Below are 245518 nucleotides of genomic sequence, written 5' to 3'. Positions count from 1 at the left end.
AAGATAGGAAACAAAGGGTAGGAATAAATGGTCAGTTTTCAGAATGGAGAGAGATAAATAGTGGTGTCCCCCAGGGGTCTGTACTGGGCCCAGTCCTATTTAGTGTATTCCTAAATGATCTGGGAAAAGGGATAAACAGTGAAGTGGCAAAATTTGCAAATGATACAAAACTATTCAAGATAGTTAAGTCCCAGGCGGACTGCGCAGAGCTACAAAAGGATCTCACAAAACTGGGTGACTGGGCAACAAAATGACAGATAAAATTCAAGTTGATAAATGCAGAGTAAAGCACATTGGAAAACATAATCTTAACTATACGTATAAAATGGAGTCTAAATTAGCTGTTACCACTCAAGAAAGAGATCTTGGAGTCATTGTGGATAGTTCTCTGAAAACATACATTCAATGTGCAGCGGCAATCAAAAAAGTGAACAGAATGTTGGGAATCATTAAGAAAGGGATAAATAATAAGACAGAAAATATCATATTGCCTCTATATAAATCCATGGTATGCACACATCTTGAATACTGCATGCAGATGTGGTCGCCCCATCTCAAAAAAGATATATTGGAATTGGACAAGGTTCAGAAAAGGGCAATAGAAATTATTAGGGGTATGGAATGGCTTCCATATGAGGAGAGATTAATAAAACTGTGACTTTTCAGCTTGGAAAAGAGACAACTAAGGGGGGATATAATTGAGGTCTATAAAATCATGACTGATATGGAGAAAGTAAATAAGGAAGTGTTATTTACTCCTACTCATAACACAAGAACTAGGGGCCACCAAATGAAATTAATAGTCAGCATGTTTAAAACAAACAAAAGGAAGTATTTTTTCCACACAATGCACAGTCAACCTGTGGAACTCCTTGCCAGAGGATGTTGTGAAGGCCAAGACTATAAGAGGGTTCAAAAAAGATCTAGATAAATTCATGGAGGATAGATCCATCAATGGCTATTAGCCAGGATGGGCAGGAATGGTGTTGCTAGCCTCTCTTTACCAGAAGCTGGGAATGGGCGACAGGAGATGGATCACTTGATGATTATCTGTTCTGTTAATTCCCTCTGGGGCACCTGTCATTGGCCACTGTCAGAAGACAGGATACTGGGCTAATAGACCTTTGGTGTGACCCAGTATGTCCGTTCTTGTGTTAGAAAGATGGGGGAAATGGACATGATATTAATGCTAATTGAGTTTCTGCTGCTAAAGTAAAAAAATCTGTGGTATGCTTGAAAATACACTAAAATTAAACAACTTCAGCCTCTGTCATTCATCATATGTCACTGGAAATGTTGAAATTACTAACTAAACATACAGATTAAAATCTAATTGTGCATTACAATGAGTACTGAGATAAGAAACCTCCACACCGTGATTTTTTTGTGAAGCTGTAGCTATTTTAGTGATGAATGGGTAAAATCCAGTATGAAAGAAATAATTCTTCTGATGAAATTTATGCCTACTTCAGTATACTCTCTTCAGAGCCTAAAGGGTGGCTGCATGTTTGTATAGGTTCCTATATACAAGTGGGTATGGGTGTCTTCGTGTTATAGGCATGTCTGTATGTGTTTCCTTATAAAGTTAAAGAAATCTGAGCTTCATTGGCTATAACCTTGGCAGAATATAATGTATTTCCTTTCCTTTCTTTTCCTTTTCTTTCGTTTCAATCTACTATTTCCAGAATCCACTGCAACATACAGACTCCTTATATAGCTCTAATTGCTCCAACAATGAAGGGGTTATGAATGTAGCAACACATTTTTAAAGCTCTTATAGTTTTACTAGTTGTAGTTCAACATCATGGAAGGAAACAGCACCTTCCCCCAGTAAAAAAAATCTAACTTTCCTCTGGCACACAGAAGAGGCGGTGAATTCATTTCTGTGATTTCATAATTGTACTTTTAAAATTTGCAGTAAAAACACTGTTACAGGAAATAAGTAATAAACCAAAGAGAGTAGTTCAGAAAATCTCTCCTAATGAGGGAAATTTATCAACATATTTCAGGGGGTAAAAGAAGATCTCTGCAGGGAAAAGGCAAGAACCTCAAAGAATAATATGAACCAGACTTAAAAATGGAAGTTAAAAATACTCAAGACATGAAAAGTATGAGTTAAGAAGACAGAGGTGAAAGGTACAGCTCAGAAAGATTCAGCATGTGAACACACAATGTGCTGCTTGTGTTAATGAGGGGACTATATACAGCAGTTAGCATGCTGGTATTTCAGGGCAGTGAAATGTGAGATAAAATGTGCTCCAGGGATAGAGAATGTGGAAGGAAAACAAACATTGCACTTAAACCCTTTACATACAAGGAATTTTAATGATGACCCTATAGCATAAGTACTTAAGTTCTTTAATTAATTTATGAAAAAGTAATGGTACATACATTTGTTTTTACATTTAAACACATTATATATGATTCATATCCCAAAACACAAAGGCAAGTGTGTGTGTGTGGGGGGAGGGGGCAGGGGATCAGGGAAGATGACAGCCCCACTATCTCCCCTGTCCAGTGATGTGATGAAAGAACTCTCCAGAAGTACTCTGCCTGAGATCAGAGGTGGGAGAGGTGCCCAGCATCCTGAGCCCTGGTAGGTCATTTTGATATATTTTTTTAAACAACTCATTAGCAGACCATGGGTCTGAGTAGGTAAGGCTTTAGTAATTCTCATGAAGTATTTGGCCCTCACAAGGTGGTGGAAGGATAAGGTATGAAATTGCTAGAATGGGCATCACAGGTATTCATATCACAGTAATACATGCACTATATAAATATATATATATTTTCAAATGGTATGGTGTAACACTTGTTCTGGAGTGACTATGCTAATGGCTGTTTAATTTCTGAGTATGCCCAGGTGTTTCCAGAAGCCTGAACAGACTCAAATTGTTCATGCATTTTTTTTTTAAAGTGTTGTGCCTTCTCTTCTGCCAAATAAGCCTCCTGAGTCTTTACTCAACATTGCATGGTCAGATTTAAAAAGAAAGAGAATTTTAGTGCGCTCTTTTACATCACAACTCTTCCCCATGCAACACTTTTTGCAGGGATTTGGTTTCAGGCTCTCCAGAGGAGGCAGAACCTTTCTGAGATTACACTGGCCTACTACAGAATGATGTGGTACATTCACGTCTTCATACTGTGGCAATTGTGCCCCAGAAGTAACTATAAGAAATTCCAAGAGAAACAGTATTAAGTCTTACATGTTATACTGTTTGATTTTATGAAAATGATCACTAGTAACCAATGCCCGAAATGTAGGTTTTAGTATTGCCACTTTTTAAAAACAAGGTTTCATATTCAATATAAATGTTTTAATTCAATTTAATAAGTATAATTGAAAGGAGACTTTTGTTTGGCTTTAAGCATTCACTGACATTTTTTGTAATCTAAGCATTGCGCATGAGAACCAGGAAGCAAAACTGACTAGCAATGCACATTAAAAAAAATCTAGTTTATTTTTATTGTACAAAAAGTGAAATACAAAAAGTAAACACAGAATGGGGAAATATTTCTAACATTTTTGAGTTTTCATGCTATTTATTATTTTAAGGCTATAACTTCATGCTCTCCCTTTAAACTATATATTCAATGGTTAGAAAGGCTGTAATATGCCTTCATTTATAAAGCCACATAATGTAGGGATTCACAGACTTTAGAGATTAGCTTTGCATGTCTTTCATTTAAACTTTTGCTGTTCATAATCTATGAGTGGGTGAGGAAGCATTAATGACAATACTTTGTTCTCAGAGCTCCTGATAACTACGGTGAACTCTTTTTACTCCTGTTCTATATTTGGGGAAATGGAGGCATTTAGAGGCCAAGTGATTTTTTTTTCCTCCCCAAGCTTAGAGGAGGCTAGTGGCAGAACTTGGAACAGAAGAGAGGTCTTCTAATTCCCCGTAGTAATCACTAGACACAGTTTCCTTCACAGTTTATGTGACTATAAGAAGTTGAATTTTGGATTTTTAATCACAACTTTTTGATATTGAGAACTCAAGAAAAATTAAACTTTGAATGAAGGCTCCCATATTTTTCCTTTTCTCATGTTATATCAAATCAGGAAAATATATAATTGACAACTGCACATTTTTACTTTTTTCTCCCCTATCAACACAGATACCAAATTCATTTTTTCGTGAAAGGAAAGATGTTTTAAGAAATACCATTTGTGAAATGCGCATATAAAATCTTACAATTTCAATCTTACATGCAGAAATTCAAACATGATCTATTTGGTGCATCCTACCGCTCCCCACCCTATCCCCATTGCTTCCTTATTTCACAGAGTCAACAAATTTTATATTATTATGTTCCAATTCTTGAGCAAATTTGGTTTTAACCATAGTATGGGTCAGGTGCTGCTTCCTTCAAAAATATGACTCAGCCACATGTAAAAACTTTTCCAGTTAGTTCTCAAAAGAAGATATTCTAATTACATGCAAGAAGTACCATATTTGTAATCTTTGTATCATATATGTGTATATCTGCTGTGATCCAAAATACCATATGTTATGTTAAATATTGGGAATAAAGGGGAAAAAGTAATGAGGACAAATTGCTTGGGACATTGAACTTTCAGTTGTTGCAGAGGAGGTTTTGCTATTTCACTACAAAATTACATTTGCATTTTCTGTAAACTTAACAACTCATCCAACCAACATTACCAAAAAAAAACCCTGAATATAGAGAATGAAAGGCAGAAAATTTTGAAACAGATCATGTTATCTTTAGAGCAAGAAGAGTAATGAAAAAAAATCCATAGATTATTTTAACAAACTAAAATTTGTTGAATTTGTCATTCAGCTCAAGATTAGCATTTTATTCAGCGCTGAATTCAGAATTTGTTTATTTATTCATTAGTTCTTAAGAACTCTTCTGAAATCTGTATGAGATACAGGCAAAGCAAGCTATTGTTCTATTACGGTTCAATTACTTAAAACTATATATGCACAAAGGCAGACATGTGGAAGCCAGAGCATCACCCTTTACTCCTTTCTATGTAGACACTTGCAAACACTGGTCTCCGGCTTATTAGGATCATAAATATCTGTGTGCCAATCTTTCACTGTTCAGCTTCTAAAGAAAAGCCTTCATGACAATGTTGTATGAAGGTACTAGGTACACATTACTTCAACCTTTCTAGTAATTGTAATCATGTGTTAACTTGTCAATTTCTGAAGCTCAGTCATCAGCTGAATTGAAAATATGGAGACAGTCATCACAGTTTTGTGTTGTTTCTACCTGCTGTCATTCCCATTGAATTTCAGGCTTCTTGTCAATTTCATACTAGTGCTGAGTGCAGTGGAACTGACAAAGAGCAGTATGCTATCAGCTACCCAAACAAAATGAGACAGGTTTAGCAGAGAAGTGAAGCCTCTCCATTTAGGTATGAATTTTACATTATGTTTCTGAGGCTACCTGCTGTCCTAGTCAAAGTCAAATCAATATTGATTTCAGAGGAACTCATGCAAGATGCTGGCACTCGACATAGGTGATAGAGAAGGCATGAAAGCACGTTTTAAAGTAGGTGCAGTTTTCACAATCTTGGGTTAGTGTAAGGGCCAGATTTGAAGGAGCTGACATCAAGGAAAACTGAAGAATGCTGATTAAAGCAGTATTGGACCTGGAGCCACCTTCAGTTAGAGCACCATGTAGTAAAGAACTGATCCTCATCTGCATAGCAGGGTGGATAAACTGTAGGTGATAGGATTATATTTTCTTCAGTAACTTCATTTCTCCATAAGAAAAGCTTTTCTTTATTCACTTTGTATCTCTTTGTCTTAACATTTGATGTTATTAAGAGCACAGACAACTGAATTCTACTTTCCCCATTGAAAATTGTGCCGATGATCCAAATGGGGTCAGTGCTCTGGGTTCTACTAACAGGGTCGGCTGTCAGAGTTGCTGTGGTGGTGGCTGTGAGCAGCATCCTCAGATGTACAGTTACAATGGGCCGAATCTTTTGCAGGAGGAACAAGGAGGGCCTTCTACACAACTACAGGGCAAGGAGTTTCTATGTATTTTACAGTGGCAGGGTAGCATCCCTTTCGTTATGGCAGGGAAGGCACTTAATATAAACCCTTTGTCTCAGGCAGTTTATTCTGAGAACAGGCATTTTTGAGCTGAGGAAAGGCCACCAGAACTGCTGGGCCCCTTGCACTGCAATCTTAAGGCCTAATTCTATATGGTGTTTAACACCCTTGCATGGAAAAGAAGTGCTTGAAGCACCACTCAGAACATATTCCTTGCCTCTCGAGATCTGGCAGAAAGGGCAGCATATTGCTAGTATCTATTTTTATTATTTTTTTTATTACCAACAAAATTATTTAGCCAAAAATTTGGAAATTTCAAAAATTTGGAAATGCATAGAAGTCAGTTTCCCACACCAATCACCCTGCGTACATATTTCAAAGCAAATTTTAAAAGCATCTGCAGTCATGCAAAATACCATATATGGATAGTGGGCTGAGTTGGGGGTACTGAAGGAATTGCAATTTTGAATTTCTTGATTTTTGTGAATTTAAGAATAATATTTTATACTTAGGAAGAAGCATTTCATCCAAGCAGCGCAAACTTCTTTATAAGCATTACATGAATAAGCTTCACAACACTCCTTTGAGGTAGGTTCCACAAGTAGTAATATTCCTATGTGGCAGATGTGGGAGGCAAAGAGAATTTCACACTTGCGTGCCTAAATATGACTGTGGGCATCAAGATTTAAGTATCTACAAATCAGATGCTAAGGCCAGAATTTTCATAAGATACTAATGATTTTGGGTGCCTAACTTGACAAAAAAATAAGGATTCTCAAAGGGCAGGCAATCAGCATTTTCTGAAATATCAAAATCCTTTAAATGGTCTCAGATTGAGAACCCAAAAATTAAGGACCCAAAATCATAAGTGTTTTCTGAAAATCTTGGTCTATGTCTCTAAACGTGTATTTAAGCTCCTAAATCAATGGTGGAGTATCCTGACTCTTGTTCTAACGGTTAGACAGTATTCCCTCCCTTTTCATTTAAGCTCTCAGTTTTAATGTTGCATTTTGTATATATTGTATTGATTTCATTTAGTTTTAGTTCTCCCGTTGTAAAAGTTCATTTTCGACTTTGTCTGCTACCAAGTTCATTTTGCAATCCCGAAGGGCTTTTATTAAGTCAGCAACCTTAGCTTCCTTTCCCTTCCATTTCTGCCACTCTCGAAGTGACTGCATCAATTGTTCTTGCAAGTTATAAGGACTGGCTGTTAGAATTCTGTCAATTTTTGTATCAGAAATTCCTAATCTTCGAACTAGCATTTTCCAGTTCTTCCCAACATTGTCACATATAACTTCAAAAGCTACATTCTGCTGACCTGAAAAATAAACAAAATGGAAAAATCCAGTTTATGCCAAATGAATGATTTACGAAGAGACATTTACAATGTGCATTTCTCTATTAATTCTTACTGTATAGGTACCTATTAAGGATCACACTGTCACAGTAAAGCCACTGGATGTGCTGAGGGCAGTGTAGAAACACCTCAGACCTGATGGAGTTTCCAGAAGCCTTGCGTCATACAGTGACAAAACTTCTCCATAAGTGCCAGGGGAGCTATGCTACCCTTTCTGAAAAGCTGGTTGCAGCATGTACTCCCTCACCCTCCTGCATGTGGCCAGTGCAGAAGCTAGTGTATGGAATTCCATGTGGCAGTTTAGAGCCAGAGATAGTACTAGTTTGGAAGTCCTTGTTAAGAGTAAGTGAGACTCAAATAATGCATAGTTCATGTACTGGCCTTTTGAAGAGGGGTAAATTTCACCACGAAACTATTTCCAACTATTTGAAACATTATTCACTTTTTTTTTTTTAAAGAGAGAGGCAGACCTCTGCTCCAAAGTATTCCCATGCAACAGTGTTAGGGGTTAGATTGAAAGATTTCCACATATAACTTACTTAAAGAAAACCCCATTTATCAGTGGTTCCCACAGTGTTAGTTTGCAAAATAAAAATAAGAAGATGTGTCCACCTACGTTTTTCTGTCTCATCTAGATGGTTGACAACATCACCTTGTCCACCTTCTATGAACTCCTGTAGTTGGATTATCAGATCTTCTCTTTTAATGGTTTTGATCATAAGCTGGAGAAAATCTACCTTCTCTTTTGCAATCTCCCGCTGTTCAAGGAGGATGAGGAAGAGATCAATACCAGTTTTGACGGACTCAAGCTTCCTTTTGCCAATTTTGTCCAGGCACAGAAATTTAAGGGAAGAGAGATCATGGTCAGATAAACTCATGGAAAATGAATGCAAGAGAGACAAAAATGGGTCCATTTTGGTAAGCCCTGTGAAAGAATATCAAGAAAAAAATATTTTGTGTGTAAGAAAACATACAGGAAGTCTCACATGTTGTTTGCTTTCTACTTGCCTAGGAAACACCTTTCATCAGAAGCTAAAACTTTCTTTTATTAAATATACAAGTTCTTAAAAACAAAAGTAAAGCTCTTTGGCATGATTACCTTCCTGGAAGGCAATTAACATTAGCTATTTCTCTACAAACATTTCTTACTTTCACTTTCACAACGCACTGTCATTATCAGTAACTAAAATCTTATACTTTCCAAAGTTTGGAACAAACTTCAATATACTTTCTCCAAAGGAAATCAAATTGCTGTTATGAACAATATGTAAAGATATGTTTCATTTCATAGGAGTTGCTACTTACTTCCTGGTTTAATCTATGTTGCCCTGAAAGCCTAGCCGCGATGAAGAAAAACTTTACTGTGCTGAAGGCAGCTCTCTTTTACACAGAGATCTGCCTGTCACCGGAAATCACATGAATGAATGATGCAAACTTTTCAGCCTCCGGGAGTGCTCTATTTTCAAGTGAACACTAGATGGCAATACCATACAACTATCTATCCTACCGTATACACACACATACCCTGAATACTAGTGCCATGTACACACATAGTACTGAATAAATAGATCAAAATCTGTAGTCTAAAGATCAACAGAAGAACTGTCAAAATGGTTCTAAATTATTATGAAAAAGCAAAGCAATTCAATTATATGTTAAGTAAAACATCACAGTTAAGGATTGTGTATATATTTAAATCAAATCCTTCCCCTTAAGAATTGTATCAAGAGTAAAAACTGATGTTCAAAAATATAAAAAATAGAAAAGAATGTGAAAGGATTCAGAAGTTTTACTCTGAATTATTATGGTAGCTGCATAAAGGTTTATTTCACACTAAAAAAGTGGGACAAATTTATGCCTGGTGTAATTCCCTTTAAATCAGTGGATTTACATTAAGAATTAAGTTAGCATATTCTTTTTACTAATCCAATAGTAAGCCCTAATCATAAGAGAATCAAAGCCTATTTTCACACCTTGCTCAGTTCTCAGCACCTAAACTGAGATTGAACTATGACATCATGTTGAAACTGAACCCCTGGAAGTGTACATGGATTTTTCAGTGTAGGGGTAGATAAATTAGAATGGGGTAATTATGGAGTAAGTCAGGGTGCTCACTGTCAGGGTGCTCACTGCTAAGTACATTGTGCCTATTCCATATAGTTTCCTGCAGAGATTAGTGTTTAGGATATTGACGACACAGAAAAGTAGTTGACCAAATTCAGAATAGATATGAGGGCAGATTAAACCTTATTTGAAAACTATCCCCACAGTGAGGAATACATAAAGTTAACAGAGTCATTTTATGTTAAATTATGCACAATGTGTGTGTTTGGTGTAAACATTCAGTTCACTACCTGCCTCCTGCTGCAGGAAAAAGGGGTCTAGCTGCTTGGCTGGTTATCTGTGCATAGTTTCCTGCAATTTGAAAACATTTGTGAATGGTAAGTGTTTAAATAAACCAGGGAGTCTTGGGATAACTAGGCCCCCATTTGCTGAAGGATTTTATGGCTTCTGGTCAAGTTTAGCATTTACATAGTGCTTTACAAGCTATCAATCGGCACATAACTCTGCAAGGCCTACTTATTATTTTCTCTTTACAAGAGGGGAATGAATCACAGCAGTTAAGTGATGAAGTGAGTTGATAAAGGCCACAAAGGGAGCCAGTGTCACAGCCAGGATCAGAACATAGGAGTCCTTTATTCCTTGTCCATCATGCTATTAAGATGCTTCTCCTTGTGGCCAAAAGTCAAAATGGCTGCTCAATGGAGAGGTCAACTCAGCTGCAGGCTATCGGCAGCAGCTGCCTGAGTTATACTGCCATCCACAGCAACGAATTGATATCAGGTTCTTCTAAAAGCTGAGGGACCTGAGAATTTCACTGAACTCAAAGGTGAAGCCTAGAATTATGAATACCCCATGATTGTTAAGAAAATCGGACAAATTTTCAAACCCAGCAATCAATTAATATTTCAAGCCTGTTTTTATACAGAGAAAGCTTTTAGTTTTAAGAAAAGCTCCCAGCCTAAATTCAGCACTGACGCTGCTAAGCCCTGGGGAATTTGTGATTATGGGCTTTACAGGGACCAACCTCTGACTTTTTCCATAACTTTGTAAACCAACCTGAAGTTCTCCCCTGTGCTCTGCTGTGTGTGTGTGTGTGTGTCTGTGTGTCGGGGGTGGGGAGGAGCTCTCTCACTCTTCCCCAGACCACAAACATTATTAATTATTTCCAGCCAAGCCTTCAGTTTACTAGGCACTGTACATACACAGAAGGTACAGTCCCTGCCCCAAAGAGTTTTCAGTCTCACCTATACAAACGCAAAGGTTATTGTCTGTGTCTCCCACATCTCCATCCTCATGCTCCAGTTTTAAGGAGGCCAAAAGCCATTTTCTACAACTTAACTTTCCGGCAAAAATTCTAAAAAATCCCAAAAGAACAAACCAACCCCCAACAATTAGTCCCTTTAAATTCTATCATCCCCATGGTACATGTGAAACCTTCTCTGACCCTACCTCCAGCTAATCACAAAAATCAGGGTTAACACTGGTGTCGTCACCAGCCTCCTCTCTTCTTTTTTGATCCAGGAGAAATGGGTGGACTTCCTATCAGGCAGGTGTTATAAGATGGCTAATGTATATGCATCACCACTGCCCTCTACTGGCTGGAATATCAGACCTGCTTAAAGGTCTGGTTCTGTGGGAGCCCCAAATGGTGCAGGAAGGGGAGAATTACCAGCAGCAGTGTCATATGGAGAGGATATGCTAATACTGGAGAGAATTATCAACACTGATAATGATGGACATGATAGAACTCACTCCAGGCACTTACGTTCCCTGTTTTCTAAGGAACAGAGTAGGTCTAAGTATTTTCTTTCTTGTGTCCTGATGATGCCTTTAAACAAAGGCATGAGACACCAGAGTTACTGTGGGCTGGTGTAATGAGGTCCAGGTAAGATCCATTCACAGCACAGCAATTTGAAATACTCAGGTTCAGAATGTAAAGAATTATCAGGCATAAGGCCTAGTAACAAACAATATAAAGTCTGATTGTACAGAATGAGGCATTTTAGTGTATATTTTTATTCTGCAATAAAATATGAATCTATCAAACTGCATTAGTGAAACAATAAAATACATGGAACTCAGTTCAGGCTTGGTGATGTCAGTGGGTCAAATTCAGAGCTGAGTCTATTGCAAAGGAATTCTAAATTACAGTAATTTACACCTTTTTGGTAGCTCCCTCAGCATGTAAATTAAACCTCCTTAAACTCAGATTATTTTAGACACCTAGAAATTCAGGGCCAGAGTCAGAGCTGATATGTGAAGTGATGTAATTGCAGTTCAGTATGTAAATGTGAGTGTAAGGGAGTCTAAATTGGTATCAACACTGTTTAATTTCCTTAGACTCACCTCTGAAATTTGGCACAATGGAGTTGCACCCATTTTTACCAAGCCTGAATTTGGTCTGTTAAGGCTAGTCTGATACATGCACAGTTGAAAAACCCAAGCAGCTTGCTTTCCTTTAGCCTATTGCCTCTAAAGCCAATTCACAGGGTTGAGTGAAGGAGATGTCGGCCAGTAGGCAACAAATTTTAACTTTTTCAATGTGCAGAATAAAGTTTAACAAAAACTATGCATTTGACCAGCTCAGATTTCAGTGACAGTTTCCCAGATATATAGCTCTGAGAGTGATCCTATCACATAATCAAATGATATGTAGATTTCAAGGGCAATATCTTACAAAATCAGACAGAGGGTGCTCAAAGCTTTATAGAACATTAAACAGATCTGTGCTGCAGAGTTTCGAGAACAGCATTAGTAAGAACTCCAGCTCTCTAGATTTCTATAAGGTGCCAGTCTCCAAGGTATCTAGGCATCCACTAAAGAATACAAAATGTATTCTGTAAAGGATTTTGCTCTCTGCCCTATGAGTTGGCTTCAGTTACTTTGTGCGTGTAAACGTGGTGTAGATGGTACATCTTAGATGTCCTATTGGAAGGTACATCATTTGTTTCCTTGTTGTTGCTTTAAAAGCAGTATACCAAGTTGTGTGTATTGTACATTAATGACATTTAAGTAACGTATATAGCACTGTGTTTGAAATCCCCTGAGCAACAACGGTTTTGCTAAGTGGGTTTGTGTTACACTTTTGGAAGGTGCTTTGCGTGGCCCAGCTTTGGCTCATTTGGCTGGGCTTGCCTCATTCTGGGACACCTACAGTCTGGTCCCCTATATACTTCTTTCTGTATTCTAGTACATTCACACAATGCTTCCTGTGGGACCGATGGTCTACTTACTCTAATCTAATGTAGATATCAGTGCTCATTCCCATCACATTGGAGCTGCTGTATCCAGTTGTAATTATAGTGCTTTCTCTACTACTCTCAAGCAGCATCCTCTGGGCTGAGGTCAGTGCATCTGTATAAACTGGCCAAACAGCCTCATATAAACAATGTCTTCCACCCCTCTCCTCAATGACGTGCCTTATGGTAGGCTTGGAAAATACGGGATCTGATTTCTTTATCAGACCACTCTCTCTCATTTAATAGAGATTGCTTTCCCTTCCCAAGACTGGGAACCCTGGGTACAAAGTATGAAGTATATAATACATATTGCAGTATCACTGTATATATTTCATCTCTTGCCTTGTTTCTGAGCTACAAGTCTGTCAGTTCATATTTATTTTGCTTGCCTTTGGTATGATGAAAGTCAAAATCAATTTGATACTTTAGCATGATGCCCTGCTCCCTCATATACCTGAATAGCTGAGATAAGAGGGCGTGGTGCTCACTGGATCTGTAGTGGCTCATGACTGAGATTGTACAGATTAGAGGAGAGCTCAGGAACATGTCTTTAAAAGAGCTGCTACCACATATATGACCTGACTATCCAGATCAAAACCGGTGCCCCAGCTGCAGGGTGAGGAGAGAGCCAACAGGCAGCTTCAGAGGTAGAAGCTGGATTCAAACCAGATGGGACTTGAGAAAGCTTGCCTCCCTCCTGCTGTTGCTTTACAGGTGGATAAGTGGCTTTTGTAAGAATGGCTGGGCTGACTGTCATAAGAGTGAGAAAACTGGCAAGGGCCATGTGGTTTTTATCTTGGGAAATAGAAAGCAGAAGGGGGGCATCCAAAATGACGAGATATTGAAATTCATTGCATTCCAGCCTGGTGTGATCAATCATTTTGCTGGCATCCTCTTCCTATGGAACTGAATGGATCCCCCAAAACACACCCCAGCCAGAATGGGGCTGTGAAAAAAAGCAGTCTTACTTCTCTGGCCAGAAAAAAAGAGGAAAACATAATTGAAACCGGCAATTGTCAACTGCTGAACAAGAGAGTCAGTTGGTAGCTGGAACTTACAGATGATGTCTTCAATTTAAATAGGCTTAAATAGGTTTGAATGATGGAGATAAGTTACCTATCTGACTTTCAGCTAAATAGGTATCAAGTATCATTCTCTTTTAAGGAACTTATGGGCATCTCAGACAGAAATACTGAAGAATATTGCAGTTAAGGAGAAATAAAGTAACAATCCAGAGGGAAGTAAAAGAACAAGGACAAGAAAAGTAATTTAGCTGGATAATATCTCATTTCTTTGTACTTCTAAGATAGATAAGCTGAGTTCCATGAAATTTGTTATATATTGAGGTTCTTACACTACTCCCATCTTGAGGGTCTTTTGTATGTGAGATCATGAATGCTCTGCATGGACATTAAAGCTCCCGTGGTACTTTTAATTAATGAAGTGGTTTGTCCTTGAGTCTTTGGTCAAAACTTACCCTTCTCTACACGTGTGCTGTGTGCAGTGTTGTGGCTGCCTTCCATTTCACAGGTGGCTGCATTTTGATGAGGAAGCTGTTTCTATACTGTTTGTAAAGGGCTTCAGGATCCTAAAAGGGAATTGTCCAGTATGAAAGGGGCTTTTGGAAATGTAAAATTATCATGGTTTAAAAGAGAGAAAATTAGAGATAGACTTCTGAAATAGCTTTCTGTGGGGAAAAAAACACAAGTACAGCCAAGGAACTGAACTTCGGAATAAATACCTTGCAAACAGTTAAAAGATTTGACCAAGTAACAACATCAACAAAAAAATCAATTGTTACCAATGGCTGAACTTACTATTGAAACAAGGGGAGGGTTAATCCAACCAACTGTAGATACATTTATGTTGTGTTACTGTTGGCAGCAGAAGGCTAGCATCAGTTAAATTAAATTAAATTACCTTTAGGGGAAAGGTAAATTTTAAACTTTTGTTTATTTTTTCCTAGCTAAAAACCTCTTATATTTGATTTTTCTTGAAATAATCAATGTTTATCATACAATGTAATTAACAGACATTATACAAGCATTATACATATAAATATTATGATAGATCCACACATTAGCTTAACATTACATTGCTGTCCACTAAAGCCACACTTTTTAATTAAGACACATATAAATTTTTACACATGGGGAAACTGAGGAACAGAGAGACTAAATGACTTGTCTAGAATCACATAGTGAATCAGTGGCAGAGTTGGCAATATACTATAGGAGTCTTGACTGCCAGTCCCCAAAGCTAACATGCTATCACTTAGTGTCTAAATATTGTATACATTTATTCTCTTACTTACCTGCCATCTTCCTTTCAGCTTCCAACCCAATAAAAACAGGGGAAGGGAAATACTTAAGGGCTGAAGTGTGTGTGTGTGTTGTCTCCCCTATGTTGGAGATACAAATTTATAGACAGTTATAAAAAAGGTTTAAAGTGCATCACCATGAATTATTTTACAGAGAGTGGGTCAATTTTTGCACCAACTTAGGTCCCACTCTTGGGAACACGTTTTGCACAAGCCCAAGCATGTGACTAGTCCCACTGATTTCAGCCTCTGGAATCCTGCTCCAACCTTGCTCAGCAGAAAAGCAGCAGATCTTCTGCTAAAGAAGCCTCTGTGGCTGCAGAAGTAAGGACAAGATTTTCCCAGTGTGACTATTTCAGCCGTGAGCTCTTCCAACTGAACAGAGTTCCCTTTGGAACCTTCAATGTTATAGCCTTTATTTGGCTTAATGGTGTGCTGTTAAGTAACATATGCTTTTTCCTATCAGCACCCAAATATTCTGTTTCTGCACTCGCTTCCCAGTGCTCTCATAAACTAGAAAATAAAAACTGGTCCCCTCCCCTCCATCAGTTACTAAAACGCCCATTTAACAAAAAGAAAAGCTGGCTTCACATTAAGAAAATGGGAAGTAATTCTGAATGGGACCTCACACTAGTTTTACACCAGTGGTGTTTTCTCCACTGACTTCAGGAGATGAAGTGAACTGTAGATCACGAAAGCTCATGCTCAAATAAATTGGTTAGTCTCTAAGGTGCCACAAGTACTCCTTTTCTTTTTGCGAATACAGACTAACACGGCTTTTACTCTGAAACCTGACTTCAGGAGAGTTAGTCTTGATTGATAGTGATGTTCGTGAGAGCAGAATCAGGCCTCTTGTAGTCACAGTATTGAGCACAGACAATGACTCATAATTTAATACCAAACTAAGGTGCATTTATTTCTTAAAAAACAAGTACCAATGCAGACATCTGGGATTGTTTCATCTAAATACAGTCACTGATTAGAGGTGCGACTAAGTACATTTTACTTTTCCCATTAAAGAACATAATCAAACAGTCCTTTCCTTTTCTGTATGAGTCAGTTGGAAGGTACACATTTTTTGGAATCTGATTAGAAAGGGAGGTGCCCTGCCTGCTCAAACAGTGTTCTTCAAGTAGTCATTTCCTTTTACATTCTGGATAATTCAGTGCTGCCAATAAATGATACAGGATATGACTAGGCTAGTTACTCATAGGAATTCAGAAATAATGAGTAAGAAAATAAATCCACTGTCACAGAACCCCACCTTTGGCATTCAAAGTAAAGGCTACCTCTGAAATATAGTATATTTTTCTCTTCTTTAAACAAACCATTCAATACATGATGGGTTCGTAGTGCAGTGTTGAATTCAAATACACATTGTGATGGGAAAAGGCCAGATGGCTATAAGAAAGTAGTGAGAAACAGGTATATTAGCCACAGGCTAAACAAATCCCTGTTACTATGGTAACCAAATGGCAGCTGCTCCAGGTCAATTAAGACACCTGGGGCCAATTAAGATCCTTCTAGAAAGCAGTGGAGACAGCTAGGTTGATTGGGGCACCTGAAGCCAATCAAGGGCTGGCTGGAACTAGTTAAAAGCCTCCCAGTTAGGCAGTTAGGAGCATGTGTCAGGAGCTGTAGGAGGAAGCTGCGTTGCTGGAGAAACTGGGCAGTACAAACCCTGTCAGGCACAAGGAAGGAGGCCCTGAGATGGGGTGAAGTAGACGTAGAGGAAGTGGGGGCTGCTGTGGGAAAGTGGCCCAGGGAATTATACTTGTCCTGTTTCAAAAGTCAGCTACCAATAGCTGCTACTATTATGGTCCCTGGGCTGGAGCCCAAAGTAGAGGGCAGGCCCGGGCTCCTCCCCTCCCACTCTCCCCGAGTAATCACAGAGATTGTGATACAACCGAGACTTTGCAAGGGAGGGTTGCTTCTTCCCACCTCCCTTGCTGGCTTATGATGAAAATGGCTCAGTAGGCTGTGACCCTTGCCTCTACAGAGAGAAGGTCTACGTCGCGGTCACAGTGAGCCTCTGAGGCTAGCATAATCCGCTTGGAAGCGCAGGACCCACTGAGATAAGGTCAAAGTTTTGTCACAACATACAAACACAAATGAAGGACAAGTTCCTTGCACTTGAAAGCGTATCATCTAGGAAGACAAGTGCCACATGGAAGGTGTAGGAATTGGATACAATCAAATCTATACAATTTTTATATATACACAGTATATACATTTTTTAGTTTATTCAAACAATAACAATTAAAAGACACCTCCAGTATGCTTAACTGTACCTCAACATAGTTCAGACACTTCATGCTTTTTTGTGATAATTATACAGCATCATTCTTAAATACAAAGTGCATACAATTACAGCAATGTGGCTTGCAATCTGAGAGCGTTTGTACACAGCTACACCCACCCTCCCACCCACATTCTCACTCTATTTTGCCATTTTTGTGTAACTTTGAGGGAGGACCTTTAGAGCAGAGGGGCCTTTCTGTCCATCTCTGCCCAGTCACCTGATAGTGAATGGCTAATATTTCTTACTCCTGGCTAAACCAAACAGCAGCAGGAGGTCCTTTTGTTGACTTTAGAGCTACATCCCTCTATTTAGAGATGCACCTGAACCAAAAGCTCAGAGCCAAACACCTGTGGACATGGGAGAAATTTAACTCCAGATGTGACATTTGTGGCTCTTCCCTATAAGGGTCCAAACCAATTCCCATCTGATCATACTGGGACTTAGGAAAAGTTCACTTTGGATGCACACCTGATTGAAAATGTTTCCCTGTTTACCGTTACATTTTGAGATCTATCAGTTAGCCTGTGTTTAATCCATTTAATGTGTGCTGTGTTAATTTTGTGTTGCTGAAGTTTTTTATCAAAATGTGCAGTACCAAGTCAAATGCCTTACAGAAGTCTATTACATCAAAACTATTACCATTATTCAAATTTCTAATTTCATCAATAAAATATATTTTTAGTTTGAAAGGATCTAGTTCCATAAACCTATGTTGATTGACGTTACTTATATTACCTCCTTTAATTCTTTATTGAGTTCCATATCAGCTGTTTCCATTATTTTGCCTGGGATCGATATCAGGCTGATAGGCCCATAATTAACCTTGTTGTCCAGTTTGCCCTTGTAAAATATTGGCACATTAGCTTTCTTCCAATCCACTGTAACTTTCCCAGTGTTCCAAGAGTTATTGAAAATCAATTATCCAGTGAGCGCCCTAGCCAGCTCTTTTAAAACTCTCAAAGGCAAGTTATCTGGCATTGCTGATTTAAAAATGTCTAATGTTAGTAGCTGTTTAACAGTCTCCTGAGTACCTATTGGAAAGTGTTTCACCCCCCATTATATGATATAACTACATGAAACAGTGTCCCAAATACGGAACAGAAATATTTATTAACACCTCTTCCTTTTCTGCATTATTATTGACAATACTACCATTTCCATCTACTAGCCATTGTTAGGATTCTTTTTATTCCCAGTACACTTAAAAAGCTCCATTTTATAGTCCTTAATTCCTCTGACCATTGATTTTTCCTTGTGTCCTTTGGCTTCCCTTATCAATTTTCCTATAATTCCGAGCTTCTGATTTGTATTCATTGCTGTCAACTTTCCCTTTCTTAGTTGTTTGATTTACATTGTAGCTAAAGGGAGCCAAAGAAAGACTTCCTTTGATTTCAGTGGGCTTTGGATTAGGCCCGTAAAGAGGATGTCAAAAGTGAAGAAAAAAACATTTATGGTGTCCTTTAGGTCTTTAAAAAATGATTACTTTCTTTCCCTAAGTATGTGTCTGTTTGGCTAAAATAAAAATAAATAAAATAAAAATGATTATTACTCTAATTTATTACTGTATTAAAATGGCATATTGTGCTTAAGTCATGAAAAATAGCAGTTTACATGTGAAAATAATTGAGCAAGGGGAGTAGAATAATAGTGAATTTTAAGACATATATAAGGATTAAAAACAAGAAGAGTTCTTTACTTCTGAAAATGTCATTGGAAAATGAAAATGCTTTCAAAATACCTAAAGGTATCAGTGCTGCCCCACCCTCTCAATTAAGAAGATGAAAAGCAATTTTTAAAATTATTATTAAATATCATGTGACAACCAGAAAGCTGATTAGCAGCTACAGCACCAAACATCACTGAAAGGTTAAAAATAAAAGCATATCTGTGCCTTGACTTGAGTCTTATTTACCCTTAAGCAATTTAAGTCTGCAAAGTATTTGTAGTGCAGTATCTTAGAAACACAATGAAATGGCAATCCAGAAGATTTAGTCTTGTACTGTCACCAGAATAGGGTCAGAGTGATTTCCGCTTCAAACAGAAATTATGTCTCTCCTACTTTTGTCAGTGAAAGATAAGTAGTGTATTATAGCAATATTTTAAAATGTTCCAGCTAAACACTTCCAACTCTAATCTTTCCTGCCCTTCAGCCTTCACTTGCTAAGTGCACAGTGGACAATTTCACAATTTCAGTTGTTACAGCTTTGCACTCAAATTATATTTTTGCCCCTTGGAGAAGACTGATTTTTCCTTTGTTGGATCGCTAGCATTTAACATTCACTGCAGGAAGCAGCTCTAAAGTGCTAATTGATAGGATGTCAGAGAACAGGCACCTTCATGTTAATGCAGTACTCAGCTGAGGGAGATTCAAGTGCTACCCATCTTCACACACTGGGACTCTTGCCCACACTGTAGCTGAGAATCACAATTAAGTCTTTGCAATTAGAACTATTATTTCTTCCTCACTCCCAGCACTCTGGTTGTGAATTAATGCCCGCTGTTGTTTCTGTTCAATCTTTTATGAACATAATCATTCCTCAAACTGTTATCTGAAAGGTGAAACAACAAACTTGCCTCCACTTGCAACAAGAATATAAATAGAGCTTTCATTAGCATTAGATAACTAACTGAATTCTCACCTCTATGGCACACCTACCTCCTACTTTGTCATCAGTCTTTCAGAAGCGACAGAACCAAGCCAACCACCAGTTAATCAATGCCTTATCGGCTTCTTACAAGATTGCCCACTCTGGTCCAAATCTATTACCTGAATAACATGAACTGGGACTGTGTTTGACATGGGTTATTGTTAAGGTTTGTTCTTAGCCTACTTGATAAGACATCTTTAGTACAAAACTAAGGCCTTACCTTTGTTTGGAGAATACATCAGCCCAAGCACAATAATATAAAACACTGCACGTTGGCTTCAGTGGGCTGACTAATGTTTCAAGTTAAGCATGTGTTTTAATGCTTTTCTGAATTGGGGCCTTATATGTTATATTAAGCTCCTAAAAATAAACTATTTAAAGTGTCTGTGTGTAGTCTAGGAACACTTTTCAATATCCAATATCTCAGTACATGACACACTACTTTCTAATTAAATTCTAAGTGCACCAATCAAAGTTAGCTGAATTGCAGATTTTGGGGACTGAAAGGGAAGACTGGTGTGAAAAATCGCTCTTTTTTGGTCTACTGGAAACTCCAATCCAAAGGTTGGTGGACAAAAAAATTAAATTGCTTAAATCCAACCATGTTAGTTGAACAGGTCTGACAACTGCAATAAGAATATAATCTGCACAATCTATCCCTTTCATCTTCTCCACTCTTCCACATTCTGAGGTGGGTTAAGCAAAGGGAGATGTGAGAGAATGAGCCAGTGTTACAGCTTTAGTTTTACCTTTTGATACAATAACATTTTTGCCTGCTATTCAGACACATATCCTTGCCAGGAATCCAATTAAAACTATGCTAATGAAGACTCTTAGGTGCTGAGCAGCCTCGGCTCTGACTGAAGTCAATGGGAGATGAGGGCAGTCAGCATCTCACACAAGGGGCTTACAATCAGTGCCGGTGCTAGTCCATTGGGGGCCCTAAGCAGGAATATTTTGCCCCCCCCCCAACACACATTAATAATTAATAGAGGCCACTCTTGAACTGCTCAGGGCCCTAAGCAATTGCTTAGTCTGCTTATGCCTAGCCCCAGCTCTGCTTACAATAGCGTCTATAAACAGATTGGTTCATGTATAATGGCAGAAAGATTTCTCAGCTCTTGTCACTAATGCTCACACAGACAAAGCACAGTGTAAAGCAGTGGTGGGCAACCTGCGGCCCCTCAGGGTAATCCACTGGCGGGCCAGAAGACAGTTTGTTTACATTGACTGTCCGCAGGCACAGCCATCCGCATCTTGCCATTCCCAGCCAATGGGAGCTGTGGGAAATGGCGGCCAGCACGTCCCTGCCCGCTGCTCCCATTGGCCGAGAACAGCGAACCACGGCCACTCTGGGAGCTGCAGGTGGCCATGCCTGTGGATGGTCAATGTAAACAAACTGTCTTGCGGCCCGCCAGCGGATTACCCTGATGGGCCACGTGTGACCCGCGGGGTGCAGGTTGCCCACCACTGGTGTAAAGAATACTGCATGTAACAATATCACTACATTTATGCATTCATTCAACTCATTTTCCACGTCTCTCAAGTCCAACAATACTCATGTTTGCACACAGTCTGTGGTGATGACGGGGGAATGGAATCTGTCCCACAGGAGAAACTCTTGTATATTTCAATTTATTCTGAATAAATGTTCAACAAAAAAATTAAAGCATTTACTTTTCTTAAAAAATGGTTTCCATGAAAGGATTTTTATATAGTCATCTAAGTAGTAATACAGTATTTATATACAAAATCTCATTTCAAACAATTTACTGTACAAAAGAAAGTATAACCATCAGTTACTCTTATGATTTCAGCAAATAATAAAATTTATGACAAATATGTACTTGGGTATAGTTTTACTATTTACAGGAATGTCAGTATTAAGTCAAGAATATTAGATAAATTATTTACAGTTGAAATTCCTTCAGAGGAAGTTCCCGAACATTTATCTTCATAAAAGGTGTCTACCTGTTGGTTTTCTTCTAGAATTTTTAGGTTATTAATGAATGAAATAAAGAATATATTTTCTATAAGAAGTATGGACACAACTCTGCTTGTCTTACTCAGATGCTAGTGGCTCTGCTGCAGTCAGTGAGCCTGATTTTGCATACAGGTACTACCAGGCATACTCTGTGCTAGAATAAATCAGACAGGATTTGGCCCTATTTTACTAAAACATGTCAAATTATAATTTAAAAAAAATAGTGACATTCCTGCAAGTCAAAATATTAGAGAAACAAGCGTTAACAAAATATAAGCCCTTTATTAATAAAAATCTTTGGTTGGATCAATATTTTAAATTAGTTTTAACAATATTTGGTTATTATAATTCACTTCTTTCCACATAATTTCTCTTCTGGTGTCTTTTTGAACACACTACAGAAAAAACATCTGAAGGTAATCACATACTTTAGAGTAAAAACAATAAATATTACAAAACAAAGTGTGGTATTTTTAAAGTTCTATTTTAAATCTTTATATTACTTTGGCAAACAAAATAAAAATAAAAAAAAGACACCCCCCCATCCCTACCCCACTTATTTTCATGAACTATAAGTCTTTTGACATTTGGTTTTGTAACAAACCATACAGTAGACAGACTGAAAAACTTTTGTTTTTATTTTAGTTATTTGGTTTAGTGTATTGTTTAGTTTGCTTTTTCAGTATAACACCAAGAGAAGGTGTTAAAAGAAATGAGGTTCATTGCACCAATATTCTTAGGAAGTGCAGTTTATCACTAGACAAACCTTAAACTAAAAATTTACTGTACATGAAAAGAGTTGCACTGATGGGGTCTAGATATGCATTACAGATAAGGATTTTAGATTTATTTTAAGGAAATGTTATATATATAAGATAACATATTTTAAGACAAAATAAAAGTCCTGTAATTGAAGTTCTGGTCCTGTAGTTCCAGAGTAGGCAAAACTTCCATTAAAGACAATAAGATCCATATTCATCCAGAATCTACCCTTACTCTTCCTGGCATAGTCTCTGGTAGATGTTACCAGTATCAGAAAGTCTGCCACACTGGGGAGACTGTAGCCAAGCAAAATGGCTGTGACCTCCTCTTCATTGCAAAGGAGAGTGGGCTGTAGAGAAGGAGCTAGTGGGGAAAGGTGGATTCAGTGTATCCTTTCAGCAACGATGTTGCCTAGATATTAGGCAGGGCAGTGTAAATTACTGTAGCTATACAGGTTTCAGAGTAACAGCCGTGTTAGTCTGTATTCGCAAAAAGAAAAGGAGGACTTGTGGCACCTTAGAGACTAACCAATTTATTAGAGCATAAGCTTTCGTGAGCTACAGCTCACTTCTTCAGATGCACGATATGCATCTGAAGAAGTGAGCTGTAGCTCACGAAAGCTTATGCTCTAATAAATTGGTTAGTCTCTAAGGTGCCACAAGTCCTCCTTTTCTTGTAGCTATACATGCGCTCATGATTCAGGGACACTTTTGAAAATGCTCTACAGTGCTCTGGCTGCTGGGAAATCCTATGAAATTGTGCTGGTACTGCTTCAGAACCCTTAGTAGATTATGACAAGACCACAGTACAGTCTAGGGCACTGGAGCACCTGCACCAACATGAATCGTTCACCTGATGAGCTTTTGGGGTAAGTGAACAGCTGTCAGTGGTACACAGAGTTAGGATTAAGGTTAACGTGTGCTGCACCGACTTCATCTGCTTATTTTTCACAGTGGGGAAGTGCCCAAATGGAAGACTCTAGTGCACAGCAGACTGCTAGCAGGGTCCCTGTGGTGTCTCAGCTTTAAAAAAAAAAAAAAAAAGATATTCCCCCGCCCTATCCCTGTCGATGGGGTGAATCTCCCAATGGGTAATTTACCGTGCACCAGCTTCAGTGTATCTAGCCTAGTTATATACTGTTTGATGTAAATCTTTTCAGACTCCTGACAAGGAGAGTTTTGTTTGCCTAGGATCTGCAGGTTCAAATCCAGATTATGTCTGCCAGGGGAGCTGAGCTGCATCTTTTGAAACTGAAGATGCCTTATAAGGTTTATATTGTTTCTCTTCTCCTGTTAAATGAAATGCTAGAGCACATTGTAAAATTGACTTTGCATATATTTTGTAGATCTGCTCAAAGCCTTTCAGGGATTGGCTGCCAAAAAGATTTAAAATTATGATTTGAAATTTACTTTGGTTATTTCTTAATTAATAAGCTAAAGTCAGATTCTCAGAGAACATTTCTAAGTACCAGCATTTTGTTAACACACACTAACATCCACAGTGTTATCTAACTATGAAATATAAAAATTCCCTGCATTACTTAAAAAAAAATCCTATCAGAAATAGAATGTGGCCTTCCATATTTGTAAGAAGTGCATTTCTCACAAAGATGAGAGCAAAATGGTTGCACATACTTAAACATTCACCTGGTTGTCCATAAATCAAGTCTTGCCCTTTAAGTGATGGCTTGTTTATCAGTGGAATGCCTCAACAAAACAAAACTACCCTCCTCTTCTATACATCAATGTGATATGAATGGCAGGAGGACATGCTCCCGCTGTGGCTCCTTGAGACCTTGGGGCTGTGGTTGTTACAGTTTTCACCTTTTTTCATGTCCTTGTCTTTCCAGGTTTCTATCATTTGCAGCTTTCCCTGTTCTTCTTTCATGAACACCTCCACCATGAGAACTTTCTCTTTATGAATCTGCTGACTAATGTCCTTGGGAATGTCTGGGATAATCCAGTCCACAAAGTCACTCATAAACATGACCAAGTTCTGAAAAATAAATTTTAAGAAAATGTTAGCAAGGTCAAATGAAATGAGACTAGATATAGATATTTAGATTTTTGTTGTAGTTCAGAAGGGACAATATTCTAGGCTGGGCCTTTCTCTTCCTCACAAGCATGTTAAAGTTCCATGTATCAGCTATTTAGCTTTACCATCACTTTCCCATAAATATTAGGCGACAGAGGAAAATGGCAGGGATAGGTCTCCCTGACTGATGCAGAACAAATACAGTAGTGAGAAGACAGAGGGAAATACTGTAGTTGGTATATGGCTGTTTATGCTTGACATTAACAGTGCATGAAAAATGACTAAGTAGGCTGAGAATTTTCTGAGGGAACAGTTCACTGTTACAAAATGCTGATTTGACAAAACAGAACATTTCATAGGAACATAACCATTTTGTCAAAAATGTTGATGAAATAGTATCAAAATATTTCAATAAGGTCAAAATGTTTACTTCAATTTTGATGTTTATGTAATCCATTATATGAAATATTTTTATTTAGCAAAAAATGCAGAGATTTTGACTTTTTCCTCCCAGTTTCAGAGGAAATCAAATTTTGAAATCTTGGCATTTCCCATGGCTGGAAATTCATTTTTTGGCCTGCTCCAGAAATGACTCTAGATGAAATCCATTCAGGACCAGCATACCAGTCTATGAATCACTTAAGCAGGCTTGGTTTAAAGGCTTTTGAGGCCCTGTGCTCTATGGAAATTGGGGACCTACATTCAAATTAGGCCCAGTGACTGCCACACCTCATCTGCTGTCATGACAGAGGGGTGGCTGGGGCAAACCTGTGGAATGCTGTGACTGCTTGAGCTTTGCTCCAGCTTCTGCCAGAGCTGCACGACATGAATAGAGGCCCATCCAGCAAGCGCACCCAACCCATACCTACCTGCTACACCAAGCCCTGAATGCACCTCCCAAAAATATATATACCCCAGAAACCCTTCCCCAGTCTCCACTTATCCTGACAGCCACCCCATGTATCCCATCAGCCCTGACATACATCCCTCTCACTGAAGCCCCCAACACCACAGCCCCAGTTGCCATAGCCCCCACATCCTGGCCCCCCATTACCTCCACAGCCCGCACAATTCACTCTACTGCTTCTTAACATTCCCCACTTGCCACCACCCCTCACCCCACAGCTCTGAATCTCTTCCCGCTCACCCAATAGCCCACCAACAATTTACCCCCAGTCCCTCACCCACTGCTTTGGGATCTTCCTGGGGGCTCACCAGTGGGCCCCCCATTCCTCCCATCTTGGCTCAGCGCTCTGCTGCTGTCCTGGACTAGGGAGGCTCCTCCTGATCCTGGCTGCCCAGTGACTCTCTTCAATCCCACTGCCTGCCTCCCGCTCACAGGACAAGACGGGCTGGTGGCTAGGCCAAATTTGAATGAGTGGCATTTCTACATGGCACGTGGGGTCACAGCGCCACTCAAGTTTGGCCCATCACAATGCCACCCATCCAAATCCGGTGAGCAGAGCACCCCCTATGTTAGGGGCCCTGTGCAAGTGTACAGAGTGCCCATTGGCTATTCCAAGTCTGCACTTAAATCCTTCTTAGTCCATGCTTGTATGATTTAAATGGGACCTAAGTGATGCACAGGCCTTGTGCCTCACCTCCCATTAAAGTTACTGGTCTATATACACTGCATGTGGTGCAGGGAGCAGTGTATCCCTGTGGGGGATACATCCTGTGGCTGTTCTGTGGCTTTGCATCATGCTTGAGAAGGTTGTGAAGATCAGTGCCCCCAGGGAGGAACTCTGACTGGTAAATGATATCCAGTGGACTCTCATCTCATTTAGTTAAGGAATAGTTTTATGTATGTATATGTGATCTCTCTTTCCTTGTTAGGAGTCTGAAAAGATTTACATCAAACAGTACCTGAAAAACTATCACAAATGCTAATCTTGCTGCTAGGACAGCCCAGAAGTCCTTTGAAATTTCATATTTGTTTTCAGACCATGGGGGTTCTCGGTAATCTTTGTATCTGTAAAACAAGACATAATAAATCAAGGATGTTGTTTTAAAATGTTCACACAATTAGGATTTAGTACAGAATATGCATTAAACTCTAATTCAGATCTTTTTGATACAAATCCCTCTTACAGAAAGGCTGTGTAAAAATCCAGCCAAACAAGACAAAACTAACAGCCTGCCACAGCCTTGAAATTTTATGTGGATTAGAAGAAGATAACTCTTAAATGTTTATGCTTTCTGATCAGTATGAACAATATAAACTCAGAGTAAAGAGGGGCTGAGCTGCAATCTCACAATCTCAACTTCTTCCAAGTTTGGGAGGTATTTTATGTTTCAGGTTCAGCTATAAGAGCAAAATACTGAACTCAAATTGATATGGTGGATCAGAACTCCAATATTTAGATTTCCACACATAGGAAGAACAGAAGATTGGAGTCAAGCTCTTGCTGAGTTGATATGAAAGAAGAATTTCACCATAGCACTGGTTTATATAGTCTATGAAACTGTGATGTAACAATAGCAATTTTATTTTGTTTTTAAAAAGTATCCTGACCAAAAAATGGAAGAATTTAAATTAATACCATTATATTATAAATGTATGCAGAAATTATATCTCCATATTCTAAAATGTGATTTTACAAGAAGAAAGGGACTGTGAGAGAAAAGATGGAATGAGAATTAAAAAGGACTTGTGGGGAAAGGAGAGAAGAAAACACAGTGCTCTGTGTTGGACCATGAAGCCTACTCTTCCCTTCTAGTCATAATTCTACACTGAAAACATTTCAATCAAACTGGTATTTCCTCCCCCAAGAGAGATCACCTCAGGGATACAGAGGAAAGGAAAGGTAGGTAAGAGTAGATAACTTTGCTGATTCTAGCTGGTTTTTACTTTCATGTCACAGTAAAAGTGATTTTTAATTTTAATGGTCATTTTAACAGATTAAGTTTTGATTTCTTCGACAGTTGTAAATAGTGTAAATTAAGAAAAACTCTGAATGATCTTCCTTTTTTTTTCTTGTCAATTTCTGTCATTTTCCAGTGGAAACAGACCAAAATCCTGTATTTTTTTCTGTAATGTCTCCAATCTTTGTCCTTATCTTTGCTGTTTGAATTGCTTTCATTGCTGCTCTTGGCTTTGATCCCCAATTGCAGGCTTTGAGAACATTTTGAAGCTGATGCATATCTAAGTTAGCCTAGGCAAAGAATGCATTTCAACGTTGACCCAGATTTCTTGACCAGCTGAAATATTCAGCAAGAATTTTCCTTTAAAAACGCAAATAATATGGAACATTTGTTTTGATCACACTAGTTCCATGTATATTAGGATTTTAGATGGGTCTAAGACTAAGGATTTAATTCTGTCAGTGCTGAAGTCAATGGGAATTCCACACCAGGAGGGATGGGAAAATTGGGCCCACAGTGTAGACAAAGTTGCCATTATTGTCAGCTTGAACTACTGGATCAACTGGACAGTATGATAGGTAGACCTTGAAGTAGTGTCATTGCATCAGTACATCATGATTAGGGTTGGCAGACTTCAGTTTTTATTTTTTTGCATTTTTGATTAATATCTATTATTATTTTAAAAAACTTCTATTTTTAAAGTTGTGGGAAACTAAGGGAGACAAGGTTGTGGTTGGAGTTAGGGAAAGTGCTGACAATGATGTTTCAGGGAGTTCCCAGCACTGACAGCTGAGCTGCAAGGACCAAGGCGCTGAAGGGCCCAAGACATTAGGAAACATGATGCAGGGGAGGCCCAGCAAAGTGCTGGCTCAGCAAAGCAGAGACCCTGGCCAGGACTGCAAGGAGGAGGATGAGCCCCCAGCAGCAGGGAAGGTCACTCTGCTGCTGAACAGTTCTGCCTGGGAATGGCCCCTATACTCCTGCCTGGTGAGTGAGAGAGAGGAGCCGTGATGGTGGAGCTGCAGATGGCTCCCTGCATAGTTGTGGGGCCGATGACACCAGATCCCTGCAGGCACATGGATGGGGAAGGCTGCAGCCAGAGCAGAGACCCCTGCCCAGGACTGCAATGAGAAGGATGAAGATGAGCACCCAGCCGCAGAGGAGGCCACCTTTCTGCTGAATGTCTCCATCTCCAGGCAGGAGCCATTCAACAGCGGGGTGGCCTCCTGGAGGCCAGAGGCTTGCCCTCCTCCTTGCAGCCTTGGCCGGGGGTCTCTGCTCTGCCCCACCAGGACCATAGCCTTCCTTGCACTTTGTGCTGCAGGGATCCAGCATCACTGGCCCCACAGCGAGTCTCTGCAGCTTCTGCATCATGGCCCGATTCCCGCACTCCTGTGACAGCAAGGCTGCAGATGCTCTCTGTACTACTACAGGGCCAGAGACAGCCAATCCTTGCAGACACAAGGTGCACGGGGGAGGCTGCATTTGTGCCATTTGTAACAGATGGATTTTTTTTCCCCGTCTATTTTGGTGCGTCAGTTGAAATCAATGTTTACTGACATCTATTGATTTAAATCGATTCCTGCCAAGCCTAATCATGATGCAAAATTGTGACATCTTGGCAAAATGTCATCTTGTTGCCCCAAAGCATCAGTATGCTGTGAAGTGACTGCATCAAAACATCATGTCACAGCACAACATTACGATGTGGTGATATTTTACAAGCCTCAAAAATAGAATCATGGAAACATAAAATCATCTCAGTAAAATGGCACCATCCTGGAACAAGCATGTTGCAGAAGACCCTCCTATGACTACCAGTATCTCCCTCTAGTTCTGTAGTGACTTGATGTGATGCAGAGCCTTTTTGGCCAAGCAAAGGAGAGAAGTGCCTTGCACTGACCCACCAGCAGCTTTGGGTGATTAAGAAAGTGGTGTTGCCCTATCCTGAGCTGGAAGGATGCTGGTTATGACTTTTTAAAAGTGGAGGAGGTTATGACTTTTTAAACTCACCAATCATGCTAGATCCTGAAATTGGATAGGGGAGTTCCATACAATGTTGGAAGTTTGAGGTTTTTTTGTTTTTTGCTCCCTCCTGTAACCCAAATAGTTGATAAATATTTTGTCAGCAATAAACACTTTTCAAATGCCCTGACAAGTATTTAATGTTTACTCATTTTCTCAAACTAAGCAATGTATATGCTACAAGTGCTGTGGTAACTTTACCTATATGTAAAGATTTCAGTGGTAACTGCTCTCTCTATTGGATAAAGAAGACTGAGCTGCCAATAGACTACAATAGGACCTAAATCAGGTGGTATGTGACTGTGTAACTATGAGTCCCACCAGACACATGAAGAAGCTAGTACCTCCATTCAACAGGGAAAATAACTTAAAATGGCTATCATTCAAGAGAGTACCTGCATATCTGAACCTCGTAGCCAAGTTCCATTGGGTCATTTGGAGCTGTTCCTCCTTGAAAATCGCTGACATTAAAAGAGGATAGCGTATGGTTCACGAAGCCATGCATGGTGCCATTCTCACTGTACATATACAGGTACACGAGGCGTGGAATGAAGTCAGATGTGAATGAGATCACAAATGCCTAAGCCATAAGAGTAAAGAATGAACGCAATATTCAGGTAATGTTTAGTGGATAATATACTCAAGTGCATCTTCCCCACATAATGCTTATGAATCGAAGAAATGGTATACAGTGGGCTGATTCAGACAATAAGTCTAAGTCTGCAGCCCATGGGATGCTAAGGATATGGAAACCTCATCAGTGTGATGTTTGCTGCTCAAGTTCCAGAGCTGCATGGTGTCAAGTATAAGTAGCTTCATGTTGGCTGAGATCTCTATGTAAATAACTTCAGCTCCCTGGAGAATCCAGATATTGTCCCCGTTTTCATTACTCGGTCCCCATCACCCTTATGTAGCACAAAACCTCTATTCTTCGAATTCCACAAACACATGTACTAGTCCTGGACACACTACTTTTTCTGTTCCCACTTCAGCTCCCTCTCAACCCCTATCGCAAGCCCTCACATTCTGTGTTTAGGGTAGACAGAAAGAGAAGATTGCAGACTGAGCTTTGGGAGTTGAAGATGGGGGCTCCAAACAAATGACCTTGCAGAGACCCCAGATTTGTTTCAGCTGGCCCTGCATATCAGATAATAGCTGATCACAACAAAAAGGGAACAAGATCTCCTTGTAACAAAAGCTGCTAAAGATCACTACAACTTGATCAACCATGATCAGACCCAGACTCTAGAGTTTCTTAGACTTTGCAGAGTTTTTTTGTTTGTTTTTTTGTTTTGGTCTTTTGCTATTCTTAGATAAATGACTAGAATAAATAAATAGCAGGTATTTTTCTTTTTAAATACCAGTAATATTTCCAACCTTAAAGGTGTCTTAGATTTTACTGTGCTTTTCTGTTGTGTATTAATTATATTAATTCTGTGACTGTACAGAATAACTTGTGCAACATTGCTAAAAAGCAAAACACCATGCTATTCCCCTCTGCTCCAATTACAACTGGTCCCAGATGGATTGTATAAGCTCTGATTGATTGCTCTGGATGTACTTTTATGTGCTGCAAATAACTTATGGTGAACCAACTCTTTAAATGCCCTCTGCTTTGCAAAAATCTGTTAATTTTAATGAGGTTTTTAACTAGATCAAGATAAAACAGCAAGCATGTTGGGCCAGATGCCTTTTTACAGTCACTAAAATTTCTTATTCTCCTCAGGTTTTATAAATAAGCGTGATATACAGAGTGCAAGGACAGACAATTTAGTTGTGTTCTCAATAGCTTTGGCTTTTCTCATTTATTGCTATCATGAAAGACTGTAATTTGCGTGCAGCTCATGTATGTGCAGTACAAAAAGTTTTACTTATGCTATGATAGAAAACAGAGAGTAGATTGATTAAGGTAAGGAGAACAACAGTGGTTAATGCCTGAAGAGATTGCAGGGAGGAATGTGGGAGAATAGGAAGATTTTCTAAGGCAAAAGAGGAGAAGCAGAAAAGATGAGAAAGGGGAAATTAAAGACAGAACACCAAAATATAAGACTGATTGGGATCTAGCTCTGCCAACAATTCTGGGTGCTGGCTCTGAGACTTCCCTGCTTGGAAATAAGGGCTTGATCCAAAGTCCTCTGAAGTCAGTGGAAGTCCTTGCATTGATTTCAATGGGTTTTGGATCAGTCTTCAGTGAGAAATCACTTCCCAAGTTACTGAGGTGCATGGTGGAGCTAACCTGCTTGGAGGGAGGGTGATGGGCTATATGCTCTTTGCTATCCTGAGGACCACTTCTGAGTGGCCTCTCATCTTCTCCTTCCAGTTGGAAGAAGACTCCACAGTAACAACTGTCCAGGAGCTAGAGAGGGAGCTTAAAAGTAGAGCTGTGCAAATAATAGATTTGTTTAGTTTTCTGTCAAGTCTGAAAATTCAAGAAAACAATAATTTTGAGTTGACCAGAAAATGAAAATTTTCAAAACTTTTAGTGAACAGAAAAGTTAAAAAAATTCATTTTGGGTCACACAAAATGTTTTGTTCTACTCAAAACAAAATCTCCATTTTGATTTTGATTCTTTTTCTTTTTTAATTTTTACAAAATGAAATTCAAGGTAATTTCAAAATAAAAAGTCATTTTGAATCAAAATGTTTAATTTGAAATGTTGAAATGAAACATTTTTACTTTTTCAGAATTTTTTGTAGGCTATTTCTTTTTGACCAAAGCAATTCAACAAAATCTATACAAATTTGCACAGTGTTTCAGTTGACCCAAATCTGCATTTTTTCCTGAAAAAAATTTTGTTTGAAAGATTTCATCCGGATCTATTTATAAGATAATGTAAGGGGAAATCACATCCTTAGAACTTAAGGCTGGGAGAAAACCAGAGACTCCACAGATGCATGGTATTCAAGACAAGCCACGCCACATGTCCAGCATTGTCTCCTCTCTTGTTGTTTCTAGACCCTCTTTTCACCTTGTTTGTAACTTTGACACAGATCTAACTTTTGGTGGGTGTGAAGGGACTATGAGATGAAATAGTGTTTGTTTGTGTACCACATGGAATACACCCTCACAGAAAAATGTGTAAATGTAAACAAAAGTCAGAGCTATTCTACTGTTTTAACCCCAGTATAAAAGTTTTCTGAAGACTCGAATGATCCAAAGCAGTCTGATTATATGACACATCGAAGTAGTCTTGCATGTTTTCCTAAGGGCCTAGTCTGCACTCATTGAAGTGAATGAAAACATTCTTATTAATTTCCGTAGTTGCACAGAGTCCTAAAGACATGGATCATATCCCATCTTCCTAATATGAACACATCATATGAACACATCAGATCCCCAGGTGGTGTAAACTGAATGCAGTCAAGCTAAACTGACGTGCACCAGGTGAAGATCTGGCCCAATATGTGTAGAGGGGTAACAGGTTTTTTAAATTAGCATTTGTTTAAAAATGTGGTCAAGGAAAGATACTTACAAAATATCTAGACCACTAGGAAGCAAGCCTAGTTTAAGGTCAGCAGATGCAGTAAAAATAGTCTGGAAAAAGATGCCAAGGCTACCACTGATTATATTTACTATGGCTTTTATTGCCAACTAGCCTTTAGTACTGAAGCTTTTAATTTTGCAAGTTTTTATAATGCATAAATAATATATGATACGCTGTGACAATGTAAAACTAAACCCTGGACCTGATTCTCTAGTTGATGAGCTTCTTTAAATCATGTGACTCCACTGACTTCAGTGGAAATTAGTTAGAAGAAAACCAGTGTAATGGAGTGGAGAATCAGGCCCATTGCATTCAAATTTTACTGACAAAGAATTACTTACATTTATTATTACAGCAAGTTTTCCTACACCTCTGAGGATATTATACCAGATTCCTATGGGAAAGACAAACATGGTGGTAAATGCTTTCAGATTGTTAAACTTATCGTTGTTAACTGAAAATATCATGTATCTGCCACGTCTCGTGATTGCACATCACTACAGCTTTATTTAGTTTGTAACAAACTTTATTTAGTTTGTCTTCAGTTTGTAACAAACCCTATTTCAGACAACAGAAACCAACAGGAGCCTAAAATATGGCTCCATACATCCATATTTAGACACCTGCCTCATTTTTAAAAGCACCTGAGCCAGCCACTCTTTTGCGGGGGAGAGGGGGGAGAGAAAGGCAAGGTTACTGCAAAATGGAAGAAAGTAGCCAGTATATAAGCAAAAAAACATGAAGCTTGATCAAATGGGCCCAAATAATTTTCTGTAGGAAGGAGGAAAAAATGACACATGGGGAACTAGAATCTCAACAGAAGATCCCTTTGCAGAATATATTGCTCTGTTGAGAGTACCAATCTTAAGGGATCTGTCATAAACTAGGGCTTTCCACATGGATGCCTTATTTCTTTGCATTGCCTCTGCCCTCCTCACCAGCAGCATGGTTCTAATGAAGCCACTCTGGTAAGGTTTCTCCTTGCTGCTCACTTCACTGTATCTGGGAACTCCTGAGCATGGTTTCTGCAGTATGGAGGCTGTGCATGCAAAAGATATACTGACAGCATATTAACTTAGTATCAACCGTGGGGGTGTGCTGGAAGGATGATGCACAAAGATCACCCAGTCCCACTGTGCAGTCTCTCCTTATATTCTGTGGTGTCTTGGTATAACACACTGATTTTGTGTATATGATAACGCACCCAACCAGCAACTGTCCCCCTAGGACTGTAACAACCTTCTGGTTACTAATCACAGCTAAAAGAGTTCTCCTTTAGCTCAAGTTCTAGGGGCCTGTGGTTTTGGTGCTGAATGTCCCAGGTTTGATCTGTGCCAATGACTCTGGTATCTAGATGTATAAGGTCACAGTTCCATGACAAAACAGCAGCCCAGCTGGGACTTGAGCTTCTGTAGCCCTTAGACACTCAAGATGAGTTTGTCTAACATCTACTGGTTTGGTGCGTGTTTACTATACATAAAGTTTCCAGGGACTAGTACTTTGTAACCTAGAGAATCCTATGTAATTAAGATAAACCCTGAGCAACTAATAAGCACAGGGGTGCTGGAACAAATTGTGTAGCGAGGCTCCTGAGAGGCATTGAATCAAACTTTAAATCATGTATATGATAGAAACCACTTCAAGTCAGGTAGTGCAGCAGCACCCTCAGCACCTCTAGTTCTAGCATCTGTGAATAAACAGACGGTCAACTCCACCTTTCTCATCATTTATTTTGAATCTGGTCATTGTTAGTACATCTCTTTTTAGCAACAGTGACTTAATTCGTGTTTCAGAAAAACTAAGGGAGCAGACAAAAGCATCTGTTTTTCCAGCAGAGTTGTAACAGAATCAGATATAGGGCCTTCTTCTGCTCATGTTTAAAGGCCAATCTTGGGCTGTGTACCAGTTGTGCTTGGTGAAGAGCTGATTGTGGGGAGCAGGAGTAGGCCCCTGGTCACTGCCAGTGATTGCATAGGATTTCTGTTATCTAGATTCTAGAACATCCCCTCTCATTATGCATGCTTCTCCTTTCTGTCTGTTGATTCCTGTCTCAAGCCTTATGTGGTTTTCTTCATGACAAGGTGATATTTTGGCCCTGTGGAACCTTGGCAGAAACTCATTTTAATCTGAAATTCTCCTCAAATATCTCACTAGAACTGAATTACAATCCACAGACATTTTAAAAACACAGCAGTTGCTGAAGAAGCCAGGGAACTCACACAAACTACAGAAAAAAGGATGTGATGGTGATGGCAACAATTTGACAAAAGGAAAGGAAAAGACCACAGAAACAACCCTTCATGTGTCCTTCAATACCTAGGCACAGTGGGGAGCATTCAGAAATGCCCCAGAACTGTGGAACATATTGTATGGTAATTAACCGTAGATTTTCTTTACTCAGATTGACTATACTATAACGTGAATAATTCTTTTCATTGAGTTTTCTGTTTGTGAATTTCCAGTATCCCAATTAACTGGTAATGAGGGAAAATAGCTTGCAGGGGCAAATCCATCTCTCATCACCTCTGCCGTCAAGAGATCCCTCAGGTAGCAGACCTGGTTCTGTGCTTCTATGCAATTGTAGGACCTGGTTTCAGCCAGATACACTGCTGTTTCTAGCCTTCAATGTCCCAGAATTCATACTGGCCAGGAAGGAAGCAGCTGAAATAACTCCCACATGTTTCAACAGTCACTCAGTCTCCCCTTTGCCCCTATGTATCTCCCCTGCCCAGCTGAGGATCTGGAGTTTTTAATGCAGAAGCTTTTGTTTCCGCAATAAAACTTGCATGGCCAGGAAGAACTATTGATGTGGAAAACCATGCACTGTATCTCATTGTTTTATTGATCATTCCTGATCCTCAGATGTTTTATGCTAACTTAATAAAATATTAATCTGAATTTAAAACACTGCTCTTAATATTTTAAAAGTAAAGCTTTGATAAGTTATGACAATTCACAGCTAAGTTACACTCTAATGTTTTCAATTGTACTATAAAGATCTTCCTGTTAATTAACCCAACTCAGCATAAAAAAATTCCTGCCATCAATCAATAAATAAAAAAGGAGTAACATTATCTCATGACTAGGCTATTTGGTAATCTACTAGGCTATTTGGTAATCTACTTACCTATATCTTTTGCTCTGACTGCAACTGGTCTTCTAAGCTCAGTGACAAATTTCTTTGCATCTAAACGTATTTCAATGATGTTGTTCAACAACGCAAACAAAGGAGCCAGCGGGAAGGATGCAACAAACAAGGTTACAAATCCAAACTGGATAACTGAAAAGAGAAACTGTTTCACTGAGAGTGCTCTGCAATTATGAACTGTGCTTTGGTGTGTTACAACAAATTAATGCTTCCCCCGTAAATGTTTCTACAAACCCTAACAACATAGAGAGACTTGCTAGTTATACCTCACACAAATTTCAATATGTAGTTGATTAATTGGTACTTCATCCAAGCATAAAGAGCCATAAGTCCCTGTTCTGATAGTTTGTGCTGGTCAGGCAAAACAACCACAAAGATGCCCTAAAGGGGCAGCTGGGAATTCTTTTGACATAATTAAATCCCCTGAGTGGTGCAAAGATGGTTTAGCCAGGTTTAGGCCACCTGCTCCCCATCTGAATAGGAAGCATGTCAGAGGCAGGGAGGAGTCATGCTGGGAGTGGGGCTGGAATGTACCACACTTCAATCAGCCCTGGAATGGTGCTTATGAGACTGCAGCAACCAGCATAATGCAGAGCAATCCTTAGCATCCTCCAGAATGAGGGGAATGGAAAGGTGGATTACAGCTACCTGTTCCCTGCTCCTTCAACAGCAGTAAGCTGACACTCTATGCTTAAATTAAGTACTAATTAATCAATTACTAATAGGGCTGACAAGTGATTAAAAATTAATTGCTATTATTCGCACTGTTAATAATAGAATACCATTTATTTAAATATTTTTGGATGTTTTCTACATTTTCAAATATACTGATTTTAATTACAACAAAATACAAAGTGTACAGTGCTCACTTAAAATTTATTTTTATTACAAGCATTTGTACTGTAAAAAAACAAAATAGTGTTTTTCAATTCACCTAATACAAATACTGTAGTGCAATTTCTTTATCATGAAAGTTGAATGTACAAATGTAGAATTATGTACAAAAAACTTGCATTCAAAAATAAAACTGTGTAAAATTTTAGAGCCTGCAGGTCCATTCAGTCCCACTTCTTGTTTAGCCAATCAAGTTTGTTTACATTTGCAAGAGATAATGCTACCCGCTTCTTGTTTATAATGTCACCTGAAAGTGAGAACAGGTGTTCTCATGGCACTGTTGTAGCTGGCATCGCAAGAGATTTACGTGCCAGATGCTCTAAAGATTCACATGTCCCTTCATGCTTCAACCACCATTCCAGGGGACATGCGTCCATGCTGATGACGGGTTCTGCTCGATAATGATCCAAAGCAGTGCGGACTGACGCATGTTCATTTTCATCATCTGAGTCAGATGCCACCAGCAGAAGGCTGATTTTCTTTTTTGGTGGTTTGGGTTCTGTAGTTTCCGCATTGGAGTGTTGCTCTTTTAAGACTTCTGAAAGCATGCTCCATACCTCATCCCTCTCAGATTTTGGAAGGCACTTCAGATTCTTAAATCTTGGGTCAAGTGCTGTAGTTATCTTTAGAAATCTCACACTGATACCTTCTTTGCATTTTGTGAAATCTGCAGTGAAAGTGTTCTTAAAATGAACAACATGTGTTGGGTCATCATCCGAGACTGCTATAAACGTGAAATATATGGCAGAATGCGGGTAAAACAGAGCAGGGGACATGCAATTCTCCCCCAAGGTGCTCAGTCAGAAATTTAATTAACGCTTATTTTTTTTTAGTGAGCATCATCAGTATGAAAGCATGTCCTCTGGAATGGTGCCCGAAGCATGAAGGGGCATACGAATGTTTAGCATATCTGGAACATAAATACCTTGCTATGCTGGCTACAAAAGTGCTATGCAAATGCCTATTCTCACTTTCTGGTGACATTGTAAATAAAGAAGAGGGCAGCGTTATCTCCATTAAAGGCAAACAAACTTGTTTGTCTTAGCAATTGGTGGAACAAGAAGTAAGACTGAATGGACTTGTAGGTTCTGAAGTTTTACATTGTTTTGTTTTTGACTGCAGTTATGTAACAAAAAAAAATCTACATTTGTAAGTTGCACTTTCAGGACGAAGAGATTGCACTATGGTACTTGTATGAGGTGAATTGAAAAATACAATTTCTTTTGTTTATCATTTTTACAGTGCAAATATTTGTAAGCAAAAATAATATATACTTTGATTTCAGTTACAACACAGAATACAATATGTATGAAAATGTTGAAAAACATCCACAAAATTTAATAAACTTTGGTGGGTATTCTATTATTTAACAGTGCAATTGAGTTAATTGCATGAGTTAACTGTGATTAATCAACAGCCCTAATTACTAAATAACAATTTGTGTGTGATCTGTGTGAGATTGCTGGAGTATCTGTGAGGATTCAGCCCAGAATTCAGGAAACAGGGCCAAATTTTATGCTCTCTTAAACCAGAATTAACTCTACTAACTTCAGTGGAGTTATTGCTGGTGTACAGGGGTGCAACTGAGAGCAAAATTTGTCTCTTGGAGCCAAATGTAAATGGAGCTATAAATATAGTATATTTCAAACTGTGTGTTAAACTGTAACAAAGATCAACAGATAACACCTGGTATTTCAGTAGTGTATTGAGGTATCTGGAACCATGGCTGTCAGCTATTACCACAAACATATGGTATGGAAGATAGAAGCCAGCCCTTTTCCACTTGAGCTGTTGTTATAGGGCTCTTTTATCTTCTCTAGGTTAGCCACTCTAGGACAGTGGTATACATACACACACACAGGCATTATGCCATACCATATGAACCAGTTAGTCACCTGTAGCAGCCAGCAGGGTTTCAGTTACTGCCAGGGGGGACATTTTTATAAAGGAATGTAACATGAATCACATCTGCTAGTTCAAAGAACTCAACTCACCATCTCCACAGTTATAGTCATTACAGTTTAAACTTAATTATTTTCCACTTCACTCACTCATTTCCATGTATTCTGGAGTAAGCCCAGCAAAAGGTTCCAAGTTATAGTCCACTTCATAGCGTTGTTTTTTTTTCATATGCTCCTCATGATCTAAAGAGCGTTGTTGCTTTAATTTGATATATCTGATTAATTTCTTCATTTTTCTGGAAGAAAAAAAATGATCAGCTTAGCAGGTCTTTTTCCCCATTAAAAAAGCACCCCCTGTTTGGATGGTTCAGGAATGACAGTTAAATTCATGCTAATAGACACAAAAAAAGCCTTATATCATCAGTTTTCATAATCTGTACAAAAACTGTGTAAAAGCCAAAGGTAAAGACAAGCAATTAGGGTTCAGCACTCACTGATATTCAAATCTGGTAACAACTGAACCAAATACTGAACATCAAACTCAGCAGTAAAGAGTATAAAATCAATAGTCTAACACTTTTCAAAGAAGTCCGCATGTTACAAAAATGCATGAGGAGTTTGAAAATGCTATGGGGTACAAAGGCACAGCTATATTGCAGGCATAGTCTTGCTGTAAAGATTTCTTGCACGAGGACTATAAACCAAAAGAAGCCAGATGTTTGCATCATAAAAGGTTGATATGCAGTGTACTTTACGTATGGTATAAAATGAAGGTAACTATATTACTTACGGGATACCAATCTCAAAGAGATTATTCTGAATCAGCTGTTTGCCCAACATGATAATACTAAGCTGGATGCACAATTCCATTAAGCAACCACCAGGGGCACACTAAAGCCAAGAAAGGAGATTAAGTCAGCATTTTTGCCAAATCATTTGATCGTGAATTCACTGTTATTTTCTTGATCAATGATGAATATGCACAAGATAAATTGCAATTACCTCTTCCATTCGGAAAGAATGAAAAATGTAGACATAATCTCCTGGACGTCCAACAAATCTAGGATAGTTTGGAAACAATGGTTAGAATTATATTCTACCTTTTTATACATCTGATCCTGCAGTCCTTCATGTAAAATAGCTAATTCTTTGAATGAGAGTTACACATGCCCAAGGACTTTAGGATCAGTTAATAATTTGTCATCACATAGTAAAGTTCAGAAAGGACAATTTTAGGTACTTGTGTTTGGAATATTTTATTTTTTAAATTTAATTGGTGAATTAGTTAAATTATAAAGTTTTTTCCAAGTTTCCTCTATACATCCTAAGTATTACAGACACATATCTGCAAACTTATTTTAAAAGTACATCTAACAAAGAAAAATAAACGAATTTTAGTTAAAATGAGATAACATGAGGAGATGAGAAAGAGAAATGGGAAGTCAAGTAAGGGGACAATACTAGGAGAGAGAGAGAGACAGATAAATTCTATGGATCACACTTTAGATGTCTTTAGATGTATCTTTAGATGTATGTAAGACTCCCAGTACTAGCTGCACACTGAGACTCAACCAGAACATGTCCCTACAAAAATAATCTCAGAGTAACAGCTGAAATTTTAAACTATATGTCTAGGTTACTCACCGGCCTTTGAAGAAAGCAACATAGAAAATGGGAGTGTAGGCATTGACAAATTTCAGAAGGAAGGCCTTGAAGATCAGCCGCTCTTCAAAACTCTTGTCTGTTTTGGGGACCTCTGAAGTAAACAAGACACACATAAAGGAAACTTCTGGACTGGAAAGTGTTAAGGGTTTATGAAGTTGGGACTTTGGAAAACTCCCTAATGTAATCCAAACAACTATTCCCTTAAGGACATATGAACATATTTAAATGGAGGTGCAGAAACCTGATCCCACTGAAGGCAATGACCAATGGGAAAAGAAATAAGCCACACATATAACTTATTCTGATCTACTTAATATATGTGAGGTTTTTAAAAAACAACAACAAAAGAGCATAACAAAACAGGAGGGCTGTCCTCAAGTGAAGTCCATGGGAGCTGCTTCCATGTATTGATGGCAGAACTGCACATTTAAACAAACAGCTATGGCAGGGGAAGATAAGAAAATTGATTAGAGAAAAAAGAAAGGTAATTTGGGTGACCTACTTTACAGTATTTCTCAAACAATAGGGCCAATTTGATAACAACTCTGTGTCTGGAACTCCCATGAATCTCACTTGCAATAAGAATATCCAAACTATTTGTGTCTGTAAAATTAGTATGGATCTAGCATAAAACAGGAGATTGGATAAAATTTCTGGCCCTTCTGCTTCTGGTCCTGTCTGAAAATAGCACAAGAAAATTAGTTCTACAGTGTTTTGGCACATCTTTTTTCCATGTCTTTATATTTTTCTGTGCTAAATAAATAATGATTGGAAGTGAAAAAAAGAAAGAAAGAAAGAAAAGAAAAGAAAAAGTATCTGTACATTACCAAACCTTAGAAAGACCCAAAATAATTTGCATCCCCAAAATAAGTTATGACTGGGCACAAGAGTTTTAATTTATCCGGATCCATTTTGCCCACTCATAATTGGAGCAATAGCAGCAGAGAGAAAAAGCAGCTAAAAATAAAACCAATTTCATGCGCCCTTTGATGTTTTTTCTTTAAGCTAAGGAGATAGAATTGCAGCCTTATGGTTGAATTTCCTGTTTTTGCTTATTTGTCTGAAGTTAGAAAATGATGCCATGTAAATAAGTAGTTTTTGTACTTTATAAAATAACTGATCTAATAGAACTGACAATAATTTATACCTACCAATCTGAGTTAGCCACCTGGCTATGCAGCCATATACTTCATCCAGGATGATGATCACCACCAGATTAATAATAACTGCAGTTGCAGTGACTGTTACTCTAACACTAGACCGGCCAGAGGGAGTTGAGCTGAGGGCTAAGGCTGCTGCAGTGGAGATTCTGTATATAATGACTCCAAACACGATAGCAAATGTCAGTCCAACCTGGGAATAAAAGGTGGCATTATCTGTTATAAAACACCAGACTGTCATTCATCAGCAAGCAGATTGAACTCTGAAATGCCTCCCATGTACTCCCTGGGCCTGATCCCAATCCCACTGATATCACTGAAAGGACTCTTATTGACTTCAATTGGCTCTGGCACAGATCCTCTGTTCCTAGCACTTTGATCATAACAGTAATTTTATATAATGGTGTTAGCACTTAATAAAAAGAAAGCTAAATGCAAATGCTAGAGGTATAGTTTATATTAATATTAATGCACTTCACTTTTAATTGATGCTCATAACATAATGGATATGTGGTAAGTGGCTTGTTATAAAGGAAAATCCAGGAATGAATGTGGCCTGTAGATATGAAGAGGAGAATATTTCTGAGAGTGATATGGCTTAGCTTTTCTTTGTGTCTAAACTTCTGAATGTCCTTCTGAGACCTCCAATTTTGTGAGAGTTCAAAGATTAAACTAAAAGTAATGGTGCTGCAAATCAACTACATATTATTACAAGAGCATAATAAAACCCAGAAAAATATAGCTGACTCCTGAAAGATTTGGGAACAAAGCCATGCTTAAATGGAAGAGTATATTAAGAACATGATCCTGTAAGATACTGAACACTTTCCTGAGAAGCTCCCACTGAAATCAAAGGATGCACTCAGAACCTCTCAGGATTGGGCCTTAAGAGGACTTCAGGAACATATTTCTGTCCTCTGATCCCAAATGGTGCAGGCCCACCCGTTCGGAATAAAGAATTAAAACACTGAACTATGGGCTATTCTACATGTAGGCCTAGATCATTGTTCCCAGACTCAAACATCTCCATGAGTTCTTTGTTTTACCTCCAATGCAGAAGTGGGGGGTCAGCTACCTGTGTAGCACCTCTGCCCCCTCGGAGGCCATTCTATCGGTCTACACACTGGAATAGGGGGCAGCAACTGGATAGGCCAAGTATAGACTAGGGCCTAGGACAATTTTGTCCTTCCTCATCTTCACAGACATTCCCAGGAAGATATAATATAGCCTAGGGCCTATATTATCTTTTCCACTGAGAGTCTCTTTTCTCTTGCTCATACACACACACACTAAGGCAGAGGACAGATAAGGCCAGAGGGAATCCCTGATAATGAGGCTGTACTGGAGCTGTTCTGCTAAGGAGCTGAGAGGCTGGTAGCCACCAGGATCAGAACTGGCATGGAAGCACATGGTCTCCATTTGAATGCCCTTGGCCTCCCTTAGAGTATCCAGATTTGGAGACCCCAGGGCTTATTCCATGGAGACAATTTCATGAAACAATTAGTTAAGAACTCTGGAGTGGGGATCCCCAGCCACCTGTCCTGCAGTTATTACCATGAGAAGGGACAATCTGAGTCATAATAACTACAGCAATTTTCTGCCCATCTTCTGAATTACAGACCCTGTGTTACATGTAACTGGTGAACTTCGATTGCTCTGACTCAGATGTAAGAGAAGACACACTCAGTTTGGAACCTGTAATCCAAAAGAACCCATGACTGACAAACTCTCCAAAGCAGACTGCGTGTGGTAAATTACCATCCCTTTCAAAGCAGTGCATGGGAAGTGTACAGTTTTATAGAGAAATATATCTTTTGTTTCCCAGTTCTCATTAAGGACACTATGAAAGAAAGACATACAAGCAAAACAAAAGTCAAGTACCACCTGAGCAAAGTGATTTTCAAATGATTTAAACTTTAAAGTGATCAAATAGTTTTTTCTCCTAGATAAAGATGTGTCCATTGTAAAAGATGGATTTCACAATGACTCACTAAGGTGAATCTTAAATATTTGCCAGGAAATACTTACCATGAAGATAATGCCAACAAAATTGGTAAAATATGCTGGAAAACGATCTTTCCATGTCAGTTTCTCTTTATCAGTCTAAAATATGAAAAAAAAATCCACCCTGTAATTTAATACAGCATCTAAAAAGATCCCTTCTATTTGTTCTTGTAACAAAAACACCAAGGCACAGGAAAACAATCAAACACGCAACCAGTTAGAAGGTGGAAGGACACATGTTTAAAGATACAATTTTATACAGGTAAACTTCTTACAGCACATTTAGCTTCAATTTGGTGCTAAGTCCTGCATTGTATAAATGAGTCTGAACAGCTTTTTTGAGAAACACACTCAAGTAAACTATTACACTGTGAAATTAGATTTCTCCTAGTGTAAATATTTTATTTTCCTTTCCCAGAAAAGATTTAAACTTTTTTTGTTAGAATATGTTTTCAATAAAGCACCATTAGGACTGTCCCTGCAAGCCTTACTCACATGAGGAATACTTAATCCTATAGGTTATCCCATTGCAATATAGATTGCTCACATGGGGAAGGCTGTTCAGGATTGGGCCCTTAGTGCAATGTTGCCAGGGTTGATTTTCCTTTGCTATGGATCTAATCCTGTGAACACCTAACTATGAGTAACTTTTACACACATGAATAATATTGATGCCAGCGAGACTACCCATGAGATAAGTTACTCACATGCAAAATCTCTGCAGGATCACACTTACTATATTTGATCACTCTATTAATTTTGATCACACAATCTATCTGGGAATGACAATCTCATTTAGAAAGTCATCTCTGATCTGATTTCATTTGTAAAGTTTGCAGCATGAGAGTGATTTCTTAAGAGCGGAAAGAAAATGGCAAAGGAAAGTAACATGAAAGAAGATGACACTACATTGTACTGAACAACAATATCTCATTCAAAGTTACATGCATGTTGTCTAATAGAACAGCAGGCAACTCTGTCAAACATGTGGCACATGCTTCATTACAAAAATGCAACATCCATTCAATATGGTAACCCAAAGATTAGCCATGCAGTGCCATCCCCACTACACGTAAACACAGTGTCTTTCTGGGTGCCGAAGAGAGGAGAAAATAACAACTGAACGTGAATATTAAACAAAGGTTCAACAACCAAAACAATCAATTTGTGTCTTCCATAATTACTCATAGTTTGAGTTTCTCCATAAATTTGAATGAAATGTACCAATTTCACCCCAGCCATGACTGCCTTAACTCTCTGTCTCCATTTGTTTGCTGTCTCTTCTGGCAAATGTCGACGCTTCTGATGGCAATCAAAGGGAAAAAAAAAGGACCATGCGATACAACGTTACAAAGCATTGACTAACAATGCCAAATTAATCCACACTCTCTCTGCTGAGTAAGTACACAGTGCAATTTAGCAACAAGTACTTCATTAGTTTGCTCAATGATTTGTGTTCCAGCTTCAGGTTTATTAAAAAAAATAAAAATAAAACCAAAAAAAACCCAACAACCCACTATCTGGAAGAAATCCCACTTTTAAAGGTGACCTGCAAAGAATTTACAAAATATCAGGCCCTTTTCTTCTTCTTTATGATGCATAAAGAAAGCCTGAAAGACTTCTCTTCTGAAAGTTTTTTTTTCATTTTGAGGTTTGGTCTGAGAAATATCAGGAATTTCAGGTCTGTTTTTTCCTGGTTTGACTGGCTTCCAAGAAGTCTCAGAAGGGATGTTTACTGCAAGCTTTAATACATTGGCACTTTAGGCTGAAATTTACAGGAGTGAGACTTGTATTTCTAAAGTATTAAAAGTAGAAAGCCCCCCACTTTTGCTGGGGAAATAAAAACAACATATTCAGATCTTCTTTCTTCATCACAAAAAAGCTTCTTTTTTTTTAAAGTGATGCTGCATGTAAGATATTCCACACTGAAATTAAAACCCTTTCATATTAAAGAGGTTAAGCTTGAACATTTTCTGCTATAGTCTAACTAAAATGTATTTGAACCAGCTGATGCCATTGTTTAAGAATGGCCAAACTATACCTAAATGTCAGCATGTAAGAAAACAAAACAGACAAAATTAAAATAATTCCATCACTAAGTAGATAGGTGTCCATCACTAAGTAATCTAATTGTCATATGATAACTGGCTATAATAATAGCCGGCATTTACAGAATACCTTCTATCTTGAAGGATACCAATGTGTCTTACAATCCAAATGTCTGCTATGCTGTACAAGCTTCTCACAGGTATCACTTCATTCACCACTGAAATGCAGCCACCTCTGGGGTGACACGTAGCAACTGTTTAACCACAACACAACAAAAGAAGTTGGGACCAGAAGTGAAGGATACCTTATTCAGCTGAGATGGCAGGGGGATTATATTTAGAAATGTGGAAGGTTATTGCCCAAGCTGGAATCCAGCCAGGATTTTGGGGTTAGTATTATTATTAATTATTTTAGTAACTATTTTATTAAATGCCATGGGATTTTTAAAAGCCACAAACATCTCAAGACCTAAGCGCAGAAAGCCAGATTCCAATCCAGTGGCTGAACATTTGTCTTTTAGATGCATTTTTAAATTTGTGAACAGTCCATTCCAATAGATACATACACCATAAAGAAGGAGAAAGCAAATCTTAATTTCCCAATGGAAAAGTAGGGAGGAAAATCCATCAGAGATGCTTACTGAGTTTTCCTCTTCCAGATACCTCTCCTGTGGGAAAATCTGCAGTAAGATATGAATCAGCATTCAGATTTTGCTCAGTTCTTATTCAGCCAAACTTTGATTGGAATAAGTAAAGGACCTCAAGGTTTGACCCAAACAATTAGCATGTTGTTATGATGATGGATGCTAGGAAGGCATGAGAATCTCTCCTGAGAAGTTCTAGTTACTTATAATACTGCAAGATACCAGGTTAAGTTATAGATTTCTCAAACTTTATCCATAGCCTAATAAGAATTCAAATGATAGGTGAAGAATTCTATTAAAATATATCTTATACCCAAACATTGAAGTCATTTCTAGAGTTGTACAAGCTTTATATATATGAAATGTATGTACTACTGCAAATGTAATTAATGGTTAAAGAAATGTTTGAAAGCTTACATGTGATATACAACAGTGTCTTTATGTTTATTTTTGTTTCCAAAATCTTGGTCAAGTCATCTGTAAATGGATTTGTTCACCAAAGAAGTTTACGTGGTTAAAGAAATAAATATTTTACCATACCTTTTTATGTATGTATTCTTTCCTCAGTGATTTTTCTAATACTTTAGCTTCATATTCTGCTCTTGGATGAGCCTGTGAAATAAGTCACATTTAATAGTAAAGAAATTATATCGATTTCCTAGTTCATCTATATATGAACAAATGACAAGTCCAGTTCCTACTAGTTTCCAGTTTCTCATACTGAATTCTAATTTACTATACATATCACTAATGTAATGTTGATAGCATATTGTAGCTAAAATCTTTTAAGTACTATATCATTCTAAATTCTGTTCCTTGGAATAAATGTTTAGGAAACAGAAAAAAGCTCTACAGAATATATCAAGTGTAACCCTGTGCAGATCAAGCTTGGGTCATTGTGATTTACAGTGCAGCTTGCAGAGACTACAGATCACAACATTTGATGTTCCATCTTGATATGAGACATTGCCATTTGGATCAAGATGAAACATTGCATTCTACAAACTATAATCTTTATGAACCATGCTTCTTGAAGGGTAGCTGTTATCTGCTATAATTTAGGCAAAATATGTGCAGCTCTTGGGGTACTGGCAAGTTGCCAATGAGGCCCTCAGGTGGGCCAAGTTTGGATACCAAATTTATTCATACCTACAGCAACATCCCTAGAAAGGTACATCTTTGCAATGCAACAGACACTGCATATTAAACTAGCCACATACAATGAAAAGAGGAGATATAGGAAAATAACCCGAAATAGAAGGAACAAAACAGCTGAAGGATTCCAAAAATACCCACAAGAATGCACTGGATGGAAAAATAGAATGGATTTGAAAAAAAAAAAGACCAACCACTGGAAAAAAGGAAAGAAAGCTGTAGTGGGAGCTTTAAGGAAATTAGATGCTGGAAAAAAGAAGTGGGTGAAATCAAAAAGATACCTTTCACTGATAGACACGTAATAAAAAAGGTAGAGCAATTAAAAAAATTCCAAACCTTGACTGCCTCCTTCAGGAAACCAGAAAAGAAAGAAAAAAACAAAACACAAAAAACAAACAAAAAAGATGATTACTGCACTGTTGCAAATTGCACTGAATTTATTTTTTTTAAATCACATGCAACAACATGATAGATAGAGTGGATGGATAGACACAACCAGGAAAAACCAGTCTGCTCTTGTTTTCATATTGAAGAGATACTAACATTACTGCATCAAAGAGTTTACTGAATAAATGTACCCTACAGAAGATTAAATATTTTAGTATTTTAGGATGCCATCTAAGATCCTGATTCAGCAAGCATTTAAGCATCTGCTTAAGTCCCATTGAAGTCAATGGGAAGTTAGGAGCGTAAGTGTGCTGCTAAACAAGGGGAGCTAGCGGGGAGCATATTAAGTGGAGAGTAAAATATACTTTATTAACAGCTGCTGTCTCTGGTCAGACATTGTTTTTACTGCAGAGAACTCTGAACACACCCACGAAGGGGATAGCTGTTGGAAAGATACAGTTAATCCTTTCCACTTTCATGTATGCTAACAATTAGATACCAAAAATAAAAGGATAGTCATCTTACAATAGCTAGGAAAAAAAGCATCCTCCTATTGTCATCCAATAAAATTGCAGGTCCCAATCCTGCAGCATGCATTGGCACAGGATATGCTTGCACGGAGAACTTATCAGGACTGGGACCTTAGAAACCAAACTTTCTTCTGAGAAGTCAATTAAAAATAAAAAAGCTTTTGTAGAATAATTATATCAGGCCCATCAGATAGCATGACACACTGTTTAATAAAAGACAGGTTTCAGAGTAACAGCCGTGTTAGTCTGTATTCGCAAAAAGAAAAGGAGTGTCCTACAATACACTCCCATATAACTGAATAATATTTTTTGTGAATATAATCACTATGTCTAGATTGCACAGGCAGTCATATTTTTAATAAAAGAAGTACAGGCATAAATCCCAAGAAATGAACTTTACAAAGATATTGGGCCCAGTTCAGCTCTCATGGAAGTTAGTGGAACAGCTGCACCTGAGTGATGGCTTTGAATGGTTTTTTGAGCTGAATAAAGCCCAAAATATTTATCACTCAGAACTCCCATTGCCTTCAATTCCAATTTGCAATCCAAATATTGTTTCTAAAAAACCCAAAACACCTGAGATGGAATAAATCTAAACTGTTCTCCTTATCTTCTATGGGTTTTTTGTGTATGCCAAAGATGCTCAAATGAATTGTGCGGCTAGGGTCTCATCCAAAACGTATTGAAGCCAGTGATAACCTACAACTGCCTCCAATGGACTTTGGATCAAGGGCTTTGAAATGTAGATCCTCAAAATGACTCTTTTCCTTTTATTCCATAAACATTTTAATATTCAGCACTCTTTTGCATATATTATATATTTAGTACTCTTTTGCTTGGATATTCCTATCTCTAACCACTCCCAAACATGTCTTTTGGCACACACGGCAAAGACAACCTCCAAATTTGTGTCCTAGTGTTTTTACACAATGCTCCATACCAATGTACCTGCAGTATTCTCCACAAAATTTTCCTGATTAAAATGTGATCCTGCACCATTAATGTTTATGGGAGCTTTTCCCATTGGCTTGAATGGAGCAACTATGCCATTTTCAGAAACTAGTTCTTCATGCTGGCTTTACAATGGTGTAAACTTTATCAACTTTGACAGAGCCATTCCTGACTTATAGCAGAGTAGCTAAGAGGTGAGTAAGTCTCTCTGCTTTTAATATCCTTTCTTGAGTCAGGGAATTATGTATGAGCAATATATTCCGTGCCTGCATTACTAGGTATGACCTAACATAATTTTTTTAAAAACAGTGTGTGTGTGTGTGTGTGTGTGTGTGTGTGTGTGAGGCGTGTTGTTGTAGATATACAATTATGCTTCCATGGTAACAAGATGTGCTAGCAATACACCCATAATAAAAAACTCAGAAATAGTTCACATACAGGATTTTCCTTTGCACCAAGGAATTACTGCAAAAATCTTGCAGTATTCCATGAAGCAAAGTCTTAACAGTTTAGAGTAAGGCGCCATTTACAGTGTAACTATTGAAGTTAAAATGTAACAAAACAAAACCAGGAAATGGAGTCAAACCAAACCAACTTAAATACTAACCTCCTCCTCTTCAAACCCAGTCAGATCCCACCTATAGTTGAGACGCATCTGTTTTCTCTTCCAGTGTTCCATAAAAGTGGCAGCTAGAAATTAAAAAAAAGTTTGTTAGAGCATAGTTATTTGGACCATTTATAAGGTCTTCAAAATCAAATTGGCCTGGGTTAGAATTTGTCTAAAGTATCTGCTTAGGTGTGTTGGGTCAAATTTATTCTCAGTTACCCTGGTGTAAACCCAGAGGATCTCCACTGAGAACAACTGAGAGCAGAATTGGCCTGATATCTACAAGATGTTAATAAGTAAAACTATTATGCATAAGGGCCTGGTTTTGCATATCTGGTACATCCAAAACTTCCATTAGGTTTGGACAGAAGGTGGCTAGTTATTAGGGCAGTTTAATTTCAGGAGCTGTTTTTAAAAATAATTTATAATTAAATTGTAAATGGAAATTTATGTTAGTGAGAATTCTGAGTTCTCCAGTAGGAGTACTTGGTAAATACTAAGGGCCAAACTCTGGGAGCCAACTTTTAACTATGGGAGCCAAAAGAAATGCTCATATACCCACAAAACCTTTGTTTGTTCCTGGTAGCGGATAGTTAAGTGCACGATTAAGGCTGGAATTTTCAAAGGTACCTCAGGGAGTTAGGTGTTCAAATCAAATTTAACTAATATTTTGTGTCTCTGTAATGATATTAGCAGGTGTCATTTGTATATGGCTGCCTAGCAAGCTGAACAGTATTAGTTTTGTCCATACATAACAGTTGCAGATCTCTAACTATACTGGTATAGTTAAAGTGGTATGACCCCCCTTCCCCCTAGCTCATCCCCAAGTGTGGACACAGTTATATTGGTATAAAGGTACTTATAAGTTATTCCCATTAGGGAAGTAAAATAAAGGAGAATGAGCCCTGGTCTACACTAAGACTTTAGGTTGAATTTAGCAGCATTAAATCGATGTAAACCTGCACCCATCCACACGATGAAGCCCTTTTTTTCGACTTAAAGGGCTCTTAAAAGCGATTTCCTTACTTCACCCCTGACAAGTGGATCAGCGCTTAAATTGGCCTTGCAGGGTCGAATTTGGGGTACTGTGGACAGAATTCGACGGTATTGGCCTCCGGGAGCTACCCCAGAGTGCTCCATTGTGACCGCTCTGGACAGCACTCTCAACTCAGATGCACTGGCCAGGTAGACAGGAAAAGAACCGTGAACTTTTGAATCTCATTTCCTGTTTGGCCAGTGTGGCAAGCTGCAGGTGACCATGCAGGGCTCATCAGCAGAGGTGACCATGATGGAGTCCCAGAATCGCAAAAGAGCTCCAGCATGGACTGAACGGGAGGTACGGGATCTGATTGCTGTATGGGGAGAGGAATCCGTGCTATCAGAACTCCATTCCAGTTTTCGAAATGCCAAAACCTTTGTCAAAATCTCCCAGGGCATGAAGGACAGAGGCCATAACAGGGACCCGAAGCAGTGCCGCGTGAAACTTAAGGAGCTGAGGCAAGCCTACCAGAAAACCAGAGAGGTGAATGGCCGCTCCGGGTCAGAGCCCCAAACATGCTGCTTCTATGATGAGCTGCATGCCATTTTAGGGGGTTCAGCCACCACTACCCCAGCAGTGTTGTTTGACTCCTTCAATGGAGATAGAGGCAACATGGAAGCAGGTTTTGGGGACGAAGAAGATGATGATGATGATGAGATTGTAGATAGCTCACAGCAAGCAAGCGGAGAAACCGGTTTTCCCGACAGCCAGGAACTGTTTCTCACCCTGGACCTGGAGCCAGTACCCCCTGAACCCACCCAAGGCTGCCTCCTGGACCCGGCAGGCAGAGAAGGGACCTCTGGTGAGTGTACCTTTTAAAATACTATACATGGTTTAAAAGCAAGCATGTGAAAAGATTAATTTGCCCTAGCATTCACGGCTCTCCTGGAGGTACTCCCAAAGCCTTTGCAAAAGGTTTCTGGGGAGGGCAGCCTTATTGCGTCCTCCATGGTAGGACAATTTACCACTCCAGGCCAGTAACACGTACTCGGGAATCATTGTACAACAAAGCATTGCAGTGTATGTTTGCTGGCATTCAAACAACATCCGTTCTTTATCTCTCTGTGTTATCCTCAGGAGAGTGAGATATCATTCATGGTCACCTGGTTGAAATAGGGTGCTTTTCTTCAGGGGACACTCAGAGGTGCCTGTTCCTGCTGGGCTGTTTGCCTGTGGCTGAACAGAAATGTTCCCCGCTGTTAGCCACGGGGAGGGGGGAAGGGTTGAGGGGGTAGCCACGCGGTGGGAGGGAGGCAAAATGCGACCTTGTAACGAAAGCACATGTGCTATGTATGTAATGTTAATAGCAAGGTTTACCCTGAAAGAGTGTAGCCACTGTTTTATAAAATGTGTCTTTTTAAATACCGCTGTCCCTTTTTTTTTCTCCACCAGCTGCATGTGTTTCAATTATCACAGGATCTTCTCCTTCCCAGAGGCTAGTGAAGATTAGAAAGAAAAAAAAACGCACTCGTGATGAAATGTTCTCTGAGCTTATGCTGTCCTCCCACACTGACAGAGCACAGATGAATGCGTGGAGGCAAATAATGTCAGAGTGCAGGAAAGCACAAAAGGACCGGGAGGAGAGGTGGAGGGCTGAAGAGAGTAAGTGGCGGGCTGAAGAGAGGGCTGAAGCTCAAATGTGGCAGCAGCATGATGAGAGGAGGCAGGATTCATTGCTGAGGCTGCTGGAGGATCAAACCAGTATGCTCCAGTGTATGGCTGAACTGCAGCAAAGGCAGCTGGAGTACAGACTGCCACTACAGTCCCTGTGTAACCAACCGCCCTCCTCTCCAAGTTCCATAGCCTCCTCACCCAGATGCCCAAGAACGCGGTGGGGGGGCCTCCGGCCAACCAGCCACTCCACCACAGAGGACTGCCCAAAAAACAGAAGGCTGGCATTCAATAAATTTTAAAGTTGTAAATTTTAAAGTGCTATGTGGCATTTTCCTTCCCTCCTCCACCACCCCTCCTGGGCTACCTTAGTAGTCATCCCCCTATTTGTGTGATGAATGAATAAAGAATGCATGAATGTGAAGCAACAATGACTTTATTGCCTCTGCAAGCGGTGATCGAAGGGAGGAGGGGAAGGTGGTTAGCTTACAGGGAAGTAGAGTGAACCAAGGGGCGGGGGGTTTCATCAAGGAGAAACAAACAGAATTTTCACACCGTAGCCTGACCAGTCATGAAACTGGTTTTCAAAGCTTCTCTGATGCGTACCGCTCCCTCCTGTGCTCTTCTAACTGCCCTGGTGTCCGGCTGCGCGTAACCAGCAGCCAGGCGATTTGCCTCAACCTCCCACCCCGCCATAAATGTCTCCTCCTTACTCTCACAGATATTGCGGAGCGCACAGCAAGCAGTAATAACAGTGGGAATATTGGTTTCGCTGAGGTCTAAGTGAGTCAGTAAACTGCGCCAGCGCGCCTTTAAACGTCCAAATGCACATTCTACCACCATTCTGCACTTGCTCAGCCTGTAGTTGAACAGCTCCTGACTACTGTCCAGGCTGCCTGTGTACAGCTTCATGAGCCATGGCATTAAGGGGTAAGCTGGGTCCCCAAGGATAACTATAGGCATTTCAACATCCCCAACAATTATTTTCTGGTCTGGGAATAAAGTCCCTCCCTGCAGCTTTTGAAACAGAGCAGAGTTCCTGAAGATGCGAGCATCATGTAACTTTCCCGGCCATCCCACGTTGATGTTGGTGAAACATCCCTTGTGATCCACCAGAGCTTGTAGCACTATTGAAAAGTACCCCTTGCGGTTTATGTACTCGCCGGATTGGTGCTCTGGTGCCAAGATAGGGATATGGGTTCCGTCTATGGCCCCACCACAGTTAGGGAATCCCATTGCAGCAAAGCCATCCACTATGACCTGCACATTTCCCAGGGTCACTACCCTTGATATCAGCAGATCTTTGATTGCGTGGTCTACTTGCATCACAGCAGCCCCCACAGTAGATTTGCCTACTCCAAACTGATTCCCAACTGACCGGTAGCTGTCTGGCGTTGCAAGCTTCCACAGGGCTATCACCACTCACTTCTCAACTGTGAGGGCTGCTCTCATCTTGGTATTCATGTGCTTCAGGGCCGGGGAAAGCAAGTCCCAAAGTTCCATGAAAGTGCCCTTCCGCATGCGAAAGTTTCGCAGCCACTGGGAATCGTCCCAGACCTGCAACACTAAGCGGTCCCACCAGTCTGTGCTTGTTTCCCGAGCCCAGAATCGGCGTTCCACAGCATGAACCTGCCCCATTAGCACCATGATGCATGCATTGGCAGGGCCCATGCTTTGAGAGAAATCTGTGTCCATGTCCTGATCACTCACATGACCGCACTGACGTCACATCCTCGCCCGGTATCGCTCCGCCATGTTCTGGTGCTGCATATACTGCTGGATAACGCGTGTGGTGTTTAATGTGTTCCTAATTGCCAAAGTGAGCTGAGCGGCCTCCATGCTTGCCTTGGTATGGCATCCGCACAGAAAAAAGGCACGGAACGATTGTCTGCTGTTGCTCTGACGGAGGGAGGGGCGACTGACGACATGGCTTACAGGGTTGGCTTACAGGGAATTAAAATCAACAAAGGGGGTGGCTCTACATCAATGAGTATTTCAGGCAGGACTTCACGGAGGGTTCCAATAAGAAATGGTGCACCTAAGTAGTTGTTCTTATTGGAACAAGCGGGTTGGTCTGGCCTCCGATTGATACATGGCTAGATTTACCTCGCTGCACCTTCTCTGTGAGTGACTGCAGTGTGACCTAGAGGAATGAGTCCCCTAGATGGGGGAGGGGGGGAAGCAAATGAGTACAAAACAAATCTGGTCTATTTCTTGTTTTGATCCACTCCATCTATCTTTTACATCTTTGGCTGGCAGCAGACAGTGCAGAAGGACTGCAAGCCATCCACATCTCATGGCTGCTCGGCAGAAGATGGTACAGTAGGACTGCTAGCAATCCGTATCGCCTGCCTGCTCACCATAAGATGGTTCAATAGGACTGACTGCAGGACTAAAGAGAATGACCTGGTCAAGTCCCTTCTAATGTAGTCCCTGCACCCATGTCTGCCCAGGTGCTCCTGGCCGACGTGGCCAGGAGCACCTCGGACATGACGATGACGGCTACCAGTCCTACTGCACCGTCTGCTGCCACAAGGCAAGGGGTTGCTGCTGCTGTGTAGCAATGCAGTACCACGTCTGCCAGCACCCAGGAGACATACGGTGACGGTTACCTGAGCGGGCTCCATGCTTGCCATGGTATGGCATCTGAACAGGTAACTCAAGAAAAAAGGCGCGAAACAATTGTCTGCTGCTGCTTTCACGGAGGGAGGGAGGGAATGGGGGCCCGACAATATGTACCCAGAACCACCCGCGACAATGTTTTAGCCCCATCAGGCATTGGGATCTCAACCCAGAATTCCAATGGGCAGCGGAGACTGCGGGAACTGTGGGATAGCTACCCACAGTGCAACACTCCGGAAGTCGACTCTCGCCTCGGTACCGTGGAAGCACTCCGCCGAGTTAAAGCACGTAATGCACTTAGAGCATTTTCTGTGGGGACACACACACTCGAATATATACAACCGATTTCTAAAAAAACGACTTCTATAAATTCGACCTAATTTCGTAGTGTAGACATACCCTAAGCTATACTGTATAAGACACCTTTATACTGATGTAAATATGTCCATACTAGAGGTTTTACTAGTATAACTGTTTCAATAAATGATCACACACGTAACCAAAATAGTTATACAAAAACTGCATGTAGACCAAACCTGATAAGTGTTGCAGATAGGGAGCTTTTTAATGGCCATTGTAAGGGAATCCACTGTGCAGCAGTCATTTTGTTTTTAACAGGCTAGACCCAGGAAAAAGGAGCAATATGAAAACAACTCTTGAGTTGTAGCAAATAACCCTGTTCTTTATCAGTGTACGTGCCTTTGAGGTGGAGGAAGTTCTCAGAGGACATACATTTTAATGCTGGGAACAAACCAGCACAGTTCAGTAAATAAGTAATTATGAAAGAAGCAAGTCCATTGAGAAAGGCTAACCGCACAAGAATTCTTCTGCAGTGAATACTAACAGATGTGCTCAACAAGATGTACCCATGATATTCAGTAAAACCTTGGAGGCAGAGAGGGGAGAGAAAGACTAATATAGATAAAAGGGTGACTGGAATCAGGCTATGCTTTTAGCATTCATCAGTCCTCCAAGTGAAATTCTCACGTACAAAGCCTCCAGCTGAACCCCTTTATAACTCTTGTGCTTCCTGTAAACTGGTAACATCATAATTATATCTTAAAACAGTCTATGCTATAATCCTTGAATGCCTGCCCCTTCTCTGTGTCCCTGGGAGCTCTTACACTGTGGTCTGTAGTTTCCATGTACAGTGAGAAAATGAAAGACACATTGTGTCATGCTGCTACCAGAAATCATTTTACAGCATCAACTTAGAAAAATGTAAAATTAAATATTACATCTGAAACATAGCCATCTGTTAACTCATATGAGAAGCACCAACTGAGTGCGGCAGGTTCAAAGAAGTAGCAAAGAAAGAATGTCTTTCTGCTAAACACACATGCATTTTCACATTTCATCTGTGCCCATAAACACAAACTGAGCTCAAAGGTTCTGGTAGATTGCTTTCTAGATCATTATTTGAGCTGGATTTTGAGGGATTCTGGATGAGGTTTCATACCACATAAATTCAGGCCTTATTTTTAGGGGACAGAAAATCAATGTCAGACTGCTCATTTAAGAGATGGGGGATCCGCAGCTCCCAGGTATTGCAGGTGACAGGGGGTCCCTGCAGCTCTGAGCTCTGAGCCACAGTGGAGGGGCTCTCAGCAGCCACAGGTTGGGGGGGACCCAGAGCTCTCACCCGCTGGCCCCAGAGCTCCGAGACGCCATGGGCAGCGGGGACCCCCGCAGCTCCTAGCTGTCATGGGCAGCAGGGGAACCCCAGATCTCTGAGTCGCTGCAGGTGATGGAGGGCCCCTTACAACTCGCAACAGCCACAGATGGTGGGGGGCCACCTGGAGCTCGAGCCACTGTAGGCACCCATGCAGCTCTGAGCTGCTGCAGGTGGTGGGGAAATCCGGAGCTGTCAGCCACCATGGGCGGCAGGGGGACCTTCCTGCTCTCCTCCCACAGTAGGGCTTGGGCTCAGCCCCATTTTGTCACAGTTAGTTTTAGTAAAAGTCAGGGACAGGTCATGGGCTTCCGTGAATTTTTGTTTATTGCCCGTGACCTGTCCCTGACTTTTACTAAAACTAACTGTGACAAAATCTTCACCTTTCTGATACCTAAGGAATGAACTCTTGTCTCCATAGCAATACAGCATGTGTGTTGGAGGTGGTGTGAGAAAGACCAGTAAGTCATGGAAACATAAGGGTATGGTATGGGAAAAACCCTGTCTTTGGGAAGCTTGTTATTGGCTTGTAGCAACAGTAGCAGATGTGGAATAACTGTGTGGGTGCCAGGCAGGTTGGCCATGTGAGAGAGGAAGGATGATCTTGTAGTTAAGGCCCTATTCTGTGACTCAGGTTATCGTAGTTTCATTCCCAGCCCTTCCAGAGATTTCCTGTGTGATTTTGTGGAAGTCACTTAGGTCCACATCCACAAAGGGTCTCAGGCACCCAGATAATCACAGGAACAACACCGCAGTCCACAAGACCTGAGTTAGGTGCCTAGGCTTCCTGTACAATGAATGGGGAGACATAGGTGCCCAGGAATGCAATCCACAAAAGCCAGTAACCTAGGCCAGGAGCCAATGGGATAGTTGATATGTCCTGAGGCCCACCCCTTGAAGGGAGGTGCCTATCTCTGCTTGTGATACATGAACTGGGGAAAGATAAGGGTTCCTCTGCCAAATTTGTCTTCAGGGCCTGATCCAGTAGGTGTGGTCAGAGGCTGCACAACTCCATACAAAACAGCTGGGGGGTGAGAGACAGCTCCCTTGTAACATTGAGTCCAGTGATGAGGGTACTCACGTGGGGTGTGGGAGACCCCACGTTCAAGTCCACTCCCCTCTGCCTGATGAGGAGAATGGATCTGTCACCTCACCACTGAGTGCTCTTACCACTAAGATACACAGTGATTCTCCCTTTTCCTCCAGCCTAATTAATATTAATTATTCAATTATGTATTGAAAGTGGAACAACTTCTACAGGAGAGTGAAGGAGTCCCACATCAGAGTATCCCATAGTCCAGTGGTTGGGGCTCTAAGAGAAGTGGCAGATTCCTGGTCAAATCCCTTTTCCCCCTCAGGCAGAGGGGGGACTTGAACCCTTGGTTTCCCACTTCCTAGGTAAGTACCCTCACCACTGGGCTAAAGCATATAAGAAACTTTCCCTTCCCCCCCTTGTTTTGTGTGGAGTTGTGGCAGCCTCTGAGCACACTGACGGGATCAGGCCCAGCACACAAGTTAGGTGAATGAATGCCTATCTTCCCCTGGGTGTGGATTGCTCTGGGGTTTAGGGTAAGAGATAAACATCTGGGTAACTAGAGTAGGGTTGCCAATTTTGGTTGGACGTATTCCTGGAGGTTTCATCACAAAGGACATAATCTTGAATGAAAGATTACTCTTTGATTCCTGGAGACTCCAGGACAATCCTGGATGGCTGGGAACCCTAGCCTAGAGGGAGGCAGCAGGGTGCAAGCCCAGAGGCAGAAACATAGGTGTAGAGTGCATGCCGCAGCAGTGCACTTGAACTGATACAGCTGTGCCGCTGCAGCGCATGTGGTGAAGACGCGTTATGTCGACGGGCATACAAAGAGCTCTCCCGTCAGCATAAAAACCTGACCCCCGCGAGTGGCGCTAGCTATGTTCGTGGGAGAATTTCTCCCGCCGACATAGTGCTGTGCACATGAACACGTATGTCGGTATAACTTATGTCACGCAGGGGGGTGGAACAGTTATACCCCTGAGCGACATAAGTTTTGCTGACAAAGGCAGCAGTGTTGACATAGCCTTACTCTAAAATACGTAGGAGTCTTGTGGATCCTGGTGGCGTCTAAAAATGACACAGAGGTGCCGACGTACCTTTATGTATCCAGGCCTAAGGCCTTACTTTGAGGTACTTAAGCATGTAAGTAGTACTATTAAAGTTAATGGAAAAATTCAAGCGTTTAAGTTAGGCATATGCTTAAATACTTTTTTAAAAGAAGGGCCTTGATTGCCTTATATCTCAGTTCTTCATTGTAAAATAAGGGCAATACTTCTCTGCCCCAAAGAATAAATTCATAAATGTCTGTGAGGCTTTCAAATGCTCTGGTGATGGAGGATATACAAGTATCCAAATACACAAGCAGTTGTAGGGGAGGTGTTTTGCTGACACCCCCCCCAAGTTGTTCGTTTACTCTGACTTTGCACAATGATAGAGATTGCCCCTTCAGTCACCAAAAATGGGTGGAGGAGACCAAAATACTCTGCTAAGAAATGGAATCCAGGCAACCTTCCATGTCATGATACATTTGAGTAGGCTGCAGACCAATTGGAGTACCTGTCAATGCACACACACACACAGAGAGAGAGAGAGAGAGAGAGAGCGTGCAAGTAGATATTTGATTACCCGTTTGACAGAATCAGACTATTTAAAGTCTCTGACATGGGTTGGCATGCTGCTCTGGGTTATATCACATTTCTCAATATATGTAACATGACAAGATGCTGTTCAAGATAAAAGATCACTGACCACCACAGATTCTGCACCTCTCCTTCAGATTTCCTGCTGATTATCTTATTATGCCTGTTTGCTGTGTGCATTTTAACCCAACTCTCGACAGGATCATATGATAGGTACCCACCCCTCTTCCAACCTTACATTGAACAGAATATTCAGACATAGCAGATGGTATTGCACCTTTTATAAATTTTGGCCACAAAACCAAAGTTATTACTTTATTTTGAAGGATACACTAACCTCATCTTAAATCACTGCTAATAAAAAAAATGGTTCCCTATATACCTCAGTAAATGGAAACTAGGGTTGTATTTCCAGAACTATATGAGATACAGTGTCAAAAACGGAGCTCACTACTCATACATAAAAGCCTGCATAGGCAAAGATCTCCTTGTGCTGCTTTTAGTGACGTACTAGTGACGTTGTGGCTATTCAACGTGGTGGATGGCAGGAATGAATCTACCCCCACCGAAGCGGAAGCAGGCTATTAGGCTGAAATGCAGACTGTGGGCTGGAATGGCAGCTAGCCTTTGTCTGTGCTCCCTAGTGCAGGGTTCCTATGTATTAGGTTTGTACACAAGTGGCTCCAGACCATCTATCTCTGTCTCTCCTAATGGAAACCCCCTGACTTCAAGAGGATGTGGTTAGTCACTTAACTGGTATTCCCCCTCATGCAGGGCCAGGGTGACGGTTCCATAGCCATGAGGGCCTTATATGAAACCTCCCACAGCAAGTGAATGTCACCCACAAAGATTAGTAATGCTAGAAATTGGAGTTCTCTCTGTTCACCCAACCAGCTAAAAGGAAACTATTGCTTTGTGCTTCCCACCAGTGGCAATGATCTTGACTAACTGAGTTCTCTATCCTAAAGGAATAAGTCCTTGTGTTACTTCAGCACTGAATCTCTCTTCAACAGAAATCTCCTGTGTTGGGATTTTCTGATACCATCTAGGCTACTGTCCACACTAGGGAATCTAGCTGAGACAATAGTAATAATGTTTAGCACTTACACAATGCTTCTAACCACTTTACAAACTTTATCTAATTCATTCTCACAACACTTCCCTGGGACAGGTAATATTAACAACTCAATTTTACAAGTGGAAACTGAAGCAGAGAAACTTGCTCAAGAGCTCAGGAGGAGTCAGCATTCGAAAAATAATTAGAACGCAGCAGCTTCATGTTCATGGTCCTCTGTGCAGACCACTAGTCCAGGCCTGTTCCCTGATAAACTTAATTGCACTTATGAGCACAGCAAAATTCAGTCATGTTTTGTTCTGAGACACGAACTGCCATTACGCTCCTCTTTTCCCTCTCTGCCCCACGTACTCTATACATCTCTTCAGCAATGTTCTAATTTGGAAGCTGGCTCTGTAACTAGATTTTGTTGGCAAGCTATGCAATCCCCTTAATGAAATCTAGACATGCCATGCAGCAGTTTTATGACATATGCCTAACAATTTCATTTTATATTCGTCTGAGCAACCTCCTGAATTTTAACCTTCAGTCCAGCATATAAATTTAGGGACGACAGTTTCATTGGAAAAAAGCAGGGAGGGGGCTGGGTGAAGAGGAACTTGACATAATTAACTGCCCGAGCATAAAAATACTGGTTTAGCTTTTGTTTGTTTGTTTGTTTGTTTCCCTCCTGTATTTAAGAGAATTAAAAACCCCACGTCAAAGCCATAAATTTCGTACCCCACAGAGCCATGAAGACAGAGAAGAAGACGGTTGCTGGGTTGTCAAACAGGTGACTCGCTCGAGCAGTGGCGCAGGCAGAGCTCATTTTCCAGTAGCTGCACGTTTTGTCACATAGAGGGCACATGGTGATGTTGTTTCTCTCATCACACATCTCCATACTGCCAGGAAAGCGACAAGTAAATGCAAAGAGTAAGGTTAATACATTTCATCTGCCATGCACAGGTCATTTCTTCTGATAAGGCATTTGTCCTCTGCATATGTTCCCAGTCACTGAATGCACATTCAACCTGCTGGGCTGCCAAATGCTCCCTTCATATTTCTTCTAATTTCTCAACCTCTTCTTAGTATTGTTACTTATTTAGTGTTATGGTCAGTCCTAGAAGCCCCAAATGACATCAGGGTCCCACTATAGGCCTGATCCAATTCCCATTCAGGTCAACAGAAGTCTCTCCATTGACATCAAGAGGAAATGAATCAGGCCCTATGCTATTCACTGTATAAACACAAAGTGAGAGAGAGCCTGTTCTGAAGTGCTTATAGTGTAAATAAAGGCAGACAAAGGATAGGAGAAAAATAAGTATTAACCCCATTTGATACATGGGGAACTGAGGCAGAGAGAGAGAGAGAGTGTGTCTGTGGGAGACCTGGAAATTGAACTCCGATCTCCAGTGCTTTAATCACAAAACTGTTCTTCCTCTCTACTGTCCTCAAGACAACCCCCTCACTTAGCTCTGTCTCTGGAACTACACTATCGGGAATATGTGACCTCAGATCAAGGCAACACTGTTAGAAGGGACTCATTAAATGAAATTGATCTAATGTTTTTTGCTTTGACCTGCACTCCATTTAATGGGGAAAAGAGACTATCTGGCAGTCCGGTCTAAAGTTTGCTGTGCCGCATGAGAAAGAGTGTCTTGGAATTGTTGGAATTAGGCCACTACTACAGTCATGAATCTTAGCACCACATGTTTTAAGGTGCCTCAATTGAAATGCTAATTTTGCATCTACAATCAATTGCAGGTGCAATCAGTAGCATGCGAAAGTGACAGAGTTTCGGGGCTAGATTCTCTAGTCCTGCTGTGCTAAGCAAGGGATAGAACTGGTGAGGTGATAGGCAAAATTGATTTTAACCTGTGCCAGTGCCCAGCATAAAGTACAGCAGGAAGGGGATTGCTCTACTTTAAGCAAGACTGCCTATGATTCCCAGCAACTACTCTAGCATCTGGGGCAGGAAGATGAGCTCACTACATCGTCGACACAGAAATCCCCCCTATTCTAGAGGCTGGTAAGGGGATATTGGAGGAGCTTCTATGCTGGCTGCTAAGCTTGTCAACAGTTGGACTGATGCAAAGCAACCCTATCGGACCAGAAAATCTGCCCTAGACATCCAACTACATGATTTGTGGACACAGATATCGTTGTTCCTGATTGATATCTAAATTTCTATCATTTGCACATAAAACAGATTATGGAAGCAAAACTGGAAATGCAAAATTAGAAGCCTTTTTTGAAAATGTATAATAAATAACTAAATAGTACAATTAAAAAACACCCGGCACCTGGATTTTACTAATTTGACCAGATTACGTAGTTTAGACATATGTATTCTTGAGTTGTCTTTGTTGTTCATAGTAGATGCTTTCCACTACTTTATAACAGACATGACATCTGTGTTCTGGTTACACAATTTTTTTATGTTCTTTTAAGATTAATTTATATAATGATCTGATCTACAATTATGAAAAGGACAGAAAAGTCGCTGTCAACAAGTGAGCTAAAATAAATTATTTTTAGCACATACCTCATCAACAGGCCACACGATTATTTTGTCACATCTCTGGAGATTTAGGTGTATATAAACTCAAAACTTAAGCAAGTGCTGATTCATCATAAGCTTAACTGTGACCTTCTATTTTGTCAACATGCTATCTGTTTTTTTACCCACAGCTGTTTTCCAGATTCTACTTTCTGAGAACATGTATTTTGTTCTGTACATATTTTATCTTTCTGCTGTGGAGAACAAACTCTTAGATGAATACTGTGAATACTTATACATTGTCATGCACACCTATGGCACTGTATTAATAAATAATAATAACTCACTATTAGATTATTAAGGTGGTAGAATACTGATAACATAACATTTTTGCCCAGTATTGGATAGTGTGGACTCAGTCCTGAAACCTGCTTCAAATCCTTTAAGAGCTCCAGCATTAAAAGGAAACAGAAAGAGATCAAATGTTCCCTCCTAAAGATTCCCCTGGTGTGGAAGAGTACCCATCACATGTAAAATGCTCAAATGGATGAGGCGTGCAGGAGGTGTGGCCAAAGCTGACTGTGTTCTGGCATTTGCAGGCTGGCAGATAGACACTTGGGACCCATTGCCAGACAGCATACATATATTAATGCAGTCCATCAGACAGAGTCTGGTGTAGAGCTGGTTCCAGGAATGGGGAGTTGTAACTAGCTTCCTGGTGTGCCAAACTCTAGGCCTTAATGACACTACACTTTCACAGATATGTAGCATTTTATTTTGGGTTTTTAGTTGCTTCAACCAAGTACCAGAAGGAAAAACTGTTGTTCAATACAAAATTATGTAATTATCTTAATTTATTTTACATATCCTATAGCACTGATATTTCCACTATACCTGAAAAACTAAAACAAACGCCCAGAAAACTAATCTTTTCTCATCTCCAATGGCCTGATTGATGTGAACTATTTCTGATCAGGCATATGGAAGTTTTATGATGCAGCAGTTCTAAATTATAATTGTTTCAGAACCAGGCTGCCTAGATTCTTAAACTGCTGGCAGGGACATTCAATTTTACGATTAATTGTATCTTTACTCCAACAGATAAGAAAATTTACTGATGTTAAAACTTTGCCAAATTATCTGACATGAACACATGTACTCACTTGATTCTGCAAACACATGTGACTGATGTTATACACCTGAGTAGTCACATTGTGTGTTTATGACTGCAGCCTAAGTTTGGAATTCAACCTGATGCAGAGAGGCAAGGCTTGTGCTGGAATTGTGCAAAGGAGAAAGACTGGCTGCACAGGGTGAATTCATGTACCTTGTGCACCTTTTCATAGATTTCAGAGTTTAAGGCCAGATGGGACTATTAGATCATCTACTCTGCTCTGTACATCACAGGCTAGTAAATTTCACGCTATTACTCCTATACTGAGCCCAGTTACTTGGGTTTAAATTGTTGTGTGCCACAAGCAGAAAACAGGAGAGACTGAGGTGCCAGCAACACCTTGAGGCCCCTGAAATGGAGGGGAATTGATTAGGTGAGATTTGCCCAGATGATCTTAGCAGGTGATTCGTGCTCCATGCTGCAAACCTGCTAGGTCTCTGCCAATATGATTTGGAGGGAAATTCCTTTTCAACCCCAATGTGGAGATCAGTTGTATCTTGTGCATGTGAACAAGATATACCAGTCAAGCTTCTAAGAAAGAGGATTTTCTGTGCTGCTTCAGAGTATTAGTCCACCCTGTCTGGTGTCCTATCTCCAGCTGTGGCCACTGCCTGATTCTTCCGAGGAAGGTGACTGCCCCCTACTCTCATCCCAAATACATCTGGCCAATTGTGCTTTGGGTGAAAATATCCTTCCTGACCCCTGCAGGTGACTGACTGAATCCCTGAAGCATGATATTTGCTCATACTCATTATCTTGAAGCAGAACTGCAAGTGTTTTGAGTGTGGTGATGGTAATGCAGAGCTTCCTGTTCTCTCCAAGGCCCATGAAGGGAACAAATAAACATGAGGATTCACAGACTCTCATGCCAGAAGAGACCACTATGACCATCCTATGTTCCATGTGACTTCCTGCACACACAGGCAGAATTTTTCCCAGAAGCTGAATTAAAGAATATCTTTTAGAAAGATATTTAATCTCATTTTGAAGACTCCAAACAATGATGGTGAATTCACCACCACCCAGGTAAGATGTTCAAAGTTTAATCATCATCCCTGCTAGGAAATTGCATCTTATTTCAAAGTTGACTTCCAGCCACTGGATTTTGTTATATCTTTGTCACCAAGAATAAAAATCCCTTCCATCGGATATCTTTTCCACATCTAAGTCTCTGTACACAATGATCAAGTTACCGCTCAAACTCCTCTTTGATAAACTGAATAGATCGAGCTCCTTAAGCCTCACATTGTAAGTCTTAGAGTAACGGCCGTGTTAGTCTGTATTCGCAAAAAGAAAAGGAGGACTTGTGGCACCTTAGAGACTAACCAATTTATTTGAGCATAAGCTTTCATGAGCTACAGCTCACTTCATCGGATGCATACTGTGGAACATTTCTGAACTATTCTGAACAGCCTCAGGAACATTTCTGAACTCTATTCAGTATGAATTCTTTCTATGCCATGAATGATACGAATGAACTTTATGAGGGCAGCCTGGTGGAAGGTAGGGGAGGGGCTCTAGGATCTGTGTTTATGAAGATCTCATTATTCTATCACACTGCATAAGTGATGCAAAAGGGCTGTGGCCAGTATTCCAACTGATAGCCTGGTCCCAGGTAGGATTGAAGATTTCAGTGCTCCAACCCTACAACTCAGCACCAACATAAAGCTTGAATAAACAATTGGTGTCATACATGTATAACAGACTGGATTCTGAATGCCGTTTGGATGTGTAAAGAAATAAAAGTGAGAATTTGCATTTTTTTTTACCTTGGTATATTCTCATCCACCGTTGCACAGCCATACAGAAACACAATAACCCCTACAATGGAAGCAGGAATGAGCATTTCAGTATAAACTCCCAGCCAGGCAAAATACAGTCCAATCTTCTCTCCAAAGTATTTTCTGAAATACATTGAGGGGGAAAAAAAACAGTGAAATGTTTACTATAGCTTAAAATATACCATGGCTAAAATTATGAATCACAGCAGTATTAAGCTTGAAGGGGAAAGTAAACTCTTGACTAACTGGAATGCATTTCCCCTAGGAGGATTCCTTTTTGCATGCCCCTTGGAATGAATCCAGTGATGGAGGAACCAAGAAAGTCAGTTAGCTCTACTAGCCAAACTCTTTTGCTCTTGTGTGTGTCTAAACAGATATATTTAGATTTACCATGATCAAATCTCCCTAAACAAAAATTTTTCCCTTTTCTTTATTGAAATTACTCCATGGACTCTGAATCTCAACTATGACAAACAAAACTAGTCCTCAATAAAAAGAAAAAAACCTCAAAATCTTATATTCTTTTGTGCACCTTAAATTCCCATTGTGGTAAGCTGGACTTTTGAATGTATTGGGAATGCATGGTCAACCTGAGAGAGAGTGAAGTGGGAATTTAGGAAAAGAAAGCCTTGTCCCCGTTCCCATTGGAACTTTAATTTAAACTTAACTGCAAGCTAAGCCAAATGCATTTTCTGGTTTAAGTCACTTGAAAGGGCTGATGTAACTAAACTAAATGTCTGTTTCCCATCTGGACCCATCACTTTCTGGTTTTCAAGCTTTGTCAGTCTGTCTAATGGTCTATAGTCACTGTAATAACTAAGCACAAATATCTAGGTATTATCAATATCCTGCCACAGTGCCTCTATGGAGCAGGGGCGGCAAGTTATATGGACCCAGGGTGCCCAGACTCCAGCAATATTCAGGGCCCGGCTCCACCAATATTTGGGGCCGGTCTCTCTCCCAGCCGAGCCTGCTGCCCCCATGTACCTCCCCTGAATCTCCCCTGGCCCCCACTTTCTGCCACCGTGTTTCTCCCCTGGGCCCCAGAGTGTCCCTGTCTCAAGCAGGTGGCTGCCCCCTGCAACTCCATGCTGCGCTGGGCTCTGCTGGTTCCCAGCATCAACTGTTGCTGCAGGGTCCTAATGCCCCCATCCACTAGCGCCAGGGAAGGCTGACCCTGCCCTTCCCTTCCACTTCGGACCCTTCCCTTTTCCAGCGGGACCCTCCCCCCGCCTGCAGTCACTGCTCCTGCCCCACACTGGGCAAGGGGCAGTCCCATCCCCCACCCCCAGTGAGGCTACAGTGAGAGGCAGCAGCAGGAGAGGAGGTGCACATGTGATGGCAGCCCTCCCCAGCCCACTGGAGGGCAGGCGAGGGGGCTTCCTGGACCTGAGAGGGGCCCTAGGGCCACGTGCAGTGACAGTGGTGCGAGGTGAGTGTGCTGCCGGGCGGGAGGGGAGGCCCCTCCCCTGGAGCTTGCTGCTGCTGGCAGGGAGAGGGTTGGGGGGAGTCCTCCTCTCTGGCCCCAGCCCTGGGTCAGCCTGCCTGCACCCCAAACACTTATCCCCATCCCTGCCCCATCCCAGAGCCCTCACCCCCCCACACACCCAACCCTCTGCCCTAGCCCTGAGCCCCTCCCACACCTCAAACCCCTCATTCCCAGCCCCAGCCAGAGCCCTCATCCCCCTGCACCCTAACCCTCTGCCCCATCCCTGAGTCCCCTCCTGCATTGTGAACCCCTCATCCCCAGCCCCACCCCACAGCCCTCACCCCTGCACCCCAACCCTCTGTCTGAGCCCCTCCCACACCCCAAACCCCTCTTTATCAGCCCCATGCCAGAAGCCTCACATTTTTACGTTATTTTAAAAAATATATATCAGCTTACAAGACAGGTGTGTGTGTGTGTGGGGGGGGGGGACTTGGACCTGTTCTGGGCACCACCAAAAATTATGCAAACCTGCCGCCCCTGCTACCGAGGGAAGGTAGCTTTATGTTCTAGCCAGGGAATCAGCACGTATACTGAGTGCCCCGGCCCTGACCCATCCCTAGCAAGTTCTGCCCACCCCCCCGGCTCTCTCTCTGAGCTGCATCAAGGGCTCTAAGCCTATAGAAGGTTTGTGTCTTTATCATCCCCCAGGGAGGACTTTCCACTGCCAGGGATCCTGAGCCTGGGAAACCAGTAGAATCCAGGGAGAGAATCAGGCCCTATATCTGTATCTGTGAACTTTATGAGGGCAGTCTGGTGGAAGGTAGGGGAAGGGCTCCAGGATCTGTGTTTATGAAGATCTAATGATTCTATTACACTACATAAAACTTTATGAAACTTCTAAAATTCTGCCTGGAAACAGGACATTTAGAATTCTCCTTACCTCACTAGGTCAATTGGCTGGTATTTATAAAAGACTCCATAGCTTGCCCATTCCTCACACAGGAGCTATAAAATAAATCACAAATGAAAGCTAAAATAAGGCATCACGTAAATGAGCTGTTTCTCCTTTTGTTCCAAGTTACTGCACAGTTCGTGTTGTGCTCTGGTGTCGCTCTTCTTGTGGTTGCACATACCTCAATCGACCAATACATGCATCTGCATTAAGTATGAAAAACAAGTTTGATGGTTTGGCACACTGCATGCTACAATGATGAATTCTTCTGCATTAAAAGCTCTCCAACAACAGGACTAATGGATAGATGTAAGGGGGATTTTATGATTTGTTGCAAGTCATACATCAGTCAAGTCTTTAGCAGAATGGATGTGGGTGTGAAGGATGGTTGTTCTTGGAATTATTAGAGAGAGAGAGACACACACAGACACCAAACTGGAATAAACTAGTTTGCTGTTGCTGCACTAATATTTTGCATCTGTAGAGAGAAAATGTACTGAAGTGTCCAAGAAACTGCATTTAAGATCTTAAGAAGAACACAATGGTCTTCACTCATTACTTTCAGTCAGGATTTGGGCCAAAGAAAATAAAGGTCACCATTAATGGCTCACAAAATGAAATTACATACTCACAAAACTAGGTTCATCTGAAAGCACTCAATTTATTACATAATTTACATTGTAAACAAGACTACACTTCTGAGATTTGATTCTTCCTGACCCAGTCCAATTCTGAAGAGAGAAAAAGGAGTTATTAAACTGGCTACTTGACATCCTTCTTGCCATTCAGCACATTTTATATCTTGCCACAGAATATTAGTTTTGGTACAAAAATCTCATTGATTTCTGTGAAAGTTCTTCACACAGAACCAGGAAAAATAAAGCCCTAGATTCCCATGATCTACCTGCGAATTCCAGTACAATGATAATCTCTCTATTTAGTTTTTTTTCTTTAGTTTGATATATTAATATAAACAATATAACAATGATTAATCCCTACAAGCAATAGCAATGAATAGGTCTGTTTGTTCTAATGGTCACCACTGTCTTCATTCAATCATTTGACAATGGTAAATCCTCTAAAATTTAAATGCATGAGTTGGTTGCTATCAATATGTTTCTTTAACTGTAATCTTTGGTAAGAAAAAACCCAAAACACATGAAATGTAGCACAGAGAATCAGAATCAGATTAATTTAACCAGCAAGTGCATTCAAATTCTGAAACACCAGGATTCATTTAAAAGTTGCTGCTAACTGCATCTTTTTTCCCTTTGTTTCTAGTTTAATTTTAACCAATTTAGCATTCCACCTATCATCACAGGGGTCACTTGCACCTTAGTTCTAGACATGAGGAAGCAAGCAAGTGAGCTGCATGCTCACTTATTTCCCACTACCAGAACATGCAGTAGGTGACTGGGCATGGAGATGGGCATAGCCTGCACCCCATCATCCCTACTTCTGGCTGGAATGGGGGTATAGGCCAACAGCAAATTATGAACCTAACCTGCAGCACAGGGATAGCTGGGCAGGATTTAATTTGGAGGTGTGCCTCTGTGTGTCAATGCCAGCCATGGCTATCCACTTGCGTGGTGCAGTGTATGCGTCACTTTTACCTAAAGCTAGGCTTAAAGTCAAACCCTCTCTCTGAATTAACAATTAAAAAACAGTAAGTGGAATATTAAATAGCCCATGTGGAGCTGAGAATGGGGATGTGAACACTGGCCTATTTACAAAACCAAAGAGTTTGATATTTTTCTTTAGAGTTTTATTTAAACTGATTCATAGAAGCAAAATAATTAAATCATAAAAACTAGCATTGTCTAATTGTTAAATAATTAATTAAATAAAGGCTTCTAACTCGTAGACACAAGGAGTTCTAAATTAATTACCCTTCGGTGCAGATAAACCAATTTCAGATATTTTGTTCATATAAGAATAGCTAACAGTCTGATGTTTCCTAAAGTCATTAGCTTATTTGAATCACGATGTGGTGAAACCTGACATCTCAGCAGTTTACAATTCTACCATGAAATAAAATAAAATTAAATAAAAAAACCCAAAAGCCTCACTGCCCTCTGATTTCGGGGGCCCGATCTCAGATGCCTTTTGTCTGATTTTCAGACATGCTGACCACCTGCACTTCCCACTGACTTCATTTGGAGTTGTGGGTATGCACCAATTCTGAAAGTCAGCCCCAAGAAGTCTCAAGTTTAGAAACCCAATAACTGAAGCCCCCAAACTTTGTGTCCTCTTTTGAAAACTTTGGTCTTATGCTTTTTGTCTCATTTTTTCTGTCTGCAAAATGGAAACCCCTCTTCTTGGAAGCATTATGAGAATTAAGTTGATTAATCTTACAGAACACTATATATGTACCAAATATTATCTTGTGCAATTGTCCTTCCATAGTTTGTTATACCTATCTTAGAACCTTCCTCCTCATTCCCACTTTCTTGTTTTTTCTATAAAAATATTATATATTTAAAAATGGAAAACAGAAGATCTGATGAAATTCTATCTCTCTCTCTCTCTCTTAACACGGTGTCTTGAAACACAGTCAGTCTGAAGCACCCTGCATCAGGAGAGTAACAACATCCTTTAAGTCATGAACTTGGCGAAACTGGAACTAAGTGAGATCCAGTACTGCCAGTAGGGCCCATTTGGGAGATGAACTGTAGCCTCCTTAGCACAGGCTGGGACTTAAAGAATAAAAATTTGCCCTTAACTTAGTTACATACAGCAAAACCTTGTTTGAAACCAGGCAATCTTTTTTTGCCCAATAAATTCTAAGTATCAAAATGGTTACTTTTGAGATTATTTTCCTCAGGGTCAGGTTCTGATTCCCTTACTCATGCATAGCACTCATGCAGTATAGCTGGGAGTGATTTACATATGTATGTGTGAGCAGGCCAGGAGTGGTTGCTCTCACAGCAAAGCAGTGTAAAAGGCACCCCAGGTTGGAGAACTGAGGGGACACAGCTGTCCATCAGTCCAGATTGTACTTAATGTCACAGCAACCTTAAGAGAAATTAGAATGTAAATGTTGACATTTTTCCTATGATGATGTGAAATGCACCATTATTACATGGGGTAATTTAAACACATCCATGTTGGAGTAAAATTAACATTTAGAAATACTTCTGCTATATGGCACTGATTGCCTTTCCACGATATTTTCTGGGAAATCTTGGCAAATGTCCAGTTCCCGACAGGTGATTTGTGAGGCTAACACTCTTGAGAACTTGCTGAATCACATATATCAACTTACTTTTCTGTCATTGAGCTCAACATTTTCACCTTCGTAGTCACCCTTTAAAGAAAGAAAAATGGCATCATCCAACAAGTCACACCCAGAACCGTTATGCGGCTCACATACCATGTATCCCACTCACGTAATGCATCAAAAACAGAAAGGCAATTTGTAAAATAATGCTGTATTATATGGGGTCATTTCTCATGGCACACTTTGTCTTCTGTCATCGAGCACATGAAGAAAAAGTAATAAAGTCGGTCACAGGGTAAAAAGCAATGAATAAGTAATAAAGGCAGCCTAAAAATGTTAAGGGAAGAATGTGATTAGAGATAGGCCCACATTTGAGTGATATTTGGGGTTTAGTTAATCCATTATAAAAAGAGGAGACCAGCTTAGAAGGCTGACCCATATCCAAATTGTCCCAAAGCTCAGGGATGATTAAATCTGGGGCTTTGATTTGGGGGTCATTTCTAAATATGATAAGGAATACAATTATGGAACAAATAAAATATACATATCAGTGGCTATCAGTAGCTGTCTACATGTCTAATAAAGCACAGCAGAGCATTAGCATGTACATGAAGTAGAATTTATTTAATCTTTTTTGAACGCTAAATGGTATCTCTATAGCAGATGCTTGTGATAAATGCCAAATAGACAAAAGGCCGGATTCTGATCTCATTCACACCAATGTAAACCAGTGATAAACCCATTCAAGTCAATGAAGTTTCATTAGTTTTAAACCCCCTGCAAGTGAGAGGAGTATGAGGTTCAAAGGGCCTTTTCCACCACTGCGTTACTTCAGCTTCACATCACGATCCTTTATACACTCACAGAATAGGTGCAGCAGGGGCATCAAACACTGCTCTATAGACATTCATGAAGCCTCTATAGGAAGGGACCATCTGTAAATGTTTCAACACCAGCCACTTCTCAGTCTCTTAGGTAAGGGTGTCAATTAATGCTAACTGTGGTGCACCCATCAGTCCACTTTGGCATGGATAGTGATCCCCAACTCATTTTATAGGACCATCAAGTCAGAGGATGAAATCTTTGGGTCACTACCAACCCGATACAGATCCACACCAGTACACCTGTGGTAAAAGACTCCATATAAATTTCCTTACTGTCTGATCCTACCAATCTCTACTGGCACTGTACATTAAAGTATTTGGACACTTCCCCAATGGCAACCCATTATACATACAATCACTGACATTTGCTATTTATATAGGGGGATGCCAGGGGATTTAGACCAGGAAATTAGTCACCTGGAGTACAGATATGAATACATTTCCTCGCCATAGTGCCAGAATCCTTGGGAGCAGAAGGTCAAAAAGTAGCAAAAGTATTTAATTTGCCAAGACACATTAATAACTCCACTAACTTTATATTAAAGTAGCATTTTTGATGACCAAGGGAACTAACTTGGCAGGTATTATTAAAAGCCAACACAGCTGACAGGTAAAGATTGTACAAGTTGTGAAAACTCATTATAAAAGCGGAGTAGGAAATTAAGCTTGTGAAACACTAAAGATGTTTGGGATGATGCCATTAATACATAACACACTAAGGATTTTTTGGTGTCAGATTGTAGAAATGTAAAATATATTCCAAGATCACTTACATCATGCAAAGGATATGCAGCACTGTAAACTCCATTGGCAAGCAGACTGGTGATTCCTTGAAAGACAAAGGCATAATAGCAATGTACAATTTTAAATTTGGACAGTCTCAAGTTAACATCCAACATTTCTGAAGAATTCCCTCAAAATAGTACTCATTTGGTTAGCTAATAAATCTTCTGCCATCTAATTCCTCTCTATATAGTTTCATTTTCATTCATACAGATCATTAAGCAGGATTAATTTTACAAAATGGAAAACTGCAGAGAGTAAGAGGAAGTCATATGTTTGAGAATGAAGAATTAGGAGACAATGACTTGAAACCAGTCATTACAATAAATGACATTCTCTGAAAAGTCAGTCTGATTTGAAGAGCAAGGCTGCAGATTTTAAAGCAAAAGGCTGGATCATAAGAAGAATATGGCTGGATTGATTGTGTAAGGGAACATACATACTAGGGTTGCCAACAGTTCCTTATTACAAGGGACGTCCCTTATTTTTAAATCTCTGTACAAGAAGGTCGGGAGTTTCCGAGTGCTGCAAAAAGCAGCAAGAAATACCCCAGGCAAATGTAGGTGAGTACTACTAATTATTAGTATTACTAGTACCAGGAGGAGGGGCAGGGAAGGGGTGCTAAGAAAACAGTCCCTTATTTTTGAAATACAAAGTTGGCAACCCTAATACATAGGCACTCATCATACACTCAGAGTTTTTGAGATTGGTTAGCAAAGTTGTAGGGAAAGCCTTTGCAAAGACCTTGGCATAATACTTACCATATTTACCACATTTCCATCTTTTATTTAAAAGTGTAGTTTCCGTCTTTCTTCCCTCTCCTGTCCCTGTTTACACATTTATCTATTAGTTACATGCATGAGCCTTAAAGCAGTTAATGCTGCATCTATAATGTGTGTGGGGTGGGAGAGCTCTGTGGAGTTTATTCTCTGCCTTGTGGAGAGTGATCTCATTCTTTAACTTTGGGATTAATTAAGAGAAGTGAGGACATAACAGGAGAAGTTATACATATGATTAGAATTGTGCAATGGGAGAAGAATGCACTTAGAAATCTCATCTTGCTACAGAATTCCAAAGACTGCTTAGCAGGACACAGATCCTTGGAGGCTACGGTATATAATTTCGAGATACTGTAAGTTTTATTACAGCTGTTGGCATTAATATAGCTACTGCCAAATATGGAGTTTCTACAAGTCTTTGAATGGGTCTCGTTACCCACTGAAGATATGTTTGGTGACTCTGCTACCTAATCTTGAATGATGACTTTTAAGATCACGTCCTCAGTTGGAGTAAATTGACATTGTTCCATTGATTGTAACAGAGCTAAGTTGATTATCACCAGATCAAAATTGGGCCAATGTGTATAATAAGAGTTTAAGAATATTACAAAGAGAAAACAAAAAACCTGACATATTGTGGTGTGTTCTAGCTAGACAATTGTTTATTGATCCCTCACTGACATAACAGCATGGGTCCGGATGTAGAGAAATATAGGGTATGTCTACACCAGTGGTTCTCAAACAATGGGGTAGGTCTCCCAAGGAAAGCATGGGAATGTGCCAAGGGAGGCACGGACTGTGGGGGGGGGGGTTGGTTTTGTTTTTTTTTAAGAGCTTTGGCTGTCAGCCCCGGTGGCTGGGGCTCATGCAGAAGGTCCGTGCACGCCTGGGAGACAGGGATAAAGGGTACAGCTGGAGCCATACCACGTAGGCTCGGCTCTCCTTCTCCCCCACCCCCATCCATCAGCTGGAGGTGGCGGGGCTCTGGGTCTCAGCCCCAAGGTGGCAGCAGCAGCACAGAAGTAAGGGTGGCAATGGGGCGCTAAGTTCAGTGTGAAAAGTGATATTGATGAGTGTTATTTTTCACATGGTCTCTCTTTCTTCTATACTACTGCTGGCATAGTGCTGCCTTCAGAGCTGGGTGACCAGCCAGCAGCCACTACTCTCTGCTCTGCCTTCAGTGCTGGGTGGTGGTATATATACTTTGAGAGGGGGAAATAAATGACTACAGACAAAAAGAAGGGGGCCTGATCAAATAAGTTTGGAAACCACCGGTCTACGCTATCATGTGGGTACGGCCTCTGACACATGCCCGAACCCCCTTACCATCCATGAACATGGATATGCTCTTCAATGTAGATACACCCTAAGAGCATGAACCAATGAAGGGTGTGTTTTTTGTACTCTTGACATTTTTACAAGCTCATTGAGGCCCTGATCCTACAAGGCATTAAGTGACTGCTGGAGGAGTTGCTGAGTGTCCTTAACCCTCAAGAGGTGCTCAGCACCTTTCAAGGCCATACTTTAAAAAAAAAATCCTACCAAGACTGCACAGTTATCAAGCAGTAAGAATTACCTGCAGGTTTCATACTACCTTCAGTTAGAAATAGGTAGCAGGCTGGTAATGCACAGCTCTAGTGATTGCACTGCTGAGGATTTGAGCACCCCACCTACTACATATGGACACGAAAAGTTTTGGACTACAATTCGCAGTTTCACAAGTATGCACTAATAAACAGCAAAAGGCTAGCGTGTTCACTGGGCAGCTTTGTTATTTCTACTTGGCAGCAAAGTTCAGAGGAAAGCACTTCCAAAATATCCTAGTGTTACTCGTATTTGTTCAAATCTGTTCCAAAACTTTCTTTGATTATATAATGACTGAACATACAAGGTCAGATGGAACCACACTGATTTACACCCACTGATTACGTGGCCCAATCACCTCTTTATATCATGCACTGTGTGTGGTTTTTCCATGCCCATGTCTGGTGAAGACGGAAGAAGCAGGGGGACCCAAAAACATAACGTCTTTTTCCTCATTCAAGTAACTGTTAATGTGGTTCCTGTTTCTGACCAGGAAAGCAGCCAACTCTAGGACAAGATTCCACACTGAGCTGTGGGACTTTCCCCCTGCCACTGTGAAAGTTTGTCATTTCGGCTGTGAAACCGATCCAACAGGAGCTTTGAGAAAAGGAGGCCACTCCTGCATTTGGATTTTCCACATTACAGGAACAGTGCCTGGTTGCACTCAAAGTAATCTTAAGGCATATAAGGATTCGCCACCTGTACACTGTAGGTTATGTCTTAAATTGCAAAGTCAGAGTATACAAAGCACATCTGGCTTAATCATCCCTCCATTATTAGATGGATTTCTTAACAGCATTTTTGTCACTATTTTGTCAGAGCTACCTGTAATTCATACTTGTATTTAACTACCTGTGGACAAATGAATGTTTTAACAGTTTCCAGTTTTTCCATTTGATTTTTGTCTTCCATGGGATATCAGGTGTGGAGATGACTGGACTTGAGGAAATTTAGTTTTTGCCACACATGATTTGGTTTATTATGAGCTATTTATTCACTTCAGTGCCATAGTTTAGTGGATCCCTGCATATCATAATCAGTGTTAAAGAGACTATAAAACAGCTGAAGAGGGGATATATGGTCAGTAGGTCTTTATCAGGGTGACCTGATTTTTATTTCTTCCTGTTAATGAATTTAACAGTTGGATCAGTTCTGAAGGCTAAAATCCCACATCCATCGGCAGCAGTAGTGTAAGTTTCTCCTCCACTTTGTCACTGAACTGGAGAGACTACGTCTACTTCTAGTGATGAGGGATTAATCTAGTCCCCATGCCTACTCCCATACATGGCCTCTCTGCTGAGTTCGTGAAGAATGCCAACAAGTGCCAATTATGGGAGAGTTTTGAAGACTTGTCAACTGAGACCATTTCACACAAGCCCTTAAAGAGATATCAAATGATAACAATTTTAGGTGACTATTGAAACAGACTGGATTTATGTGGCTGGTTCTAGACTGTGATCCTTAAGCTGCTGAAGTCCATGGCAATACTCTCATTGACTTTAATGTGGATAGGATTGAACCCCTAGTGGTCAAGAAATGACCACACATTATTAGTTCTTGGCCATATCTTAGTGTTTTATACTGCCATTCAGTCCCTTTGTGAACGACCTCTTTGTGCCTGAAAATATTAATCTTGCTTTACAATTTGCTTAAAGATCTGACCATAAAATTGGTTTACAGCAATGAATCTACATCTTTACAGATGAAAAATGTTCCTGACTAAACATAAATCAAAAACACAATAACTAAACTAAGTGAACTTAAATCAAAACATGGAGGATAAAAACAAAACAAATGAACAAACCATCCCTTCAGTTGCAAATTTGCAAACATTTGTGACACCTGAAAATTATGCTGATCTCAAACCTACGTAAAGTTCCTTACCCATGCTGTACTTGGCTTTGGTACATGTTGTTCTTTTCAATATTTCATAAACCTATATTTGCAAGATGGAAGAAAAGAAAGAGTTACTTGAGATACTGCCAGTGGACATGTTCTGTGCAAACAAATCTTTTTCAGAGTACAATCCAAATAAAAGTTATTGGCACAATTGAGCTGTTGATCACAGCTAGTAAATCAATGTTCTCTATTAAAAGCTTGATGTTATTATGTTTTAAAGAATGTGGTTATTTTCATATACACTTTCTGTAGAAAGGGGGGAAAAAAGCTTGATGACTAAACTGCCAGTTAGTAAGATATGTGATTTTTATTTGTTTGAGGAGGAGTGTGTTAGATTTAACTGTTCACTATGATAGTGATGCTATTCATAGGCGCCATAGGAAACACATAGATCCCAGATTAAAGACCTTTTCCTACAAGCATCTTGTATGTTGCTAAACTGGCATATAGCGCTAGATCCTCAGCTGGTGGAAATCGACGTAACTTCATTGACTAAAATGGTACTGTGAATATTTTACTACCTGGGGATCTGGCCCATTAGATCTAAGCAAAGCTCCAAGTACTCACCATTTTGTCAAACACTGAGTTACACAATAAAATAACTCGACACTAAAATTTCCGAGGCATAAGGACTTCAGTGCCAAAAATGGCATTTATTTATTATTTAATTTATTGTCAAACATGTTTGTATGTTCCACCAGGCAGCCTGAGTGGCTGAATAATCACCCCTGTAGTAAAGAGATGTGCTCTCATGCAATGAAGCAAATATTGGGCTGGAGGGAGGCTAGGGGAAATTCTTTTATAATTAAAAATGAATGAAAATAATAAATAAACCCTGTGAGGGAAAGCACTCTACTCCCCTTTGCCCTGTCTGGTCACAAAGTGGTTTCTTCAGGATGCTGGCCTGCTCTATCTCCTCTACACCTTGTCCCAGCCAAGGGCAACATCATGCAATTTCCTTTCCCTCTTGAATTGAGTGGGCAGGTGGATATATGGGACATTCCTCGCTTCTTTCAAGGCAGGCGATAACCGAGGGTGCTGTTGCTCTTCTTACAGATATTCTAGAGGGCCAATTAATGTTTATAACTTGCTAGTGCAACCACATCTATAAGTTAGTGCTTTGAGAGAGTGCACCAGTTTCAGAAGTGCAATATGAAGGACTCTACCACACAGACGTTGATGGAGCCAAAATAATGTTTGAGGTCTATTTGGTAAAGAATTTACATGCTAAGGATGCCCAAGTATACTCTGGCATTGTAAATTACATGCCTATTCATATAAACATTCAAAGGGTTAATTTTGGATGTCTTTGCTTTTACCTTATGAGGTAGGTATATGACTCATCACCACAGAATATGAGTGCCTCATAATCATGGATGGATTTTATCCTTGCAACATTGAAGTGAGGTAAGAAAATATTATCCTCATTTTACAGATGGAGAACTGAGACACAGAGTAGACTAAGTGACTTGCCTAAGCCCAATCAAGTTCCCTATCCACTAGGCCAACCTTCTTCCCATCTGTCATTCTGCCTTAAATCTTACTGTTTGCAGTGTTGGTCCCAGGATACAAGAGATAAAAGGTGGGTGAGGTAATCACTTTTCTTGGACCAACTTCTGTTAGTGAATCAGACAAGCTTTTCGGTTCATGGAGTTTGAAAGCTTGTCTCTTTCACCAACAGAAGCTGGTCCAATGAAAGTTATTACCTCACTCACCTTATCTCCCTTAAATATTACTATTTCTTAACTTGCTTGAGCTCTTGCTCTCGTTCTCACATATGGCAACTTGGTTGAGCTGAGGGGTTGTTACAGAAATCAATTCAATTGTCTCATATGTTTACTAATGATTATATGTTATAAACTATAGTTCTATCAACAAACAACATAGCTCTTCTTGAGACACATGCATTAGCCTCTCAAGGGACTGCCTGATCATATTGTCTTCATCCTTGTTCCCTGACCAAACCTCATCTCCTCCCTTTGCTCTTTTCTTAATTTAGGGCTATATTGTGACTACCCCCCACCCCGACACAGCCAAGGGGCATGTCTGTGTGTGAGGATTCCCTTAACATCATACAGGTGTGTAAGGGCTACCCAAACCATAGTGTCTCGGGATGCTCAGAGTCTATACAGCAGATGAGCAAGGAAACAAGTGGGCAGGAAGTTAGAGGAGCCTCAGAGGAATCATTCCTCTATTATTATTTGCACCGAGAGGTCTTAGATGAGATTGGGATGCCATTATTATTATCTGTATTATTGTAGTGCCTAAGGACCTTAAAGAATACCAGAACTCCATTGTGAAAAAAATGGCAAGAGACACCCTGCCCAAAAGAGCTTACAAACTAAATGGACAAGACAGACAAAAGACAGGAGGAAACACAGACACAGAAAGGTAAAATTACCTGCTCATGATGATGTCATAGGTCAGGAACAGAGCCTGTAATACAGCCTAGGTTTCCTGACTCCACATCCAGTACCCTATCCACTAGACTACATCACCTCTGACATGCCTAAGGCACAATCTAGTCCTTAGATTGTAAATGCTCTTGGGGCAGGGACTATGTCTTTATTTGCATTGCACGTCTGTGGCACAAAACAATTAAATAATAATAGCAGCTCTTCAGAAGAGCTCTGTGTAAGCTTGAAAGCTGGTCTCTCTCACGAATAGAAGTTTGTCCAGTAAATGGTATTACCTCACTCACCTTGTCTCTCTATGGCACTTCTCCTACACACAGAGCATTAAGTCCTGCAATGGAGTTGTAGGGGTGTAAATTAGGGCAAATTTATAAAATGCTGTACAAGCAGTATACAAGGGAGTGTGTCTAGTGAACAGAACACCAGATGTGGAGGCAGAATCTGTATTCTGTTCCTGGCTCTGAACCAACTCACTGTGTACCTTTGGGCAAGTCACTTCACTCCCAGATGCTTCAGTTTCACCATCTGTAAAATGGTGACTGACTTCCTTTGTAAAGAACTCTGTGGATGAAAGATTCTATACACCTGCTAAATATTATTAGAGTTCTGACAATCTACCCTAGCACTGACTAAAGTGCACCATAGAAGTGAATGTCACAAGTTAACATAATAAGGGGGAATGGTCATTCAAACAATAACTCCGATTGAAATTCAGTGACTTCTGTTCCTATTAAGCTTGGTTTAATATGATTTTTGTTGTTGTTAAATACAGATATTATTTTAAAAGTTAGGAGATGTTAATCCTGCTCCATAGCCCAATGCTGCTTTAAAAATATCCACCAGTACCAGTAATGCCTAGCTCTTAGATAGTGTTTTTCATCAGTAAATCTCAAAGCACTTTACAAAGGAGGTCAGGGGCCTCACTTTACAAATGTGGGAATATAGGCATAGGAAGGGGAAGTGACTTGCCCAATGTTACTGAGCAGACCTGTAGCAGAGCCAGGAAAGGCATCCAGATCTGAGTCCAAGTCCATGCTGCGTCCCAGAATTACTGAGACTCTAAGGGTACGTCTACACATTTGGTGGAGTGTAAAGTACAGACACTGCACACCAAGTGAGCATGTGTATAAAGAGCAGTGTAAACGGTGAGGCACAGCTTAGGTGGGCAGAGTAGAGTAGAGTAGAGTGCCCAAAATGCCTGAACCCCCAGTGAATATAGCCTACGTTGCTCTCTACATGCCCCAACAACACCTCCCATGTCTACGCTGCTATTTTTAGCAATGTAGTGTCCCGCTGCCTGCCTGCTGCCAGAGACTTTCCCAGTTGTAGTGAAAGGCTCCAGCAATATTGAAAGGCTCTAGCAGGCGGAAAGCTGTGTGGAAAGCCTCCCCAATGCCACAGTCTTTCCCTGTCGCGTGTATCTACACACTGCAGTGAGAAGTGTGGACACCCCCTGCTTTTCACAGTGGCATGTTTCTACATGTATAGTGCCTGTACTCTACACACCACCATAAGTGTGGACAAAGCCTAATAGAATCAAAACTGAGTTACTGTGCAAAAGAAGGCATACTGTTAATCCCAAACAGTATTTAGCAGCCACACTAGAAACTGTGCACTGGAAATGCTTCATTTTGTTATTTAACCAATTTCTGTCATTGACAATTAGTGGCATTTGGTACTGGGAGTTTGGATTAAAACTAGCAAAGGAGCACTTGAAACCCACATCATGATGGGAATACCCCTGCTGTAAATGATTTTAAAATACAATACTTACTATCGTGCTTCTCGTTTTGCTGTCAAAAAAGGACTCTTTGTCAGACAAATCAAATCTGTTAAAACATTAGAAAGGAGAAAAAAAGATTGCACATTAGGTAAAAAGCTGCCTATAATTTTCTACACTTGGTGACCTCTTTTCATTTATCCTGAGGATACCGCTGAGCAGTAAAGTTTACTGCTTGTAATGAATGTTATTGTCAATGAATAAACATAAAATGAATCTAATCTAATATCCCTTCTAAAAGAAATGCCCATCCCAAACTCCCCGGTTTAGGGGGTTTGGCAACATGGTTCATTGGTTTTATAGATTCATAGATGTTAAGGCCAAAAGGGACTGTTATGATCATCTACTCTGACTTTCTGCATAACACTGACCTAGCATTTCACCCAGTGATTTTTTTGATCTAGCCAAGCGTTCTTTTGTTAATCATGCTGGGCCATCTTTTGCCTCCTTTATCCAATGATTACTCTAAAAGTAGTTTAATTGAAAGAAGAAAAAAAAAGTGAGACAAGACGTGTAAGATCCTTTTCAATCTGAGTACAAGTTACTAAATCTGATCCTTAGTGATACTCGGGCATCTGATTGTTTTATTAGATGAACATCCCTCATGCTATAAATTCTCTTATCAGGTCAATTTCTACAAATCTGGGCACATACCAAAGGTGACATACTCTGCAAACATGTCATTTACACGCAGCCAGATTCTGCCTGATACCATCCTACTGCACAGCACCCTTTCATGTTCTGTGTCCACTAAAGGTAAAAACAAATGTCTGTGTGGTGAAGATGCTGCGCCCAGCCTCTGCTTTTTCCATTTTTCCTGACATGTATGTATACACAATTGAAATTATTCTTGAGATCTCAAAATGGGCCCAAACCTGTTCCTATTGAAATCAATGGCAAAACTACCACTGACTTCAAGGAGAGCCAAATCAGGCCCTCTCCTTGTAGATGGTACACAATACATGTATTACCTGCCCATATACTATTAAGGAGGCTATCAGTTATGTTTATCAAACCATACTCCTATCTACAAATCTTACTGAACACTTCGTTTTTGCAGTGAAAAGGACCATAGTAAAACCATAAGTATTATGATATAAATTTATCTTTGTAGTAAAACAGACATATTTGTTACTCTGTTCAGGAGGGTTGCTACATATACTATATGACAGCTAAAATGAACACAAATGCCACACAGAGATTCTTAAAAAGTCTGATTCCTGCACAGTGAATTAGATAAGATTTCACTTATTATGAAAAGGAAAAGTGTCCATTTTAATGATCACTACTGCAATATCAGTGCTGATGAACATTTTTCTATTAACCTATTCATGCCTGTGTCGCAAGTGGTATTGCAAAGTCTGGATCCTGTTGATGCAAATGGTTAATTTAGATGAAGCTTTCACTTACAAGTGTTGTTTCTCCCGGGAGAAGGGGTAAGAGAGGCGTTTCACTGTCTGTGGTTTGAGTTCTGCTACTTTTGGCTGGATAGGTTCTGTTATTTTTTGAATTACAGAATTAATTTTTTTCAAAAGACCATGGGCTTGATTTATCTGATACACCTGAGAAGAAGGAAAATGAACAATTAATACTGTATTGCTCTCAAAATTATTCATAAAAGATTCTGAAGTATAAGGAATAAAACCATCATTTAAATAAATACACTCAAATAAACTAATGAGGAGCAGTGTGCTATCGCTCTACCTTCTTTAAAAGGTTGAGAAACAGATGGACGGGTTGTGAAAGGGGAAAATTGAGGCAACCTCAGACTCCAAATGTGTCTGAGTCAAATCCTGCCCCTTATTCATTCCAAAGGATATTCATTCCAAAGGATAAGGCTGGGCCGCTTCACAGAGCTAAAACCATAGAGCTACTCCATGGCCACTATAGCAGCTTAAAGGTTGAAGTAACTTCTGTGGCCCTTGTAAGCCACTCTGTGGGGTGAAACCAAGGACTGGAAGATCCACATAGCAATGGATTCCTTTCTCCCAAGAACTGATGAGTGTAACCACATCAGGAGCACACTTCTGATCTCCATGGTACATAGGGAAGCTTGCATGTGAATGCCCTGCACCGCGGACTTTTGGCATCCCACCTCTTCCATGTAATGGAACCACAGTGGAACTACTTTTCACCAGTGCAGTAAGGGCAATTTGGGCCTATGGTACCAAACAAGTGCCAAAGTTATACAGGAATTGCATTAGAAGATAAAAAAAGAAAAGAATAAACGTCACAGCCTGAGCCACAAAGTTCCGCTCTACAGCCAGAAACAAACTACCTAGATGAAGGAGTTTGGTTTGAGCTCATTTCTAGGCGTAGCCAAGTGAAAATTCATTCCTCATTTCTGCTAGGTACAGGAAATAACTGGACTGTGCCTGAAAGCTTAGAAACCTCTCACTCACTCTCTTGACAAAAATGCCCTTTCCTATGTAATACAATTGCTCCAAGGAACTTAATGGCCTTAACAAAAGAGGAAACACAATTAAAGTAAACAAAGTGATAAGTGGGCTAGGATGCTACTAATACAATATTTAAACCAAAAGTTTAAATTTATTTTTACTTACAATAAATTACTTTGGGCTTTGAGGCTGTCTCTTGTTCCATTAGAGACTTCTTTCTCTGCAGTGTCTGGAACCGGCACTTAGGATATCATTAAATATTAATCCACCTCTACGTTATGTTCATTGAATAGGTACAGCTACATATCAAAGATTATTTAAATTTTGGTCTCTGGAGAAAATACACTATCACTTTTATAACGATATTCCAAATATTCCGAAGGGTAGTTTATTCTAAGCTAATTTAGTTCCAGACCCTGCAAACATTTACATGCATGATTAACTTTATGCACATGAGTAGTCTCTGAGCTCCATGGAACTATTTGCATTCAAAATGCTATTCCCACACGTGTTTTCAGGATTGGGGCTTTGCTGGAGTAAGAAAAAATAAGCATCCCCCATAATGTATATTTAGGAGTCCATTATCAGCTGCAATCTACCATTTCAAAATGTACTGAAGGTATGAAATACTGTACAAACTCATTTGTATCATGTGAAGAATAGGACCAGAAGCTAGGAACTCTTGATTTCTGTTCCCAGTTATAAACATGATTCTTTCTGTAGGGTTAGGTAAGTTAATTAGGCATTCCTCCTCAAATTTCCTTATGTGTAAAAGGCAAATAGGAATACTTATCTCCCTCGCAAAATTGTTGTGAGGATTAGTTAATGCTTGTAAAGTGCTGTGAGGATGAAAAGCCCTACGTCAGTGTTGTGTGTAAATTGTGTGTGTATGTGGAGGTGTGACTTTTGGAGAAAAAGAAAATTATCACAAACCTTTTTTGTGGGCATCTTGAGTTTCAGAAATTCTGCCTCCCGGCACAAAACATTCCAAGGTGCATGTATTTTTACAAATCCAACCCCATGTATTTTAGTCTAAAAAAGGAAGAAAGAGACAACAATTCAGATGAAATAAAATAAAATGCTATTTTTCTTCCAGTTTCATACATATTGAGGAATCAAGTAGCCTCCACCAGACAACATTATAAATCTAATCTGTTTAAAACAAAACTGGGGAACAACTGCTTCTAAATAGCTACGATACTATCATTGAATAAATCTTCTGATTTATTGTCCACAAGGTGCTCAAACCACAAACATGAAACACCATTGTCCTCCAACAAAATAATTATCCCAAGGTAGAATAATTATCTTATTTTAAAGTGAGAAAGTAAGAGTTACTTGGAAAATAAAAGGTATTTCCTATGGACAAGGAAAATATACCCAGTCACTCACATTTGAATTAGACAAGAGTATGTCTACACTGCAATTAAAAATTCACAGCTGGCCCATGCCAGCTGACTTGGGCTTTCAGGGCTCAGGCTAAGGGACTGTTTAACTGTGATGTAGATGTTTGGGCTCAGGTTGGGAGGGTTGTAGACATACCCAAAATGGCCTGAACCTGTGAGATTTGAGCATCTTGTGAAAGGTGTTAAATGGATTGATGTAAATGGAGTTGAGGATAGTCAGCAGCGTCTCACAACATATGCTCAGAACCTCTAAGGATCAGAATGACAGTCGTCTAAGAGGCCAAAATGCTTCATCTGCAGAGCTGTTGTATACATCTGAGCTTAAATGGTGAACTTTTACATTAATACTACAGAAAGATTTATAGGAAAATATCCAATTTCTTTATACATTGGTCCAGATTCTTCCCTGCATTAGGGCCACTTTGTACTGCATGGCTGACATGAAGCTGTCCTAAAGCCAGCATAGCTGACTATATGAAGAGGCAGAGAGTTGGTGTAATGGTTCCTATGACAATCCTGCCCCCCACCCCCGCCCTCCAAATGCTAGCGTACAGGGATGGAGTGGGTTGTCCCTGCTGAATTGTGCAGAATTGTGGTTCATTCATCTTTTCTATTATAAAAGTTATTTTCAAAAGACACATTTGCTCTTGGTGGTGTGTTCCTCACTATCCCCAGTAATGACGCAGCTGCTGAGAGAGTTCATGCTTGCTGCTTCTGAGCTGCATGTGTTGAGTGCAGTCATGTAACTGTAAAGAGGAACAGATAGGGCATGCCAATGCATTTCACAAGAGCAGACTGGTGACATTTGATTTGAGGCTAGCCTTCAAAATCAGCAGTTGGCATTAAGAGGAAGCCATGGAGCTCATGAACACATATAGATCACAGGAATTGCTCCCATCTATTTTCTGCCTTCCTTTGGCAGCCAAGTTTATAAGTAATATTTAGTTCTTCAGATATTTTTGTATTGTGTGATCTAAGAGCCATGGAGTTGAAGTACCTACTTGCCTTATTTCTGGCCTGCACATAAACTGAGGAGCTTTCATATGAACAGCTGTGTTATCTATGTGCAAAGGCAAGTAAGTCTGTAGAGAATTTTAAAGCCAGTAGTACAGGTTCTGTATTTGAAGAACAGAAATCTTCAAAAGCATAACCACCTCGCTTGTAACACTGAAAGCAAGGAAGAACCTGGGGTGATTCCATGCTTTCGATAGCATATACTCACAAAGACAACAGATGACAGCACTGGACCTTTTTGTTCCTGTGTGTAGTGGAAGTGCTGGAAATTCCAAATATGCATGAGAAAAAAAAGCCTTCCTCCTCCTTGCCCCCAGAATAGTGTTGTCTAGATGCCATCCTGCCATTGAAAAGGGGAATCCTAGGAAGGTGGGCAACTAGCAAAAGAAGAGTGCCTTGTCCGATTCCTGTGCTTGTCATCCTCACGCATATGCGGTAGAGATTTTCCGACACTTACAGCCACCCACGATCCTTCAGGCCCTTGTCAGATGCACATGTATTTAAATGTACATTATATTGTGATAGTGGTTTTCTCCCCTTTCCATTTCAAAGCATGAGAGTGAATGGCTCCCATCATTCATCAGATCAATAGGCTATTCAATTTAAATTGAGGTATAGCTTTAAACAGGAAAAGACTTCAATCTTTCTGGCTTTATCTTTCCATTCTTGCTGCTATACTTGCTTATGCAAGTATAAAAGCTTGTTTCAGCCTGTAATATTCTGCACCTGCTTTCTGGAAATACATTACTCTGGGGACATAAATAGTTGCCATCCTCCGATGTGTCACAGCTTCAGAAACATTTATGAGTTAACTCCATGGAAGAGAGTTTAAGCAATTTAATATAGGTCTTACTTGTAACAAGTGCTCACTTTTACTAATATTAAAGATCTGCAGTGTGACTTCATGGCTTTCCCAATAATGCCCTTCAGACTCAAGCAAGTGTCTGCAAGCCTTTGCCTTATATTCAAGCTTTGGACATGAAAGTTGATGTAGATCCCTGTGGCTCTCATCTCAGTACATTTCTTTTCTGTTTTGATCTTGTATTGAGAGGACAGTGTCCCTCAGGATGGCTATGCATTATGTCCTAGTTTGAACTCAAAGACCTTCAACATTATTTAAAGTAGTACTACACGTCAGAGGTGGGGACACCCTGCCGTGTAAACTATTTTAAACTGCATGACTTGGCACAAGATGACTGCCAATCTACTATGATAGTTTGCAAATTAGATGGAAGGCTCTTTTTACTTACATTTGGGAATATAGAACCTGAAATGGAAACTCATTTAGCTTTTCCAGGGTTTGTCCTATCTATACATTCATGAATATTTAATAGACATATTGAGCATCTTTTAATGCACAGATCACAGATTTAAAACCCAGCTTTTAGATATTGTAAATAAAATTTACAAAATGTTTACCTTCTCCCTCTGCAACTTCAGGCACATTGGCTGGATCAGTTAATTAAAACATAGTCGCTTCCTTTGAAATGAATCTGACCATGGCTATCTCTGCTAATCACACTGGCAGCAGATCACATACACTCCCAATCATTTATATAGTCAGTCTTTTAATAGAACACATTGTTTTTGCTGTGCAGGTGAAAGGAGTTATGTACAGCATCACTGATCTCTAATTATAGCGGAAAGATGAAATAACATCTGAAATCCATGCAATTAATCTAGACTATTTACACAAGGCCCCCATGAACAGATTTCATTCCTTTGGAGGCTAAACTGAAATGTGACAATTTCAGTGTAAATAGCTCTTTTTAAAAACAGATTGGAATTACAGGTGGGCCAAACCCACAGAATTTAGATGCAGTTTAGATGTTGACCAAAGTTCAAGGGGTGTTTGAAACTGGAGGTTTTTTTTCAGGCTCAGTTTTAGCTGTAATATTAAAGTGTCAGTGACTTCTGTTATAACAAAGGATACAACATAACATGAACTTTCAAGAGATAGTCCTAAAATGAGAAACTTCAGATCTAGGTCAATATTTTAAACACACCAATAGAGTTGTTCAATCTAAGGGGGTACCTCAAATTCACATCTCGGTTTTGAACAGTCCAAAAGGTTCAGGGATGTTCAGATCTCAGGGTTTGATGTGGGTCCATCTTAAGAACTTTCAAAAAGTCTCTTAAATTACAGATTTTTAAAAAATTCTACATCTTTTAACAAGGAGGCTAATTATGAAGAGTACTATGTAGATGAGTTAAAGATCACTATTAGCAATTCCACAAAAATTTTCCCCCCTGATGTCTGTATTAATGTATTTGCTATTTTAAAAGCCCGCGGTATGCAGAAGTCTAACTCTGAGATGTATTAAATATTGTAATGATTAACTTCTTGGATTGACAATGGCCACCACTTTTGGTCATACTTATTCTCCTCCTCCACTCCACTTTTGTCCTCAGTTTCGCTCCAACAGGAGGGAGAAAGTTATGGCCAGGACAAACCCATAAGAGGGGTATAATTAGAGGGAAATACTGCAGATGTTTGAGTTCCTGAGGGAGAGAAGGCAGGATTTGCAGGCCTTGAGTAGGAGAAAGGGCTCTCCAAAATATATGGAAATCCTGAAATCCGCAGAGAAAACTTACACACATCTGGCCATCTGCAAAGATGTCCAGGGCATTCACTGATGGCTGTCCCTTCTGTGGTACTCCCCTGGCTTCTCCCTTTCCCCAGAAGTAGGACTCTCAGGAACCAGGCCTCTCTGCCACCTTGTTCCTTCACACCCCCCACTATCTCTCCGGGGCTGGATGGGAGGGGTGTCATAGACAGTAAGAGACAGGTCCTGGGATGTGGTGCTTAATATTAACAGGGTCAGAACTCATTTCCATGGGAATTTCTCAACTGGTTTGTCTTGGGACAATGCTACATAAAAACTTCTCCATGCCACTGACTGGTCACGCTCCCACCCAAACCCGCAGAACCTGTAGTGTCTGCATGGAGGGCCTTGTGTGGACTAAGTGAGAGGAGAGTGTGTGAACAACCAAGGGGATTCCATTCATTTCAGCACCTCCACACCATGAGAGGCTAAATATGCTACTGTCCTGAATGTGTTCACAGTATATTTGCTTGTTTAGGCCATGAAGTTGATTAATGCTATTGACATTATATAGAATATGAATAGCTGAGAGAATCTGAATATTGCTAATGAGCATATTGAGTAACATTTTCCCAGTGGTTTCAAAATGTGCTATCAGTTTGTGTTATATTATATTTATTAAGAAGAAGAAGTTATATCCTATTTTGCTAAGACAAAAATTGAGGTAACGTACTCTTCTCACAACTTCTAGGGTTTATTCGTTACTGATCTCAGCTGCCATATCAGGCTCTTTGGGGCTGTTGATACATATCTTAGTTTAGTGCAGAGTTCAGGCAGTTAAGCTCTTGAAGTACAGTACACTTGTATACTCGTATCAGATATTTTCCAGAGAAATATGGGTATCTGTCTGGAAAATATCAGATAAGACAGTTCTAAAAATGCTCCAGTTTTATTCTTCACTAAATACTCAGAGTACTTCAATTCCCGGATGATGAAAATGCCGTGAGAAGCCTGCATCACGTTTTTTTCTTGAGAAATTAAAATATGAATTTTAAAAAGTTAACACTTACTTCAGAAACTGTCTTTTATATACTGGGAGATCAACTACACTATGGGCTGACCCAGTGAGTTGCTGAGATGACTGGTATGAAAGGGAGTTGAGGGTGCTACAAAATATAAAGGCCAAATACTGGGAGGCCATGAGCATCTGTAACTCCCACTAGAGTCAACAGGGGTTTCAGGTTCTCAGGAACTGCTTGATATTTCTCAGTATTTGGCGCTTACTTATCTTATTAAGGTAAAAGAGTTCAAAAGTTTATTTACATCTTCATCTCTTTCCAATTCCAGACCAGCCTCCATGAGGTTGCCTTCATACTCCTCTCTGCGGAATCTCTTGTCATCTTCGTGATAGTCCATGTGGAGCTCACTTTCTCCCACGTCAAGGTGCCCACCCTTCCCAGGAAGCTGATGATCCTGTTTGATGCTTCGGGCACTTGAGTCATTGTGATGAATTCGCCTAGTGAGCGTCTTACTGACTGAGGACTTCTTAAAATGGTAAACCAAGATGTAATCCACTTTCCTCTTGCCATCTCGAAAATAGAGTCCATGTTTGCAGTTGGCATCTGGATCCTGACACAGCGAATTTAATAACTGTGAACAATGGGGGGAGGAAGAAGAGTAATTAGTACACTTGCAGACATGGACACCAAACAAACCAAACATTAAAAAAAACCACATTCACATTGTTTCTCCTTGTACAGAGCAGAGAACGTCTTATCTTCAAACATATGAGAGTTTGAGGACTGCCTCCTGTGCCACTTAGTGAAAGATTTTGCAAGTTAACACCTGCAATTCTGATGATTGACCAGTTGGAGTTTTATTGGTCAGAAATTAATAGATAAAATGACTGGAATTTAATCTAATTACCAGCACACTAGTTCATAAGTGAGCTACTTGGTGGGTTTGATTTTCCCCCTTTGTAGGCTAATCACCAGTAAGATCATCTGTCCTTCACCAAAGACATCTGTGTTTTAATTCTGATAAACAGATTAATTTCATGTGCAAACATTTCTCACTTCTCTTATCTCTGGCTACAAGTTTGCATCATCTGAGAAAGAGATCAGCTTAGATAGAGACTAACAGGAGCCAGCTGGCTATGTAGCAGAGCCAAAAATGCAAGTGGATAGTAGACAGGGAACCGGGTTCAGTCCTTGGTTTTAGTTTAATTTTTCTCTCATGTACAGCCCACGTCTCATTGCAATTTGATGGTAACAAAGATACGTACTCCAGACTGGAATAATTCACTGCAAATTAAAACCTATTTACACTGGTGTTATGAGATGCTAGAAACTCCATTTTTGAGACTGAAACTCCAGTAGAACCCTAAATCAATCATTTCTTTATTAATTCTAGACTTGACAGGGTAAATACAAAAAAATTAATATTAATAAAATATTAATACATAACACTATTTATACGCCTCTCTCATTTAGTGTGTTCTCACACAATACCAAATTCTGCCTTTGGATGTGCACACATAACAACAAGGGCAGAAATGGGCCAATAGATTTTACTTGTTTCCACAGTAAATACTAATGGCAGCAGTGACACTACAAAGGTTCAGGAGCCCTTGTACATTTTATGGCTTTTAATTTAGTAGGCAGAATTTTAAGGCAAGAAATACTTTCCCCTATAATAAATTGCTGGTGCAAATGGTAGCAGTTGGCCACCAATCATGAATCAAAAAGTTCCATGTCCAACTGCAATATGTGCATCTGCAGTTTGCTTGGTACATAAAACAGTGGATGCAAACATTTGGGGGAACACAGTTGTGTTCACAAAGAGGCCAGGTTTGATATCTTCAAATGAAGAGAGCTACATATTGTTACCATTTTTTCACCTGAGTGGCTAGTCAAAGTTTGGGGCCCTGGGATGTCCCAGTTGGGAGCAGAAATTGGTAACAGATGTTTCTTTGATGCAGTTTTGTTTATTTACAAAAGACCTGTCTCTCTAAATGCAAAAGGAATCAAATAGCAGGACCACGCAAGGATCAAGCACAAGCACCAAGAACACTCTTGTTAGCCGGCATCCCTGACTGAAAAACCTCTTTCAGGTTTCTTCCAGGGTCAGACACCTGGATTTCAGCTGCTCCTTTTGGCTCTCCCTCTGTCTGTTAGGCCATTTCTACATTATAGATGCTACAGTTGCATAGCTACATCACCATTGCTGTGCCACTATACTGCTGCAGTGTAGATGAGTCAACAGTGATGGGAAAGGGTTTCTCTGTTGCTGTAGAAACTCCACCACCATGAGCCACAGTAGCTAGGTCAATGGAAGCATTCTTCTACTGACCTAGTTGTGCCTACACCAGGGATTAGGTCAGGATACCTACCAGCGCTCAGCTATGTTGACCTAACTTAAGTGTAGACCAGGCTTCAGTCTCTCCCTATGTCTGTCTGTTCAGCCTTCTCTCCTTCCTTCCACCCACACCGGACCTACAACAACACTTAGCAAAAGCTCCTAGGTGGGTTCACATATTCCTCTTCTCTTAGGTGAGGGGCTTATCTTTACAGTTATGTTAACTGAAGGATGTGGTCATACCTATTAGTGAGGTTTTAATTCAAAGTATTACAAGGTTTGGCTGTACTCATAACATTCAGAGTGCAATTCATTACAGCCTACTTTAGACTCAATATTAAGTTCTTAGGACCAGATTAAAACAAAATCCTTCAGGATGCATGAAAAATATGTACATTCTGCTAAAAGGTCAATTTTTGTTGGAATTGCTAGTCTGATTTAAAGAGGCATCATCCCTTCTTCCTCTGATCCTTCACTAGAAGCACCTTCCACATATTTAGGGCGTCTTTGGTCTTGATGAGTGTGGCCCAAGTACATCTCTTTCTGCAGTATCAACCCACTGTCCTTCAAACCTGCAGGATTCTGCTGTCTTAGAACTCCTCCTGGGATAAGGCAGTTCCATACTTCCTCTAATGTAAGCCAGTGCCTTCAGGGGACAAACTGGTCCCAAGATTTTGTTTATTATTAGGCCAAGTTCTGAAGTCAATTTACACTCAGGCAATACTCTGACTTTGGCCAACAATTCTCAATCTGCCTGAGCTGGAAGGGAACTAGCTGATAAACACTTCAAATAGGGAGCGAGGCTGGGATGACCAAGCAAATGTCTCTCTTGTTTTACAAGCATAGTAATAACTATGCCAATGGTAACAAGATATAATTTACTCATTGTTCATTTGTTGATGAAGGAAGAGTCCGGATGGGACCACTCCTCTCCTCAGCATCCCCCTTCAAGAACACCATTCGGACATTTGGTTTGCAGGGGGCAATTCAAAGATGAGCAGATTTTGTGACAGCAAAATATTCTGGGATACAAAATACTTCAGTCTTCATGCAGTCAAATCTCTTAAGTGCAACCAGCCACTCTCAATAAGGCCTGGGAACTCTGGGGATTCCATCAAGATCACCAGTCTCATTTAATTTTGAAAACTTGGGGTCAAATGATGAATTCCTCAGTAAAATGCAGGCTGGTCTAAAAGGTAAAAGTTATGGCCTGATCCTATGAGCACCTACTATTCCCACAAAGTGAATGGGACTTTCTGGGGTGCTCAGTATCTATCAGTGGGCCAATTCTGAAAAGTGCTGAGTGTCTTCAATTCTTATTGAAATAACTGGGCTAGTCTGTGGAAGTCACAAAGAAGCCATTTTCACCTCCCAGGTTCTGTGGCCAGTTCTGCATTGGATCAAGCAGATGATTCCAGCAGATTAGAACTACTGTGCCAGTTGTTTATGGCCTGCACCCAAGGGGCCACCTATCATCTGGAGATCATCCGAGAGCAGTGCACTATGGCCACACCTTTCCCTACCCCCCAGAACACCTTCTGTAATAGGGGTGGCAAAGGATGGCATAGAAGATTTATTTGCTTTCTGGTCCCTTTTAGCCAGCAGAAAGGGGACAGATTGCATTAAAGAATCTGGCCCAGTGGAGGATGAGGACCAGCGGCACTTCTCTCAGTTGGGATCTTCCTTTGCAAACTCCATTTGTATTTCAAATGTTTGTTTTTAAATCTGGAGAGATTGGAGTCTTTCCATAGTTAAGATTGCTACCAGCTCTCTCTCTCTCTCTCTCTCTCTCTCTCTCTCTCTCTCACACACACACACACACACACTCACTTACTCTTTAGAGAATAATTCTAATGGAAATTTTCACCTCAATAAAAACAGATGTTGTTCACTTTTTGCGAAAAAAAAAAAGAATGTTGTAATGGTTTTTGTCATGTTATTTCCCCCAAGCAGCATGGTCAACTTACTTAAAATGTATTTTATTCCATAGTGTTTGGTAAGCTCTAGCACGTATGTTTGGATTGGACAGTACAGATGGTTTAATTTTGGAGTCATTCACTAGTAATTTGCTAAGGTTTAAGAACTGCACCAGTGCTCCAAACAAGCCTGGGAACAGCACCAAGATTCAGAAACAGAATGGGAACTACTGAGGATCCAAAAAAGCAGGCAAATGTGCCAATGCTCTAGGGTACAAAAAAATATGGCTCCTTCCTCTCTCAGTCCCAAATGGACTCACATTTGCACATCTTTCATTCCCACACAATCTTCTATGGAGACTATAAGCACAGAAAGGATTCAACCAAGTATTGAAGCAGCTCATGTGCTCATTTCATTTTCTAAGCCCAGCACAGAATCTAATTGATCTTAGAAACTACTAAAATCACTGGGACGGGGAAACATAGAGACTAACACCTCCCACCCCACAGCTCATAAAAACAAATCTGGGTTAATATATCACAGACATTGAGATTCTCAGCTCTGTACAGATTCCTGCTGAGAACCTGTCCCCCTCTCCTTCCCTCCTCCCCCGGCCCTGCCCCATCCCTGAGTCCTACTTACACTGTGGTAAAACCTGATTGGTTAAGGACTTTAAGGAGTCTATAGACTTGGCCTCAATAAAATTACTAAAGTATGAGGATATCATGAAGATCACATCTGAACTGGCAAGGTGGAAAGATTTTAAGAAGCTTGCAAGTACAGCTTGGAAGAAATATTGGTGCCGGTCTATTAACCAAGCGGCTACACTCCTGTAATCTATAATATCATTTATATACTTGGGGGAGAATACACAGTTCCACATGGCAAGTATAATAGGAATTTCTTGCTATAATGCTATTAAAATGCTGAGGAAATTCCCAAACCAATAACTTCATTAACCTTGGGTTAAGGTTGAGAAGATATTCGTAGGCCATATCCTCATTTGATGTAAATCAGTGTAGCGACATTGAAATAAGCAGAGTTATGCTGATTTACACCAAATGAGGATCAAACTGCTCAATCTAAAGGTAAAACCACTAAAAAGACAGTTTAGTTTTAAATCCCCATACTTAGGAGGCTGTTCATGCTCTATTCTTCACGCCCAAGTCAATTCCAATTAAGTATTCTTTCTCCATTGTGGAAGGTAATATTCTATTTCCAGTACATTTTCCTTGATCATTTAACATTTGTGTTTCGGTCCTTCTCAACCTCTGTTCCCTCCTCTATTATTATTAATTTGTATAACCATAGTGCCTATCATGGGCCACAACCCCATTGTACTACATGCTGTACAAACAGGAGAAAAAAAAAAGACAGATCCTGCTATAAAGAGTTTACAATCTAAGACAAGAGACAACAGATGGATACAGATGGACAAGGGAGTTCAAGGAAACAATGAGACAATATTGATCAGAGGGATAGCAATGGTATCAACACACCTATACACATTCTGACCTTTTACAGGTATGTGACATTACTGATTCCTAACGACCTGTGCATCTACATTACAACATTTAGAAATTACTGCAGGGTATTTAAGGTGCAAAACATTTTAATTAAAAAATTTAATGAAGGCATAACAAATGACAGTGAAAATCCATTCAGACAACAGGAATCTATACTGTAGGTTATTGGTGTACTGTTATCAATGCAAGCAGATGTGTAGCTTTTGGGTGCATATTTTTAGACATTTAAGGGCTCTCTTTGATACAGCCACACAGATTCAAAAAGCTGCCATTGCCTTGTTTGCTGGTTTGTTTAATCTGGGAATAAGCAGCCCTTTTGGGTGACCAGATAGCAAGTGTGAAAAATCGGGATGGGGGTGAGGGGGTATTAGGAGCCTAAGTAAGAAAAAGCCCCAGATATCTGGACTGTCCCTATAAAATCAGGACATCTGGTCACCCTAAAGCCCTTTATATGATTTAGCTCAAATTAGGATCCCTCAATCTCTCCCACTCCCTTCCTCCTATATATGAGTCAACACAAACCCTTTAAAATTGCCTGTATTGTGGTTGCCGGTAACTGTTCACATCTGACAAGGAATAGTGCAGAACTCACACTATCCAAATCCCCAAATATATATTTTTAACATTTATATATTTTTGCAGAGGGGTGATGGTGTTGAGAATGAAGGCACTTGAATTCCAGGGTGATAAGCCAGGGTACAAAACCCCAGAAGGTAAGTACCATCTAATAACTGCTCTACTCACTATACTTTCATGCTGGACGTATCCGATGTCTTCAATAGCTCGGATGTTGATAATGTGAATCCCCTTCTCCTCAGCAGGTAGAGAGGAATATTTCTCATTCACTCTCATTGCAGTCTTATTCAGAGCCTCACCAAGATCTTCTGGCAGAAATTCCACCCCATGAAATGCACGGTCAGTGTCTAAAAAAAAAAAGAAACAGGTTGGTCAAACACTTTCATCCCTGTCTTAGTTCCTCCCAATGTACCCCATCTGAAACATAAGCAGTTCTTGCCTTTCTCTGCCCCACCTTCCTTCTCTGTTCCCACCCTTTATTGTTCCTCCCCTCTCAGCCTTACCTCCTGCTACCCTGACTGTGCTCTCCGCTCTTTCCAGCTCCCTTCTGGATAATTACCTAAATTGCTTTCTACAGTGCTTATTAAAACTCAAGATTTGTTTACTAATGATCTCTTCTCAGCCCCACAGGGACTTGAATACATTTTAGTTAAAAATAAAATGATTCTGCACATTAGCAGTGGAGTGGAGGTTGCATGCCCTTTCCCCCTTGTACAGTAGAATTTTTATTCCTATTTTTGTTCAAGAGACTCCATATTTTGTGCCTAAAAGTCAAAAGTCATCATTTCAGGGGAGCAGTTTCGTACAGGAGCTCTGCTCGCAGCGCACATCCTAGCCCCAGGCAGTGCTCTTACTGCAGCACTGCCTGAGTGTGACATGCGAGTTCTGCAGAGGAGAGGTGCTGCTCCCAGCTTGTGCCCCTGGGGCAGGGAGTCCATATTTTGTTTACAAAAAGAGGGAGGGTGATTAAGATAAGAAAGAGTTGGTAATTAAATTAAGGATCTGAAAGTCATTAGAAGAGCCTATAAAACACGAACCCCTTTGCAAGGCGCTTTGGCGGGGGGTGGGTGGGAGGGGGTGTTGAAGACAGAACACAGGGGACTCAGAAGAAATACAGCCCAGGTTACATTCAGAAAAGAGGGAGCTGTGAGGGGGATAGGTGAAAAGAAGGGGCCAAAACCAAGGGAAAGGATAGCAGTGGTATAGATATAGTTCCCACTCTACTTGTGGTACTTATGTGGCCACATCACCATAGTATCTGAGTGCCTCACAATGTCTAACCTATTTATCTTAACAGCCCCTCTGTGAGGTAGAGCAGTGTTGTTAACCCCATTGTACAGCTGAAGCACTGGGCACAGAGAAACTAAAGGCCAGATTTTCAAAAGTATTTAGGCACCTAGTGAGATTTTCAAAAGTGCCTAGAAGGTTAGGTGCTTTGTAAACCCCACTAGATGCCTAGCTGCATCTTTGGGTGCCTAAAAACCTTTGAAACTCTGTCCCTAAGGCACTGGCCTGAGGTCATAAAGGAAGTCCATGGTGGGAGTAGAACCCAAGGTTCTTAGGGTAGCTCCCTATTCACTGAACCAGCCTCTCTCTCTGCTGCAAAAAAAAGAGGACTCTGATAGATGGGAGCAAAACCAAGAAGGCCAATTCTCTGAGACTCCAGCAAACAGTCCCAAGGCGGTTAGGAAGGGTGTCATGGCTGACACCATGAAAAGCAGCACAGAGGTCAGGAAGGATGAAGAAAGAAAGAGAACGAGAGTCAGATGAGAGGAGAGCTCTAAACCCCCAAGGAGTGGCAGGTCCTGCCCTATGTTGGGTTGTTGAGTAATGGCTGCTGTTAAATATACATTTTACCTGAACACCATTTTGTTTTGTAATTTTTTTTTTACTTTGAGTAAAGGCAGGAGTTAGAAAGTGTTGTCTGAGTATCAGATGTGTTTATGTCTCAATTTCTTAGGGTTTCAGCTGTACTGAGGCCAATTCCAGAGCAAAGAACAGAAACTGCATCCATAGAGTCCATAAAGTCAATGATTATTGTCATGACTTGTATTATTCACCAGGCACCATCTATGTGCTCAGCACTGTTCTGAATATGCCAGAAAACATAGTCCCTGAGCCAATGTGTATAAAATGTATAGCCCTGGATAAGATGGCTCAGATATTTAAGTATATTTAAACCATGATTTGAGGACTTCAATAGCTCAGACATAGAGGAGAGGTTTATTGCAGGAGTGGGTGGGTGAGATTCTGTGGCCTTCATTGTGCAGGTCAGACTAGATGATCATAATGGCCCCTTCTGACCTTAGAGTCTATGAAGTGTATAGTTATTGAGCACGTTAATATCTATGAGTGGAGGCACTGATGACAGTAGGAGTTTTACCTGTTTAAGGACTGGAAGATTTGACCCTCCAACTATTTTCAGGAGGAAGAGCTGCCCAGAGCTCCTGTGCCTGTTTGTTTTCCTTTCCTGCCTGCAATGGCCCCGATATACTTCAGAAGTCTCCATTTTTTTCCTCAACTTAAAAATAAAGAATTTTCTTGGTGATTGGTTTTAAATATTCTCCTATGAGAACTGCAACTCGATCACTGTAGTGTTGTGTTTAAGAGCCTTCTGGAAAGTAACTAGCCTTTAAACAGAAGTGAAAGCAGTGCTGCCAATTCTCACTATTTTGTCATGAGGTCCCATGATAATTATTGTTTTCATTAAAGCCCCTGCTCCTGGAGTCAAGTGGATATGTGATAATTTCAGCCTTTCTTAAAGAAAAGTAAGTAAGTTTCTAGCCCTTGTGGCTGTGGAGAAAGCTTAAAAAATGTGACCCCAGTGCAGCCTAAAGGCTCAAAAAGCAGAAGGCAAATAACAAGAACACCAAATCTATTATTTTTACATAATCTCATGATTTTTGGTGAGCCTGCCTCATGATTTTTGAACATTTGGGGTTGGCAATACTGTGAACTATAGGGATGAGTGAGGGGACATCATTTCACTGCAAATAAAATTCTGCAACATTTTACATATTTTGTTTTTCCTCTTCTCTGAATTTATTCAACCTATACTTCAACTGTGAGGTACATTTTCAGAAAGGGGCAAGTCAGGTAGTTAATGACACAAGTACTTATGTGTTATTAATTAATTAATTTTGTGGGTGCAAATTGGGGCTGCAAAAAAGGAGTCTGGCACTTAACTGGGCTGATAAAATACCCTTGTATAGCTTTAATACAAGTTATACAGGCAAAGTAGTTCTTTGGGTTTTTTGAGTTCACGAATTCTTAGCTTAATCTGAAATTGCCAACCTTCAGCCAAATTCAAATTTACTATTTCAGATTTGGCTCAGCTGTAAGGAATTATTTGCCACAATAATATTCCGTAGAGGTGAATTCCACAGTGGAATTAAAGGTTGGCTAAAAAACCTCTATATATCCTTTTAACCAGTTTGAACATACTTATCATCACAGCTAGCACTACAGAAACACATACTGTGATAAAGGTCATCACAGAACCTTATAGCCTGTGATAAATATCAACATGGAAATATATACTGCAGTAGATTTTACAAAACCTCAAAACCCAATGTGATCTACTCCCATTGAACCTGCATAAAACCCAAAGTATGTATCAGTCAAAGCATCTTTTGTGTTGTGATAAAAGCTACTCAGTGTTAAAATATCAATATTTACCTCTGAGTTCCTATAAGTAGAACTAGTAGATGCTTCAGGCCTGATTGAAAGCTTCCTGGACTCAATGGAAAGATTTCCATTGACTTCAATAGGCTGTGGAAATGCTTAGCAATTTTGAGGTATATAAGTCGTGAGTGACAAGCACCTCACAGAGAACTGAGGGAATGGAGAGTGAAAGTAAACAAAGGCTTGAGTCCGCAATCCTCACTCATGCAAATTAACACTGCAGTCAGTAGATGCTTTCCTGAACAGTATAGCTGGATTATGTAAAAGTTTGATCTTCTAATACCACATAGCATTTACAACACAATCCAACATATGAACTAGCTAATATTATGTTTTATTGAACAAAACTTGCATTTAAACTTCAACTGTTCTGCACATATTGTATTGTAAATGTGTGTGTGTGTGTGTGTGTGTGTGTGTGTGTGTGTGTGTGTGTGTGTGAGTGAGAGAGTATGTATATATAAATACTGGCATACACACCAGTACTTTAAGATGGAGTAAAGGTTAACAAAAAAACCCAACACCTCCCCAAAGACACAGTAACTTAAAAGTAACAAAAAAAGTCAAATATTTATTTAATAAAATAAAATCAATCATTTTAAAAATTAACCTTGCTCTAATCACCCTCCCCAAGACATTAGTAAAAGCAAGATAAGGTTGTCTCAAGTACCTTAACTGGGTGTTTTTATACTATCAAATTCTGAACTGAATTTACAGTTCCTGCCTTTCTAATGTTTGGTTGTTAAAACGACAATGTTCTTGTGTGTATTTTTTCCCTAAAAGGTTATTGATACTTCCAAACATGTAACTCTAGCATAAAGTCGTTAGTCTAGAGATTTCTTTAGTGTTTTGATAAAGTTATCAAGAAAAAAATTCTAGTACCCCAATGTATCTACATATATTTTTGACTAATTACAGGATATAAATGTACATTCTATCCTAGATTTATGGTGTTTTACATGGTAGAATGGTACTAGAATTTCTTCAAACTGACACCCATAGACTTTTAAAAACTTTTCTTTCTGGCTGCTTTGCTATGGACTTTAAGAAGTCTGCATACTTCATTAAGTCTATGGAGACAAAGTGTCCCTAATATCCAGTATGTTTTACTAAAGACTTTAAGGTATCCTTGCAAGGCTTACAATCTCATTTGTAATTATTACATTAGTCCAGATTCATTGCATGATATGATTATCCTGGTGTTTTGAGGACTGGGGCAGAGGAGAGTTCTTGCTCCAGGCTCAATGAATGTAGTGGCTTCAAAACTCACTTAAAGGCTAGGCAGGGCTAGAAGGTGGATATAATAATACCTTCCAGATTCCTTGCAGGCTAGATGAGTTCCACAGAAGGACATGTAGGAGTTAGCTGTTCCACTGTAGTGAAGGCATTGACTCAGGATGTGAGAGGAGACGTGTAAGTCACCTTGGTATATTTCTTGTGCTTGCCAGAGATCTGGGGCAGCTATCACTCTTCTTTGGAACTATGGGATCCAGATACTATGATTCTTTGGAATTCATACTTCTTTGAAATCTTGAACCCAGCTCTCATGCCACTTTAAAACTATGAACATTTTTTACACTTCTTCAGAACTTTGGCACAACTGTTGTGCTTCTTGGGAACCTGGATGCTCAGCACCCACACTCCTTTAGAATGCGGTATGTTTCTGACACCTTCTTCAGAATACTGGTGCACAGCTCCATACTACTTTAGAACTGTGGGGCATTTCCCACATCTCTTCAGTTTCTTGGCACAAGTATAACATCTCTTTGGAACTTAAGCATTTCATCAGAACCTGGATGCCCAGCTCGCAAACTGCTTTAGAATGGAGGTGCCACTCTTCTTTCGCATCTGGGCATAGATCCCAAACCTTAGCAAATCATTAATGAACAAGAAGTTCAAACAAAAGGATTTTCTTTTGAAGAATGTAGAGCTGTGGCCAAATCAGGGTTTCACTGGAAAGCTCAATGCAAATTTATATTATGGAACATTAACTATTTTTATGATTCATATGTACACACATACATAGGAAAAATATATATGTATACACACTTCCTACATATATGAAGGTGATATCCCTGTTCTCAGTCGCAGAATCCTAAGGGCCGAGTCATTCATTCTCTAGCTATGTAGTGTTCAAATGGTTTTATAGAATATATTGAACACTATTCTGAATTTCTTGTGCCTGAAAAATCCCAGTGTCTTTATTGGGACTTTTGAGGTGACCAGGAACATTGGAACAGATCATTACCTCTTTCCTAAGCTAAAGAATCTGTATATACCTTCAGGACTTGTAAAATGTGTGTTTGTGAACTGACGGGTGTTTTTCCAGGAGTTATCCAAGAAATCTAAAACATATTAAAATACAGTGGTGCAGCAAAACATAAGTATGAGTAAAGACTTAAATAAAGAGAAAATTGGAAGTGATTAATTGAGCCCTCTTTGTTGTGAGGTTGCATTTTGGAACATAAATCATTGAGTCTACAATAGGATACATGCAAGATCAGACTGGAACTCTGTCCAGATGACTCAGTACTATTGTGTGAATTCAAATAATCACCCATCTGCCAGTGTATATTTACCTCTGTGTTTGCACACCAGTAGCCTGGCAATATATGAAAGAACAAATGTAAACACAGTAGGTAAGGAACCAAACATTTTGTTTTATGACTACGAGAAAACATGTGAAATGTGAGTATTTTATTGATATAATCCTACTTAGAACAAGTTTGCAGTAATTTTCTACATCAGAATGTCATAATATAATTTAATATTGGATAGGTCAGTCCAAGCCATTTAGCTAAAATCCCAACCTGCATATAATTAGTGATGTCAAATTTGGCATAAAAGGTAAAAGCACTCTGGTGCACACCATCAAGTTTATTTTTGGGATACTGTTCAGAATAGTAAGCATAACTGAATTTTAGTTTGAATAGTCTATGGCCATACGTTATACCTCAGACCCTCCCTTTGTACTTTAGCAGCATTTAAACTATTGTTGAAGCCACTCTTCCAAATTGAGACTTTTATTCATGTAAACTATATGGATTTCAATTCCTATTTTATTTTAAACATATTAAACACAATTCATGTTTTCTCGGATTTGGAAAACATTTCCAGTGGTATTTATAGAAATATTAGTATACATAGCAAACATAGCATGTCAACACGCTTTCGTTCTGTAGAGGCAAGGGCATAATCTAGTATTTTTTCTTAGCATGAGGTCTTTTATGGAAATTCCCAACTTCACTGTCTCTTTACCCTAAGGCCATTCTTGATGTCCCGGGAGTATGACTATCACAACCCTTTCTGTTAGCCAATCAGAATACATTACATGAGATGCAAATAAGGGCTGATACAACTACTGCTCTCTCAATGGCCCACAAGCTATTTCTTCACTATCCTTGCTCTTGCATCTTATTAAACCTACAGGAATGTAGTATATAATAAAATACCGTACTCTATATCTCATATGTCTCAGCCTTGACCATATATGAATTATGATGGTGTTGTATGCACCTGGCAGAGGCCAACATTTGAACAATAGTTTCAATTAACTGCGCACGCCCGTGTTCAGTCAACATTAGGCATAAGTGTCTTCTATTTTCTTGACCTGTGGCATTGCCAGGCAATTCCATTATTCATTAGTGTCCACATGTCTCTATATCCTGACAATTAGTAAAGATAGGTAGGTTCTTGATTTGTATTCATGTGTCTTTAGGGAGAAATCACATTCAAGATTTTTGATCCACAGAGTAACTGGTCATAATAATTGCTGTTTTTCAGCAGCAGTTCTTTTTTTGTGGCGAGCTGTACAGATTGGGAGAGTAGGACAGAGATGATGAAATACTAATATGGACCCTTGTTGCATCTCTCATGCACCCTCTCTTTCTCTCTCCTCCCACATTTAGGCATTAAGGAGATGAAAGTAACCCAAATATAGGCCAAATATGGCCAATGGGCACAGAATGCAAGGTTGGGAAGGATGATGGGATTGGAGCCAAAGCTGCAGCATTCTCCTCTTCTCCAATATAGGTTTATGCCCCTCCATCTGAACGCTATGTGGTTGTAATCCCATGAATATTTGGGAGGATCAGTCATTTGGAAGGGGAAGGAAAGCCAGCTGAAAAAGAGCTCAGAGGTGTACAATATCATTCCCTAGCAGCAACATAGAAATCTTACCTGAAAATCCCCTAGGACTTAGTGCTGGTGGTTTGAATGTTAACTTTCACTCTGTAGCTCAGATGGAGGGACAGGTGCATCCAATGAACATCTTCAACAATTTGAGGTGAGCGATGCTTAGGGAGGAGGGGCTAAGATGAAGAGCCTGAGGTATGCTCTCCATGGGGTCCCTGCACTCTAGGGAGTTTTCCTCTGGATCCTGAGACATCCTTTCCCCAAAAGAAATGACGTGGCAGGATCTCCAGTGGTTCTCAGCTGAAAAGTTTCAGAAGATGGCAAAAGCAATATGGCCTTTTTGTGGACGATCCTGTTGCTTTAGTAGTATGAAGTAGATTTTGTTTATTTGTTTTTCCAGGAAAGAATGTTGAAATGGTTCAAACAATACAAGCAAATCGCTGCTCAAAATTCAAATCAAATTGAACTCAAAGCTTCTTAGATTAGGAAAAGTTTAAATAACTTATTTTGCTTGAGTTCTAAAATCTTTGCACTTAACTGAATACCTTTAAGTTTAGAAATTGCCAGTACTTCCTGGCTTAGATGGAGCCTTTAGGCACTGCCCTGAAAGGGTTGGGGCATAAATTGCATCAGTCCAGGAGTAGCCTTGGAACACTACGACCCAGACTTCTGAGTCATGATTCCACTTCTGTTGGCGTGTTCTGGAGGTGAAGGAAATGAGTGGTAATTTGCGGATGATGTATAACAGCAGCAAGTTATGACCACCCCCCTTCTGCCCCTGGCACCAATATAGTCAAAGCTGCACAGGCCAGAGAGCGACGACTGTAGCCAATTCCCAGCTATCTGCTCTGAGGCGAGCTTTGGACTCAGGATCCAGGCAGGCTGCCCCAGGGTACAAAGAGAAGGTAGTCCAAGTCACAACTTAGCCCCCTGAATAATTCCAGTTAGAAATATAGTGTTACAACAGCTTTTCTTATTTTCGTCCAGTGATTCTGTCTCTGAGTCCTGACAAAAGCTTTCAGTTGCTATGATTCTATGAATCTTTTCAGGTCCACCAACAAGTTATTTCCTCAGGGCACTACCTACTGTTGGAGGCTGCATTTTTGTGGTAGAATGTTGTGTTACATATACAGAGTCAACTCAGTCTTGTGATGTCCCCCTTCATTCTTAGAGAAAGGGGGATGGAATTCCCTGGTTACTTCCCTAATGTGAATGCAACAAGTCAGCCAAACTCTGCCTAGAGACAGAAGCATGAGTGCATGTTTTGGGGAAGAAGGCCTTGAAGGTAATAATCAGTTTTGTCAGCCAGACAATCCTCAGAGAAAAAGAGGTACTCAAACTTAAAACCCCAGGAGACATCAGTTGCGATGAAAACAAAAAGTTTAAAAAAAATAATCAAGCACTGGTCAAACAACTAAGGTTGGTAAAGCACAGCTGCAAATCACATACTTGTATGAACCAAACAGAAAGGATCCTGAGGAAGGAATATTAAGAAGAAGAAGACCAGAAGAAACAAGTCACCCTGAAAAAAATACTATTGTAAAATCTAAGTGAGACAACAGAAGAAAGGAAATGGCATGTGCAGGAGTATTCTCCCACAATGAATTCCCTCCCTGTTGAAAACATTTGTTTCACTTTGCTCAGACTTTAGAAACACAATTGTTAAGATTCTCATCCAAACTGTCCTCTCGTAACTACAAATGGATTATTTTCTTTTATGCAAATTTGGGACTTGATCCTGCAACCGTAACTCACTTGAGTAATACTCCCTCCCTTTGACTTCAGTGGGAGTACCCACGGGAACAGGATGTCAGGCAAGTTGCAGTATTGGACCCCCTGGTTGCACAGCAAAACAATTAGTTTAAATATTTTAGTAATAAGCACTTAACGGCCATTTAATACTCTCAAACCACAAAAGAAATTTTCATTAGAATCAATGGACGATCAGCAGGCAGGCTGAGTGCAACATACAGCTCTCAGTAAAGTGTGTTCACAGCTAAATGAATATCATGAAGTCACCCTGACTGTATGTAAACAAATTATTGCAGATAGCTGAAAGAAATGTTTCTCAGAGAGAATTTAACTGAAGTTTTTTTCTTATCTCATCTTCATTTGTTTTCTATTGAATGATTATATTTAAGAAAATGGCTGGAATAAATACATCTAAGTTTGAAACCTCAGTTGTTCCCAACACACACTGAAATCCAACAGAGAAAAGCAGATTGGTCTGCCAACCTTTGCATGAATGTAAGGATTAGAGTCTCTCATGTCAAACAAAGAATTAGTTCATTGCCATTTAGGAAATATGGGTCTGATTTCTACAGTGGTAATGCTGGAAAATTTAAAAATCATGCAGCAATTAGCAGTAAAAATAAACAGGATTTTTAACTGTGTGAAATAATAGTTTAAAAATCATATTATAGGTCCTTCTCAAAAGGGGCTTTGGTATTGAAAATTTGTTACTAGAATCCTTAAAATTAAGGCACCATGTTTATCATTATTTATTGTATTACAGTAGTATTCAGAGGCTCCAAATCTGATCATGGCTTCATCATGCTAGCTATATACAAAAACCATGTTACGAAAGCTGCTTGGTAGCCTGTAAACAAATATATTTGTTTGCCACTTGTACTGACTTTCCTCCTCTCTAGATTCTACGTTTGGGTTATACTGTACTATACTTCCGCCTGCTACTAATAAACAAAAGTTGCTGTTTCACAGCAGAATTTTCTGGAAATCTGACTTCCCACAGCATGGCTCTGTGGAAGATACATTGGAGCAGAATTCTCTCACTGACAAGGTAAGTACAGGGGTATAATAATAGAAATAAGGTTGGAAAGACTCATTAGGTTGGGAACTATCTTGGATGGATATGAAATGTACCTTTAATTTAAGTACTGTCTGTTGGTGTTCAAGGAAGGGAAGCCTCTTCCCCATCCAGATAACAGGGCAGACTCTCTGCTTATTCTCAAGGAGGTATCAGGAGAGATCTGAGTACCACACAGACACATGCACTTCAAGAGGGTGTGGCCTGCTAGCCAAGGAGGAGGTCCAGCCCATAGCCTGCTAGTGCACAAGCTGGATTTGTGGCATATGCTGTCCAAGGAAGCAAGCTGCTCCTGTTTAGGATTTCTGGGGGAATCCCATCTTGGGAGCAAGATTCTTGGAGCACAGTATTCAGATGTCGCATACTCTCAACTTTCAGTGCTGGCCAGAGACAGAATTTGGACCAATATATTTGTATAGAACTTTGAGATCCTCAGCTGAAAGGCATACTAGAAGTGCAAAGTCTTATTAATATAATGTTTAGTTTAAAATCATGAATTACTGTTTGAAGCAGCCCATAAAATCTTTATATTTTGGCCTTCACAAGGGACGCCAGCTATGACTGTGCAGCCTACAGTATGCACCATAAACAGAGTCTCCTCCTTAACAAAGGTCTATTGTATTAAGCTGCTGTTTTGTAGATGAAATAAACACACCCATGGCAATTAGTTATATCATGTTATCTCAGAGATTTAGAATGGATTGAAATTCTTCCAAAAATAGGTATACAGGGCGTTGCCTTAAAGTCTGGTTGAAGTTAAATACTTTCCAACAAGCTCCTTGTCAGGGACTTGCAAGTGTTACTACAGCCAGGGAAATGAATAAAGACTCACAAAGGGCCAGATCACCCTCTCCTGCAGTAAAGTCCATCTGAAGGTACGATGTATAGGAATTGGGTAGCATCCCTTTAAAACAATTGTTTTGTCTTTGCTTTCTGCATAATACTGAGAATATGAAGACACCACATAGGCAGTTGGATTCCAAATAACCATGTTTACTACCTATATGCAAACACACAAAGCCAAGCTATGCATATAAACTACTGTTCTGTCAAGTTCCGGTGGCTTCAGCAATAATAGACAGGGAGTCTCATAAGAGGGCTCACAGGCTCTCTTAAGAGATACTACCCCATTCCTGTACACTACAAAAAGGGATAAGAGAAGAAGTCTCCTGGAGGTTCTATTCATGGAATTTCTTCTAGATTATTCCATTGGCCAGCTAGGAATTGTGCCCCCTGAAATGAGCTATGGGTTCTATCCCTAAACCTGGAGAATCTCAGGAGTTTCAGAGGTGGCAGGGGAATGTGCCTGAATACAGTGCTTCTAGGCCTGTCCTGTTCCCAAAATCACCCCTATCTCCCTGCTTCCTGACAATGTAGTTCCAAAGGACATCAGAATCAGACAGGACTTACCATACCAGATATTACCACTGTTCTAATGTGGTCTTGTATCATATCCCTGGAAGCAGCCAGTATTAGATGCTTCAAAGAAAGATAAAATATTATAGCATGGCTGAGCTTTGAGTTTGCCATGTAGCTTACTAATTTCAGGATAAATTGGTTAATGTTTTTCAGTACCTTATACAGAACACTATGCAGAAACTACCCCCCTGCAACTAAGAAACTCCAGCAGATAAAGACTAGTTTTCAGATGTACTATGACCTGACAACTAGAGAGAACACAAAAGAGAATATCACCTATTCAGTGCTGCCTACAGATCATCAGAAACCATTATAGTTACCATATCATTCTTATTGCCCATCAAAGCTTAGCTACAAATGACTTCATGCAATAGTGTTCTCAAAAAGGGGCCAGATTCTGCATTTCTTGTGCAGACAAAACTCCTGTTCATTTTCAAATTGCAATGGGAATTGTGCTTGCAGGACTGAGCCCATAAAACCTATTTTTATACTGTGAATAGAAAATACATAAAACTACCATGTATCTAACTTAAAATAAGCAGCCAGCAAATAGGTTTATTGTTAGTGCATTTTCCTGCTTTTCAGAAAAATAGCTTTTTTAACCTTTAAATCGATGATACAAAGGACTATAAACAAATATGTTTACAGCACACAGAGAACGTATTTTTCTCTTGCGGAGAGGAGGGAGCCATTTATAAAATTATTAATGGTTTCTTCATGATCAAAGTACTTTAAAATCACTGTGAATCTTCAGCGTAGAAGCTTTAGGCCAGCATAGTAAGGCATAGAGCGGGCCATAGCGTTCCACACTCATTATGTGTTCTGTGATTATTTGTCTGATAACATGAATGATAAGAGAAATGGGAAATGCATTCACAGCACAAATGAAGATGTATGGAAAGGGAGAGCACACATTATTTCTTTCCATCATTTCCCAGTGAAATTCCTGAAAGTGTTGTGTTCTTATTAGTAGATTTGCTCTAGGAAGCACTCCTGGCCCCAGTGAAGACAATGGCAAAATTCCCATTGACTTCATGGAGCCAGAGTTTCATCCTAGAAGTTTAAAGAGAGGGATTATTTCCCTCTCTCCTCACCGCTTTCTCCTTCCAAGATGGGATTAAGTTTATATGCTTCCACCATAGTTTAATATGTTATTTCTATTTTTACTTAACTGAAAAATAGTTTTGCTTTAAAGAAAATAGTAAGCAAGTCCACTAGTTCATTTATCGGGTAAATGTTTGTCAGATAGTTCAGTGGGAATACTAAACAGTGGAATAAAATGGAATTAAACCTTAATATTTTGTTCTCCAAGCCTAGAAACATGATGGAAAATAATATTCTATATGATGGAAAGTTTGTGTTTTTATCAAAATATTTAGACAAAAGTCATTTTATTTTTATTTTTGATATGTTGCTTCAGCATATCTGTAATTCGAAAAAGAATTTCAACAACGTATTGCAACTACAGTCTATCAGCAAACTTTCCTGCTTTAGTCTTCATAATTTCTGTTCCACATTGATATGTTCAACTTGATTTCAGAAGCATCATGCATTGCTTGCCAGCTAAGAGGTTTTTGTTTTCATGAATGTGCTTCTATTTCTGAAATGAAAACATTAACATTCAGTCTTTGTGTTCTTCAAAAATCATATCAAAGTGATTGCCTTTAAAATTACTATACACGGAGAGCAAATTTGTTGTTTGAAAATGGAAAAGAACTTCATTTGAGCTGGCCACAGTACTTTTATTGATAGCAATATTTGACTAGAGTGGAGGGCAAATAGTAACAAATGACAGCCTATAGATTAAAACCAAAGATGGTGCAATATTGAGTTATGGAAGGAACTGTTTCAATCCTTATGTAGAAAGTTTCCTGTTTTTGCCCTTGAATCTACTCACATGCTGTTTTCTTAACCTTTTGGATTTTTGGAACCCTTGGTTGTTGCACGGGAGATACTCTATGATGTGATGTGATGGAACAACAGTGGTAAGAGTGGAACAGGCATGATGACATTGGATAGGCTATTGCCCTATGTAAGCAAAATATTAACTTCTGGCCTTTAACCCCCTCATCCTGCCCCTCCAACATCAACATCAAAAGTAAGCTCTCCACTGACCAGGACACACCAACTCAAAGTGGCACCAGACCCTGCCAGAATAACAGATGCAAAACCTGTAGACATATGTCCACTGCTATGATGATCAACACACCTTTCAAGATTTATGAGTCCTACACATGCCTATCACAACATGTGGCACACCTCATCCAGTGCATCAAATGCTCCGATGATGACTATTTGGGTTAAGCCAGATAAATTACTAAGCTCTCAAATGAACTCACAGAAAAATTATAAGACAAAAACACCATATCACTCATAGGCGAGCACTTTTCACAAAGCGATCACTCAAAATCTGACTTCTCAGTCCACATCCTTAAAGGAAATCTGCACAACCCTTTCAAAAGACAAGCCTGGGAATTTAAATTCATAACTCTGCTGAACACTGACAACCATGAACTTACCACAGACACGTGTTCTATGGCCCAGTTTTTACAACACCCTGTTGCCCACTAATCTTCCACTGTCCTGACTGAAGAGGTGTTAATTGCCTTCTTCATTTTAAGTGGTCTCCTACAACATGTGTGTTATGTGTAACAATCTGCACCACCTTCTATTTAGTTTGGACACTCTGGTTTCTTTCTCCAGACCTGAAAATCTCTGTGAAGCTTGAAAGCTTGTTCCTTCCACCAACAGAAAATGGTCTAGTAAAATATATTACCTTACCCACCTTGTCTCTTGTATAAACCTATAGGAGGACAATGCCCCTGACCTGAAAAGCATACAGTCCAAGGATTAATACACACACATACAGGGCCAGATTGCTGGACCAGTTTCTAGCTTCTTTGCATAGCAAAGCCGCCAGATTTGTCCCTGGCCTAGGAGAATCTCCAAGTGATACTGATACAGCATAGTAGGCTCTGCACTACACCCTTCCTTTCCAGTGTAGGGGCCATGCTTGAGTAGTGGGATGTCTGATAGGGGCTATTGCATGTGGTGCTTCAACAATTTTCACTGGCATAATGGCCCCTAAGGAGCCAGCCAGTGCAAAGTACAGCAGCAATTGTCAGTCGGGGAAAAGGAGGGGGAAGTAGGTACCATGATTTTCACTGAGGGTCAGCTTGGTCCCTAGCTAGATCCAGAATTGGACAGGCAAGAGAGAGGGAGAACATAGTGGAAAGTTGGTTTAAAGACACTTTTACTCCCAGTATACATAAACAATACACAGTGTAGACAGAGGATGGTAGTAACTGTACACATGATCAAGCGACTGCATAGCTCAACCAGGTTACAAGTACAATTAAAGGAATAGTTATTTCAATATTAGTACAAAACCTCAAATTCCTTAACCTATTTTCTCTATGTAATTTTTACCTGGGGCCTGATTCTGGCTTATGTGGCCCTGAATTCAGTTTCTTGATGTTTAACTTTTATTACACATTTTCAATAAAAGAAATTGTTTAGAACTGATCTCCACCATTCTCATCTTGTTTATTCATTTTCTCTCTACAGGGCTAATTCTTGCCATTGGTGGCCCTATGAACTCAACAGAGGAAAGGTAATTTGTACCTCCACAAACATTGCTGTAAATTCTGGATTTAGCAGACAGGGAACTCAAAAGTGCATTAACCAATATTGCTGGCTCATGTGCCGAGATGTTTCTCATAGCCTGAGAGGCTGGAATAAAATGGTGGCTTGTGGAAGGAGATACCCTGGGGATGGATATATAAATATCTTCCCCATTAAGTTTAGACAGAGCCTGGCTAGCTCCAAAGCTGTTGAGCGCACACTATTATAGAAGCACATATATGTATACTAGCATTGTTACCACTGAACAATGTGGGCCAGCTGAAAGGAGTTAAAAGGGCACATCGCAGCACCTACTTCAGCCTGCTATGTGGATTTCTCCACTGCACTGTCAGGATTCCTTTTCAACTGGTTGTAACAGATAGCATCTCTACTGCGTCTGGCTGAGCAGGCCTTCAGGCACTAGTGCAGGACTTGACCCAAGGCCTCCTAAACAAGATTCAGCAAATCAAATGACAACAGCAGCTGAAGACAGACAAATTAGTGTCTTCATTCTTATTATTAAAAAATAATAATTTAGGATCATGTTGACATAGCTGGAGACACACTGATTGTCTGGAACTTTTCTGGTATGTTGATGCCCAATTGGCTCTTTTCTTTATGCAAACTGCATCGGGGTGATTTATGATATTAGCCCTGGTGGTTTGGATGGCATATCACATACCAGCTCAATAAACAATTTGAAGTGCTCTTTAAATGTTGAAATACTGTGGCAGCAGCACACGCAAGTGAAAATATGCTCCATAAAAATCAGTGAGAGGTGATGGTTTTTCTGTTTGTTTTGTTTTTTAACCCACAAGCTATTGTCTGACTTTAATTGTATTTTTAATCAACCATATTGCATCATTGAGGAAGGCCAGACAATTCTAAGATTTACAGACATCATTGATGGTAACATCATTGCTCACACCTAGAAGATGGACATTTCTATCCACTGATTATCTTTTAAAAAACCTAACATTGGCTTTATCTGAATAAAGCAATATTGCATCAAGAGCTATGTGATGTGACAATAACCAGACACACTGATAACATCAAAATGCTCATTTAGAATCTTCACTGGTATGTACTGCTTACGGGAATATAGTTCCACGTGTGAAAGAGAATTTTGTATTAGTGGTTCTTACGCTCAGAAGTACTGAGGAGTGGTATAATCCATGGCAACATAGTTCTATCAGAGTCGTGGTGCAATGCGGGACTCAGGGCAGAGGCACTCGGAATCTGCAGCATTGCAATGTGTCTGTAGTGGATGTGAGAGATATTAGAGAGATTCCCACGTCTTGTGGGAATGACAGAGCCTCAGAGCTCTCCCTCCTCCAGCTCCCGTCCTGTAGGTTTTACAAATAAAATGTATACAATTATTTTAAAAGTTCTTAATATTCTCCACACCCTTACTGATCAGGCTCTGAACAACAGCAGAAAATGCAATAGAAAAAGGACAGTAGCCAGCTTTCCCTCTCATTACAATTCAAATAAGAAAACCAGTTGGAATGGTCCAACACAGAAAGAGTGGGGCCAACTTTTTGTTTCAGAAGGTGGAGGAAGTATCCAGAGGGACAGACACTTTAGACTCCATTCTGACTAACAGAAAGGAACTGGCTGTGAATCTGAAGGTTGAGGGAAATTTGGGTGAGTGATTATGAAATTATAGATTTAATGCTAAGGAAAGGAAGGAGTGAACCGCAAAATAAGGACAATGGACTTCAAAAAAACACTTTAGCAAACTCAGAGAACTGGTAAATAAGGTCCCATGGGATGAATATCTTAGGGAAAAAAGGAGTTCAGGAGAGCTGACAGTTTCTCAAAAGAGATGATACTAAAGGCAAAACAGCAAATCATCCTGATGCAAACAAAAGAAGCCAATATGGCTCCATCAAGAGCTCTTTAATGAGCTGACAATCAAAAAGGAATCCTACAAAAAGTAGAAACAAGTACAAATTGCTGAGGATGAGTATAAATGAATAGCACAAGCATTTAAGGGCAAAATCAGAAAGGCACAAAATGAGTTGTACCTAGCAAAGGACATAAAAGGCAGTTAGAGGTTCCATAAATACATTAGGATCAAGAGAAAGCAAAGGAAAGTATAGGGCCATTACATAGCAGGGAAGGAGAGTAATAAGAGACAACCTCAAGAAGGCCTATTTTGCTTCAGTCGTCACTAAAAAGGTGAACCTCAACCAGACTCTTGACACAATCAACAAGGAGGAAGGAACACAAGACAAAATAGGGAAAGAACAGGTTAAAGAATATTTAGATAAGTTAGATGTACTCAAGTTGGCTGGGCCAGATGAAGTTTGTCCAGGAGTATTTAAGGACCTAATTGAAGCAGTCTTGCAGCCATTAGCAATTATCTTCAAGAACTCACAGAGGACGGGTGAGGTTCCAGAGAATTGAAGAATGGCAAACATAGTATCTATCTTTAAAAAAAGTGGGAAGGGAGAAAGAGGACCCAGGGAACTGTGGAACAGTCAGCTTAACTTTGATATCTGGAAAGATACTGCAACAAATTACTAAGCAATCAATTTATAATCACCTAGAGGACAATAGGGTTATAAAGAATAGCCAGTATAGATTTGCCAAGAACTCATGCCAAACCAATCTAATTTCCTTCTTTGACAGGGTTACTTGCCTAGGGGATAGGATGGAAGTTGTAGACTAAAATATCTTGATTTTTGTAAGGCTTTTGACACAATCCCACATGGCAGTCTCATAAGCAAACTAAGGAAATGTGGTCCTGTTGAAATTACTATAAAACAGGTGCACAGATGGTTGAAAGACTGTACTCAAAGAGTAGTTATCAATGGCTTGCTGTCAAATTGGGAGGATGGATCTAGTGGGATCCAGTAGTGGTCTGTACTGGGTCTGGTACTATTCAGTATTTTCATTATGACTTAAATAATGTAGTGGAGAATATGCTTATAAAATCTGCAGATGACATCAAGCTGGGAGAGGTTGCAAGCACTTTGGAGGGCAGGATTAGAATTCAAAAAGACCTTGACAAATTGGAGAACTGGTCTGAATTCAACAAGCTATAAATCAATAAAGACAAGTGCAAAGTACTACGCTCAGGAAGAAAAAAATCAAATGCATAATTACAAAATGGGGAAGAACTGGTGAGGCAATAGTACTGCTGAAAAGGATCTGCAGCGTCTAATGAGTCACAAATGGAATATGAGTCAACAATGTGATGCAACTGCTAAAAAGGCTAATATCATTCTTGGGTGTATTAATAGGAACGTCCTATGTAAGTCACAGGAGGTAATTTTCTCATTCTATTCAGTGCTGGTGAGGCCTCAGCTGGAATACAATGTTTCGATGCTCTGTGCTTCTTCGCTGGCACCAGAGAAAGGGATTGGTGCTGACTTTCCAATGCATTTTCTGGAGGGGCACTGCTAACCAAGGTAGAAATACCGGATGCCCATCCTGAACGGAAAGGATCAGAAGGTGGACCATCTTGCAAGTGACCCTCACCAAGGGTCTTTAGACAAGGATCAGAACAGGAGTTACGCATCAGCAAAGACTTTTTGCAGCTGGCATGAGGCTTAAAGCTTGGAGATGGGCATAAACCCCAGTATTGGGAGACTATTCCCCTTGTAAGGTAGGGATTTGATACTCAAAGCTGTAATAAAAAACAACAAAGCAAGCCATGCTAACTTACACTAACAAGTACTATTAGCTAACTATTTACAGAGGGGAGATAAACCCTCTGCAGTGGGAGAAAATGTACAGTAGCAAGCTGACATGCTCTGAATACTTATCATGGGCAGAAAGAAGGAAACTGAGGGTGGTTGGGGGCAGCCCTGGTCTGTCTACCATAAAGCAATGGTGCACGAATGCTAGGGGCACTGCCCTGACAGATACCGACAGGGGAAAAAATGTCCGGGTCTAGTGCACTTGTCATGTATACTCCTGCCATGGACTTGACACGTGCAATCACTCAAAGAAGAATATTATTGGCACCTACATACTCTGATAATGGGGGCATAGAGAATAGCAAGACATATATGATGCTTCTTTGTGATATTGGAGATATCAAAGAAAATCTCTGAAATACTATAGGAATTCCAGCACTATTTGCAAAAAAAAAAAAAAAGAGGGTAACAAACTTAGAAATTTTCCCCTCTCCTTCTGTTTTTTGTTGAAATTGAAAATTTCCAGGAAAAAATCTTAACTGAAAAAAATCAGACTCAAAATATGAAAAAATTTCACCCAGCTCTCAATAGAATTCACAGAAAGAAGCAGAATTGAATAAAAGAAACCCCTGAGACTATAATGCAGTGAATTCTACCAGAATTACCCTGTATGAATAATCCGTATATACAGGCTACTATTATATGGATTATGAAATGTATTGATATCTTTATATATTTCTTTAAAACCTGAACAACCATTCGTCCTGTTTGAGCCTCACTAAGATATGGACTTAATTACATTGCTGAATGGAGCCTTAGCATCATGTAACATTACACATGTGAGTAGTTCCACTGATTCACTTGCTTTAAGTTATATACCTGCTTATTGAATCAGGTCTTTAAAAACAGTTAAGCAGAGCCCATTAACAGGTCCGACCTTAAAGATATTTGAAACATGAGGCCAGAGAAAGAGGGCACTCTCAGTTGTGAGTATACCTGGGCTTATTGCCACCAAAACTCCTACACAGTTCCATCATGTTACTTTAAAAACAGTTGTTTCCCACTGGCATTACTTAAATGTTTAATTACACAGAGGTAGAGTTGCGGTCTTCCTGCTTCCTCTATTTGCACATTAAAATAAGCTTCCCCCTGTCCCAGAAAAAGGCCTGGAAAGGGAGAATCAATATATCTATAGTAACAGAGTCCAAGAAGTTTTGACATATCATCCCTTTGTGTTCATGCTGGAAGGTTCAGTGGACATGGTCAGAACTATATGCACATCGTAGGCTGAAGAATAAAGGATGCAGATAATGGAAACCACCTGGAATCTGACCTAACCCTAGCCACGGGCCTAACCCATCTATCTTCTTCCTTGGCATATCCACATTTTTATTGACTCCTCTAGAGTCCATTCCTAGATCCTAGTGGAGCCTTGGTCCTTGCCTTTAAACAACAAATTTCTAAGGCCATCTAAGCAAATAGTGCATAAAATTTGAACACTTACATTACAAACATTAACTTAACACTCTCTTACCTTACAGGTACATTAATTAGTTTTTAGAAATTTTCTTTTCAGGGGTGCAATAGCTGTTGGTATCAAGGGAAAACAGAGGTGGAAGTACTTTTATAAAGCCATTTCCAAAATGTTTTTACCACATCCTGGATAATGGAATATGTACACATGCTGGGGTGAATAAGAGAATGTATCACTCAGAACAAGACAGAAGTCTGAAGTTTTCCATCTGAAGGTGATCCTGTAATTTTTGTTAGTTACCTGTTAACACAAAAGCCATTACAGTATTCCATAGTAAGGCTTAAAAGTGAATAGAACTTACCATACTGTATCTGCAACATTTTTGCACCATTTCTGTAAATACTCCATAATATTTTATGAAATAAGGCCCAAAGATTTTGAAGGTGCAAGAACACAGAATAGTACTGTGGAGAGCTTCCCTCTTTCTATTTATCTTTTAAATTCAGTAAGATCACATGGATCTTTCTCTGTTCATTTAGCATCTACTGAGAACTCCTTGATTCTATGTTGCAAACTCCCAATTTTAGCAACTTCTCTCCACACTGAACTTTTGTAAAATGCTTAATGACTTCAATGACTTGTGCATTTGTAATATTGCTGCCTCTGATTCCTCCTTTCATGCCTCCTGTTTGGCTTGTTCTCACTAACAGCCTCTCACAGGAATCTCCCCTTACACACCATAAAACATCTTTTGAGGACTATCAACTTCATTTACACCAGAGAGATCATTACATGGTTTTCTTTTCATGTGAATAACAGAAGGGTAAAAACAAATAGACTACAAGCCATTCCCTTGTAAAGCACTATATTTAGGATTTACATAATAAGCTTTTCTTTTCCACTCTAGCACAGTACTAGTGCAGTAACAGTTTGTAGTATGTTAATGTTACGTGTTATGTATATTGTTATTAGTGTAAAATAATTTACAGGAGGAGGTAGCAGGAGAGAGGTATCATTGAGGAAGGGTGAGAGAGGCCAGAGACTGAAGAAAGTGTCAGTGATGTCACAAATAAATTTATATCCCAGCTCTGGCACTATTTTAAAATGCTGGTAGGTTTACTAGCCTATGCTAGTATGCTTATATCTCTCTGCATTGGCTTCCCCAGCTCTGTGCATTCAGCTGAATCTTTTGAGCATGTAAGGTATCTACAGCTCTGCTCTTGTCTCCATTCTGATTGCATGTGTACCTAGACCCCTACCCACCCTATGCTTTATCCACTGTTTTGCTGGATTTTGGAGTGAATTAAAACCTTAATTTCTCTGAAGTGGAAAGTCACTTTAATCTTTGACCGACAAATGGTTGATAAAGGGTTTTCCAAAGCTCTTAGTGAAGTTACAAGACTGTTAGACCAGACTAGAACTGTCATAAAATGAAAGGGAATGTCCATATGCAGATGACAGGACAGCTCTTTTGACTGACCAATGTTGGTACCCCTTTAACATTTTATTCCCTAAAGCATTTAATAAATTAATATTGCAGAGAATTTAAAGCACACCAAGGACATCATTACCATTACAGGCTGGTACTTGGGCAATTACCACATCACTGGACCTTTTTCCTGATCCTGAAAAAAATGTTCTGATCAGTCTAGACAAGAAGAGCATCATCTCCACAAGGGGTGAACAAAGGCTCCTGCTAGTCCCTCTACAGCATGTCAGTTTCTGCATCACCTTATTTCTCCTATTTTTCTCTGTTTAACTTCTGTCTAACCAGAGTCAAGATCAGCAAGCCAGCACAAATCTAACCTTACAACACTTTGCTGTGATCAGGTTGGCATGCTAAAGTGATTCCATGTGCCCTGCTGTCATAAATATAAAGGGAAGGCGTCATAAATATAAAGGGAAGGGTAAACCCCTTTGAAATCCCTCCTGGCCAGGAGAAAGCTCCTCTCACCTGTAAAGGGTTAAGAAGCTAAAGGTAACCTCGCTGGCACCTGACCAAAATGACCAATGAGGAGACAAGATACTTTCAAAAGCTGGGAGGAGGGAGAGAAACAAAGGGTCTGTGTCTGTCTGTATGCTGGGTCTTTACCGGGGATAGACCAGGAATGGAGTCTTAGAACTTTTAGTAAGTAATCTAGCTAGGTATGTGTTAGATTATGATTTCTTTAAATGGCTGAGAAAAGAATTGTGCTGAATAGAATAACTATTTCTGTCTGTGTATCCTTTTTGTAACTTAAGGTTTTGCCTAGAGGGGTTCTCTATGTTTTTGAATCTAATTACCCTGTAAGATATCTACCATCCTGATTTTACAGGGGGGATTTCTTTATTTCTATTTACTTCTATTTTTATTAAAAGTCTTCTTGTAAGAAAACTGAATGCTTTTTCATTGTTCTCAGATCCAAGGGTTTGGGTCTGTGGTCACCTATGCAAATTGGTGAGGCTTTTTATCCAACATTTCCCAGGAAAGGGGGGGTGCAAGTGTTGGGAGGATTGTTCAGTGTTCTTAAGATCCAAGGGTCTGGGTCTGTAGTCACCTAGGCAAATTGGTGAGGCTTTTTACCAAACCTTGTCCAGGAAGTGGGGTGCAAGGTTTTGGGAAGTATTTTGGGGGGAAGGACGCGTCCAAAAAGCTCTTCCCCAGTAACCAGTATTAGTTTGGTGGTGGTAGCGGCCAGTCCAAGGACAACGGGTGGAATATTTTGTACCTTGGGGAAGTTTTGACCTAAGCTGGTAAAGATAAGCTTAGGAGGTTTTTCATGCAGGTCCCCACATCTGTACCCTAGAGTTCAGAGTGGGGGAGGAACCTTGACAGAAGGGTAACCACCTTTCTGTATACAGTGCTATAAAATCCCTCCTGGCCAGAGGCAAAACCCTTTCACCTGTAAAGGGTTAAGAAGCTAAGACAACCTCGCTGGCACCTGACCCAAAATGACCAATGAGGGGACAAGATACTTTCAAATCTGGAGGGGGCGCGGAACAAAGGGGTTGTCTGTCTGTGTGATGCTTTTGCCAGGAACAGATCATAGAATCATAGAAGGTTAGGCTTGGAAGGGACCTCAGGAGATCATCTAGTCCAACCCCCCTGCTTGAAGCAGGACCAATCCCCAATTTTTGCCCCAGATCCCTAAACGGCCCCCTCAAGGATTGAACTCACAACACTGGGTTTAGCAGGCCAATGCTCAAACCACTGAGCTATCCCTCCCCCTGGGATCAGGAATGCAGCCTTACAACTCCTGTTAAGTTGTAAGTAATCTAGCTAGAAATGCGTTAGATTTCCTTTTGTTTAATGGCTGGTAAAATAAGCTGTGCTTGATGGAATGTATATTCCTGTTTTTGTGTCTTTTTGTAACTTAAGGTTTTGCCTAGAGGGATTCTCTGTTTTGAATCTGATTACCCTATAAGGTATTTACCATCCTGATTTTACAGAGGTGATTCTTTTACCTTTTAATTAAAATTCTTCTTTTAAGAACCTGATTGATTTTTCATTGTTCTTAAGATCCAAGGGCTTGGGTCTGTGTTCACCTGTACCAGTTGGTGAGGATTTTTATCAAGCCTTCCCCAGGAAAGGGGGTGTAGGGCTTGGGGGGATATTTTGGAGGAAGATGTCTCCAAGTGGGCTCTTTCCCTGTTCTTTGTTTAAAAACGCTTAGTGGTGGCAGTATATGGTTCAAGGACAAGGCAAAGTTTGTACCTTGGGGAAGTTTTTACCTAAGCTGGTAAGAATAAGCTTAGGGGGTCTTTCATGCAGGTCCCCACATCTGTACCCTAGAGTTCAGAGTGGGGAAGGAACCTTGACACCTGTTCTGCCCACAGTTTTCCAGTAACTGACATGCAAACATTAAGTGACTGCCAGCACATTTTCTTTTGGTTTTCTTTGCTCTCCCTCTTTATGAGCATATGTCTTCTTTTGTGTTGAGAAAACACAGGCTCAAACTTTAACACAAACTCTGAGCACTACCACGTAAAGCTGACTTTTCCCCTCCAACAGGAACATTTGGAGAGGATGTGAAAAACTTAGAAGGCAGGATTTTTCCCTTTAAAAGACTAAGTGAAAGAGAATATAGGAGTTTACTAAGTGAAGATTTACTTGAAGTTTTGAGTTTTAAATGTTAATCTTTTCCCTCTTTTCCTTTTGTGCATGTTCAAACTAAATTCCTTAGTTTGCTGCTATACAACAAAGCAAAGCAAATCCCTAGCAACAGAAATCCAAATGAACATTTGTTACTTTTGTACTACCACAATACTGAGTAATTTTTATATTATAATGTCACAAAAATCTTGTTTGATCCTCACATCATTACCCTAGCCTCCCTCCTTATCACTACTCCCCTTGCCCACTCTTGACTCTAGGCCACATCCTCAAATGGTATAGATGGCCTTCAGTGAAGCTACTCTGATTTATATCAGCTGACAGTCTGGCCGCCATGTCTTCTTCCAATTACAGAAGCTGGCAATGAACCAGCTTCCAAATCAATATTCACTAAGCTCCTTTAAAATCACTCCTAACCCCCCACCCACCACCTGTTGAATGTCCATGGGGACATTAAATGAAACTGGAAGGTGCAAAGGGAAACTTGATAAAAAGAAATACTTATTAACAGAATGTGCTTTAGCCTATGGAACTCATTGCCACAAAATATTAACTGAGTCCAAGAGCTTAGCAGATTTCCAAAAGGTATTAGACATTTATATGGATAAAAAGAATATACAAAGTTGTAACAGGAAATACTACAAAACCATACATGAGTTTTAGAAGGAATATAAAACCCTAATGCTTTGAGGTTTAGCTATGCTTTATCTATTGGGGCTGGGAGGAAACTTCCATTGGGTCAAGTCATCCCATGCCATACCTGCCTGCTGCTACACCTTCCTACACCTCTTCTCAAGCATCTGGTACTGGCCGACGTTGCAGACATGATACTGGACTAGATGGACCAGTGGTCTAATCCATTATCATAATTCCATATTCTTGTATTAACATCCAAATGCAACTTGCCTTTCAAGTTCTTGTAGTAATTGTACTATTCTGTGTTCATCCTTAGAATATATGTTCTTTGGAGTATTTTTATTACTGCAAAGTGTTGTATACATCTGTACTGCAGTATTACTATTTATACACTCTGTAAAATGTAACCATGATTCACCAAAATTGTAATCCCACCCAAAGCCCTTTAAACGCCTCCCAGACCCTTCTTCCCAGCTGAGCCTCTCAGGATGGACTGTCTCTTTTGTGCAATTCCCAAATGAAATCTTATCTTCCTCCTGTTCCTGAATCCTTGATCATTCTCCCAAGTGAGGCAGCCCTGCTTTCCCCAGAATACATTAATCAGATCAGATGCATGTTGCACAGCTGCCTAATACTGACTCATTGTTCCATCTGGGTGCCCTCTGACCGTGGGAAGCTAGGGGAGTGGAGGGCACTCAGTGCCTCTCAGGAGCTGCTCAGCCTAGAGTTTACTGTTGTGGAGAGACTGCAGCAGTAAATGTAGAGACATAAAGCAATGAATATCTGTGTCTGTTTTCTACATTGCACACTAAACCCGAGCTCTGACTCAGGTTTGAGCTCAAGCCCCCCTTCCATTCACACTCAAAATCAGTCTGACTCGGGTCAGCAAGCACTCAGGTCCTAGGACCCTGCTGGGGGGGGTGGGTCAGAGTCCCTCTAACTGAGGTTCAAGGCCTCTCATTTTGCAGTGCAATGAGCTCAAGCAGCAAACTTGAGTCAGAAGGTCTGCATAATACAGTATGTACATGTTAGCTGTGAGACCCAGGTCCAGAAATTGTACGCCCAGGTTTACAATGCCATATGGACACTCCAGCATGGACTTGGAAACACCAAGTCCACAAGCCCAGGTCCCACAGACCCAGGTTTACAGTGCTAAGACACAAAATGGATTAGCATCTCTCTTTGGAAACCTAGCTTCAATTTCCTTTGCTCCAAAGAACAAAGTGGCCTGTTCTGACACACAGTTTGGCATATTTCCACATAATTTTCAATCTCTGCTCAGAAGAGTCTGGGGATTGCAACTGTAAGAGCATTGCAAACAAGGTGAATTGGAGCTCTTGTAGGGATGCTTGGTTCTAACCAACACTCTATTCCTCCCTTGTACAAGAAAATTGTGTCTTACTTTCCCTGCCCGCTGACCAACAGATAACTCAGGAATATAAAATCATTCCTGGATACAGCTTCAGATTCTACAGTCACTGGAGTATACAAAGCTCCCATTCACTTCAGTGGGAATTATGTCTGCAGAAATCATGGGAGCTAAGAGCACCTTTCCTATAGCCAGACACCTCAGATATAGTCCAGCAGTTCTCTGTGTCTATTGCTTCCTTCCCAAATATAACCATACCTCAAACTCAATAAATGACCAGATTCTTTGTATGAAAAAAAAAAAAGGAAAAGTAACCAGAAAAAAACCCAAGATGCAGAATTAAACAATCTTCCTTAAAATAAACTCTGTGGTAATGTCTGCCTATTGTCAAAAGTTATTAGGGAATAAATGTGACAGACCTGTCTGCTAAAAGACTTCACTTGAACAGGGGACATACGTAAAACTTGTCAGAGATTTCCCCTCTATTAGTATGTCTGCTTATGCTTACTATACACACCCTGTTACACTGGTATATACTCTTGCATTGTAGAAGGAGCTGATTTATTTGTTGAAGGAAAGAACACTCCTTTCCCCCATGTAATTCTACCCACTTGGGGTTATAGCCTTTGTTTACTCTGAACACAAAATAGCAAAGTCATAGACTAAAACCAGACTACCTAAGATTACTTCTGCTTAAAGGATAAAGTCAACAGGGACCGGCTAATGCAAACAAAGGTGGAATTGACCCATCAAACAATTGTATACTAAGTTGCCTACATTAGATATTCTTTAAATAAAAGCTAGAACTTGACAATATTTTATCAGGCAATTATAAATCACAAATTGTAGAGGGGACAGAACAATTCAGGGTAACAGGCTCAAGAAAAAGAATGAACAAACTAGAGATGGCCCCAGTCCAAACACCAATGAACTTTGGATATCCAGAGCTAAGCCTTGACCTGAATTTTGCAGTTAGATCCTATGTCTATGTAATATATGAAACTTGAATTCCAAATCCAAGCTTCCTCAACTTTGGAAATGTTTGAAATCTGCACACCACCCTGCACCTGAATTTCATAGGTTACACGCATATCTAGCAAGTGTGAAAGCTTAGAATGGATGGTGCAGGGAAAGTACAGTTATTTAGGAGGAAAATCTTTCAATTCAGGGGCTAAACAAGGACTCTTCTAGTGGCATCAACAGACGATGTAATCATGAACATATTCAAAGGCATTAGAAAAGCACTTAAAGCTGAACTCCTGTGGCTTCTTGTCATGCAAAACTCCTAATGGGAATTAAAATAAGTAAAATAAAAATATAGCAAGCTACATACATTGGGCAGATGGGATTTAAATGGACTACAGAACTTCCTTCTGTACAAACAAAATGTCAGCATATGAAAGGGAGGTGCTCCTTCTTCCTTTTCATCAAAACTTGCCAACCTGCTATCTGATCCCGCAGTTCTTTACTATACCAAACTCCCACTGAATAGTATGAGAATACAGCATGCATAAGGATTCCCATAAGTGCATATTAGTCAATACCATAATACGGGAAGCAAAAAACCTCTCACTTCAAATGGACAGCTTTGAAAGCATGACCCTAGCCTGAATCCCAGGGGGTGATAACTTTTATTATGAGAGCACCTTTCCTATAGCCAGACACCTCAGAGACATCGGTCTCTGAACTTAGGGGGAATTTGTTTGCTGTATTAAGGCTGAAAGTGGAGAGCTAAAACAAATTTGACAAGCACAGTCCCCTGATACTCAAACAAACAAAGTCATTCTGAAAAAATTGACCACTAAAGTAATTTTGTAATAAAGGCAGTGTGGTCTGGTATACTGAGCACAGGACTGGGGGTAAGTAACTTCTGTATTCTAAAGCCAACATTACCACTGATTCCTTCTGCAACTGTGGGCATGTCCCTTAACCTCTTTGCAGCTCAGTCAGCAGGAGTCAGAACATTTAACTACGTACTACACTGAAATGTTATGAGACTTAATTGTGACGATGAGAGGGAGATTCCCACACCTGGGCCATTCTTTTTAGGTGGCAAATGTGAGGAACTGTCCCAAATTGAGGTGTCAGTGTTTTGGAACAAGTTGATAAATACCAGATGGTATTCACCTAAAAGTTCTGAAGGATCTCAAATATGAAATTGCAGAACTACTAACTTTGGTATGTAACCTATCACTTAAACCAGCCTCTGTACCAGATGACTGGAGGATAGCTAATGTAACGCCAATTTTTTAAAAGGTTCCAGAGGTGATACTGGCAATTATAGCCTAGTAAGCCTAAATTCAGTACCAGGCAAATTGGTTGAAACTATAGCAAAGAACAGAATGATCAGACACATAGATAAACACAATACGTTGGGGGAAGAGTCAACACAGCTTTTGTAAAGGGAAATCATGCCTCACCAATCTATCAGAATTCTTTGGGGGCGGGGGTGTCAAATAAACATGTAGACAAGGGTGATTCAGTTGATATAGTGTACTTGGACTTTCAGAAAGCCTTTGACAAGGTCCCTCACCAAAGGCTTTTATGCAACTTAAAGAGTCATGGGATAAGAGGGAAAGTACTCTCATGAATTAGTAACTGGTTAAAAGATAGGAAACAAAGGGTAGGAATAAATGGACTTTCACAGCAGAGAGAGGTAAATATCAGGGTTCCCCAAGGATCTGTACTGGGACCAGAGATGTTCAACATATTCATACATGATCTGGAAAAAGGGGTAAACAGTGAGGTGGCAAAGTTTGCAGATAATACACAATTACTCAAGATAGTTAACTCCAAAGCATACTCTGAAGAGTTTCAAAGGGATCTCACAAAACTGGGTGACTGGGCAAGAAAATGGCAGATGAAAGTCAATGCTAATAAACGCAGTGCATGTTGGAAAACATAATCCAACTATACATACAAAATGATGGGCTCTAAATTAGCTGCTACCACTCAAGAAAGATCTTGGAATCATCCTGGATAGATCTCTGAAAACATCTCCTCATTGTTCAGCATCAGCAAAAAAGCTAACAGAATGTTAGGAAAGGAATAGAGAAGACAGAAAATATAATGTTGCTATATAGAATCCTGGTACACCCACAACTTGAATACTGTGTGCAGTTCTGGTCACCCCATCTCAAAAAAAATATATTAGAATTGGAAAAAAGCAGAGAAGGGCAACAAAAATGATTAGGGGTAAGGAACAGCTTCCATATGAGGAAAGAGTAAAAAGACTTGGAGTATTCAGCTTAGAAAAGAGATGACTCGGGGGGGGAGGGGGGGGAATATGATAGAAGTCTATAAAATCATGAATGGTGTGGAGAAAAAATGTCATTTACTCCTTCAGATAATACACAAACCCAGGGGTCACACAATGAAATTAACAAGCAGCAGGTTTAAAACAAACATAAACTGCTTCTTCACAGGGTGCACAGCCAACCTGTGGAACTCATTGCCAGAGGATGTTGTGAAGGCCAAAAATATAACTCTGTTAACAAATAATTACATACGTTCATGGCAGATAGGTCCAAAATGACTATTAGCCAAGATGGTCAAAGAGACATCCTCATGATATAGATGTCCCTAGGCCACTAACTACTAGAAGCTGGGACTGGATAACAGGGGACGGATCACTTGATAAATTGCCTTGTTCTGTTCACTCCTTCTAAAGCATCTTGCACCGTCCACTGTCAGAAGACAGGATATGGGGCTAGATGGACTACTGGTCTTACCCACTATGGCCATTCTTGTGTTCTTATGTAAGATGGAATGGAAAGCATTCAATGCTGAATTTTATTAATGAAGAGTTTAACAATGTAGGAGCTAATCTGAACCACCATCCACACAGAGGCCTGAATTTCAGGGGAACTGGATTTGAATCCCTGGATCTGAATTGGTCATTACTGATCTGGTTAGGTTTTTCATCCAAACCAAGAAGGGATCTATTTTCTACATCTAGTTTGAACATTGGCCCCTAAAAGATATGTTTTATGAAAGGACCAGTTTGAGATTAAATATTGTAAGGAACATTTTGTGAGCTTTTAGCACTCTTGAATCTGAAGCCAGAGTAGCCCTAGTTTGATCCTGAGCCAGCATTCTGAACCCAACTTACACAGGCTCCAGACCCAAAATGAAAACTGCCTCAGACTATCACTATTACCAATAAAGCATTGAACAGAAAAGTCTTGCTCTTGTAAAGTCATGCAAAGAATAACATTTCCAACAGTTTTGAATGCACGTTGAAAACCCACCCAATTGGGGCTATTTTATTATGTGGTTTTTGGAACAGAATGTGGAAGCACAAAATAAGTTAAAATGATAAAGACCTGAATAGAAAATTGCAGTTATAAATGGAATGGTTGCTGTAAGCAGATAGTTCTGTACATCCACATCTGTTCCAGTTCAGAGCAGTTCATGTGAACCAGTGGGAGAAACTGTTCCCCCCTAGCCCCCGCCCCTTAGACTGCTACAAACCTATCTGCATTTGCTCAACCACCGGAAGTGGAAAGAGGTGGCAACCACCCAAAAATTGGCTCAACCTGAGTTTTACTGGGACAATATCTCCCCACCCCATCCTTTTTGCTTCCATCTTCCCTATCCCCACAACAATGCAGCATTATTTGGGGGGGAAGAAGAACCAGATGTATTTTCAAATTCTTATGGGAATTCAAAAATGTTTGGTTTTGCCAACTTATCAAGTCATTTGCAGTTTAACAAAAGCTGCATTTTTGTCCTTCACTACAGATTAGATTTCTTTCACAAGTGTCCCCTCAGGGGTCACTTAGATGATAAATAAGGAAAAAGCTGACAGAAGAGTCAAGTGGGGAAATAGATATTAAAAATAATGAGGCTGCTCCAAAACTAATTCAGGTTCCGGACAGAATGCAAACTTCCAGCGCAGAGTTTATTTTAAAGTGTCTCCTTCCCCCTCCACTTCTGTCTCTGTTTTATCTCCTGTATTTTCATCTTTTTTATGTCTTAAACCCTATTCCTAAAAAAGACAGTAATAATAGAAGCAGCCACACAGAGAGGAGGCAAGATGTAAACATTCTGTTCCAAAATCCGCTGAGAAACAAAAGGGCAAGGGGATTACATTTGGTAAGGGCTGAAATTTGTCCAGTGTTTTGAGCTGAAACTGAACCTCAATGTGTTTGGATGTGTCACCCCTCTGAAAAAGTATGACTAGGAGAACTGATTATTTTTCAATTTGAATATTCTTCAGTTGATTAGTATTGAGCCACAGGCAGTTTATACACAGAATGCATTTGTTTTAACTATTATTTTTAATAGACGTTTAAATAGATCTGTGTTTTTTCCAACCTGCAAAAACTTCCAAGCTTAAATTCTGCAGTTGATTCTGCATGGGCAGTTCTGGGCCCCAGACTTTACTATGTGTTGGGGTCTGTCTGGAGAGAGCCAGTTGCATGACTAGATCTTTACTGCTTTCAGGTGAATTATGTGAACATACCAAAACCAGTATCTGGCCCTCCAGGACTGCTTTGACTGGACATTGCTATAAAGATTTAGTGCTAGATCCTGTGAGTTAGTGGACTTTTAACTCCAATTAGACCTGTGTTTCTGCTCCAGAAGTGAAGTCAATGGCAAAACTCTCACTGTCTTAAATTGGAGGTAGAACAGGCTCCTTTGTAATTTAACTGGAATCCAGGATGCTCAGCACCTCACAGGATTGGGTCTTTAAGGAAGAGTGGACTGATCCCACACTTCTTACTCAGACTAAACACGCACTGACATAATTAAAAATATTCCTGAGAAAGGGATGCAGACTCTAACTTGTAATATGTCTCAGTAGTTAAAAGAAAGAGTAGTGTCCCTGTGTTTCAGTTTAGGCTATGCTAGTGGTGGGTGCTGAGAACATCTTGGAAAGTACTATGCAAATTAAATTTTTACTGAAAGTAGGGTTGCCAGTTTTGGTTGGACATATTCCTGAAGGTTTCATCACATGACATTAATCTTTAATTAAAGATTAATCTTTAATTCCTGGAAACTCCAGGACAATCCTGGAGGATTGGCAACCCTAACTGAAGGTGGTTATAAATGGAGGCTGCTTAGCATCTGCAGATCAGGCCTTCAGCCACTTGACCACCTTGTTTTTCACCAAAAGTGATCATTGGGACTACTCACATGCTTAAAATTAAAGCACTTGCTTAAGTGCTTTGCCTGATTAGACTCAAAAACTTTCAAGACTAGCCTTAGATAAACTATTCTGGAAAAATACATTGCAAGACAGAGAAACTGACTCAAAAAAGAGGCTTCATTCATTTTAATAGAAAAGTAAAAAAAAATTATATTTTGGAAACAAGAGCCTAGCTTCTTTAGCAGAAGGATTATTAGCAAGCTGCTGAAAGGAGAAAGATTAAAATGAAATTAATGTACCTACCATTTAAAAACAACTAACGTGGAAGGCTTATATTCATGCAGCAGGTATTATTATAAAATTTTAAAAGTCTACAGTGTGAAAAAGGGTTCTGCTTTTCCATTGGCAGGCTGTAGAGGTTCTGCTTTCTGTCATCCAACGAATCATTTATATTCTGGCAGTGATTTTTTTCTCCCTTTTTGAAGATTCATACGTCTATCATAAACTTATTTACTGGACCAGCATGAAGAAAAAATACTTTTTACATGATCATTTGAAATGGTATTTTTAAGGCACAGTTTTTCTTCCAGTTGATGTTAGCATTATTATCAGTTATTATCGTAACCCTAGTTTGAGACCATATTTGCTCTGAGAGGAAACTAATATGGACCTAAAATGAAGCCATATTTTCTAAATGTGCTGATCAGCCAATGATCTCTTTGAAGCAGACAGCCAAACTAATGAGTGTAGCATGGTAACTTTAGGCCCAGATCCTGAGCTGTAGCTGAGGAACACCTGGAGCAGCTCAGAAGTGGGGTTGCAAAGATGGCTTAACACGATCATTGCACTCCCCTGATTCAGAGCAGAAATATGCTGTTTTGGTCTCCTCCACTGCAATTTGCAGCAGCCTACTTTGCAAAAATGCCACTATGTAGTTCCATGTTTTATTATCTCTCATTGACTCCATTTCAAATTTACTCAGGTTGGAAGGAAAAAGGTTTTGCCCTCAACTGCCAGCCCAACAAATTCAAATCCGAAAGTCAAGTCCTCTCCTCATCATAATCATGCGTAATAAAGGGTTGGCAAGCCAAATCATACTCTCAGTAAGACCTGTGCGACACCTATTTTCTCCAAATCATGCCCTCAGGTACATCTGTGCAACCCCATTGCAAGCTCATTATGGTTTGTTCTTTGATATCTGCAGTTGGAAGGTGCTATAGAAGTACAAAAGATTTATTCCATTATAAACCCACCTCAACAGGATTATTCAGATTAATGTTACATATCAGTGTTTAATCCTTGGACCTCAATCTAGCCTCCTCACCCACCTTAAAAGAGAATTTACTGAGTATGAGAATGTCCTTAGGTACTATAGCTCAGATATGTAATACATTTCTGTGTTTGGAAAGCCTGAATCTCCTGTACAACACCATGGCACAATAGCTGAACCTTTCTCAGGGTTTCAGTTATAATACTGAATTTCTTGTCTTTGTTGTTTGGTTTAAGTCAGTCTCCAAGGCATGCCTTAAACTGAGCTTTCATTCTGAAATGCATTTTAGCCCAGGCTCAACTGCCTGCCAAATATCATTATTGATAATGACTGTAAAGGTGAAATAATATTTCAAATCTGCTTCCCTGTGATCAGCAGAGGACCTAGAAAACTGTTCAGACAGAATTCAGGTCACCTACTAATAAGATTCTACTTTTAGATCATTGAATTCCACGTCCCTGGAAACCTGCAATCCCAATACACTGAATTAAAATGATTAGGGCTTAATTCTGCCAGTGTTTATAGGTGTCTTTCATTGAAGAAAATGGAAGACACAAGCATGGATCCAAAGATAAAACTAACTTTTTTTCCCCCTGGTCCAACTTTCAAACTTTTATTTCATTTCATCATCTAGACATTCAGAATCTATGATTTGGATGCCTTTCACAAGACCCTATATACTGACATTAACAGAAATTCTAGTTTTCAGCAAACAGTGCAACAGTAATTCTAAGCACAGGTGTGGATAAAGCTAAACATGTTATGGCTCCCAAAAGGACAAAAAGGAAACCATCTTTCATACAAAATATATTTGCAAACAGAGGCTATAAAGAAATGCTAGTAGTGTGGATTAGAATGCACAGACATAGTACATACTGTACGTACCAAAAATTTAAGAGCCTGTATCTCATAAGCCCAGAAAAGGAATACATGGAATGGGAAAAGAGAAAATTCTTATTTTAATCTTATAATACACACAAGGTCAAGGAGTAGAGATCACTTAGAAACATGTACAGTATATTGTTATGGTCTAAATTTCTTTAATCACTTGTCTGGACACAGCAGCCCTGAGAACTCTACCTATCATATTGAAGGGAGGTTTTATTACTACCCAGTCATGTCTCTAGTCAATTCGGTCATTCCATTTTTATTAATACAATGCATAGTGGACTTCAGTAAGCCCTCCCCATCCATTGTCCATACAGCATATCCTATAAGACAAGCCCTTATATCAGGCATACATTATACTGCCTAAAGATGTACCTTTTTGAGAGATATATAGTATACTCTATAAGGTTTGCTTTTGCACTGGATATACAGGGTACTGTATGGACCTGATCCTGGGAAGTGCTCCAAGTCTCCTCTAAAGAGATGTACTCCCTCAATTCCCCATTGACATCCAGGCATATTTTAGATTGGGCCCTATATTTTCCAAGGACACAGAAACAAGATAGTAACTTATGATTTGTATAGGTTAGAAGATCCCGATATTTTAGTAGATAATCCCCACAAAAAGGTGGACTCTTCGCTTACTTAAAATCTGAATGAAATGCATATATCTTCAGACCTATTTGAATGCAAGATTATGGGCTTATCAGCAAGATGATGAACTGAGAGTATGTGCTAGGAAGCTTAAATTATGTAAAAAAAATTTTGCTTGACTTAATGAAGTGGAAGTAATTGTTATTTTGGACTATAGCCTGCTCAGTATTAGGAGTGGTGTTGAGGGAATAGTTAATTGGAAGCTCCCTCACGCTTAATTATTTTAGTAATTAACAGACCTTAATAGATTTCTTAGATTCTCTTTTGCTGATTGTGCAGATGCATTTATTTACAAGGTCTTTCCAACGATCTCCACAGTGCTAAAGGGACAGGAGAGGGCATTTCCCAATATTCTACAAATAAAACATGTGAACATTCTGTATTAGAAAGAAGCCTGAAGCAGAACCCTGGATCCACTCCCCTTCCATACTCAACACACATCACAAACCCAGGATCCTAATCCTAATCCTCTACCCCCACTGCAAATGGTGAGACAGTTTAGTTCCATATCCAAACTTGGTAACTCAGCTGTTACACTAAGTCTCCTGGTAATTATATGGTTGAATAAAATATATTAAGTCACAGGAAATAAAAAAAGGAAAAACCATTAGTTTATTTTTAGAAACCTTGACTTGTCATTCATCAAAAAGAACATTCACAATATGCACTCAGATACCAGCATCTGCACGAGGTTTGCCTGACCACATGCTGAAATGCATATTACATATAGAGAACCATTTTTCATCTTTAGACCAGGTTCAGACTCTGTGCCAGTGAACACAAGATATATACAGCAATGTAATAATTTCTACCAGTAAGTAGAACTATACCAGGGCTTCACTGTACATGACAGAGCTTGCTTTGACATAGTCTGTTCAGTCTTATCCTCTCACTGCTGCCACATCTGATTTCCCAAACCATTCAATACACATCTTCAATTGATATTGGCAGTGTGCACACTTGAATATTAGAGCAGAGGACACATGGCCTTATTCAGCTCCCTCACACACATAACCACCAAATGGGCCCATACTCATGTTCAAGAAAGCAGTTTTAATGGATGCCTGAATGTTCATCTCTCAGCAACCCAATGAACAGATTGTTCCTACTCATAACACTGTGTGTGTGTGTGTGTGTGTGTACGTACACGTGCATACACTGCCACTATCAAGTCAGGGAGCATATGCACACAAGTCAGTGAAACACACCCACTAGGTCTGCTGCTCTCCCTGAAATTTTTCCTGCAGTGGCTCTGGTGCTAGAATAGGGGTGGAAAAGTGTATGCACACAGATGCACGTGAAGAATTCCCTTTTAAGACATCAGTACCACAAATCAGTTTGGGTCAATTTAGTGACTTTTGGCACAAACACTTCCTTCTTTTGTATATTGCAATAATTTTCCCCCTAGGTTGGCACAAAGTTCTTTGAATTTCTACATGCCAGTCCAGAAAAAAAAAAAGTTTAAAAATCAGTCACTATACACAAACATATAGGGGATGGGAAACAAGATTTTGAAGAGATAATATAACAATATGACAGACTAGACATAAATGAATAAATTTCTTCCTGTTATTGATCACACTAAGCAGGCCCAGATCCTGTAAGGAGCTGAACACTTTCAAACCCCACTGAAGTTAAGGAGTCAAATCCTGAGAGTCCTAAATAAGGCCCTATCTTATCCCACTGAAGTAAACTGTAAAACTGCCCCAAAAATAAAAGCAATGGAAAAAGGTGGCATGGACAAATTATATTTTAGAGCAAGCTATTTATATTTAGGGATACAGTGAAGACAAGAGTCTAAAAGTCTTTCATCCTTACTTCAGCAGCATCAAAAGGCCAACGTTAAGTAAGTATCTGCTCAGGATAGCCGGCTCAGAACAGTGGTTGTGTGATTTACCTAATACAAGGCAACATGTTCTGAATTTTGTATTTGTGAATTTAATAGTTGTCCATGCGTTTCCTTTCCTGTCATTATTAACTGGGTGCTTTTAAAATTAGTTTAATCTCTTCTCCTTGGACAGAATTTTGCTATTTGATCTCATCAGCCATGCAGATTTCTATACCATATTCTGAGCTTGTTCTATGAGCAGAACTTCAACTGACATCAGTGAGTGCAGAACAGGCAATAAATATCTGTAGTGTGGACAGGAGAGAGAATTTTGCACATACTGGTGCATACTGATCAAGTTTCCTGGCGTACAGACAGGAATGGTCACAGGCCTGGCATCCAGAAACACCTGAGTTTTAAACTCAGTTCTCAAACTAATTTGCTCTATAGCCAAAGTTAAGTCACTGAATTTCTCTGCCTGAATCCTTCCTTCTGTAAAATGGAGATAATATTTTCCAGCCTCACAGGATGCTGACATGATACCTTAAATGTTTGTAAAGCAATTTGAAATGTGCTGTAAAAAGGCTTAGTATCAGGATTATAATATGACCAATAAGCATCTATGCTGTGCAACTGACCTAGGAGAAAAATGTTGTACAAGTTCCCTTGTAACCTCTTAAAAAAAAAAAAAGCAGCGATATTCTCTGTAAAGATAGCTATCTATCTATCTATGGAACTTTAAAGATTATTTAAAAAGCGACAAATTCCATCTTGGGGAGTTGCACTCTAAGGGCTTAGAACCTGCAAACCCATATACATGCGAGTAGTCCTAACCAGCACTAACAATCCCAGAGTATAAATATTACAAGGACCATTTGCATGAATAAGAGTTTGCATGAGAGGGCTCTAACTTACAAGCCACCTATTTTGATTGCTGTTAAAAAGCTTACCTTTATTTAAATTATCTCAGAGTAGCAGCTAAGACATTGCAATATTTTCCTATACTTAGAACCAAAAATAGCAGGAATTTCTCAGAGAACACATTGGTATAACAGCTGGCACAGGACTGCCTTTTTAATAGTATGACTAGGGTATTGAAGGTGTCAGTGTGACAGGTGTTCTACAAGTGATGGAGATACAATGCTTTCATGCATATAACCACTCTTAAAGTCAAAGTAAGTGCTGCCTGCATGTGGATTGTAGGATCCAATTATAAAGGCAGAATGTTTATGGCAAACATGGTTGGGGCTCATCATTTTAAATTTGCATATACACATTTTCCTCTTGTTCCCATCCATGCTATTACTGGAATCTCCTACGGTATGCAGACCAATTTCACATAATATGGTCACTAGCCAAGCAGATCCAGTTAGATATTATATATCCAGAGGTATATTGTCATGACCCTAGCCATTATCACAAGGGGGAAAAAAAAACAAATTGTGACATATGCCTGCTTATGCCCTTGGAGTCAAAATAAATAATAGATTATTATTTACCTACAAAATAACTGTGACTGCATATGAAATGGAACTCTGAAGACTACAGTTCTTGAAATGCTTTGTCACCTTGTATGAGGTCAATTCCATGTATTCAATATAGGCCCAATCCAGACAGTTCCTCAACACCCTCATCTCTCATTGATTTCAGCATACACAGCACCATACAGGATTCAGACCTCAGAATATACATTATGAGGCTGTAAAAGCTTTTGAGTTATACTTAGCTTTGTTTTTAGAATGTATGGTAAATACCCCTACTGATGGTGGATGAATTAGAGCTAAATGCCTCTCTTGTATTTACTTTTGGGGTTTACTCTAACCATGTGTGAAGAAGGCTGCCATAAATGCACCAGAAAGCAGCTTGCCAAAGTCTCAGTCATTCCAAGGTGCTGAGCAGTTCCTGAGAAGTGCTCAGTGCTTTGAAGCCAATGGGAGATGAGGGCATTCAGCACCAGGATGAGGCCCTGAAATCTGCAATGTCTGCTAAGATTCCCCAAGAAAAGTGATTGAATACAGTCTCTCTCCTCACTCACAGTGAGTCCCCAGCATTTCCTTTTCTCATCAGAATCCAGGGGGTATAATACAATTTAAAAGGGACATTTTTTCCCCTCTTGGTGCCAACAAATGCTCCCACTTCCCAGGGTGACTCTTCTGCCTTCTGTTTTGGCAGGCTAGCCTTCTTCCATATTTCATAACTACAGTTGCGTAACAGACCATAGCTATAGCAGCTTCTGGTTGTGGTAAACATGCTGGGTCTTAACCCCATTACCAGCTCTGCTGTGTCACTTATTTCCTGATACTCACTTTCTCCATAACCCCTTGCAGTGACTGGTGAACTGTTCTGCTGCCTGCCAGGCTTATGGAGGACTAGACATATTGTACCGCAAGTTATTCAGCAGAGTGAGACATCTGGCTGCAGACCGCAAGAACTGTCACTGAATCAAAACTACCTGCTGGAGGTGCTCAGGCTGAACGTGTACCCATCTCCATAAATGAATAAGTTATTTCAAATTAAAACAAAGTTAATGAGATGAATGACTGCAGAGCTGGAAGAGAAAGTCTAATTAAATCAAAGTGGTTATTAGTTAGTCACTTATCACTACTGATTAATTATTAGCTGGAGATAATTCATCACTTTAACTGGTAGTGGAAATAGCTCAAGTGTTGTTATCAAGGGAAGAAATGTAATAAAAACAATAAACCTATAGGTCTGCTCTAGAAGTTCCAATTCAGAGCTGAATAATCTCTTCTAGAGGGAGAGCGAGGGAAATGGGTATGGGGTGAAACCCTGGCAAAACTCCCATTGACTTTAGTAGGGTCAAGATTTCACCCCAGGTGGAAGGGGGAGGGGAAGAAGGGGTTGAAGGTTTAAACTTCACTTGGAAGTGGGGATTTGCTTCCATTCTAGTTCTGCAGGAGACCTCATCTTCCAGTCCTAAAGATATACTGAGCCTCATGCCCATTGCCACCAAACTGCTCCCCAAGGTATCATCTTACCTATGCCAGCATGGTTCCTTCAGACACTATGTTGCCCATGCCAGCATGGTTCCTTCAGACACTATGTTGCCCATGCCTCCTTTATAGAGGGAGCCCCAGCACTACCTCTACTTGCAACTCCACAGCATAGGAGAATGCTGAAACCTGTTAGCAATGCCGCGCACTATCACATGCCTAGGCGTTTGGGAGGCCATGACACAGCAGAGGACACTCATCCCCTTTGATCTTTCCCCTTCATGATACCAATGAAGCCCAAAATTCCTGGAGGGGGCTTCTGATGAGTCAGTGGCAGAGGGGCACTGATGACACTTAGGCTCGACTATAGTCTCGCATAAGTCAACCAATTTTTGCAGATTTTTTCTTGTTTACCCATTCTCTTCTGTTTTTTTAAAAACATGTCCCTCAATCCTTACTCCAGGCTAAATTGCAACCACAGTCAGTGGAAGTTTTGCTTGAGTAAGGACCAAGTAGAGACTTCAGGAATAGGTCCTACATCATTTTTCAGTGGGAGCAAAGGTTCCCAAGGTAAACTGACAATCTACAGCTCTGCAGTGTAGTTAGATGGCTTATACTTTTATAAACATTCAAAAGAAGCGTTTTGGATGGCTTGTCAATAGAAATGCAATGATGTATTTGGGAGACCAAAAATTGTTCCCTGCTCATATTGATGGGATTGGGTACATTCAGTTCATGCTGCTAATGGGTGAATCAGTAAATTAAATGGAGAATGTCACTAAAGTATTATTTATAATTTCTCAGAGCTCTTTTGGCCATCACTTTGATTGCCTTATGATAAATAGCTGCCTGCCTCATGAGAAATAGTATTTTTTTTTAGTACTAATCGGTCCTCATATTGATTTCACTCTTGATGTACTTTAATAACACTTTAGCTTCCCCTGTTTTTCCTGCTTTTTTTCCCTCCAGAGTGCCCCTTCATGTTCAACTTTGAAATGAAGAAGTTATACCTCTTCTTCTACTATAAATATGTTAACATGGGGGCAATTAATGGACAGCGGAAGAGCAATATTTTGATATAAAACCCAGCTGTTTTCTGTCAGGTTTATTTCCACAAGTTTTTTTTCTTTTTTATCCTGAGACACTCTGGCTAGTCTGAGATTTGATGAGCATACAGTGTTACTTTTAGAAATGGGCTGAACTCCAGTTAAATATTTGGCTGTTTAATACGCAGACTTTAGGATAACAGTCTTCATGGGAATCCAAAAAAAGGGAGTGAAGAAAGGGCTCCCCGTGCTATTCTTAGCAGCACACAGTTAGATTTGGAATTTTGATTGTAAAGCATGGAATTTATAAACGTTGCCATTCTAAATTTACTTCATTTGTATACAATTCAGCTGGATAATCAAGTGTTACAGTATGTTCCTGCTTAGCAGCTCAATTCTGAGTTTAACAGCCTCTAAACTAGGAGAAAATTTCATTCAATAAACATTGATAGTGTCATTTGTTTTCCAACTGTTGAAGTAAGTGAATTTTTTGTGTGTGTGTGCATATAGATGTACATATACACGGCAATGATTTATTTCTATGGGGAAACCAAGGAAATTCTCTCCCTGTGCCCCATATCATCCAAGGTATCTGTTCTTTGGTTCTAAATGTTAAGTAAGTTCTCACCCAAGGAATGTACTTTCACTCTCCAATCGATAGATGTCTGTTTGCACTCATTAATTAATAGTGGGATACACAAATTACCTTATTTAACAAATACATTACTGATTAGCTGCACACCTCATTTATACACACACGGAAAGACATTTCAATTTAAATCCTTCTTTGTTTGTCTTCGGTTTTATAATGTGAATTCATTGAAATAGTATTTGTTTATATATCATTACCACATACTGCATTTTTCAGTGTTTCATGGGTAGATTGGCTTTGTAAGACTTGAGCTTTCAATTGCTATATTTAGGCAGCTATGACTGATCATGTTTTATGTTTTAGAAGAAAATAAAGACTTATTTTTGCCAGTACTTTGCTAAGTAGGATATTACTCCTAGAATTTTAAAGTATTAAATAAAAATTGCTAGTAAGTTCCTTAATATGGCACTTCTGATGGGGAAGCATTTGGATAATCTGGTTTTCCTTTAGAATTACCAGACTAGAGTAAAATGACGTTCCCTTAAACAACATCCCCAAGCTCCAAACTCTAAGACCTTTTGCATCCCCCCTTCCCCCATTGCTATAAACACTTACGTGGCCCCCAAGGTGCCTCTGGGGGGATTCTGTGAAGGTCAAGCTCATCCTTATCCATTTCTTATCCAAGCCTGGAAAGCTCAGCTGCAAATTAGTACCAAAAAGAATATTTGAACTTGAAGGGATCCTTCCTCTTTGCCTTTTTTTGGGGGGGGGGGGTGGCTCTCATTCAATGGGCACAAGAAGCCAGTCCGCTACTGCAGGTTGCCACACAGCACACTTGCAAGCAATCCTACTACCACCACTAACAATAAAAGTAGGATCCCTGGAATTGAAGGCAGCCAAATTTGAAAGAGAGAGAGAGAAGAAAATTCCCAAAATTGCCCTGGAAAACAGAGCAGCTTAAAACGCACCAAAGAGCGGACCCTGCTCCCCTTGCAAGGAGTCACAGATGCAGCCTCTGCCCGGCACAGGAGGTTTAAATTGATCGCTGCTGCTACTGCAGCCGCTGCGTGAGGAGCCCCCCTGGCGAAGAGAGAGGCACTGACTTTAAATAGCAGCGCTCTGCGCCGAGTCCGCTCACGCTAACTGCGTCCGCTGGAGACATAAGGCAGTGGGAACCCCCCCCCCCCGCCCCGTCCCCGCGCGTGACTCAGATGGGTGCAGAACTATGCACGAAAATCCAGCCGGGAGCAGGCGGAGGGGAGCGTCTCTTCCCACATGGTCCAAACCTCTCCCGGATCCGGGGCTCACCGACGCACACGCGGACCCTAAGCTGCCGGAGGAACCGCCCGAGGAAGACTTGGGCGCACTTCCCGCTCACGGTAGCGCAGAGACCAGCTTCGGGCTCCCGGCATCACCCAGGGGCCCCACCAGCGCCCGTGCTTTGCTTTGCTGGCTTGCGGGCGTCCGCCGGACTAGCGAGACAGAACCGTTGTGTGGCTCTGCCCTGCGGCGCCGGTCGGGTGGAATACGAGCCCTCTCTCTTCTGCACCGTTGGTTGGCAGGCATCTGAGATCGGAGCACCTGTAGCTGGGTGTTTTGCCCAGGGACTGTGGGGACAGGAGCGTTCCCTTTACAGGAGGAGACGCACTACTGCCGAACGGGCTCCTGTGGTAATCCCAGGCTCTGGTCGGACTCCGAAGTGGCCGGGAGGGGGTGAAATTGGGGTGCCTGGAAAATGCAGAGAGGTTAGGATGGAGCTGCCCAATCCTCTCTGCAGTAAGTCTGCGGTGTTGAGATGGGAGAATTTAGAGAAAGGGGACCCGGCAGAGCGGAGGGTATGTGGCTCTTTTCTAAACTTGAAACATTCCCAGTGCCTTTCCACAGGCTTTGAGGCCAAAGGAGATTTCAGGCGCTCTCCTCCAGTTTTGCTGCAGGCAAGGGGGGCGGGGGGGGGGGGAAGAAGAGTGCTGAACCGTAGCCTGCAAAGGAAGGCGCCTTCTTATGTATCCATAAAACCCTGCCAATGACACCCATAGATAAATATAATAAATCCCAAGCCAGATCTCCCTTAAACAAAGCAGGTTTGCAGCAAGTGAGCTGACCTTGGGCGTTTGAGTAACCCGCCTGAATGATGGCAGCAGCTGACATGTGCAGGGAGAATTCCTCTCAAAGGTCACTAACGTTTTTTTCCCTCCAGCAGGCTGCAGAAGCCTAGGCAACTTTTGGAAACCACACACTGCAACCTCAGAAGAACTTTTAAGGGGGTTGGGATGAGTTCTTGGATATCACCCCCAGCATTCAGGGTGCTGAGAAAATTAATGTGTCTTGCCTGCTGATAGCAATCAGAGTAAAATATAATTAAGACACTATTAGCACTATAAAGTCTTTGGTGGTTTGACATCTTCAAAGCCAAATGCCACTTAATAGGGTAATTATTGAAGATATTGATCTGTCTCCTTTTGGAGGATTTTCAGTGTCCTAATCTTTTTTGTATCATAGTTTATTTCTTTAACTTTCCCAGACTTCATGGATGCTGAACCTGTCCATGAATCTTTCATTAAAGAAAACAAATCCTTTAGCACATTTTGGGCTTTTACCCAAGGAAAGGCCAAAATTTAATAGGACTGTGGTGAGGAGGCCCTCCTCATGCATCTTGCTGGTGCTCAACTGCCTAGTCAGATCAGGATTTAATGGTTGAGTGCCCACCAGAGTTTTATTTTTAACTTTATTTTCCCCTCTTTTTAAGAATATGTAGGCCTTGTCATCTAAAATCATTCCTAAGGGCCTAGTTTTTAATGTAGTTGCCTAAAGATGCAGATAAGTGCCTAGTGGAATTTTCAAAAGCACCTACTTTCACCTTTAGGAGCCTACATATCTTTAAAGACCTGACTCACTGAGCCTCATCAGTGATGTTAGAGATGGGGAAATGGAAGCAGGGCATTTTGTAGCTCATGAATACCTGTGCAAGGGAGTAAAGTGCATAAGGAACTCCCTCATTCCCCTAGGTGGGCTACCTGCATTGTAGGTTATAGGGGGGTGAGAGCAGCTGCTGCTAGGCTTCTGCTCCCCCTCCTGCACAAGTAGGCCAGGCCTTGGTTCTGTCCTCTCCCCAATACACTGGCTACCGCTGCTTCCAAAATGAGCTGCACCAAGAAAGAGGCAGGTACAGTTTACTTCTCCCACAGAACAAGGGGGACGCAAGGACCCTATTATGATGGAGTCATTTTGATGCCTCATTGCTCCTGGAGCAGTGCAGCTATGGTCTACCCCTTATTCAGGGCAGATTACAGGGTGCCAATGTAACTCCAATTGGCTTAGCCAAAGCTGCAGAAGTATTGGGGGCTAGAGATGGTATTAGAATTCAAACTCTTACCTTCTACGCATAGCACTAGGCCACAGACCTGATTCTTTTTCTCTCTCACTGAAGGAGTGCTTCAGTAGTCAGACTCCTAATTTCACTTTCTCAGGTTTCCTTGGTGGTTTAACTGGTTAGGCTTTTATGGTCACTGCAGTACTAAAACAAAGAACAATTTTTCTCAGAATAAGTTTGAAATCGGACATGATGGAGTGGAAAGACACAGTTGGGTAAATGTATAATCAAGGGAATTTTAGAATTTAGATCATTTCTTGACAGAATGTAATCCTGAGAGGCTTTAAAATGAGTCAGTATGCTTTTAGGCTATTTTTAAAACCCATTGTTTACTCCCTTTTAACTTTTATTTTTATGCAAATATGAGTTTAGGCAATTTTGAAAATATTATTAGAGTAGTAGTATAGTATGTTGTTTCGTAGATCTGTGATATATTTGAGCCTAATCTTGCTACTCTTATTTATGTGAGTATAAACTGCTAGAGGATCATGCCCTTAATATCAGACAGTTCTCTTTTCCTTTGTCTAAATTTCATTCATTCCTGCTGGAGAGTCACAGCAGAATCCTATATATGAGCAAGATCAAAATTTATATTTCACAAAGTTTAAAATATAAAAAAGGTGGGTTTTTTTCCCTGTTAGGTTTTGTAAAGTAGAAACTGTGGAAATCTTCACACGCAATTAACCAACTGCCTACCGTAGTCTTGGAAAATGCAGCCATAAGGATCCAAATTCCAGTACTCTTACTAAATAAAACCTTATAGATGTGAATAGTCTCAGACTATTTAGGTGCTACTCAGTGTGACAAAATATCATAATCTAGCCCATAGACCTCATTTCTAGGTTTTATTGCATAGAGTAACACTCATCAACCTGGACTTTAACTCATCATTTTTGATGAATACTCCCACACACATAAAGTACAGATGTAGAAGCATCCAGTTAAGAGAGTAGAAGTGATATTTTCATGATTGGCGAGTGTGAAATCACTCATTTATCTAGCTGGGGCTGACCAAAGTTAAGCCATCCGTGGTAAGTGAATGGCTTAACTAGTTGGATTTTAAGAAGGTGGAATACCTCACATCAGGGTTCTTACCATCTGTGAAGATTTTGAGCATTGGGACCTTTCCTAAACATACACACAATACATTGCAACAAAGTAGTCATTCATGGCTTGGCTGTTATCACAAAACATATGCCTTTTGATAAAGGCTATTCTTTGCAGAGGACTTGAATGGGACTATAGCCCATTCAAAGGCAGCCCTCCTCATGATGACATTGTTTTGTAATTGCCTTGGAAAATGTTGGTCTGACAAGTAAGATTTCAAATACTGAGTTTCTGTGCCAGCCAGCCAGTGTAATTATTTTAGGGGTTTTATATATTGAACCAGACATCTGGATGAATGGGGACAATATTAAATGTTAATGACTTATCAAGCCTTCATAAAAGGTCTTGAAAATTAAAAATATAGTACGTGTCATGTACTCCTATAAAGGATCAAATTTAAAAACAAAGTCTTGCATTCAAAGAAGCAGTCCTGTCTCCATAAGTCTATAGGCTATGTTGCTTCCACTTATGATCATTTGCATTCATTCAATGATCAAGGCACACAGTGCAATAGTACTTTTCACCACATTGGTGAGTGCAGGGCCATGGACTTCTTACTAATCTAATGTCAAAGTACCAGGTAGCTTTCATAAGGAATGTTGATGCATTCATGGATATAAAATGGTCAGATAAAGCAAAACACAGATGCTGGTTTCACCATTGTACAGGCAGTGCCAGTAGATACGCGATTTGGCTAGCACACTAACATCCTGTGAAAGGAGAAAGAGCCAATACCAAAGCATGGAGCTCAGACTGAAGGTCTCTTCTTGCCTTGAAATCTATAATCCAAAGGTGAACTGGTTCATGGAAAAAACAAGCATAAAAATCATGCTCATTTTATTCATCCCTTTTACATCAGACTACTCATGTAAGTATAGCAAGCAAAAATCTTCCCCTCAAAAAAGGTACCATACATTCAAATAAAATGTGCACCTGTACAACATTAACATATGTACATTGGAGAACAGGGCTGTTGTCAAAGGATGTCCTGGATCTATGGCCAGTAAGGGGTACTAAATGTGACCTTGTAGGTGCTCCCTATCCCCCAATGTCATCCAGAAGGTCACTAAGGCTTTACATAGGGAACAATACAGCCTTCCTGAAGGGTAGGGAGGTCTACTTTATTTATCAAAAATAAAAGTAAAATACAAGCAAGCCTTCCTCCCAGCATCATAGTTGGAAGATGGATATCCTGAGACAGACTATTCCCACCTAGGTCCATCTCTTCACTCCAGTAGGCTTCTCTCTGCCCAGATCCCTTTCTTGGGGTTAGAGATCTTGCCACTACCTGGCCCTTCCCCAGAGCTAGAGGTCTACTTAGATCTGACAGCTGCAGCTCTTTTCTGGTACAACATGTCAGTCCTGATAGGCTGGACTTGCCAGCCATTGCTTAGGAGTTACCTGTCCTTCAGAGCACACTTTCCAGAGCCCTTGCTCTGGTGAGTTCTCCTGGGAGCACCTCTCCAGCTTCCAGTCACTACAACTTATCCCAGCAGCACCTTGGTAACCTTTTATCAGGCTCATTAGCTAATTAGATACCAACCAGCCACCTAGAGATTGAATTCTTTTCAGATGTAGCTGAGTTGGCCTATTCTCTCTTCCAGAAGCCTGTGGCAGGTAGGTTGACTCCCCTTCAATGGCCAGGCTCTGTGATAGCTGCCAACTGAACTTTCAGTAAATGTCAGTGAAGTTCTGTCAGTGTTTTAACAAGGGCCTCTTGTGATAATCCCCAGTCTACCATTGGAGTGTGTACTTGCAAGGAAGAAGCGGAATGGACCAGTGAATCTATTCATTTGTCTGCCCATTTGAACAAAAATGCTTTCTCACAAGCAGGGAAGGAGTCAGCACCACTTGGCAATCAAGCTTATATTTTTAATTTAATATAAACTTGCATGCAATGTTTATACTTTGCTCCTGAAAAATATACTGAGTACCTGGATAGTATAGCAGGGCTCCTCTCACATAATTTGAAACACAGAAAACAGACATTTTATTTGGGTCTGGGGTTTTCCCCAATTGTCTTGCAGTTGATCTGGAATGATTTAATTATTTTTGTCCTAGGATTATTTTTATGAACCCCTTGGATGGCTTAGAGGTGAACCCTATGGGAGGCAGGGAAATCACTCCAATTCTCTCTTGGATTGGGTGGTAGAATTTTAATAAGGGGCACCAAAGAGAACAGCTTTGGCAATAGAGTGACACTCTTTGAGGATAATCACATGATCATGAAACAAAACACTGACTGTGTTTACAAGAACAATCCCATAGCCAATGTATTTTCTTCAATAGTAGTACTGTAAGCAATAACCTCCCACCTCCAATCGTCAGTTGCAAAATGTCAACAGGTAGGGCATGTACAAGGAATACAATTGGACCATGTAATACTCAATACCTAGCTTTCATATAGCACTCTTCATCCACAGATCTCAAAGCACTTGATAGCTTGCTGTTTATATCCTATCATTCCCTCTGAGGAATTCTCATTGAAGTCAGTTCATTTTTTGCGCAAAACTCCAGCTATTGGATATGGCCCAAAATGTAAAGACACCAACTCGCCAGTATGTGATTTCAATGACATGAGCCAAGCTAGTAAAGGTAAGTGTATATACTCATGTTTGCAGGATCAGGGTCCTATTGTATAGGCATCATAACTAGGACTGGCACTGGCTGACTTATTCTTTCCCCTTCCAATGAAAATGTAATTGCTGTGCTGAAGTGCTAGTAGGACTTAAGCGCTTTGCTGAATTTGGGCAAGGGTGAGAGAGGTATTTAGAGTTCACTTTATAAACAGAAATATGCATTATGTCAAATTAACTCATTGCATACAGTAATATATGCCCTAAAAACGGGATACATTTTTAGGGCATAGGACCAGGTAAAGATGTCAAACTGGGGATTTGCTACCCAAACTAATGTATTGCTTTGTCAAATAAAATAAAACCTGTTAGCAGATCAGCAGGAGAGATAAGGAAGGTTTCAGATACAAACTCTTTTACTTTAAAATAAAAAGGGATTCCTACATTTCCTACCTTGGGTTCTTCCCTTCTTAGCTCTACATGAAGTAACCATGAACAGTCACAAGGTTCACTGTGGCCCTGATCCTGCAAAAACTTATGCACATACTTAACTTCAAGCACAAGTAGTCCCACTTACTTAAAGTTAAGCATGAGCATAAGTGCTTGCAGAATTTGGGCCTAAATTATTATTTTATAACATCTGCTTACACACAAAACACATTTGACACCCCATTCTCCCTTGTATTACTTGTGTTTACTTTGCTCACTTTACAGCAGCCAAGATTTGGGGGTCTCTTCAGTGGCTAACTGTATTTTCCACTGAATGCATCCAATGAAGTGAGCTGTAGCTTATGCTCAAATAAATTGGTTAGTCTCTAAGGTGCCGCTAGTACTCCTTTTCTTTCAGTGGCTAACAGTAACTAGTACAAGTTTTAGCACTAGTACTGGTAAAAGTTTTCAAGAGACATTTTGAGGAAGCTGAAGGAACTCAATGCTTCTCCCACTGAGGAGGACACTGTGAGATGTAATGCTATCTGTGAGTTCAGAGAGGACTTTGAAGGCTAGATTTTGATATAACTGCAAGAAGTTATATATAAGCTGCATTGCCATGGGAGTAGCCAGAGAGGCACTGACTCAGACACAACTCTGAGTCACAGTTCCTCTTGCTCCTTTCTTGCTGTTGAGGGAAGGAAATTATAGCAAACCCCATGCCAGTCCAGCTGAATAGGCAAGGGGGCGGGAGGGATGGAACCAAGCCACTTGTCATTTCCCTCCACTCCCCACCCACTGACAGCCACTTATTCCTGCATGCCTGGACCTAAGAGAGCATAAGGGGAGTTATGACTCTTGTTACTCCCTTGCAGGGGTGTGTAGTTCAAGTCACAACTAACCCCAAATATAGGTTCTGAATGGTAGGCTCTACCTGTGCCAGCCACTACTGCATTCTGACTCTTGTCTTTCTGACTCTACTGAGGTGCCAGTTAGAAAAGCAGGCAGACAGTGTTCCCCCTAGATTAGAAAGCAAGAGCCTTCATGGTTCTGGTTACAGCTAAAGTTCCTTCAGCCCCCTTTATATCACATGGAGAAGAGAGTTGAGTATTTGTCTATATGCTTTGGCATTTATTTAATTTATAATATACTCTTCTCCAGAGATGTGTGTTGAATTCACAAAAAGAAAAGGAGTACTTGTGGCACCTTAGAGACTAACCAATTTATTTGAGCATGAGCTTTCGTGAGCTACAGCTCACTTCATCGGATGCACTCATGAAAGCTTATGCTCAAATAAATTGGTTAGTCTCTAAGGTGCCACAAGTACTCCTTTTCTTTTTGCGAATACAGACTAATACGGCTGCTACTCTGAAACCTGTTGAATTCAGTGACCTGTTCCACACTGTGATGTTGCCTTTCCAATCTAAGATCACTGTACAATTTACAAGGAAAAGTATAGAGAAGAGGTTAAGCCTTTTATTCACTTCAGGTATTGTGAAACCTTTTCAGTGCTCCTTCTAATACATCTCTTCAGCAGTTTGGTTAGATGGATATTTAAAGACAGTGGCATACATATAATCAAAATGATCTGAACAGCATAAGAGCAGCAGTCACTCCTGTATGCACATGTATCATTTGATCACAATAGTTCCATCTGGCCTTAATCTATAATTATACTTCCTTTCTGGTTCACATTGAAATCAAGAGGCATTTTGCCGGTAGTTATAATGGTTTAAGGTAGACAAATACGTGAAACAGACAGCTATACATTGATACGTCTTTATTACATATCATGGAATAAATCACTAGAACTCCTACCTACTAGAGTGTCAATTATTTAATGGCACATTTGATGCAGAGAGAGCAGATAATTTAGGGCCAGATTTCATCAATCTCATTCACAAAAAGTAGTACTTTATTATTCATATGGTCCCACTGAAACAGGGCTACTTATGGACTAAAGTGCTACTCAATGTGAGTGAAGGTATCAGAATCTGGCATTACAAAATGTATAAAAGATACAACAACATGTTGCAAAACTATTTGGGTGATGTTACCAAATATACTATCGTTACACAGTGTCTCAGGAAACAATCACATGTTTTACATTCAGCCACTCGTGCCATAGGGTTCTAATACAATAATTATTTCCCCTGGTATTTAACAAACAAATATTGCAAGACCCTTTTATAGTTAACCATAATTAGTGGAGTACTTATGCAGAAAGACTACTACAGAGTTTCTTGCCTTCTGTATGTTTCATCCTTATGTTTCATCCATAACTGTATTCTATAGTCAATATTTCAGGTTTGTTTTTTTTTAAGTTACCTGTGTTGATATCAATAATTCATCTCTAGAGAGCTTGTGCTAAAAAAACAAGTGAGGCCCAAATTCAAGCATGGCCTCTGTGAAGGTTCACTTGAAAAAAAGGTAATAAACTATGCAGAAATCAGATGTAAGGATGGTGCTGATAGTTAAAGGAACAGATGTGTTGTCTTCTTCAATCTTCCTACCTATATACATCTAATGTATGTGCCCCAAGAAAAACTGTTTCTATGTGGAATAATTTAGCCAGGGAAGAATACATAGATCCAAGCAGGACTGAATATCATATAAGAATATGAGCGTTGGATTTGGATGAATGTAGGCATTTGAAGATTGCAGATTCAGTGAATTAATTTCGGTCATTTCTGTCATCACTATGTATTGAGTTGTTGGGGAATTGACAGGTCTGTTTATATTAGTATATTTTAAAAAAATAATCAAAGGTGCCCAGAGTATTAGATGAGCATATTCATGTTATGCTTTTTATACATCTAAATAAATAAAATAAGGCTGCTATGATTGTGTCCTAATTATTATAAAGTGCAAGGGCAGAGTGTGTATTTGCACATACACAGCCATATGTGAGCAAACAGCAATGGTGTAAAGGATGCTGCATGTCTCTCATTGCATAATTAAAACTAACACACCCATAAAATACACCAGGTGTAGCATCTGCAACACAGCAAGCTTCAACACAAGCAGTAGTGTGTTAAAAATGAGTAAGAATAATTTACGTTTAAGAAGAACCTGTCTAGATTAATTTTTGTCATATTTCAATTTAGAAGTGTCAAGCAGGCCATTTTGTTTTAGTCTCATCTTCTCTGTATACCCTTAATAAATGAATCATTTGAGACTTAAATTGTTGATTGGGAATTTCACGAAGACTGTCCCAGAGAGCTCAAATAAATAGTCTGCTACCGCTAAAGAATGGTAGCTGAAGATCAGTCATTTGGATCTTACCCTGCTCGGGATTCTCAGTCAAGAGCCTGGACTAAGGAATCCTCTTCCAGAATATGTGCTGCTTGAAGGGCAGCAGTCAGAAGTATATACAGGAAAGTCCTCATAACCACAGATGAAAATACAATTTAAGGGGCTTCAGATAACAGTGTATATACCAACATTTGTTTCCACAAATGATAGTGTTCAAAAAATGCATGTACAAACTACTGTACTTGCATAAGCAAACTTGTGAACATATGGTGGCTAGGTTGAGGTCCCTTCAAAAGGGGACATTTTAAGGCAAATTTTGAAAACACAATGCATTTTAGCATCCTTTAGAACTCGTTGGATCTTTGTACTATATCTGCATATACCATCCATCTAACCTGTATCTGCACCTCACAATTCCAATTGCTGTGCCACAGTCTAGTATCTCTTTTTTGGTAGATATGCTGCTGACATGTCCTCATATGCTTCTAAATCAATGTGGACTATACACCGACAGCTGAGTTGCAACAGATATGATGGGTGTAATTTTCTGCCATTAACCCCAGTCTCAATCACATGTGTGTTTGCCAATTCTGCTGCTGACTCAGAGGAGAATTCACAAAGACATTTGTGTTAGTTTTGGGACCTGAATGCCATGGTTTTTCCCTCCCCTAGGTCTGTTTACATGACTAAACACAAAATGTAGGCATTAGCAACTAAGCTGATATTATATGTCTATGAACAACAACATTTTTATGGTGCCAAAAGACAGACAGACATACAGGGTACTTCTTATAGTCATTCACCCTCATCTCAAGATGCTGTAAAAAAGGTACATAGTGTTAATATCTCCTTTTATAGATGGAGACACTAAAGCTCAGCATAGTTAAGTGATTTGCCCAAGGTGTGAAAGCAAGTAAGTGACAGGTCTAGTTACATAATACAGGTGCAGATTCTGATCTCAGAGAATTTCTATATGCCTGTATAGAACACGTAAGAGTGACATCAGAATCAGGCCCCAAGTCTTGTAAATCTTTTCTTACCATGCCTTCTCTGATTAAGAATACAGGGCGAGCTTCTGCCAGCCTTACACTGAGTAGTATCTCATTCCACAGGTACCCAGTTTTGTTTTAGTAATCATGTCTCTATGAAATACCTCTATAATAGTGAAACAAATATTTTTGGTTCAATAGAGCTGTTGTAATAATTAATAGCGATAGTAAAAACAATTATTTGAAAAATGGCTTTTTTTAAAAATTGTCAGCACTATCCAAATTTTTCATTTTCATGTGAAAAAATTTTACTTTCAAATTTTTCAATAATATTTTTCAGAATATTTAAACATTTGAAACATTATGAAAAAACAAAAAAGTGACCTGTTTTGAGCCCTTCAAAAAGAAAGAGCTTCAAAAATTCAGTTTTTTCTCAAAATTAGATTTCATTTTTCAACTGGCTCCAATATTTCAAGTTCTCCTGTATGAAGTTTACTTCTTAAAGGATTAAAAAGCATCAGGCAAAATGTATCCGGTTCTTTTAAACACAAGGGGGCACCAGCAAGCTAGTGGAGCAGGATGAATGATTAAATTTTTCTCATGCATGTTAAATTAGAGAACTGCTGCAAATCTTCACACTTTTTGAAGTGAAAATGATTTTGAGAACAAAGGGTGGCCATGTAATATGCTTTTTAATTTATATTAAATAACTGTATAAACAAAAATCCTTGTTATGTGCCTTGTATGCTGTTTCTTTTGCTAAGTGGAATTTGAATTATTTCATATTACAGAGGGTAAAATCCAGTTTCTTTTACAATGTAGGGAAGATATTTTAACATCTCAGTAGAAATTGTTGAATGTGTGGGGATCTCTGAGTGAGAACACTGATCCCAGAGGACATGCAAGTGCCTTTTCTTTTTTTTTTTTTTTTTAAAATGAAACAATGGAATTTGCAGGATTATGTGTTAATTCAATCCAAATGTCAGCTCCAGATCTGAATTTTGCATTCCTTTCATAGGCAATTCCAAACACTCTTAAACTTGGGAGCTTGAAATGTAGATTCAGATCTGAACTTTTCCATTTTAAATTTATCAACTCTGAACTCGAATCTGGGGTTTGGATTCAAGGCCATCTCTTTACATATGCACATGCTCACAGTGAAATTCATCTTAGTGCTGAGGGTCAGCATGAGGTCTGTGCACCATTAAAGTCTCAAAAACAGGGCAGCAGTGGGACATAAGAGGTAACTAGGCCTTGGGATTGTCCCTTTTCACAGGGGTGAATTTTACTGAGTACATATAAACCTTCCCCCCGAATAAATAAGACTCAGCTTGAGACCAGTGCTGTTCTGTATGGAAATATTCATCGAGTGATGTGTCACAGGCTCCTAGAATTTTTCTCCTACTCTGGGATGGTCCAAGAGTTGTACCTGTCATCCTGAGTTATGAAGCAGCATTTCCTTACAATATACTAGGATATATAACTGAAAAGTGATAATTAAAGCCCTGAATGCTCAGTGTATGCCTTGCTTTCCTAACTCTCGCAATCTACGGCACAATCCTGTGTCATGTTATGAGATTACATATGCGAAGGATCACTTACCAGTATTTTGCTATTTCCACTTTTGCTCATAAAAAGATACTCATACTTTTTTCCCTGTGTTCATACATCTTAAGCTTGCCCTGTTTTAACTAATATTTGCTAGTCACTGTCACTGACTTGTTTTATATAGAATTACCAGTAGAGTTTAAGGTTGAGAAAATTTTCCTGGTACTGTAAATAAACCCACATTAAAGAAAGCGTACAATGTATTCTTTCAGTTCAATAGGCTTGCAAACATCATGCAAACTTAGAATGGTTTTGTGGCTAAAGCACAGGTGTGGGAGTCAATAGATCAGATCTTTCCTAGCTCTGGCAAGGACTTGCTGTGTGACCATTAATCAGTTAGCTTTTCTGAGTTGAGCTCTTCATGGATAAAATATTTACCTATTGTAAGGAATCCACGCATTCATGACAGACACAATTACTAGGAAAATCAAACACTAGTGCAGACCTGGACCTAAACCCCTACTTTTGTAGCTCCAAAAACAAAGGCCTCATTTGATCTAAAGGAGATGTGCTCTAATGCAGTGGCTCTCAACCTTTCCAGACTGCAGTACACTTTTCAGGAGTCTGATTAGTTTTGTGCACCCCAAGTTTCACCTCACTTAAAAACTACTTGCTTACAAAAATCAGATAAAAATACAAAAAAGTGTCGCAGCAGACTACTACTGAAAAATTTCTTACTTTCTCACTTTTGCCATATAAACTATAAAATAAATCAATTGGAATATAAATATTGTACTTACATTTCACTGTATATGGAGCAGTATAAACAAGTCATTGTCTGTATGAAATTTTAGTTTGTACTGACTTTGCTAATGCTTTAAATGTAGCTTGTTGTAAAACTAGCAAATATCTAGATGAGTTAGTGTACCCGCTGGAAGACCTCTGTGTACCCACAGGGTACACATACCTCTGGTTGAGAATGACTGCTCTGCTCTAACTGAGAGTAGCAGCAAATCTCCTATCGTCCCTGGGGCCTGTCACTAGAGGGTAGAGGTCACACATCCAAAGCAGGTTAGCTTCCACTCCTTCTCTTATTTAATATGAGGCTGTTGGTGGGGATGGAAATGGGGAGGGGAAAAGCATTTGGTTTGGACCTGTTAAGCTGGTACTTAACCCAAATTTTACTCCCTTTCTTCCTCCCTTCAAAAATATCAGTGGCATTCACTTCCTATATATATACACACACACACACACACACCTCTGAATATGATCATGATTCAGCTATTTTATTGTGATTGGGTTCTTGTACTTCCAAAAGCTTATGTTTCCTTCTTATGTGATTGCACAATGTTCCCTATTTATCCAGAACTACCCTCAGCCTGCACCACTTGAGACAATAGCAGTCACCTTACTAACTGTGAGGGCTGTGGTGCACCTTTTAAGGAGGGGGCATAGATTTGCACCCCTGCCTGATCCTTCTCTTGCCCTCTTAGGCATCCCACAACCACCTCCAGCAGACTGACCCCCTGACTAGGGTGACCAGATGACGAGAACAAAATATCGGGACACATGGGGGGGCAGCCACAGGCTCACTCCTCCCCACCACCACCACCACCAGGGCCAGCTCTGGGTCTTTTGCCGCCACAAGGAAAAAAAAAAAAAGCCGGAGTGCCGCTGAAGCAAAATATCGGGACAAATGGCATCCCGACTGTACATCAGTCGGGACGTGGGACAAATAACTAAATATTGGGACAGTCCCGATTTTATCAGGACATCTGGTCACCCTACCCCTGGCCCATTAGCCCCTACCCTCTCCAAATTTGAGTGAGTAGCACTTGGGGTCACAGCACCACTGGAGTTTGGCCTAGCCAAAAAATGGTTGGGCCATGAACCAAGTGTCTCCCCCCAGCTCCATGGCCTATGAACTGGAATAAGTTTATTCGCTAGATTTTACAACTGGGACAGATAGTTTGGATTATAGCAAATGCAAGGCATCATCTATTCTGCTGCAACCCAGGACTAATACCTCTATGTTTTTGTGGATCCTTTGTTTACAATTAGTACTTGCTGTAGTGTTTCGATATTTATCTTTAGTTTTTTCTCCCCTGTGAAATACCTTTGATTCCTACCGCTTTCTTTCCATTTTGCTAACTTTTTCAGCGACCGATATTTTACATTTGTACACTGACTTTCATCCCTTGTCACTTTATAGACAGATGTACATACAACACCACTGACAACCATCCGCTTTGGGTGGTATCCAAATAGAATGCAACACAATGAACAACACAGAGAGGTGGATCAAGGACACCAGAGCAAGCCTCTACTATTGCAAACAGTGCCCTTACATCTTTTATGTTCACGTAGAACATCTGGTTCACATCCAAAAGATCCTCATGCAAGAAAATTGCATGATAATATAGCTACCTCAGAAGTATGAATCAACTGTGTTGGGATTTGAACATGTTGTTCTAGGGAAGCGAGACATTCCACACATGATACTTAAGTTACTATCTAGAGCTTGTCAAAAATTTTCCATTGGAAAATGCTCTTTTGTCAAAATCAAAACTTTCTGCAGTAATGTGTCTCAATGAAATTTCACTTAGAAAAAAAATTGAAAACAGTTTCAATGAGGTCAAAACCGGAACACTTCAAACTTATCATAACAGAATGTTTCAACTTTTTGTTTAAAAATGTGTTATTTTATATTGTATTAAATTCTAATTTTACATAAAATCAAAATCTGAACAAAACATTTTAATGATGTTTCATAGAATATCAGGGTTGGACAGGATCTCAGGATGTCACCTAGTCCAACACCCTGCTCAAACCAGGACCAATCCCCAATTTTTGGCCCATATCCCTAAATGGCCCCCCTCAAGGATTGAACTCACAAACCCTAGGTTTAGCAGGCCAATGCTCAAACCTCTGAGCTATCCCTCCCTCCCAGTTGTTTTGATTGAGCTGAAACTAAATATTTTCAAACATTTCCATTTGTAGCATATTTCAAAATGTCAGAATTTCCCCTGGAAATTGTTGTATTGTTAAGCCATCCACTAAAACACAAGTTTGAAAAAAGTCTGATGGTCAACACACCATAATTCACTTTCTATTTTATTTTCACTTTCCAATTAAGACTATTGTTTTGTCCTCCGAAAAATAATGGCCTGAATTCATAGAACACCACATAACATTAATAAAAGGGAGCTTCTACATACAGTACATACTGTGGACACAAGCTTGGATATCCAATAATGCACGTTTGAAGGCAAAGCTCTCCAATCCACGTGTCTTTCTTATAGATACTGTTTCATGCAGCGTTGTTGTAGCGGTGTTATCTGCAGTATGTAGCTCTGCTGCAGATCTCCATTTGTTTTGCACAGAGAATTTCCATTATCATCAAATAAAATTGGATCTGCAGAGAATTGTGTTCTATAACTTGTTACCTCTAACGCTTTAATTTTAAAAAGTGTAATGCTTACTGAGTGCATTTGATGTTTACAGAACTGCTGAGTAATCCAACAGACCTCAGATAAACTTTATTCTAAAATATACTAAAGAATCAAGATTAAAAAATTAAATAAAAAATTATTTCAGTCAGTTTAGTGCACAGTAGTATAATCAAAAGAGGTTCCTTACTTGGTAACAGTGGCAAGGAAGTACATTCTGCAGTGGAAGGTGCAGTTGCAATCCCCTGTTCACATATTCCTGTTTCAGATGCTACAGTGTGCTAGAAACAAAAGGAAACCGCTAGTGAAAATTGGACCTCTCGATTTATATGAGCAGGAAGTTAATGGGGAAAAAATAACAAAACACTGCTGATAAATAAAGGTGGAGTTCAGTGTTCTAATGGAACCTACCTTGAATTTCTTGAACAACAAGTTTATAATCTTAATTCACAATTGACATATGCCAACACTGATTAGAGAGTTTCATCTTCAGGACAAGTTTCACAGGCCATCCTAACATGGCTAGGGCAGAGTTTGCAAAAACAGAGTGACATGATTAAATGATAGAAACAATTTTTGTTTCAGAAGTGTTTTTTTTCCTTTAGTGACATTGACTGTGGAATTTTTTCTACGTTGAGGAAGACAACTCTTTCATCCTAAACTGCTGTTCCCCACTCCAGCAGCAAATTCACTGACATTTCTCTGTGACCACAATAGAACATAATAGCATAGTGTAATTCTGAGAGTGCATTTTGCCTGATTTGTATCAGGGCCTGATCTCAAGGGATGCCGAGTACCTTGTGCAAGGCAAAGTCTAAAGAAATTTAGGGTGCTCAGCACCCTGTAATATTGGCCCTACACCCACAGAATAGCTTAACATATTATTGTTAAATAGACAATGGAATTATGTAAGAAAACATTTAATGAAAACTACACAGAGACTGATTCTCCTCTGTCTACATTGGTGTAAATCAAGAGTAACTTTACTGAAGTCCATGTAGGTACACTGGTAAGACAGAGGCCTAAAGTACTGGACTGAGCAGGGCTTAACATTTACACTCATCTTATTATTACAGTAATGCTAATAACCAAAACATTGCAGTGCCAAACATTTATAAATACTGCCAGAGTATTAATATTATTCACGATACACTGCAGCAGTAACCTTGCTCATGTGATAAATATTGAAATAAGTTTAAGGAAAAGACATGTTTGTCTCAAAAAACGATCTCTGCGGTTTTGGTCTTTTTAATTAGTTCCGCTTTCTGTCAGGCTCTGGGATTGATTTTTACATGTTTATTCGTTCCAAACTGTGTGTGAAATTCTTATATAAGTGCCAGAACTCAGATGATATTTTGTTCATCTCTGAAGCTTTGTTAAAACGTTTTGAAATTGAAAAATGGAAGTTTCTATAAATCTGTCAGAGATTCATAGCCAGTTTTTAAAAAGATAAAGAAACTTGGAAATGGGCAGGAAAGGTTGAAATATGTTTTCTCTAACAGCTTGAAACATCGTATTTCATGTTGCTATTATAAACAGTGAAATGCTATATTACCTTTTTTGGTTAAAAATGCCTATGAGCTATATGCAGAAGGTATTCTGCCTTAAAAGTTTTTTTCTTCTAAAAGGACAATTAATTACATTGCATTCTAGTTGGCATACCATATTGGTGCTCCTGATTTGTAAAGAGAACTATTGAAAAGTTCTGTTTTGAGGTACAGTTCACAACCTCTCTGTTTGGATTAACAGGGGAAAAATGCTTGTATGAATTTTTTTGTAAAAACATGAGCTTCCAATGTTTAATGGAAGTGATATAATAACACAGTCCATGTCTCCAGAGTTATCTTACAATGAACAGCAGAACAGTTTTAAATGCAAACATAGATTTCATAAACTTGAGTTTATTTATTTGATCTTTTTAAATGAGGGGATAAATCTTCACAGTCCAACAAAGGAAAAATTTGTTAGTCAAGCATTGTGTTAAAGCTTATGCACTGGACAACCGTTTCCAAGGAACTGTATGCTTTGTAGTCAAGATAGCCATTTACCTTTGATTACACAACTTTCAATAACTGGAAGTTGAAACTATGTAAAGCTCTTTATGTAGCTTTGCATATCTTTTTTCTAGGTTGGTTATCTGTTCAATCTAGGTCTAAACATAGGTTTAGCATTTAAAAGCACTACCCTGCCCTCTGATACCAAAACATGAATCATCACATACCAACTCAATTCTGATATTTGCATAAGTGAAGTATCTGATCTTACAAAGATACATGCCAATGCCTGCACGTATTGGGTGGCAGGACTGGATTCTAGCTCTACTAAAAATCACAAAAAGTATGACGGTGAGGGAGGATGTAAAATAAGCTCTCCGTACTTACACCTGCCAAGGACGTGCTAGCTGCCGCTTCCCGCAGCTCCCATTGGCCAGGAACGGCGAACCGCATCCACTGGGAGATGCAGGTGGCTGCGGAAATGTAAACAAACTGTCTGGTGGCCCACCAGCAGATTACCCTGATGGGTCGCGTGCAGCCTGCAGGCCACAGGTTACCCACCACTGCCTTGAATTCATGCACTCTACCATTTCATGATCACTTTCACCTAAGCTGCCTTCTACTTTCAAATTCTCAGGCTGTTCCTCCTCCTTTGTCCAAATCAAATCTAGAACAGCCTATTCCCTAGTAGCTTTCTCCACCTTCTGAAATAAAAAATACAAAATAATCAAAGCTGTATTGGAAATTTTGGGTGGCGTTGCAGGGAATGCCTGAGATGGTTTTCACAGGGTTTTACTAAAAAGAGGTACAGAAGCCAGTCACCACAAGATGTTTTATTTAAATAAAATCAAACCTTAACAGGGCTGTGTGTAAAAGAAGAAAGTTAATCAGGCTTCTTAAGCACAAACATCTTCATTTTCACTTTGTCATAGAAGATAACGGAGATAATGCAAAACGCTGCATATGCCTGGCCACTGAGTTATAAGAGCGGGCCTCAGATTCTATTCTAATTGAAGTCAATGTTATTTTTGCCATTTTGAGCATAAAATAAATGACTCTAAGTGCTAGATACTATGGAGGCTTTGCAGATTCATGTGAAAAATAGAAAATATCTTGAAAGTGAAGTAAAAATATTAATAACTTGCTTTTTCCTTTTCTAAATTCAATATTATTTTTCCAAGTTTAGTTCAAGTAAAATGGACAGTTCACATACTGTGATGAACAAGTGGGAAATGACTGCCTAGGAAGAAGTACTGCAGAAGAGGATCTGGGAGTTATAGTGGATTGCAAACTAAATAGGAGTCAAACAATGTAATGCTGTTGCAGAAAAAATGAACATCATTTTGGAATGTATTAGTAGGAGCATTGTAAACAAGACCTAAGAAACAATTCTTCCACTCTACTCAGCATTGATAAGGCCTCAACTGGAGTACTGTGTCCAGTTCTGGGCACCACACTTTGAGAAAGAGGTGAAAAAATTGGAGAAAGTCCAGAGGAGAGCAACAAAAATGATTAAAGGTCTAGAAAACATGACCTATGAGGGAAGATTGAAAATAGGGTTTGTTTAGACTGGAGAAGACTGAAGGGAGACATAACAGTCTTTAAGTACATAAAAAGGAGGGTGATAAATTGTTCTTCTTAACCACTGAAGATAGGATAAGAAATTCTGGTCTTAAATTGCAGCAAAGGAGATTTAGGTTAGATATGAGGAAAAGCTTCCTAACTGTCAGGGTAGTTAAGCGCTAGAACAAATAACCTATGGAGGTTGTGGAATTTCTGTCACTGGAAGTTTAAGAACAGGTTAGACAAATACCTGTCAGGGATGGTTTAGATCAGTGCTTCTAAAGCTATCTGATGTGGGGGACCGGTAATTTTTTTTTTCCAATGTGCGCGCAGACCGGCAGCTGATGGCTCGCGGACTGGCACCAGTCAGCATGGGTTACACATGTATTCAGAATTATACCTGCCTTTAAAGGCTAAAGATTTTTCTGCTCTTTTCTACTGCTAACTATGCAGAACCAAACCAATAAAATATTGTGAGCTGGATCCTGTTTTCTTTTGCGCATAATCAACAGAAGAGTTTGCCAAGTTCCAATCAGTTACATGTTATGTCTATGCAACCTTGTTAACATAAATGGGTCTGCGTAGGTATCACTGAGGGCATAATTTAGCCTACAAACATTGCTATTGATCATATACAATTAAGAAAGAACCAAGCTTGATTCTAAGATCTCAGTTTGAGGTTGAAGGGTTGGCACGGTGGGCCCGGAGGGACGGGACGGGACTCTGATATTGAAAATCTGAAATTGACAATACATTTGATACTGAAATTGTTGAGTCATTAACATGAAACTCCACAATTTTACAGTCACTTTTTGGAGAGTAGAAATGCACTTTGTGTTCAGTGGAGAGAGAGAAAGTGGTCTAGACTATTGTATAGATAATTACAGGTAACTTCGTAGTCTGTGTATGTACATATGCAGAGTTATGGTCATACATTCACAGCATACACAATGCACTCAGATTAGCAAAGTTTTCTGCATGCCTACGTACAACACTCCCTTATGCCCCACCCTACAAAAGACAAATAAAAATAATAGAAAATATTTCAAAACTATAAGATCAGGTGCCACATGTCAGATTGTGCAGATACAGGGCTGCTTTCCAACTGATCTTCTCTTCATTTGGAAGATCTATTTCTTTCATCTCTACAGAGTGGTTATTAACATAGATAGCAACTTCTCTGGAATGGGGATGGAAAGGAACAGCTGGGTGGGAGGAGAAAAGTTATAAAACCAGATTTGTCTTTGTCAGGTCTACTGAATAAATACTGCTAATGGGGTTTCCAGCTTCTGAGAGTCTCCTAAAGGTCTTGTTTTCGGGACAAAGTCACCATGGGGGAGTTGCCAAGAATAAACCATAATTTAAAAATAAAATATCATTCCTCTCTATTTAGAGGAGATCATCATAGCATCATAATTTCCCACAGACTTGAACATAGTTAGTGAGATGCTCCTTCTAAAGATATTTCCATTCTAGGGGGCTTCCCCTTCAAAGATTCTAGCATGTTATTACAGAGTCACTATATGGCTGCCAAGGATAGTCCTATGAGAAAATTACAACTGTGACATTGCCTTGTGAGGTGTCTCTCTTCTCATTCTCCATGGGACTGGGAGAAAATGAGAACTGTGGTGTTGCACCTCTCAGAATTTGGCCCATTTTGCACTAATTTCATGCTAATCTATATATATTCTTATATCATGCTCATCACCATATTATCTGAACGCCTTCCAGTAGTTCATTAAGCGACGTGACTAACATTCATCACATGTTTGCTCTCTCATCCTGTCCCCAGAGGGAGGAGTGTGTTCAGTAGAATGTTTATTATGGAATTTTTATAACATACACATGTTGCTACATGTTTATGTTAGAGAAGGCCAGGTCAAAGAACTGCGCCTTGCTCTTAGAGCAGAAGGTTGTGAGGATTATGTTGGTCCTGGATTCTTGTGGGAGTTCATTCTACAGACCTGGGGTGGTCTCTGAAAAAGTTCTGACTCCTGCACAGATGAGTTTTACCCTTATTGTAGAAAGTTCCATTGTGCCAGAGGAACATGGTGGTCCAACATAGTCTTCAGCCTGAGCTTTAGGCAATATTTTAGATAGCCTGGGCCCAGGCCATAACAACTTTGAAAATTCAGACTGAGACCTTGAACTTGATGTGATATTCAATGGCAAGCCAGTACAGAGAGCAGAGCACAAGGTTAATGAGCTGAGGGTAGCCTGTGCTGCTGAGGAGATGCATTGCAGTGCTCTGTACTAGTTGCACTTTCCCAAGTGCTGAAGGCTTCACGCCCGGGTTTATCACATTGCTAAACAGTAACTCCCCACTGAATGTCCTCTCGGTTAACGTTGTTTCGAGGTTGCGTCCCTGCTCCATTACAGAACATGCTTGTTTAAAGTTCTGCAATGCTCCCCTATAACGTCATTTGGCTGCCTGCTTTGTTCACAGCTGGCGGACCCCATATCATCTCCCCTACGCTCCCCACCCGGCACCTTCACCTGCCTGTGGACCCCGTGGATCAGCGCCTTACCCCTGCTTCCCCCGTCTCCTGACTGCGGCAATCAGCTGTCTTGCGGAGTTCAGGAGGCAGGGGGAAGGAGCGAGGATGCGGCCCACAAGCCTCCCCCATCCCTTCTCTCTCCCCTGCCTCCTGAATGCCCCAAACCAGCTGATTGCCACAGGCAGGAGAAGGAGGAAGAGGCTGCGTGCCACATCCTTGCTCCTTCCCCCCGCCTCCTGAATACCGCAAGACAGTGGATTGCCGCCGGCAGGAGGCTGGGGGCAGGGGGAAGGAGCAAGGACATGGCGTGCGGAGTAAAGGAGGAGGAGGACGACGACGAGGCAGGGGAGAAGAGGCGGGTTAAGGATGGGGTTTGGGGGAAAGGGGTGGTGTGGACGGGCTGAGGGTTGAGCCCCCCGTCGCTGGCAAAGTTGGTGCCTGAGCTTGCAAGAACAGCAAGAGGAGCGGCCGGACAATCCACCCTCTTCCACTCTCTAACTCTACCACTTCAACCAAGCTTCATACTCAGCAATGATGATTATAGTATTAAATTGTTTCTTTAAAATTGTTTAAAACTTATACCTGTATTAAATTGCTTGTTTAAAATGCACATAATGCCTTTTGTCTGGCAAAAAAAAATCCCTGGAACCTAACCTCCCTATTTACATTAATTCTTATGGGGAAATTAGATTCGCTTAACATCGTTTTGCTTAAAGTCGCATTTTTTAGGAACATAACTACAACGTTAAGTGAGGAGTTATTGTATTTCAGCCAGGAAGTGACAAAGCCATGAATAACTGAGGCCCAGTCACTGTTCACCAGGATGGGACGGAGCTCCTTGCTAACCAGAGATGGTAGAAAGCATTATTCTCTGGTGCTGCTATGTGGGAGCCTCATGTTGCTGAGAAAGGACTCCAGGAGCAGTCCTAAGCTACAGACTACACTGGCCATGACTGGGTGTGTACCTTCAACCAAAGCACCTAGTATCTCACTGTCTTTGTTAGTGTTTCTCTTGGATAACTTTTATCCATTTGGGATGTTTCTTCCTCTGGAAAGATTCAGACTGCAGGAGCAAAATCGGAGAAGACTTTAGCCTGCCTAATGGGGTCATATTAGGGTATAAGTAAAAGAGATAAGAAAATGAAGATAGACAAAGTAGTTCTGAGAATATGGGAAATAAGCTTGTTCTGACTGGAGCTATAAGAAGCTTGGTGTTTTGGTTCACAAGTTATATTTTTGTTACCAACATTTTGCAAAAAAACTCTAATTCTTGCTCTATGTCAAGTACAGATAGAGTACTCGTCTGTTCTATTACAACAATTCCTGAAGGCAAATTCTGAAGTTCTTAGTTAGACCCCAAAAAACCTAAAAGTTTTAACACAGTCACAACTCTTAAAGATTTCTGCATTTGGCCCTTATTGCCTAATCTTAGTTAGAGATGACATCAATATTGCCAATGTAGCTGTGTAACTAAAAGATGTTGACTTTTTTTGAGAACTGGGGCTATAAATGCAGTAGGAGTCCCCCCCCTACATAATCTATCCCATCCATCATGAGCAAAATGCAGGGTCATGACTTCTTTGGCATCACTCCAGAAACTCTAACAAAAATATCCTGTACAGACAAATACAGTAGGTCATATTTTAATTGAAAATCCAGGTAGCTGACTATTGTTCACTCTTTCATTCCTACTGTACTTTAGAAATTACCCTTCACCTCTCACTGCTTTCAGTACATTTTCCAAAGGATAGCCGAATATGAATTTACTTTATGAAAAAGGCCTGAGTACAGCGAGGCCTGGGAAATGTTTTAATCCGATGATGGGCTTCAGTCCTTGCCCTGTCACAGACATGATACCAAATATTTTGTTTTTGGCAATACTTTCTCTGAATAAACTTTCACACTACAGAGGACTAACTCACTAAAGGTAGACTGGATAAACATGGGTTGTGTTCATCCTTGGTGTCAGTCCATTGATTTCAGCTGAGTTGCACCAGGGATGAATTTGTCCCAATATTTTTATCTTTCATTTTCTAAAAGTAGATACAGACAGTAAATCCTAAAGTAGGATTTGCTACTTACAAGTGCCATGTAATTTATGGTATTCTGTAAGCAGAGATATTAATGCCCATGATAGCCAGAAAGGTACAAAGGATTCATTTTGCTTATCTCATGTATGAGTTCTCCTACAGTACTTATTTCACTCTTAATTTCAGCTAATCATTTTAAAAACTTTGTTAGTATAAAAACCTGTGTTTATGTTTCCACTATTGACTTCCACTCTGGCTGACTTGTGTGTGAAAACTGCATGCCACATGGCGCTTTAGCCAGTGGAAGTGGTGCATTAACATTAAATTCACACACCGGAAAAAACAAAACAGAACTGAAACGTGTTGAAATGAACATAACTCCTAGGCAACAGTAATGAATAGATTAGTCTAACATCTTATAAAACCTGACAGTCTGTTTTACTGAAGAAATGTTAATACATAATGTGCTCCTCAGAATACATTTCATTGGGTCACAGTACCACAAAACCCATTACTGAATGTTGAGCTGCCTTAAAGAAACACACACTAGTACATTCTGAACAAATCTAAACATTTTGAGAAAGAGGCATAAAGTGTTGAATGTTCTTTAAAGGTCATATTAATGTTTTAAGTGCATAACTTATGTAAAAGACAGCTGGTAACTTTGTGAGGGCTCATATCAACGATAGTGACAGCATCAGCAGAACAATGAGTAGAAACTTTGCAATCCTTTTGTCATATTACCTTTTAATTTCTAGAAGCATTTCCCTGTGGAATGTCATTAAAACCTCAGTGATGTTGATAAACTAGTATTGCTACGTCAGCAATGAGGAGACTTATTTTTCAGAGATGGTACTAAACTGGAGAGAGGTTTTTAATAGTATCATGGAGTTTGGACATAATAGAACTGTATAAAGTTTTCCTTACAAATTCCCCAAAATAAGCAGATTGCTGCTGGTTTCCTGTTAAATTACAAACCATACATTTTTGGTAACTTTTGAGTTGAGATACAGAGCCTTTTACATTTTAGATGGTTCAAACCCATCCCATTAACCTTTTGTTGCCTCTAATCCCCCATTATAATCCTTTAAATTTAAAACAGAAAAACAAAATTTAATTAGTAAACTGTATCATCCTTCAATAACTGAAGCTTTTAAAAAAACCAACAACTTTACTGAACACCCTAGTTTAGAAGCCATTCTGTTCATTAATTACCTTTTAGGGAGTCATTTGGTACAGACAACCTGGAAAAATTGAGTACTTTCTTACTTTTAAAAGTAAGCTAATGCATAAAATTATGTTCACTATTTGTGATATTATTTCAACTCTTGAATGGAGTCTGCAAAAAGAGACACACTAAATCCTCCACCTTAATCCAGGTTTGACTGTGGTTTTCAAAGGAGCCTTAGGGAGTAAAGGTACCCAAATCCCATTAACATGCATTTGGAATTTTGTTCTAAACTACCTCAGGCTCCTTTGGAAACCCCAGGTTACCTAGTAAAATAATTAAATTCCACTTCTTTATTGGTTAGTCTCTAAGGTGCCACTAGTACTCCTTTTCTTTCTTTAGAGTGCTTTTTATTGGTTCACAAACATAACAACACTTACAACATGTCTCACACATATTAAAGCATCAGATCAGCAGTAAACAAGACTTCAAGACAGTGGATATATCATGAGAATTTCTTACAGAGACTAAATATTTGAAACTTAGTTTCGGGGGAAGAAAACTCAACATGCCTAAATAAAATACATAAAAACCACACACCTCTATCCCCATGATTATTGATTATTTCTATCACAGTACTGCCTCAGTGCTTAAAGTGGGGCCTTTGTTTCATTGCAGTAGACACTATCCTTCAGCATGTACCCTTGAAAGATCTAAAAAAGCCCAGCCCAACTCCAGTATTTCATAGTAACAAGTTAGTCCACATCCAACTCAATTTTGTTGTTCTGTCTGGAGGACAGTTCAGGTATTGCCTCCATACATTCCCCTTTCTCCCTCCTGAGGGAAGAGTGTTTAATCAAATACAGGAACACATGCTTTTGGAAGTTACTACTAGCTATTTTGCATTACTAGTTAAAGGGTTGCCCCAAATCTATCATTTCTGAATGGGAAAAACAAACAAACAAATCAAACAGGCTAGGAGATTTAACAGTTCTCCAGAGAGACAAATGGGGGATTGACCTGGTATACTAGGTCTATAAAAGTTGAGATAACAGACAGAGGTCACTTGGTTTGAGAAGGTGGCTGACCCTGACCTGTTACTCAGAGAAAAATGAAAGCCCTGCTGCAAGTGTATGATAATAAGATGTTTTCTATATCTGTGTTAGTCCTTGCTGAATATATTTGAATTAATGTATCTCCATCATAACATTGCTGTTAGAAATGGAAGCAAAAAGCTTAGCCCTAAATGGACTTTTGTGATCACATCAACTAGATAAAAGAATCAAACACAGCACAAACTGTTTCATGATGCAGTAAAACAAACCTCAAGCCTCTCCCACCAAAAATCAGAGAAGAGAAAAGTGTTTGTGTAGTATAAAATGATGGTTTTCAGGAGTAAAAACTAAAGGTAGCATTCTCAGAAAAGCTGCAGTGGAAAATATCCCTATGTTTGAGGGAGTCTTGATTTTTGCAGTTCAGTGACGCTCTGAGCACATGCATACAAATCAATATAGGCCAAATCCTGCAGTCCTTAAGTCAGGCAAAACCACCACTGATTCTGGTGGGAGCTCAGTTAAAGTCAACAGGAACTTTGTCCACAAGATCTGGTCCTGTAGCTACATTTTACTTGTCCTTGCCATCTTCAGTATGACAATTTAGAACATGTGTTATCCCAGAAGAGACTGATGAAAGAGCACATGCCATCCAAAGGAAGGCTGGTTCAAATTCCGAGTGGTTTTTCTACATTTTATACATTAGGTCAAATTCTGCTTACCTTTCTCACGGAAGTAGTCAGATTGACTCTAATGGGATTACTGATGTGTGTAACAAATAGTAACTGGCTCATCTTTGTCATCTTGTGGTATTTTCTATAAATGCAAGCATCTTTTTCACACACATGCTTCTGCACCACACCAAAGTACCTGGTATTAAAGCACATTAAGAACAGTTACTTTCATTGCATTTGGCAACCTTGTTGGCAGTCTTAGAAGAGAGACTAAGGATGCTATCTCAGACCTAGCCCTAGACTGAAGTTCTTTATGCACAGTGCTGATAAAGAAGATACAGCAATCCAAGCTTGCCTTACAAAGCCATCATTCAGTGGGTATGGATGCTGAATCATGTCTTAAGCCTAGCAACAGGCCTGTCTCTCCTTCTGCATCTGCTCTGTGCATATAGAAAACTTCAGCCTAAGGCTTCTAATTGCACATTTGTCATTAATGCTTACATTTATTTAGGAGAAAACACCTATTTTAAAAGGTACATGCACTAGAGGCATACCATTCAGGCCCAATTCAAGGGTCTTTATAGGACAGCTGTAATTAGACCTACAAGAAAAATAGGGAAGTTGGTTAATTAAATGCCTTTTTGTCAAAATCTGATTCTCCCTGAAAGAGTTTTAGGATAGCTCGCACATTTTTTAGAAGGCAACAGGATTTTTCTGCTCTGACCATCAAAATTCTCACATCAATTAGTGTGGATTTAGCAAAAAAGATTGGATTGATCCATAGAGATGCAAGACCAAGATGGTATTTCCAGTACACAGGATATTCTACTCCACAGTTTAAATCATATAGAATTAAATGACCATCTCAGAATGGATATTTTTCTGTCCTTTTAGTTGCTCTGTGTCTATATATGGTCCCCAGTGTCAAGAGTATCATCAGTGACTAATGGGCCAAACTCAAATAATTGAGACATTTATTCAACCAAGTATGAAATGATCACTTTTGCCTGGAATTCACACTGTAGATCTCATTGGACCTTTGATCTGATTTTCATTGCTTCCCAGTTTCAGAAAGGTCAGAAACAGTGCAATATATTTCCTGGCAGTATTTTGGAACCTCCATTTCTGCAGACAGCTGCAGCGGCACAGGAGCTAGCAAACAGAGCTGTAAACAAGGGAGTTTGAGTGGGAGTTCGAAAGGGGAGTTTGTCTTGTGGTGCTTGTTGTTTGCTGTGGGTGGTGGTGTTTTGGTGTAGTTTGTGTTTCCCAGATTAACAGGATTTAGGTGGGAAGGCAATGACAGATAAAAGGCAGCAGTGGGAGTGACCCATGTCATGGAAGACACACTCAAGATGACTGGATGTGGAAGCTGTGGTATGTACATGACCCTGGACGAGGCACCTGGTAAGAGTTTTGTCTGTATGAAATGCTGTCTGATAGAGCTGATGGAGGAAAAGATCCGAGGTTTGGAGATGCAGGTGGAAAGTTTGGTAGAGTTTAGGAAGGGGTTTGAGCAGATTATGGAGCAAAGACATGAGGTATCTGAAAGGAAAAGCTCAGACTTGCAGATGGAAGCAGGGCTGGAGTAATAGTAATAGAATGAAATTTAATAGTGAGAAGTGTAAGGTCATGCATTTAGGGATTAATAACAAGAATTTTAGTTATAAGCTGAGGACGCATCAATTAGAAGTAACGGAGGAGGAAAAGGACCTTGGAGTATTGGTTGATCATAGGATGACTATGAGCCGCCAATGTGATATGGCTGTGAAAAAAGGTAATGCACTCTTGGAATGCATCAGGAGAGGTATTTCCAGTAAGGATAAGGAGGTTTTAGTACCGTTATACAAGGCACTGGTGAGACCTCACCTGGAATACTGTGTGCAGTTCTGGTCTCCCATATTTAAGAAGGATGAATTCAAACTGGAACAGGTACAGAGAAGGGCTACTAGGATGATCTGAGGAATGGAAAACTTGTCTTATGAAAGGAGACTCAGGGAGCTTGGCTTGTTTAGCCTAACTAAAAGAAGGTTGAGGGGGGATATGATTGCTCTCTATAAATATATCAGAGGGATAAATACCGAGAGGGAGAGGAATTATTTAAGCTCAGTACCAATGTGGACACAAGAACAAATGGATATAAACTGGCCACTAGGAAATTTAGACTAGAAATTAGACGAAGGTTTTTAACCATCAGAGGAGTGAAGTTTTGGAATAGCCTTCCAAGGGAAGCAGTGGGGGCAAAAGATCTATCTGGCTTTAAGATTAAACTCGATAAGTTTATGGAGGAGATGGTATGATGGGATAACATGGTTTTGGTAATTAAATATTCATGGTAAATAGGCCCAATGGCCTGTGATGGGCTATTAGATGGGGTGAGATCCGAGTTACCCAGGAAAGAATTTTCTGTAGTATCTGGCTGATGAATCTTGCCCATATGCTCAGGGTTTAGCTGATCACCATATTTGGAGTCGGGAAGGAATTTTCCTCCAGGGCAGATTGGAAGAGGCCCTGGAGGTTTTTCGCCTTCCTCTGTAGCATGGGGCACGGGTCACTCGCTGGAGGATTCTCTGCTCCTTGAAGTCTTTAAACTATGATTTGAGGACTTCAATAGCACAGATATAGGTGTGAGTTTTTTTTTTTGTAGGAGTGGTGGGTGAAATTCTGTGGCCTGCGTTGTGCAGGAGGTCAGACTAGATGATCATGATGGTCCCTTCTGACCTAAATATCTATGAATCTATTTCTGAGGAACACCAGGCAGTGCAGAGGCATGCAAAAATTAACACAAATAAACTAAAAGGTTAACTGAACTCATCTGAAGTTTAAAGTGTGAGGTTCATTTTGGTTCATGATTGGACCCAGGTTTATATCTACTTATATTCGATAATAAAAGCTGTCTCAGTTACCTTGAATAATAAAAAGAGACTGTGGCCAAAAGCTGGAAGCCCTTACTCAAGCAAAACAGTGATTGAAATCAAGGAAGTAATTAGTGAAGAAAACTGAGTGAGGACTTTAGGATTCTATTTAGAATAATGCCTAAATATATTAGCTTGTACATAACTTTACCCATGCAAGTAGTCCAAAGGGATAGTCATAAGCATGTTCATAACTTTCATATTTGAAGGACTGGCACCTCACTTTTTACCATTATGTTTAATTAAACTAGTTACTTTTTATGCTTTATTTACCTGGATCTCTAATGCGATCGGACAGGTCAGCTTCACTTTCTATTTACGTTTAGTGAGAGTGAGAACCAGAAAGTGAAACTGAATGTCCTGATCCAGCTAAGCTCTTAACCACTTGCTTAAAGTTAAGCATAAGCTTCAATGCTTGGCTGAATCAGGGCCTATGCTGTGGAGACGTCAAACACCACAAGGAGGGTAATGCTTTAATTTAAAACAAAATTTCTCTTTCTGCAAGCACACACTCACAAGTTCTCACTATCCTAGAGTCTATTTACAGTTCAAAAGAGTCAATTAAAGGCTTACATACTTGTTTACATTTTACAATGATTAACCACCACTTTATCCTCTCCTCTTCCCTAAATATGTCACACTCTGTATCCTTCCATTGAACACAGCAACATCATAGTTTAACTATATTCTTTTAATAAACATGATATTAAAATACTATTTGTAAAAGTCTTCCTCATTTTGCAATAGTAAAGTCTTCCCACAGTGGGGTTTGTCTCCTGGGACAAAGTTAAATATAGATAAATTTGCTATTGCAATCACTCCAGAACATAAACAACAAGTGGTTCTTAGGAATATTGATAGAGGAAGATTCAGTAGATTTACATTTACACTGAGGATAAGAGTGTTTGATTGCTCTGATGGAATCCATTGGAAAACAGGATATTTGCATAACCATATTAAAATGACTGGCAGTTTTCCTTCATGAGAGGAAAACAAACTTCCTGACAAAGATAATAGCATAATAGCTTAGCAACCCTTTTGTGGTAACTGGAACACCAGTAATAGAAATATTTACACTGTTTTTATAGCACTTTAGGACTTAGTTATCTAGAAGGCTAGAGGAATTTTTCTGTACTTCTAAAAATGGATGCCAGACAGAGGGCCTGAAAAGAAAAATATGCTTTAGCTTTTTGGAAATATGTATAGTGACTACAAAATAAAATGTTGGCACTCAGTGCCACTGCCCAGACTCTGATGCTTTTTTCTTTGTGAGATGCAGTTTGTGAATTTGTTTGAATATCATTTAAAATATTCTATTGAATATCATCAGTGGTTAGAATTTCCAATTGATATCAGGTATTACAATTATATTCTAGTCTGAGTAGAAGGAAAGACTTGTAAACTAGCAAAGGTTAAGTTTTTCAGTGTAACTATTACCACAAATGGAAACCAGCAAAAAGCTGAGAAGGCAACATGCATTTGATAGGTTTCAGAGTAACAGCCGTGTTAGTCTGTATTCGCAAAAAGAAAAGGAGTACTTGTGGCACCTTAGAGACTAACCCAATTTATTTGAGCATAAGCTTTCGTGAGCTCAAATAAATTGGTTAGCCTCTAAGGTGCCACAAGTACTCCTTTTCTTTATGCATTTGATAGTGAGTAAAAATACAAAAAGGTCTAAAGAACCTCTTAAATTCCACATTTGATACTTATTATATAGGTCATTAAATATATTTAGATTACACACACACACAATTTATACCACAGAAGTAGTGCATACACAGGACTACTCACTTATTAGAGAATGATGATGGTTTAAGGCCAGATTGTGATACACTTCTCTTTTCCCCCTCCCCTCCCAGACACACACACACACACACACACACACAGAGGAGAGGAATTACACAGGTGACTAAAGTCAGTGGGACAATGTGTGTGAACATTTTTTCACTATGGCCCCTGCTGAAGAAAACATACCTCTCAGGAGGGTGCTTAAATACCAAGTACAGGCTGAAGTACTCTCCTGAATAGGGATAAATTTAAGTGCTTTCCTAAATTGGGGCCTATGGAGAGGAAGGGGTTTTGCAATCTGGTCCATAAGGTGTAGTGGTTTAGTCACTACTAAAATGTCAAAATTCTGTGGGTAGCTGTTGGTAAATATTATCTGAGATATTGAAGTTCTTCCTGTTCTGAGCAGAGAAAAGCAATGTTTATCTCAGATACTGACTGTGCTCAATGAGGGCAAATGCTGATTTTTGACTGTTGACCTTCACATGAAAATACTAAGGTACAGGTGGATTTGAAAGCACCTACAGTGATTTACTGAGCGACATGGCATCTCTCTCAAATATGAGTGGAGGACTGGAAGGTACAACTCTTGTGTATCATAGGACTGCTCTTTGTCATAATTGTAAGTAGACCGGCTTTAACTCTGTCTTCAGAGAGTTGTTCCATACAGAGGAGATCAGTGTTTTCCTTGGATGAAGGCTTTGCTACCCTGCAGTGGAAGAGAGGAGGTTGGGAGCTAATCGCAAAAAGAGGCTGAAATCCTAAACCCATTATTCATGCAGCTAGTATCTAATCAGTTTTGACTAGGAGCACCAAATCATAGAATCATAGAGTATCAGGGTTGGAAGGGACCTCAGGAGGTCATCTAGTCCAACCCCCTGCTCAAAGCAGGACCAATCCCCAACTAAATCATCCCAGCCAGGGCTTTGTCAAGCCTGACCTTAAAAACCTCAAAAGGAAGGAGATTCCACCACCTTCCTAGGGTAATGCATTCCAGTGCTTCACCACCCTCCTAGTGAAAAAGTTTTTCCTAATATCCAACCTAAACTTACCCCACTGCAACTTGAGACCATTACTCCTTGTTCTGTCATCTGCTACCACTGAGAACAGTCTAGATCCGTCCTCTTTGGAACCCCCTTTCAGGTAATTGAAAGCAGCTATCAAATCCCCCCTCATTCTTCTCTTCTGCAGACTAAACAATCCCAGTTCCCTCAGCCTCTCCTCATAAGTCATGTGTTCCAGTCCCCTAATCATTTTTGTTCCCTCCACTAGACTCTCTCCAATTTTTCCACACCCTTTTTCTAGTGTGGGGCCCAAAACTGGACACAATATTCCAGATGAGGCCTCACCAATGTCGAATAGCGGGGAACGATCAAGTCCCTCGATCTGCTGGCAATGCTTCTACTTATACAGCCCAAATGCAGTTAGCTTTCTTGGCAACAAGGGCACACTGTTGACTCATATCCAGCTTCTCGTCCACTGTAACCCCTAGGTCCTTTTCTGCAGAACTGCTGCCTAGCCATTCGGTCCCTAGTCTGTAGCGGAGCATGGGATTCTTCCATCCTAAGTGCAGGGCTCTGCACTTGTCCTTGTTGAACCTCATCAGATTTCTTTTGGCCCAATCCTCTAATTTGTCTCGGTCCCTCTGTATCCTATCCCTACCCTCCAGCGTATCTAACACTCCTCCCAGTTTAGTGTCATCTGCAAACTTCCTCAGGGTGCAGTCCATGCCATCCTCCAGATCATTAAAGATGATATTGAACAAAACTGGCCCCAGGACTGACGCTTGGGGCACTCCGCTTGATACCGGCTGCCAACTAGAAATGGAGCCATTGATCACTACCCATTGAGACCGACAATCTAGCCAGCTTTCTCTCCACCTTATAGTCCATTCATCCAGCCCGTACTTCTTTAACTTGCTGGCAAGAATACTGTGGGAGACCGTATCAAAAGCTTTGCTGAAGTCAAGGAATAACAAGTCCACTGCTTTCCCCTCATCCACAGAGCCAGTTATCTCATCATAGAAGGCAATTAGATTAGTCAGGCATGACTTGCCCTTGGTGAATCCATGCTGACTGTTCCTGATCACTTTCCTCTCCTCTACTCTAAGTGTTTCAGAATTGATTCCTTGAGGACCTGCTCCATGATTTTTCCATGGACTGAGGTGAGGATGACTGGCCTGTAGTTCCCCAGATCCTCCTCCTTCCCTTTTTTAAAAATGGGCACTATGTTAGCCTTTTTCCAGTCATCCGGGACCTCCCCTGATCACCATGAGTTTTCAAAGATAATAGCGAATGGCTCTGCAATCACATCCACCAAGTCCTTTAGCACTCTCGGATGCAATGCATCCGACCCCATGGACTTGTGCTCGTCCAGCTTTTCTAAATAGTCCCGAACCACTTCTTTCTCCACAGAGGGCTGGTCACTTCCTCCCCAAGCTGTTCTGCCTAGTGCAGTAGTCTGGGAGCTGACCTTGTTCGTGAAGACAGAGGCAAAAAAAGCATTGAGTACATTAGCTTTTTCCACATCCTCGCTCACTAGGTTGCCTCCCCCATTCAGTAAGGGGCCCACACTTTCCTTGACTTTCTTCTTGTTGCTAACATACCTGAAGAAACCCTTCTTGTTACTCTTAACATCTCTTGCTAGCTGCAACTCCAAGTGTGCTTTGACCTTCCTGATTTCACCCCTGCATATCTGAGCAATATTTTTATACTCCTCCCTGGTCATTTGTCCAGTCTTCCACTTCTTGTAAGCTTCTTTTTTGTGTTTAAAATCAGCAAGGATTTCACTGTTAAGCCAAGCTGGTCGCCTGCCATATTTACTATTTTTTCTACACATCGGGATGGTTTTTTCCTGTAACCTCAATAAGGATTCTTTAAAATACAGCCAGCCTTCCTGGACTCCTTTCCCCCTCATGTTATTCTCCCAGGGGATACTGCCCATCAGTTCCCTGAGGGAGTCAGTCTGCTTTTCTGAAGTCCAGCGTCCGTATTCTGCTGCTCTCCTTTCTTCCTTGTGTCAGGATCCTAACTCGACTATCTCTATCTCATGGTCACTGCCTCCCAGGTTCCCCTCCACTTTTACTTCCCCTACTAATTCTTCCCGGTTTGTGAGCAGCAGGTCAAGAGGAGCTCTGCCCCTAGTTGGTTCCTCCAGCACTTGCACCAGGAAATTGTCCCCTACACTTTCCAAAAACTTCTTGGATTGTCTATGCACTGTGGTATTGCTCTCCCAGCAGATATCAGGGTGATTGAAGTCTCCCATGAGAACCAGGGCCTGCGATCTAGTAACTTCTGTTATTTGCTGGAAGAAAGCCTCATCCATCTCATCCCCCTGGTCTGGTGGTCTATAGCAGACTCCCACCACAACATCACCCTTATTGCTCACACTTCTAAACTTAATCCAGAGACTATTAGGTTTTTCTGCAGTTTCATACTAGAGCTCTGAGCCGTCATACTGCTCTCTTACATACAATGCAATTCCCCCACCTTTTCTGCCCTGCCTGTCCTTCCTGAACAGTTTATATCCATCCATGACAGTACTCCAGTCATGTGAGTTATCCCACCAAGTCTCTATTATTCCAATCACATCATAATTCCTTGACTGTGCCAGGACTTCCAGTTCTCCCTGCTTGTTTCCCAGGCTTCTTGCATTTCTGTATAGGCACTTAAGATAACTCTCTGATCGTCCCTCTTTCTCAGTAGGAGGCAGGAGCCCTCCCCTCTTGCGCTCTCCTGCTTGTATTTCCTCCTGATATCCCACTTCCCCACTTACCTCACAGCTTTGGTCTCCTTCCACCAGTGAACCTAGTTTAAAGCCCTCCTCACTAGGTTAGCCAGCCTGCTTGTAAAGATGCTCTTAGGTGGAACTTGTCTCTGCCTAGCACTCCTCCTTCTTGGAACACAATCTCATGGTCAAAGAATCCAAATCCTTCTCTCTGACACCACCTGCGTAGCCATTTGTTGACTTCCACGATTCAATGGTCTCTACCCAGGCCTTTTCCTTCCACAGGGAGGATGGACGAGACCACCACTTGCACCTCAAACTCCTTTATCTTTCTTCCCAGAGCTACATAGTCTGCAGTGATCTGCTCAAGGTCATTTTTGGCAGTAACATTGGTGCCCATGTGGAGAAGTAGGAAGGGGTAGCGATCTGAGGGCTTGATGAGTCTTGGCAGTCTCTCTGTCACATCATGAATCCTAGCTCCTAGCAAGCAGCGGACTTCTCAGTTTTCCTGGTCGGGGTGGCAGATAGATGACTCAGTCCCCCGGAGTAGAGAGTCCCCGACCACCACCACCCGCCTCCTTCTCTTGGGAGCGGTGATCTGTACAAACAGCAAGTCGCTTCTTTCCTGTGGAAGAAAGACAAACATGGCACATCCTATGCAGGTAACAACAGCTGAACGCTCACCATCCATATTACCTTCCTTCTAAGAGCTTCCTCAGGTGTTCTAGTAACTACTCAGAGAAGCCTGCAAGATGAAAGCCTTAGTGGGCTCTCCCCAGGCAAACTCCCTCTCTTAGCCTCTCCGCTGTTCGCCGCTCAGCTGGTTTGCAGCTGACTGGCTTTTTATAACAGTCAGGCCCACTCAAGGCTCTCCTGGAACAAATGATGCATTCCACAGGTATTCAATCCCATGTTGAAATTCAGCGAAGTTCAAGTTCCACTGGTATTTCGAAAAAACATTTTTCTTTGGCTGCAGATCTGGGTGTGGGAAAGTATCTTACCATTTTTTCTCCTGTGCCATTAATGTAACTAAACCAAAAGTGGTAGATGGAGAAATTCAGTTTCATTATACAATCTCCATGCTTCTGCTATAGACACTTCCCCCTCTGGAAATACAGTACTTGCAAAACCTAAGTTTCCCTGTAGAACATCATATTAAGAATCTAATCTACCAGACGCTTATGTGCATTACTCATGATGTGAGTATGGTTCTCTCATTGAATCTCAGGGAAGGATGCTGAAATAGATGTAAATCCAGATCACCTGGAGAGGGATTAATAATTTTCAGAAAGAAAAATCAAGCAGTAGCATGGAGAAAATACATGTTCTTGCTATCTCAGGCCTATTATGGGATGGGGAGTAGCACACTCAGCACAACCAAGAAAAACAAATTATCTTATCACTGTGTGCTATGAAGACATTTAGTACAATATGCCAATAGAGTGTTATGTGTTTGTCTGCTCAGCAACAAGGCAGAGTTGTTCTGTTGTGTTTAATTCATCCTTGCTCTTTAACTTCTCATGTGAGACTGAGGGGGGGGGAGGTTGAAATCAAATCCAGGTTTGTCTACTAAGCTTCTCCATCATGGCAAAATTTACTGAAAGTAAAAAAAGGTGGGTTCTCCCACGCTTATCGTCTCAGATAATAATTAAATAATAATTAAAAGGGTTTAAAAAAATGACCTCCAGATTAAATACATCCAAGTTTTTAAATCTTTCTTCATAGAAGAGACATAATAGTTTCAAGCACACAAAAGGAGGAGGGAGAAGAATTGTTCTCCTTACCCACTGAGGATAGGACAAGAAGCAATGGTCTTAAATTGCAGCAAGGGACGTTTAAGTTAGACATTAGGAAAAACTTCCTAACTGTCAGGGTGGTTAAGCACTGGAACAAATTGCCTAGGGAATCTGTTTTTTGGAGGTTTTTAAGAACAGGTTAGACAAACACCGGTCAGGAATGGTCTAGTGCAAGGGACTGGACTAGATTACCTACTGAGGTCCTTTCCAGTCCTATGATTCTATCATCTTCTGCTATGATAGCCCTCTCACTCCACTAGCCTTTATGGCCCTAATGTGTCACCACCATTTCTACCCCCTCCCCAATAGTTTTACATAAAATTCACAGATTAAAAATGACTGATCAATTTAAGACTTGGACTCATACTAGGATTTCCAGCTTAGGTTTTCAGACACAAGTGGTTGGATAAGCTTCTTTTATTCCTTGGATGGGTCACTGGCAGCAGAGATCAAACATGGGACCTTTGCATCTGAAAGCATGATCTTCCACTGCACAGTTAAACAAACCAGCTCTCTTAAGGCTGGAGTAGGCTCATCCATTTCTACATATGGCTCAGCCACCACTTTAGGGAGACAGAACCATGCTGAGCAGGTCTAGGTTACACATCCAAATTTGGGGTTTGATTTAGATAAGCATTTAGAAAAATAAGGGCAACATTTGGAAACCTAGCTGATTTAGAGTCTAACTTCAAATCCACATATCAGACCTAAATAAGAGTGGCCTGGTTTTTTGTCTTGTGGGTGATCAGCAGCTCTGAAAGTCAGGCCACTCTTGTTTGTGTGCTGATATAGTCATTTAGACGCCTACTTTTAGGTGACCTTATCCCTTAGAAGGTGACCCATCTATATTCCCTGGAAAAGCTATAAGTACACTTCTAATATGAAGAGTCTAAAGCCACCCTTTTCGTCATCAAAGACACCTCAAAGATCACTGTAAAATCACTGACCTTCTCAGACAAGTTGAAAATCACCATTGTTGGTAACTCATAATGCATTGACTTATGGGGACAAATCTCAGCTTGTGAAAATTGTCACTGCTGCTGATCTGGCCCATGAGCTGTATGTAATTAATCAACCGCAATGTGTGCCTTAAGGGTTCTGAGACATTTCAAGTGAGCACCTCAACTGGAGTAAATCTATATAGCTTAGCTGAAGTCAGTAGAGATCCTCTGCTGGTGAAAAAAAATCAGTGTATCAGGTCTCTTATGTTGAGATCTGTGTTTAGGCTGGATCTAAGGGAGTAAAGTGCCCAACTCCTGTTGAAAGCCAGTCTAGCTCCTTTTAGGTTAGGGTTTTCAATGAAGTCTTTGAGCAAAAGTTAGGATGTAGGTGGAAAGAGGGTAACAATTAGACCATCGTTCCTTGTGTAATTTAATGTGAAAAATGCATATTTGTACTTAGCATTTACTTTCAGCATGCCAGCTGAGATTGCTTGTAAAAACAGAAAATGAAGCTAGTCAAATATACCTACTGCTATAATCTGAATCTGTAAGAATTTTGCTAAGTTTTCTAACAGAAGAATCTGTGTGGCGTTTTGTTTAATTTGTTTCATTATCTTAGTCAAGAAATATGACACAACACTTAAGAACGTAAACACTCTGACTTATGACAGTTTGTTGCTATACAAGTAAAAGACTTTTCTCAAAGCTATGGCAGACATGAACATACACAAAGATGTTCTGCATAGCAGAGAAGGCCACACACAAAGTTCTGTGAATTTAATTTTTTGATTCACATTCCTTTTCTCCCATAAAACCCAAGGTGGGCCATGGCTGTTTTTTTCATAAATGCTGAGAATTCTCAAAGCCTTGCCATTAGTGCCTCAAATATGGAGTGTCAGAAAAAAAAAATCAGACAAGACCCTATTTTCACGTGTACAAGGGACTAGTGAATTCCCCATAAGAAAAGCTTAGACTAAGTGAAGTGTTATGGAGACCTTATTCTTCTACATTCTAAAGAAAATTCCCTGGTTGCCATCAAACCTTACTCCTAATGCCAACCAAAGAGCCAGCCTCAGGAGATATTACTGATTGAAAAATGCATTCTGAAGGTTGGCATCTAGGTCTTGCAGCTGCTAAGCACACGCTATGGGTGGTCGGAGCTGTTAACGCCGAAACTGCAGCAGTCACAGACAGCAAAATAGATAACAGCAAAGGAGAAAGGAGACAGTGTCCAGTAAACATGTACCTGACCCAAATTTGTCTGGTTACTCAACCTCTATTTAGAGCTAAGGTGACCGTACATCCTGTTTTGGCCAGGACAGTCCCTTTTCTAAAGCCGTGTCCCAGCCATCCTGACTTTTTTTTTTTTGGCAAAAGTGGGCATTTGCCCTGTTTGCTCTTGCTGACTTGATCAGGTGGCCTGAGCAAACAGGATAAATGCCCACTTTTGTCAAAAAAGTGTAGTGCGGATGAATATGCGGGGAGACAGGCAGGGCTTGGGCAAGCAACGACGCCAGCCCCAAGCTCATGCGGGGGACGAGCCATGCCACCAGCCCTGCAAATGGGGAGAGGGGACCCACGCTCCGGTAAGTGGCTTAGGCCAGCCCCATGCAGGGGGGCAGGAGGGCTCGGGCTAGCCCTATACGGTGTCCCATTTTTCCTTTGGGATATGGTCACCCTATTTAGAGCAGTAGTAGTGTCTAGAAACATGTGGATGTCAATGGAGCTATGTGACTTCACACTAGCGGAGGACATGGCCCTTAACATATGACTTCCAAATAGTACAAAAGTACAAGATATCTATGTTTAGAAGGTTGAAGGGGAGAGAGAGAGAGAGAGAGCGCAAGATGCTCTCATCTTAATCCTTTAAAGCACACGATCTAGAAATATGTTCTTCCTTCCCTAAATGGACCCTTCCACTATTGAGACAAAAAAGAAATGAGCTAACAAGGACATTTGTACATTTTATTTACATAGACAATCAACCTCTCCCCCTACTTTTTTGCTACCGGTTTGTTGTGTCCTGTCTAAAATTAGACCATTAGTAGTTCTGTTCAGGGACCATGTTTTATCTGTTTTTTTAGGTGACTAGCATAGTTGCAGTGCTATAGAATATATAAAAACAATCCTGTTAGAACACATTTAAATGCCTATGATGTGCCAAGCAGCTGGACAAATTCTCAGGCTTTGCCAGCTTTTTCTGTACATCTCAACCAGCAATCATGTGAAGCTCAGATTCATTGTACCACTTTTTGACACTAACGCAGTTAAGCTGCTGTACTTCTTCCTCATACCAATAGCTGACTAACTGCCATTTACTTGGGCACAAAGGAAATCCATATACAGAGATTCAGTGGAGGAAGTATACTGAAACAGCAAATGAAGCTCTGCACTGGCTAAGGAAATGGGGGAGCTGAGGGAGAGCCCTGCTCCTTCAAAGCAAGGAGAGAAAGGGGAAGCTTCTCTGCTTTAGTAGAAGAGCAATAGTTGTCCTCTCATGAAACCTCTTTACTTTAACCCTCTGGGCACATTTTCCAAAAACCATCCTGGTAGAACAAAACCAAAAATAAGGACCAACATTCCAAATATCTACAATAAAGGGGCATGTACGCTTCCCAGGACAGGAATCATGTGTGCATTTTAATCTTCTATAAAACTGAGCACAACATCAGCACTCGTTTAACAAATAACAAGCCTAATAGGATAGTGTCCCAACAGGTTCATGGACAAGACTTTCATCTCTGGAGACCTAGGTATATCCTAATTTACAGTAGGTCACATGTAAAAGTAAGCTTAGTGGAATCCTTCATCTCCCTATCACACAGGTTAACTTAATTAAGCATATTAGACAGTTTTTCCCCCCCTCAAAAAAAAATCCAGGGATATCATTTCGGGTAGGAAATGGGTGGTACTGACAAAGCTTTGGCAGGGAGCTTGTGAAATTCTTGCTCATGGCCTTTTTAAAGACATTGAGTCTCACACTGCTGTTTTAAACGGGGGGGGGAGGGGGGGAAATAAGTATTAAAAACTCCACTAATTCATCCAGCAGTGCCTGCATTTCTGGTACTGGTAGAGGAGGTATGGAAACAAAACCCTGACTCAAAGATCACCAGATATTTTTCCTAAAACTGATGAAAGATGCATTTTGAGACTGAAAGCCAAGTTTCAGATCTTCACTGGACTTTTTTGTTGTCATGAATTTATAACGAAAGTATCAGCACTGAAAAGAGTTCACCATCTCCGATACCACACTGACAGGCACCGTATGGGAACCCACACAGAGAGATGGGTCTGTAGGGATATATACTTTTTACAATTTTTATTTATTATTTTTTGCAGGCATGAATGAAATGTGCTTGTGCCCAAGTCCAGGCTTCTTTTTATCATCACCTTGTTCGTGCAAGCATTCATTTACTACATCAAGATCTGAGGTTTCCCCTGTATAACATGATCTTGGCTTCCTATGAAACCTTGTATGCTCTCCTGGAGCTTAACATCCTGAGGCTGAATCCAGCACCTCTTTAATGGGTGAGTAAATATTTATACTACATTGTCCAGAATTTAGCATAACAACTTCAACACTTTCTGTCAAGAAAGCCAGTACAGGTCACTCTGTCAATGGCAAGGCTTCTCAATAACTAAACAACACTCACTGGCCACTAATTTATATGCATTAGAACTCAGATTTAATAACTTGTGTAGGCCAACAAAATAAACCATTCAGACACCAAATATGTATTTGCTGTGACACTATATTTACATTCAAGTACACCAATGGTAGTGACTCAAGGGAAGACTTTAGAAGAGGAAGAATAGAGGATGCTTTTGCTTTCCCGTTTGTTTAATAGCTTACTGTATTTATGTAATGGTTTGATGCAAAAAAAAAAAATTAGGGTGGGAGTCTTTAATTACGGACTTCAATGGGCCAAATCATGGAATCATAGAATATCAGGGTTGGAAGGGACCTCAGGAGGTCATCTAGTACAACCCCCTGCTCAAAGCAGGACCAATGAACTCTTTGTTTTCTTATAAAAATACATAGAAGACATGGGACCCAACCCCAAACCTTGGAGCTAAATGCACTTAAGTTATGGGTAAGTTTTGCACCAGACATTCAGGGCCAAGGCCCATCCCTGGTAACTGGATAGTAATTGCTCTTTGTATAAAACAAGAGACCTCTCTGATGTAGGCTGCAGTGTACACCACTCTAAGTCATGGCATACAGTGTAGCCCATTAAAGTTCACTTATTGTTTATTATTTGTATTACCATAGTGACTAGGTCCTCATTGTGCTAGGTGCTGTATAAACACAGAACAAAAAGATGGTCTCTGCCCCAAAATACTTCACAATCCAAATAGCTGTATGTTATTTTGCCCTTCAAATTTGATACATTCTGGAAAGTCAGTAGAATAGAAAATCTTGTATATATTTTTTGGAAATAAAAAGTAGTCTTGTCTTCCTTTTACAGTTCAGGATAAATGTACCTTAAAAGGCTCAAGAGAAACATATAGAGGGCAGATCTAATTGTTATCCTGTACTGCCTATTATGTTCTAGTGCAAGTGTACTTTTGAAACACTTCCAAACTCAAGAGTTCCTTTTCAGTGCTTAATACCATTCATAGAATCATAGAATCATAGAATATCAGGGTTGGAAGGGACCTCAGAAGGTCATCTAGCCGAACCCCCTGCTCAAAAGCAGGACCAATCCCCAATTAAATCATCCCAGCCAGGGCTTTGTCAAGACTGACCTTAAAAACTTCTAAGGAAGGAGATTCTACCACCTCCCTAGGTAACGCATTCCAGTGTTTCACCACCCTCCTAGTGAAAAAGTTTTTCCTAATATCCAACCTAAACCTCCCGCACTGCAACTTGAGACCATTACTCCTCGTTCTGTCATCTGCTACCACTGAGAATAGTCTAGAACCATCCTCTCTGGAACCATCTCTCAGGTAGTTGAAAGCAGCTATCAAATCCCCCCTCATTCTTCTCTTCTGCAGACTAAACAATCCCAGTTCCCTCAGCCTCTCCTCATAAGTCATGTGTTCCAGACCCCTAATCATTTTTGTTGCCCTTCGCTGGACTCTTTCCAATTTATCTACATCCTTCTTGTAGTGTGGGGCCCAAAACTGGACACAGTACTCCAGATGAGGCCTCACCAATGTCGAATAGAGGGGGACGATCACGTCCCTCGATCTGCTCGCTATGCCCCTACTTATACAATATATGCCCCTTCAGTACAATTCTAGGTACAAACACCTTATATGTTCTCTGTAGCAGAGAAGTGTCAGAAGCAGTTCATATTTGATGCTAATCCCACTGTGTTGAAAGTGTATTACATTACGGTATGCTACTGAAACTTCCCCAGGCATAACTGATATCTCCTTACCTACATAAAAAATGAAATATTTGCAAATAAGTTTTGAAGATCAGGTGCATAACTAAAGTGGACCCTTCATGCTATAGTTAGCTCTATGGCTATCTGCCTATAACTGTGGTGATTCTTGTATCCAACAAACAATTCTACATCATCATGAGTGGTCTTCTCTTATTAAGCTCTGCTCTTGCACAGTTCTTTCTTTAATAGGTACGTTAGCCACAATAAGTTTCTGTACATTTAACTTGTTCTAGTAGAGACAATATCTTCACCGTAACACAAATCTATCTCTTTGCAGCACTTATATTCAGTCTCCCAAGGGAGGAAAGCTACATAATAAGGAATGGACTGACTTAGAATGGAAGTTCCTTGGGGCAGAGATAATCTTTTAGTTCTGTGTTTGAACAGCACCCAGTACAATGTGGTCCTGGTCCATCACTGCGGCTCCTCGGTGCTAAGATAATATAAACAATAATTAAAGACACTCTGAGGCCCAAGGAACACCATGGCATGGTCCCCATTCCTTTCACTCACCTGAAATTGCAGTATTGGGGGTCCCTCTCCCTTCCCACCTCCAGAGATGCAGAGTCATGACATGGACCCTCTACCTTCCCCAGGAGAAATAGCAGAAATCCTTTCTCCTGCCATCTCCCATCTATAAAAGCAATGAAAGCAGCAGGAGAGTCCCCTCACCCTCCAGCATGTAGTGGCTTGGCTGGCTAGACCCACTGCATCCATCTCATCTTATTACCTATTCTGAGATGTGTAAAAGAGTTGACTCATCACTAGAGTGTCCCCTCATGGATAAACATGGTACAGCAGTCTCTCCTGTGTAGAGACCCCTGCCAAACATCACTCTGATCCCAGGGTAGTCTGCCTTTCCTCCTGACATGGCCCTCCAGCCAGGTCATGCTTTGGTCCCTACCCCTTCCCAGGTAACAAAGTCCAGCAAAACAAGACAAATATCCAACCCCTCTGTGAGGTCTGCTGCCCTCAATTGTAGTCCCAGAGGTTCATACCCACTTTCTCATGTTCTCCAGTAGTCCAGATCATCTTCTCAGGGGCATCCATCACTTTACCAGTGGCTGTAAGGGAACCCAGGCCCACCTTCTACATCAACTACCAGTTCAGTAACCTTAGGACAGGCAATCAACGTTCACTCTGCCGGATTCCTTGTTACCAGCTCTCTGGACTTCTTCCTAATAAGCTTCCCCTGGGCTTTCTACTGGCCCTGAATGAGACTTGTTGTTCCTTTGCTCTGAGTATCAGGAGAGCAAATGCAAAGTTTCTCCCTATAGCCCCCTTCCTTTTCTTCTTCTTATGCATAACGGATAAGTAAATGCATCTACTGAGTCTATAACCACCACCTATTATAGCCCTCATACATTCACACCACTACACTTTCTTGCTTTCCTCTACAGCCTTAAGGAGAGTTTTTTTCATGAGAGTATTGGGGAAAGTGGGGTAATATTAAACACCTTACAGAATGTTCTGTCACCTTAAAGCAGCTAAATTCTTCATAAAGAGCCTTTCTTTCCTGGGAACACCCCAGCATTTCCGTATCAGGTGAACAACTGTTTCTTTATCCTTTCATGTGTGACATTTGTATTTATTCAATAAATATAAGTTATTATTCAAATCAAAGCAACCAGTTAATCTAAATAGGAGAACTTCTCTGATCCTTTTATACCTTTGAAATGGTGCATTATCCTCTATCTGGGGGCATACTTCATAGAATCATCTTCCTCTTTTCTCCTTATTCCACAATTCTTGCTATTTTTTAAACTCCTTTTCTTCCCCTTGCTGAACTGCCTCTGTTTATAACACCACTAAACCTCTCCCCAGCTGGATTTCATCATTAATTAGACTTGACCCACTCTCCAAGTGCAACCAGGTGGGCTAATTGAATTCTCTGACTGCTTTAAACTCTTTGTTTACCTGTGTGGGGTAGATACCTCATCACAGATGGTTATTATTATTATTTATTTGTATTAGAGTAGCACCCACGAACCCTAGTTATGGACCAGGACCCCATTGTGCTAGGCACTGTACAAACAGAACAGATGGTTCCTTAAACGCTCCTTAAAACTATCGTTTTCTGTGATGCTTACAGAAAACTTGAGAACTGCTGAAAGGTTTTGATAGGCTCCACAGAAAGGGACAGTTTTAAGGAGGATAAGGCATTAATTTTATTGATGTTTTAGTTCCACTACCTGGAACTAAATTGCCTATTTAATTATTGATACAAAGTAGAACATCTTCAACAGGAGAGATTAAGGAACTCCCCACCCCAGAATATACCAGAGCACCTTATTTAGGGCAGCCACCTGAGAGGAGGCCTCTGTTCAGATAAATACTGCCTTCCCATGAGGTAGAGCAGGGAATTGAACCTGAGTCTCCTACATAGCAAATGACTGTTCTAAGCACTAGGCTGAAAGTTCTACTATACACACTAATCCCTCCTACTCTTCCTCCTTCCTTCCATTGTGAGTGGGGCAGTCTGTTAGGTGGCCTCTGAGCACCTCTGAGATAGGTGGAAGAGCATGCCTGTCTTCTTCTAGTTCGTAGTTCGCACTTGGGCATAGGCAGAAGATAGGTTTCCAGGCTTGCCTAGAGTGAAGCACCAGTGTGCATGCCCAAAGGCAGATACTTAGGAGTGTTGGGATTCTTTTTCCTGAAAACTTACGTGCCAAGTGAGTTCAGGTGCTTACAAGGTTAGGTGGTAGCTGAATGAGGGTTTTGTGGCTTATGGTGGTGCCTAAAACTGGGAGTTAGGCATCTAAGTATCTTTGTAAATTTGGTCCCAGGTGCTCAATCTATTTAGTTTAACAAACAGACGGTTAAGGGATGACTTGAACACAGTATATAAGTACCTACTGGGGGAGCACAACTTTGGTAAAAAGCTCTTCAGTCTATTAGACAAAAGTATAACAAGATCCAATGGCTGGAAGTTGAAGCTAGACAAACTTCGACTGGAAATAAGGTGCATATTTTTAACAGTAAGGGTAATTAAATATTGGAACAACTTACCAAGGGTTCTCATGGATTCTCCATCACTGGCAATGTTTAAATCAAGATTGGATGTTTTTCCTCTGTTTTGCACTACTTGAAACAGGAATCAATTCAGGGAAGCTCTGTGGCCTGTATTATACAGGAGGTGAGACTGGATGATCACAGTGGTCCCTTCTGGCCTTATAAACTATGAATCTATGAAGAAAAGCATGGTCGACTGTGACAGGTCAAGGAGGATGAGAATGGAGGACTGATTCTGACCTTTGGCTAGAAAAATGTTATTAAAGACTTTGGCAAGAACTGTTTCAGTGGAGTACAAGGAGCACTGATGGCCTTAGTGTTGATGGGGGTCCCACAGAGAAGTGGGTCTTGGAGTTAGCACCCTATTGTGATGTCTGGGGTAGCTCATGTGTTTCAGAGCTATTGTATCAGCCTGTCTGAAGACCCTGGTAGATGTTACTGCACCTGTCACATTCAGGTCATGTTTTCTAACATTTCTTCACCACTGTGAGGGCTAGAAAGTTCTTTTTTTAAAAATAAAGCAAGCTGAAATTCTTATGTAATCCCCTCTGTCCAGGAGCTTGGGCCCCAGGGCCGTCCTTAGGTATACACAACATATGCAGATGCACAGGGCACCTGAAAATTTGGGGCACCACTGGGTCTTAGGGCTTGGCTACACTTGCGAGTTACAGGGCAATAAAGGAGCTCCGGGTGCACTAGCTCACTACCCATCCACGCTGGCAAGGCATGTAGAGTGCTCTGAATCCGCAGCTACAGTGCTGCTGGTACTCCACCTCGGCGAGCGGAATGATGTTTGCTGCACCCCCTCTGGAGCACCGCGGCACCAGTGTGAACGAGGTGTTGCATTACTGTGCTCTGATCAGCCTCCGGAAACATCCCATAATCTCCTTAAGTCAAGTGGCCACTCTTGTCATTGCTTGGAATGATGGAAATGCCCATTGAAAGCTCCATTTCTGACAGCCCGCTGCTTATCTCCTCCGAGACAAAGCAACCATTTGTGTGGAACGCTGTGTGTGTGAGAGAGAGTAGCGGGGTGGGGGGGGGTCCTGCTGATGTCTGAACTTACAAGACAGCATGCTGACATGCGTTCAGCCCCACAACAACACACTCCCTGTTACACTCCATCCTCCCTCCCCCGCATTTGAAAGTCACTTGCATGCTGGGATAGCTGCCCATAATGCACCACGCCCAATGCCTCTGCAAGTGCTGCAAATGTGGCCACGCCAGCATACTTGAAGCTGTCAGTGTGGACAGACTGCAGTGCTTTCCCTACTGCGCTCTATGAAGGCTGGTTTAACTCAAAGCGCTCTACATCATGCAAGTGTAGCCATGCCCTTAGTGTCCACCCTTTTGGCTTTCCTGTCCCTGTTCTGACCCTTCCTGCAGGCTCCCACAGCTGGCTGCTGCAGCCTGGTGAGTCTTCCTCTGTAGGGGATCTAGTAGTTAAAAGTGAAAAAGCGCTCCAGCCTGCCAGACCTATTAACACAGCATTGAAACTGTCAAAGAGCCATTCAAGGGGGAATTAAGTCATTTAACAGGCATTTGCCAAACCCCAGGTGTATACTGTCAGTTTCTGAATTTACTGACAAAAACAGTTGTGCATTACTGTAATATTTACACAGAACATGTCAGTCTATAGGACCTTAGTTTAAAATTTGCTTTAAAATATTGCATTAGTGAGTTGGTGAAGATTATAAAATCACATCTCTAAAAAATCCTTGTATAGATTTTTAGATACAAAATCATCTTTAGCCTTAAATGCCTGGATCTTCAGACACATAGTTTTTTAAATAAATCCTTCAGAAAAGATCACCCTTATCTAAAATACACATTTTAATTGCTATAGTAAAAAAAAAAACTTGCTTCCAAAGTCTTCCTGTCCTTTCTGTCCATCCCTTTCTCCCTTCATCCCCATTCCCCCCACCATACCCCCATTGAAGAGAGCCCTTAAAGGGACAACACCCTTTTCCTTCCAGATAGCTGGACAAAGAATTTCCCTTTCTTTACTTTTGACTTTCTGATGAACTAGTTCTAAGAGAACGGTCCAGCAAAATCAGTATCTTAGTAAGATATACAATCCTTTTAGGCCTAATTTTTTTGTAAACATATTTTTTAAAGTTGGTGAAATTTCATAAACATGTCTATTGTTATGTTTTAGAGTAGCAGCAGTGTTAGTCTGTATTCGCAAAAAGAAAAGGAGGACGTGTGGCACCTTAGAGACTAACCAATTTATTTGAGCATAAATTGGTTAGTCTCTAAGGTGCCACAAGTACTCTTTTTCTATTGTTATGGAGATCACACAAAGTAAATTAGTGTTCCCTTTTTCTAAAAGCAATTAACATTGTTATGAACACACTAAACCTCTGTGACTGATTAATTTAAAATAATGTCTTTGTTTCAGTGAGTTAAATATGTACTAATCTGGAATGATTACGTTATGAAGGGTTAAGAGTACATTTAAAATATAAAATCGGCTTAGAAATACTGATTAAGAAAATGTAAAACAGAGAAGAGCTGCATCATGTATTCCATAATATTTAATGTTGTACTCAGCAAGACAGCTGACTCACCCTTACTTCAAAGTTTTTGCAAATAAATGTCTGACAAACTTCAGGGCATATCAAAAAACCTGTGACTGACATTTTTTATTCCCAATTTTAGTACTTTTAATTAGGTACCTTCTGCATGTCCATTCTGCATGAGGGAGAGGGTACAAGGGTCTCTGCGGGGAACTGTGACTCTCTGCCACTGTGAGGCAGGGCCGCGCGTCTTGTTATTCTTTGCTGCCTCATCCCTCCCAACCCCTTCGGGCTGCGAGCTCGGGCTGCCTCGGGCATAGTGACACCAGTTTAATAATACTGGATATGGCCCCATAAAACCTATGGACGGCCCCGTTGGGCCCTACACATGTGCTTGTATTGCCTATGCCTCAGTCTGGACCTGTACACAATACAATAATAGTAGGTGCAGTTGGAGATCTATATCTCTGTGTTAATTGAAGTCCAGATGAAAAACAAAATCACCGCTAACATATGGTGTCCCACAAAATTAAAAACACATACTCTGTACAGTGCTGAGTGTTTTGTTACCTATGCATTCTATGAAGGTGTTGCATTTAAAGGAGAGCTATGAACGATTGGCATCATAAGCAGTCCACACAAGCAGAACCTATAAAACAATATGAATATTTTCTCTCTCAAATAATTGATTTCCAACTGAAGAATTCTTTTTTAGAAATCATTCATTTTAATATGAAGTAGGCAGACGTATGCTAAGCACTTACTTTCTTCTGTTACAGTACCATAACAGACAAAAGTGCTATAAACAACTAAAGGGCCTGATTCACTCCTAGACAAATTACCACTTGTAGAGGCACTTTTTGCAACCAAAATTTCCAAAAAAAAAATTCAATAGAAGATAAGGAGAAAGGAATTGATAACGGGTCCTGAAAACATTAGCAATACATCCATTTTGCCTTTTCACTGTTCACTGCGGTGAAGCAACCCATGAAGCATTGCTATTCGACATTGGTGAGGCCTCATCTGGAGTACTGTGTCCAGTTTTGGGCCCCACACTTCAAGAAGGATGTGGATAAATTGGAGAGAGTCCAGCGAAGGGCAACAAAAATGATTAGGGGACTGGAACACATGGCTTATGAGGAGAGGCTGAGGTAGCTGGGATTGTTTAGCCTGCAGAAGAGAAGAATGAGGGGGGATTTGATAGCTGCTTTCAACTACCTGGAAGGGGGTTCCAAAGAGGATGGCTCTAGACTGTTCTCAATGGTAGCAGATGACAGAACGAGGAGTAATGGTCTCAAGTTGCAGTGGGGGAGGTTTCGATTGGATATTAGGAAAAACTTTTTCACTAAGAAGGTGGTGAAACACTGGAATGAGTTACCTAGGGAGGTGGTAGAATCTCCTTCCTTAGAGGTTTTTAAGGTCAGGCTTGACAAAGCCCTGGCTGGGATGATTTAACTGGGAATTGGTCCTGCTTTGAGCAGGGGGTTGGACTAGATGACCTTCTGGGGTCCCTTCCAACCCTGATATTCTATGATTCTATGATTCTATTCTATAAGCATATGATATATTCCAAAGTAAAGTGTATCTTCTTCTCATGGTTGAAGATGCATTGAAATAGGAGAGCTGTGGATTCCAGTACATTCCTATTGTTCTTGTCATAAATTGTATTAGGTGTTTTCAAATAATTTTTGAATGTAATATCATCTGAATGTAGAGTGCTAGATGGAATTTCATTCAACTTTTTTGACAACAAAGTTTTATTTCTTTTAATGAATTTATTCACAGATCTCTAGAGAGTACTCCTTTGGCATATCTCCTGATTGTCACTGACTGATAGGAAGTAAAGGAAAGGAAGGATATAAACAGGAAACCCTCCACTAGTATTTAATACAGTAATATAGATAGCTCTAAAGGGACTCCTCTTCTAGTACACTTCCTTGCTCACTGAAATTAGAGGCATAAAATACCTTTTGGGCTTGATTTAGTAGCCAATGATTTTACGCCTTCAGATTATTGTGTGTACATCTTATAATACTTTGACATCTTGCTAACTGTGCATAATTTTCTCTTCTTAATGGCCTTTTTTTAAGAAAGGATTTCTAAATTGTATAAAGTAGTCTAGCTTCCTTCAACCATACTTTACATTCACATACTGAAAAAAACTATCAAACATACATTTTTAGAGGCACGTAGAACTTGCTTTCTCTTCTCTCGGAAGAAAATAGCCTCTGGTACAATAGATTTCACATATATGTTAAATCCAGATTATATTTGGCCTCAATGAGCAAGACTTTGGCCTGGTCTACACTATGAGGTTAGGTCAAATTTAGCCGTGTTAGGTCGATTTTAGAATGAATGCATCTACACAACCAACCCCGTTCCGCCAACCTAAAGGGCTCTTAAAATCAACTGCTGTACTCCTCCCTGATGAGGAGATTAGCATTAAAATGGACTTTTCTGGGTTGAATTTGGGGTAGTGTAGATGCAGCACTATGCAATTTGATGGTATTGGCCTCCGGGAGCTATCCCAGAATGCTCCAATGTGACCGCTCTGGACAGCACTTTCAACTCCGATGCACTAGCCAGGTACACAGGAAAAGCATTGGGAACTTTTGAATTTCATTTCCTGTTTGGTCAGTGTGGTGAGCTCAGCAGAACAGGTGACCATGCAGTCCCAGAATCGCAAATGAGTTCCAGCATGGAGCGAACGGGAGACACTGGATCTGACTGCAGTACAGGGAGAAGAATCTGTGCAGGCAGAATTCCAATCCAGCAGAAGAAATGCTGACATATATGCCAAAATCCCACAGGGCATGGTAGAGAGATGCTACACCAGGGATGCACAGCAGTGCTGTGTGAAAATTAAGGAGCTCAGGCAAGCCTACCAAAAGACAAAGGAGGAAAATATTGCTCTGGGTCAGAGCCCCAGACATGCTGTCACGGTTCCTCCCCCACTCTGAACTCTAGGGTACAGATGTGGGGACCTGCATGAAAAACCCCCTAAGCTTATCTTTACCAGCTTAGGTCAAAACTTCCCCAAGGTACAAAATATTACACCTTGGACTGGCCGCTACCACCACCAAACTAATACTGGTTACTGGGGAAGAGCTGTTTGGACGCGTCCTTCCCCCCAAAATACTTCCCAAAACCTTGCACCCCACTTCCTGGACAAGGTTTGGTAAAAAGCCTCACCAATTTGCCTAGGTGACTACAGATCCAGACCCTTGGATCTTACGAACCATGAACAATCCTCCCAACACTTGCACCCCCCCTTTCCTGGGAAATGTTGGATAAAAAGCCTCACCAATTTGCATAGGTGACCACAGACCCAAACCCTTGGATCTGAGAACAATGAAAAAGCATTCAGTGTTTTACAAGAAGACTTTTAATAAAAATAGAAGTAAATAGAAATAAAGAAATCCCCCCTGTAAAATCAGGATGGTAGATATCTTACAGGGTAATTAGATTCAAAAACATAGAGAACCCCTCTAGGCAAAACCTTAAGTTACAAAAAAGATACACAGACAGAAATAGTTATTCTATTCAGCACAATTCTTTTCTCAGCCATTTAAAGAAATCATAATCTAACACATACCTAGCTAGATTACTTACTAAAAGTTCTAAGACTCCATTCCTGTTCTGTCCCTGGCCAAGACGACTACAGACAGACACAGACCCTTTGTTTCTCTCCCTCCTCCCAGCTTTTGAAAGTATCTTGTCTCCTCATTGGTCATTTTGGTCAGGTGCCAGCGAGGTTACCTTTAGCTTCTTAACCCTTTACAGGTGAGAGGAGCTTTCCCCTGGCCAGGAGGGATTTCAAAGGGGTTTACCCTTCCCTTTATATTTATGACACATGCCGATTCTATGATCAGCTGCATGCCATTCTAGGGGGAGACCCTAACAGTAACCCAACACTCTCCATGGACACGTTCAAGGTGGCAGCCTCATGCAACATGGAGGAGGATTTTGCGGATGAGGAAGAGGGGGAGGAGGAGAATGCACAGCAGGCAAATGGAGAATCCATTCTTCCTGGCAGCCAGGACCTTTTCCTCACCCTGGAGCCAATATCCTCCCAGGGCCTATTGTTCCTGGACCCTGAAGGTAGAGGAGGCACCATTGGAGAGTGCACATTTGTAACGACACTACAGGGGTTAAAAGCAATTGTGTTTAATGTTTGATTTGCCCTGAAGAATTGGGATGCATTTATGGCCAGTACTGCTAATGGAAAAGTCTGTTAATGTTTCTGGGGATGGAGCAGGAATCCTCCAGGGACATCTCCATGAAGCTCTCCTGGAGGTACTCTGAAAGCCTTTGCAGAAGGTTTCTAGGGAGGGCTGCCTTATTTCGTCCTCCATGGTAGGACACTTTACCATGCCAAGCCAGTAGCTAGTGGTCTGGAATCATTGCAGTACAAAGATTGGCAGCGAATGGTCCTGGGTTTTGGTCACATTCATGCAACATTCAGTCTTTATCTTTCTGTGTTAGCCTCAGGAGAGTGATATCATTCATGGTCACCTGGTTGAAATAGGGGAAGTTTTGTAAGGGAACAGTAATCCCCTCTGTTTGGTGATCCCTGACACGTTAAACCCGGAGCATGCTGGGCAATTTGCACTTGGCTAAAGGGTGTATCTGTGTGTGTGTGTGTGTGCTGCACATCCATCCCAAAACCGCAGCCCCTCCTTTTAAACAGCAAACACAATTGGCATTGGTTGCTATGGGAAAGGAGGGTGTTGCAGTTTGAAACCATTCCCACACGTTATGAACACGGAAAAACCTCCCGTACCCTTTGGCTTCCCATGGCTGCCTGCAAACCGAATTCTGTTGCCCAGTCATGTGTGATGTGTCACCATACCAGTAGGTGCTCAATATAAAAGGCAAAATGCCACCTTGTGCCTAAAACACATGTGTTGTCTGCTGTGAATTGCTCAATTCACTGTGAAAGAGTTTCCCTTTTGTTCTCAGAAATGTATCTTCTTAAAAGTCTACTCTCCCTTTTTTTCCCCCCTGCAGCTGCAAATGCTTCTATGTTCCCCATATGATCTCTGTCCCTAAGGTTATCACAGATTAGAAGGTGAAAAAAATGCACTTGCGATGGCATGTTTTCAGAGCTCATGCAGTCCTCCTGCACTGATAGGGCACAGCTGCATGCATGGAGGCATTTGGTGGCAGAGGCCAGGAAAGCATACAGTTAGTGTGACTGGAACATGCAGGAGGAGATGCTGAGGCTAATGGGGGAGCAAACGGACATGATGAGGAGTCTGGTGGAGCTGCAGGAAAGACAACTAGAGTACAGATCTCTGCTGCAGCCATTGTGTAACCGCCTGCCCTCTTCACTAAGTTCCACATCCTCCTCACTCAGAAGCCCAAGAACGTGGTGGAGAGGCTCCGGGCATCCTGCCACTCAGCTCCAGCCCAAGCAACAGAAGGCTGTCATTCAAACAGCTGTGATTTGTAGGGTGGCTACAATAAGCAATGTGGCCTTGTCCTTCCCTCCTCTCTCACCCCACCCCATTATTAAACCTTTTGTACACCCAGGCTTCCTTTTACTAATAAAAGTTGTCAGTGATCTCAAGTATTTTTTAATAAATAAAGAATAAATGGATTCAGAACAGTGGGGACTTTATTTCCTGTGCCAGCTGTGATCGAAGGGGGAAGCGGGATTGGCTTACAGGGAAGTACATTTGCCAAAGGGGGCAGCTTTGAATCAAGGACAAACACACAAAACTGTCACACCGTAGCCTGGTCAGTCATGAAGCTGTTTTTCAAAGCCTCTCTGATGCGCAGCACGCCTCTGTGTGATCTTCTAATTGCCCTGGTGTCTGGCTGTTCAAAATTGGCTGCCAGGCGATCTGCCTCAACCTCCCACCCCGCCATAAACGTCTCCCCCTTACTCTCACAGATATTATGGAGCACACAGCAAGCATTAATAACAATGGGAATATTGCTTTCGCTGAGGTCTAACCTACTCAGCAAACTGCGCCAGCGCCCTTTTAAACATCCAAAGGCACATTCTACTATCATTCTGCACTTGCTCACCCTATAGTTGAACTGTTCCTTACGGCTGTCCAGGCTGCCTGTGTATGGCTTCATGAGCCATGGGAGCAAGGGGTAGTCTGGGGCCCCAAGGATAACTACTGGCATTTCAACATCCCCAACGGTAATTTTCTGGTCTGGGAAGAAAGTCCCTTCTTGCAGCTTTCCAAACAGCCCAGAGTTCCGAAAGATGCGCGCATCATGCACTTTTCCCAACCATCCCACACTGATGTCGGTGAAATGGCCCTTGTGATCCACCAGTGCTTGCAACACCATTGAGAAGTACCCCTTGCGGTTTATGTACTCTTTGGCAAGGTGGTCCTGTGCCAAGATAGGTATTATGCTTAAACAGAGCACACAAGATCTTTTTATAGAGTAAAAGGCAACACGCTGCATTTATTGAGAAGACAGCAATTAGCATATGCTTTTCAGTCACACACACACTCACCATGCACACAGTCCCGCCCGTCGATGTTTATAGTTACCAGTTCAAAGTCTGGATCAATCTAGTGGCCAGCCAGATTGGTCAGAGAGGGGAGCCAGGCTCTGTCAGTCACAATCTGATGCTCCTGGAGTAGTGGCAAGACAAACTCAAAGTCCCATGGCAAAGCACACTGTTCTTGTAGTCTTTTTTCTCAATTGAAGTCTATGGATTTTGCTGTGTCAGTTTGCGACCAGTTACTCCTTAATTGGTGTTATCTTTTGATGGCCTAAAACACCTCCAGAAGGGTCATCCTATCTGGTTTCGATTTAATCAATTATCTTGTGTTTTAAGGGTGCCAGCCTTCACCTCAGGGTTGTCAGTCTGCCCCTCCTCAAACATGGATGCCCGTTGATGGTTCTGTGGTGTCTCTGAGTCTCTTCAGTTTCTTCACTCCTCCTCCCTTGGCCATCTGGCTTCAAAAATGGCCTTCACACCTTATCTTTCCCTGATGCATACATTCCTCATTCACACAAACAATTCTTTGCAGAGACCTTCAAAAGGTAACAAATAGTAGAGTTTTATGTTGAACAAGAAAGGCATCATAAATTAGACCTTACTAAATCTTGTAACTGTCCTTTCCCACACTGGGGCCTGGGCCTCCAAAATTCTTCTAATCTAATTAACATAGGCACAGATAAAATCCTGTCTGTTACTTACAAGGCATAAAAAGAAAATGGCTAATACTAGTATCCACTATCCTATTCATTTATTTTAATACCTTAATTCTTACTATAAAACATACACTGGATATAGCCAAAACATAACCAATTATATAGCACAGTACCCATGGTATAACATAGGGATATGCGTTCTGTTTATCACCCCACCACAGTTAGGGAACCCCATTGCAGCAAAGCCATCCACTATGACCTGCACATTTCTCAGATTCACTACCTTTCTTAGCAGAAGGGTATTGATTGCCCTGGCTACTTGGATCACAGCAGCCCACACGATAGATTTGCCCACTCCAAACTAATTCCCGACTGACTGGTAGCAGTCAGGCTTTGCTAGCTTCCACAGGGCTATCACCACTTGCTTCTCAACTGTCAGGGCAGCTTTTATCTTGGTATTCCTGCACTTCAGGGCAGGGGAAAGCAATTCACAAAGTTCCATGAAAGTGGCCTTACACATGCAAAAGTTTCACAGCCACTGGGAATCATCCCATACCCGCAACACTATGCAGTCCCACAAGTCTGTGCTTGTTTACCAGGCCGAATCGGCATTCTGATGTAACAACATGCCCCAATGCTGCCATGATATCCCAATTGCCACATCCTGTGTTTTCAGGAATGTCTGTGTCCATGTCCTTCCCACACTCTTCCTCATGCTGGCGGCTCCTAGCTAGGCTCTGCACATACTGCAGGATAATGCACAAGGTGTCTGCAATGCTCACAAAAGCAGTGTTCAGCTGAGTGGGCTCCAGGCTTGCCGTGATATGGCATCTGCATGGATAACCCAGGAAAAAAGGTGTGAAATGATTGTTTGCCATTGCTTTCAAGGCAGGAGGGAGGGGAGACGGATGACATGTACCTAAAATCACCCACAACAATGTTTTTGCCCCATCAGGCATTGGGAGCTTAACCCAGAATTCCAATGGGCAGCAGGGACTGTGGGATAGCTACCCACAGTGCACCACTCTGTGAGTTGAAGCTAGCCACAGTATTGAGGATGCACTCCGCCAACCTAATGAGCTTAGTTGAGACATGTACGATCGACTGTATAAAATCGGTTACTAAAAGATCGACTTCTATAAAATCGACCTAATTTTGTAGTGTAGACATGCCCTTTAGATCACTATATGGAGATGAAGCAGAATTGGGTGGCTAAAACATAGAACTGCTCATCAAGCAATCTGTTTTCTATCTCTGACTCTGCTGCAGACTTGCTGCGTGACCTTGGTTGAGTCACTTACATTCTCCCTATCTCATTTTCTCAAGCTCTGAATATTAAAAATATTAACTTATCTCACTGTGGTATTGTTAGACTTTAAGCAATTTGGTGAATTAAAGTGCTTTGATAAAGAATGCTCCACCAATGAAAAGTGCTATAGAACTCAAAGAATTATTATTATAACCATTTTGTTGGAAAGGAAATGGATGAAGACTCTACAGATCTGATGTTATGATATTTATTGGTCGTCAATGCGATTGCAGAGAATACCAGTAAAAGTACAAACTCGTATTCCATGATTATTCCAATAGAACCTGTACCTCATCTTTTTCCAGTCTCATCACAGAATAAAACAAAATGGAACAGCCCCATAAATCAAACATCTGAACTGTGTCTTGTTTGTATTCTGGGTAGGCAGGATGTAATGTACTAGCTTACGAATCCAATCTATGGCCTCCTGTGCTTTGAAAACGTGGCCAATGATTGAATTAGAAATGGAGTGTCTCCATTTTCTAGGGCACACTGAGAATTTGTGAAACACAGTTTGGAACGCATCACAGCGTGGCAGCCATGCACAGGAAATTTGATATGTAACAGATTTAGAAGAGTTATGAGGAACAACTTCCTTTCTGATGACGTCTAGGAAGTCATTTATCATCCCACAGAGGAGTCTGGCACCTTCAAGTGTTTATCTAAGGAAAGGAAATGAACCCCGGCTTCTAACAGAAACAGTATTTGATTAATTTCACAATGAAATACATTGGTCAAAAGAATTTTAAGTAATTGTGGACTCCAGCATTTGACTGTACCTGGTTCTTGTCTCCAGGAAGGGCTCAATCCGTTATTTTCTTGGTGTTTTCCTTTCTTTTCAGCCCTTTCCTTGTTCAGGCAATCTTCTGGTTTGAAGATCCTCATAGATTCACATATTTTCAGATACAATGTAGAAATATGTTTATTTGAACAAAATAGATTGTTTAGATACACCAAAAAAGGGGCTAATAAGAAAAACAATGAGGAGTACATTATAACTTTTTCATGTCTATAATGCAGACTATAATGCACTGGTTCAAAGATAAAGCTGGCTCCCATACATAGGGTCTGATCCAAACCTAATGAATTTTTTTCTGTTGATTTTAATGGACTTTGGATCAGGCTGTTAGTGCATATTACACTACATTTCCTAATTTCTGTGGTCACCAACAGGTAATGCAAACTCAGAAGTCCATTTATAAGATGGAAGTGGCATTAGGATTGTAATGGTCCAGTAATGCACAACCACCAGGTACACACAGTTCTGCAATTCACCACCAGCAGTCTTTCTTTTCATGCTCCTGTAGAATAGGAAGCTGTAGATAAAAGTACAAGTCATCAGGCCTCATTGAGTGAATTGTTAACAATAAGGCACAGACATCCTAAAAAAACATTGAGCATGGGCTTAAATTGCAGCAAAGGAGATTTAGATTGGACATTAGGAAAAGCTTCTTGTCAGGGTGGTTAAGCACTGGAATAAATTGCCTAGGAAGGTTGTGGAATCTCCATCATTGGAGGTTTTTAAGAGCAGGTTAGACAAACACCTGGCAGGTCTAGATAATACTTAGTCCTGCCTTGAGTGCAGGGGACTGGACTAGAAAACCTCTTGAGGTCCTTTCTAGTCCTATGATTCAATGAAGAGGAAAGGAAGAAGTTATAGACATTTTAGAGGAAGATTTGATGGGATACAGTGACAGCCTGGATATAGTGGAGACGGAGGGAAAGCAGTCAAATGTGACACCAAAGATGTGATCCTTGTATCTTCAGTCAGCAACAGTAAAGCTAATAGAGCAAGTAGGAAATGTAATGCATGACAGGAGATCTTATTCTGGCATTGATTTGTTCAAACCCAAGTATCACAGATTGCTCCACACACAAATAGTCATCTATAACAGAAAATACAAGGTACCAGATAATCATGCTGGTTAACAACTAGATGGGTACAGGATGGAAGACGAAGGAAGAGGAGGGAACAAGGAAGCTGCCCCTTATTTTTTCACTTTGCAGGGGCCGGGCACAAGTCCCATCTTTACCCTGAGGAGATGGATTGAAGCTAGTACTGACAGCTATGCAAGCCTCCTGAAAGCAATTTAAGAAAGTGGAGTTTAGGGCTATGGCCCTGTCATGTATTGCCTCTTGGCCGAAGGGCAGGAGGAATGAATAGTGGATCCCTGTAGCAAAGAGGTGTGGCCTCCCTCAGGGATTGGCAGTGAGGGAGGGCCACACACACCATGATGGGCAGAACCAGGGAGTCTATGCCCACCACGCCGAATGTAGAGAGGCGGGACAGGAACAGGAAGCATAATAGGCAGGCCCTGTAGCTCAGTTGAGCAGGAGCTGCCAAAGGAGGCAGATGCCTTTAGCCTGCTGCTTGAACTGGAACCTGTGGAAGACTTCTGCTGCCCTGAGGACACCTCCGACAGGGAGCAGGATTGCCAGACACACCTGACGTTGAGGAGCTGCTGGGATTGCCACTGGCATTATACCCCAATGAGACCCCTGCCGGTGCCCTAGAGTGTTTGCTGGGTGCCTGACCCTGACCCATAGACTCAGCTTGGTGCTCACCCCAGGCCTGAGCCCACAGATTGTGGGTGGTGCTTGCTGCTGCCTGAGGGCCAGAGCGCTAGATTGCAAGGTGCCCCACCCTGCCCAAGGGCCTGGGCCTCTGAACAGTCTTTAACTACTGTACCCCACTTGAGGGCTGGAACTCTAGGCTGCTTGGGGCCTTGCCTCACCTATGGGCTTGGGCCCCGAGATTGTTTGCTGCTCTCCCATGACTGAGGGTTGAGCCCATGAGACTGCTAACTTTCCCCCTTTGATAGACTGCTACTCTAGGGGCATGACAGCAAAAAGGTGTGGCCTTCCTTGGAGACTGGCAGTGAGGGAGGGCCACACACACCCTACACCACTACAATCCCATAAAAGGACCTGCACACATTTGTGACCTGGAGTTACAATTGTAATGTGACAAGGGGGTCATTTTTCCTAAAGAAGAAGCATCCCTGAGCAACAGTTGAAAAAATATCAGCTTTGTGCTCTTGATGTGAAAAATCCATAGAACTGGATAAATGGTCATGGTTTGCAGAGCACAAGTGAAGCAGGGAAAGGAACTAATTGCTCCTTCAGGTGAGATACTAAAACCCATTAGTGTACCTGGGACTATTGTAGTGGGTCCCCTTCTTCAGAGCTTAAAGTGGTGAAAGGAGGAGGCTGAGGATGAACAATTCCTTAAGCAGGGGAAGTGGATGTGATTGCTCTCCAGTAACACCATTCCATGTGATACACAAGCCACCTGCAAGGCAATGAGAATGAGCTATGGACTCTCCCGCTCTCCCTGTCTCAAGAACTGTATATAGGTGGGTTTCTGTCAGCCTTTCCTCCTTAGTTATATTTCTCTCTCTAACCCTTACTTCAATTGTAGTCTGATTTCTCTGGACTCTGCTTCCATCATAGCCAGCACCACATAGCTGCCACCACAGGATGATTCCCTTGTATTAGCCATCCTTTGAGATTAAGGATTTTTGAGATGACCCTTCCTGTCTTCGCCTGTCTGCTGCTCTCAGATCCCCATACCATCTTAAAATCCCATCTCAAGATTCCTCAGACTAGTTCAAATAAAACAACTAAATTGTCCTCCTCCCACAGCCTCTAATTTCACTGTGGTGCTAGCAGACCAGGAGCCAGCTCAAGCCAAGGCCCCGAGGCCTCACTGCATGTTGATAAATGCATAGCTGGAAATCAGTCTGGCTCACCTGTGAGTTAGCATTGTTAAAATAGACGTTAAGTTGAAAAGAATGTTTAGAATTGACAAAATGCTTGTATGATGCTGCATGTATTGATCTCACTTCTAACATCTGTAGCCCATGGTATAAAGTTATTTTGAGTGTTTGCATTGTAAACCTCTGTAATTGTAAAAAGAATAGGAGTATTTGTGGCACCTTAGAGACTAACTAATTTATTAGAGCATAAGCTTTCGTGGGCTACAGCCCACTTCATCGGATGCATAGAATGGATCATAGAGTAAGATATATACATACAGATAAGTTGGGAGTTACCATACAAACTGTGAGAGGCTAATTAGTTAAGGTGAGCTATTAGCAGCAGGAGAAAAAACTTTTGTAGTGATAATCAAGATGGCCCATTTGGACAGTTGACGAGAAGGTATGAGGATACTTAACTTAAGGAAATAGATTCAATATGTGTAATGACCCAGCCACTCCCAGTCTCCATTCAAAGGCAAGTTAATGGTATCTAGTTTGCATATTAATTCAAGCTCAGCAGTTTCTCCTTGGAGTCTGTTTTTGAAGCTTTTCTGTTGCAAAATTGCCACTCTTAAGTCTTTTACTGAGTGGCCAAAGAGGTTGAAGTGTTCTCCTACCGGTTTTTGAATGTTATGATCCCTGATGTCAGATTTGTGTCCATTTATTCTTTTGCATAGAGACTGTCCAGTTTGGCCAATGTACATGGGAGAGGGGCATTGCTGGCACATGATGGTATATATCACATTGGTGGATGTGCAGGTGAATGAGCCCCTGATGGCATGGCTAATGTGATTAGGTCCTATGATGGTGTCACTTGAATAAATATATGGATAGAGTTGGCAACAGGCTTTGTTGCAAGGATAGGTTCCTGGGTTAGTGTTTTTGTTGTGTGGTTGCTGGAGAGTATTTGCTTCAGGTTGGGGGGCTGTCTGTAAGCGAGGACTGGTTTGTCTCCCAAAATCAGTGAGAGTGAGGGATCATTTTTTCAGGATAGGTTGTAAATCTTTGATGATGCGCTGGAGAGGTTTTAGTTGGGAGCTGAAGGTGACAGCTAGTGGGGTTCTGTTATTTTCTTTGTTTGGCCCGTCCTGTAGTAGGTGACTTCTGGGTACTCTCTGGCTCTGACAATCTGTTTTTTCACTTCAGCAGGTGGGTATTGTAATTTTAAGAATACTTGATAGAGATCTTGTAGGTGATTGTCTCTGTCTGAGGGGTTGGAGCAAATGCGGTTATATCTTAGAGCTTGGCTGTAGACAATGGATCGTGTGGTGTGTCCTGGATGGAAGCTGGAGGCATGTAGGTAAGTGTAGTGCTCAGTAGGTTTCCGGTATAGGGTGGTGTTTGTGACGATCGCTTATTAGCACAGTAGTGTCCAGGAAATGGACCGCTTGTGTAGATTGGTCTAGGCTGAGGTTGATGGTGGGATGAAAATTGTTGAAATGCGTACTCTGAAACATCTGTAATTGTGTATCTCCCCAAACAGGAAAGAAGCAATAGATAGTATAAAATGCTGGTCCTGTACACAAGAAGGCCCAGTGAAACCAAATGAGCCATTGTGAAATATCAAAGGACATTTTGTTGATTTCTCTCCACCTCACCCATGAAGAGGGGATCTGTGCGTGAACTCCTCCCATCAGCTTGAACTCTGGGGGGATGGAATAAAAATGCCTGACAAGAAGAAACTAGATCAGTATGCTGCTTGGATTTTGAAGAGGGCAATATTTCTAAGCACAAGCAAGGGATCCCCAAGCTATTTGACTTGGGTTAGCCCTAAAAGACACACAGGGCTTGCATATTATAGCACATATAGCTTTTGGAACCTAAGAATCTATCTCCATTTGTGTGTGTATGTTTATCAGCTTTTACCTTGTAAAATAACTCTTTTTCATAGTTAATGAATCTTTAGTACTATAGGATTGGCTAAAAGCATTGTCTTTGGTTTGAGATCTCAGGTACAATTGACCTAGGGGCAAGTGACTGGTTGTAACATGAATACTGTTGTGATTTTTGGCATAAGAAACCATCTATCACAAAGGCAGGCTTGCTTGGGTGGCAATATAGAGTGGAGTGCCAAAGGGGACTGTCTATGACTCCATGCTAAGGCTGTTATAGCGCTTTAGGAATTCACACTTGTTACTTGGTTGGTGAAATCCAATTATAGAACATTAAACCAGTTTGGGGTTTTTGACCTGTTCCTTGACAGTCTGCCATGAGGTTGGCACTCATGGTCGTGTGCTACTCTGGACAGCTTGATATTCACTTTCTCAGCTGTTATACCAGAAACATGTTTATTACAATATCCTTTATTTTGCCTTGCTGTATCTATGGATGCTGTGGCATTCTCTAATGCTTTGCTTTATGTAAGTTGCACTGCTATCTACTACATTTCTTATTGCTTTATTTTTATTCTTGCAGACTTTTTTTTGGCTGTCCTTTACTCTTACTGGTTGCTTGATACTTTCATCACTTTTGATTTCATTTGATTCTTTGTATCTGGCCATTGCCATGAACTGTACCTCCCCCACCCCCATCAAATTCAAAGAACAAGTTTATGAAAAAACATTATCATCTGCCTGAGAATCCCTAACTCTGCCCCTGACCCATTTGAGTCACTCAGTAGAAAGCTGTGTAAACATTTTTAGGAACTGCCAGAAAGAGAACAAACTTCTCATGCACAGATTAAAACAAGAAGTGTCAGTCCAGTTTGGTGGTCTAAAATTATGGCAAAATTGCTACAAAGGAGCTTCACAGCTCATGACATCACACACCAGTGATGTGACAACAGAACTTAGACCCTGTGGAACCAGATTGAGACAGCTTTTTATTTTTGGCACTTCTCCATTGATATGGATACAGAGCTATTTAGCTTCAGATAAAGTCAATGGGCCAAATTGATGCGTGGCATAACTCTGTTAGCCCTCCTAGACATCAGTGGTGTTACACCAGGGATTAATTTGGCCCTGACTCGCCTGCCTAAATCCATTCCTCCAGTGCAACAATACTCTTCTTATGGCATTTAATTGACCTTGTTTAGAATGATGAATCAGAGATGAAAAGTATAAAGCCATATGGAATTGCTGAACTGGGAAAGGTTGCTGGGTCGAACAAGCCTTTTATGTTTATCTCTATTCTGTGTTCCTGCTGTGTCACTAAATCCTTAAATCCACTCTCTCAAGTAAAATGTTCATCTTCCTCTCTAACTCATTAAACTTTACTTTATTTGATGGCCTTACTTGGCAAATTAGTCATTTTGTTTACCGTGTCAGTGAAATCTCTGGGCCTGAATCCTCAGTCTGTTCTTAATTTTCCTTTTTCCCTTCACTTGTGATGTTCTCAGCCTCATTTCTCATTCAGTTTCATCAATCTCGATTATAGATTTTTTTCAGTACCTCTAGAAGTAACCTTAAAAGTGCTCTCTCTTCGGTTGAATTAATCCAACCTCTTTAGCGTAATTCTTCTGTCCCCGTTCCCCCCACCACCACCTATGTTACATGTTGTGCAGGACCATTTCTGACTTGCAGGAAGGTAGTCAAAAGCAAGAACACCTGATGGAAGCTAATCCCCATGATGCCTTTAAGAAATAAATGCTCTTAGCTAGGCTAGTTTCTCCTCTCACTTACACCAGTTTAAATCCTGAGTAACCCCAGTAAAGTCAATTGAGCTACCTCAAGAAAAACTTGGTGTGAGGGGAGAATCTTCACATTGACACCCCCTCCCCCCCAAAATCGTGAAACGTAAATTTTTTTACTTTAATGGAAAAGGTATTCTACTGATTTTAGTTACATAACTGGCTGGGTTCAGCAAAAGGGTAGAGACACCAAGCAGAACCCACTCAGACTGTTCAAAAATCTTGGCTCAACATTCACACCCAGCTTCAAAGAAAATTTTCTTCAGGGGAAAGTCAGGGAAAAAAGCAATATAAAAAGACATATACTTACTAACTGAAAAGGAGGGAGCAAAGGGGAGTTAGACTCAGTGTTGGCAGTCCCTAACTTTTAGGTGCCCTACCACCAGGTTAGGTACCCAGGCTTCTTATACAACACATGAGGAGAGTTAGGCATCTCAAATGGGGACTAACTGAAACCAGCACTCTGAGGGTATGTCTACACTACGAAATTAGGTCGAATTTATAGAAGTCGGTTTTTTAGAAATCGGTTTTATGTATTTGAGTGTGTGTGTCCTCACAGAAAATGCTCTAAGTGCATTAAGTGCATTAACTCAGTGGAGTGCTTCCACAGTACCAAGGCAAGCGTCGACTTCCCGAGTGTTTCACTGTGGGTAGCTATCCCACACTTCCCGCAGTCTCCGGAAATGAGATTCAAAAGTTCGCGGTTCTTTTCCTGTCTACCTGGCCAGTGCATCTGAGTTGAGAGTGCTGTCCAGAGCGGTCACAATAGAGCACTCTGGGATAGCTCCCAGAGGCCAATACCGTCGAATTGTGTCCACAGTACCCCAAATTTGACCCGGCAAGGCCGATTTAAGCGCTAATCCACTTGTCAGGGGTGGAGTAAGAAAATAGATTTTAAGAGCCCTTTAAGTCGAAAAAAAGGGCTTCATCGTGTGGACGGGTGCAGGTTTACATTGATTTAATGCTGCTAAATTCGACCTAAAGTCCTAGTGTAGACCAGGGCTGAGTGGGAATTGGCCTAAAATAGCCAGTAGGAAATGCCAAGGAAAGGGTGGGGCCCAAACCGCAAAGGCAGTAGGTTCCTCCTTCCATTTGGGCTTCACAGCTGTGAATGCTTTCCTGGAGTTAGGCTAAACCAGGTCAGGTCAAGAAAAAAAAAGGAGGAGGAGTAACCTCTTCCTTTAGTCCAGTGGTTAATGCACTCACCCAGGATGTCAGAGACCCAGTTGCACCCTCCCCTTCTGCCTGATACAGAACACAGGGATTTGAACCATTGTCTCACAAGTCCCAGGTGATTGCCCTAATGCCTATGGGACATTCTGGGGTGGAGCTTTCTTCTGTTGAACCTGTTCCATATTTTATAAAATATTTAAATTTTACAGGAGCACAACTTGAACTTGGGTCTCCCACCTGCTACATGAGTGCCCTAACCACAGGGCTATAGTCAATCTCTCACCCCCCCTTGGTCCAATGACTATTTACATATTTTATCAGAGGAGCTACGCCCCAAAACCTTTAAAAATCTGGGCCACAGTTATGCTGTATTTAATGGAAAATGTAGTTTAATATTTTTGTCATGTGTTATGCAATTTTTCAAATTTACTAGATTTTTCACTTGTGGCAAATCATGGCAGTTTCCTGGAGTTTGACTCAGACCCTTGTATAGCAACTTTACTTGTTTACATAGGACTCTTTCTCTTCATACATTGAGGTTGATTTCAATCTATCTGTAGTCCCATTACATGGATCAGCATGATGCCTAATTGTTCCACTTTAGCCTGCTCTACCTTTTTTGCCCAAAGCTTTATTTGCCCAAATTCATCTCTGGTGAATATCCAATGACTTCAATGCCTATTTTTTCTATGTTGTAACAGAAGTCATTGCACTCAGTAGACATTGCCTTCTGCTACATGTCATGGTAAACTGTTTTGTAATCCTGACCCATCTCATATGAATTTGGCTGGTAAATAAAGTCAGTCTCTTCTGTATGTCAACCCTTCATTGGGTACCATCAACCCCGAGTTCTCGTGTACCTGAAAAATCCAAATCCCTTAAGATTGTGCACCACCCTTTGTCATTTTAATACTTTCAATTTTGGTATTAGCCAAACTTCATTTCTGGCTCTCTCCCTTCAGGGCCCCTTCCATTATCTTTGTCATTTAGTCCACAGGACAAAGGGATTAGCAGTTATCTAAAAATATCAATAAGGATGTCATTAATTTTGGTTACTTCCTTGGAAACTCACATACACATACTGTTCAGACTTTTGTCCACATAAGTGTATTCAGTCTTTCCATAGCTGTTTCCCTTATGATCTAAACAATCTTTCACTCCTCCCACTCCATGTTAGGAAATCTAACCCCCATGGGCCAGTAGCTCTTTGGACTCTCCCTGCTCTGTAAAGACAGAAGCTAAATAATTGTCAGATTAACCTGACATTTCCTTATCCTGTCTGAGATTCACCATTTGTTCTTAGTGATTGCTTCCTCATTTACTTTCTGTCTACACTGAATCTCCAGGGTTTCATTAATGTCAGTTAAAGTGTTCTGTTACTTTGTTTAATATTTCTTTCTGCTAATTAACATGTAACATACTATGTTTTCTTATTCTTATCAAATAGTTCATGATTTTAAAATAACATTTTGTATCTATTACAATCAAGCACCCAAAGATAAGCTGTGTGCCTTACAAAAGAAAAACCAATCCCTGCCCAAAATAACATACAATCCGGATTCAACATGATACAGACAGTGCATGTGGATGTAGATGATGGGGGTGGTCAAAAACAGACAAAATTGTGGGAAGGGAGAGGAAGAATAAAGGAGATGAGAACAAGATAATGTGGTTACACAATAAGCACCTGATCTAATGCCCACTGAAGTCAATGGGAATCTTTTAATTGATTTAGCAATCATTGGGTAGGGCCTTTTGATACAACCAGCATCTTGATGGTTACATTAAAACAACTTATATATTTATTAGTGTGTTTAGCATTTCCTCCTATGCACTTCTCAGAGGCAAGATGGCAGAAGTGAGGTTTTTAGAAGGGATTTGAAGGTGTGCTGCAGGTGACTTGGTTGAGGGAAGGCATCCCAAATATAAGGAGCAGCACAGGAGAAAGCACAAAGATGCCTATAAAAGAAGGATACAAACTGGGTATCAAAGCTGCTGTGCCATTGGTGGAATGAGGTAACAAGACTGGTGTGTCACTGGTAAGAAGGGATAAAGAAAAAGTTAAAGGCTGCCTGGTTAGTGAAGTACACTTTGATATGGCACCATTCATGTAAGAATCTCAAAACACCTGAAAAATAATTACCTCACAGATAGATTTTAATAAATATCTAAATTTTCCATTGTACCGTTGGAGCAATTATGATATAGAGTGGCTATGTGCTTTGTCCACAGGAAGGGAGCAAGTCAGTGACACAACTGGAAATCCAGGAGGCATGAATCCCAGACGTCTACTGTAAATTCTAGACAACACTCCTTCCATTTTTATTTCTTGACTACACCATTTTGTCAGATTCCCTAATCAGGATGACTTGGAATGAGTTTTAATTGTAGTTTTGCTTCTTTCATGTTTCTTGCTTGTCTGGAGAAGCTCACATTAAAGAGTTTTAATTAAAACTCCTCAGGGCATTCAACATCCTATGGAAGTTGGGTTTCTTAAAATCGAAATTGTTCCTGTGTAATACTGTGCTGCCCCTGTAGCTGCAATATTGCACTATCACAACATCTCCTCCACAATCTCTTCATACTGAAAGACTGATAGAAATAGCAGGTAATTCACTAACTGCCACCTTGTCAGCAATGTCTCCGTCCTTCCACAACCTTTCGTCTGCTGCATATTTAAAGACCAGACCACTTACAGAGAATCACTTGACTTATCTCATCTAACTTCTGTTCACACTGTCCAGCCAAAATATTTTACTGCATTTTATCTGCAAACTCACTGTGACTCATCCTAAATGCAGAACCTCCCCTCCTTCTGCCTATCATCTGTCATCTTCCTAGTTTAGCTGTTTCTGTTACTCTAATTACAGTGGCATCTACTTTAGTGAAGGATGAAATATGCTTTCCATTCTAATCCTCATTTTTCCACATCATTCTTTTTAAAAAAAATCATCTATCTACATATCTTTTGGGCTGAATATTTTCATGTTTGGTCTCAGTCCCAAGAAATGTTGAGGGAAAGTTTGAACCATTTTTCAATTATTTAGCATGAATAAAAAGAATGTTTTCTTTATGTCTTCCAGTAGTGATCTGGTAACTCAAAAAGGATAAACTAGAAATTTTATACATGGCCTTGTTTTGTGGATGTCACTGAGTTCAAATCAAGCCAGGACTGATGACCATCAGTTTTAAATATATGAATGATTAATGTTGTCAATTTTGCTCAAGTGCATTAGAACTTCTCCATGATTACTTTTTTCTAATGCAGTTGAAGGACCCATTTGTTAATGATTTATTTGCATAAGTGTAAATCCCACGGGTTGAATATCTCCATATCAAGCAACTTACAAACCAGTGAATCATGGTCTAGTTAAGGACAGCTGATTTGGCCAGTAGTCTGCTGCCCTTTTAAACTCTGCAGAGGAAAAAATGCCACCTGGAGGGGGAGCTTTAAGTACAGTATATGCTCAGGAACAAAGAATATACGAGATCTACTAACAAAACCAAAATCCCCAAGCTAAATAGCCCTGAACTGTTGTTTTGTGTTTTGGAGGGTAAATTCTCTTCTGAGTTATTCCTAAAACTTAAGTGGTGCATAAGACTTGTGCTGGGATGGAAATACCACACTGCATAAATAAGCCTCAACTCTTATATTACGAAAGAGAGCCTTCATTACACCCTGTTATTTCTGGAAGAGTGGCAATGTCATTTCTCACACCTTATACTTGGTTGCCAGTCTAAAACTTGTCAGGTTTTATTGGAGACAGGAATAGGTGACCGATAACCCTTATTCTTTAACACACACCAAGAACTCCTTTAAACCTATGGATTAGAAAATGTATTTTTTAGGCTCACAAACAATAGAGCCACCAGACACCATTTATAGCTTGGTGAAAGTGGGTAAATAAGTTAAGACCAGGATTCAACAAAGAACTTAAGCACATGCTTAACTTCATCATTTCTCAGCAAAGCATTTAAGAACATGCTTAACTTTAAGCACCTGCTAAATTCCGTTGTCTTCAATCACACTTAAGCACTTGCTTAAACTCAGGCAAGTGCTTTGCTAAATCCCCTTTCTGAATGCAGAATACTTCAGAAGTTACTTCCTTAAGAAAGAAAAAGACCTGGGAATTAGAATAATATGAAACAGCCCTTTTAAAGAGTTTACTACAAAATGTCAACTTCTGTACTGCCAGTCTACTATATCTCTCCACCTAGATATTTCTGTGGCCCCATCACTGTAGTGTCCGAATACTTATTTCAAAAGCTTCTTAAAATTTGGACATTCTTTATTTCTCACTCTAAATCAGTATTATACCACCAACCAACTAATACATAATAGCATGGCAACAAATCAGACTCTCAAAGTAACCAGAAGTGGGGAAAAAAGCATGCAAAAAATCCCCAAAAAAGATATAACTTTCCAATCTAAATAAACCAAACTTATCGTGGCAGGAGATGTCAAGCCCCATCTACTGGCTACTAAACTGTACTTCCAGTTTACCAACCTTGGGAACATGGGCCACATATATTAAAGGAACAAGTAGATGCATTAGCTTTGTAGAATTTCAGTCCTATTCGCATTTCGCAGTATTTTAGTCCCTCTTCCTTGAATATCTGCTGTATTTTCAAATGATAGAATTGTTCTCGCGATAATTACTGAGTTCTTGTATAGTCACAAAAAACTACTTCATAGCAATGTGAAGTTGCAATATTTGAGTGTATTTAGATACCCTTTTCAATAAACATAAAAACTCAGGAATTAATCTTTTGTTCTGTTCATTTGGCTTTTATACACATCAGTTCAGATTTTCCATGAAGCTTTCAATTTTATGGTAACCCTGCAGTTCACACTGTCCACAACTCAGTCTAACCTCCCATCCAATACAACAAGGGACAACAAGCAACCTTTACTTGCAAATAGATACCTAAGGTGGTTAAAATAGGAGGGAAGGTCTAATCACAGCAGTCAGAAGAGGGAGCTGTGCTTACGTAAACCAAGGAGGCGGGCACTCTCCTCCTGGTTTAACAGAAGAGGGGAAGCTGTCCTCCACCATTATTATATCTTGCAGCCCCTCACCCTCTGTTATTTCACTCTTTGGTTAGCTACCCATATGTGCATGTATTTACCTTATTTTCATACACAAATGCACATTTGGGAGCATAAATGAAGACAGTGAGAGCTTTGACCAAGTAAGGACTGCAGTATTTGGATCCTGAATTTTGAAGTCAATGGGACTTTTGGTTGAGTAATACAGGATTTCATCTAGTCATTAAAATAAAATTTGCACCATTACACTTTTATTCGTTTAAGAAAAATGGTCCCTTTGTCCATTTTATATTGCAAAAAAGAGTTTTAAAAAATCATATTTAACAGACTGAAAACTTGAGCTGGTGCACAGATTTAAATTTATCGAAAGACAATGAAGATGTACAAGTTTTAGACAGGGATGGTGCATTTCCACCTTATGGAGTGTTCAATAAATACCTCAGATTTCCAATGACATTGAGCAACGAGAGAAAAGAGCAGCTCAGCCAGAAATCTGGCGTGCAGAAAATTTAACAATCAGAGATGTGATTAGTGCTAATAGAAAATGACATCTCATCTGTTTTATCTTTATTTATTTTTAAGGGAACATTCTTGCTTCAAACCTGTTTCAAAATGCCACTGTACTTAGGTCTAACGTTTATTATTATTATTAAGAAACTGGTAGAGCAGAGTCATTCTAACCTGCATCATGTCTCAGCTCAATGAATGTACCAGTTACACTTGATATTTGGACTTCCTTTCCTCTAATTCCATCCTAGATGGTCTCTCTTGCATACTTGCAGTCCACTGAAGCTGGTCTCACAATCTCTTTCGGGACAAAAGCCAGAATTTGACCAATTCTATTCTTGACAAATGCCATCTTGTCACCCTTAAATCCATTCAAAAATCTGCTAGAAAAGTCTTCTTGACTCCTCATTTCAACCATGTCACCAGTTTCTTTTCATAGCCTTATAGTGGCTCTTTTTCACCAGTAAGTCAAGTATAAACTACTTGTCTTCAATATTAAGAGACTTCATGGCTTATTCCTGACTCCAGTATGATCTCTCATGGCTGCTGAGCTGTTGACCTTTGCTCTGCTCCACCAATGATGCCATCTTTCATTACCCATTAACCAATTTTTCCCCACAAATTCCTTTGCACTTTCTCCAGTGCTGCCTCTTATTCTTGGGTGGAGCACCTCGTAAATATTTGCAAGGTCACCATGCTATCCTCCTTCAGACCTCTATTATGCCATGATGCCCACAAAAACCTGACTACGGATGGGCAGTTTTGCTACGGCCATGTTTTATTACATACAGTTAGCATCATTGTTACTTGTGCATCCCACATCTGTTCGTGGTATCTGTTTGTTGTGTTTCATCATATACTTCAATCATAAGCTGTTTGGTGAAGGAACTGTTTTTTATGTGTGTAATGTGTTCCAGTGCAATGAGGCCCCAATCTCTGAATGGGGCCTCTTGACAATATCACCATTATCACTGAAATTCTTTGTGAACCTAAATTCATAGGCTCTAATTCTGCAATGAACTCCATGTTGGCAGACCTCTCCCTCTAGTCAGAGCACCACTGAAGACAATAGGGCTCCTCATGGATGCTGGGGTCATCTACACAAAGCTCACTGTGAGATTGGGATCTGAGATCTTGAATCAATTTTTATCAGCTGGTCAGTGGAAGCTGAGAATAGAAAATGACTTCTAGTTCACTGGCCTGCACTTACAAGAGAGGGGCAATGAATGAATGAGGTGAATATTTGAAATGGATTTCTGTGCCCTATTGTGGAAATTACAGACAGGGCATTTGACTGAAGGGGCACAATTTCATTTTATGACTGTGGGGGAGAAACTTTTCTTGAAAATCCAATGAGAAAGAAAACTGTCTTCAGTAAAATAAAATAGCATTATCAAACAAAATGAACTTTCAAACGAGTCCCAGGTCAGTTAGTTTACAGTTCAGGTTTCTGTTGTATATTCATAAAGCCAGAACATTGCACTGAGGAAAACAGAGTCAAATGAGTGAAAAATGGAGGAGAGTCCTTCACATGTATTGCAGTGATGAGCACTTTTCAAAGACTGATATGAATGCAGAGGAATGATACTCTGGTGTCAGTGAACCTGCAAGTCTAGAGAGGAAGGATTGATATGTTATCGTCTCTATTTATAGCACTAGATGATTAATAGCTGGACAAAGTTTCCATTAAATTAACAAAAATCCAAAAATGTTGTGAGGGGTGGAGGTGGGGAGGAAAACAGGCCCACTTTGAACCCTGTGAAATGGAATCATCCAAAATTGATGTTTTTCATTACACTGGTTTTGGACCTGCTATGATGATCCATTGGTTATATTTTTATACCTACTCTAGGTTTTTCTATATTCACCTCCCAAATCTTCAAGAAATCATAAACAAGACTTTGCACTTCAATATTATCTTTCATTCCATGACAAAGCATTTGACAAATTATTAGCTTAGCCGCACTCACCTATTAACAGATGAATAAAATGAGGTACATAGTGAGTAGGTGACTAAACCAAAGACACGGAGGATCTAATACATGGAGTATTTCCACTGGCTTCAATGGGTTTTGGATCAGACCCAGAGTGACTTGGCACAGATCTGGGAGTAGAGTTTTGGGGCCCTGACTCCCAGTCCCAAGAACTAAGCATTCAATCAATTCTATTTATTTGTATTTGTTGCTACATATGTAGACGTGTTCATTGTATTTGTCAGTCTTTTTACACCAGTTCTCCACTCCCATACCTCCTTCCGTCTCCTTCTCCTGAAAAAAAATCATTTATTTTGTTGAAAGTTCTGGTATGTAAAGACCTATCTACTGGAATAGGCCATGATTCAGAAAGGTATTTAAGCACATCCATAACCTTAAGTATGTCAGGTGTCCTATTGAAACAAGGGAGAGTAACACATGCACATGCTTAGGCATCATCCTGAACTGGGGCAGTTAGTTTACTACTGAAATTCTTAAACATTCATGGTGAAATCATAGCCTGCCGTGCACCTAAATAAAAGTGGCTTGTTTTGGTAGCTTCATTTTCTGGAAACATTATTTCAGAAGTTTTACAATGTGTGGTCATTGGGAGATTCTGGTATGTGTATGCACTATTAGTCACATAATTCATCTCTGCAGAGGAGAATAGAATTCCCACCAATGTTTCCCGGAACAGTCTGAAGTGCTGCTGATTTTAAGGCAAGAGAGATCATAAGTCAAATGTGGGGAGCTACAGTGTTCTAGAGAGTTCAGACCATTTTAGTCTTTTTTTATGCCTTGCCAACTCATAATGAGCAGACATAACAATCAGGATGAGATAGAGGCAGAGACATTTGGAGAATCTGAGGCTAAGCTAATGCAATGAAGAATCAAGGCCTCTGTGTCTACAAATTTCAGGGGAAATATCTCATCACTTGTGAAGCTGGAGGATGATATACAGTATAGATAAAATTCACCCCTGGGTAGAAGGATGCACAAGGCCTATGAACCATCAAAGACCCACTTAAGTGCTTTAGGGCTTGAGCCTACACTCACTGATGTCGGTAACAAAGCTCCCATTGACTTTCACGGTGCAGGATCAGAGCCTAAGTGCATAGTTTTATGTTGTCCCTCTGTTCAGGGTCATCTTTATGCTTACCCACTTCTGTATACCCCAAATTGAGACTCTTATACTACAATCACATTATTTAGTCTTTACTTAGGCAATATTCCTACCAACATCAATGGATATTTAGGAAGAATAAGGTCTTCAGAAATGTCCCTAAATTCTCACTAAAATAGAGTATGATATTAATATGAGAATAATTAATTAGCCAAGGTAATTTATTCTTACTCCTTCATCTATGTTCCAATGTATTTTTTCTTTTAAAAGCAATTCTTTTAACAACTGGATTTAACATTGAATGATATGGAACATGGTTTGGGATAGGGAGGATTTTGTGTGTATTTTTCTCTTGAGTTTCACTGTATTAAATTGTGAGGCATACTGGAATTCCAGATGACATTGGGTTCGGGATACATAAACATGTGTAATATTTACAAAATATTTAAATTTACAATTGTTCAGTAGTTTGTCAAAATTTCTTATGCAGAAAGTTTTTCTGCCAAAAAGCATGGTTTAGTTTAAACTGAATTTTTTTGCAGGAAAATGTCATTTCTAATGAAAAATTTTGATTTTTTCTAGAAAGAAATGTTGAAACTTTTTTTTTTGTGTGTAGACTTTTCTGTTTAGGAACTTTTCAGTGCTTTGATTTCTGTTCCAGTGCAGAATGGAAACTAATTTTGCAATGGTTGAATTTCTTGTTAGACAAAACTTCTGTTTTACAAACAATTATATAAACATGTATGCACCAAAAAGTCTGGGTGGAAAAGATCTGCTATTCAGGGAAAACATATTAGTTCCTAATGCACTGAAGAAATTGTTCAAGAACTGGGTATTGCAGTGGCAACATTACCCTGCATCATAATGCATGTCTCCTTTTAATCTTGAAAGGTAAGACCCTATTAAAATGGTCTGCTTGATTTCACTTTGTGTGTATAATGTGTGTACATTATTACCTATATAAGGAACTTATTACTTTGCAAGAGCTAATTCTAATGACTTTTTTCATTATTTGGTGTATTATTTTCAGTAACCAATTTCTTAATACTGCCACCAGATGGCAGCCTCTACACATCAGTGAAATGTAGCTGTTATTTTGTTGTTGTTTTTTATGTCTATTTATTGCAATGCCATTCAAAGTGACTCTGTCGTTGTACATACTGATTCCCAGGATGCCTTCATTTCAGCCATTTAAAATCACATGTAGCTGAACCCTGTGTGACAATTATCAGCTTTGGCTCAAACTGTTGTGCTGTCTGTAATGTTTTAAATCTTTTAATATCTCTAACCCTGCACAGCAAAAATGTTAAGGGCCAGATCCTGAGTTCATGTAAATCAGCAAAGCTCCATTGACATCAGTGAAAGCAAAGAATAGCAAAATTATTAGGCCAAATCATGAAGTCCTTACTCAGGCCCCCCATATTCTAATCACGGTAATATTTGTCTCATCTGTATGGGAGCCTGCACAATGTGGATCACACACTGTACGTGGTGGAGAGGGAACAGGCTACTGGAATGGGGAAGTGCCAGCACATAGGAAGCTGCCTCTCCATCCACCCCACCCAGGCTCCATGGGAGTCCCTCTATGGGCATTCTGTAGGGTCCCAGCAACATGGATTTGGAGGGGAAAGGAAACAAAGCATTCTTTTCCCTCCCCCAAACCTAAGAGCAAAGCAGAGGAAGCTTCTCTGCTGCCTCCTCTGTGATTTGGATGCTGCCACCTCATCTTTGCAAGGGAAGTAGGGGGAGCTGGCAGGAGTTGTCCAGTCCAGGGGACAGTGGGAGATGGTGGGCCCAGGGGACAGTGTGGAGACAAGGGTCCCCTTCACAGAAGATATATACAGGATTAGGAGATGCAGGGGGATCTCCACTTTTTTTCTGTCCTTAGTTAGGCAAAACTCCCATGGCCTCACCCCCTCCAAGAAATGGCAGCACCGAGTCAGTGGGACTGTTGACCGTGTAAAGGATTGAGCAAATATTCCTGGATTTGGCCCAGGAGAATTGAGCACAGCAGCAACATCCTAACCTCTCCCAAAGATGGACCGACAAAGCCTTGTGCTTTGTAAAGTGATATGGGGTAAGGTAATATGGCCCACAGGGCAATGCACTTCCTGCCGTAGTGTGACATAATCTATGAAATGGCATTAGGAAATCAAGTAGTTTGATTTGCCTGTTAGTGAGTCATAGCTGAGAAATGATAGTACAGTTCAGGAGAAAGATTGTCACAATGGTGACAGTGCTGATGAACTCCACAGGTATTGCTACATCTCATCCAGTAAATTAGGTGGGATGAGAAAAATAAATACTGTAGTAGAGAAAAGGGGGTCAGAAAACAAATTCTACTAAGTGCCTGATGCTGTAACCCTTACTGACCTTGGGTAGTTCTCATGGATGTGAGTGGTCCCACTGAGTTCAGTGTAAACACTGCTCAAGCTGCATAAGGAATAACAGACCTGCTCTCTTGTGAAAGGTTAATCACAGTGCATAAGGGTTGCAGAATTGAATCCTAAGTTATTTTCCCCCTATAAGCCATGATTTTCAAGACTGTATATGCCTAATTAAGGATCTAGGAGCATAACTTCTGGCTCCTGTTTATGCAAATCTCAGCCACCTACTTTAAATGTAGTAAAACAGGATTCTCAAACTGGGGGTCGTGACCCCTCAGAGTGTGACAAGGTTATTACGTGGGGGTCGTGAGCTGTCAGCCTCCACCCTAAACCTCACTTTGCCTCCAGCATTTATAATAGTGTTAATTACAAAAAATGTGTTTTTAATTTATGGGGGGGGGGCGTTGCACTCATAGGTTTGCTGTGCGAAAGGGGTCACCAGTACAAAAGTTTGAGAACCACTGGAAGGAATATATAGGTGTCACTGCATAGCACTGTTCCTTTTCTGAGTTACCATGCACCAGTGATCATATTATTTCCCAACAGAAAGAAGTTCTAGCACCGTTATTATGGATGGATCTGAACCAAAACCATGGATAGACGCATCTTTGAACTTTCTGGAGGAGATGAGATTCTGAATCCAAATTTCACAGCTGGCCCATATCTTTACAATGGGCCACACCTAAACTTTTGGGATGTCTAAAATCCTGATCCAGGTGGGAGTTTTGGGGCTCAAGCCCTTCTGTAATGTATTGCTAGCAAACACTTACATAGGACTGTAGTCTCACCCTTTGAAGTCAAGGGTAGAGCCAATCAGGACACAGTATATTGCACAACAGTGCTGGGAAGAGAAATGTTGGTCAAGAAGAATGGGAATGCTAAAGGTGCCATGGAATTTCTAATGTCTATACTGGGTGGAAAGGACCTTCATTTTATAAAGTTGCATCCTGAAAAACTCCACACAGCCAGTTGCCTGGAGCTCATTTGATCTATACCACAAGGATAGTGTGCTGAGACATCCACCTATGAAAGTCAGATACAACCCACGTGTGTTATCAGGATGCCAAATCAACCCTTTCAAATTCTGAATGGTGGTTCTAAAGAATCTGAATCCCACAGCATGCTGTAAATTAAAGGAGATTACTATATACTTAGGTATCTTGCAGTTAAGACTGCTAATCCTGCATGCACCTGGATAAGACATTTCTATAATTAAACTAGTCTAAAGCTTGATTTATGGTGTAATAATTCATGGTGAGGTTTGCTGTTAGTAGGAGGCCAAATATACCTAGACATGAATATAATACCCCTCTCCCCCACTGTTCTTACTGCTTTTACCCATTCTTTTCTTCAGAATGTTACAAGTGGACACAGCGCTTATGAAAATGAGTAGCTAATAGCACTGACTCCAGCCAGGAAATATGTTTCCTCTCCCCAACATCTCAGCCACCAGTCCATATCTCAGTCCTCATGTAACAGTACAACAGCACCCCTGCTAGTACAGTCCAAATAGTGAGGACTCTCTTGGAAAGAGACTACCAGTCACATGGGGATTTTATTACATCCACAAATGGGGTCTAATAGAGCAAACCCTAATGCACATGATTTACTGTGAGCATGTCAATAGTCCTGTCAAAATCAATGGGCCTATTCATGTGTTTAAATCCAGCACATGCATACATTTATGTAGGATTGGGGCCTTAACTGGGATTTGTAGCCTGCTGTTCAAAATTAATTAAGAAAATTCATTAGTTGGCATGGTAACCAGATCTGCACCAGCCTGACCTACTGAGTAGGAAGGACTCTCATGGAGTGGAGGTAAAGAGGTTTCCTTCCCAGTGCTTGCTTTCCTCAATTAGAGCAGGAAAGTGCACCCTAGCCACAAAAATAGGCCAGGATATAGCCGGCATTGTTCACCAAATGTAATTGCTTATTAGGTATGATATAAAAAAGCCTAAATAATGACAGGTTTCAGTGGTAACCGTGTTAGGCTCTATCAGCAAAAAAAAAACAAACCCAAAATGAGGAGTCCTTGCGGCACCTTAGAGACTAACACATCTGTTTGGGCATCAGCTTTTGTGGGCTAAAACCCACTTCATCAGATGCTGTGAATGATGGAACTTCTGTTACACCTTAATTCCTGTAACTTGAAATCACTGATTTGTCCCTCTAAATATTTGTCTTAAAAATCCTTCCTGGCTCCACCTTGATATGGAATGCTTACACTCAGACCAAATTTTGAATGTTAAGCTATGATTACAGGGTTTCTGGATGGCCCTTAACTCTACCATATCGACCAGATGCTGCTACAGAGAGACAATTAGACATATTGATCAGATCAGTGGTGCAGACAACCAAACAACAGTCACTGTATGATCAAAGGGCAAGTCAGCTAACTTACTGATCACTAGATAATGGGGTTTAGGCACCAAAAGTCCAACAGAAGCTCAGTAAGGCTGTCATGATCCTGCAGTGGGAGATGAGAGTGCTCAGCTCTTCACAGAAGCTGCTTAGCATTCTACAGGTTCAGACTCAACATTTTTATACCATTATGAATTTGAATTTCTCAGCTTCTCATATGTCAACAAGATTAATGCACGTGTTCTTTGTTTAATCTTGTATTTTATCTCCACGTAAAGGGAAGCAAATTTTAATCAAATAATTGTAATGAGCAAAGGAGCCACACAAATGATGTGCTTTCAAAATCATGATACTGAATGTTTTAATTTGATGTGGCGTCCAAATCATAGCTTCAGTTTGGTCGGACTTGCAAGACTTAAAGGTCTTTTCTAAAATGTTGCTTTAGCCAGGACAGAAACAAATGTGTATTTGCACTGTGAATCCACAGTGTCTGCCTGCTTGAGTGTAGGAGTAAGTGCAAATTGATCCTGACACTCTGTCATCAGCACCCAGTGCTCAGCTCCAACGGGGACTGCCACACACAGCAGTTGTGAGTTCATGCCATCCCTTCTAAAGATAGCAAACGATGATCAAGAAGCCTTTGCTCTTGTTTCAAGCTCATTAGATGAGTGATGACAGGTTATAGTGGGGGTCCCTTGTGGCCAGCCAACAAGCAGGGCCCCCAACTGCTGCTGTCCGCTGCAATTGATGTTGAATTTAGCCAGCTGTTATAACAACCATTATGACATAGGATACAGACCTCCCCTGTGCTCTGGTGTACTAGCTTGGCACTTTTTGTAACTATTGCTTTGTAAAAGCCTTCTCAATCACAGTGCTTTATGCTATTAATTAAATATGTGATTATATCCTTACTCCCTCCCCTCCAATATGTCGGAAGCAGCTGTCCTCCCAGTCATGCTCCCTCTTAATCTGCTCAGCTGAAGCCAACTGAACACCCATAGCGTTCAGTAGGGGCAAGCAGGTAGCTAGCACTCTCCTCCCTACTATGGCTGTCTGCGCTGGATCTGCAAGTTTGTGCTCTTCTTTGCTTGCAGAAATGGACGGAGGCATTGGGATTCTCTTTTCACATCCTACCTTATAAACAAAGACCCAAGGGATGGATGTGTTATTAGCCCTGTTCTCTAATCTCCAGTCATCATCTCATGTAGTCAAATGTTGGATTCTTTTCTGGTATAACCATATCTTACTATTAACAGAGCTGGGCCCAACCAAAAGCATTAGCATAGTGAAACGAAAATTTTGTGAACTGAGTGAAAACATTTACAGTGGAAATTTGTACTGTTTATGAAACCTGATTTTGATGGTTGCACTTTATGCAGGTTAGATTTCTGGAACATCATGATGAATGGAAAAGTGTTAGAATATTCTGTAGGAGTAAAGTCGTTTGCATTCAGAATCAATAAAAAGTGCAGTCCAGAAGAATTAGTAGCTAACTGAAGGTCAGCCAGCAAACATAGTTTAAGATGGGTTTATGGAACTGTTTCCCCATTATAAGTATAGATGGATAATGCATTCAAAAAAAATAAGGGTGACATCATGGTAGAGGTCTACTATATACCACCAAATCAGAAAACAGAGGTGGATGAGGCATATCTAGAACAAATAAAGGAAATATCCAAAACACAGGACGTGGTATTAGTGAGAGACTTTAACAACCCAGATAGCTGTTGGAAAAGTAATGTGGCAAAACACAAAATTTTCAATAAGTTCTTGGAATGTACAGGAGACAATATTTTGTTCCAAAAGGTGGAGGAAGTAACCAAGGAGGCAGCCATTTTAGATTTGATTCTGACCAACAGGGAGGAATTGGTAGCAAATCTGAAGGTGAAAGGTAATTTGGGTGAAAGTGACCATGGAGTGCAAGATTTCAAGATTGTAAGAAAGGAAGGAGTGAGAGCAGCAGAATAAGGACAGTGGACTTCATTAAAAAGCAGGCTTTAACAAATTCAGGGAACTGGAAGAAAATCTAAGGGAAAAAGGAGCTCAGGAGAGCTGGCTGTTTCTCAAGATACAATATTAAAGGCACAACTGCAAACTATCCCAATGCAAAGAAAGGATAGGAAGAATAGTAGGAAGCCAATATGACTCCATTGAAAATCAAAAAGAAATCATACGAAAAGGTGGAACATGGACAAATTACTAAGGAGGAGTACAGAACGAATAGCAGAAGCATGTAGGAACAAAACCAGAAAGGCTAAGGCACAAAATGAGTTACCCTAGCAAGGGACATAAAAGACAAGAAGAAGATGTTCCCTTCTAGGAGAAGGGAAAGATGAAGGAAAATGTAGGTCCCATACTCAGTGGGGAAGGAGAGCTAATAAATGATGACATCAATAAAGCTGAGGTGTTTAATGCTTATTTTGCTTCAGTCTTCACTAAAAAGGTTAATGACAAACAGATAATCAACACAATTAATGTTAACAATAAGGGGGAGAGAATTCAAGCCGAAATAGGGAAAGAACAGGTTGAAGACTATTTAGATAAGTTAGATGTATTCAGGTTGGCAGGGCCTGATGAAATTCATCCTAGGGTACTTAAGGAACTAACTGAAGCAATCTTGGAACTGTTTGCAATTATCTTTGAGAACTCCTGGAGAACAGGTGATGTCACAAAGACTGAAAAAGGGTAAACATAGTAGCTATCTTAAAAGGGTGGAACAAAAAGATCTTGGGGAATTATAGACCTGTCAGCCTAAGTTCAATACCTGGAAAGATACTAGAACAAATTATTAAACGATCAATGTGTAAGAGTCATAAGGAATAGCCAGCATGTCAAGAACAAATCATTCCAAACCAATCTAATTTCCTTCTTTGACAGGGTCACTGGTCTACTGGTTGTAGGGCAGATGTGTTATATCTTGACCCACATGACATGCATTAGCAAACTAGGGAAATGTGTTCTAGATGAAACTACTCTAAGGTGGTGCACAATTGGTTGAAAGACCATACTCAAAGAATAGTTATCACTGGTTTGCTATCACCTTGGAGGGCATATCTAGTGAGGTCCTGCAGGGGTCAGTCTTGGGTACAATTCAATATTTTCATTAATGACTTGGATAATGGAGTAGAGTATGCTTATAAAATATGCAGATGACACCAAGCTGGGAGGGGTTGCTAGCACTTTGGAGGACAGGATTCAAAACAACCTTGAGCAACTGGAGAATTAGTCTAAATTCAACAAGATGAAATTCAATAAAGACAAATGCAAAGTACTTCACTTAGGGAGGAAAAGTGAAATGCACAACTACATAATGGAAAATAACTGGTTAGGTGGTAGTATTCCTGAAAAGGATCTGAGTGTCATAGTGGATCACAAAGTGAATGTGAGTCAACAATGTGATGCAGCTGCAAAAAAGGAGTAATATCATTCTGGGGTGTATTAACAGGAGTGTCTTATGCAAGAGAGTTATGTCATTATCTTGCTCTACTTGGCACTGGTGTGGCCTCAGCAGGAGTACATTGTCCAGTTCTGGGCACCACACTTTAGAAAGATGTGGACAAATTGAAGAGAGTCAAGAGGAGAGCAACAAAAATGATAAAAGGTTTAGAAAACCTGATGTAGAAGGAAAGGTTAAAAAAAACTGGGCATGTTTAGTCTTGAGAAAAGAAGCCTGAGACAGGATCTGATAACACTCTTCAAATATGTTAAGGGCTGTTTTAAAGAGGACTGTGATCAATTGTTCTTTGTGTCCACTGAAGGTAGGACAAGAAGTGATGGGCTTAATGTGCAGCAAGGGAGATTTAGGTTAGATATTAGGAAAAACCTTCTACTTAAAAAAGCTAATTAAGCTCTGGAATAGACTTCCAAGGGAGGCTGTGGAATCAACAGCCTTGGATGTTTTTAAGAACAGGTTACACACAAACCTGTCAGAGATGGTCTAGGTTTACTTGGTCTTGCCACAGTGCAGGGGCTTGACTTGCTGACTTCTCAGGGTCCTTTCCAGCCCTACATTTCTGTGATTCTATGATTAAAGTGATTCCAGGAAATAAAATAATCCTGCTGTTGTGTGTATATGTTAAAAAAAAATATTGAACACTAAAATGCGAAGGAGAAAAAACCCGGCAACTTTGCTTTGCCATTTGTCAATGGAGTTTTGAGTTCTGTTTCTGTTTAGTTTGCAGCTGATGGATATATATTTATTTAGATCTGTAATCACAATTCTATCTTCTAGAATAATGTGGACAAGTAGAAATAGAAAAGGGTTTTGAACACTGATTATGGTATGCTGAAACTTCTCAGAATATGCTGAAAAGATTTTATTTCTGGTCTGTATTACAGATCCAAATATTGATTTATTGTCCTCAAACTTTTTTTTAAAGCATAACTCCATAGTTGCTGCTATACGAGGCAATGTTGGGCAGCAAGACGTAACTTGAAGGCTAAGAACATGATGCAGCCTTTGTACTGTATGTGATATTGGGTTATGTCATTTTTGAAATAAACTGCCATAACAACAAATACAGTATTCTTATTTCAATCATTGTTTTCTGCTCTCATGGAGACAAGGATCTTCCTTCTTCCCTCTTGAGAAATTTGTAATGATGGATGAAATGTCAAGATGCATTGAACAAAGTATTGATCTAAATCCAAATAGAATAAGAGACCTTTTATGAAAAACTCCCACTACATTTGTGAAAAGCGTGAGCCAGAGTTCTGAGAGAGATTTGTTCTCTTAATGACTCTGATTTAATACATTCAGAATAATGTAACAATTTGTGGGATGCATGCCTTTAATTTCCTTCTTACTAATTTTGTTCTCAACATGAAAATATTTTTTCCTTTTAATGCCAGGGAGGAGGCTGAAGCTCCCGATTCCCTGTGCCTGCCATGGGACTGAAGCCCTGATCCCTGGTTCCTGCCGTGGGACTGAAGCCAGAGCCGCAGGGAGGCTGAAGCCCCCGATTCCTGATGCCCGCTCCAGAGCTGAAGCTGGAACCATGGGGGGGCTGAAGCCCCTATTTCCCAGCGCCTGTCGTGGGGCTGAAGCCAGAGTCACAGGGGGTAGGGGGTTTAAAACCCTGATTCCCAGCACCCACCGCAGGGCTGAAGCCAGAGCCGTGGAGGGGGCTGAAGCCCTGATTCCTAGTACCCACTGTGGGGCTGAAGCTGAAGCTGTGGGGCTGAATGCCTGAGCCCTGGCGACCTCCGTGAGGCTGAAGGCAGGAGCTGCAGGGCTGAATCTTGGATCCCCAGTCCTCTCCATGGGGCAGAAGCCCCGTGAGCCCATGGGCAGAGTTGGGGGGCACCGGGAAAGTTGCCACCCCAAACTGAAGTGCACGTGAAGGGGTATCCCAGGGGCAGCTTCACACCCCCTATACCTCCTTCTCTCTCTGCCCTCTGGACAGTTCAGAGGTGGGATGCTGGAGCCGGGCAGTGCAGAGCAACAGCTCCTCTGGCTGGTACCATGGAGCAGGCAGCCATGGTGTTCCCTCCTCTCCTGCTGGCTGCTCCTCAGCTCCCAGCACCCTTTTCTGAGGCAGCCTATAAGAGCCGTAAGGGTGGGGCTGGCATAGCCCTCAGGGAACAGAGACTGCTCCCTGCACCCTGAGCTACCCCCTGCCTGCACACAGCCCCTAGCTATCCCCTCACTTCACCCTGAGCTATCCCCTGCCCATACACAGCCCCTAGCTACCCCCCTGCCTGCACACAGCCCCCAGCTACCCCCATCCTTGCATCCTGAGCTACCCCCTGCCTGCAAATAGCCCCCAGCTACCCCCTCCCTGCACCCTGAGCTACCTCCCGCCCCCCCCCACAGCCCCCAGCTACTCACTTCCCTGCACCCTGAACTGTTTTCAAACTTTTTGAGCTGAAACCCTTCCCCCAAGTTTTAAGTTATAATTTTTGGTTGTGCCTCCCTCCTGTCACAACCAAAACAGATTGGGTCGCCTCCTGGGGAAAGTCAGGGTGAAGGTGGCACTCCCTCCCCGGACCCACCATGTGGAGCTGGCTTGAGCCCTGCTGGCCCCTGCCCCCCAAAATAGAAGACATACTACACCTATGCCCGAGGCCACTTCCCCCAACCCTTGAGGCCCCCCTTTCCCTTCTGGGCTCTGGAGTTTTTATAGTATGTTGTGGGGGCTACTGCATAGTTCTGATTGATTGCTGTTGAATATGAGAAATTTTACCAGGTGTCCCATATTGAGCATAAGGAAATATGGTCACCCTATCCATAAGGGTCAGTTTTGGGTCCGGTACTATTCAATATTTTCATAATAATTTGAATAGTGAAGAGTATGCTTATAAAATTTGCAGATGACACCAAGCTGAGAGCAGTTGCAAGCATTTTGGAGGACAGGATTACAATTCGAAATACCCCTGACAAACTGAAGAAATCGTCTGAATTCAACAAGATGAAATTCAATAAAGACAAGTGTGAAGCATGACACTTAGGAACAAAAACTCAAATGCACAACTACAAAAGAGGTACTAACTAAATATGTGAAAAACTGAATGTCCTTTTATTAATCTGTTTTCCACTTGTGAGTTCATGACATGAGATTATGCACATTATACATGAAGTGAAGAAATAAACTCAGTACTTCCTTTACTATTTTATGTACAATAATCCCTGAGGCCTTTTATGATTTATTGTATTCACAAGGTAATGTACTATGATTCAAATTCATCCCTGATATAACTTGAAATTCCAACATAAATTAATTTAACCAAATTTGTTTTTGTTCTGATTTACTGCAATCCTGGGGAAAGCAGTTGTATTTTAGGATGATTATGTGTACACAAGTTGTTTTCATATATTTGCCATTAATTCTCAGATTGTTTAGTTAATTTAAAAAAGGGGGCTTGTGTAAGTGAGGTCTGGCCATCTGTCACTTCCAATACATTCTATAAAGCTTTGATTCCTAGACTTTTGCCAAACTGTGTTATTGTTCAGGTCCTTTGTCTTCCCATTAATGTTCTTAATGTTATGGTTTTGTCTGCAGGGTCAATGAGATTAGATTTCATTAGCACAGCAAACTGAAAAAAAAAATACATATATATATATATATATATATATAAAAGTTATTATATAACAATTAAAGCACATCTGTTGCCTTTTTCAGGGTGCCAAAGTCTGAATTCCATTGAACTAGTGACATGGCACTTGATCAATACTTAATTCAGTTATGGTCAATGAACTGCAAAAGGATTACAATATCAGCAGCTAGTTGGTTCAACTTAAGCCCTGACAGCTTTGTTTAAATTGCAAAGAAAGGTGCCTCTGTGAAAGAGAATGAAACAATTACAACAAGAAAAAATTAACATTCTCTGGGCCCACTGCATAAATTGCACTGCACTGGTGTCTTCTTTGGTATTGTGCCAGAACTTCAGTTCCCCATGTGACCTAAATACTGAAGTGAGCTGTAGCTCATGAAAGCTTATGCTCAAATAAATTTGTTAGTCTCTAAGGTGCCACAAGTACTCTTTTTCTTTTTGCGGATACAGACTAACACTGAAAGAGTAGCAGCCATGTTAGTCTGTATCCGCAAAAAGAAAAGGAGTACTTGTGGCACCTTAGAGACTAACAAATTGTCCCTGTATTGTCCCTGTTGAAGCCCCCGACCAATTAAAAAAGTCTCTGGAGATTTTTGAACCTGGAAGTTTGGCTGCCAGAGCATGGGACCAAATATTTTCTTATCATAACAGTATCTGATGTATACAGTAATCTGGAGACCTAGGTGAGTTAGATGTCCAGCTCCCATTGAATTTCAGTGTGATCTGGATAACTGACTCAATTAGGCCTCTTTGAAAATCCCAGCTTCATTGTATACATGGGCGGCAGGTAAAGCTTCCCCTTGGAGAGGCTCGTTCCCTGTCCCACCTCTTCTGGCCAAGGCCATCCCACTCACTGCTCACAGCCCCACTGTGGCCCTGGCCAGGGCAGTGGGGTCTGAGAGCTCAGACGGGGCCACCAGGGGCATGGGGGCCTGAGAGCTCAGCCCCCTGCTGGGGTCGAGCTCTCAACCTCAGTCGGGACCATACTGAGCTCTCGTCTGGGCGCAGGCTGGAGCTCCAAGCCCAGAGCCCCTCCCCCATTCTGCATCTTCCACCTGCAACCCTGCCCATGGCCCCACCCTGTTCCACCTCTTCCCCTCAAGGCCCTGCCCCCCGCTGTGGCCCAGAGACTGGAAAAGGTCTCCTCCAGCCCCCGGGCTATGGAGATTTTTCCAGGGGCCCCAAATCCACCACTGCCCCCCCACCCCCGACCCAGCAGCGTGAGGTTTGGGGAGACTTAGCTTTCCCCAGTCACCATTATGCACCGCCTCTGATTGTATAAATAATGTAAATATGAATTCACACACCAGACTGTAATTAAGTTTCTGGAATTATCTTCTAAAAACTACAGAGGCAGAAAGAAATATATATATATATATTTTCAGTTCATACAATACAATTTAAGGAGCTTTTGTATGTTTGTAACAAAACTGTCACATATTCATCCACGCAAATTTTATTGATTTAACTACCTTATGCAGTTTGTGACGTTATCCAAAACACCAGTGTTTAAGTTTGATAGCCATCATCTTTTTAAAGACAAGAGTTACTTTGTTTCTTACATGTTAGAAATGTAGTGCTGAATCATCAGTGGTGCTAAACTCAGGCTAGGCCCAGCTGTGGGAGACTATGCAAAAGAGGGTCTAAGCTACTTTTCTGCCTCCACTCACCCTGAAGGTGGCAAGAGGCCACTTTGAGCCCTGATGCAAATTATAGCAGCCCTATGACTGCTATAACTTAGACTGGTTGGAACAGCCCCTTAGGAACTGTTGGGCTGGCGTAGGATGACTAGACCATACTATATTCTGGCCACATCCCATTCCAATCAATACAGAGAGGGGTGAGTGGATGGCATTAATAGGAGAATTGCAGCTTTAAGTCCCTTTGCACATCTGCAGTATAATAAATCTGATTTAGCCTGTGCCAAGGAATGGGTACATAACATCTTAAAGATGCTAAGTACTTCCTATGAGATGCTGAATGCATTTATGTGACTGGGAACTGAACATGAGAATCTTGCTGGAATTGCTTAGCACTTCAGAGGGGTGGGTCTTCCTGAGTCAAATTGTCTTTCTTTAGAATACATTCTTCAAACTGAATAAATACTTTGCCATCTAGTTGCATGTATATGGAACAATAGAGTCTTCCAGTGGCTGCCTAGGTTCAACAAACACCTCTTATGCTTTGTTTCCTATTTTAAAATGGCAGCAGAAACAGAAGTCATATTCATTGTTCATGTGAAAGCTCAGCTACCTGTATTGGTTGTCACGTTATAAAACTGTTTGATAACATGCTGCTTACTACCAATTGAAGCTTTAAGGCAATCTTGGCGAAGTGCCAGCCTATGCATAGACATTAATGTCCAGCTTATGTCTTAGAAAAGATTGTTGGAGCATACCAGTGCAAAAATATTTTTAAACATTTAGAATTTCTCTTGGAATTTGCTTTATAGAGAATTGTGAATACTCTGATAGAAAAAGCAGAAGCCATACCTTTTACAGACCTGGCCTGGAATTTTCTTGGCTTATAATTCTGAGTAACAAGGGCACACACACACTGGAGTTCAGCAAAGCATGGGGATTTCATTCAATGTTATGCATTAGATTGCTTTGCTTTATAAAGGCTTGATCCAAAGCCCACTAAAGCCAATTAAAATACTCTCATTGATTTCAATGTGCTTAACTGTCTTAATAGTGTATTGACTTTATTTTCGGTTACATATTCAGCACTGATTGAAATTGCTTTTCTTATGAGTGAGCCTTTCTATATCCAAGCAGAGACGTGTTGTGGGTACACTACTGAGCAGTACACTGTGCTAATAAACTAGACATACCTCCAGCTCTTGCACCTGTAATTAATGGGTAACGATATAAATACTTGCATGGCACAAAACTGAACGCCATCAGGACGTTATTGTCAGCTATGTTTTCTATGGATTTAGATAGACTATTTGTAAAACAGCCAGTTAGCTAAAATTCTAAACCGTACTGGATTGAGTTTGACGTTCAATTTGTTTTGCCTCTGTAAAATTTAAAACACATATTACTGCATATTACTGTCTTTTAAAAAACATACAAACAGAAAACAAAAACAGGTAAAGTTCTGTGTTTGTACAGAGCGTAGCACAATGCGGTTTTGCTGCTCCATGATTATGGCTCCTAGGCACAATGGTAATACAAATAAATAATAACAATAAAGAGTAATAAAGCTGAAATGGTGGATCCATGTTAAATATTCACTGAATGCCATCTTTTTGGATGCCTTTCGCCCCACAACCATTTTCAACATTTTTTATATTTCCTTATAAGTATTGTTGACCCTGCCCTCGTTAATCATAGCAAATAGCTGAGGCTATACGATTTCTCTTTATTGTACTCCTGGTAAATCAGCACTCCCTGTCACAGCCTGATATTACTCACTTTAGTTATCAGTAATAAACAAGATAATTCTCATACACCAGTAAAACTGTAACTGGTGGTGAAAGGCAAATTAGAGATAAACCCTGTGATTAGATGTTTATAGCTGATGAATAGATATTTAGTCAACTGACTGTGTTTCTCTCAATTTTTGTTTCTTTCCATTACTGGCTTATCTATGTGACATCGCATATGAGGGCGTAGGAGGCTAGCTATGTGACTGCTACCCTTTACCAGAAAGTAAGAATGTTGAAGAAAGCACTATCACTGGATAACGAATGTTCTAACCCAAGCAATTAAGGAATAACAACTGTGTAACTCTGAACTCCTTACCTACATTAAAAGGTCAATTGTATATTTTTTATTTCATTAGGAGTTATACTTTCCTTCCAGCCTTGTAGCACACTGAGCACCAGAGATGTTTATAAACATTATGCACATCTGGAGTAATAAAAAGGCAGCAGTGGTTAATAAGCTCACAACTCTATGGTTTTGTGTTCTTTAAGCCATATTCTCATGCTCAAGAATAGCCATTATTTAAATTGTATTGGGCTAGCGTTTGTAACATAATTAATCGATGGACCTGAAGAACAGTCTTTGTTTCTTTTGCATCCTGATGGAATTTTGTAAGTTAATATGTCATTTGTAGAGTGTACTGTCAAATTCAGCCTTCAGACAGAAGCCATAAACTCACTTTTGCCAGGGGATGTCTCCCTCTGGTTTGTAAAATTAAACTGAAACCTAAGGACTCTGGATCAATGGATGCATTGTCTTGTGACGTGCTGGACAGTGACACATCACTGGACCTATGGGATAAGATCATGTGTTACATTAAATGAGGGAATGAGACACAAAAGAGAGCAGACCCTTTCCTCACATTCAGGCCCTCAATAACATATCATTAAGCCAGTTTTCCTACTTTTGAGAAGAAGAGAACAGGGTACACGTTTCACATGTCTCAGACATCTGAAAATGCACAAAGAACTTAGCTCCCACACCTGGGCCCAAAAGAGCTCAGCTACCATGTAGGCATCTAAATGAAGTGGCCAGATTTTCAAAAGTGTTCAATTCCCAGAAGCTCCCCATGAGAATAATAGAAAATGTCAGTGCTGGGCTTTTTTGAAAATCTGATCCTAAGTGGATAGTTATTGGCACAATATTTTGCACATTAATTCTGCTACAGACAAATCCATGCTATTGCTCTTTCTCAGCAGCTATACATTTTCAGAATATAGTTTATATTTTATTGGCTAAAGCATTAGAATGAAAAAATAGATTGACTACATTTTATTTAGTTTCACTTGGTACAATAGTATGAAAGAATCCAAAAATGTCAAAATTTCTGAAGATTTGGTTATATTGAACCATAAAACCACAAAAGTGAGGAAAGTCAGAGATGACGCTGAAATGTACAGTATCTCTCTAATGCCTAAGATACCAAGGATACAAAGTTATCCAAGGATATGCCCTGACTGGTAAGCAGTTGGAGACTATTTGATATATCTCATCCTTACTTTGTAACATCTTGCTTCTGTGGCTGTAGGAATCTCAACAAGGTTAAATAGTGGTGTGAGTAGCAAAAAGGTTCACCCTTCTTCAGGTCTCCTCTTTTCAAGGATAGCCACATTTCTCTGGACTAGTTTGGTAAATCCACCATTCTTTCAGCTTTTGGGGCCTGACCCTCATCACCTTCTAAGACTCCTCTGTACAACACCAACACTGCGGTGAGATTTACAGCAGCCCTGAGGTAGCGGATGAGGATTCTGCTGGTACAAAGGAACTGTTAGCTGGTTTAGGATCGACACAGCCAGCTGCTGGGCTGGGACCAATACCAGAGTGTGATGTGCACTAGCAATCATGGCCAGCAGAGCAGCTCCGTGTGAGATATTATCCACCCATGCATGTTAGATCACTACTGAGTCTGTTCTAACTTGGGCTGGGGGCCAGTTTGCCATCCAAAGCCCCAAGGCTCAAGAGGGGGAAAGCCCCTTGTACTCCACTCTCCCCTGGTGCCCTGATTGATGCTCTGGTGTTCTTGCAGATCTGGTCCTTTACTTTTAACAGAGCTGGCTCAGGCCCAAATCCTAGATTCGAACAACCCCTCTTCTGGTTCTAAATGTGTAACTCAGGTTCATCTCTAATTTTTAATGTTTAAAATGAGGCCGAATAGACCTTAGGTGACAAAAATCAAGTTCTCTCCCCTATCATGAATTTGTGGCAGAATGGCAATCCTGTGAAAGAAATGGCTTGCAGGATGCGGAGTTTGCTTGTACAAATGGTTTACTCCAGATGCTTTGTTGTTTTCTTCTACATATAATTACTTTCATTAACCACTTTCTAAGAGTTAATTTAGCAATATCACAACCCAATGAAATCCTAACATTGCCTTACATTCATGTTACTTTAGTTTTCTGGAGAAACTTCCAGTTCTTGTGACTCATAACACCACCTACTGGACAGCTTTGTATGTTATGACCTAAACTGTGACTAAAATGCTTTGTTAATCTGTGCATTGACCTATGTGGAATTATAACACATTCATATACGTACCTGCTGCTGTCATCATGTAATATATAGCTCATGGCCATTTGCTGAAATTGATTACTTCAGTCATGTTAAAATCAATTACTTCTTAGTGTCAGTGAATAAATATGTGCCAAGGTTTAGAACATGATGCTTTGCTTTGCTTTAGGCCTGGGGTATATTTTCATAGGAAGGATTGGAAATAATGATTCACTTTTGGCATTTTTTAAATACTAGCAACTAAATGCTCATTCAGCTAAGCAGTTATCTGTGTCTGTGATTTTATTTCTGTCAGAAAACTGCGTATTTCCTTCCCTCTTCTCATTTCAATTGCTGTGGAAGCTGGATTTCTTAGATACTAAGATACTAAGCTCATTCGTTAATAGGCAAATCTATCACAGATGTCACCACAGGGCCCTAAAGACTCAGCAGTGGAAGGAGTCCTTCTAAGTAGTCATTGGATCAGGCCCTAAGGTCTCTATCCTACAACGAGCTCCATAGAGGTAGAGCTCTGAGCTTCTGCAGAGTCCTTATCAACTCAGTAGGACTCTGGGTGGGCACAGGGGTCAAACCACAGGATGTAATTTGTAAGTTCACAACGTAAGTGAATAACCATGGACCAGATTATGCCATCAATTGTTAGGCTTTTTGAGACAAATTGGGAGTTCTGTTTAAAAAGTAATGGCAGAATATGGGCCAATGTTAGCATCTACCTTCAAAAATATGGATTTTATTGTATTGTCTTTACAACAGAGGGGGAATTCTCAAGAGAAAATCTCAGGATTTTTGATTTAATATGGGTAAGCAAGAAATGGGGGCCTTAGCTTTGGGAGATGTTTGGATCCAGTTCTGAACTTTGAAATTTGAACCATCGCTAATAAGCCTACAGACATTTGGATTCTTTTCTGATTCTTGTGGAACTGCAATATAGGGCTGAAAATCTCACAAGAACAGCTTCTTATGAGATTACCAGATCTTCCTGCCTCTGCTCATGCTGGAAAGCCTCTTAGAAATCCTCTTGCTTAAGCATGTCTTCTCCTGATCTCTGCAGGATCCTTGGCCCCTGTGCTCTGTAGTTAGGTAGGGGAGAGACACCGATGTGCCAGTCATTTAATAGTAAAGGCACTGATTACTACTGACTGGCCACCTCCTGCCAGCACAAGACCCAAAGAGGAGGAGAAGTATCCTGGGTACATAGTACTGCTGCCCCTTAATCTCTGAGGTCAGATCCTTATACGAACTAATGGGTAGGGCTTATACATCAACAGGGAGTTGTCTTACTCTATTTTACAAGAATGGATGAGATAGGATCATTGAATCCCTGTGACCTAAGCCCTGTGGTCTCTGACTACAAACAGTGATCTAATTTATGAAATTCCAGAGTCTATAGACCTTTAGTTTGAAAGGAGTATTTTATTTAAGGGTGCCCGAAGGAAACATTGAGAGTCTTCTTTTCACAATCTCAAGGGAAGTAAGTAACTTCTCCAACAATATTTGTGAACAGTATATGTAAGCTAGGCCCAAAGCTTCCACCCATCAGGGTGGGTCTTCATGGCTTGTGTGGTCCCTTCTTTTTCTTTTCTCCTGAAGAATAATGGGTGTAGGCTGGTGGACCCACTCGTCCCTTCTTTTTCTTTTCTCCTGAAGAATAATTGGTGTAGGCTGGTGGACCCACTCACCAGACTGAGACAATTGGCAAGGCCCAGTGCAGTTTGCAGTCCTTTCCTCAGGGCTTAATTTATCCTCAATGTACAAACAGAAGGACATGTGGAACAATAACAAAAGCAATAGTCCTGTTCTTGACTGAGACTGTGGGGCCTTCTAATAGCTAAGGGTATGTCTACACAGAATTTTGGAATAAGCCTCCCAGCCCAAGTCAACAGATTAGGGCTTGTGGGATTCCCACTAATGCTGCAAAAATAGACTGCACTTTGAAGTTACAGCTCAGGCTGAAGCTTGGGCTCTGAAGCCTAGGAAGGGGCTGGGAACCCTCTCCTAGTCTGGGGCTGCTGGGGCCCTCATTTATATCCCCCAGGTGGGATTCAGACTCAATCACTTAATGTTCTCCAGCTGGGTCAGCTGATTCCCAGCAACTGCCATCTGGGCTTCTGTCCAGAAGAGGACCAGCTACTCTCCTGGCCCTGACAAGGACAGCCCGCCCTGTTACAATTGGCAGATCTACTTCTTTTCTCTTCATTTTCTCTATTAATTCTTCATCTCCTAGAACTTTTCTGCTGTAAGCTCCTTGGGACAGGAATCTGTTAACATGCAGTCATACTAATCATCCAAAGGTTGGGTGGTCTGTTAAGGATGAGGAGAGGCGATAGAGAGAAGAGGAAGGCTAAACTGAATAAGGGAAACATAATGTTTCCAGAAAATAAGATATAACGGGTCAGGTGCATTAAAACTGCGTGCACTACATACAAGGGACAGTAATTTCAGGACTGAAAGATTGTAGTAGTCAGTTATCTGAAATAGAACCACAGGGAAACAGGACCTTCTGAAAGCAGAAATGCTGATTTGTCTTGCAAGGTTTTTAATCCCATCCACGCTGTTTTATTTTCAGCTGCCTTTTTTGAGCTGGTCAGAGAAAAGAGACAGACCAAGGTTAGGCCCCTGATACCTAGAAGCCCATCTATTCCTCCAAACGGTATAATTAAGGATAGAGAAGTGGATGCGACTGATTTCTTCATTAAGAAAAAAATAGCAAAGGCATATTCTGAAAACCTTCTCCATGGAATAAAGGCCACCCTTTCCAGAGAGCTCAGTCTGGGGTAGGAGGTATCTGAAGGAAACAAGAAATTCATTTGGAAACTTGGGTTGTTGTCTGTGCTTTGTTGCCTTTCTGCTTTTTTGTTTTTGTGTTTGAAGTTGTTGACTTCTGCTTTATTTTGTTAAAATAATTAAGATCAATCCTAAAACTGCAAATGCTGAGCTAGTGTATTTTTGTTGGTACTCACGTCGCATCATCCATTTAAATAGCACCTACTTTTAACATGTGGAAATACATTTTTCTACAATAGACCAGAGCTATTTGTCTATTCTTAAGTGGTACAATCCTTTTCTTGCCCAGAAATTCAGATTAGACCAGACAGTTTATTTATCATCTTTCTGGTGCTGTGGAAATATTATAGCAAATGTGGGATTATATCTCATTCCTGAATCTTGTGCCAAACTCCCACATGTCTAAGAGATCTCCACAAAATAAGGCCCTATTGGTAGAGCACACTCACTGGCGGTGCTCAAATTATCCTTCAATAGCTAGACACAAAGGGCTAGATTGTGGTCTTGTCCTACATGCCTCATGGCAGCTTTTGGGGCCCATGGATCCTGGATCTGGGTCTAGTGTGGAGTGCAGCCCCTACACGCTGGCTACTCCCTCTTCAAGCAAATAGGTGGGCAGTATGTAGATTAGGGCAGGGGGGAACTAATTTGCATTATGGGGTGGGAAGGGTATTACAACTTTCTGCCCACAGGCGCATGTGCAAACAGGAGAAGTATTATGATACTCTGAGCATCAGTCTAGCCCAAAGTGATGAAGTGCTGTGGCTTTAAACCAGTTCCTCAGCTGGTGTAAATCGGCATAGCACCATTGAAGCCAAAGGATCTGACTTTTATTTTTAATGTAGATATTGTTACTCTTTGGGAGGGAGTTTATCTAATAGTTACAACAAAGACCTGGTTTCAGATCTTGTGGTGTAGACAGCTATGAAATTAAGATTCCTTTGTTTTCAATGCACTACACTTCAAAATGTCAAAGATCTCTATGCGCAGAGAGATCAATCATTTTGTTCTCAGAGTTGCTGCAGCCTGTTACAGAAAAGACACATGCATACAGCTCATCTGTGATGACTTTGACTTTCTTTCTTGTTGTTTTCCTTAATCTAAACCAAAAGTAAATATAGACAGAAAGTGAATGGTTACTTTAGGTCTGGAAAAACAACAAAACAAGTTCTTATTCCTGTGTGACCTTCTGAGTCCAATTTTGGCCTAAAACTTTTAAAAGCAGCTACTGATTTCGGATGCCTCGATTTTTCAGTGCTCAACTTGAAACACATTGAACCTGATGTTTCAGTGGTGCAGAGCATCTGCAGCTCTCATGGACTTCAGTTGGAACTGTGGGATTGGAATTTATTCATCAATAAAAATCAGCTGAATTGTCTTTTCAAAGGTGTGGTGTTATAAAATTTAAAGTTACTTGTTTCAATAACATTGTAAAATGGTTGTTTATCCAGGAGCTTGAAACCTCAGTGGCAATCGGGTTACTTAAGTTTTGCCCGAAAGTTACCTATAATATTTCACTTAAGTGTCTTTCCTCCTGGCTGCATTCAGAACACTTAAAACCAACGTTTATGACAAAGAGTAGGCTTTATTGCTTATGATGAATGATATACCTTTGATAAAGACATTTCAATCCCTTTATTACCAGTACTATTGCTTAAGAGCCAAGAATTAATGACACAAATAAACTCATTAACCTTAAGTCTTAGGTTGAAAATGTCCAAAAAAATTTGCTCAAACTCCATGTAGAATATGTGGCTAAAATGATATTCCTCTCTCCCTGTTCCTTATTTTCCATGATGCTTGCAAATATCCAAAAAATTGAGGGTTTTTGAAAGTTAGAACTAACTTCTAATGACAAAAGAGTAGCTGTTCTTTCCTTTAAAGCGTTTTCCTTATCCCAAAGCAATTAAATGGAGCAAATTAATGGAGTAGCTTTCAGATTATTTATTACTTTTTGTCAGATACTGTACCAGACAGCCCATGGCTCTTACAAATAATTATCAGTCTTTTATTATTACTATATTATTATTATATGTTATTACTACTAGTTGCACTGATAAACAGATCACATGAGTTTGGAAAAATACTTTGTAGTAAGAACGAAAATGTTCTGTGATTTTAGATATACGTGCGCAAGGGAGTGAAATCCTGGCCCCATTGAAGTAAATGGCAACATTCCTCTTGATTCAGTAGGGCCAGAATTTCACCCCAGATAAAATATAGGGGCTGATTTTTAGTTATGCTGGAATTTCAGATGTTGGAATAATGCATTGATTAACCAGTTTCATGTTTCATACAGAGGCTGAGATAGAAAACACATGCACATTCCAAACGTGCAGATTTGCTCATGCAAAACCGTACTTTGTGGTTGAGAGTCTATTTTTGACAAACAGGCCTTGTGAATTAATTCCAACTAATATCTCTAAGAAGCAGTGTGCTCTAGTTGCTAAATCAATATTCCTCGTACGTGTTCCCGGCTCTACCACGCTTTTGCTGTGTGATCGTGGGCAAATTCTTTAACCACTAAAGAATAGTTATGTGGCTTGGGAGTTTGAATTTAATGCATATTCACTAGTGTAAAACAGGATTAACACAATGGTGAATCAAACTGCGTGTGTCTACCGAAGTTACTGTCTAACAACTTCTTGTTTTAGCTGCTGATTGTAAGCAGTTACGTTTCTTGTTGGTATAACTGAGCAACCTGCCAAACTCCACATAAAAAAAAAAATTATTAGCACTTTCAGGTTCACCATGAGAAGCGATGGGCAAAAGGCCTGGTGCTAAATCCAAATTTGTTTGAATTCAAAATTCTGGAGCGGAGTTTTAAGTACTTATGGAAAACTATTCTTCCACTTTGAATATATTATTTACCACAAGATGGCACTGTTTTTTTGTTTCTTTATTGTCTACTACTGCAGTCCACAATGCTCTTATGTTTCACCAAGTGCTGTAGAGAGAAAATAGCCAGATGTCATTAATATTTAACAGGCACATATATTTTATACACCTGTTTATTTTATCTACACACTGTGTAGCTTTTAAAACATGGGGATCTAGCTATACATGGATTCTTTATGGAGTGCACCTACATATTATTTTCCTTTCTAATCTATGCAGGATTCTCAGCCATACATTTTACTTTGAGTTCTCAGTCAAAGTAACTGAAATTTGCTTTGGTTCCCATATAAACCACACATTGGTTTGGATGTGAAATCATATGGCAACCCAGGTACAAATGCAAATATCACAAACCTTGGCAATCCTTTGGGTGAAGCTAGTCTGAGTTTTGAATTTGCAACTATATATATATATATATATATATAAAATCAGGTAAGTTTCATGTGGACTCATAGAAGCATTTCATATGGCTCTAATATCAATATCTCTTTCTCTATATGTAGGAATATATATATGGTTATATATAATATGCTCTAAACAGATATAGCAATATGATGGGTGTCATTAGAGACTCCATAGAAGCATAATGATTGCAATAGCAAGGCATTCCCTATTCTTCTAGCTAAATAAGTTAGCCCAATTGCTGTAGATACCTGGGGTGGGCAGTACTGAATTTTTAATAGTTTCTATTTTCAAATTATTATAGGCTTTTTTTCAAGATGTGCTGCAGTGCTCATGATCATATGTCTTTGAATGAATCCAGAATATTGCTATTTATAAGTAACCATATTTGTGTGGATTTACAGCACCTTCAGTATCTAAAGACACAGACCAGAGACACAGTTGCTGCAGAATTCTCTACAGCCTAAGTTCTATCATACCAATTCTTCTTTAAGTGCAATGATATATTTATATTTCTATGAACTTTTGAGTCAGTAGTATACTGTAAGGCAATCAAGACTCCCCCCGCCCCAGCAATATCCCAAGAAAATATCCACTATTTGACAGACAATATTATAAGTCATATGGATAGTTTTGTGGGTTTGACCTGCTTCTACTTTTTCAATAACTTAAGTCAGTATGCACAGTGAGAAGGACAAGCATGGGCCTCCTTTCTGTATAATGGATAGACAGCAATAACCTTGCATCTGCTCTTGTGTTAGTCTGTCACTCACAATCATAGGTTACTTGATTCCTAAAATAATTCCTCCCCTGACAACTAATTCATCTGGGAAGAAAAAGAACTCTGTCCAGATGGTGGGACTCTCACAGGCTTCGGGGTTGTTTTTGTTGTTGTTGTTGATTTTTTTTAAAAAGACAAAGTGTCTCCTTTTTAAATAGACATTTTATAGGTTATATAATATTCTTGGAGCTATTCCTGAACTAATCTTAATTTTTATTATCCTTTTAGAAATTAAGTCTTTCCCCCAGTATGACAATGTCATTCCTCTGAAATAGGTGGACTCTTGCAATCCCTTACAAAATCATATTTGAAATTCAAATATCTTACACTTATCTAGATGTAAAAAAAAAATCACAAGGGACAGGATGGTAGAGAAGAACTGTAATGGGAAATACAGGTTTTGACTTCCTACATGGCTTAAATTTGCGCAGGTTGATAGTGACCTTTAGGTATTTCCAGCTGAGTGAATAAGCTCTTACCTTAAAACGTGGGCTCCCAAGCTCAGCCTTAAGATATCAGAAGAGTCTGTTGAAGACGCTTGCACAGCTACAGCTTGCAATAGATTTGTGATATTGTAAAACTAAAGGACTTCAATCAACAAGCAGTGTTGCCAGCTCTCAGGATTTTAGTGAGAGTCTCACAATATTTAGTGTTTTTCTTAAAGCCCCAGTTCTTGGAGTCCAACATCTCCATGAGAATCTCAGCTTTCATTTTTTGAAAAGTTAGTTTCTAGCCCTCATTGTTACAGAGCCCTATATTTATTATTCTTTTAAAATATAAGGATTTTTAAAGCCAATCTCGTGATACTTCGGGCCAAATTCATGATATCTGAATGCAGTCCTGCCAACCACAAGCAACAAGGCTATCAATCTGTCATCTTTCATGTGAATTTTTTTTTCAGAAAGCAAATGAACAAAAAAAAGATGTAAAATGGGGCTGACTCTTAAGAGTGCCGAGCACCCTCCATTGCCCTTGAAATTGATGGAAGTTGTGGTCACCCAGCACCATGCAAGATTGGGCCTATTATTTATATCATGTCTTTTAAGCCTGTGATATTTTGCTGTAGTAGGATATTTTAAAAAAGGAAGGAAGGAAGGAAGGAAGGAAGGAAAGGTCTCCTAATATTGAACCTCAGTTTTTAGAGACTGTTTACTGTAAGTGCTTTCAACTATATATTAAACATGCTTTCAGTGTAGATACTGGATATCCAATAAGAACTTAGGAAATGTAGTGCATTCATAATATTCTGCAAAGAGATCATTTAAACATTTAGACTGGGATTTTCAACATATCCTAAGGGCATTAAGTGTCCCAATGTCACTGAAATTCAGTGGTAGTTGGATACATAACTCCATTAAAGGTTCCTTTGAAAATCTCAGGCCTAGAAACTAGAGAAGGTCCTGCAACAAAACCCCATATCTAAAGATCCCTGAATTTTTTGGCTTAGGCCATCTCTATATGGAAGATTTGAAATCTCTGAGTTCTTTCTATGCTTAGCACAATTTTAAGCCTGTTGACTTTTCCTAAGTTTCCCTCCTTCTTTTAGTCTCACTTTTATCCTTTTCCCAGGCTATCCCTTTGCTCATAACACCTTTCCTCTGTAAGTCAGTGCAATTGCCCAGATGTAACTGGGAGGAGAATTTTGCAGCAATTCTTATTTTCTTATCTGCAGCTCAAAACTAAGAGCTTTCTTACTTATCCTCTGGCTGAACAGCTAGATAAAAAGATGCATATAAAGGAAGTGTTATGGTATGGCTCCAGTTTGGTGTGGAACTGACCATATCCTACCCTGGTGAACTCACATAACTTCTAGTAAAGTCCACATGGGAATCTAGTATTAAGAACATTATCAGGATGCAGCCCAAAATCAGGGCAGAGAAAGTACTGCTGGAATTAAACATTCCATGTGCTTATATTCAAAGAACATAAGGTATGATGGGAGCTCCCAAGTGGAAGTATTATATCATCTAAAGGAAACTTGAGCAGAGGACATTCAGAACACTGAAACTCAGACTGTATGCGGAATACTAATACAAATAAGATTAAAGAGAACATCCCTGAATTTAAAGTCATGATGTGAATAATGAGACTTGTAATAATAAATCAATAGAAATTCATCAGACTAAATCGGAATGTGGGGTCTCCTTAAGTAGGAATCATTGATCTAAAGATATGCAGTGTTGTATTTTGCCATTAAAATAAGGAGAAAGGTCTGGCAGAGCTGAACTCCATTGCATATCTGACCACTAGCACTAAAGCATTAATTACCTAAATGAATGAACACTCAGTCAAAGTTTTTCCCATCAAAAATTGAACAGTTCAGCTGTTTGCTTTGCTTTCTGTAAAAATCAAACCTTAAGAAGGAGAAAGGTGTCCCAAGCTTGAAAAAAAAACAAAAAAAACCCCATGTGTTTTTCTAGTATCTCCTTTGAGATGCTGTGGTAAACGAAAATATTATAATAAATAATAATAATAGGATGCTGCAGTAAAGGTATCAGGGTAAAATTAATTGATAGGCTTTGAATTAATTCCTTGTTTCTGCAAGGATCATTAAAGTGCTTTACAAAATACTAATTAAGTTTTGGAGCCAATATTTGATAGATGAGTAAACTGGGGGACAGAGAACCTAAGGCTAGGGTTTTAAAAGCTGGCTACCAATTGTTTGACCATAGTTGGCAAGTGCAGATAATTGTGAGCTACAATTAACAGTTTTCGGATATTGAGATACCCAATTAGTGAGTGAAATCAGAGTCTCACATGTCTACATGATATTACTTACACGCACAATTATTTGCACCCACAATTTTGTTGGCACAAAAAAGGGAGACTGGCCTGAGGCTAGTCTAAAACTCAGGCTCCAAGTGACTGGACTATGGTCACAAAGGAAGTCTGTGGCATTGCCAGGGGATGGGAATGATAATTATTATTACTATTGCAGTAACTAGAGGATCCAAATGAGATCAGAGCCCCGTTATGTTAAGCACTGTAAAAAAAAAATGCATAAAGAGACAGTCCCTGCCCTGAAGAGTTTACAGTCTAAATAGACAGGACAGACAACAAAGAGCAGGTTACATCATACAAGCAGAAAATTGGGAATTGAGGGAAAGAGTGAGTAACTGGCTTGCCTAAGACACACAGAAGGTATGCAGCAGAGCTGGAAACTCACCCTGGATCTCTTGAGTCCTAGTCCAGTGCCTTAACCCCAAGAGCAACCCCTTACTATAAAAGAGGTTTGACTATACAAAGCTGTAGTGAAAGAGCTCATGAAAGGGTCCTGTTTTCCTGTATTTTGAGGTGGATATGAGTGCCCGCTAATGACATATGCGGAAAAAGGGGTTTTCTTTATATATATCACAAGGACGTAAATATGTAACTCCTCTATTTTCAGGTACTCAGTGTGAGATTTCATTCTAACAGAATGATAAACTTCTTATGGCTGCATGTAGGTTCTCTTCCTGAGTGTTCAACACACCTTTCTGAACTCACTTTAAAAAAAAAAAAAAAACAGAAAAAAGAATTTCAAATACTTTCACTTTGGATTTCTATTGTGCTAGGACATTTAAACTGGTACTTTAAAAATATGTTATAATGTCATAAAACTCTGAGAAAAATGTCCAGCTCACTCAACTAAGTGGCACTTTGGTCAACACATCTCAAACCAAATTGCCTTGTAAATGTTTTGCAGTCTTCACATCTGCCAGTAACAGATTAAAAGGAGATTTTATGTATTCTTTGTAAACAATGCTAATAAACCTTTAAACACATGTTATTTATGTCTAATTTGAAGAAACTTTGATCACTGAAGGCTGAAACTCTCCTCCAAATACTTGCAAGTAGATTGACAAAATAAATTCACTGAATGTACACCACTGAAATTAATTCAAGGATGGACACCAAGAAACCTTTTGGATCTCCAATACTTGATCTTCTCTTCAGCTAAAGTAACACAAGAAAACTTAAGGGCCACATAATTACAGTTAAAAAATAAAGTGAATTGTGATTTTTCAGTGAAAAATTATAGAACATGTATTAAACAGATTAACAGATTAACTGAATGATTTTCAGTGCATGTTCTCCTGGTTAAAAGATCATTTTCTCAGAGTTTTATGACAGCAAGTAGCATTTATCTATAATTAGGAGACAGCTTTTTACTGCTAACTCTTGGATTTATGTCTTCAAAGGGAAACAAAGAACAATAGTTCACAAAGCCCCTTACAAAGGGGGTAGCATATCATTATCCCCATATTACAGATGGGGAAATTGAGTCACAGAGAAGTGAAATTACTTGCCCAAGGTCACTAGCAGGCCAGTACCAAAACCAAAAATAGAACCCAGGTCTTGTGCATCCCAGGCCAGTACATGATCAGCTAAGCCAGGCTCTCTCCATTTAATGTGTAATATAGTTAAGTATTGGAATTGGCTTCCAAGGGAGGTTGTGGAATCCCCCTCATTATAGGTTTTTAAGAACAGATTAAATAAATACTTGTCAGGGATGACCTAGATATACTTGATCCTGCCCCAGTACAAGGGGCAGGACTAGAGGACCTCTTGAGGTCTCTTCCAGCACTACATTTCTATGATTCTAGTATAAGCTTTCTATAAACTTTCCATGTTGCTTTACCTGTATTCTTGTTTTTACAGGTTTTCAAGAATTCTAATTGTCCCCTTGAGTTACAAAGTTTTAGGGCATGGTTACACTAGAGAGTTTACAGTGATGCAGCTGCTTCGATGCTCTCTAAGCCAACATCGGCTTAACCACTCCAGCCCCCGTGAGTGGCAGTATCTATGTCGGAGGGAGAAGCTCTCATGCAGAAATAGCAAAAACAACGAGGAGTCTTTGTGGCACCTTAGAGACTAACAAGGACTCCTTGTTGTTTTTGCTGATACAGACTAACATGGCTTCCACTTTGAAACCTGTCACCATGCAGAAATAGTGCTATCCACACCGGTGCCTATGTCGGTGTAACTTATGTCACTCAGGGTGTGTGTGTGTGTGTGTGTGTGTGTGTGTGTGTGATTTATTTAAATCACACCCCTGAGCAAAATATCTTATACCGACATAAGCTGTAGTGTAGACATAGCCTTAGAGACTCAGAGCAGATGAGATCTCTTTTCATAAGGGTTTTCATTTTATACCAACACAAATGAAGGAGTCCTTTTTCTTTTATAATTCACAAACATCTACTGAATTGTAACTGGATCAGAGATGAAGATCTGATAGTGACAAGTAGGTTGAGTGCTTTGGACTTTTTCATGTCAGAGTTTTCCCATGGGCACAGGATTGGAATAGCAGAGGTGGGCCTAGTTTATTTTTAATTTTGGCAGTGGCCCTTTCTGTGAGGCTCTGTCATAGTGATCCTTGTACAGAATTGCCCTGGCATGCCATTTGTTGGATCAAAGACATTTTGTTTACAGCTATCTTATAGCACCTTGTGGCTATAAGGTTTGCAGTTCTCACATTTGCTGGATGTCAATGAACTATAAAATAATTAGCTAAGAATCAGCCCATATCACTTGAATCAGTTTATGACACTGAGTTTTCTCATCACTGGTTCAATTGCCTATAACAGCTACTGGGGGATGGGGATGGCTTAACACAGGTAGCCCCATTTGTATCACCTTTAAATGGGATGGATCATGCATTACTTAGCAGTTATTCACACATTGCCCTGTGGAGTAATTTCACAAAGAGCTGTATAAATTAGAAGATGAAAAGGAGTTGGAGTTCACTGCTCTCTTAATCTGTGCAGCTGCTCCACCCTGACATCCCTTTACTAAATGTTCAGGAATCTTCATCCATTGACACATCATTAATAAAAAGAACCTCTAACTCTTTATTCCCCTGGGCATCTTCACTCTAGGTAAGAGTGATATCTGAAAATGGATCCCATAAAACTGGCTCTTCCACCAAAAGCTGCTGTGAGGTGCTCACTAAGATTATGGACTCTAAGAAAATGAAATCAGAGACAAGATTTGAGTCAAAGAGTTTGGAACCAATTTCCGTCTTCCCCAAACTCACGAAGAATTTGAATCTGGGGGTTTGGCTTGCCCAGCTGTAGCAAATGGGACAACTGCAAAGTCTGTCCCTGGAGACAAACTTTACCAAAACATGAAATGCTTGGATATAGGGTTTGGGACTATCACCCCTACAGGTTCACTTAGTAAGGCTCAGTAAGGGTTTGATCTTATTCACTCTTTAAGTCAATGGCAAAGCTCCTATTGCATTCAGTAGGGCTGGAACCACCCTATATAATTACTATTCATTAGTTAGGACTGAGATGTATTAAAAAACAAACTGCTAATGTTCAGCTGTAGAGAAAGAGATGGATTAAAGGATGGAAGCAAGAAAAAGGTACACTATATGAATCTAGAAAAGCAATACGATAAATGTGTGTAATGCCCTTTTCCTTGCTGATTTTGACTAT

General features: G+C 40.3%; 2 protein-coding genes across 4 annotated transcripts; both read right to left on the bottom strand.

Moving 5' to 3' along the window:
- Positions 1 to 2288: 2288 nt before the first annotated feature.
- Positions 2289 to 8789, bottom strand: FADD (Fas associated via death domain). Its single transcript, XM_073347870.2, has 3 exons — positions 8701 to 8789; positions 8012 to 8320; positions 2289 to 7356 (listed from the first exon to the last, which is right to left on the bottom strand). Exons 2-3 carry the CDS (start codon positions 8307 to 8309, stop codon positions 7079 to 7081), a joined length of 576 nt encoding a protein of 191 aa, XP_073203971.1. The 5' UTR covers positions 8310 to 8320; positions 8701 to 8789; the 3' UTR covers positions 2289 to 7078.
- A 14573-nt stretch (positions 8790 to 23362) lies between these two features.
- Positions 23363 to 140064, bottom strand: ANO1 (anoctamin 1). 3 transcript variants are annotated; one of them, XM_073350660.2, is made up of 26 exons: positions 140016 to 140064; positions 96980 to 97158; positions 90759 to 91085; positions 85403 to 85501; positions 83481 to 83632; positions 82065 to 82119; positions 77862 to 77913; positions 73605 to 73660; positions 71993 to 72034; positions 68716 to 68780; positions 66335 to 66469; positions 61633 to 61793; positions 50218 to 50300; positions 47128 to 47199; positions 45120 to 45197; positions 43920 to 43994; positions 41883 to 42084; positions 40711 to 40822; positions 40069 to 40126; positions 39857 to 39957; positions 39217 to 39362; positions 36251 to 36403; positions 33465 to 33517; positions 30034 to 30218; positions 26615 to 26720; positions 23363 to 24709 (listed from the first exon to the last, which is right to left on the bottom strand). In XM_073350660.2, the coding sequence occupies exons 2-26, from the start codon at positions 97085 to 97087 to the stop codon at positions 24449 to 24451; spliced, it is 2937 nt and encodes a 978-aa protein (XP_073206761.1). In that variant the 5' UTR covers positions 97088 to 97158; positions 140016 to 140064; the 3' UTR covers positions 23363 to 24448. The 3 variants fall into 3 exon arrangements, with proteins under 3 accessions (XP_073206761.1, XP_073206758.1, XP_073206759.1); XM_073350657.2 differs by lacking the exon at positions 140016 to 140064 and adding an exon at positions 139663 to 139948; XM_073350658.2 differs by lacking the exons at positions 45120 to 45197; positions 140016 to 140064 and adding an exon at positions 139663 to 139948.
- Positions 140065 to 245518: the final 105454 nt, after the last annotated feature.

Source organism: Lepidochelys kempii, chromosome 6 (genome assembly GCF_965140285.1).
Source record: "Lepidochelys kempii isolate rLepKem1 chromosome 6, rLepKem1.hap1, whole genome shotgun sequence".
NCBI lineage: Eukaryota > Metazoa > Chordata > Testudines > Cheloniidae > Lepidochelys > Lepidochelys kempii.
This window is presented reverse-complemented; position numbering and strand designations above follow the sequence as displayed.

Excerpts from the sequence above, each read along its gene's own strand:
- FADD (XM_073347870.2), bottom strand. The coding sequence starts at position 8,309 with ATGGACCCATTTTTGTCTCTCTTGCATTCATTTTCCATGAGTTTATCT. Across the intron at positions 7,357-8,011 it reads TCTAGATGAGACAGAAAAAC|GTCAGCAGAATGTAGCTTTT; the intron begins GTAGGTGGACAC and ends TTTATTTTTCAG.
- ANO1 (XM_073350657.2), bottom strand. The coding sequence starts at position 139,720 with ATGGATAAGGATGAGCTTGACCTTCACAGAATCCCCCCAGAGGCACCT. Across the intron at positions 39,958-40,068 it reads ATTCTTTCCGAATGGAAGAG|TGTGCCCCTGGTGGTTGCTT; the intron begins GTAATTGCAATT and ends TCTTGGCTTTAG. Across the intron at positions 36,404-39,216 it reads TCCAGAATACATGGAAATGA|TTATCCAGTTTGGATTTGTA; the intron begins GTGAGTGAAGTG and ends TTCTCTTTTCAG.